The sequence below is a fragment of the Petromyzon marinus genome, chromosome 19, assembly GCF_048934315.1.
Source record: "Petromyzon marinus isolate PM22_M1 ecotype Great Lakes invasive population chromosome 19, UKy_Petmar_22M1.pri1.0, whole genome shotgun sequence".
NCBI classification, from domain to species: domain Eukaryota; kingdom Metazoa; phylum Chordata; class Hyperoartia; order Petromyzontiformes; family Petromyzontidae; genus Petromyzon; species Petromyzon marinus.
Genome location: NC_133685.1, coordinates 5,001 through 222,443, shown reverse-complemented (window position 1 = coordinate 222,443; position 217,443 = coordinate 5,001). Strand labels below are relative to the sequence as shown.

The 217,443-nt window shown below is 41.2% G+C and overlaps 2 protein-coding genes and 1 long non-coding RNA gene across 6 annotated transcripts; 2 read left to right on the top strand and 1 right to left on the bottom strand.

The window, feature by feature from the left end:
* Positions 1-9,722: 9,722 nt before the first annotated feature.
* PARD3 (par-3 family cell polarity regulator) lies at positions 9,723-85,930 on the top strand. 3 transcript variants are annotated; one of them, XM_032957416.2, is made up of 26 exons: positions 9,723-10,062; positions 19,150-19,251; positions 32,994-33,174; positions 34,289-34,455; positions 37,440-37,574; positions 39,387-39,478; positions 40,586-40,669; positions 41,839-41,964; positions 43,905-44,238; positions 45,228-45,603; positions 53,287-53,426; positions 55,637-55,768; positions 66,071-66,283; positions 66,911-67,081; positions 67,552-67,690; positions 68,331-68,436; positions 68,596-68,732; positions 70,548-70,592; positions 72,398-72,658; positions 73,923-74,142; positions 75,043-75,162; positions 75,934-76,218; positions 76,487-76,696; positions 78,731-78,833; positions 81,179-81,306; positions 82,508-85,930. In XM_032957416.2, exons 1-26 carry the CDS (start codon positions 9,943-9,945, stop codon positions 83,091-83,093), a joined length of 4,713 nt encoding a protein of 1,570 aa, XP_032813307.2. In that variant the 5' UTR covers positions 9,723-9,942; the 3' UTR covers positions 83,094-85,930. The 3 variants fall into 3 exon arrangements, with proteins under 3 accessions (XP_032813307.2, XP_032813308.2, XP_032813309.2); XM_032957417.2 differs by lacking the exon at positions 70,548-70,592; XM_032957418.2 differs by lacking the exon at positions 37,440-37,574 and having other exon boundaries at positions 9,724-10,062.
* Positions 82,403-89,378, bottom strand: LOC142925122 (uncharacterized). Its single transcript, XR_012942216.1, has 3 exons — positions 88,723-89,378; positions 87,839-87,866; positions 82,403-82,878 (listed from the first exon to the last, which is right to left on the bottom strand). It is a non-coding gene; the product is annotated as an uncharacterized LOC142925122 (long non-coding RNA).
* Positions 89,379-89,644: 266 nt separating this feature from the next.
* On the top strand, positions 89,645-130,933 carry LOC116944015 (neuropilin-2). Of its 2 annotated transcripts, XM_076067989.1 has the most exons (18): positions 89,645-90,045; positions 90,826-91,000; positions 101,551-101,732; positions 102,132-102,374; positions 102,765-102,920; positions 103,656-103,825; positions 104,664-104,819; positions 106,643-106,787; positions 108,390-108,565; positions 109,464-109,673; positions 112,116-112,260; positions 112,974-113,063; positions 113,596-113,634; positions 114,144-114,365; positions 115,005-115,297; positions 121,907-122,003; positions 122,323-122,361; positions 123,918-130,933. In XM_076067989.1, the coding sequence occupies exons 1-18, from the start codon at positions 89,964-89,966 to the stop codon at positions 124,217-124,219; spliced, it is 2,922 nt and encodes a 973-aa protein (XP_075924104.1). In that variant the 5' UTR covers positions 89,645-89,963; the 3' UTR covers positions 124,220-130,933. The 2 variants fall into 2 exon arrangements, with proteins under 2 accessions (XP_075924104.1, XP_075924105.1); XM_076067990.1 differs by lacking the exon at positions 113,596-113,634.
* The last annotated feature ends 86,510 nt before the right edge of the window (positions 130,934-217,443 follow it).

Genomic DNA, 217,443 nt, shown 5'->3' with positions numbered 1-217,443 from the left:
GTTTACGTTTAAAAAAAGTATCCAGGTAGCACGCCATAAGCCCCCTGGTGAGCCAGCGCTATTCCAATTTCGCGTCCGTCACCTTTAAAGTAGTTTAATTAGCAATTTCGTGCTGTTTTTGTTATTTATTTATTACATTGCACCTTTATTACATTCAATTCATACTTCTTCAAAGTGTGATGTCCTCTTCTCCACCCCCCCCACCCCAATAAGTGCAATTACAACTATAGGGTCAGTATATACTATTATAGAGCTTACGTAGAGTGGGCGGGGGGATGGTGGGGGGGTAGCGGCCCAGCCCCAGCCCCAGCCTGCCAAGGTGCCACCTCGGCTGGCTAGGCAACCTAGGCAAGGCCGGGGTCTCTGCACGGAACTAGGCCTCACCACTACACTCTGTGAAGTGAGTACTATTATAGAGTCAATATATACTATTGTAGTGGGTATTGTGTGCGTTACACGCGGTTACCATGACTTACCTGGTGTAGCGTCAGCCACGGGTCAACAGGGGGCACGGCGAGTACGGCCTGTAGCAAGTAACGCCGTTAGGCCAGGGAACCCAGAGGGCGGTTGGGAACCGGAGGTATACACCCCAGGCCCCCAGTGGGGGCTGGGGGATTATGCAATAATCCAGCTCCCTCCAGAAGGTTCCGGAGAGTAGGCGTGGCCAGGGGCGGAGTGACCCTGGGAGCTGTATATAAGGCGGACCTCTGAACGGGTTTTCCAGTCGTCGTCAAGCTGAAGACTGAAAAGCCAGCTTAGACTAGGACCCTGGGAACCCCTGGACCTGACGTCCTTCTAAGGGCCGGGACTGAGTGGGCCAGTGGTCGGACCTTGGGAACCCCCGGGACCTGAGTGGGCCAGTGGCCGAGACCCGAGGACCTTGGCTGGGCCGGGTCAGCTAGCTTCCCCTAGGTCCCCCTAGCCGGAGGGTTGATATATAGAGGAAGTGGTCCCAGTGATTAGGACACGCTAGCCTGGAGGCTATACCTCCCCAGGGCATCAGGTGGAAGGGGCCGATACCCCTTTGTGTCAGGGACCTTGTGTCACCGTTATAATTATAAATAAACGCGTTGCCTCCAGAGAAGACTGAGTCTCCATAATTACCACTACAACTGGCGTCAGAAGTGGCCGAAGACCTAACTAGAAATGGAGACAAGGAGTCGTGCACGTACCTGAGCTCCGGACGACGACGACGACGGTGGTGCGCTCGCTCTAGGGGCGGCAACACCACCAAGCAATGAAGAGGCCGCCCCAACGGCTGACATGCAGCCTGCACAAGCGCCCGTGAGCCCGCCGCCTTCGGGGAGTGCGCTCCGTGTGGCGCACTCCCGCCTCGCCGACCTCCTGCACGCCGTGGCTTCAATCCTCGAAGAGATCCACCGAGGGGAGCCGATGGCGGAGGAGGGGGGGAGCGGACCTGCAAGCGGCGGCCATTCCCGCCACCGGCCTTCAAACTTCCGCCAAGGATTTTGAATTTCCCGCTCAAGATGACGCTTCTTCCGCTGGAAGATAAGTGCATCGTGGGAATGATGTCACTTCCGCTCTCGGCCTGCACCAATTGTACGTCACCACGCCATCAGCAACACGACCAGCGCTGGACACCGCCATTGTGGACAGTATCGATGCCGCGGATCCCGTGAAATCCAGCGTGACACGACTGAACGCGGGACGTGTGTCTCCTCTCCAGCAGTGCTTGCCTGTCCTCAAGGCATTCTCTGCTGCAGGTGGAGATTGGGCGGCATTTGAACGAAGATTCCTCTCCAACTGCGACATGGCGGGGTGGACAGAGGAAGAGGGACGCCGCACTCTTTCAGCCGCCCTCGACGACGACACCTTAGCCGCCTTCATCACGATCCCGCAGGAGGATCGTGCAACGTTGCAGCAGGCATTGAAACATATGGCTGCCATCTACGGGCCTCCTTCAGACACAAGACACCGCTTCAATACCCGGAGCAAGGGTGAGTCGGAATCTCCCTTGGCTTTCCGCAGCGCATTGCTTGCTCTCGCTAGGGCAGCTTTTCCTAGGATGGATGATGCCGGCATCGACACCCTCTTCCTACAGAGACTGCTGTCACTGGCACGGGACTTGCGCATTGTCATTAATGCAGTGGACGATGACGACCTTAAATCACTGTGAGCTGCCAAAAGTATTCAGGCGCACCTTCTCCTCCAACGTGAGATGTGAGTCGCCGCCTGTGCTGCACCATCGATGACAGACACTCATGCGGCCCCGCCAAGGTGATTCTCGGCAGAGGGAATGTGCGCCCCCACGGCCGGAGCACCGGATCACCTGCTACAATTGCGACCTCCAAGGACACGTGTCGTCAGGCTGCAGAGCACCTCGACGCCACGTCCCCGGGCCTCCACCGCCGTCTCCTTGCCCGCCCTCAGCTCCGCATTGCCCTCAGGCAAGTCGTGGCACCTCACACGTACGGCCCCTGCTTCCATCTTACACTACTCATCACGCCGTGCTATGTACTCATCGCGAGTCGGGTGTAGGGGGGCAGGGGGTTGTTAAGACCACATGGGCGCTCTGACCGGGTCAGTGGTCGGAGTTGGCCCATAGGGTTGTCGCCATGACTGCAGGATCCTCCGTGTTCATTAGTTCTATTGAAGGGGTTGCGTTTCGCATGCTTGTCGACACGGGGGCATCCGCAACCATCATTTCCGATCTCATTTTTAATATTTTGCCTAAGAAATGGCAGTCGCTAATATCTATCGAGCTACCATGTTTCGCTGCGAGTGGGAGATAGTTGGGCATAGTTGGTCAAATTAACGCCCAGATCTGTATTGGAAATATTCAATTGGTTGGTCCCATTCTGGTATCGTCCCTTGCCGTGCCATGCCTACTCGGCACTGATTTCCTAGGCAAAATGCCAATCAAAAATCCGCTTGCGAACGGCCTGCGCTGCGGTACAAGCGCTGGCGTCCTGTACGGTGCGTATCCCGGCGGGCGCTCAAATGCTGGTGCACAGACGATAGTATCGAGCAATAGAGATCCCTTCATCCAGGTGCTGAATGCCGGGCTGCTCAACACGGTCATACCGCAGGGTACCGTGCTTGCTCACACGGCACCTGTGCCCCATGGTGACTCGCTTGTTGGCCACTTGGGCAACACACCTCGGTCGCGGCTGCATTCAAACCTTGATGAATGGTGGCTAGACTTGCTTTGCTCGGCTGCTGGTATAATGTCCGATTCCCAGAGGTTGAAATTGCGCGCGCTCTTGCAGGAATTCTCCGACGTATTCAGCAAGAGCAATTTTGATATTGGGCGCACTAATTTATTGAGCCATCACATTGATACGGGGGACGCCGCTCCCATTCGGCAAAATCCATTTCACCTCAGCCTGGCTGAGAAGGAAAATGTCCGGTTGGCCATCAACGACATGTTAGTTGCCGACATTATTTCCCCATCTACCAGCCCATGGGGAGCCCCAATTGTACTCGTCAAGAAGCACGATGGTTCTTTGAGATTCTTTGTAGATTTTCGGAAACTTAACAAAATCTCCGTAGCAGATGCATATCCGCTTCCTCGAAGGACCAGTCGCTGGATGCCTTAGCGGGGGAATGATATTTTTCTACACTGGATCTTTTGTCCAGATTTTGGCAACAGCCCTTGGATGAGGCGTCCAAACCTAAAACCGCTTTTTGCACACCACAGGGCCTCTCCGAATTAAATCGCTGCCCATGGGCCTCCATTCGGACCCAGCGACGTTTCAGCGTCTCATGGAACTGGTTCTCGCTGGGCTCCAGTGGGACTCATGTCTCATTTATCTCGATGTAATTGTCTTCAGCTGTACATTCGAGGAACACTTGGATCGTCTAAGGGCTGTATTCGTCAAAATGTGAGCAGCTAATCTCAAATTTAAACTGGAAAAATGCCACCTCTTGCGGGAATTGGTGCATTAACTGGGACATATTGTCAGCCAGTCGGGCATTGCAACTGACCCTGAGAAAACGAGCTGCGTGCGTACATGGCCAACTCCCACTGCTGTGGGAGAAGTTAGAAGCTTCATTGGCTTCGCTTCATACTATCGACGATTTGTTGCGGGATTTGCGTCGATAGCTAAACCACTTCATGCCCTGACTGCAAAAGGACAAAAGTTCCATTGGGGACAGGAGGAGGAGGCCGTGTTTAAAGCACTCCGGCATGCCCTTGTGAATGCCCCTCCCCTGTGCTACCCTGACTTCGCACGGCCGTTTATTCTCGGCACGGATGCCAGTAATACTGGCATTAGTGGTGTGCTGTCCCAGGTGATTGACGGGGTCAAAAGGGTTGTCGCTTATGGCAGCAGGGTTTTAGCTCCGGCAGAGCAACGCTCCTGCGTAACTCGCCGTGAGCTGCTGTCCATTATATTATTTATACAGCAATACCTGACGTATTTATACGGTAGGAGTTTCACTGTACATTCCGACCATGCGGCATTACAATATGCCTTGAGGATTGACCAACCGTCCGGCCAATTGTCCCGCTGGCTCGAGGTCCTGCAGGACTACTCGTTTACGGTAACCTATCGGAAAGAAACTAAACACTCGAACGCCGACACCTTGTTGCGGCTTCTTGCTGGCAACAGGTGTGCGTGCTTTTTGGGTTCTGGCCGATGCAAGCAGCCCGTTGTTCCTACGCACCCCATGCCACTTGCTGCTGCAGCTGAGGTGGTTGTTCCTGGGGGTGGCTCCTCTGAGGAGCCAAACGGGCCGTCCGCCAGAGATGCGTTGCTCGATTTATGCCTCGCGGACTGGGGGTGCCTCCAAATGGAGGACGCCTCCTTCCTTAAGTTACGCCGCCGCGCCGAGTGACTCTGGGACGTAAAGGGTAGCGAGGAGTTCGCACCCGTCATTCTGCGCGATGGGCTGTTGATGGCCTGGGACGGTAGCTCTCGCCGATATAATATTGTTGTGCCAACCGCTCTGCGCGGAAAGACCATTTGGGCTGCTCACGAGCACCTCTTGCACCTGGGAGTCCACAAAACGCTCAACATGCTGCAACTCGATTTATATTAGCCAGGTATGGTGAAGGATGTGGCCAATTTGCTTCTGAGCTGCACCCAGTGTGCCAGGCGGAAGCCACCGGTTAGGCCATCGTGCCCACCATTACAGTCCATTCGTGTGTCCCGCGTCAACGAATTGGTGGTGCTGGACATTCTTGGGCCCTTTCCAGCCACCTCCCGAGGTAATAAGTACCTACTGGTTGGGGTGGAATATTTCACCCGCTGGCCCATGGCCTGGCCACTCCCCAACCAGTCGGCAGCAGCCATTGCCGAGGCGTTTCTCCAGGGCTACATCCTGGACAAGGGTGCTCCGGAACAACTGCTGACCGACCAGGGAAATAATTTCTTGCCCACTCTATTGAAAGATGTGCTTCACCTCCTGGATACGCAAAAGGTGTGCACTTCCCTGTACCACCCACAAACTGACGGGATGGTCGAGTGTCTCCATCGAACGCTCACCTCAATGCTGTGCCACCAGGTTGATGAGTCACAACTGGATTGGGATCTCCACATCCCCGGGGTGCTGGCAGCTTACAGGATGGCGCCCCATGCGGCGACCGGGTACTCGCCATTCTACCTCATGTATGACCGCGATGTCAACCCCTCGGCGGACGTGCAGCTACGCGTCACACCGCTCGCCTCCAAATCCAAGTTGTTGGACCACATCCGGTTCAATATTAAAAAACTGACCGAGACACGGGAGGCCGCCAGGAAAAATTTTGGGGCAAGGCAATTGGCTAACGGGAAGCTGCAGGGCCACTGCGTATCCGAGCACATGTGGGTGGAAGGAGACCAGGCTTGGCTACATTGCCCCCAGGTTCCCTTGGCAACATCCCCAAAATGTATTAAACCCTGGAGGGGGCCGGTCAAGGTTGTTCGAGTCGTCCGCCCCCAGTGTGTTAAGGTTCAATGGGGTAAAAGGTCTTGGCATGTACACCTGTCGCGCCTGAAACCCTACGTCACACCGCACACTTTCCCCTCATCTTCACGTCGCAGGGGCCATAGGTGTGATGTGTCCGACGCGCCGGGGTGTATACTTACGGAACCTAGCTCTGCGACGAGCCATCTTGTCCCACCCTCAGATGCCGCGGGATTGAGGCCTTCACGGCCACCAGCGCCGGCCGCCCCCGACACCGAGCGCCCACCTGCCCCGCCTGATGGGGCCCTGACGGGGCCGGCCTCTCCTGACACGCCCCTGCGGGCTGTTCCCCACTTAGAACCAATTGCTGCCGAGCCGCCACAGATACCTTGCGGCTCGTACGATGGTTCTGCTACGCGGACCCGACCCGAGCCACAGACACTTCCCCTTCCGTCGGATTGACTTTGTCACCTTGATTTTGCCGACGGTCAGCCGCGTTGTGTCGATGATCGTGCGTGTACCACGGGGTGTGGGCGGTCACGCGTGCACCATCATACTCTCATGTATATTTGTAAATAACGTACACATGTACAGGTGGGCTGAGGTATTTATATGGGTTTTCATTGTTGTTATTGTTGCATTGCCGCACACGTACTTACTGTTGTGTTCGATGTTCTTAAAAAAAATAAGGGGGGAAGCTGGCAGCCGAGATGGCTGAGTGCTTCGAGGGGGGGTAATGTAGTGGGTATTGTGTGCATTACACATGGTTACCACTACTTACCTGATGTAGCGTCAGCCACGGGTCAACATGGGGCAACAGCGAGTACGTCCGATATCAAATAATGCCGTTAGGCCAGGGAACCCAGAGGGCGGTTGGGAACCGGAGGTATACACCCCAGGCCCCCAGTGGGGGCTGGGGGATTACGCAATAATCCAGGTCCCTCCAGACGGTTCCAGAGAGTAGGCATGGCCAGGGGCGGAGTGACCCTGGGAGCTGTATATAAGGCGGACCCCTGAACGGGTTTGCCAGTCGTCGTCAAGCTGAAGACTGAAGAGCCAGCTTAGACTAGGACCCCTGGGAGCCCCCGGACCCGACATCCTTTTAAGGGCTGGGACTGAGTGGGCCAGTGGCCGGGCCCCGAGGACCTTGGCTGGGTCGGGTCAGCTAGCCTCACTTAGGTCCCCCTAGCCGGAGGGTTGATATATATAGAGGAAGTGGTCCCAGTGATTAGGACACGCTAGCCCGGAGGCTACACCTCCCCAGGATATCGGGTGGAAGGGGCCGATAACCCTTTGTGTCAGGGACCTTGTCACCTTTATAGTTATACATAAACGTGTTGCTTCCAGAGAAGACTGAGTCTCCATAATTACCACTACAACTGGCGTCAGAAGTGGCCGAAGACCTAACTAGAAATGGAGACAAGGAGTCGTGCACGTACCTGGGCTCTGGACGACGACGACCACGGTGGTGCGCTCGCTCCAGGGGTGGCAACACCACCAAGCAATGAAGATGCCGCCCCAATGGCCGACATGCAGCCTGCACAAGCGCCCGTGAGCCCGCCGCATTCGGGGAGTGCGCTCCGTGTGGCGCACTACCGCCTCACCGACCTCCTGCACGCCGTGGCTACACTATTATAGAGTCGGTATATACGACTATAGAGTGGGTAGATACTACTGTAGAGTAGGTAGATCCTACTGTACAGTTTGTAGGTGCTGCTACTGCCGAGTGGGAGGGGGCGGTATAGCAGCCCAGCCCCAGCCTGCCAAGGTGCCACCACCGCCGGCTGGACAATCTAGGCGAGGCCGGGGGCTCTGCACGGGACTAGGCCTCACCACGGCACTGTTAAGTAAGTGTAGAGGAGTATTGTGAGTAACCAATGAGGGGGCGAGCAGAGGGAGGTACGAGCGGGTTGCCAATCAAGAATGACGTAATGTCACGGGTTACAGAACGGGCTTTGGAGAGCACCTTCGGGAACATGGGCGGAGCCGAGCTGGGGGCGAGGAGCCGCCAAAAGGGTTCTTAAGGGGGCTCCGTGATGGAGGCGTGGTCGTCGTAGGGAGCCAGGGTAAGGATCGGCTGCAGAGGGTAGGGTCCCTTAGTATTCAGTCATTGTCCACTGGAAGAGAGTCTCTCTCTCCTCGTCGCGGAGCGGTGTTGGCTGAACCCCCGCTCAGGGCACACGAGCGAGAGAGCCAAAAGGGTAGACGAGGGTAGGACCCAAAAAGTATTCTGTGTCCAGGGTAAAGGACCGAGATAGAGTGCACCTACACTGGTGTGAGCGTAGGATGTTGAGTGTAACAGTGTTTTATTAAACGGCAACACCCCTGGTCTCCGTGTGGTTCTATTGCACTACACAAGTATTATATTCTTGCTTCTTTCGCTAAACTCACGTAGATAGATAAAAATTAAAATAATAATGTGTGTGTCTAAGTCCATGTGTGCGTGTGAGTCGATGTGCGTGTGTGTGTCGATGTGTGTGTGTAGTTTGATGTGTGTGTGAGTCTATGTGGGGCCGTCCATAAATGACGTAACGCGATTTTGGTCGATTTTTGACCCCCCCCTCGTCACACGGCGTCACAAAAAGTCAGACCCCCCTCTAATATGACGTCACAAAGCTCTGCACTCCCCCCCCCCCCAAAACCATATTTCCATTTTGAAAATAAAACATGCTTCAAATCGCTTTAAACTATTGTCATTGTAGTGAGTATTTAATGTGGCGCTGCACTCTGATGTTGTAGGAGAAAACATTTATTAAAAAGTCTATTTAATTAAGTAGAACGTGTTGTCTATATTATTTAAAGTTGCGCATTTTGATGTGACGTCACATTTCTCAAACGGCCCCTGTATGTGTTTAAGCCGATGTGAGTCGCTGTGTGTGTACGTCGATATGTGTGTGTAAGTCGATGTATGTGTTTGAGTCCATATGTGTGTGTAAGTCGATGTGTTTGTGTGTGTGGGTCGATGTCTGTGTGTGTGTGTAAGTCGATGTGTGTGTGTAAGTCGATGTATGTGTTTGAGTCCATATGTGTGTGTAAGTCGATGTGTTTGTGTGTGTGGGTCGATGTCTGTGTGTGTGTGTAAGTCGATGTGTGTGTGTAAGTCGATGTATGTGTTTGAGTCCATATGTGTGTGTAAGTCGATGTGTTTGTGTGTGTGGGTCGATGTCTGTGTGTGTGTGTAAGTCGATGTGTTTGTGTGTGTGGGTCGATGTCTGTGTGTGTGTGTAAGTCGATGTGTGTGTGTCTTTTTCGCCTGGGCAACGCCGGGTACTTCCCGCTAGTTTTCCTATAAAGTATGAATTTCTCTCTTGAAGGAGCACAGACTTCGATTTAAAGCTTTCGTGACTGCAAGGATTAATCTTCTTTGGTTCTTTCGGTAAAGTCACGTAGAATGAGAATAGAATAATACATTGATAAAATAAAATAACACAATAAAATTATCACGACGTTTCGGCCACAACACAAGCGGCCTTCATCAGGTGAAGGGACGAGACTTACTGTCTGGAGGACAGTCTCGTCCCTTCACCTGAAGGCCGCTGTGTTGTGGCCAAAACGTCGTGAGAATTTTATTGTTATTTTATTTTATCAATTTATTATTTTATTCTCATTCTACGTGACTTTACCGAAAGAACCAAAGAAGAGCACAGACTACAGTGGTTTACTGTGTGGTCCAGAGTTTGGGTTGTATGGTCACAATCGCACTGTCGCTGGTCTTTAATGTATATCTATGTCTAACAGGGTTTGCTATATGGTCCATAGCACGCTGTTATTGTGAGAGCAGGATACCAGAACACATTCAACATCATCGCTGCCATTGCAGCTGATGCCAAGAGAGGGGGCGGGGCCTGTGCGTGTGGGCGGGGCGCGGGGCGGAACCCCCTCCCCCTGCTCGGCGAGAACTTCCGCAAGGAAGTTGAGAGCCGAATGAGGAAGAGTTGAGAGGAGAAACCGCCGAGTGAGACCACGGAGTTAAAACCACGGAGTTAAAACCACGGAGTGAGACCACACAGTGGGAGACCGCGGAGTGAGAGAGAGAGGTGAGCGGGAGTGAGAGACCACGGGAATTGTGGCCACAGCGGGAGGCCGCGGACCATGAAAGTCACGGTTCGCTTTGGCCGCACGCGGGTGGTGCTGCCGTGCGGGGACGGCTCCCAGCGGGTGCGGGACGCGGTGACCGAGGCGGTGAGGCGCTACAGGAAGGCGCTGGGCAAGGTGAGGACACTCACTCTCAGATTCTCACTTACACACACGACTGACCGATCACTCACACGCAGCTCCACATACAGTACATTGCGCACTCACAGACACTCAGCTCCTCGCTCACCTCCACTTAGCAGTGCCTGCAACAGTGATTTGATCTATGCCACTGCTGTAACTACAGATGTACCAACAGGCAGCACGATATATCAACAGATGCGCCCAGCCAATTCCAGTCGTGGTGCTCGCAGCAGCCAGACTCAGAATGTTTGTTATACGAGAGGAATCCGATGAGCTATAAAGCTGTTTTCACAGATGTCCAGTAGAGGCCGGTCAGAACGTTACAACAACAACACCACAGCAGCAGTCGTATCATTGAGCAGCCCCAGTGTCATATGTGTAACTCTTAACTATGTCACGTGACCATGTCACATGTGTCAGTATAAACAATGTCAAGTGGCCGTGTCACATGTGTCACTCCTGGAAATGTCACACGTGTGACTGTCACCTGTGTCAATCTTCACAATGTCACACACGAGACTGGGTTACATGTGTTACTTCACAATGTCACTGTGATCGTGTCACATGTCATCTCTGCTCAATGTCACACTTTACCGTGTTACATGTGTTACATTTGACCGGGTGACATGTGTAACTCTACACAATGTCGCACGTGACGGTGTTTCATGTCCTGTGTCTAACTGTAAACGTGTGGTTCCAGTGCACAGTGCCTGAAGTTGAATAATGCGGCTTTACATATGTATAGTGAACTTCGTTCACACTGTACGTAGCCAACCGTGCTAATCGGAGTGGTGCTCTCCTTCCTCGGGGTTTGTTTATTTCTTCCGCCGTGCAGCAGCAGCAGCAGCGTCACTCGTGTCAGTGGTGAGATGGCGTCAACACCAATCCGTGCTGTTGACGTTCAGGCCCCCCCCCCATGTGATTTTATACAAGTTGGGCGACATCGATTGCTTGATTCATAATTGGCTTTTGGGTTAGTTCACGTAAAGACCTGACCAAATTTGTGTCGTTAAGCCCCTCCACCACTCAACATAGCCAGACAAAGCAACTGTCACGTACAGTGAGGGAAAAAAGTATTTGATCCCTTGCTGATTTTGTACGTTTGCCCACTGACAAAGAAATGATCAGTCTATAATTTTAATGGTAGGTTTATTTGAACAGTGAAAGACATAATAACAACAAAAACATCCAGAAAAACGCATGTCAAAAATGTTATTAATTGATTTGCATTTTAATGAGGGAAATAAGTATTTGACCCCTCTGCAAAACATGACTTAGTACTTGGTGGCAAAACCCTTGTTGGCAATCACAGAGGTCAGACGTTTCCTGTTGTTGGCCACCAGGTTTGCACACATCTCAGGAGGGATTCTGTCCCACTCCTCTTTGCAGATCTTCTCCAAGTCATTAAGGTTTCGAGGCAGACGTTTGGCAACTCGAACCTTCAGCTCCCTCCACAGATTTTCTATGGGAATAAGGTCTGGAGACTGGCTAGGCTACTCCAGGACCTTAATGTGCTTCTTCTTGAGCCACTCCTTTGTTGCCTTGGCCATGTGTTTTGGGTCATTGTCATGCTGGAATACCCATCCACGACCCATTTTCAATGCCCTGACGAGGGAAGGAGGTTCTCACCCAAGATTTGACGGTACATGGCCCTGTCCATTGTCCCTTTGATGCGGTGAAGTTGTCCTATCCCCTTAGCAGAAAAACACCCACAAAGCATAGTGTTTCCACCTCCATGTTTGACGGTGGGGATGGTGTTCTTGGGGTCATAGGCAGCATTCCTCCTCCTCCAAACACGGCGAGTCGAGTTGATGCCAAAGAGCTCCATCTTGGTCTCATCTGACCACAACACTTTCACCCAGTTGTCCTCTGAATCATTCAGTTGTTCATTGGCAAACTTCATACGGGCATGTATATGTGCTTTCTTGAGCAGGGGGACCTTGTGGGCGTTGCAGGATTTCAGTCCTTCACGGCGTGGTGTGTTACCAATTGTTTTCTTGGTGACTATGGTCCCAGCTGCCTTGAGATCATTGACAAGATCCTCCCGTGTAGTTCTGGGCTAATTCGTCACCATTCTCATGATCAATGCAACTCCACGAGTTGAGATCTTGCATGGAGCCCCAGACCGAGGGAGATTGACAGTTCTTTTGTGTTTCTTCCATTTGTGAATAATCGCACCAACTGTTGTCACCTTCTCACCAAGCTGCTTGCCAATGGTCTTGTAGCCCATTCCAGCCTTGTGTATGTCTACAATCTTGTCCCTGACATTCTTGGAGAGCTCTTTGGTCTTGGCCATGTGGAGAGTTTGGAATCTGATTGATTGATTGCTTCTCTGGACAGGTGTCTTTTATACAGGTAACAAGCTGAGATTAGGAGCACTCCCTTTAAGACTGTGCTCTTAATCTCAGCTCGTTACCTGTATAAAAGACATCTGGGAGCCAGAAATCTTTCTGATTGAGAGGGGGTCAAATACTTATTTCCCTCATTAAAATGCAAATCAATTTATAACATTTTTGACATGCGTTTTTCTGGATATTGTTGTTGTTATTCTGTCTCTCACTGTTCAATTAAACCTACCATTAAAATTATAGACTGATCATTTCTTTGTCAGTGGGCAAACGTACAAAATCAGCAGGGGATCAAATACTTTTTGTCCCTCACTGTATACAAGCTAATATCGTATAAACTCTCTGGTCAGTTGAAGAACAATCCTCACAACTGAATTTAGCACGAAGATAAGATGTCCCGTTTGAATCGTCATATGTATTTGTTCTCATGAAGTGTGACATAGTTTCAAATTAAACCTCTTATAATTAATAAATATGGTGAGGATTCCTATTCTATGGGTCTTTCGGTAAAGTCACGTGACATTACCGAAAGACCCAAATAATATGAATTCCTGCAGTCACGAAAGCTTTAAGTCAAGGTTTATGGTGAGGATTGACAAAAGGTCTCAGAATGGACCCAGGTGCCATGGGTTGACTGACTGGTAGATGCACTAAATGTGCTTCCCACTGTGCCACTTGTTGCTGTGCCAAGTTGTTGCATTTTTAGTTGCCTGGCACGCCGCTCATTGTGAGAATCACTCCTATGCTCTCCGTGTATAAATTGCACATCTTGACACCGCTGGTACTAGTCATCTGCAGGTAGAATCAGCTCCACATCCTACTGCACCACATCAGTCCATCTTGTCTCGAGCCCGTGCCGCGCCTTATTATCCCATCTATCCGGCCAAAGAGAAACTGCTTGGGCATGCAGTGGCTGGGCATGTGGGCTACGTGACCCAGCCAATGCAGCCTGTCTGCCGGAGGAGCTCCCTGATGGGACTGGTCCAGATCTTTCAAGGGTCTGTGAGCTCCTGACACAATTCAGGCTGGTTTATCCCAGGATGGATCTATGTATGCCAGCCTGAGTGTTTCAAACCATCGCAGATGTTCCATTAAAGGGCTCCACATTTCGCAAGCATAGAGAAGGGAGGGTATAACTGTGGCCAAGAAGATTCTGAGTTTTGTATGGAGTGACTAGGTAGCTTCCACAGAGCATTACGCAGCTGACAATACACGCACATCCCATCAGTAACACAGCCTTTTGGCAGTGCATAATTTCAGCAGCATTGCTTCAGAGCAAGCAATGTAACCTTTTTGTGGCATTCATTGTCTCATCAGCAGAGTCGGGCTTGCTTCCACCAAAGTTGGTCAACTGCCAGATGTGAATAGGCAAGGCCCTTCACTGTTAGATAGGTCCTAGTTCAGCACAAAACTACACAATATGTTTCATAGTTTCAAAGTGCATAGTTTCATTTATTTGGTATAGCCCTGTGAACCATTCGGCTCTTGAATCGGGTGCAACCGCAACAAACAAAAAAACTAAAACATGAACTTGAAAACATCTTAAAGTGACTTTGTGCATGTGCAAACAGAAAATCCAGGAAAAAAGCATCAAAATATTCCTGAAATAGCACCGTACACCAACGCTGTGTGCAAAAATCCCGGTGGGATGCATGTCAAACAACAACAACAAGAAAACTTAGATTAAGGCCATCAGTCTAACTCCGTACTACAATAAACAAAAACATGGCAAAACCAAAAAACTTTTAGAAACCACCAAAATAAAGCCATAAATGCAATGTAACAGTGATCATAGGAACTGTGACCGAATTTTTAACAATAAACTACATAAATAACATGTAACACCAAACCCTAGAGCCACAGCTGGCTGCATGAGTCACTCCACAAACAACAGGAGCATCAGTCGGAGTATCACATTTTTCAATGCACCTTTAAGATCAGCACACTAAATCAAAATACAGATAATACTTTGTAGCGGTCATCCGGAGCGAAACATTTTATTTTATTTTAGGCCACTGAATAGCAGTGGCAGCTAGGGGTGTACAACTCCTCTAGAGCAGTTTTGAGTGAAGATCTCATAGGTAGTGATTCAAGTTGCAGTTTATTGGCAATAGCATTCCAGACCCTGGGGGCATCAATAGCAAAGGCCCTTCCTCCGGTTTTTGTACGGCAATAGGGAATGTGAAGCTGGTAGATGAGCGAAGACCTGAGGTCAAATTTGTTCTTTGAAACAGAGAGGAGATCCAGCAGGTAGTCTGCGGATTTTTTTGTAAGTACATCGTGAATAAATAAGATCTGGTGTACAAGCTGAACATTATGAGATGTTAAGTTTGACCCAATGTAGAGATCACAGTGGTGAGTCCTATATGGGCAGTTCAAATTTAGAATGAGGGACTCTTCCTTGGTTGGATGTCTATGAAGATTGGCCATTGCCAAGAACGTTATTGACAGATATGTTGAGTTTCTTCGTTGAAGTAATGTATGCCTGTGCTTAGCAGCACTTGAGGTGATTGCCGGCACACATTCCAGGGCAATGGTATTTTGTTGAACCCTATGGCATGTGGCTTGATGCACTGTGGAATGTGTGTGTGTAAGCATTGTGTGGGAGATTCGGGTGGGAGATTAGGCTTGCTTTCCGCCTCTTATCAGTAGCGTCGTGACATCAGCTGTGTAAAATATATTAACTACTGGTGGACAATATAATAACGACTTATGAGTGTGTCTGAGTGATTGAGGGGGAGTGGTTCAGTGATGGAGTGAGTGAGTGGGCAATTGTATGATTGGGTGAGTACATGAGTGGTTGAGTGAGTGATTGGGCGAGAGGGTTGTATGTTTGTTCAACTTCTTTTGCACCCTTCGTAGCCAACGGTGCTAATCAGAGGTGTGGAGTTACGTGAGGAATTGGTGAGTGAGTGGTTGAGTGAATGGTTGATTAGTGGGTGCATGGGGGTGAGTGGGTGGTGCTTAACATTTCACAGTGTAACTTGGAAATCAATATTTCACGTGCAGATTTTCAGGAATGAAATAGGGTACACCTGCACAGACCATTCATGTCAGGGGATTTATGTTGTCTTCAAGTTTTAATTTGAATAAGTTATGTGTATTAAAATTAAAATTATTAGTAAATTCAAAGGACAGATGAAAATATATACACGTTTTTGGGGGTTAACTCAGCCCATCATTCCTAAAGGGTCTATCAAATAAGTACCCCTCTGTGGAGAAGTCAACAGTGGTTCTTCTATGGTTATACTCACCCCTTAACATAGGGATGTCGAACTTCCACCACAGGCTCAGTGCTGTAAAGAGGAGATAAGCACTGCCTCAATGCTCACTTGAGCAGAACATTGCCTCAATGAGCTTTAAGTAGACACAAGCTATGCATGGTGGATGTCCTCCAATCAGGACTCTGCTGCAAACAAAAATCCTGCTCAAATCACAGCACATGACGGCAGCAGCAACCCTTAGCGAGACATCACACCGTTTTTAAATTGGAAAGTTGCTCAACGTATTTGGATAGAAACTGGACTCTTCTTCCTATAAGTTGCTTTTATTTTCTTCATTCATAATGAAAACCCAGGGATAGATGTCAGCCTAAGCACTTAATACTATTAAGGGTTGCACTGAGCACAAAAATGGTCTTTCTTCATGCGTGACAATTGTACTTGTAAATGTATTGGTGTAATATAATAATGTGTAGATTTATGTAGCAGTGTCGTCCATGCAAATTGCATCTCACAATTGCTGTCGAAGCACAGACGAGCGGGAAGGTAGCAGTCAGGAGGTGAGCCGGCACCAACAATGGCCCAAGCTCTGCCATCCTCTATATTCAGATGTTTTCAACCAATGAATGGGTGTTTATGCTTGTGGGAGCAAACCAGACCACTGATAATTCCCACACATGTGAGGGGGCTACACTCTATCCCATAGAGAAGGAACAGATGATATTAGTTTTCACTTTGCTGGATCGCCTTCTTGAAAGCCAGGGTAATGCATCTCGATGTCCACGGGAAGTGAGTATTGTAACATTTAAGTGATCCACCAACCCTAACCTCCATAGTGCTATGATCCAGCACTGTGGAGGCCAGAGTGCGTTTTTATCATTGTTATGCAGTGTTTTCTCTTTCTCCATATCAGGTGTTCATTAATCATGTTATTATTATTACACTTGCCAGGAAAGCCTCACCGAGTATCGAGACTTTTTGTAGAAGGGTCCTGCTGTGTTTTCGCAGCCGGGGGTGATGCTGCTGCTATGTGTTGTGTATTTTGAGTCATTTGAGCAATACGAGTTGTATTGAATGTTTTTTTTTAGCTATGGGAGGAAACTGGACAACCCAGAGGAAAGTCATGCAAAACAGGGGAGATGAATAATCGAACACAGGTGCTTTTGGCTGGTACCACTTTGCTACCACCGTGTCTTTAAATGTTTTTTTTATTCCCTTTTGAGATTTTCCAGCAAAAAGCCAGCCTGTAGTCAATGTTCAGCATCTCATCAGCAGTCAGGCTTGCTTGCACCAATGCTGGTGAATTACCACATTTTCACAGCCAAGCGCTTTTTTATGTTGGATATGGGTTCTAGTTCACCACAAACTATACAATGTACAACGCAAAATAATCATTAGCGTCATTGTGGAGAATATAAGTAACATAATAAATAAGGCAGACTGTATGCTTCGTTCACATATCTGTCCCTCAAAATGAAAACGTAGAGTAATTTTTACACATCCCATCAGTCACATGGTGCATAATTTCAGCTGTATCGGTTCAACACAAGCAAACATGGTGAATCGGCTCTATCTGAATGAGAGTCTGCCTATTGGGGATTTTACTCTAGGGACACTTAAATTTAATTTGAAGCTTTCGTGACTGCATGAATTACTCTTTGGTTCTTTCGGTAAAGTCACGTAGAAAGAAAATAAATTAAATAGAATACGAAGTTTCGATTGTAACACAAGCAGTAGTCATCAGGTAGAACTTAATTTGAGAGAGAGACAAAACACAGACACACACAGACAGACACACAAGCAGAGAGAGAGAGACAACACAGAGACACAGTGAGAGACACACAACATAGACATGAATTTGGGATGGAAGAGCAAAGTTATTGCTGCAGTAAAACAATAGGGCCGGCATGCTGAGTGTGAAGTGGGAGTGGTGTGGCTGTGGGAGGCTAAGCGCACTTGGGGGGGTGGCGGTGCTAATTTTCCCGTGACATTCCGTCCGTTGCAGTCGGCCATGCTCACCGGGCCCACGTGTTGGGGTCGGCTGACGCGCCCGAGTAATGAAACGCTTTGAAGGAGTCTCCCGGAATGCTGCGTGGGACCGTTGGCTACTTCATAGAAGCGATCATTCAAGAGCGATCTTGCTGCTGTTGCTGCTGCTGGTGGGGGAGGCTATGATGGCATTTCCACCTCAATTACGATTTGATTGCATAACGGGGCTCCTTTCATCATCTCACAGTGTTGTAAAAAAGGGCATGTGACTGATGGGATGTGTAAATATTTTTATTTTTTGGTGTGAAGGGACATTTACCTGGAGGCTTATTTTCAGCTTATTTGATCAATTATATTCTTCACCTTGATGTAAAATATGAATTTGTGTATTTATAGTTTCATGTCAGACTAGGGCCCATATCTAACAGGATCCTTGCGTATAAACATCTGGCGGTTCACCAGCATTGGTTCAATGAAGCCTGACAGCTGATAGGGCACTGCATGTAGAAACTGATCCAGAGGTTGCTTGTATCAAACCAGTGTTGCTGATATTATGCACTCCCACAATGCCATGTGGCTGATGGGGTTGTGTAAAAACACATTTGATTTTCATGTGGAGAGATTACAATGGAAAGGAGGTAAATTGAATAGAAGGAAACATCCAGTGGCAAGATCGCATGAAAAAGAGCTTCATAGCTCATCAGATTCCTCCAGTCTAAATAAAGATTCTGGTTTTGTTAGCAAATAATATGATAAGCAAATAAAACAGACGAAAGTTGTCATGGACATTGGAAATGGAGTTGTAGGTAGTAATCATTGAATGCCAGCGTCACACACAGAGATACCAAACATCGTGCGGAAACTTCAGTATTCACAGAGTGAGTGCACTGTTGACTGTTGTTACACTTGTCATTAGCAGCGTCTTACCACACTTGGCTGTAATAGTAAACACCCCACTTGGATGAATGTGGGTGCGGGTGCAGCTGTGGATGTGGTTGAACTGTGATGTGGTGGAGTTTTGGTATAGTGGAGTTGTGGTGCGGGTGAAACTGTGTTGTGGGTGGAGCTGTGGTGTGGGGCAGCTGTGGTGTGAGGCTGCTGTGGTATGGTGAGGCCCTGATGACTGGAGTGCTTGATGTATGTATGTGTGTTGAACTTATTTCGCACCGTACGTAGCCAACTGTGTTAATTTGAGGTGCAGGGGAAGGATAAAAAAAACTAAACACATAATGCAATTCTAAAGAAATGAGTTTTCAATCTAGTTTTTAAAGTGCATACATCCAGTGGCTTCCTAATATCGGAAGGAAGAGCATTCCAGACGGCTGCAGAAGTGTATCTGAAAGCACGCGAAGGAGTGACCATTTTTGTTCGATGGCTAGCCAAAAGCTGCAGCGAGAATGACTAGAGTTCACTTGATGGTTTATGCTGCTTCACAAGGTCAGCAAGGTATTGTGGTTCATTTGTGGCAATAACTTTGTGTGTAATGAGTGTGACCTTATAATGATGTGCCGTGTCGCCTGCAGGACTCCTCCTACTGGGTGCAAGTGCAGCACCTGGAGCACAAGGATGGTGGAATCCTTGATGATGACGATCTCCTCCGGGATGTTTGTGACGATAAAGACAAGGTACCACTGTCTTGTGCTGTGGCCTTAACGAATTGCATATTGTCAATATCGTCATCGGCCATGATCACTCAGGTGCTGGATGAAGGCATCCCCAAACTGCTGCCACCTCTCACCATCCCGCAGTACAACTGTCCACCAAGCATCTCATCGCTCCAATAACAACCAAGCTTCCTCTCGGTTGTTATTCTCGCTCGACGTCCATCTTGCGACGTGTCCTGCCCTAGTTTTGATTGGGCGGCGACGTGGCCCAGCGGTAGCTCATTCGCCGCGTGTTGCAGAGGTTTGCAGCACCCGGCGGGTCGCCCTGCTGAACACTGCGGCTTTATCAGCCGTAAAATACCAAGCGCCGTTGGCTTCACAGTGGACATTGAAGATTCCATGATTTCATTCAAAAAGTAGGTCATTGTGTGCTGTGTCATGGTTCAAATTTACCAAGTAAAAAAACCCCACAATATACTCAATTGGGAAACAGCAATCATTGCCCCCTAGGGACTGGCAGACTAATCACCTGCTTGCAAGGAGGTAAGAAGTAACCTTGTGCCACACGGACAGTTGTCGCGAGGGGTGCCCTTTCAATTCATAATCCAGGTTTTTTTTGGGTTAGATTGGATACATATATGAATGTGCCGTTAAACCCGCCACCACCCAACGCAGCCAATTAGTAAGATTTGTCACGTAAAGAGAACATGCCAATTCGTCAATAGTACAGCACACCGGTGTGCCAATACACAACATTTACTATCCTTGTACGACGCATCCCTGCAGTTGCTCGCTCACGCCACCACTGGTGGAAGGGCCCCCACTCGATGGAGCGCTAGAGAGTATTTGGTGGGCTTACCCCACCACACGTGACCTGTTGATCCACTAGTAGTGCCATTACCGCATGGACAGAGGGGGACTGAAGAAACCTTAGCTATTGTTCCGAATGCTGCTCTGGGAGATGGAGTGGAAGCGGCGACCTCCGCTTTGCGATGGCATTATACACCATGGCAGCTGTACAAATGACCAAGCAGGACCCTCTTTAAAATTGTGTTGTGGCTCAGTTCAGAATTCCCTGGGTAGATGAACTGTTATTGTTGTTAGTGATGCGTGAGTGCATCCAGTTAAACGAGTGTAGGGCTCTGACTTGACTGTTTCTTCTAGGTCTGTGCCGCTAGCAGTCGTAACAAAGTGTTGGTGATGCATTATTTTCAGCTGCCTTTGTGGAAACCCGTCAATCCAGACCAATGTGTGCCCTGCTTAACTGCTTAAGAGTCATGCCTGACTTGCTGTGAGGCCATTAAACACCACGATCAATGAAATGCATCCCCATTCATGAAGTTCCACTCATGCTTTCCAACCAGCGTGGGACCTTGGCAGGTGCCTTGCCATTGCACTGTTAGCTTTGTCTTGACTTGGGAGCTCCATTCTCGAATGCTTCTCCACATCGTAAAGCGCTCGATGCTTGCTCTCTGCACCTCTGCCGCGCCGCCACACGGTGGCGTCGTTGTACTACGACTCAGCTCCAACCCATAAGTAACGACACGGGACCAAGATCATAATTCAGTAACCACAGGTGATTGCAAGTATATTTGACTAACTGCTGTGCCAAACCCAGGTGGTACCAACAATAACAGCTTTGGTCTGGGCTCAGGGGCTAAGTATAAGCGTGTGTTCATTTCCGGGTGAGGGGTGGGGTAATCCAGTCCCTCTTTGACATGGCCAGGCGAAAAACGCGATAGACTGTACGTGCATAGCTCACTGAACTGGACAGACACGGCAAACTCTCAGCCCGTTCGCATTCGTACTCATGGCTTCACGCGCTTGTAAACGCGCAGCTGGGCTCTCGCCCAGTGGGGACAGTGACACCATTCACAGGGGATGTTTCCCAACCCGGACCAATCTTTGCATAGGCACGCAAAGCTCTTTTTTTGTTTAGAAATGGTTCCCAAATTCCCAACCGAGGTCATGGCACAAAACAAAGTAATGTATATTCAAAACTCTTCACAGCTGGCCATCCACTTCGTGGCAGATAACGGCCCAGAACAAGACATTACAATCCTACTTCTGATGCCAGTTCTATAGGCCTCTTCATCCACCATAAGAACACATCATGTATGTGCCCTGCAAAGGGCACTTGTCTTGTGTGAAATTCTCGTAACTGATATAAGCTCTGAGATCTTAAGTGACAATTAAAATTTAACATAGTGGTGTTTTTGTGTAGTTATTATTGACAGAGCTGGGACCATCAATCATTACACTTGAATACAGCTGGTTATCTGGCTTTGAACCCAGGCTGTCGACCGTATGGGCTCAGCCCTGTGACCCCTGAGCAACCCGGCCACCTCGGCATTTGAAGGCCTGATTAGTCTATGAGTAAAAGCGTCTACTGCCTGTACAGCTGTGACACTGTGATGGGATTTGGAAATTTGCGCATAAGTACAATCTGTACCAGATAGCGCTGCCTGTTAGGACGACATTACCGTACTCTCGGCTGATTTCCACGCCACATCACAACACCAACTTGCAGAAAACTTTTTTTATGCCCCAGTTACCAAACCCGTCCCATTTAATACCCATTTGGTGGATTCTTCTTTAACCACTTATTTCAATGTGGTAGTGTCTGTTATTTCATTATTTTTTAAATCGAATTCCATTTCAAAAATTATATATTAATTGTATTTATGGGTATTTAAATAATGACAGAGCGGCAGCCAAGGAATGGTACGCGTCCAAGAGAACGTACGCAGATGAGATGGATTGATGAAATCGGTTCGTGTGCAGGTACCAGTTGGATTGTTGCATTGCAGGATCGCAAGGGGCCGTTGGAGGCTTGGGGAGGCCTTCATTCAGCTGTGGATTGGTCATGACTCATAAGGATGTGGTTTCTTGTGTACCCTTACATTTAACTTTTATGCACCCCTGGCTTGTCCAATACATTAATCTCTCATGTGCGCACAGACAGTGGCAATTGGCTGTAGTTTGGATCGACTGTCATCCCTCGGGAATTGCGGTCACGAGAGTGTGTGACCTCCGTGCGACAAGGCTGTGTGCGCGCGTGGCCAGTACGTGTGGTGCGCAGAGATACGCATGTGTTGCTGCGCATGTACTGTGCACTCTGGTGCGGTGTATAAACATCGGCATTTGCGAGACAAAGGCGGCCAGGCGTGGTGCTGGCCACCCCCCCCCCCCGTATGCTGTGCCGGCCTTCATAGGTGCTCGCTAACATCACTTGCCCCAACAGTCTATTAAGGCGATATGAGTGGCTTTGTCTTTGTACTGTACACTGCACATGTCGGTTGCAAAATCCCTGCGCTGACGTCTCTTTAAAATGTTGCGCAATTCGTCCGATTTTCTCCCTTCGATGTTTACCCCGAGTTTCACATTTATCGTCACTTTGTCGATCATAGATCGAGACAGCTGATTGGTCTCTCTGCTCATCCCAGTGGTGTTATCTGCTGCTATGTCAGGTGGTGCTGATTAAGGTTTGCGCATGGAAAATGCCAATGACAATGTGCACGTTGTTCAAAATGCTTGGCACAATAGCCTCATCTGAGCAGTCATGGAACGGCTGTGCTACCCATCCTGCTCAGGAGCTATCGCAGAAGCCTATTTTTATTTTCCATGACAGAGGCTCTTTAACTCTGAGCTATCATCACTGCTGCTGCTGTATCAAGCACAGAGTTGGATGAAGTTGGAATCCTTCCACTGCTGCTGCTGTCAAATCTGGGGTAGAGCACCGAGCTCTTTCTCACCTCACTGCTTGACCGCGGAGAATTCAACCTGAAGTAGCAGTCTGGGTGGTTGATGATCCATCACTCACCGAGTCTAGTCACTCGCTCACCGGCATTCGGTCACCTTATCACTCGTCTATTGCTACTACCATGGTTACTGTTTCCTAGAACTCCACTCATTGGTTCCTCCACAAATGTTGGAGACTCGGCCTACCTGACTGTTGGATCTCTTCCACACTGTGTTCAACCACCACCACCTCCACAATGCAAGTCACACTTCTTATTCCGCTTCTTCCTTCGCACTGCTCTACTATGGCATTCCCTCCTATTGTCTCTTTTCCCAAGCTTTTAATATTAATCTATACAAATGTAGTGGGTTTCACAGAGGCGCACACTCGAACTTGGAGGCAACACGTTTATTATAACACGCCAACAGGGTAACTGTATAACGTCCACTGATTAACTACATAGGGTGGTGACTACCACGGGTAACTACACATTCGGACCAGGTCAGTTAACACACTGCCTGGTCCACGATGCCGCCGTGCGCGAAGACCGAAGATCGAAGACGTAGCCCGGCGGGTTCCATTCCCAGAGACAGCCCGGAACGCGCTCGGGACTTCCCTTTTATGCCCCTAAGTGTGGCCTGGCTCCGCCCTAGGCCACGCCCCCTTCTAGATCCTATTAGAAGGTTCTGTCCCTTATGTCACGTGTCCCTCTCGCCACCCCTTGGCCCCCGTCGCTACCCTCTCCTGGTCACGTGCCCTCTGGGGTTCACCCAGACTGGCCGTCACCAGAAGCATGCCCCCTCGGGCCTGCTTGTATGCCATACACACTGTGGTGCCAGAGAGAGACGCTAACATGCACAGTATCACCCTTCTTCCAATAGTTGATGCTCGACGCTATAGTTACGGGTATTTCTCGACAGGATAGAAAGCTGAAAGTTGGGGACACAAACAATAGGAACAATCTGAAAATCCGAGATTTTTCATTTTAAGGCCCCCAAATCTCGATTTTAAGTGCTCAAGGAACATGTTTGTGCGTGTCATTCAGAAACCGTTCAAAATATAATATAATAGAATATTGCGTGGGTTTTCGGTTGATAGAGCATTCAACGGCAAATAAAATTAAAGCGAGAACCATCGTTCTATGTTTGACTGTTTTTGAGATATTTCGGATTCAAGCAATTTTGAACGGAAAAATATGCATTTTATGATGTTCAAATCTGAATAATTCGAAAAGGTAAAATATAGGAGCTTCCCCTCATAGAGTATTCCGTTCATTAATTGTTGTTCTCTCCTCTAATATAAAAAATAACGGAATCTTTAAATTAAGTGGTTTTCGATGGGTACGTCTTAAATATAAGAAGTTGAATCAAGTTGTCAACAATTTGTGTTTTTTTTTGTGGCAAAATACACATTTTTGGAGTAGTTGTTAGTGTCCGTCTATTGGTAAAAATTGTAAAAATCATATCAGGTTAATGATTAGATTTATTGAAACTTTTGCCTAGCAAAGACAGGCTTCATGAACTAGTTTATAATAAACATGATTCATAGTGCACACATTTCACAAATCGGACGCATTATTCAATTCAAGAAACGTATTGACACGTATCCATTACCACTTCAATAGTGATGTTTGTTGCTGGCCGCTTTACAATTTAAACCTCTGGGTCTGAGCATAACAACTTTGTAAAAAAAAAACGACCATGCATCAGCTACCAGCAGCATTCAAACCTCAGGGCAGGTGGCTGAACAAGCAAGCAAGCAGGAGGATTATTTTTGAGCCGTCGTTACAATTGAGAGAGCCTTTCATTGCGGCTTGATTGGCCATGCAAATTAGATTTGCTGTGCAACTCGCCTGCATATTGCTGCTGGTGTGAATAAAGCACAAACGCTTTAAGTTTGCCACTTGGCTAATGTGATGTTGTATCGGTGTCTAGATAATTACGTGACTTTAGTGTCACAAGATGCCCCACTTTGCAAACATCTGGATCATTGACTGCAGTCGTTTCCCGAGGGCAGGCCTTGTCCGATCTCGTTACACAGGTCCCTCAGTGGCCGGTGCATGACCTTTGCACTGGTCATGCCTCCCAGCACTGCAGTATTACTTTCCTGATGATGACTTATCATCGCACATGCTGTTCGCATTTCTACATTTTACAGAATACCAGTGCTGTAATGTTTTCTCTGGCATGATCTTGTTTTGGCCTTTTCTTAAATTTGACTTTAACTCGGATTGTTGTTGTTGATTGTGTGCTGCGCTTGCTTGCTAACGAGGCAATGTTGATGTAAAACACGTGTGTTACTCTGGGACTCATTTATAACACTTGAGGTTTGCCGTACCTCCATGCGCTTTGATGGTTTGCCCAGTCATGACGTTTAAATTGTGTAGCAAAATAAATAATCAGACAACACACCTCCTTCACTGATATGTTTCTTGACATGAAAAACTAAATAATTTTTTACACATCCCATCCGCCGCATGGCCTTGTGGGAGTGCACCTTTTCAACGGCATTGGTTTAATGCAAGCAAACTCTGGACTGTTTTCAACATTTGGTGTCTCATCAGCAGTTACTCGCTTGAACCAAATCTGGTGAACTGCCAGATGTTTATTGGCAAGGGTCCCTCACTGTTCGATATGGGTTATAGTTCGGTTACAAAACTATACAATATGTTCATAATAGAGGTTTTTTTGGTTTATATCGCGTAAATATATAAATGTGTCATTAAAACCCGCCACCATTTACGCGATCTAACCCAAAAAAACCTTTTATGGATGATATTGGTCGCGAAAGCCTACATGTTAATCGACACTATGTATCGACAAGTTTAGAATGAGTGACGCTTCGCTGGTGGAATGTGCTGCGAAGAAGGGCCATTGCCCAAAACCTCACCTATTTTATGATTTATATAAATATGGGCTCTGGTTTGATGCAAAACTATATACTGTAATACCTAATACACTTCCAGAAGGCCGTGCAGCTGATGGGATCTGTAATAACTAGGTTTTTTTGTAATCATGCGGGCAGAAAAATATAGGAAGACGTGTATTGTCTGTTTATTTATTTTGTGATTTATATTCTCTGCGACGACGCTTGATGATTGTGTTTAAAGCTGTGCAGGTTTGGACATGTGACACCACAGAAAGTGTTTGTCTCTGCCCGTGATGTGGGAGGGGGAGGTGAAACCCGAATGGTTCGCGATCCGGCCTGGCTCGTTAGCAGCGGTCGTCTTGGGTTACGCAGCTGAGTGGGGTCGTACCGGGCGGTGCGTTGCAGAGGGAGGCTCGCTTGCCTGCGTGCCATTTGCGGTGTTTTGTACGACGACACCGCTTGGACGGAGTAGAGATTTGGATTTCATTGTCACCATGAGGTGCGGCTTTATTTGCTCAGCTGTCAGTTTGCACGGTTGCCCGTGAAATCGTCGTGGAGGATTTCACAGTGGTTTCTGAAGAAGGCTCCACTTGAAATGTTTGTTGACTTTTTTATAAGCATTAATGCATTGCATTGTTCCTCTCACGTGACCTCTCGAGGTCTTATATGATACCCCCTCATTTGCATTTGTTTTTTTCCAGGTATTCCCCCACACCCTCCTGAACTCCCTCCCACCGGTATACACAAAGTGTTGTTGTTTTTATTAATGAAGTGGAGAAACCACAAGTGGTGGCTCTTTTTGAATACCCCATGAGTCAAGTGGATTGCCTAGTACCACCTGGGGGAAAATTGGTACCAGTTTTCACAATGGGCAGGATATGCCGTGGGCACGATCCACCATGGTCACAAAGCTTAGCGTGCAAACCGTCCACCTCTTGTTTGATTCTCATTTTCCATAGATGTTTACATGTGACACCTACATTTATAAATTCCAAAATGATATTCGCTATAAAACATACCATGGTATCAATTTAATGCCATGTTTCTCATAGAAAACAACAACAGAGAACTGCCTATCACACGTGTTTGCGATCTACAGATGACATGCTTCAAAACAATCTTTGGAAGCATTTGCCAGCCCTGGTGATACCGATTGGACATTTTCAGGCCACAAATGGGCCCCAATGCACTCTCTTAAATGTACACAAGGGAGCAGCGCTACCCTTGCCTGTGCAGGAATGTGGCTTTGCTGTTCAGGGCAGTGTGGCGAACCTTGGCTATGCCCAGCAGAAGAGTGCGCGTGATGGCACAACATCGTTGCTCATCACAAACAGTGGGATGCATTTATAAACACACGCCTGTAAAAAGGGTTTCATGTAAATCACTTATGGACTACTCAGCATAGCATGCGAGTGAACGGTGTTGTCCATGCTGAACAGTGCGCCGTGTCTCATTGTTTCCTGATTGGAAATTGCGATTTGTTTCCCAAACGTGTGCCAATCTATGCTGTACAACGGCGTCATTGCTTTCTACAAATCCCACAAATGTTCCCCCCCTCCCCCAAGTTGCCTCTTAACTATCTCGATAACAATTGAACGTCATTGTTTCACTCCTAACTTTTTTTCCCAGTAATCAGCGTTATCTGAATCAGGGAATTAAACCTCTTACATGTGCTGTTCCATTATTATTGTTTACCTCTTTGTGAGCATCCTTACCCTCGGTTCCCACACGCTGCTCTCTACACATTGCCGCTCTAATGGCTGCAGGCTAAAAGCGGAGGCGCGTTTAGACGACCTGTTTACAATGTCCCCGAGGGAGTCTCGCGTTCGTTCGGGGCTCGCAGGGCGGACGTTCCAGCTGGCCTGAGGTCGCACTCGAAGGGGAACACAAGCACGGCCAGTGGGGCCCTAAAGTCGCTTTGTCAACGTGCGAATCGCCCAGTGGACGTGCAACGTCGCCGCCAGTGCTTGGTGCCAACCGGGGCCGCATTGCACCGCAGGAGATGCCCGCGCTGTATTTTCTGACTTGGACAGCAATGGGGAGGTTGCGTTGAAGACGTAGATCGTCTAACACAGTGTTTCTCAAACTTGTTTGGCCTCCGAACCACTCGGCCAATGCAACCATTTCCGGGACCGCCCAACCCCCCACCCCTGGTGATAAAACGCAATCACTTCTCTCTAAATAACAGGAATGCAAAATTATTCATCCATATTAGAGGTTATTTTGGGTTAGATCGCGTAAATATATAAATGTGTCGTTAAACTCGCCACCACTCGACACGGCCAACTAGTAAGGGTTGTCACGTAAACAGAACGTGCCAATTCGTCACTCGTACAGCACACCGGTGTGTTGGAGAGCCAAGCCACAACATTTACAATCTGAGTACGACGTTTCGTCAGTAATTACAACTAGCTTAATTAGGCGACAGCCAGATTTGTGGAGAAGCCCACCTGTTTCGTTCCTTATAAAGAGGTGTAGATGTGGTGACCACACTCCATGTGCATTATGCGAGCCCATTGATCTTGTCCCCCTTGTCCATTGTGGGTATTAAAATAGCAGTACCAAAGGTAATCCCTATTGAAGGTATGGTGGCCTGTATAGGCATGCATTTAAACAAGGTATTATTTAATTATTTGTTTCCACGCAGCACTAAATCGGTAGCTATCCGAACGGTTAAAATAATTTTCATTTCTTTCAATTTCGATTGTTTAATTAATTAGTCTTGGCCAGTAGTAGCTAGTTTTGCACAGAACTTCAACATTATCAAAATCATTTTTTCTTCTTGGTTTTTTCGGTAAAGTCACGTAGAATGGAAATAAAATAATAAAAATAAAACATAATAAAATAAAATGAAAAAATATAATAAAATTAAATAAAATCAATTCAGTGTCCTTGTTGGGACGCGTGTTCTGCTACTGCTGACAGTTGTATTTGGGAGAATTTAAAATGTATTTGGTGTTCTTTTAGTCTCGTGCTGATCATTCGACCTGTTTGCCCAATATGGCATTTGCCACAAGTGCAGTTAATCCTGTGCACACCTGTTGATAGCTTCAGTAATACATCTTTTGTACCAGATATTAATTTATGTATTTTATGTACCGTGTCAAATCTGACTCGGATGTTTTGTTTTTCCAAACACCTGGCTAGTTTATCAGTTACTCTCACAATGTATGGTATTTTGATCGTTTTAATTACTTGGGCAGTTTCAATGCTTGTATTATTTGATTTGGTTTTCACATTCAGTGCCCTTATATTGGTCGCGAAAGTCGACGTCTTTAACCAAAAATGTTCATATTACCGGATAATAAAAAAAAATTTAACGCACCTATGAGGTTTTTTTTTAGAGGGGCATTTAGATCTTAGGGATTGGGTAGTTTAATCAGGGTAGTTTACCTAACTTCATTTAAAAAAAGAAATATGAGTAAAATATTAATAATTTTCGAAATAAAAGGTATAAACATTGTTATTAATTTTGGATCAACCTGCATTGGCATCAGCCCACGGACCACCTGGAGGGTCGTTGCGGACCGCTGGTGGCCCGGGGGTCTAACAGGTAGCAATGCATTAGCAGACAATACATGGCTGTCAACCCCTTGTCAGTGCCTACCTTATTATAGACCAATTCAGACCTTATTGGTCACTCTATACCCTTATAAATCTCAATGTTCATCCTACAAAGTCCCATCACAAGGGATGGGAAATACAAACAAATATACAAAAAACTTTTCTGTATTGAAACGGCTGTGCGCCGTATGGACTTGGAAACTCAATTTCCCTGTACAAGAATACAGGTAAACAGTATGGGTTGACAGGTATGACAATATGCCCTGTTCATGTGTCTGTCTCTCCACGTTAAAATTTAATAAAATTTTTACACATGCAATTAGCCACACGGCCTTGTCGGAGTAGGTTCTGTATTCTATTATTTTTGGTTCTTTTGGTAATATCACGTAGGTAGAAAAATAAATCACGACGTTTCGATCGCAACACAAGCAATCGTCATCAGGTGGGACAACCACAGCAAGAAAAAATTGCTGAAGTAGTTTGTATTATATAGTTTGCATCAAAATAGGACTCATCTAATAGAGAGGGTCCTTGCATACAAAAATCCGGCAGTATACCAGAATGTGTTGAAGCGAGCCTGACTGCTGAAGAGACAATAAATATCACAAATGGTCCAGAGTTTCTATTAAACCAATAGTGTTGAATGCATGCACCCTCAGAACAAGGCTGTGCGGCCAATGGGATGAGTAAATATGTACATTAATAGTTTAGTGAAGAGACATGTGAAGGAGTCATGCTGTATTGTCCTCTAATCTACTTTGCCTGATTTAGTTGGTAGTTCATTAATCATCTAATTATGCCGAGTGTGCATTGTAGAGTTGTACGGTTTTGGCATCAAACCCGACTGAGTTGGATGTTGCCTTCTTTGATTACGATCAGAACGAGAATGGCCGAGAGAGTCTGTGGTCCACTCCAAATGAGCACGCATGTGTGAGCACGGCGATTACATCCACATGACCGCGTGCTATCCCTGCATGCATCGTTCTATGGTAACACTCAGCCCTGAGCTGGACACGGACACTGTCACCGTGAAACATGGGTCGACAAGCCTAACCACAATTGCTCACTGCATGAACCTCCAATTTAAATAGACCTTGTGTGATACATTCGGCCAGGCAGCTCAGTGTTAGATCGAGCGGCATGTAATCGGAAGGTCGTAAGTTCAAATCCCGGTTGGGGGTTGAATTAGCCCATCAACCCTTTGAGGTCGATAAAATAGGTACAAGTTTATGGGGAAGTCGATAGTTTGTCCTATGCCCTTGCCATAGGAGTGCAGAATTTCCACCACTGAGCTAATTTGAGCAGGAAATTGCTTTGACTTTGGCTTTTTACTCTGTATTCCGTAATATGAAACTCCTATATAGCAAAATAAAAGTTACGAGCGAGCGGCGCACCGTAAATGTCGCGAGCAGACTGTGGCCGCAACTCGTCGAGGCGTGTGTGCAGGAAGGAGTCTGCAAAGGGCTCTTGATTGTTGCCATATGCCTCCTCCCTGGAGAGCCCTGCTCCAAATCCTGGACAACAATAGGAGGACGACCGCGTCACAGCTGCCATCCGTGCAGATGCGGCGTGCTCGCGTCTTGTTGTGGCCGTTGTGAAAACTTCACAACAGACAGCTGAGGCGAGGTGTGGCGGTACCGCTTAACTTTGTGTGCACAGCTGGGCGCAGTATTTGTGTGTTGACACAGGGAATGCCGTTTGGATAATTCTGCGCATGGTTCCTCATTGGAGGATCTGCCCTATTAATAAAATTGGCGTTCTTCGTCTAATCCAGGCCACATGTTCACCGCAGACGCTTGGTGCGGTACAGTAACCAGACTCCCATTGGCTCCGTCTGAAAATTGCTTCTCTGATTTCTCTCCTTGTGTGGTGCCTGAGGTGGTCTCCTCGTCCACCTCATGTGATTTATTTGCTTTGAACATAAAACATTTAATTTTGTCAGTCAGGTGTGTTTATAAATAAGCTTATAAACTAGTACGTAATTAGAGTTGCACAATTGTCTATTACATGATTTTAATTGAGGTATTGCAGTGGGCTAGTTTTTTGTGCATTCTATGAACTCCACAACCCGAGTTTGATTGCCAGGCCATGGTTGACATCGGTATCCAATGATATCTGAACCAGTTGTGGGCCCTCTTCCTTCACCATCCCGCACTAACCGCCATGGTGAAGTATGGCCAAACAACTCCCTTCAACAACACTGTGTGCAGAGGCCTTCAGAATTGAGCACTGGAGATCGAAATTTTTAGTAAACGTAATTGTGCCGATACTCATTCAATTGAAACGGTGTTGAAGTGCGGAGGGCTTCCCTATGCGTTTCCCACCCCGATGTCTGTGTTGGGCTCTCGGAATGAAGAATGCTGCTCCCTCTGCTTAGTCACGGCAGTGCTCGCTCATGTCCCGGGCAGATGCAAAGCTCTTATAACAACAATAATAATAATAACCTTGGTCGATTCAAGAAACGTGTTACACTCTTGTCTATTACAAATTTGATAGTTTAGTTTGTTCCTGGCCGTTTGACATTTTTCTTCTTTGGGCCTGTATCTCAGCAAATGTTGGGTTTAAAAAATAAAAATGCACGGCTGTGTGAGCGGCACCTCTCTCTCTGCCTAGTGGCGCAGCGCTTTGCCGTGGGCACCTATCTTTAGATATGAACGGGAATATCATGAACATGTCACTGTTTGTCAACATTGTCTCCATCCTTGTCTATGCACTTGTACCAATGTGGAAGCGGGGCCAGCATTTGTTATCAGCGTCCTGCACATGATGATTCCCACATCGGGCATCATTCACGGTGTAATGGCCTCTGGTGTTCTCAGGCTCATGACAGATCCGCTTCGCTCTGGCCTAGCAGATCTGCGCTGGCAGGTGGAGTGTCGCGTGCGAGGTGCGCCTGACTCGCAAGCGCTTCCCCTGACCGCGGTCCCGCTGAGTGATAAGGGGATTGCGGGCGCGGTTTCCTGTTGCTGGCGCGAGATCATGGTTGCGGTCATAAATGCTTTCTGAAATATGACCAAACAACCGTTGGTCTCTTCGAAGCCATAACAGGGGCAGGCCAAGATACTGGCTTTGATGTGTTGGGAGTAGAGCTTCAGCTCGGCTTTGTTTGTGAGATAACATTGGCACAGTGGCTGTAAAAAGACAATCCGCTGTGTTTAGAGGGAAATTGTCTGTGTAGCGAATGTGAGTGTGTGTAATGAATGTGTGTGTATTTTGTGAATTTAGATATACAGCAATACAGTCTATATACAGTACAACTTGTTATGTGGCTCAGTGGTAGAGCGACCAGCTAACAATGGGAAGGTTGTGCGTTCAATACTGAATGGGTCTTAACTCAGCCCTTCATCCCCCAGGGGTCAAGGAATATGAGTACCACTTTGTGGTGAAGTCAGTAGCAGTTGTCCTTTGGATAGATTCGTTCCCACAATATGAACATGGAAGCAAGAAATTGTGTGCCGTGCTGGCCTTCATACGTGCTCGCTAAGAACACTTGCCCCAGCAGTCTGTTAAAGGCTGCACGGAAGATCTTTATGTGTGGTCTCGTGTGTGGATGTGGATGTTGAGTTTTACTGTGCATTGGTGCGTGCAGCTGATCGCCATCTACGAGGAGCAGGAGCCCCAGCCGGGCGGCGGCGGGGACTGCACAAGCACCAGCTCCACGGGCACGCAGAGCCCCGACATGTTCGGCAGCGAGGTGGAGCCGCCAGGCCATGCCGCTGCCACCACGGCCTTCAACGAGATCGAGGTCACACCCTCGGCCCTCCGAGCCAGTGAGTCCCCCCTCTCGAGCGGCTCTGCTCTCTGCTCTTCTCTTTAGAGCCCTTATTCATCTGAAAATGCGACTCCAGAGCCACACTGTCAGGGAAAACTCGACGCGGCTCTCTCCCCACAGTCGAAGATGACTGCCTCACTGGGCCCCTATCTATGCGCGTACACTATTCGATGCCTCCTCTTACTTCACTCAACAGCTGTCGATTTATGGCAACAGTAACTCTGCTCTCCGGTCGCAAGATCATCCTAACAGTGTTGCTGTCCCTGGAGTAAAAACCCAAACAGGCTCAACTCTCACTCAGACACAGCTGCCTCAACGTGGAACGATCTCATGGACACTCAAGCACGCCGCCAGTCTCAACTCATCTCAATATTCGTTTTAATCTCTCTCGCACAACATTCGCAACTCTTACAGCTGTTAGACCACGTTCTTTATGAAACGGAATTGTGAGCCGTTTCATTATTTGTGGATTATTTACGTGTTTGACTCGGTGCGATGTTCACTCTGTAAATGTGTAAGCTATAGATGTAAAATGTGTGTGTGTGTACATGTCATGCTGTGTGTGTGTGTGTCACTTGACACTGTGAACACCCTTGCACTCGAGATGTTCCTTTTTAAGGGAGGTTTTAGGTGAAATATTGTGTTGAATAAAGTTTTTTATTCTGTATATTATCAGAGCACGTGCACGATTTGTCAAAAAGCTCGGTCATGTTAAAAAAAAAAAAGTGATCGGTTGCTGAAACGAGCAATGAGGAGGTGCTCATTTCCCATTCGCGGCCCTGAGCCAGCAGTGGAAATTCCACATTCCTATGGTGGGGGAAAATCCACTTGGAGGAAAGCCATTGTTGACTCCTCCACGAAGTGGTATGCATTTTATTGACCCCCAACCAGGATTTGAATTTGCGACCTTCCAGTTGTGAGCCTCTCACTTAACTGCTGAGGCACCTGGCCGGTTATGACATCCATGAGGTTTTGAAGTCTTAGTTGATGGCTGATCTTCCGCCATCGTGGTCGATGCGTAACTTTGGTCCTGAATGGATTTGTTAACGCATTCAATGGACCGTTACACAGGAGCTCGAGCTCATCGCGTACTTGTTTTTTCCTGATTACAGCCACTCCGCTACACGTGCGACGCAGCAGCGACCCCGCGCTGGCTGGATCCGCGTCGGAACTGGTCCAGCCCGGCCTTACGGTCGCGGGTGACGGTGGCCGCAGGCCACAGACGCACTGGTCTACCACGAACCTGCACCAGCCGGCCGAGCCACCCCCCACGCAGAACGTACGCGAGCAAGTAGCGAGCCCAGTCCTTGCACGATCGTTTCTCACTGCTGTGTGGGCTGCGCGTCTCACTTTGTTCGAGAATTTGCAGTCTCGCAAACTCGTGTGTTGTTTAAATACACGGCATTTGCACCCACAATCACATTCGCTCCATTCACATTTAGTACGTTCACATCCACTACTTTTACGATCACAAATGCATATTCTTAGCTCTTTCGGTAAAGTCACGTTGAAGGGAAACAATAAAATAATAAAATATATATAAAACTATAAAAAAATTCTCCCAACGTTTTGACCATAACACAAACGGTCGTCATTTAAACGGTGTAATACAAAACGGTGTAATACACCGTTTAGATAATAATACAAAACGGTGTAATACACCGTTTAGATGATGATACAAAACGGTGTAATACACCGTTTAGATGATGATACAAAACGGTGTAATACACCGTTTAGATAATAATACAAAACGGTGTAATACACCGTTTAGATGATGATACAAAACGGTGTAATACACCGTTTAGATGATAATACAAAACGGTGTAATATACCGTTTAGATGATAATACAAAACGGTGTAATACACCGTTTAGATGATAATACAAAACGGTGTAATACACCGTTTAGATGATAATACGGTTAGATGACGACCGTTTGTGTTATGGTCGAAACGTCGTGAGAATTTTTTAATTGTTTTATATATATTTTATCATTTTATTGTTTCCCTTCAACATGACTTTACCGAAAGAGCTAAGAATATGAATTACTGCAGTCACGAAAGCTTTAAATCAAAAGATCACAAATGCATTCGCTACATTCACGTGATGCTGGTAATGAGTTAACGATCTCAGTTATAGCGCTGAGGTGCAGTGGTTATGGACGGTTCCATTAGAACTGAGTTATGTTTTTGTGATCTGTAAGAAAAGCAACAGGTAAGTATTTTTTTTCAATAAAACAACGGAAAAGCAAGATGGTCCTGAAAACGAGTCGCCGCGTTCATCGACAAGCGCAGTGGATGCCACATTGTGAGGTGCAGCCACACATGTTGTAGTGCAGGATCAGTGAAGCCTGCAGAGTGAAACTTGCAGGTTAAGGGCAGAATGTATTCTACAGGGTGAGTGCAGGGTGAATTATATGGGCTGCATCTAGCAGAGTGTGCTCAGTGTACTTACGGGCTGCGTGTGGTGCAGTGTAGAAACAGTGATCCTGCAGGGTGTGGTGCAGCCCTCTGGCCACCCTGTCTGCAGCTGGGTGTGTGCGGTTTTATTTTGAATGAAGAGGATCAAGCAGTCGTGTCTCTGATGTGGCTCTCACTCCGGACAATGCGTGCGATACGATGGGGAGAGCAGCTCAGTGTGACCCCGGCGGTTTGAATTGATACGGGGTGCTACCAGGCAGCTGCCCACGTGCACAATTTGACCCCTCGTAAAAGGTAGTTGGTTTCTATGTGAATTCCGTTCTGAAGATGGTACAATCGGAAATTTACGTTAATTGTATCTAACACATGGCACAGCTGTTTCTTGAAGGCGTCTGTATGACTTGCAAGTTAATTTGCTTGTGCCATAAAGTACTTCTGTAACAACTTTAACGATACTCTACATTAACACATTCCCACTTTGGTTAAACTTTATTGCATGCGTATGCAAATGCAACGTTTTATTTAACACGTAGGCTTTCACGACCAATATTATTCATAATAAAGGTTTTTAGGTTAAATCGCGTAAGTATGTGTCGAAACCCTCCACCACCCAACAAGGGCAATCAGTAAGGGATTTGTCACGTACACAAAAAGACAATTCTACTTCAGCCCACCGGTGTGTTGAAGAGTGAATCCACAACATTTACAATTTGAGTACGACGTTTCGCTGGTAATTACATCCAGCATCATCGGGCGACTTTCAGACTAGTGAAGCCCTCCACCTGCTTCCGGTCTTAAATAGAGCAGCAGGGTGATGTCATCATTTAACCCAATCAGAGGCGGAGGGGGGGTATTGTAATTATTTAATAGATTAGTAATCGGTTAATTGTCATGATTTCTCTATATGGAGTTGTAATTTGTATTATTTAATAACTAAACCCAAACACTATACCCAATCAGGTGCAGAAATCAGAGGCGGAGTAGGGGGGAAGGTTGTTATTGTAATTATATACTACATTAGTAATCAGTTAATTAGTATGCGTTTCCCCCTATAAGGAATTGTAATGATTGTAATATGTATTATTTAATAATACGCTTCCAGGCCGCACTAAGCCTGTCGCTGTCAGAGCAATTAAAATTATTTGAAGCAGGTGGAGGGCTTCACTATTCTGGCAAATCGGCGCGATGATGCTGGATGTAATTACCAGCGAAACGTTGTACTCAAATTGTAAATGTTGTGGATTCACTCTTCAATACACCGGTGGGCTGAAGTAGTGACTTTGTCTTTTTGTTTACGTGACAAATCCCTTACTAATTAGCCTTGTCGGGTGGTGGAGGGTTTTCACACATTTATACATTTATACTTATGCGATCTAACCCAAAAACCTTTATTATGAGCAACGTTTTATGTTGGATATGTTTTGTTCTAAGCCAGTGGTTCCTAAGATGTGGTCGCGCAGATGGCTGGTGCTCCTCGAGGCTGCGGGAAGTGCTCGCGGAGCCGTTGAAAACGCTATGATTCAGAGTCATTTTATTTTGTAATAATCTGTTATTGGTGCACGGCCGTACACGGATATTTGTTGAGACATGGCGGTGATGGTCCGTGGGCCCAGAAGGGTTGGGATCTGCTGGTCTAAACTATAATGGTTGTCTGCTTGTTTGGGAAAATTAATGCACGATTTGCTTCATAAAAACATGTTCTGTTTTATTAACCACACTTACCAACTAATTGCGCTGCTTTTGTTAAAACTGTTTGCTGAGCTATCCCAGCAGTGGGCCCTGCCTCTCTAACCCCTTTGTCATGGATTCATCGGTCTGTGCCCGTTTGGGGGTGGCTGCATGCAGAGCACGGGTGGAGGGAGTGAAGGGGGATTGGGGCCCATGGGGGAGGGGCACCTGCCGGGGTTCCAGCGGGATCTGTCGCGTTCCTCGGTGGGCCTCACGCACCCCATCGTGGAGAAGTGGCTGGAGAGGCAGGAGGTAACCTCCGCCCCCTGCCACTCACAACCCAGCTTAAGCGGGCACACCAGGGCGTGCGTTTCCGCCTTGCCAGTGTCCTCGGCCCGATGTAATCTACAACAAAATAATCACCAGTGTCCTTGTGGAGACTATTAACAGATAACAACAACACACCTCCTTTCCACATCTGGCCCTCTGCTTAAAAATTTTAAAACAGTTTTTTAAACATTCTATCAGCCACATGGGCTTGGTTAAATAACTGGGCAGTTCACGAGTGTTGGTGCGAGCAAGCCTGACTGCTGATGACACATATGTTTGAAACTGGTCCTGAGTTTTCTTTTATTGAACCGATGTTGCTTGAATGAAGCAATTTACGACATAATAGAAACAGATGTTCCAGGAAGAGCACAAAACTGAAAGGGGCAGCGTGTGTTTGGGCTCAGGAACGGCAAGACAGCTGTAAAATCTGTTCATTGTGGAGTCACTGTATTTTGGCTGCCAGTCTCGATTTCAATGTTTTCCAGGTTTATCTTGTATTTGTCTTTGTAGTGAAGATTAAGTAGTTTTTCTTAAGCATTTTGCTCAGTATTTTTTGTACCAAAAGTGGTGACAGGCACCTCGGCTATTTTTTGAGCATGTTTAAAGGTCAAACCTCACCTGTAGCTTTGTCTAGCAATGTAAAAACAGTGTAATGAGCAGAGTTGAATTAAATCCTTGATTATGTTTGATCACGTAGAGCTATTAATGCTTCCCTTCCTAAAATGGACTGCTCAAAGTAGTTATTGGACAAGTTAAATAACGATTGTTTTTTTTATTTGGACTCAGGCACTTATACATGTTGAAATGTGTAAGGATAATCTCCATGAACCTGGGGGTTTGCTTTGACTGTAAAGTATGGGACCGTTTTTGAGGTCAATGTAGCAAGTGGAAGTGATGTATGTGTATTGGAAAGTTTAATCTGTTGCCCAGAAAAATCTATAGAGAATTTAAGGGAGACCGGTTTTAAGTTGTCTGGCTCTGTAAACAGCCTCGAAGGACAACAGAGCGCATTGTAAATTCCGTTGTGAGGCAGTGCACTGTATTTGTACTAACACGTGTTGGTGATCGTGGCTCACCAAACCTTTAGTACTGTGTGTGATGTGAGTTTTACAGCAGAAGGGAAGAGTCAGTGTTAAGTTTGTTATGAATAACCCAGTGGGAACTCAAGAGACCAGGATAGGAGTGGCATTTCCGACAGTGACCTGGGTGACTAAAATAACAAAAGAAATAACAAAAAACGATGTGGAGCAATGAAGCAAATAGAAATCGGAGCAAAACCAACCAGAAATAAAACGGTGCACAAACACAAATCAGTATTAAATGAAATTAATTTCCTTGGACAAAAGTTGGCTTGAACAAATTATTTTTGAAAACCTTTCATAGTAAAATTAAGTAATGGAAAAATTCTAAAAGATTAATGGTGATAATTGGACTGGGATGTAAACAGATAGGGATGTGTGTAGAATACAATTTCATGTCAGGTTATCATAGACAATGGACAGTTTAACAACATGGATGATGTAGAGTGTTAACCGGTCAGTCCACCAGTTTCTTTCCCCACTACAAGGGTTTTTCTATTTTTAATCACAGTTGATGAGTGCAGTACCTATTTGGTTGACTGTCTAGTTGGTGAATTATGACACTTTCTGTAGATGGTAAGGCATTAATCTCCGAGTGTTTGTGCTGCTGTCTTGTACCTCACGTCCGGCGTAGATAGTGTTTCCATTGTCGGAAGCAACACTCTTAACATCTGGCTGGTTTCCTTTTTGTTCTGCTGTTTGTCTTTCTTCCCAGGCCGTGGAGAATGGGGAAAAGGAAGAGGGCAGTGGCCACAAACGGGATGAGATCGTCAAACCCACGTCCCGCGCGGCCACCCCCCATCCCAGGTGGGGGCACCGTGAGCCCTGGCGGGACAATCTGAGCGAGCAATGCCAATGAGTCCATACGGCAAAGCCCGGCTTGCTGGACTAAAAGGGGGGGCCCTGGTTTGGCCAGCTGAAAAGTCCGGCTTGCTGCAATTTCAATATAATATAATAATTTTATATAGCGTCATTCATGCAATTGCATCCCACAACGCTGCACATAAATTATCCAGTTCCGTACACAGATTATACAAAAACAATATGTCTGTGAAAAAAGCAATACACACGTGGATGTGTAATGCATGTACACATGCATTATACAGTCGATGTGTATATGTAATGTGTTAGTAGTTTAACGGTTAGCACGATGCTGCGCTGTGACACTGGCGACCCGAGCTCGATTCCTGCTCACAGTGACGATTATCTGAACCGATCCAGGGGCTCCCCTGGGTCGACTCTGCCTCAAATGAGTACTTGGTGTGTTTGTAAATATTGCCACTAGGGAGACAAAGGTGGCCGGGCGTGGTGCTGGCCGACTCCCTCCTCATGTACAGTGCTAGCCTTCATAGGTGCTTGCTAAAGGCATTTCCCCCAAAAGTATGTTGAGGCTTATTCTTAGCTCTTTCGGTAAAGTCACGTTGAAGGGAAACAATAAAATAATAAAATATATACGGGGGATATTTGTCTTTTTTTTGTCTTTGTTCGTGCACAGACCAAAACTTAAAAAGTACTTTGCAGTATGCGTGGTGCAATAGAAATGTGGGTGTGGGGGGTATGCCAATACCTGAACGCCTATCCTTCCCTGCCATCTCATATTTTACATATCGTACAAAATGTTGGTCCACTGATATATTTTTTATACACGTTGTACTACCTAACTTATAAAGTATAGGATATGAATTATTTTATTCTATTTTAAATAATTTTTTATTTTAAATCAATTACAGACATGTTTTGATCGGTTGACCAGGTCCAGCTGTATGCTAATTTCGGGTAGCCAGGGTCCGGCTAGCCGCGGTTTGAGGGTAGTTCAGAATTTTAGGGAGCGTGATTCACATTGTCCTCGGCCGAGCGTCCTAACGGAGCATTGCCGCTGTGCCTGAGAGACCGCGTGCGATCGTGCATTGGCAGGGACTTCAAGAAGCTGGTGGAGGTGGTGAACGACGGGGGCCCGCTCGGCATCCACGTGGTGCCCTTTCTCACCAAGAGCGGGAGGTAACGCGGGAGAGGGGCGACGATGTGCGGGCGTGTGCCCGCACGGGCAGGCGGGCGGGCGGACGGACTCGTCTGATTATATCGTGCGTGTGAACATGCTTAGGCACTCAAACTCTGCATTTGCAGGGTGGCATCCACACGTGCGAGAGATATTCTAAATGGGACTCAAATAAATTGTCATCAAATCTTCATTTGAAATAAATCAAGACCCTAGAATGGTTTCTTTCGAGAGAGACATAGGTGACAAAGACAATGCAGAAGGTGTGGTAATTATCAAGCAACGGTACACAGAGTAAACTTTTAGAAGAAGAAAAAAGGCTAAATTATACGGATCAAATGAAAGCAATTCAGCAATATAACGTTTAAAATATAACCTAATAGTTTCAAAGTAGTAAAATGAGGTTGTCGGCAATGATGATGCTGGCCATTAACCACCGAGTGGGAGGCATCGGTTGTGAAGCGCAGGACGTTTGGGGGGGATTTTGGCAGGAGCAGCAATTCCCTGATTGAATGGGTGGATGCTTTGGCAACCAACATGATTCATTTTAGATGTTTGGATCAGATCACTTAAGTAAAATGTGTGTCGTAAACCCTCCTCCACCCGACACAGCCAATAAATAAAGTTGTCACATGATGAAAAAAGGTGCTAGTTTATTACTGCGTCAACAGAGTAATAAACTCTGTGAATAGGAATTAAACATGTGGAGAGGCCATATATTAAGGAATTTATATTTATGATCATAGATGCATCATCACAGGCATAATACAAAATAATCACGAGTGTCGTGGAGGATTTTACAAAATTAAACAAGCAGACAAAGCCTGCTTCCTACATCGACCTCCTACACCTCCCATCAGCCATACAACCTGGGTGCATAATGTCAGCGGCATTTGTACAATGCAAACAAAACTGGACTGTTTTTGACATTCTGTATCTCATCAGCGGTCAGGCGCACTTGAACCAATGCTAATCAACTGCCATATGTTATAGGTAAGGTATGTGTTAGTTCAATACAAACTATATAAGACACAACACAGAATAATAATGATTGTCATTGTGGATGATGCACTTTACAAAATAAATATAGCAGACAATATGATGCCTTGTGGAAGAGTGTCGGTCACAGTCCCTGCTGCTACGCCATTGTGTGTCGCATGCAACCGAGCAGGAGCCTGGGCCTGCGGATTCGCACTATCGAGGAAGGCAGCAGGACCCAGCGCGAGGGGGCTCTGCGCCAGAACGACTGCATCACGCGCATCAATCACACACGCCTCACCGATACCTCCTTTGAGGAGTGAGTTGCCCGATGTGATTTCCCCTTGGACCTGGAGTTCTGACATTGCTGACTGTCGTATGGACAAATCTTGTGATGCCATTTAGATCACAGTGATAGTGTACCCGCCACAGTAATTAGTGTTTAAACATAGCTGCTGAGCACAGACTCAAAGGCTGAAAATGTGAAGTGGCCAGCAAGAAACAGCACTTTAAAAGTTGTAATAGGTAAGAGTTAACCCCATTTCTTGGTAAGAGCTTGGGAGAAGGGACGATAGTAGGGATTATAAATTCGAGCGGTGCGAGGGAAGAAGTAGGATGAGAAAAATGTGGATGGTGACCTCCAGTGTTGTGGGTGAGTGGATAAGTGAGAAATATAAGTTCGTGGATGAGTGCGAAATTGAGTGAGTGGGTAAGTGAGTGAATAGGTGAGTGATTACGTTGTTGTGTCCTGCCGTGTGGATGAGATGTAACAGTTAGTCTGGTACCAAATCCTCAACTTGGGAATTAACGAGTGAAGGTCACGAGAACAGAAACTATGATAATAGCGATAGAAGAGTGATATCCAGGTGACTGAGTGCTGGTGAGAGAGTGACTGGAGTAAATCAGTCAGTGCTGGATCCTCAATCGACTTGACTGCTGCTTTGCATTGAAATCAACTTCTATACCTGAATGTGCCCCACGTGGGTGCTGAAAACTGGAGCCTCAAATCTTTCAAGTCTGTTCAGTAATTAACCTGTGCTAATTTTGTATTTAGCGATCGCTGCTAATTAATAGATTTGCCTTGGAGAAGGCTGTCTCCGACTTTGGAACCTGTGCGGTGCTTGGGAACGTGTATGATTACATCTTTAAAAAAACAAATTCCTTCCCATTTGGCGGTAGAGATGTACAGTAGTGTATCAGGCATAAACAGTCCCTGACTGGGCAGATTGCGAGGAAGTGTGTGTATGGAGCTTGGGGGTGTATGTGAACCCTGTCTCAGTGCGGGTTTATTTGAGGTTTGAATGACAGAATCGGGGAGCATTTTTCTCATTTCGTTTTAAGGAAATAGTTATGTAAAATTATGAATATTGCAGAAAATGGAGTAGCTGAAAGGGGAATTCTCACGTTAGTGTGTTCACGTGTGCAGTTCTGCCATCAGGGACTGCGAGACATTTAGGAATACTGTGCGGCTCTTCTGGACGCACAGAATGCATACCGGGCTGCCAGATGACGAAACGCAAACCGACAGCACGGGTTTGAATAAAGAATTGGGATTGCCGAGCCAGCCAGTCTTCAGGGTGCCTTTTAATGCCAAAAAAATATCTCCACTCAAAAAACGTATTTCTAAATTTCGTTAAGACCCTGCGGCTGTACACTGCGGACAAATAGCTAATCGGAGGTGCAATACTTAATCATCAGCCATGATAAATCTACTGCTGGATGAAGGCCTCTCCAAACCACTGCCACTTACAGTTATGCGATGCAACAATCCACCCGGCACTTGCACACATAAAGTGACTTCATCGCTCCACCTCCTTGGTGTCCGTCCTCTTGGACGTATTCAATTCCTTGGCTTCCACTCCGTTGCTGTCCTTGACCAACATCGATCATCCCCTTGCGCAACGCATCCTGCCCAAGGCCACTCACTTTTCTTGGTAGTTTGGATGATATCATTAATCTTCATTGCTTTGTGCACTTTTCAGATTTTTTTCTATATGTTTCGGTAATGACCATGTGTCATAGGCAGTGTATGGGCTGATGATTCAAAACGTTCTTTAACGCACATCGCTGTGTTGTTTTTAATGATCAAGTTCAGCTTTCCAAAAACACACCAATCTGCCCTCGTCCGCCTCTCTGTTTCACATCTTTGATTTCGGTCGCCATCAGGAGCCGTTGTCGGCGCATGTGGCACGGCTACAGGAGGCAAAGCGCAACCACAGAGATTCTATAAAACATCCATGTATGGGGTTCTGTGTGCAGGTCACAAAAGGCTTTTCGCGAGGCCCTGAAGAGCAGCGTTCTGCAACTGTGGGTCGTTCACGGGGAGAAGCGAGAACACTACGAGCAGGTGATGCAGCTGTGGGGCAACCAGGAGTCCGAGCAGATCGATTCCGACTCGGCCGAGGACATTGATGAAGATTATGAGGACGAGGGCCCACCGTCCTTCAAGGTGCCCCCGCCGGTGGCACCAAAACCCACCATGAAACCAGTGGCAGGGCTAAGCAGCAGGAAGCAGGAACCGCCTTCAGGTGCCGGTGCCAGTGCCAAGGTCACCCCCAAGTCTCTTCTCATTGCACCTGCGCGGAGGATGCCGGTGAGACTGCCCCGTCACATGGAGCTTAACAACCTCTTTGCCATGTAGGTGTCAAGTAGCTCATAGCTGTGCCAATTAGGCCTCCCATTAGGATGTTTGCCCGCACGGTGCCTCCTACTTGACTCGTAAAGGATTATGCCATGACGGGTTATTCATTAAGTTTCCACTGGTTCTGTCAACCTCTTTTAATGTTGAAATGTAATCTTTTTCATTTAAAATAATGTTGGTATTTATTTTATTTTTTATTTTATATCAGGTCGTAATCATCTATTTGGGTGCTTCTGTAGGTTATTTATAACTGGTCAAAGGTCATGCTGTGGGGTCAAAGACAAGAATACACACGTTTCTGCATACAGTATATGAACACGCTTTCATACCTCTGCTTTACTGCTACTCACCTGGCCGGTTTGACTTGACAGTATTACAAAATGTTTACTTTAGCATCAGTAACATGCAATGTTGTGTTAATCTTTGAATACCCTTTGGGACAATGTACTTACAAATTAAAATATCATAGGAATTTGACCTCCATGTAGTTTTCATACGTGCCTATCCAACTGAATACCATGCCCACTCATTTTATGAAGAAAATAGTTGAAACCCTTTCTAAAGGGCAGTGATGTGGCCAGCGATCACGTGTTAGCCACTTGTTGCAGGGGTTCACAGTTCAAGCCCAGTAGCCGTCCTGGTTTATACTGCTGGTTTATGAATGATAAAATACACACCATGTGCTAAGAGTAGATTTTAAAGATCCTCTGATGTCATTTGAAGAAGAGTAAGGCATTGTGTTGCTGGCATCATGGTCCAAGTTTGAAAATTTACCCCGCAAATCACTCAATTCGTAATCATAGTGATTGTTGCCTCCTGTGAAAATTTTGCAGGACCCTCCTGAAAATGAGTTGAAACTGTGAGGTTTTCCTGGCTAAACAAGTGTAATAATGCCTTTCTGTAGTGATGCCTGTCTCGGCCTTGCAATCACGTCACCCCAGATACCGGCAGCTTTCCTGGCGGCGACAGACGCGAATTCTGGAACGGCTTCCTCTGCTCAGCCAATCCCAGCTGAGACCCAGCAGCACAAGCCACCAGCACAGGTGCCCAGGAAAATCCCAGGCCCTAGGTCCGCGACAGGGTCAACGTTCGGTGGTGACACTACGTCAGCACAGCTGGCGTCTCCCACGAAAGCCCCAGTGAAGGCCGACGTAAAGCTACAGCAGGCGACGGCAGCAGTGGCAGCGGCTGTATCTGCCGCCGTTGCGAGTCGCATCCCCACGGCCAGCTCCAGCATGGCTGCCCCTGCGGCCACGCCCAACGTCGCCTATACCACAAAGAAGGTGGATAAGAAGATTCCTATTCACCTGAAGAAAGGTGAGGGCCTCCTGGTATGGTGTGGGTGCAAGTTGTGGTGGTGCACACAGTGATGTCACGAGCAGTTCACGGTCAGGGCAGTGCTAGTTACAAACTGCTCCTGTTATTCATCTCCGAGTGATATTCATTCCTATGAGCAAATCATCTCATGATTGTGCCCCACTTATCAGTCTAATTTACATCTCAAATGCTGTTTCAAGCATATTGCTTTCCTGACAAGTCTAGCCATCTCCTCGATGCTGCTAAACTCGTGCCCTGACACGCTCACCCACTGGGTGCACACGGCCACGTATATTTACAGTACACAGTATATGAACACATTAGTTCATATACTGCAGATGTCTCCATTTGCTCACTCGGCCACCAAGATGGAGGCTTGAGAGCCAGGAGTGGATCTTGCAAGAGCTGATGAAGCTCAGCCCAGAATCCCAGAATGTGTTGCCCAGCTTCCGCTGATTGTGTGAGAGCCTGAGGCTGGTTGATATCCGCTGACTTGCCTAATGAGCCCTCATGCCTCAGAGCGGCCACTGTAGAGCATCGATGTAATGTATTATAATTAGTTTGTCAAAAGTGATTTTGTTTCCAAAGTGGAATTATACATTATTGTCAGGAGACATTTTTGGGCACATGATCTATTACAATGTTAGTTTGCATGAGCATTAATAAGCAATGAAAATAGACTTAAAGCTTTCGTGACTGCAGGAATTCATATTATTTGGGTCTTTCGGTAAAGCTACGTGGATAGAAAAATAATAAAAATAATACAAATAATAACAATATCACGACGTTTTGATCGCAACACAAGCAATCGTCATCAGGTGAACAATATGGCGGGAGAGCTGCTGAGGCAGGAAAATATATATATGGTGGAAGCGCTGCTAAGGCAGGGAGTTATAAAGGTTTGAGATGGGTGTAGCCCAAGGGTCAGTGGGTGGGGCTAAAGATGAAATTTGCATGTAAATGTAATATTGTAGAAATCTTGACAAATGAAGCTGTGGGGGGTGGCCATTGTATTGTGAGAGATTAGCATTTTAATGTAAGAGATTTGCTTGTAAATGTAAGCTCGGAGAGAGCTCGTTAAAGAGCCATCGCCATATGGAGGTGTAAAAGGATGGCAAGCCGCCATTTACTAACACAGCTAACGGTGACTGTGTTAGTGAATGTAACTTAGAGAGTCGAAAATAACTGCTAACATAGGTAGGTAGGAAGGGAACAACGCAGCCAGTTATGACCTAAACTGGTTAATAACGTCCTTCCAATGATTGCTCAGTTTGTACCCATCTTCTCGGGTGAAATTGTGTCTGTGTTTATATTTCTGGATGGCTTCATGAACGAACCTTTGCTGATTGCCAGTGGGTTTGCAGAGTACCTTCGTTTTGGCAAAATCTATTTCGTGTATGCCCACAGCGTTAAAACAATGATCAGCCACGGCTGATGTGTTGGTCCTACCATGTTTCAGATCTACCTTATGTTCACGAACCCGATTCGAGACATGTTGTTTAGTTTCCCCAATGTAGCTGCTGCCGCAGACGCAGCTTGGTTTGTAGACACCGGGGTGTTGTATGTCAGGGATCACATCCTTCACAGAAGGGATCACATCACACATTTTATGTACTGTGTTGAATCGTACCTGGATCTTGTGTTTGCTCATGATTTGGGAGATATTTTTGGTGACCCCTGCTATTCTTTGGTTCTTTCATTAAAGTCACGTATAAATAGAAAATAATAAATTACATAATAACATACGACGTTTCGATTGCAAAGCAAGCAATCATCATCAGGTACAAATGAAAGAGAAACACCCCAAGTAAACTTAGAAATATAATGCAACAGCGCAGAAAGTCGGCTGACACAACAGTCAACACCCTACCTGGTTGATTACGTCCAAGAGAGAGACAAGACACAGAACCGGAGACACAAACACAGACACACAAGCGGAAAGAATTAACACAGAGACACAGAGAGAGAGACACACGCATGGGCACACAGAGAAACAGCGTCTCTGTGTCGAGGCCTTAAATAGTTAGAGAGGGGGTACAGAGAGAGAGGGGGGGGGGGGGTTAGAAGATTTAGCATGTCAATGGGAGATCCCACAATGAGAGAACTCCACCGCCAACGCTGCAACAACCGAGGGGAGACAGAGAAGAAGGCAACACTAAATCAAACTAACTTAGTAAAATTTGGAAATGTAATGTAATGCGACACAGAGTCGGTCAACACACAATTAACACATGGTCTGGTCGATTACGCCACTCCAAAGATTGCTCAATTAGAAGTTAAGTGTGAAATTTGGGAGATGGACAAGGCACAGACATGGAGACAAAGACAGACACACAAGCAGAAAGAGACAACAACGAGACAGATAAATTTGAGAGAGAGACAAGGTACAGACATGGAGACACAAAGACAGACAAACAAGCACAGAGAGACAACAACGAGACAGAGAGAGAGGAGAAAACACAAACTTAAAACCTCCCCGTAGAGGTGTTTCAAACTCGATTTGGTGCTTTCGTGACTGCAGGAATTATTCTTTGGTTCTTTCGGTAAAGTCACGTATAAATAGAAAATAATAAATTACATAATAACATACGACGTTTCGATTGCAAAGCAAGCAATCATCATCAGGTACAAATGAAAGAGAAACACCCCAAGTAAACTTAGAAATATAATGCAACACAGCACAGAAAGTCGGCTGACACAACAGTCAACACCCTACCTGGTTGTGTACGTCCAAGAGAGAGACTTTCTGCGCTGTGTTGCATTATATTTCTAAGTTTACTCACACTTAACTTCTAATTGAGCAATCTTTGGAGTGGCGTAATCGACCAGACCATGTGTTAATTGTGTGTTGACCGACTCTGTGTCGCATTACATTACATTTCCAAAATTTTACTAAGTTAGTTTGATTTAGTGTTGCCTTCGTCTTTGTCTCCCCTCGGTTGTTGCAGCGTTGGTGGTGGAGTTCTCTCATTGTGGGATCTCCCATTGACATACTAATTCTTCTAACCCCCCCTCTCTCTCTGTACCCCCTCTCTAACTATTTAAGGCCTCAATACAGAGACGTTGTTTCTCTGTGTGCCCATGCGTGTGTCTCTCTCTCTGTGTCTCTGTGTTAATTCTTTCCGCTTTTGTGACTGTGTTTGTGTCTCCGGTTCTGTGTCTTGTCTCTCTCTTGGACGTGATCAACTAGGTAGGGTGTTGACTGTTGTGTCAGCCGACTTTCTGCGCTGTGTTGCATTATATTTCTAAGTTTACTTGGGGTGTTTCTCTTTCATTTGTACCTGATGATGATTGCTTGCTTTGCAATCGAAACGTCGTATGTTATTATGTAATTTATTATTTTCTATTTATACGTGACTTTACCGAAAGAACCAAAGAATAATTCCTGCAGTCACGAAAGCAACAAATCGACCCCTGCTATGTATGGCAAGGTGATGGTTTTGATTGAGTCCTCAGATGGTTCTTTCCAAACGGTTGGGGTGGGAAATTATGGTTGTCGCCTGATGAAGCTAGTTGTAATTACTGGCGAAACGTCGTACTCAGATTTCAAATGTTGTGGCTTGGCTCTCCAACACACTGGTGTGCTTTACTAGTGTAGTGGCTTCCATGGAGACACACACTGGAACTTGGAGGCAACACGTTTATTACAACACCCCGACAGGGTAACTACATAAACGTACGGGAAAACGACATAGGTGGTAGCTAACTTTCACGAGTGACTAAACCACAACGGGCGATTATATAACCGGGTCCGGTCAGTAACGTCCTGCTTGACCCACGATGCCGAGCATGACGACCGAATACCGAAGATCGAGGAGACGTAGCACGGCGGGTTGATTCCAGAACACAGCCTGGATCGGCACTTGGGACTTCCCTTTTATGCCCCTAAGCGTGGCCTGGCTTCGCCCTAGGCCATGCCCCCTTCTAGATCCTACTAGAAGGTTCTGGGCCTTATGTCACGTGTCCCTCTCGCCACCCCTTGGCCCCCCTCGTTACCCTCTCCTGGTCACGTGCCCTCTCCTGGTCACGTGCCCTCTCTCTGGCCGTTTCAGGCGTCTTCAGATTGCCTGTTGTGGTTCTCCTGAACCCATTGGTAGATTTAGCGCTACTTTTTAAATCGAGACTAAAATATTTCACCATTGAAATGGAACATCTTGTTTGTGAAGGTGTCCATGGTTTCAATCGACACATACACAGCAACCACATTATGATACTACTCTACAGCTTATACAGTTTGCATTTATGTACCGAACATCACGTTTAGTCAAACACACAAATGCATAACAATTAAACAGTGTACACCTCCGGTTCATACGTAATGTGCTCTCAGTGTAAATCAACTAGCAACAACTATACAACTATATTCTTGCTTCTTTCGGTAAAGTCACGTAGAAGGGAAGCAATAAAATAAGAAAAATATAAAACAATAAAATTCTAACGACGTTTCGACTGCAACACAAGCAATCATCATCAGGTGTGAAAACCACAGCAAGAATTTTTTTAAAAAGTGGCAGTTTTTTTAAAATTAGCACCACGGAGAGCGATTTGGCAGTTATTCAGATGGACGAGTTCATCTATGTTCGGAAAAGAGGAGGGGGGAGACGAAAATAATGGATGCGGTCTGAAAGCCACCGTAAGCGTGAACAATCAATTAAGACCCGAAATGGTTTATCAAATCCTTCCAATGATTGCTAAGCCAGAATCCATCATCTCGGTTGAAATTGTCTCTGTGTTTGTATATGTGGATAGCCTCATGAACAAATCTCTCATGGTAGCCAGATGGCTTGTAAAGAACCTCTGTCTTGGAGAAGTCAATGTCATGTGAGCCTACTGAATTATAACAGTGATCTGCCACGGCCGAGGTGTTGGTCTACCGTGTTGTAGGTCTGCCCTGTGTTCACGAATGCGGTCCAAGACATGTCGTTTGGTTTCTCCAATGTAACTGCTACCACAGAGGCAACTTAGTTTGTAGACGCCAGGGTACTGTATGTCCGGAATCACATCTTTTAAAGACGGAACCAGATCACGGATTTTATGTAATGTGTTGAATCGGACCTGGATCTTGTGTTTATTCAAGATTTTGGAGATCTTTTTTGTGATCCTCGCAATGTAGGGTAAAGTGATGGTTTTGAAAGGCTCCCCAAGAGGGTCCTTCTTCATGGTTGGAGTGATAGCTTTGCAGATTGTGTAGTCGGAGTAACCATTAGCCTTAAGAGCTTGGTGTACGTGCTTGAGTTCACTGGCTATGTGTTCCTGGTCGGATATGCATTGGGCTCTATGGTGCAGAGTCTTGATGAGGGAATTCTTCTGGGATGGATGGTGGTGGGAATCCGGTTTCAGATAAGCATCCGTATGGGTAGCTTTCTTGTAGACAGAGTGGCTCATTGAACCATCAGGTCTCTTTTTATTAGGACATCCAAAAAAGGTAGCTTGCCATCTTTTTCGACTTCCATAGTAAATCTGATGGCTGGGTGTATGGAATTGATGTGGTCGAAGAATTGGTCTAGAGCAGGCCGGCCATGTGGCCAGATGACAAAAGTGTCATCCACGTACCTCTTCCATAAGGTTGGGCGCAGAGTGGCAGTCTGGATGGCGTCAGTCTCAAATTTTTCCGTGAAAATGTTGGCTACACCGGAGATAGGGGGGGAGCTCATTGGGGTGCCCTCAGTTTGTAGAAAGTTCCATTCCAAGTGAAGTATGTATTGGTTAAGCAGTGTCTCACCAGGGGGGGTACCTTGATGAACCAAGTCTTCAATGATTGCGATGGTGTCAGGTACAGGAACTTTGGTGAATAAGGAAACTACATCAAAACTGACAAGCAGGTCGTCTGGGGACAGGGAAATACCCGTGATTGTCGATATCAGGTGAGTATAATTTTATACTGCAGAGGTGTTTTTTCCAGTGAAATGCTGCAGGATTTCAGACAGAAAACGAGCCAGTTTGTAGGTGGGGGAGTTGATAGTAGAGACGATGGGACAAAGGGGTGTATCTACTTTATGTATTTTTGCTAAGCCGTATAATCTTGGTGGCCTGGCAGCACAAGGTTTCAACGAGAATTGTTTGGTTTGATCAATTAATGTGGTTGAATCAGAAATGATTTTGTTGGTTTGTATGATGAGGCTGTTGGTGGGATCTCTTTTTATTTTTGTATAGCTGCCATCGTTGAGTAATTCTTGAATTTTGTTGTTATAAACCTTCTGCTGCCAGGCCACCAAGATTATACGGCTTACCAAAAATGCATAAAGTAGATACACCCCTTCTCCAAGACAGAGGTTCTTTGCAAGCCATCTGGCTACCATGAGAGATTCGTTCATGAGGCTATCCACATATACAAACACAGAGACAATTTAAACCGAGAAGATGGATTCAGGCTTAGCAATCATTGGAAAGATTTGATAAACCATTTCAGTTCTTAATTGATTGTTCACGCTTACAGTGGCTTTCAGACAGCATACATTATAAAAAATTTCGTCTCCCCCTTCCTCTTTTCAAAATATAGATGGACTAGTCCTGGGCAAACTGCCAAATTGCTGCGCGTGACGCTAACGTTTTTTATAAATAAATAAATGCGCCGTTTAAAAATAAATTTATGCAAATCAACACACCTGAAGATGACCGTTTGAGTTATGGTCGAAACGTCGTGAGAATTTTTATTGTTTTATATATATTATATTATTTTGTTGTTTCTCTTCAACGTGACTTTACCGAAAAAACTAAGAATATGAATTACTGCAGTCACGAAAGCTTTAAATCAAAATTTAAATAGATGAACTCGTCCATCTGAATAACTGCCAAATCGCTCTCCGTGGTGCTAACGTTAAAAAAAACGCCACTTTTTTCAGATTTTCTTGCTGTGATTTTCACACCTGATGATGATTGCTTGTGTTGCAGTCGAAACGTCGTGAGAATTTTATTGTTTTATATTTTTATTATTTTATTGTTTCCCTTCTACTTCACTTTACCGAAAGAACCAAGAATATGAATCCCTGCAGTCACGTAAGCTTTAAATCAAAAAAACTATACAACTATTTTTATTTTACCAGGTAAGGCCCACTGAGCAATATAGCTCTTTTTCAGAAGCGACTTGGCCACACATGATTGCTCAACAAAGTGGCTTATCACGTGGAAATGTATAGCAGCAGCCAAACACTCTAAACGCATATTTCTAAATGTGGAGGGAAAAACTGGAGGGCCTGGAGAAAAATCCACGCGACCATGGGGAGAACATGCAAACTCCAAATGTGCAGGCGTCAGGGTCTGGATCAAACCCACGACCTACTGTATACCAGGCGAGGTAGTTAACATCACGCCACTATGTTGTGCAATCGTGCACAGGAAGATGTTGTGCAAGCATGTTTTGATTAAATATTCAAATAAGTTGAGACTAGCGGCGTATATTTGAGTGTCCGTGAGATCGTTCCACATTGATGCAGCTCCATCCGTGTCTGAGCGAGAGTTTTGCCTGCTCGGGTTTTTCCTCCAGGGACAGTGACACTGTTGCATTTTTGAGGCCATTGAGCAGAGTTACTGTTGGAGTAAAACGACAGCGGTCGAGTGAAGTACGGCGGTGGGGGCATTTAAACGCAGCGGTCCCATTTTTAATCTGCCCGCGCTTCAAGATGCCCGTGCATCCATTGCTACGACATGGCCATTTGTAACGAGGGTGATCGCGGCCTGGTGCAGGTCTCGACGGGCTAGGCTTCACGATCGCGACACGCGACACGCCGGTGGGAGGCCGCACGCCGATCTACGTGAAGAGCATCATGTCCAAGGGCGCGGCACTGAGTGACGGCCGCCTCAAGTCTGGAGATCGGCTCCTGGAGGTGAGGGCTCCCAGGCTTGTTCTCCTGAGAAAAACAGCACTCGTTGGAGAGAAACTCATGCTGTCCTGTTCAGTGTGCTACAGGGTGGCGGCAGCACAGGGGCGACCCTCCTGCCTCACAGCAACAAGTGCCTGGGTTCGATTTTCGACCTGTCTGCCTTTCTGTGTGGATTGTGTATGTTCTTCCCCTGTTCTGTATGAGTTTCCTCCGAGTTCTCTAGATTCCTGCTGTAGCTAAAATTCATACCATGTCACTGCTGTTGGCAAATTATTAAAATTATTGACATTGTGCACAGACTCTTGATACTTAGTGAGGCTTTCCTGGGTAAATAATTTTAATAATAAATACGTGTTCAACTAATAAATAACATTCAACTTAAAACACACTACATATATTGGTTCATACTCTTTGGGTCTTTCGGTAAAGTCACGTAGATAGAAAAACAATAAAAAATGACGACGTTTCGATCGCAACACAAGCAATCGTCTTCAGGTGAAAAAATACAGCAGGCAAACTGCTGAGGCAGGAGAAATATAGCGAGAGAACTACTGCAGCAAGAGGTTATAAAGGTTTGAGATGGGTACAACCCAAGGGTAAGTGGGCGGGGCTAGAGATGGAATTTACAGTAATATACCTCGCCATTGTATTGCTGGAGATTAGCATGTCAACCTGTTAATGTAACCCCCACGACTGCGGTGCTGAAGAAGCCATTGTATTGCTAGAGATTAGAGATTAGCATGTCAATGTGAGATGGCTCCTGCTGCGGGAGGGGTTGAGGATAATTATAATAACACAGTTGCTGAGTACAGGCTTATAGGCCCAAAACGTCAAGTGGCCCGCAACAAAAAGCACTACAAACATAATAGACAAGGGTGTGAAACATTTCTTGAATTCAGCAAGGTTATTATAAGAGCTTTGGAAAAATATATGATAATCGCAGGGAATTCCAAAGTGGAGCAGTGTGAGGGAAGATGCAGAAAAATAAATGTTGTAACCTGCGGTGTGGTGAGTGATTTGGGTGAGTGAGTTAGTGTGTTGCTGTGCCCTAGTGTGGTGGTTGAACACAGAGTGGATGAGATTTAACAGTTTGCTGGTAGAAACAGCCTGCGGAGGATTAATTGATGCCTTTGTCTCCAGGCTAGTCGGCTTTTTTTTCTGAGTTGGCCACACAGATGCTTCCTCCATGCGCTGCGCGGACATCCTGTGTAAATCAGCGCTGTCGCACGAACCTTTCTGGGCTCCGGGATGTCCTGCGCTGACTCATCGCTGTGCGTCGCACGTGCCACTTCAGATTACAGGATTTCCTCTGCTGAATCTGTGCTTTCAGTCAGAGTTGACTGTTTATATGTTTAAAGAAATAAAATAACGGTGTCGTAATAATGGGGCACGCTGTGACTCTTTATTGGGCTTTTGTAATTAATAAAGTTGCGGACAATGAATGGCATTTATATTTTTTGTCATGAGATTCTACTCTCTGTTTTCTATTTACCTATCAACTGTGTGTTTGCTTTTAATGTATTTGTAATAACAATTCTAATTTTGAACATATGGTGTTTCCATCGTTATTAAGCTGTCACGAGCACGCTGTGCATACAGGTGGATATAGTCCCCCAGTAGAGAGCAACGTTCTTCCGTGTCATCCCAATTGAGTAGTTTGCAGTGTCATTAACAAATTTGGCAAATTTTGATCGTGACACTGGAAACGAACTGCGAACCTCTATGACAAGCGGCACGCGCGCTATCGCCGGGTCGCGTCAATGCCTCATGTCACCATGAAACGTGATTGTCCTGATTTAGAGACACAGACAGTTGTGAAAATGTCAAATCGCTGCGACACTTGGTTAAAAAAGCACGACTGCTCTGTGGGAATTCAACAGGTGTTATCCTTGGAGAAATGTATAGGTTATAGATTTTAAATCTTCATCTATTTGTCAATGGACACCCTAATGAAAGGGAATTTACATTTGGAATATTAAAATGAATCATAAAGAAAATAAAGGATTCTCTCCTACCATAGGAATGTGGAATATCCATCACTGGCTCAGGACTGTAAACGGGAGATGATCACCGCCTCAGTGGGCTTAGTCCAACAAACAGCGAGCATGTGTACGGTCTGGCTCCTCCGCTGTTTTTTGTCAGATGTACGAGAAAGGCAATGGTGAGCAAGTGTGTGTGAAGTGAGACGGTATCTCCCCGCGTGCGTGGGGCAGGTGAACGGGCTGGACGTGACGAGTCGCACGCAGGAGGAAGTTGTGGCGATTCTGCGCAGCACTAAGCTTGGCGGCTCCGTCGACCTGCTGGTCTCGCGCCACCACGACGTCCCCCTCTCCCCAGATGATCCGGTGCGTGTGGGATGTGTGGGGCATGAGGGGAAATTGTGCGGAGAGTGTGGGGAGAGGGGACAGTGTGGGGGGAGAGTGTGGGGAGAGGGAAGTATCGTGGGGACTGTCGGCGACCGTGTCTCCATTTTCAATCCAAAACACCACTTCCACCAAGGGTACAACCCTCCCGGCGATGTTGTTGTAACTGCCGGTCCCTTGTAGCACAGACTGGCATTAACCACGCTGTGCATCACGTGAGCTCCCAACTACCGTTTCGTCCCAACTACTGCTCCCTCGCAACTACCGCTCACTCCCAGCTCCGCTCACCGCCCCTTCTGACCTCCACCGTGACAAGCGCGACATGTGCCCCGCATAGGGTGAGACACGCACACTTGGACCCCCGGTCAACGGCGACGATTTATACTTAATTGTATAGCTCACTTGTTGAAAACAGGCCCAAAGGCCCATAACGTCAAGCGGCCAGCAATACATTCCACACCTTTCTTGAATTCGGCAAGGTTATTTACTTTAACAGCTTGGGGATAAGAAACGGTGGGAGATAACTCAATGTTTTGGTGATTGAGAGAAGGAGCAGAAAGAGAAGTGAGGTGACCTGCAGAATATAGAGTGAAATGAAATAGTGGTAGACCGAGTCCTCAACGTGGGTGGAGGAATCCACAAATGAAGTTGCTGTTTTTGAGTACCTATTAACGTTGCATGACACACGAGGGAGTGGTGTGCCCAGTACCATTCCTGGTTGCTTTTGTCTCCCTCGTAGTGATGTTCACACATTGCAACAAGTACTCTTTTATGGCTGAGTTGATCTAGGTTTGGTCCAGAACCAAACCTAGATGACTGGGTTTGTAGTGAAGTGGGAAAACCACTGCGCTTCCGCTTCACCTAAGAGACACGCACAAACTCACGCAGACACACACTCGAACCGACATGTGCACGCTCACGCAGATACGCTAGACATGCAGGAGGCGGCTCAGCGTGTGGGATGTGACACGCTCACACACGGCACAGACGCGCTCGGAGCGGCGCACGACACGCAGACACGTGGGACGCAACCGGCACAGCACGCAGGAAATGGGAGACACGCATGACATGAGAGACGCGGCGGGCACGACAAAGCGTGCCCTGTCGCCAGCTCAGGTACGGCGCCGCTCTCCCCCGGGGCTTGTGCCCGGTCTATTTTTTCCCTGCCCCGCGTGGCTCTCCCACTCATTTAACCGTTCCTCCCAGAGAGATGCCAGATGCGGCTTGGTCGCTGCTTAATGCGTTGTGGGCCAATTGCGAGTATTGTTGATGCAGCCTTCACACAGCAACGCGCGTGTGCCTATCTCTGTATTGCCTCAATTAAAGGACGTTTATGTTGGCAGTGGTGCACAGCCCAATAAACAACTCAACAGGTTGGTCAATAAGCTTTGTGATATTCATAGGGAAACAATTTTAATAAGCTATGTTTTGTACAATTTTCCTTTTTTAGTTTTTGCTATGAAGGACCATTGCCTGGAATGTCGCCTAATATATATTTTTTCCTGTTAGAGCCAGAGTGTAATTTATGACCGTAATGAGTTTTTGTTTTGTTTATAGTTTTCTAGGAATCCTCAGGCTTCTTTGACATCCCATTGTCTGGAACATGTGGTGATGTATATGTTGTTGTTGGAATTTCACACTGCCTTATGCAAGAAATATTCAACACAGATGCCTGAGCACTGGCCCAATATGTAAAGTGGCCAGTAATAAACTGCACTCTCAGAGCTGTAATTGATCGGGTTCACACATTTACTTAAGCGAGCAAGGATATTATGAGAGCTTGAAAAAAGAGACGGTGGTAGGGAATTCGAAAGTGGAGCATTGCGAGGAAAGAACATTGTGGTTGAGACAAAACGGGCAGTGTCTTAGGTGAAGTTTAGGGAAATGAGCGATAACCACGGTCGTAGCAATAGCAGAGTGATCATATGCACATCTACCTTGTTAGCGTGCAAACATATGCATACTGTACTCAACTCTCCCTCATCTGCCTTAGTGGGTCACACTGGTGATGTTAAATCCGTGAGTCTGCCAGTATGGTGAAGTGTCCGATGCCTTATGGGTATGCAGAGTTTTTGTGAGTGTGACGTGATGTGTGTGGATGTGTGTGTGCTCACTTGAAATGAACATCCTTTGACAGCAACACCATCCTCCTTGGTGTGTGAGGGGACAGTGGTGGTGAGGGGACAGTGGTGGTGAGGGACAGTGGTGGTGAGGGACAGTAGTGGTGAGGGGGCTGTGGTGGTAAGGGAGCAGTGGTGGTAAGGGGCAGTGGTGTGTGAGGGGGCAGTGGTGGTGAGGGACAGTGGTGTGTGAGGGGACAGTGGTGTGTGAGGGGGCAGTGGTGTTGTGAGAGGGCTGTGGTGTGTGAGGGGCAGTGGTGGTGAGGGGCAGTGGTGTGTGAGGTGGCAGTGGTGTGCGAGGGAGCAGTGGTGTGTGAGGGGACAGTGGTGTGTGAGGGGACAGTGGTGTGTGAGGGGACAGTGGTGGTGAGGGGCAGTGGTGTGTGAGGGGATAGTGGAGTGTGAGGGGGCAGTGGTGTGTGAGGGAGCAGTGATGTGTTTGGAGAAATTAATGAACTCTTAGCTACATCACATGCTAATAATTGGGAAGTCCAGTGCAATGGTATATTATAGCACACACACTCACTGGCAGATGGACCTTTGTTTTCGAATTCACCATGAATGCCACTGAACATACACTTTCCCTTATTCTCAGAAATGTTAGTGATTTTAAACATAGGCGAGAGGTGTGGGGGTCACCTCTGTAGATTTGTCTCCGTAATTACAGAACGCAGCCTTTGGCAAGTGTTCTGCATGAACAAAAGAAATAGAAACACCATTCTTATGATTGTCTATTTGTGAATCTGGCATTACAAAGCAGAGCAGCGCTTTGGGACGGGAAGGAATGCTGTGAGGATGCTATGTTTCCATTCATATTGAAACAATACAAAAGCACACTGCTTCTGCCGCATTTAGAACAGGGAGAGCTTGGATATCTTGGATTTGTGAAAATCAAACAGTTGCCACTGATTATCCATATTGAGGCGATTAGCGCACAAATTGGTTAATTTCTTATGTGGCTGTTTCTTTCCCCTTTCCATGATGTGACATCCATCGGGTCATGCGAGTGTGACCAAGAGCAGCTCCTGGTTTGTCCAGAGCTTCTGAGGTCCCTGGGAGGCCTGAATGAGGGCCCGTGGTTGAGTTAAAATAGGCACCAGTGGTTCAATGAAATAACAAAGTTGGCGTCATGCCTCCGGCAATGATGCCTTCATTTTTCATTCAATGTCAGAAAGTCAGTGATTTACTGCTCCAATGAGCATTGAGGCGGTGCTTATTTCCTCTTCACAGCCCTGCGCCAGTAGTGGAAATTCCATATTCCTCTGATGTGGCTGAGTTGATCCATAGGACAACCACTGTTGGCTTCCTCACAAAGTAGTAATCATTTTATAGACCCTGGAGGATGATGGGCCAAGTCAATCCTCAGCCTAGGATTTTAACTAGTATCAAAAGCTCTGATAAATGAGATCCTCAAGTAGTGTATAGCCCAGGCTGGGTTAAACAGTAGAGGAACGTGGTGGTGGTGGTGGTGTGTTTACTAGAGCGTTTTACCAATGTCTGCCACACACATTGAAAGTAAAGGCCCATTAAGCCTTGTTTACACAGTTAGCCATTTCTGTTTAACTAACTGCATATCATTTTACGTTTTACCTATAGGTGTTTGAAGGCTTTGGCTCTAAGACAAGAAGCAATATGACATACTCATGACAACAGAAAAACAGAATTAATTAACTGTTGAGATTGCTTGTGTTGAACTAATGCTGCTGAATTATGCACTCCTGATTGGATGTTGAAAAAAAGATAGTTTTTCCTGTGGAGGACAAATTTGAATGAGACGTTTGGTTATATTCTTTGGGTCTTTCGGTAGAGTCTCGTAGATAAGTTCAAAGAAAATAACAAAAAACTACGACGGTTTTTTTTCTTCCTGATGACGACCGCTTGTGTTGCGATCGAAACGTCGTAGTTTTTTGTTATTTTCTTTGAACCTATCTACGTGACTTTACCAGAAGACCCTAAGAATATTAATTCCTGCAGTCACGAAAGCTTTAAGTCAAGATTTAGACGTTTGGTTGTCATTATTATTGTGTCACTTTCATTCGGCACAGTTATGCTTCCTCTTAATCAGTAACTGTCATCATTGAGAGGTTTAAGTAATTTGAGAGCTGCTGCTGTTACCACAGCAAAGTGATTGCTCCAGGAGGCAGAGTGCCCTGATGATCGACTCACAGATGCTACGGAGAGCAATAAGCATGCCCCATGGGGCAATGGGTGCAACGCAAGCCGGCGCCGCCGCCGCTGCTGCTGCTGCACCCGGTATCTGTTCGAGGGCATTGTTTCGGAGCAGCCAGCGGCCGTTGTCTCAGAGTGGATGTGCAGGAGACCACCCAGTTATATTTTTGAACAGTTTCTGAGCACAGGCCCAAAGGCTGGCAACCTAGAGCACTGTCACGTTGGTAATAGATTAAGGGTTAACGCGTTTTTAGAATTAAGCAGATTTATTTTAAGAACTTAGGGAAAAGAGACGATAATGGGAGGGCAATTCTGAATTGGAGTAGTGTGAGGGAAGATTCATAAAGAGAAGTGTTGTGACCTGCAGTGGTGAGTGGGTGAGCGAGAGTGTGAGTGATTGAGCGGATGAGTTGCTGTGACCTACAGTTGTGGTGGTTGAACACAGCATGGATGAGACGAGACAGTCTGATTCTTGTAGGTTTATTTAATAAACAAGAAACACAAAGCTTAAAGCTCGAATTGATGGGTATTGTTATTTGCTTTCATGTTGTTAGCGATTCAGTGGTATTACCGGCACGCTCCCGAGCCATAACGTGGATCCATCTGCCTCCCGCATTCGTATGGAAATAAATAGCTCTGTTGAACTGTGCCATTCAACCGCCTCAATCAATAGAACGCAGGCTTGTAAATCATTGTCATTGCTCACTGCTCATTTAACATGTACGTTAAGTGTTAGGGTGTGATGTACGTTTGGGAAGCTCTGTGTTGGAGGTTCACTCGGCATAATTTTCAGAAATGAACTCAAAATGCCGAGCTAGTGATGATTGTGTGTGTGTGTGTATATATACTTGGGGAGAGGTAGTGTAGCGGTTAGTGTGCTGCGCTATAAACCTGACGACTCGTTGGATTCCTGCTCATGGCCAGCACCAGTGACGATTATCTGTACCGACCTCGGGCCTCTCCTAGGTCGACTCAACATCAAATGGGTACCTGGTGCAGTGTGTAATCATTGCCACTCGGGAGACAAAGGCGACCAGGTGTGGTGCTGGCCACCCACACCCTCATGGATCTTGCCGGCCTTCATAGGTGCTCACTAACAGCATTTGCCCCACAAATTGTTAGGCTATAAGCGGAACTTTGTCTTTTATATGTGTGTATATGTGGGGTGCGGTGGCACAGTGGTTAGTGCGTTGCATTACAAAACAGAACAACCCGAGTTCAATTCCGGCTCGCCAATAACAGTAACGAGTATTTGAACCCGTCCTAGGTCGACTCAGGCTCAAATGAGTAGATACACCACTGGTGCGGTGCGTAAATTTCGCTACTGGGAAGACAAAGCTGGGCGTGGTTCTTACCACCCACCCCCTCCTGTGCTGTGCCGGCCTTCATAGGTGCTCGTTAAACGGGGGACCTCTGTCTATATCTTTGGGTCATTCCATATTCGTTTACCAATTACCTCCAGAATTGCCATCTCCATCTCCTTTTCTCCTGGCTTTTAGTAAACTGGAAAGAGACCAAATGCAATGCTGCAGTTCTATAGGACTATTAATTTGGTCAGAATGACCAATCAAACACGAGGGGTCAATCATATAAATTAAATGCGTTTGGGTGCATTTCACACTGGGATACTGCAAAAACAAATTAAGCGATGCTTCTGAAAGTTTTTTCAAATATTTACCTATTCGCTCACATCTAAAATTGCTTTTTTGAGAACACTGTTATCATTGCAGGTCCAGGAAAATCGATTGTACCTTAGCGAGTGAATACATTCTGATTAATATTTTTTCCGGTCCAGGTAATCACAGCTTCAATAATTTCGATTTTTTTTTAACATTGTATGGACACATTTGCAAAGAGAGATAAAGTCATGAATTTTGGAGAAATATTGGGCAAAGTAGGGGCACATACAATTAGGGTCAGATGCCAACAGCTAAAGAATGACCATGAACAGATAACAGTAAACCAGTGATATTCAAGCCGATTAAACTGTAAAAATGGCATGTGGCCTATTTCTATAGGGCTTAAGCCTAGGACAAATGGAGAAAATAAATGGAGGTGGTGATACTCGAAGGTTGTTGATATCCAGGTAGTCTTCCATTGATTGACCCTTATATATAACATACAGATGGTCATTTAATTTAACCTGGTTGCTTAGCAAACGAGGTTGTGACTTTTGTGCCGTCTGTATTTTTGATTTGCACCCAGCAGACCCAAGTGGTTTGTTGTGACCTCTATGACGAGTCATTTGAATTGCTGGCTTTCATCAAATTATCTCATAGCAGCCACTTCTGACAGTGGAGCTAGATAATTAGTTAACGAATCAGAGAACAATAAAGAGGGCTCTAAACATATTTTTTATTCCCCAATATATAAGAATAACACACGATAAAACCTCAATTGATGGAGAACAAAGCAGGGGAGGTAAACCGGTTTAGCCATGTTGTGTGCTGTGTATATATATGAGTGCTTCTGAAGCCTCGTTCTCTGTACCCTGAGCTTTCTGCACTCGTTACGGGTCACGCTGGCAGGTGTGTGTGGTGCAGGGTAGTGGCACAACAAGGTGGTGGTTAAACTGCATGGATGTCATGCTCGGGTGCGATGCGGGCAGTGCCTGTAAATTTCTGCAAATCCGGGCTTATTGGCGTGCACTCTGCTGTAATTGGGGACCCTTTGGGACTCTCCCGGTGCCTGCGAGTATCTGCTTCTGGGGCCTCTCCTGGGACCGTTTCCATGGGACATCTCCTCCCTACACGGAGCCTTGGCTGCCCTGTTGGTAAACAAGCTGTCAGGGCCAGGCAAGCGAGTATTCATTTCTCGCACAACAACAGCAGCGGATGCTGTTTCTGTGTAACGTCGCTGACTATCGGGCGGTCAGTCCATAATCATTGTTTAACTAAGAGATTGAATTGAGCTATTGAGACACATGGAAGATTCAAGTTGAGTCCAAGTGATTTATTGCTCAAATTAACATTGAGGTTGAGCTCATCTCCTGTTTATAGCCCCGAGCCAGTTATAGGAAATGCCACATTCCTATGATGGGGGCGAGTATATCCATAGGAACCCCACCGTTGAGAACCACTTCCCCATGAAGTGGTATATATTTTATCCACCCTGGAGGTAAGAATGATGGGCCAAGTCAACCCCCAACCAGGATATGAACTTGCAGTCTTCCAGTTGCGAGCTGCTCATTGTACTGCTGAGCCACCTGACCGGTTCACACAATTTTTAAAGAAAACATTGTAAAGGTAATAAATCGGAACTATGTGTAACAATAACTTAAAACCCTACTTGAATAAGGCTATGTACAGAAATTGAAGAATGTGAACATTCTTGAAACATTTTATGACACAAGTAATATCGTTTCTTGAAGCAGAACAGTGAGATCAGGGAAGAAGAGGCAATGGAGAATATTGAGATATACATAACAACCACGTGATTATTTTAACGTCTCTCACAGTTTGGAGATGTAAATTAACATACTGCTACGTGACTGCATCATTGAAAGCTATATTTTACTTGATCCTCACACGAATGAAGCTAATTTATTGAACTGGATATTTGGTGGCACATTTCGTTTTTGCTTTCGAATAAAAATACGTAAAGTAATTGTGCTAATGTAGAAGGCGTTTGCTTAGCCTCAGAACCAGCACCACGGTTGTCTGAGTGACAGTCTCCCCGTGTGTCTCTTGAGTAGCTCGCTGTCACTTGTGTGTTATGTATTACACACAAATCTTGCGCAGGTCAGTGGTCGTCCCCTCCAGGATTGCTGTCACTACAGTTCAGCTCAGGGTGCTGGCACAGATTATTCATGAGGCTCTTTGGAAGTCTGCCATTTGCCATGTCCCTTCTGGCAGGGGTTGTTTCTTCTTGTTCACAGAATAACATTGCATTATCTTCAGCAGCGGCTGGTGATATTTTAGTAAATTATTTACTGTAACATTTAATAACATACTGAATTTGAGCATGGCATTACATTCGAGTTTTGCAGAATTGATATGACTGACATTGCATCTTCTATTTTAAAGAAAATGCTCTGTGATTTACATTCTCTTGAACAGCGCTGTTATTTATTTGTTGTTATCTGCTGGTGGAAGTACCCCTCATCGTCGCTGAGCGACGGCCTGGCCGTAGCCCCAACATCCCCATCTCCGCACCCCCGGGTGCCCCCTCCCCCCTCGCGCGTAACTCCCAAGTCGCCTTCTCCCGCACCCCGCACCAGCCGGGCCCCTCCTCGTGAACCCTTCCCTCAGCCTCACCAACCCACAGGCCTCCCACGTATCCCACCTGCATGCTTCCCATAGGGCCCCCATGCCCCCACGAAGCCCCTACTCTTGCACCGGGCACCTGCATACCCCCTCCCTTTCAGTCCAAATACTGGGGCCCTCCCTCTGATGCTGGGCTCTACACACCTGACCAACCTGCGCTGGTCAAGGCGTGTTGTTTGGGCTCAAGCCAATCAGAATGCTGGGAAATGACTGACGGTCATTGTTTTCTTTTATAACATTCAGTTTTTATTTGAAGCTTTCGTGACTGCAGGAATCCATACTCTTTGGTTCTTTAGGTAAAGTCACGTAGGTATAAAATAAAATAAATCACGACGTTTCGGACGCAACACAAGCGTCCGTCATCAGGTGGGATGATGATAGACGCTTGTGTCCGTCATCATCTGTTGCGCCCGTGACTTTACCGAAAGAACCAAAGAGTATCGATTTAAAGCTTTCATGACTGCAAGGATTCATCTTCTTTGGTTCTTTCGGTAAAGTCACGTAGAATGAGAATAAAATAATAAAATAAAACAATAAAATTCTCACGACGTTTCGGCCACAACAAGACAGTTTTTTGTTCCTTCACCTGAAGAAGGCTGCTTGTGTTGTGGCCGAAACGTCGTGAGAATTTTATTGGTTTATTTTATTATTTTATTCTCATTCTACGGGACTTTACCGAAAGAACCAAAGAAGATAAAACCAAAGAGTATATATTCAGTTTTGCATTACACTAAGACCCATATTTAACAGAGGGGGTCCTTATATAAATATCTAGCATTTCACCAGCATTGGTGTCACCAAGCCTGACTGTGCCGATGAGAGACTGAATATTAAATCCGGTCCAGAGTTTGCTTCGTTAAGCTAATGTGACTGAAAAAAATGCACCTCCAGAAGCCTGTGTGGCTGATGGGATGTATTAAAATTACATATTCATTTTGTTACTTATATTCTCCATAATGATGCTCGTTATTATTTTGCTCTATCTTATTTGATTCTCGTAAGAGACTTGTATAATTTCATAGGGATAGAAATGGGTCGTGATACCTATTGTTATCCCTGTTAGTGCTTGTTCAAGTTTAAAACTCATCTTTCAAGTTCTTTCTTTCGGGGACCTCCAATTCCTTTAACTCTTTGTGTCAAGCCCCAGGTTTGCATGGAAGTACGGATTTCTGGACATCTGTGAGAAAGAGCTTGATAGCTCATCAGATTCCTCCAGTCTAAATAAGATTCTGCTTCTGAAAGGACACACAGAGGTTCTTGGTCGCTCTGTCTCCTCGGGTTTCAACTGCGAGTAGGCCCAGGGGCACTTAGCTATGACTGTTGGGAAATGTACAACATAGGGTGGGCCTTGGGCATACTACAGATGATCCAACACTGACAAATGCACTCCAGTCACTGCATTGTGTAGCAGAAGTAATGGTCATTCAGAGTTAGAGCATTTATTACAGACAAGAAAACCAAGCTTCTTTGATGCCTCCTTACCCAAATTCGTTATACAGCCGTTCCTGTGGATGAGACTTGTGCCAAGCAGATGAATGGTTTTACTCTGGATAAGAATATCTTTGTTATATATGATGACAGAAACTGTAGAATTGCCAGACTTACGTGATATTATGATTGTCTGGCACTTGTATTTGGAAATGCTCAAGCTGGATCTGCCGATGATGAATGTGTCGATGAGCGTGACGGGTCTGACGGGTCTTCACGCACGGTGTCCGCTTGTGCCGCAGCCGGAGCGCCCACAAGTAGGCAGTGCGGCAGAAGAAGAGGATCGCTTGCTTTCCCCTGACGGTTCCCGCGAGTTCCTGACGCTCCACATCCCCCTGCACGACATGGGCGCTGCGAGCCTCGGGGTCAGTGTCAAGGGGACCAAGGATCGCCGAACAAACGCGGATCTGGGCATTTTCATCAAGACCATCATCGCGGGAGGGGCAGCTGCCAAGGTGTGCCAGCATGCTGGTGCACAGCACACTGGCGCACAGCCCGCTACAGCACGCTACGCCATGAAATCAGTGCACAAACATAAATAAAGACATTTTATTCTCTACCATTACATTTAGGTTGTCTGTTCTTGCAACTTAAAATTAAGTTAAAATTAAGTTTCAAGAACATCAAATTACATTTAGGTTGTCTTTAAATAGACAAAGGCAGCATGGTAGTACAGTAATAACTCTCGTGCCTCAGAGTGTGAAGAACCAGGGTTCGATTCCTGACTCGGGGAATTTTCAGTGCACGGGTTTCCTCTGGGTCCTCCATTTTGTATGTATTTTGAACTTTCGCACCGTATGTAGCCAACCGTGCTAATCGGAGTTTCCTCCTACAGCTACTAATCCACCACACTGTCATTGGTGTTGGCCAAATATCCCAATGTAGCAGGATCCGCCTGAATAACAGTCTTCGGACTCAGCGTGGCTTTCTTAGGTAAATGAGTATATGCTTTTGTCGGTACAGCACATTGCTTTTTATGGCACACTAATTGGGCTCCAGATTCCACCCTAAAAATGTGCTGCTTTATAAGACAGTTGTGGCGCAGGTGTTGGCACTGACTTGTGTGCGTGGCTCTCATTTAGGATGGGCGCCTACGTGTGGACGATCAGCTGATCGCCGTGAACCGCGAGTCGCTGCTCGGTCGGTCCAACTTGGAGGCCATGGAGTCTCTGAGGTGCGCCATGTCCCGCGATGCCGGCGACCCCTCGCTTATCCAGCTCGTGGTGGCTCGCTCGCTCGGCAAGCCAGGACCGGTGAGCGTGGGCTCCTGCAGGAGATGCGGGCGTGGAGATCAAAGGAAAAATATAACAACAATCTCGGATTTTCGTCCTGCTATTGCTATTCTCATAATTACTGTTTCCGTGAACTTCACTCGTGAAAACATTGTACAATCACAACTTGTTTTAGATCCATTACGGTCATCCTCGTGGCGGCTTTGGCTAGGCATCGAACAAAGACGGTCAATGCATCGCGCACTTTCAGATGTGCTTCTGCAGCCGTCTGGAACGCTCTTCCAATATTAGGAAGCCACTGGAGTGAAACACTTTTAAATCATCTAGATTGAAAACTCATTTATTTAGAACTGCTTTTTGTGTTTCGTTTGTTGTCCTTTCCCCCGCACCTCTGATTAGCACAAACATACATGCATAGATATTCCATAAGGCACCGCTCTCCATGGCTTAGACTCATCTCATTACACGCTGCCTCTCATGTGGCCCTGTAGACGGAGGTGGAGTCACACGCGCCTGGGTCAGCGGGGAACACGGCGGAGGTCAACGAGCGCCGGGTGTCGGCCACGCAGAGCCCCGTGGCGGCTCCTGACCTGGGGCCCGTCGACAAGTCTGCTAAGCCGGCGAGCACAGGTCCAAGCACAGTGGGCACATGCACAGCAAGCACAAGCGCAGCAGGCACAGCTGACTCCTCTGTGCTCCAACAGACAGCGCACACAGCCAGAAGTACAGCTCTGCTTTGGCTGCCTCCCACTAGATGAGGGGCGGTCGCCATGTGCATTTTGCAATAAAACGAGTAATTCCCTTGGAGTGAACCATGCACAATGCAATCAGAGGTGAAGGTAAAGGTGCAGCCACGCATTTCCTGGCTCACACCACTACTTGTAAAAAGGCCTCCTGGCTCACACCACTACTTGTAAAAAGGCCTTCACCAGAGTGAGCTCTCGAGAGCCCCTCTAGAGGGTATTTTGTAAACTCTTTCATGCTTACCGGATGTGTTAGTGTACCCACACTTTACTCAATTACACACAGCCTGTGCATTGTCTGTGCTGTACCCATTCATGGTGCTGGGTGGACAAAAAGGTAGGGTGGATTTAATAAATCTTTATCAGTTTCAACTGCCACGCCAGGGGATGGGTTCGAACTGGTGACCTATGGATTGCCAGTCGAGTGTCCTAACCATTACACCACGGCAGCTGCCCTACAATGCAGTTGTCTTAATCAAATTAATCCTGGGCAGCAGATGAATTGCTCTTTGCTTTACGGGTGACAGGAGCCTGGCAAGGCACAACTGACCGGGATGACTTGGGTGGCCAGGAGAGGAAGGCACCACAGGCCCGGAGCGTCCCCTGGGAGCCTGGCACCAGCAGCACACAGGGGTGAGACGGCGCAAGTGTGTAGTCTGCACGCTCGCACACAGGTTCAGCCTGAAAATAGGTGAGAATACGTGAGTTAATTAGTAACTGAGAAGTTTCCCTACTTGGTGATTGCGTGATTGTTTTTTGTTATTGTATTTAATGAAGGAGCTGTCTCCGCAGGCAACTGGACCCAGCGCTGGCCTTTCAGCGGGAGGGATTTGGCCGACAGAGTGTATCGGAGAAACGCACCGTGCAGTATGGAGACCCCAGCCACCTGGAGGTGCTCAAGGCACGCAAGTCCAAGAGCATGGACATGAGTGAGTGTTTGGGCGTTACTGCACAATTCTGGACAGCCCACAGCATAGTGAGGGCATGCCCATCTACCTATTCTGTGTTCAGTGTTGTCATTCATTTATGTAGCTTAATGTGCTAATACCTTGTCCCTTATACACAAATATCTGGAAAATAAGTAATAAAACATATTCCAAGTCAGTGTGATACAGGGCTGTCTTTCCATTCCAGGTTGAAGCATAGGGTTTTGTACAGGTAATGATGTAGAATTAGGCATTGCTCTATTCCTTTCTGCAGAGTGCATGCATTTTATTGGTGTTAGCAGAGCAACAAGCAAAGATAAGGCCATACAGAATATTATTTTTTAATCTGGTGTAATTGGCTCTTGGAATGACTGTTTTTATAGTGCACTTTCAGCTATAATATGAGCTTGTAAATTAACAAGTATAAAGTGCTGCCACAGCAAGCCATCTCCTAGCAGCCACAGTGCCAGCAGGGCCCGCTCTCTAAAACGCTATCATCAGAGTCATCCCAAGCTGTCATAATTATCACTTCTTCGTTGAAGTAATCTGTAGACTATGCCCCCTGGGGCGATGTCGTATCGGAGAGGATTGCACTCTTGTTGGTCCTTAACTGAAAACACTCATAACTGCCCTGTATGGATTTGTGTAACGTCACTGCAAGCCTTGCACTGGGTGCAAGGCGTATCGCGGCTAATGAACACACCCAGATAGCAGCGGCCAAAATTGATTGTCGCACCGTGAAGCGAGCTTGAATTTAAGTGACCCCTTTTCGTATTTGCTGAAATTTGGTGTTGACCAAACATGCCATTATAGGACTACAGAGCTTGGGCAATTATTGGCACCAGTTCTTACTGCTGTCCCACTTGACTGGTTTCCCTCACCTCTGAATCATTATCTCTCTTTAAGAGTGAGTGAAAACTCATCTTACAATATTAAAAGATACTACTGTACCCTGAAGGAGGTTGTCTCAATGTTACATGGACTACTCCGCTCTTCTTATTTTCCGCATCACTGGTTTATTAAACTGTCTTTGTCAATCCTAACTCAAAACGGCTTAGGGCCTTTAGTTTATGATCCAAACAGCGAATATCGTGACCTCATTAATAGAGCCTGTTGTACTTTTCCTTGCATGATTGTTGTAAGTAACACTATATTTGCATGTCTAGTTGGCTCTATATATTGCTCGCCATGGTTTTTGTACTCGTGCTACTGCTGTGATTCTAATGAACATACACAGCATGGGTCTTAAAACTGTAAGAATATTTCCCTTTTGTCAAACGTGGGCACTGAATCTGAACAGAGAAATTATTATTTGTAGTAACTGAAATGCGGTGGAAATTACTAAACGTTTCTCTATCAGTAAACTTGGATATTTAACATGTTTTAAAGATTACATGCCCAGTAATAAATCGTGTAAGTAGAATAGAACAGTTGAACTGTTGAATACATAACACAAACTAATCATAATCGTCATTTTGGAGAATGTAACTCAAAAAATAAATGAGCAGACAATTTGCCTCCTTCCCATATCGGTCCCTCCATATAAAAATATAAAGTATATTTTACAATTATGCACTCCCAGAATGCCGTGTGGGTCACTGGATGCATACAACATACTTTTTTAGTTCTTGTGGAAGGACAGATTTGTGAAGGTGGGTTGTCTGCTTGTTTATTGTGGACATTTTATGATTTTGTTCTCTTTCCTAAAACCAATGTAATGATGACCCCTCACGTGAAATCGTAGGAGCGATGCAGGTGTTTGTGCAGAATGGCTCCACTTACTCGACTAACCCACCTGCTCGCCCCCTACCCCCGCAGTCGCAGACGAAGGTAGCGTGCATGCGTCTGCTGAAACACGCAAAGGTGAGGCAATGGCTGGTAGTTTACTTGTAGATGCACAAGCCCTTGCTGATTGCCTGCCTATTCACCCGGATAGTGCTCAAGTGTGGGCTTAGCAGCGTGCGATTCATGGTGATTCTTATTGAATTTGCCACTCGTTGCTTTGCATCCGTCAGTGCATGTGTGTACGTATGAATGGATAACACATACACACCACATGCCTAGAGTGGGCTCCCTGCATTTTTCAGGCTTGTGATTTAATGTCTATCTTTACATGGTGTTTTTTTCCGTGAGTGACATGTATTGTCTATTTTTTTCTTTCTTTTCATTTTGTAGCAATATTTTTTACTTCAGCATATTGAGTACTCCATGGGTTATTGTGAAAAGCATTCTCCTCCGGTTATTATCTCGCCTGCTCTTAAGCCTTCAGGCACTGTGAGCCTACATACAAGAGAAAGGAGCCTCTGTAAGTGCAGTTTGCTGTAGCGGAGATCTCGCCACACGACCAAACGAGAGGCACGTGCATCTGCGATTGAATACAGACGCTTACCAAGAATGCTTTGGCCTTACAAAATAATTTCTTACAAGATTGTTCATGGTGTAATGGTCAGGTCGTCAGTTCGATTGCTTCTCAGCACAGCAGTTAAAACAATGGAGTAAGTTTCTGAAATCCGCCCCTCACTGTTGCCCACCCAGCAGTGTAAATGGGTTCACCCCAGTCAGTTGATCTGCAGATCATCTGTGGTGGGGTAAATTGTGGGTACACCCACTTCTTCAAATATGCCTGGTCAACGTGGAAGAGTAGACCAAATACCCTCAAAGTTTGCTCGAGCCGAGGCCCTTCAGGCATAAGCAGGAAATTCCAGTGCCGCACATTTACCTCGACCTCTTAACAGTACCAATAGAATAGGCCAGTGTCAATGAGGAGTGGTGTTCGTGAAAAGTCTGAGTTAAAGCATGTAATCATCTCTAGCAGCATGCTTATCCTGTATGGGCGCTGCTGCTGGCAGACACTCATTTATTTATTGCATTAGGGCTCTTTGCAGGGGATGTTCGTTGGGGTGTGGCGAAGCGTGAAGGAATCCTCGGGTTTTGTAGGTCTCCGTAAAAAACATTTTCCTGTAAAATCCCAGCGAGGGTTCAGCAACTGGTCACTCGGCAGAAGAATCGCAATGACAGTGCCCGTGTCTGCTCAAGGGGAAGAAATGGAGCACCTCGATGGTCTTGTGCTCTCCAGGTCGTTCTGTGAAAGTTGTTGAAAATTAGAAGTGTGGTTCACTTTACTTCACTTGATGAGGGTTGCAGTCCCCGCAAAAGCTGCTGAGTCAGTTTTTTTAGGCCAAATCATGTTACATCCATGTTTATTTTTCCGTAACATTATTTGGCTGTGAATGTTTTTTAAAATTAATTTGTCCTTGCCAACTTGCATTACAGGAAATATTTTTATATTGGCTCATATTTGTGCACTGTTTTCAATTTCTTCTGTAAAATGTGTTTGTGCTGATTTATATTTGCTTCTTTTTGCTCTAATTTTTATTTGGCTGTTTTTGCTCCGAATTTTATTCGGTTGTTTTTGCTCTGATTTCTATTACGTAATTTCTTTGTTGTGCTTTTGTAATTTTGTTGACCCAGGTCACTCTTGCAAAGGAGACTCCTGTCCTTGTCTTTTAATTTACACCTGGTTAAACAAAATACACTAGAAACTTGTCTTTATCCACAATATAAGAGCCACGTTATGCATGCCGATGTGCACGGTTCACGAATGCGACCAAGCCGAGCCTCAAGTTGCCACTACTGCTGTGTCGTCGTGCGCCCCGTGGGCTCTACAGGTCCCTCAGACGGCTCCGTTGGGCCAGCCTTGGGCCTCAAGATGAGCAGCTCGCTGGAGAGTCTGCAGACAGCTGTGGCCGCGGAGGGTGGCCACGCTGAGTTCCTCTTCCACCGGCCGCGCCCCCCCCGTCTCATCCGCGGCCGTGGCTGCAACGCGAGCTTCCGTGCGGCCATCGACAAGTCGTATGACACGCCCCAGGATGGCAGCGACGATGACGATGATGAGGATGACGAGGAGGAGGAGGATGCAATGGACACTGGTACTTTGGCAGAAAATATTCGACAACTCTAAATAGGGCGCCCAGTTTATTGTTATGTTCATACCAAATTCCTTGAACTATTCTAACGATTTTCTCATATGTGTTTCATTACCATTGTAAGTAACCGTACAACATGTCGCACTCGAGTGACAGGAGAAACTGTTTATTGTGTTTTTTAAGCAGGTGAGAACTCAAGAGACCAGCATGGTCCATTTGCAAGAATGACCTTGGTCACCAAAATGACAAACACAAGAACGTAGACACTAGTACAGCAATGGAGCAAATAGATATCAAATCAAGAACAACTGCATTACAGAAACTCGAAAATGCTGCATAAATTTAAATCAATATGAAATTTAAGTATTTTTTTTTTAAATGAAAGTTGACTAGAATAATTTACATTTAGAAACTTCCTAGTAAAATTAAGTTCCTGAAATAAAAAAAAATGGATTTGGAGTGATTGTCACAACAGCGTGTAAACAGACAAGATTATATTAAAATACCAAATAGACACCTATTGCAAGATATCAACTCTGCATTAACCGCACATGCTTGTGGTAAAATATGCAAACAAAGTTGCTCTAATAATATATGCATTGTCTGTGAAACTGATTGGCCTACACCAAAGACAGCCTTCTTTATTGTCTTGTCCCACCAGTGTTAGACCAGAGAACACAAAAAGGCGAACATTTCCAAAAGGAATGCGCCAATATCAATGCATTAATAGCTTGGATTTCCAGAAATGTTAAAGCCTATTCTACTTTTCATCAGTTTTATACTGGCAAAAAGGTCCCATAGATAGACAAGAATATATGTCTAATACAATTGCAAGTGAAGTTATCAAACTTTACACTGTAGTTCTTTTCTGTGTGTGTCCTGGCAAGTACTCGGGTTTCCTCATTGACTTTCAGTAAATGTAGGTGATGTGTACATTTATGAAATGTGGACCATGGTACTAGTGTACACGCATCACAGTATGTGTCTCCTATGTTGTCTGTGACACGTTCATCCTACCCTTCAGAAAGTCTGAGCCAAGGTTGGATTTCAAAAAGTCGAATCCTTACAGTCTGCCTCATTAGCAAGCATACAGTACAGCTACACTGCCATATTTAATTATTTCTTTGGCCATGTTGTATGTAGAGGTGACACTTGGTTTCTATAATCTGGCACATTCACTCCGAAGTAAACATGTTGATGATCAGTAACTGACTGCCTGTGGTTCGGAGTACATTGGGAGGAATTGTAACTTCCTGCAAATTCTCAGTGGAGGAAGAGGAGGAGGACCCGGAGGAGGCGGCCAAGGGCCTGGGAGATGGCGTTTCTGGAGCCCCCACCGGTCTTCCTGTCCCAAGCGGTAGCGCCAAGACCAAGCGCAGCTCTCCCAGGAGCAAAGACGCAACTCTGGAGTCTGGCGCAGCTGGCGACAAGGAGTGCAAGAAAGATAAGAAAGCCAAGAAGCTCAAGAGCCTTGGCATGGTGTTCAGGTAAGATCAAGATCATGGCCAGAGCCTTGGCATGGTGTTCAGATAAGATCAAGATCATGGCCAGAGCCTTGGCATGGTGTTCAGGTAAGATCAAGATCATGGCCAGAGCCTTGGCATGGTGTTCAGGTAAGATCAAGATCATGGCCAGAGCCTTGGCATGGTGTTCAGATAAGATCAAGATCATGGCCAGAGCCTTGGCATGGTGTTCAGGTAAGATCAAGATCATGGCCAGAGCCTTGGCATGGTGTTCAGGTAAGATCAAGATCATGGCCAGAGCCGGCAATGCCACCGCACCTCACCAACACTTTCTACCCTCCGCCAGATCCTGCAGCTGCTGTGAAGGAGACACACAACCTCCGAGGTCTGCTCTCCACGGTCTCCCACTATCTGCTCTTCAGACTTCCCTTTGGTCGCTATACTTGTGGAGACCATTCCAAAGCCTGTCTTGGCAATCGGCCCTCACCCATCCTGCCGAATCATATCTACGACCCTCATTTGCTGTGTTCTCTTCTGGACTTCTGCATTACTCATCTTGTCTTGCTAAGAAATTCCCTGTGTCCAACTTAAACACCTGGGCTCAAATGCAGCAACTTCATTTTGAGCTGCTTAAGATAAAGCTCTGTGATCTATACAGTGATATAGATATCAGGGAAGCTACCTAAATTTTAAGTTATCAGGTTAATGGCTGAATGTGATTCATTCAAAAACACGTACATTGTCATAAATGTTGAGTGCATTGTAATGATGATTCCAGTCAAGTCACATCATATGCGCATGCACAAAGCTGGTGAAATTCTCTTCGTGGTGAATTCGATGCTTTTGAGCATTGTTTGTTTAAGTGGAACTGGTTAAAAGATAAAGAGGTTGGAGATATCTTCCTAAAGACGTGCACTTGCCTAGGTTTGGAAAAGTTAAGAAAGAGGACAAGAGTGAGCAGAAGAGTGGGGACAAGCAGAAGGTGGTGGACAACAAGACGGCCACAGAGGAGGAGAAGGAGAAGATGAGGGACGAGCAAGAGAGGTGTGTGTATGAGTGTGTGTGTGTGCGCCCCCATCACGCCCCGTTGCGCTTTAAGAGAAGTTGTAGAATCACTTCCTGAAGTAATCACATGGCATGTGTTTTTGAGTTTGAGAAACAACAAACAATGAAATGCAATAGAAGGTGGTACGATCCTAATCATATCTCCCCCAGGAAGTTTTGTCCATCTTGAACAAAGATATGAAAAGGAGTGTCTTCAACAAAGTTGTCCTTTTCTTTCTGTTTCTTCACTTGCACTGCTCCACTGTGCAATTCCATCGTGTCTTTTCCCAAGCTATAATAATCGTGCTTTATTCAAGAAACCTGTTGACTCTTACCCATTTCAACTATAATAGTGCTGTTTGATGCTGGCCACTTAATGTTTTAGGCCTTTGGGCCCTGCACCCAGCATTAACGTTATTTCTAGGTGCCTTTTCCACGAGCATGAAGTGCAGTTTGTGTCAGAAACCCTTGAACTTAGCCTTGGTGTGTGTAACAAAATAAATAACAGCCTATTCGCCTCCTTTACACATTCCATCAGTCACACGGCCTTCTGAGAGTGCATAATTTCAGCAGCATTGGTTCAGTACAAGCCACCTCTGGACCGGTATTGACATTCAGTGTCACTAGTCAGGCTCACTTGAACTAATGCTGGTGAACTGCCAGATGTTTCTAGGCGAGGAACTTCTCTGTTATATCTGGGTCCTTGTGTGAGTGAATGCTCCTGACATCTACGTGATCCGTGCACCATTGATCTGGCGTGGGCGAGTGCAGGATCCAGACAAAGCACAGGGAGATTCGCGAGCGGCAGGCTCGCGAGCTGAAGCTGCAGCAGGAGCGCGAGCAGCTCGCCGCTCAGTCGCGCGGCACGTCTGGCTACTACGAGGAGCACAACCCAGCCTACGCCAGCCTGGGTCCCTCCGCGTCACCGCCTGCTTTGCACAAACCACCCTACGTGAAGAACACCAAGGCCTATGCCAGCGAGGACGAGATCCGAGCCATGTACGCCAAAGTGAATAAGGCGGGTAGCCTGCCGAAGCCTGTCCCCCAGTCAGAAAGGTCAGTTTTGAGTTTATTTTGTTTGACCCGGTGAGAACTGAAGAGACTAGGATGAGTCTCATTTGCAAAAGCGACCTGGGTCATGAAAATGACAAAAGCAATAACATGCAAAAATATGTCAGCAGTCGTTAAAAGTGTCATTTTCAGTTTCACTTCTCCAATGCATTTCAACGGTGAAAATATAAGAGACCTGTAATGTATGTAATATTCACCTGTAATGTTGAGTTTGACTGGGATTTTTGTGGTGCGGTTTTTGTTTCTCTGCCAGAATGCTGGCAGGGGGTCGTGTGAACTGCTACTACGAGGAGTGCAACCCGATATACGGCCGGACGCGGGACGGTGTGCCCAGGCACCCCCAAGCCAGTGGTGGGGGCCCACGCTATCACCGCGGGGAGGACGGGCAAGACGGCGACCCCGCGAGAGACATCTATGCCAGGGTGGCTAAAACCAGCAGTCTGCCCAGGCCCCAGCCCGACAGGTAGTGATAACGCCACATCTTTGAATTAAAGTGAGTGGTAATGGCGCTCACTGTTCGCTGGGGCAGGAAGCGTTGAGGAATGGCTCGCACAGTTGGCAACCTTGTGAAATTTACACGTGATTTTGTTTTTAGAGCCAGCTAGGGTTGCCACCTTTTCTACAGACCAAACCCGGACATGTTTTGCAGTCAGCCTAGGCCTCTAAACACTGCAGTGTACTGTTATCAAGTTCAACACAATACCTTGGTACAAATCAATTTCTGCCATCTGAACGCAAACTCAGGTTCCCAGACAGATGGCAACCCAAGAGCCACATTACCTTGTTCACGCAGGGGAAGCTAATGTTACGTCCCCTCAAAAATTTAATAGCAGATGATTTTCAGATTGGTTATTGACAATAATGTAGCCTTGTGAACATTGTTTACAGGTTCTTTACGATTAAAATTGCAGCTGGTTGTTGATGTGATATTTCTTTGACACCGAGCGTGTAGCAATGGCAAGGGGAGCATCACTTATTCTGTTTTATTTTAAAGACTGTCACATGTTATAGACATGAATGGTTTAATGAGCTCCTGGTGAGAAGCCAGCCCTTGCTGTGAGAGTGATGAATGTGCTGTTATGTTGCTCATGTAACTGGACGTTTCAAGGCAGTTGACATCGCATTAGAAATGGTTGCACCCGTGAAGTTGTTTCTTGGCAAAGTGCCTGTGAGATGTGGGAGGTTGTCGAGTTGATGCGGGCTTCATCTTCACCCAAGGCTGCGCATAAGTCTAATCAAAGTTGTGATCTGGTCTTGGGCTACTGTTTGCAGCGGTGGAGGTGGTGATCACGTAAAGTGGCAACTCTTGTCATTTTTCCAACACATCACTGCTAGGGAATCAGGGTGGTGCAGTGGTAACACTTGTGCCTCACAGCAAGAAGGACAGGTTCTATTCCTGAATCGGGTGCTTTTCTGTGTGGAGTTTGTATTCTCTCCCCCTGTTTTCCAAGTTTTTCCTCCTGGTTCTCCTGTTTCTTCCCATAGCTAAAACATACAATGTTTATGGTGTTGGCCAAACATCTCCATGTATCCAAAACTTCCTGAATAGGACGCTTCGGTCTCAGTGTGGCTTTCCTGGGTAAATTAATCATTGCTATACAGTAAAATCACAGTGTTTTTGTGTACATAATCTGCTTTGGGCATCCGCCTGATGTGTGCTACTCGCGCTGTCTGTAAAATGGTTGACGGTATAATAGGGAGGCAGCTCACAATCCTTGGGAAAACAATATTTTACATTTCTGCTGTTTGTATAAACTATTTCTCTGGCAATTTGACAATTGAAACCCGCCGAATGGCTCAGCGCTAGAGCAAGTGGCTCGCAATTAGAAGTGGCCCATCGTCCCTCCGGGGTTGATAAAATAGGTACTACTTTGTGGGAAGGTCAGCAGTGGTCCTATGGAAGGACTTGCCTCCACCATAGGAATATAGAATTTCCCCCACTGGCTTAGCGTTATTAACAGGGGGTGAGCACTGCCTCAAAGCTGATTTTAGCAAGGCATCACTTTCACTTGACGTTGAGTACAAGTGAAATGCTCGTGGTGTGATTTCTCTGGCTGTGGGAGGTTTGCTGTTGGGTTTGGATGAGGACCAGAGAATATTGTCCCGTGCCCGGGTTGGCACTGCCTGCCTGTGGCACTGCACTCACAGCTATTTTAGTCAATTGCGATTATTGCACAAAGTGACATTTCACCCAACAATCCAAAAAACACCGCAATATATTTTTTTAAATGTATGATTTCACTTGTTTACCCGAGAAGCCTCAGTCTCAAGGACCTCTTTCAGGAGGGTCCTGCCAAGCTTTCACAGCATTGGGATGTTTGGCCAATACCAGTTCCATTATATTTTAGCTATCGAACCCAGACCCTTTTTGCTGTGAGGCACGAGTGTTACCACTGCGCCACCCTGCCGGACTAATGAGAATGAAAATTATATTCTCATTTTAGCCGTGCATCCAGGGAACCTAATGAAAGTAAAATTGTTTGTGGTGTTTTCACAGCAGAGCCACACATGGCTACCAGTGGGTACAGAGAGAAGGGGGATCGACAGCTCGTGATGGGTCTGATGACAAAAGGGCACCTTCTGGTGCAGAGCACTCTCGGGTGAGTGTCAACTGAGTGGCATGCAATGGCACTGCTATGGGTGAGAATATAGGAGAGGCGAAGGCAATTAAGGTGGAACGTGGAAAGTTGGCATAGAATGGAGTGTCTAAAATTAACCATTGAAAAGCACATTGAACTCAGTGAGTGTTGCTCACTGTGACAGCCCACCGCCACGTGATTAAATCTGCCCAAATAACGACAAATCTGTCTCTTTAAACACAGACGCTGCCTTGCTTGGCAAGCACAGAACCCTTTTGCTTGAGCCCTTGACGTCACCGTGGGTAAGGCTGAGACGGGGTAGAGCATGACTACCTGGCAGCCGTCTCGCTTTAGCCTTTTGGTGACTCCTGAGAGGGCTCTTGGCCGTCTGCTCCACCACTAATCGCTGCATGGCTTCCCTCACAACGCACACACACTCCTACCTTCTCATGAATGCCTCGGTGAAGCAGAGCAGTGTACCTATGCCTCGAGCATGTGTTACAGATAAAATAGCTGCACCTTTAGCCACATTGCGCACAAGCCCTTTGTGATGCGAGAGATTGTAAAGTTTCATATTGATGAGTCACATGGAGTATATAAAGCACATGCCTTTTAGTTTCACCGATTAATATAAACAGTTTGCATGTACGTTGTATTATCTCTTATTCATATTTAGTTTGTGTAAAAAAAAACAATTATATTGTATATCAAAACAAAAAAGATGGTAATTATGCTATGGGCGGTTGATTGTATATGGCTCGGCATGTTTAACGTGGGATGTTGGGTTTACTATGTGACTTTTATTTTGTCCGATGTACTTTTAGCCAATGTGCCTTTTGGGGTCACCACCTCTGTCTGATTTGCCATGAGGCTACCTATATTGAATTGCAGTTTGTAAGCCACATTGATATTTATATTGAGTGCTGTTGTTTTACGCAATATTTTCTCTAAATATTAACACAATGCAGTGGCTATGCATAAATCTAACCATTTAGTACAGACCACCGTCACAGGGGGAATATAACTACAATTGAACCGACAGCTTCAATCATGTCATGTATAAAAGTTGTATCCGTTTATGAGAATGTTTAGTTGAAGAATAATCTGTGTACAAGGCTCACAGTGTGGGAAGCAGGAGACGATAACATGAAGTGTATTTACACACGAGTATTTTTCATTTAAGGCTGTAACATATCACGCATGTCGATAACCGTTGCACATTCTAACGCATGTGTGCCGTTAAATAAAGTATACCTTGCTAAACTCATCACTTCGTGTGCTGAATTTTAATTACCCACAATCGCTTTCATTTATTGGAATGCAATTCAAATTTCCAACCCATTTTGTGGCTGTTGAGTCTGATAATAAACTGCGCAGTTGGCACAATTGCATGGCTTTCCGACTAATCCGCTCACACTCTTCTTGGCTGCTGGACATTGCCTCCAGTATCGACGGGTTCGAGTTCTGCAAACCTTTCTCAGGATGCGTATTCATTTTGGATTTTCTTTGCCCTCGCGATGTGTTCGGTGCAGATTGACCAGTGGTGGCCACTGCTCCAATATGCTGTACCATTATACCATAACACAAACCTGGGACCTATACCTCACTAAAAGTTGAAACTGTTCTGTGGTTTTGCTTACAGCAGTGAACCATTCTTGATGAAATTATGCACTGCCAGAAGGTCATATGGCTGATGAAATGTGTGGAAGAATTATTTTTTTTTACATGTGGATGTTAAGTATTGTTTGCTGATTCATTTTGTAGCATTTTATAAGTCATCCTGTGTTTCGATGGGCATACATCACCGGATGTTGTTTTAGTTGCAAATCTAATATATTGTAGAAATGCTGTGTTTTTGTAATATCATATTTGCATTTTTATATTCTATCTTTTTTCCAAGTTACATCACAATTGTTCCAATCGATATTACACCGAGATGACAATTTCCATTTGGAGCTCTTGCAGAAAGGATTATATCAGTGCATGTGAGAACAGTTTTTGGAAGATGATATGACAGAACTACTTCTTATGAGGGGCAAATATCCATTTGCCTCTCATATATAGAGGGTGCTACATCCATACATTTGCAGATCACTCTTGCAATTGAAACCTTGTGGCTAATGGGATATGTAAAAAGAAATGTTATTTTTTATGTGGCGTGACATATATGTGGAGGCGTATTGTCTGCTTAGAGGCACGAGAAGGATCAACGCACAGGGTGCTGTGGGTTTGTATAAAACGAGCGGCACTGTAGTTGCGTGGTGAATGCATGCTTGCTGCTGCGTGGGCTGCTGTGTCCTTGGCCTCGGGGGTGGTCTCCTTTGCCGCCTGTGGCTCGCGTGGCCACGGGGGGCCCCATCCGCCAGTCGCAATCTGGCTCAGAGGTGCGGGGCGGCCGTAGTTCGGTGCCGCTGGATGCCCAGCGCCGGAGCCGCTTCCCAGACATGAGAGACCTCCTGCCTCGTCCTCAGAAACGCGCCTCCTCCCCCACCAGGTGAGGCCCTCGTGCAACTGCCTTCCGGATTTGCCGCAGCCCTTTCAAGCCCTCTCGGCACAGCCTGGCCTGTGCCGTGTTCTGCGGACAATTAGCACACTCCAGACGCACTGCTGTGTGCACTTTACCATGATCTTGCAATCACGGGTATGGCCTGTGAACACCGGTGGTTTGTGAAGGTGCGGTGTAGGGTTGTTAAATGAAGATCCGCAAACTTCTAAGAATCATTTACCCGTTTTTAATTCACGAACCGCTAATTAATTTCAGGAGAATTTTAGTAATAAATACACTGATTAGCTCATTAAATTTTTTGCATGGTATATTTGCCTTCGTTTCTCACTTGTTAGTTAAAATGTAAAAGTGCAGCCCTGCAATTGCTTGCTCATGCCACTAGTGGTGAAAGGATCAAAGACAAAGCTCCCACGTATAACCTTAAAAGACTGGAGGAGCAAGTGCTTTTAGCCAGCACCTATGAAGGCCGGCACAGCACACGAAGGGGTGGGTGGCCAGCACCATGCCCGGCCGCCTTTGTCTTCTTAGTGGTGATGTTTACACACCGCACCAGGTACTCATTTGAGGCTGAGCCGACCTAGGAGAGGCCCAGGACCAGTTCAGATAATTGTCAAGGGTGTTGACCATGAGCAGGAATTGAATCTGGGTTGCCGGGGTGGGCATACCCACACTTTACCTTACTGCACGCCACCTTTACCCCACCACATTAATACTGCTAGGTGGACAGAGGCGAGAGGGATTTAATTAACTTTTATAAATCATATTCGCAATCGACGACCTCTAGATTGCATGTCCATTGTTCTACTGCAGCTCCCTTCGTTTGTGCATGCGGCAACCATTATTTGCAAAATAATTTCATGCAGTTACCGGTAAATGACAATCATTTTTTGACATTGCATTGGAGTATTTCACTTGGATAATCATGGAGTTGGAGCCTCTCTTTTACAATGGTATCCAGGCTGTCGATTGAAACACGCACAGAAAACGTGCAATGACCCGTACACATTTCAATCTCTAACTTTTGCAGCATGTATTTACACACTGAATATGGCACCAGTCAATCGCCACCCTGGATACCCATGCACATTGGATGTTGCATCTCTAGGGATTTTCCAGGTGAAATTTTTGAATTCATGCATTTAAAAAACCCACCTGTTTGTAAGATCAACTGTGAATGTTTGTAATTCAGGCAAACCAAGCGAGCATCACGCCCAGCAGAAGATACCCGAGCAGAGAAAGTGACTTCAGCGTCTCGAGGAGACCCAGGCAAAACATCGCGCACGCAGCCACTGCCCTCTGCACCGCTCAACTCTGAAGCTCCTTCCAGCCGCTCCCGACACGCGAAGCAGCAGGTGGAGCAGCCTTCGCGCCACGCGGAGCGGCCCGCGGGAGGCGTCCCGCAGCCCGCAGGGATGGGTGTGTTGGGGTTTCCTCGACTCGCAATCCTCTCCACGGGCTCTCTACAGCGCCGTGCCGCCACCTCTTCGCAGCGGGACACGGGGCGCCCTGGCCGGACGGGACCCACGGTCGGGGGCCGTTCGGTGGAACTCCAGAATTCTCCTGCGCAACTCACGCGTATTCCCCGCTTCCATTCGGCGGGTGCTGGAGGGGGGCACCACCACTACCACCAGCAGCATCAGCAGTCCCCACTGGCCACGCAGGCCACCCACGTAGGCCAGCAGCAGGACCTGGCTAGGTTTGGCTTTCAGCCCCCCAAGGCCCGTCACATGTTGAAGCCCAAGGACTTTCAATGGGGGCAGACAGCAGCAGTCTAGCAGTTAGGCTTGCTACCTGTCTGGGTTGACCAGAACAGTCTGGATATTGGCAACCATGTTTGGGTTGCAGATCTGGAGGTATTATGTGTAACTCTATCATGTCCCGGTTTGATCTAGTGGAAAAGGTGGTGATGCGATGAGTAGTGCACTCAAGCCAATCGCGTGGGCTATGTTTCACCTTGGGAGCAATACCGCTTTTACATGTTTCTATTGTACGGTCGTGGGCCTTGGCAGCTGTTTGTAGGGTGCTGCTGTGTAATGACTTTTTAGTAGTTTGACATAATCTAGTTTAATGGACCCCCTCCGTAAATTGTGGTCTTGGATTGTTGCCTCCTCTCATCACTTCCATTGCTGTGCTGCAGTGGTTGTCAATGAGGTACGAAACCACGTGCGTCTCGACATGTGAGATGGTGCACACACAAAGCCATGTCCCATAATTTGTTTTGAACACAAACGGTCTCCAAAAATTAGCTGATCAGGTGGCTGCTCATCAGCATAGCGAGCGACTCGCATTCGGAAGGTCGCAAGTTAAAATCCTTGTTGGAGGCTCAAGCAGCCCATCCTCCCTCCGGGGTTGATAAAATTAGTACCACTTTATGGGAAGGTCAACAGTGGTTGTCCTATGGAGAGACTCGCACCCACCACTGGAATCTCTCCACTGTCTCGGTGCTGTAAACTTGAGATGAGCATCATTGCCTCTTGTCATGAGCAGAAAATCACAATTGTGCTGGCAGGTGTGGGAGGGGCTGGCAAGGGTGGTTGTTAAAAGGCAGTGAAAAATGTCACCAGGTGGTTTGTAACGGGTGGTCAGCTCTGCCCTCATGACGCCCTTGCTAGTTCAGGATACGAGCGCTCGATGACTTCCCAGGGTCACTCTGCTGAAATAAATAAATAAGCATACAATCCGCCTCCACATAAAATATATAACGTGATTATTCACTCTTGAGCATCATTCACATCCTATCAGCTATGCGGCCTTGTATAATTTTAGAGAAGGTTTTTGTCTTTGTACATCTGACATCAGTATTGATTCAAGCAAGGCTGATTGCTGATGAGACACTGAATGTCAAAGCTGTTCCAGAGTTTGTGTTGAACCAATGCTCCATAATAAAGGTTTTTTGGGTTAGATCGCGTAAATATATAAATTTGTCGTTAAAACCCGCCACCACCCGACACAGCCAACTAGTAAGGGTTGTCACGAAAACAGAACGTGGCCAATTCGTCACTAGTACAGCACACCGGCGTTTTGGAGAGCCAAGCCAAAACATTTACAATCTGAGTACGTCGTTTCGGCAGTAATTATATAAAATAATTTCTGTATTTTATGTACCGTGCCAAATCTGACTCGGATGTTTTGTTTTTCCAAACATATGGCTAGTTTATCAGTTACTCCCGCAAAATACAGATTTTATTTTTGGTACAAAAGATGTATTACCGAAGCTATCAACAGAAGGTGTGTACAGGATTAACTGCACGTGTGGGAAATGTTATGTTAGGCAAACAGGACGAATGATCAGCACGAAACTAAAAGAACATCAGAGAAATATTAAATGATCACAAATACAACTGTCAGCAGTAGCAGAACACGCGTCCCAACAAAGACACTCAGCTGATTTTGATAATGTTGACGTTCTCTGAAAAAACTAGCTACTACTGGCCAAGAATAATTAGAGAATCTAGCGAAATTGAAAGAAATAAAATAATTGTAACCGTTCGGATACCTACCGCCTTAGTGCTACGTGGAAGCGAATAATCAAATAATACATTATTTTAATGCATGCCTATAAAGGGCAGCAGACTTCAATAGAGATTACCGTTGGTACGGTTATTTAATACGCACAATAGACAAGAAGGACAAGATCAAAGCGCTCGCATAATGCGCAAGAGCGCAAAATTGTGGTCACCACATCTACGCCTCTATATAAGGTACGAAACAGGTGGACTTCTCCAAAAATCTGGTTGTCGCCTGATGACGCTAGTAATTACTGCCGAAACGTCGTACTCAGATTGTAAATATTGTGGCTTGGTTCTCCCAACACACCGGTGTGCTGTACTAGTGACGAATTGGCATGTGCTGTTTACGTGACAACCCTTACTAGTTAGTTGGCTATGTCGGGTGGTGGCGGGTTTTAACGACACATTCACGCGCTCTAACCCAAAAAAAACTTATGGATGATATTGGTCGCGAAAGCCTACATGTTAAACTTAACCAATGCTGCTGAAATTATGTACTCCCAAAGTTATTGCTAATGGAATGTGTTAAATACTTTTATTTGCCTGGAGGGACAGATGTGTGAGGGAGGCGAGTTTGTCTGATTATGTTATCTTGTATTCTCCAAGATGCCACGGATGGGTCTGATCGTGGTGTGCGGTCAGAACCGTGCATGCATCGATCGGCATATGGCAGCCTATTCTCATGAACGTGTAACGGACAATATGTAGATTTACAACATTTCGTTATAACCGTGCATGCTGAGCCCCGTGGGCACAGATCCGTACAGCCACGCACAGCAGGGACCATATGAGGACCAAAGTTATATCCGTAGACACGTGATCACTTGTATTCCCACTTATTATCCAGGTATGTTTTATTCAGCTGTGTGTGGAAGCTGTAAGCAAGTTGTAGGCTTGTAACCTTCAGCGAAGAACGCTTTTACAGCCGTCTAATGATGGCGTAGTTTAACATTATACCTTGGCTTCAGTGGTAAATTAGCGTGCATCAATAGGCATATGGCAGCCTATTATAGACGTGTAACTGACAATATGTAGATTCATAACATTTCGTTTATACCTTTGTAACAAAAAAATTATAAATAAAAACTACTTACAGTATGCAACCTCGCTTGTCAGTCTGATATTTGCTCCGCAATTAGCGTGTGTGAGACCGCGCATACCTTGTCGATCCAGATCCCGTAGACCCCACTAGACCACCCGCAGGTACGATAACACCATAGCGACCCCTACACCCCCCACCACCACCACCACTACCACCACATTCTCCGTAATAATCATCACTTTCCATTTCCAGCAGCACAACACCCCACCACCATCATGGTGTTGGTGTTACTCTGGTAGTGAGGAAGTGCGGAGAGCGAACCAGAGAGTCTGAGAGCAGGTAAAGCACCAGCTAAAGATGATCTCCCAGGTGCTGAGGGTAGGTGGAAATGTGCAGGCTACCATATATGGCATGACCATCAGCCCCATCAAAACTAAGCACCTGCCTGATGGGGCATTTGTGAAGAGAATGGAGAAATTCCCATATCTGGGCAAGAGCCAAATGGCTCACAGGGCTATACCAAAATAAACTGAAAAAAACGTTCCTTTTTGGCAGCAGAGGTCTCACTCCGAATGAGTCGAGAGGCATTATCTTTTCATCGACTGCGTAAAGCTGTGTGGAGCGACATGGCCTATCGCTCCATACTAAGCTCCGGGTCTTCTCGACTACAGTCATGCCCTCCTTTATGCTTGTGTAATGAGTCGAACTGAGTCGCATACGTTATCATGGGAGCAACACTATTAAATAAATCAACATAACACAACCTACACTTGGGTGTTGAATGTTCTTCTAGCCACGCTACGGCAGAACTAGACACGGTTTGCTATCCCGGCCCGGACCACAAGCTGGGTCCCGGACCGCGTGGCTAGAGGCTCCTTTTACCCGACGCGGATCTTCATCACCAGCAACACGAAGAACCCCGAGCCCCTCACGGGCCCCCCGTTATACCCACCTGGGATGGGGCTGGCTCCACCCTTCGCCCCGCCCACGTTCCAGATCTCTTGAGCTCTTTCCCAAAGGCTCCCCGAGAGCTTTTTTAGACCACGTGACCGCCCAGTGGCCCTCGTCTACCGGTGGCCCCCCTCCAATATCATCCGGTCACGTGTCGGCAGGTCAACCAGCGTATCATGCCCCAAGGTAACCCTGGCTGGCTGACACTCTCGTTCCTTCACCGGGAGCCCGCACCGCACGCTGTACGCGGTGCCTCCGCGATGACCAGCGCTCACCCAAGCCCCGCTAGGGCTGGTGGTACTACGTCGAGTAAGCGGGCTACACGTAATGCCAACACAATATCCGCCGTGGCTTCGTAAGCCCGGCACCACACAGTGACAATCAGTCACTACACTTGTGAAACGTGGACCCCTTTAAAGGAACATCCGTGCCAATTTAAAACATTCGGCCCAGCCTGCCTACCATTCCATTCTTGGTTTAACCAGAGCTGAATGTGTGTGGAGCTCATATCCATTAAAGATATGGACACTGCTCCATCAGTGAGCTCTCTGGCAGGTGAGGCTGCGTTGGCTGGGTTGTGTAACCCGCATGTCCAGCCACCACGTCCAAACAGCTTTTGTTTGGCCGGATATGGAGGCTAAACGGGTGAGGCACATGCTAGAGAAGAGATGGACTGATGTGGTACAGGAGAATGTTGAGCTGAGATGACTTGCCGATGACTGGTACCAGCGGTGTCAAGATTGGCCTCTGTGGAGGAGGTTCGAGAACTAGTGCGGGGCCTGTAGCATATGTTATAAAGGGGCCCTATATAATAAAAATAACTAATTTGATTTGGAGCTTTCGTGACTGCAGGAATTACTCTTTGGTTCTTTCGGTAAAGTCACGTAGAAAAATAATAATAAATTAAATAATAGCAACACAAGCAATCATCAGGTACAATGAAAGAGAAAACAAACCTAGTAAAATTAGAATGCAATACAACACTGAGAGTCGGCTAACATAACAGTCAACACCCTACCTGGTTGATTACGTTCTCCCAAAGATTGCTAAATTTGAGAGAGAGACAAAACACAGACACGGAGACAGACAGACACATAAGCAGAGAGATGACACAGAGACACACATTGCTCTTTCTACGTGACTTTACCGAAATAACCCAAGTGTAAAAAAACAAATATTAAAACATTTTTAACTTGTATCGTAAAGGAATTGTATTTTTTCATTTTCTATACAGCCAGATACTAAACAAATCGCTAACATTAAACACCCAATCGTTCATAAAAGTTGAAGGCAGTATAGTACTATAGTAATACAGAAAGTGCAGAATCACTGAACCGGAATTGATAGATTAAAAGCATTTAGCGCGTGGTTCTTGAAAGTGCGGGGCCCGTAGCTACTACATGTGTAGTAGCTACTATTGCATGTGTAGTAGCTACTACTGCATGTGTAGTAGCTACTACTGCATGTGTAGTAGCTACTACTGCATGTGTAGTAGCTACTACTGCATGTGTAGTAGCTACTACTGCATGTGTAGTAGCTACTACTGCATGTGTAGTAGCTACTACTGCATGTGTAGTAGCTACTACTGCATGTGTAGTAGCTACTACTGCATGTGTAGTAGCTACTACTGCATGTGTAGTAGCTACTACTGCATGTGTAGTAGCTACTACTGCATGTGTAGTAGCTACTACTGCATGTGTAGCTACTTTTGCTACTAGGATAATCCGGCACTGTCGAGAACGCTCCTAAGCAGTTTGAGGCAGTCGCCCTCCAACAACAGGGGAGGGCGGAGGAGCGAAGCTCACAACGAGCAGAGCGCCGGGCCGATGAAACGGAGTGGAGTTTGCACAGTGGGGAGCACAGTTGCTGCGTTTACGAGTAATCTTACTGAACCCATGGCACCTGGGTATATTTCTTGACTTGTCAGCGAGCCTTCAACACTTCACGTAGCATCAAAGTGCACCTCGCCTGGCACAAATGCCGTGGTGACGTCCCCACTTCGTGGCGAACAGCGGTTGTCGTGGAGGTGTGAGAATGGAGCTGTATGTGTGCGGAGCCACGTGTGGAGCGGTGTGTGTGCGGAGCCACGTGTGGAGCTGTGTGTGTGCGGAGCCGCGTGTGGAGTTGTGTGTGTGTGTGTGTGCGGAGCCACGTGTGGAGCTGTGTGTGTGCGGAGCCACGTGTGGAGCTGTGTGTGTGTGTGTGCGGAGCCACGTGTGGAGCTGTGTGTGTGCGGAGCCACGTGTGGAGCTGTGTGTGTGCGGAGCCACGTGTGGAGCTGTGTGTGCGGAGTCGCGTGTGGAGCTGTGTGTGTGTGTGTGCGGAGCCACGTGTGGAGCTGTGTGTGTGCGGAGCCACGTGTGGAGCCACGTGTGGAGCTGTGTGTGCGGAGCCACGTGTGGAGCTGTGTGTGTGCGCGGAGCCGCGTGTGGAGTTGTGTGTGTGCGGAGCCACGTGTGGAGCTGTGTGTGTGTGTGCGGAGCCACGTGTGGAGCTGTGTGTGCGGAGCCGCGTGTGGAGCTGTGTGTGTGTGCGGAGCCGCGTGTGGAGCTGTGTGTGTGCGGAGCCGCGTGTGGAGCTGTGTGCGCGCGGAGCTGCGTGTGGAGCTGTGTGTGTGCGGAGCCGCGTGTGGAGCTGTGTCTGTGTATCTGTGTGTGTGTGTATCAGTGTGTATATGCGGAGCTGTGTACGTGTGCCCGCGTGCGTGTGATGGCCTCACGCGGGGAGGGTGGTGGTGATGCCACAGGTCTTGAGCAATCGTCACCATCCTCTTCCTCCAGCCCCGCCTCCCCTCTCATCGCTCCGCTCTGGGGAAGAGCGAATTCGCCTCTGAGTTTTCGTCAAAGGAGGAGCGCAGCTGGGAGAGGTTTGGGAGAGTTCGTCGAGGCGAGGCACTCTGAGCTGGGTTGTCTTGTCTCGCCTGGAGGCCCCGTCAGCTCCACGCTGCAAGCTGCGATCTCCACGGCGCCATCTGCTAGGACCCCCCCCCCCTCCCAGCTCCCTGTTACTGGGAACTGTCTCGGCCCCCCGCGCCAGACACAGGGGTCCTGCGCATTCCGCGCGCTCTGCGCCGAGGGCTTCTGTCCAAGGAACCTTTGGGGACCGTTCCCTACGTCTGGGCCGCGTTGGCGGGAGCGCTGGGAATGGCTGTGAGGTTTCGGAAGCTTCTGGCGGCCGCGATGGTGGCGGTCGCTTTTTCTGCTGTCGTGGCCACGGAGGATGAAGGTGAGAACAGGGGCCCGGTGGCAGCGGCGCGGCCCCCGGGGTGGGCCACGGATCGAGGCGGTGTCCTCCAGCCCAGCCGTGGCTGTCACGGAGACACCGACTCTGCCTGCACCTGCAGCGCCCCACCTGCCCCCCTCGTGCCGCGACAACGCGGAGTTCACGCGGTCGTGATGTTGGTATCCTCCCTTAGTGGGGAGCGGTGGCGCACAGCGCTACGAACCCGATGACCCGAGTTGGACTCACGACCAAACGAGTATTTGGTCCGATGTGTAAACATCGCCACTGGGGAGACAAAGGCGGCCAGGCGTGGTGCTGGCCACCCACCCCCTCGTGTTCCGTGCGGACTTTCATCGGTGCTCCCTCACTGCCCTAACAGGCTGTAAAGGCTTTAAGGGGGAGGGGGGGGATTTGTCCATTCTGAATGGCTGGTGTCCATCCAGAATGAGTGGAGCTGGTGTGCAGATGAGCGGTGTTTGGGTCCATCCAGAATTACCAGTGTCCATCAAAATTGTATGACTCGTAGTGCAGTAAATGTAGTCCTAGAATTCTGGATTGGATGCGTTCTAGCTATGTCACATACCAATTGGTACGTGCGCATTATGTGGACATATATCTAGTGGCTTATTTGATCTGAATTGCTGTGATGCTGTTATCCAAGAGACGCCCGTGACACGGACACCGCAGCCGCCACCAATGTGGAAGTCGTGGGAGGCGCTCTCGGCCCCAGTTTGGAAATGGCTGAAGCTTGATTTGTTCTCTGCCCGCGTGTGCCCGAGACAGCTTGTGGGGGCAAGTTGTCAGCCGGTACCCCAGGGTACATCACGTCCCCCGGATACCCCAAGGATTACCCGCCACACTTGGTGTGCCGGTGGGAGGTACAGGCCCCGCAACGCGACCAGCGCATTTCAGTCACCTTCAACCCACACTTTGATGTGGAGAAGACTTCGGAATGTCGGTAGGTGTCCATCATTACAACATACTCCGCCTGTGAACGAACTCTGGTGTAAGTTGAACCCGAGTGGTTTACAATGGAGGCCGAACTGAGTGCAAAGAGTTTTTAGAAGAGGGTGCTGCATTGGGATGTTTGACCAATGCTTTATTTCGATGTTGACGTGCGGCATATGCTTTGCTTACGTTAACATGAACGAACATGAGCAGACACCACACCTCGCCATCTTTGTATTCTTTTATACAGCCTGTCAGCCACACGACCGATTGGGAGTGCAACGTAGTAGCTTTGGTTTATATAATACAAGCAAATTCGACTGGTTTTGACATTGTCTCATCAGCTATTTCAGGCTTTCTTGAACCAAGGCTGGTGAACTGCCAGATGTGTATGGGCAATGACTCTTTTCTTGTTAGACGGATCATAGTATGACACAAATCTATGCCGAGCACAATACAATAATAGAATCATTCACGCCTTTCAGGAGGGAATGAGCAGACAATTGTTTTCTTTTGCATCTTGCGTTCTGCACAACAAGACACGTGTGGATCAGTTTGCGTTGCCTTCCGGTTGGTGATGGAGTTAGTTGTGCACGCTCTGCCGCATGTTGTCCCCCATCTCATTGCGAGTACAGAATTTACTGTCGCACTCCGAGCTGGAGGTGTTTTGTGCGTCGGTGAAACCACCTGCCACTGGGCATTCAGTGTCTAGACGTGTGTACGTTTAGTGTCTAGATGCGTGCACGTTCAGTGTCTAGATTCATGTACGTTCAGTGTCTAGACTCGTGCACGTTCAGTGTCTAGACTCGTGCACGTTTAGTGTCTAGACGCGTGTACATTCAGTGTCTAGACTCGTGCACGTTCAGTGTCTAGACGCGTGCACGATCAGTGTCTAGACGCGTGCACGTTCAGTGTCTAGACGCGTGCACGTTCAGTGTCTAGACGCGTGCACATTCAGTGTCTAGACGCGTACACGTTCAGTGTCTAGACGCGTGCACGTTCAGTGTCTAGACGCGTGCACGTTCAGTGTCTAGACGCGTGCACGTTCAGTGTCTAGACGCGTGCACGTTCAGTGTCTAGACGCGTGCACGTTCAATGTCTAGACGCGTGCACGTTCAGTGTCTAGACGTGTGCACGTTCAGTGTCTAGACGCGTGCACGTTCAGTGTCTAGACGCGTGCACGTTCAGTGTCTAGACGCGTGCACGTTCAGTGTCTAGACGCGTGTACGTTATGTGTCTAGACGCGTGTATGTTCAGTGTCTAGACGCGTGTACGTTCAGTGTCTAGACGTGTGCACGTTCAGTGTCTAGACGTGTGCACGTTCAGTGTCTAGACGCGTGCATGTTCAGTGTCTAGACGCGTGCACGTTCAGTGTCTAGACGCGTGTATGTTCAGTGTCTAAACGCGTGTATGTTCAGTGTCTAGACGCATGTCTGTTCAGTGTCTAGACGCGTGTATGTTCAGTGTCTAGACGCGTGTATGTTCAGTGTCTAAACGCGTGTATGTTCAGTGTCTAGACGCATGTACGTTCAGTGTCTAGACGCGTGTATGTTCAGTGTCTAGACGCGTGTATGTTCAGTGTCTAGACATGTGTACGTTCAGTGTCTAGACTCGCGTGCGTTCAGTGTCTAGACGCGTGCGCGTTCAGTGTCTAGACGCGTGCACGTTCAGTGTCTAGACGCGAGCAGGTTCAGTGTCTAGACGCGAGCACGTTCAGTATCTAGACGCGTGCACATTCAGTATCTAGACGCGTGCACGTTCAGTGTCTAGACGCGTGCATGTTCAGTGTATAGACGTATGCACGTTCAGTGTCTAGACGCGTGTATGTTCAGTGTCTAAACGCGTGTATGTTCAGTGTCTAGACGCATGTATGTTCAGTGTCTAGACGCGTGTATGTTCAGTGTCTAAACGCGTGTACGTTCAGTGTCTAGACGCATGTATGTTCAGTGTCTAGACACGTGTACGTTCAGTGTCTAGACTCGCGTGCGTTCAGTGTCTAGACGCGTGCACGTTCAGTGTCTAGATGCGTGCACGTTCAATGTCTAGATGCGTGTACGTTCAGTGTCTAGATGCGTGCACGTTCAATGTCTAGATGCGTGTATGTTCAAAGTCTAGACGCGTGCATGTTCAGTGTCTAGACGCGTGTACGTTCAGTGTCTAGACTCGTGTGCGTTCAGTGTCTAGACGCGTGCACGTTCAGTGTCTAGACTTGTGCACGTTCAGTGTCTAGACTCGTGCACGTTCAGTGTCTAGATGCGTGTACGTTCAGTGTCTAGATGCGTGCACGTTCAATGTCTAGATGCGTGTATGTTCAGAGTCTAGACGCGTGCACGTTCAGTGTCTAGACGCGTGTACGTTCAGTGTCTAGACGTTTGTACGTTCAGTGTCTAGACGCGTGCACGTTCAGTGTCTAGACTCGTGTGCGTTCAGTGTCTAGACGCGTGCACGTTCAGTGTCTAGACTCGTGTGCGTTCAGTGTCTAGACGCGTGTACGTTCAGTGTCTAGACTTGTGTACGTTCAGTGTCTAGACGCGTGCATGTTCAGTGTCTAGACTCGTGCACGTTCAGTGTCTAGACGCGTGTGCATTCAGTGTCTAGACGCGTGTACGTTCAGTGTCTAGACACTTGTACGTTCGGTGTCTAGACTCGTGCACGTTCAGTGTCTAGACTCGTGTGCGTTCAGTGTCTAGACGCGTGCACGTTCAGTGTCTAGACTCGTGTGCGTTCAGTGTCTAGACGCGTGTCTGACCAGCTAGTTGTGCTTCAGGCTTGTTCCATCTGGGCCGACCCTCTAGCTGCTACCATAGGCGTACACCAGGCTCAACATCCCTGGTGAGTCGGTACAGTCAGCAGCTGCCAACACCGAACCCATTGCAGCGGTTAACTAACCCGGAACACTCAGCTTGTCTGAGGCTGGGCATGTGGAACCCCTGGTGGAGGAAATTCCACCAAAAGGGTCTTTAGACCTTCCACTGCAACCAGGACCATCTCCAGTCGTTTTGACTATGTCTTGCCACTGGGTACAGATGGGGCTGGTCGAGAGAGTGAGGTTGACACTGCGCAAATCACCCTCACTTAAATACAAGTGCTCTGCACAAGTCATGGCACTTTTTACCATCGTCATTATCCAAGTCCTGTGGCGATGGGTGAGCAACGACGAAGCAGGCACGGATATTCTGGAAGCTGTAGCTGCAATCCTGCCCACAGGTGGCTCAGAATATTGGCCATTCCCTCACTGGACCGAAGCAGCAGTGAAGTCCGGCATGACCCTGAGTGACTGAGCAGCCATTTTCAGGATTACACTGCTCACCTCCGTAGTGAGGAAAGGGTTAGAAAAGGTACCCTAAACATTGCCTGCTTCAAAACATCCTGGCCATCCTACCGCAGCTGGTGGGATCCCATACCTGCGGTCAAAAAACAAATAAAATGAAAAAGACCAAAGTGATACCACTCACTGTTGGTGCCTGGAATGTGCGCACTTTGATGGACACATCCGGATCAAAAAGACCTGAGAGACGCACTGCCCTCGTGGGCAGAGAGCTATCCAGATATAATGTGGATGTTGCTGCCCTTGGTGAGACCCGACTGGCCAATACTGGACAGGTGACTGAAGTGGGTGCAGGTTACACATTCTTCTGGAGCAGACGAGGCCAGGAGGAGAGAGGTGATGCTGGTGTTGGTTTTGCAGTAAAAAAAAACACCTAGTCAACCAACTGGCAAGCCTACCCAAAGGTATAAATGACCGTTTAATGACCTTAAAGCTCCACCTATTGGGTAAAAAGGAGGCCACCATCATCAGTGCCTATGCCTCTACCATGACCAACTCTGACGAGATCAAAACCAAGTTTTATAATGACCTGGAAGTCATTATTGTTGCCACAGCCAGCTCTGACAAACTCCTGATACTTGGTGACTTCAATGCCAGAGTTGGAAGTGACCATAAATCATGGAATGGAGTCATAGGTGCACATGGCATTGGAAAATGTAACAGCAACGGCCTTCTGCTGCTGAAAACATGCTCTGAATTTGACCTGCTCATCACCAACACGATATTCCAACTACCAAAGCGCAAGAAAACGTCATGGATGCATCCTCGTTCACACCATTGGCACTTGATTGACTCCGTCATCGTGAGGAGGAGCGACCGGCACGATGTCAGGGTGGACCAAGGCAATGTGTGGTGCTGAATGTTGGACTGACCATTTTCTCATCGTCTCCAAACTTAACATCTGGATTAAGCTTCCAAGACACCCACAAGGAAAAAGACGTCTCAAGCGTCTTAACATCACTCGCCTACAACAGGAACACACCAGACTGGCCTTTGTTGAGGCTCTAGACCATCACCTGGAGTCTTTAAGCTTCGAGCATGCAGACGCTGATTCAGACTGGACTGCCCTCAAGACCATGCTGCATTCTACAGCCCTTGAATCACGTGGTGTTCCCCATACGTACACATCAAGATTGGTTTGATGAGAATGATGCAGAAATCCAAGCACTCCTTGACAAAAAACATCGCCTGCATAAAGCATATCTGCATGACAGCAGCTCAAGCTTAAATACAACTGCCTTCCTCAACATTCGAAGGGTTGTCCAGCAGAGACTCAGAGTCATGCAAGACACCTGGCTGTATGCAAAAGCTGTGGAGATTCAGTCCTACGCTGAGAGTAACAACACCAAGTGCCTCTATGATGCACTCAAGCAGGTCTATGGTCCGCAACACTCAGGAACTTCACCTCTCCTGAATGCAGATGGAACAACACTCCTCACGGAGAAGGACGAAATACTTGCAAGGTGGGCTGAACACTTCAGCGCAGTCCTCAACCAGCCATCATGGATAAATGAGGAGGCAATTGTGAGACTGCCTCAAGTTGAAATAAACCAGTCCCTTGCTGTTCTACCATCCATTGAGGAAACCAGCAAAGCCATAAGCCTCATCTCATCAGGCAAAGCTCCAGGGTCCGATGCCATTCCAGTGGAAATCTACAAGGCTGGAGGGCCTCGCTTAGTCGAGAAACTGACCGACCTCTTCCAGTCTCTGTGGAAATTAGAAGCCGTTCCCCAGGAGTTCAAGGATGCCTCTATAATCCATCTCTATAAGAGGAAAGGCAATCGACAAGCCTGCGACAACCATAGAGGCATCTCCATACTATCAATCGCTGGCAAAATATTGGCAAGAATCCTTCTGAACCACCTAATTGTCCACCTAGACCAGGGTCTGCTACCTGAAAGTCAGCGTGGTTTCAGAAAGACCGCGGAATCACTGACGTGGTATTTACTGCCCGGCAGTTACAGGAGAAATGCCAAGAACAAAATGCTGATCTATGTATGGCTTTCATTGATCTAACAAAAGCATTCGACACAGTCAGCCGGGAGGGCCTATGGCAGATCATGGCCAAATATGGGTGTCCAGACAAGTTCATTGGCATCGTGCGCAAACTCCATGATGGCATGATGGCCAGCGTCAGAGATCAGCAAGAACTCTCTGATCCGTTCCCAATCACAAACGGGGTGAAGCAAGGCTGCATTTTAGCACCAACGCTCTTCAGCATGGTGTTGTCTGCCATGCTGCAAGACTCATTCCAGAACCACAACACTGGGATTAGCTACATCTACCGTTTTGACGGTGGGCTATTCAATCTGCGGAGGATGCAAGCCAAAACTAGAGTGGAGGAAGTCACTGTTCGATAACTTTTGTTTACTGATTACTGTGCTCTGGCTGCTGGCTAAAATTAAGATCTACAGGACAGTATGGACCACTTCTCCTCAGCTTGTAACAACTTTGGCCCAATAATCAACACAAAGAAGACTGAAGTCCTATACCAACATGCTCCTGGGAAAGCCTACACTGAGCCCCCCACCATCTTTGTGAATGGGCAAAAGCTTTCAGCCGTTGACAAGTTTACTTACCTTGGTAGTACTCTGTCTCGCGCTGTGCACATAGATGATGAAGTTAACATCAGGATTGTCAAGGCCAGTGCAGCCTTTGGACGTCTACGTGACTTGGTATGGGAAAGAACTGGCATCAAGCAGGAGACAAAACTGAAGGTCTACCAGGCTGTTGTCTTACCAACTCTTCTGTATGGGTGCGAAGCCTGGACAGTCTACCTGCGCCATGCCAAGAAATTGAACCATCTTCACTTGAGCTATCTGAGGAAACTGCCGAGGATCAAGTGGCAAGACAGAATCCCTGACTCGGAAGTCCTCAGCAAGGCCAATATCCCCAGCATCCACACCTTGCTTGCGAAGGAACAGCTTAGATGGACTGGTCACGTGACCAGAATGCCCTGTGCGAGACTGCCAAAACAAGTCTTCTTTGGCGAGCTGAAGAATGGCAAGCGAGCGCAAGGTGGCCCCAAAAAGCGCTACAAGGACACCGTTAAAGCTTCCTTGAAGAGCTTTGGGTTCGACCTGAAAAGCTGGGAACCCCCTAGCTCAGGAACGACCTGCCTGGAGAAGAGAAGTACAGGATGGTGCAGTCCTCTGTGAGAGCAGGAGAAGCTCCTGTGCTATCTTGAGGAGGCAGCAGCGTAAATCTACCAAGGCAGGACTTGTGGCTGCACATCAGAGCTCGATGTCCTCCCTGACCTGTCCAGTGTTGCCACAGAGAATTCCGGGCTCGGATTGGCCTGTTCAGCCATCTGCGCACTCATCAAACCCCAACAAGATGACAAACGTGCCATGGTCATCATCAACTATGATGGACGAACAAGAAGAAGGCACGTGTACGTTCAGTATCTAGACGCGTGTACGTTCAGTGTCTAGACGCGTGTACGTTCAGTGTCTAGACGCTTGTACGTTCAGTGTCTAGACGCGTGTATGTTCAGTGTCTAGACGCGTGTACGTTCAGTGTCTAGACGCGTGTACATTCAGTGTCTAGACGCGTGTACGTTCAGTGTCTAGACGTTTGTACGTTCAGTGTCTAGACTCGTGTATGTTCAGTGTCTAGACGCGTGTACGTTCAGTGTCTAGACGCGTGCACGTTCAGTGTCTAGACTCGTGTGCGTTCAGTGTCTAGATGCTTGCACATTCAGTATCTAGACTCGTGTACGTTCAGTGTCTAGACTTGTGTACGTTCAGTGTCTAGACGTTTGTACGTTCAGTGTCTAGACGCGTGTACGTTCAGTGTCTAGGCGCGTGTACGTTCAGTGTCTAGACGCGTGTACGTTCAGTGTCTGGACGTTTGTACGTTCAGTGTCTAGACGCTTGTACGTTCAGTGTCTAGACGCGTGTACGTTCAGTCTCTAGACGCGTGTACGTTCAGTGTCTAGACGCGTGTACGTTCAGTGTCTAGACGTTTGTACGTTCAGTGTCTAGACTAGTGTATGTTCAGTGTCTAGACGCGTGTACGTTCAGTGTCTAGACGCGTGCACGTTCAGTGTCTAGACGCTTGCACATTCAGTATCTAGACTCGTGTACGTTCAGTGTCTAGACTTGTGCGCGTTCAGTGTCTAGACGCGTGTACGTTCAGTGTCTAGACGTTTGTATGTTCAGTGTCTAGACGCGTGTGCGTTCAGTGTCTAGACTCGTGTGCGTTCAGTGTCTAGACGCTTGTACGTTCAGTGTCTAGACGCGTGTACGTTCAGTGTCTAGACGCGTGTACGTTCAGTGTCTACATGCGTGTACGTTCAGTGTCTATACGCTTGTACGTTCAGTGTCTAGACGCGTGTACGTTCAGTGTCTAGACTCGTGTGCGTTCAGTGTCTAGACGCTTGTACGTTCAGTGTCTAGACGCATGTACGTTCAGTGTCTAGACGCTTGTACGTTCAGTGTCTACATGCGTGTACGTTCAGTGTCTATACGCTTGTACGTTCAGTGTCTAGACGCGTGTACGTTCAGTGTCTAGACGCGTGTACGTTCAGTGTCTAGACGCGTGTATGTTCAGTGTCTAGACTTGTGTACGTTCAGTGTCTGGACGCGTGTATGTTCCGTGTCTAGACGCGTGTACGTTCAGTGTCTAGATGCGTGTACGTTCAGTGTCTAGACGCGTGTACATTCAGTGTCTAGACGCTTGTATGTTCAGTATCTAGACGCTTGTACGTTCAGTGTGTAGACGCGTGTACGTTCAGTATTTAGACGCGTGTACGTTCAGTGTCTAGACACGTGTACGTTCAGTGTCTAGACGCGTGTACGTTCAGTGTCTAGACGCGTGTACGTTCAGTGTCTAGATGCGTGTACGTTCAGTGTCTGGACGTTTGTACGTTCAGTGTCTAGACGCTTGTACGTTCAGTGTCTAGACGCGTGTACGTTCAGTCTCTAGACGCGTGTACGTTCAGTGTCTAGACGCGTGTACGTTCAGTGTCTAGACGTTTGTACGTTCAGTGTCTAGACTAGTGTATGTTCAGTGTCTAGACGCGTGTACGTTCAGTGTCTAGACGCGTGCACGTTCAGTGTCTAGACGCTTGCACATTCAGTATCTAGACTCGTGTACGTTCAGTGTCTAGACTTGTGCGCGTTCAGTGTCTAGACGCGTGTACGTTCCGTGTCTAGACGCGTGTACGTTCAGTGTCTAGATGCGTGTACGTTCAGTGTCTAGACGCGTGTACATTCAGTGTCTAGACGCTTGTATGTTCAGTATCTAGACGCTTGTACGTTCAGTGTGTAGACGCGTGTACGTTCAGTATTTAGACGCGTGTACGTTCAGTGTCTAGACACGTGTACGTTCAGTGTCTAGACGCGTGTACGTTCAGTGTCTAGACGCGTGTACGTTCAGTGTCTAGATGCGTGTACGTTCAGTGTCTAGACGCATGTACGTTCAGTGTCTAGATGCGTGTACGTTCAGTGTCTAGACGCGTGTACATTCAGTGTCTAGACACGTGTATGTTCAGTATCTAGACGCTTGTACGTTCAGTGTCTAGACGCGTGTACGTTCAGTATTTAGACGCGTGTACGTTCAGTGTCTAGATGCGTGTATGTTCAGTGTCTAGACGCGTGTACGTTCAGTGTCTAGACGCGTGTACGTTCAGTGTCTAGACGCGTGTACGTTCAGTGTCTAGACGCGTGTATGTTCAGTGTCTAGACTCGTGTATGTTCAGTGTCTGGACGCGTGTACGTTCAGTGTCTAGACTCGTGTATGTTCAGTGTCTATACGCGTGTACGTTCAGTGTCTAGACGCGTGTACGTTCAGTGTCTAGACTCGTGTACGTTCAGTGTCTAGACTCGTGTATGTTCAGTGTCTAGACGCGTGTACGTTCAGTGTCTAGACTCGTGTATGTTCAGTGTCTAGACGCGTGTAGTCCAGTGTCTAGACGCGTGTACGTTCAGTGTCTAGACTCGTGTACGTTCAGTGTCTGGACGCGTGTACGTTCAGTGTCTAGACTCATGTATGTTCAGTGTCTAGACGCGTGTATGTTCAGTGTCTAGGCGCGTGTACGTTCAGTGTCTAGACACTTGTACGTTCAGTGTCTGCACGCGTGCACGCTTCACCTCCACACGCATGCACGTTTCACTGTCTAAAGATGGGACCGCTGCGTTTAAATGCCCCGGCAGCTGTACTTCACTCGACCGCTACCGTTTTACTCCAATGGAAACTCTGTGAAGCAGTCCCAAAACCATTACAGTGTCACTGTCCTTGGAGTAAAAACCCATACATACCTGTCAACCCCTAATCTCATTGCCTACCTTATTACAGACCAATTCATAACTCATTGGTCACCTCGTGCCTTTGTAAATCTCAACGTTCATCCTACAAAGTCCCATCACAAGGGAGAAACACAAACAAATAGGCAAAAAAATGTTGAAACAGTTGTACGTAGGGACCTAAAAACTAAATTTCCCTGTACAAGAATGGGGTAAACCGTATGACAGATATGCAAACAGGCAAAACTCTCGCTCAGACACGGATGGAGCTGCTGCAGTGTGGAACGATCTATGGACACTCAAACACTTAGAGCTGGAGAAGCACGTTCTGTACAAACCAGTGTTGCAAAGCATTTAATTACACTGTGTAACGAAAAAAAATGTTTTGTTCCTGGGTAGTGTTATTTCCTAATTGCTTATGCCTCAAAAGTACAGAAAATGGCTATTATTCCCAACAAACGTTGCTTTTGTGTGGGTAATAATAGCCATTTTCTATCTTTTTTAGGCATAAGCAATTTAAAAATAACACTTAGTACCCAGGAACAAAAATTGTGTTACATAGTGTTATTCATGATTATTTACATGTTTGACGGGACGTGATATTGAATGTGTAAATACATGCTACAGAAGTAATAGATTTAAAATGTTTGTGCACGCGCCATTACACATATGCTGTGCGTGTTTCAATCGACACCCTGGACACCCTTGTAAATGAGAGGTTCCATCTCCAGAATTATTCAGGTGAAATACTCAAATACGATGTGAGAAAATGATTGCAGTTGATGTTACTGCGAGCAACGTAGTATAAACTGCTGTCGACACTGCTGATTAACTTAATTTTCTAGGTCGATCCACGCCGAACTGGCACTCGGCTTACCCGTGTTTGAGTTGTCAGCCTCGTAACGTGGTTGTCTGCGTGAACTGAAATCCCAGCTCCATGGCCTTATCATCCACAAAGCCCTGGCATCGCACGTTGTCCTCTAGGTTTGACTACGTGGAGGTCCGGGACGGGCGAGACACCAACGCAGAAGTTCTGGGCAAGTTCTGCGGGAACATCCCCCCCTCGGCACTCGTCTCCTCGGGCCCGGTGCTCTACATCCACTTCCAGTCGGATTATTCCACCCAGGGCGCTGGCTTCTCACTGAGATTCGAGATACAGGCCACAGGTGGGGCATGACACAAGCCCTCATGCCCACACGCAGACACCACGGACAGTTTTAATCCCTGCTCGATTTGGGAATGTTTTCCTATCGTCTCTTTTCCCAAAAGCTCTTCTAATAAACTTTGCACAGTTTAAGAAATGTGTTTAAATTCTTGATCCATAATTAATATATGGTTTAGGCGACATTGATCAGACTAAATTTGTATCGTTAAGACCCTCCATCACCTGGCACAGACACAATAATCTAATTGGCAGGTATACCAACATTTATTGCGCGAATTGTTGTTTCAGCTCACTTTGACAGTGCTGTTTGCTGCTGGCCGCTTGACATTGGGCCTTTGCTCAGCAACTGTGTTAAAAAAACAGTCACATCCGTTTACCCGTTGTCTTTCCTTTTTCGCAGATGAATGCTCGCACATGTTCACAGCTCCTAATGGCTCGTTGCAGTCTCCGGGCTTCCCTGAGCCCTACAAGCACAATCTGGAGTGCACCTACATCATCAAGGCCTCCGTGCCTCGCTCTGAGATTGTTCTGAAGTTCCACACATTCCTGCTGGAGGGAGACCAGCCTGGCACGGCTGGGATACCAGTGGATGCCACGGAGTGTCGCTACGATCGCCTGGAGATCTGGGATGGGCCCCCACGTGGTGGGTGTGTGTCTGCGTGCGTGTCTTTGTTATGGTGCTTGCTAACTGCATGTGCCCCAAAAGTCTGTCAAAGCTACAGATGGATCTTTGTCTATGTGTGTGGGGAGCCGTGGCGTAGCGTTTGTCTCAGATGAGATCCTCTCTGTGGGGAAGTCTACAGTGGTTCTATGGATGGACATGTCCCAGCCATATGAATGTGGAATGTCCGCCAATGGCTCAGGGCTGTACACAGGAGATGAGCACATTCCTTAATACTTATTTGCCCAACCTAATTTTGACTCCTGTTCTCATGTTGAACAGTGCCAACTCACTCTTCACTTGAATGAATGCCTGTCATGTGCGGTACTGGCTGTGGGTGGGTGACCTCCTCGTGTGTGTGGCTGTGTGTAGGGGGCCCCCTGCTGGGCCGGTTCTGTGGAGCAATGTCTCCTGGCGAAGTGCGGGCCTTCTCGGGAATCCTGTCTCTCTCCTTCTACACCGATGGAGGAATCGCACTTGACGGGTTTTGGGCGACATACCGGGTCATCCCGCGGCGTATCATCGAGTGTGAGTGTCACAAGCGTGGAGCAGTATGCTGCGTTTCAATGCTCGTTCGTTTCAGCTTTATTGTTGACTGTTGCTGCCATTGCAACAATACAATTCTCAAATGATCTTTAGCATCGTTGTGGATAATATAAGTAGCAATATAAATATGCAGACAATATGCTCCCTTTAAACATCTGTTCCTCTACGTTAATATGAAAGTATTTTTACACAGCCTTCTGGGAGTACATAACTTCATCGTTGTTTCAAGCAAGCTGAATCTGCTGGTGACCCTCAACTGCTTTGTAATCATTTGCACAGTCCATGCTGATGATACCAACAACATCAGAAAATGTCACCAAGCTTGCACTTCTCATACAGAATTGCTCTGTGTTGGTATACATCTCCTGGCTATGTGAATTGGCATAAGTCCATGTCAGTGATTTCCCGCTCAAATAAGTGAGCATTGAGGCAGTGCTCATCTCCCGTTTACAGCCCTGAGCTAGTGGTGGAAATTCCACATTCCTATGGAAGGGATGAATCTCTCTTGAAGGCATCCACTGTTGACTTCCCCACAAAGTGGTACTGATTTTATCCACACTTAAGGGACCATGGGCTGAGTCAACCCCAACCAGGGTTTGACCCTTCAACCTTCCAATTGTGAACTGCTCGCTCTAGCGCTGAGCCACCCGGTAATAGCACGTTCGCTGCCCTGCCGATCGCGCAGCTGATGAGGGCGTCCCTGTCCGCTCTGTTCAGCCGTGCAGTGTAACCAGCCGCTGGGCATGGAGTCGGGCAAGGTGGAGGTCGACCGCATCGTAGCCTCCTCGACGCACAGCAGCAGAATGTGGCAGCCTTGGCAGGCTCGCCTGCACAACCCCATCAATGGGTGGACGCCCAGCAGAGATGATCCGCGGGAGTGGATACAGGTGCGAGAGGGTGCGCAATGCGGGTTCTGCCGTGGCTCATTTACGCGCGGTCGAATGCAACGTCTGCTTCAAAGAGGGTTGGTGGATCACACAAATTATTGAAACTCCCAACCCAAGGGTGTTGGGGTTGCCATCTCCCGGCTTTCAAGTTTACGGCAGTAAAGCATGCGGATTCCTTTCTGTCTTTACGAAGATTGAGTGTTACCCCCCTCGAACATGTCGGTTTTCTCCAGGGACTCCGGTTTCTTCCCACATGTAGGAACATTCATTAATGGAGACGGCCAAACATCTCAGTATATAACCACAGAGCTTGGGCAATTGTTGAAGGATCAGCGTGGCAAATGTGAATGTACAACTGGCATGGTAGCCTTAGTCACTGCATGATACAATTGCCCTTGTTCCACAGTTAAAAAGTAAAGATGGAGCCCTGCAATTGCTCACTCATGCCAACGCTGCTGGAAGGGCATCCACTCGATGGCGCTCTAGAGAGTGTTTGGTCTACTCTTCTATGCTGACCAAACGTCTTGGAAGAGATGGCAGTGGGGGGATTTGAGAAACTTGCTGTCTTGAGATCAAGTTGGCAACCTCTGGATTGAAATCCAGGTGTGCTCACCATTACACTGCTGTGGCTGCTCCCTTGATTTCTTAGTTGAAAAGTTAAACTGTGATGCTTTTTGCTCTAGAGATTGGTGTACGTGTGTTAAACTGTTTTTAACCGTTTATTTATTTTACAGTTATATTCATGTGGTTACCGGGAATGCAAAAATCCCTACTTCCAAGTCGCCTGCTGAATGGAGAGTTTACTGCACTGACATTTAACCTTGCACTGTCGTTACAGGTGGATCTGGGGTCATTGAAGCTGTTGAGTGGCGTGGCTACACAGGGGGCCGTGTCGCATGAATCACAGATTGGCTACTTTGTCAGCTCCTTTCGACTGGAGGTCAGCAGCTTGGGAGCTGACTGGACAGTGCTCAGAGGGAGCAGAGCCGTGAAGGTACGCAGCGCCACGCCACCCCACGTCACATCACTGCACGGCATACCCTGCGGGCACACCAGACAACACCACTCCACACGTAACACCCCACGATACACCCCCACGGCACACCACAAGGCACACCGCATGGAACACCCTGCGGCACATTAGGCAACACTCCATACATAAGACTCCACGGCACACCCCCACAGCACACCGCATGGCACACCCTGTAGCGCACCCTGCGGCACACCGCATGGCACACCGCATGGCACACCCCACGGCACACCCCCACAGCACACCACATGGCACACCGCATGGCACACCCCACGGCACACCCCCACAGCACACCACATGGCACACCGCATGGCACACCCTGCAGTAAACCTTTCGGCACACCTTACAGTATGCAAGGAGGCACATCGCTTGCTACATTGTATCACACCGCATGGCACATTCTACAACACACTACATGGCACATCACACAGCACCGGATATGATTCAACATGAAGCATTCAGGGTCGTTGATAATCCAGATCTCACTGAGTCACTCTAGTCAACTGCTTTCCATCAGTGAGTTGCCTCATCACTCTTCTATTGCTGCTAGCAAGGTTACTGTTTCCTTGAACAACACATTTATTGATAGAAAATACATTCTTCAAAAAAAATATTTTTAACATGAGAAATATATATCTACCTTTTAAAAAATCTGTCTTTTGAATGAGTTAGTTTAGCGTGCAAACGAGGTCGTGAAGACCTCTTATACTGGTAGGAACGAAGTTGTAAACTGAGTGTACCAGCCTGCAATAGATTAATGTGTCCGTCCGTCCCCTTTCAATACTTTAACGAAGTGAAATTTTGTGCTGTTGGGTGTAAAATCAGCAATAGACAGCGCAGAGACTTGTCCTACCAGCCCACCCTGCAGGGACCTGTTTTCCACCTTATAAAAATTGCTCGACTGCGTTCTGTTCTTCCATCCTCTGACGCAGAGTGGCTGGTACATGCATTTGTATTTTCGCGGATTGACACCTCGTTGTTTTGGGTTCAGAGTGTGGTCCTTGGTAGCATCCAGGGTGATCACTCGCACCCCATGGCTGCGAGAACTCATCTCATCTTCTGTGCTTGCATCGTTGCATTGGCTTCCCTGTGTCTTTAGTTGAGTGGTTGTAAGACCTTGCGAGGGCTTACTGCTCGCGGTGCCTATGCGCTAACCAGCGGTCACCCAACCACCGCTAGAGTTGGTACTACAGCCCATAACCCGGGCTGCCCGCAATCACAACGTTTCCGGCTGTGACTTCGCAAGCCCGGCACCATACAGTGACAAGTACAGTCACTACACATGTGTCGTGACATGGAATTGGTCACTACGTAGCATAGCGCTGGTTACTGGCAGAGAAGGGGATCTGCAGTTGCAGTAGCCCTGTCTGTCAGCAGGTCACGTGATAAACCAGAGAGAGGGATGTAGGGGAAAAGTTCCAGAGAGGGCACGTGAGGGAAGCTCGGGAAGCCGCTAGTAGGTTCCAGAAGGGGGGCGTGGCCGGGGCGGAGCCAGGCCACGCTGAGAGGATAAAATGGGATGTTGCCTGGAGTGGCATCCCATTGTGCTGCTGGAGTCTTGTCGTCGTCAACGTCCTCAATCGAAAACCAAGACGACGCAACAGCAGATAATTTTCTCACCTGATGACGGACGCTTGTGTTGCGACCGAAACGTCGTGTTTCTTTTATTATTTTTTCTATCTACGTGACTTTACCGAAAGAACCAGAGAGTATGTTTACAAATTGCTCCACAGACTATCTTTATGTATGAGTGAGTGATATGCGGACGTATGGTGGTGGTGGCACAGGCATTTGCTGGGAATGTGGACGCCACGTCTGTGGTGGAGAACCGACTGGCAGAGCCTGTGCTGACCCGCTTCGTTAGAATTCGTCCACAAACCTGGGAGGGAGGCATCGCCCTGAGGTTCGAACTGTATGGCTGCAGCCTGGCAGGTGAGCCGCCGTCAACACAGCCAAACGTGGCCAGAACTCACTGATACGGGCCCCAAGATACTGCTCGTCAGATTGAAGCTATGGCCTCTGTGAACTGTACCCAGCATTGGTTCTGGGATTCAGCAGCTCGGCGACTGTGTTAAATCACTTGTGCCAAATGTGATGTTACGTGGCTTCGTGAAGTAACTGCAAAAGTGGAGAATACACATCCTTGTATTTGTCTGCATGTATATAAAAAAATCAGTATTTTTTTGACATCCCATCAGCCACTGTGCCTTCTGGGAGTGCCTATAAACATCTGGCAATCCAGCAGCATTGATTTAAGCAAGCCTCACTGCTGATGAAGTACTTCATGTTGAAACCGGTCCAGCGGTTGCTTGTACCAATTAAGCTGTTTGAGTGTTTACTCCAGGGACAGTTGAATTGTTATGATTTTGGAATGGATATTGTTGCAGTAAATCGACAGCTGTGGAGTGAATTGAGAGGAGGCATCTAATAGTGTACGCACGTGGACAGGGGGTCCAGTGAGGCAATCGTCTTCTACTGTGGGGGGGAGAGCCACGTCGAGTTCTCTTGCATGAGGCACTGGTACACTCTAGTTGCACTGTCACATAGATCTGCAAGGAGAGTTGGAGACAGTTTTCATTTAAAGCGAGTCTGAGAGGCAGTGAAATAGACAGCGTCGACATAGTTGAGGGCAGGGAACAACATCTAGACAACCAACTTTCCTGCGGACCAATGGCGGAGCCAGGATTTTCAGGTAGTGGGGGGCCAACCCCTCCAGCAATCAAAAATGATAGGAGTTGTTAGTAAGTAAGGACTTTTCCCTTGCTTTTCATTCGACGCGTGTGCGGCGATGCCGCAGCCATCGATCGAGGGTCAAATTCGAACCGCGTCGTGTGATCAGCATCGTGCTCGCTGAAGGTGAATGCCTTCAGGGAAGTCGTGTACTGTATACGCAACTGCACACAATTCTGCGAGTCACTTATAACTGCTTTGCCGTTACTTATTGCCAATTATGGACTCAGACTATTGTCCTATCATCTCATATAGTTCCTGGCACGTAATAATATGCTACACAGTGGCAGTGAGGGTCGCAAAATGCCGATTTATTACTAATAAACCCCAATGATCCGATCGAAATTAGGTATTTCGATCGGATCATTGGGGGGGCATGTGCCACCCCCCCCCCCTCCACTGGCTCCGCCAGTGCTGCGGACCATCATCGACGTGCAGATCCCATTTCTGTATAATGCACAAAGTCCATAGTTGGTGTTGTGCATTAGTCTGTCAATGTGGATATTAAAATACATTTGAAAATCAATATATATTCCTGGCTAACTAAATTAACTGACATTTTCTAGAGGTATATAGTCACGGAGTGAGATTTAAATTGATTTCTTGTGGAGGACAGCCTTTTCTTCTTGCCCAAACTATAGCCGTTGAAATGTGAAAGAAGTTCTACGTATATAACATTGGCACCTGTGCCCATTGTCCAGCACCACGACTCATTACACGTGTAAATGGCGATCGGCTGTGATGCAAAAGTTAATTGATGTCGCCCTCTGCTGTTTGTGTCTCCACAACGCCACAACGGAGCAGACTTCCCCTGCTTAGAGACGCTGGGCGTGGGGCAGGGCCACGTGCCGGACAACGCTCTCTCGGCCTCGTCACAGTGGAGCCCTCCGTGGGGAGCCCACGCCGCTCGCCTGCTGGCCCCCCAACGAGGCTGGGCTCCGCACATGGCTGGGCTATTCTCATTTGACGAGTGGCTGCAGGTAGCGCTTTGAGCACTTGAACACACACCGCACGCGTGCGCGTGACACAGGGAGCCACCACTGAATGTGACAGCCAGAGGTGGCATGTTCGCTGTCTTTTGCAGCTATTCCAACCTGGCAGGCTGCCTTGATTTATACTGAAGGTGTATTAATAATGGATTTCACCATATTCACTACATAGGGAAACACAGTTAATCGCCACCCTCTATTGCGAACACTTGAGGCTTGGTGAGGCTTGCCTGGGTAAATAAGCATAGTCAAAATAATACTACTACACTTATGCTGTTGAGACTGCTCTTGAATAATTTTCTGAATCTCACGGTAATATATAGTGATAGAAAGAGCTTTGGTGGCTATGCTGCATGCCTGTAATCCAATAATGTGGAGGCGAGAGTTGGTGGATCACACAAATCTGTGAAATTTCTAACCTGTGGGTGTCGAGGTTTTCATTTTCCGGCTTGCCAGATTATGGCAGTGAAGCAAGTTTATTAATTTATATTCCTTCTGTACGGGTGTTGAGTGTTACCCCCTCGCACACATGTGTTACCCCCTCGCACACGTGTTACCTCCTCGTGTTGAGTGTTACCCCCTCGTGTTGAGTGTTACCCCCTCGCACACATGGGTTTTCTCAGGGTACTCCGTTTCCTCCCACATCTATTAGCAATTGTTAAAGGAGTTGGTTAAACATCACAAAGTAGGACCACAGAGCTTAGGCAATTGTTGTCGCTGATTCTGGCTCTTCCCGCTTCCCTGTGTTTTCCCACGCAGGGCTCTGTGCAAAAAACTTGCGACACGTTACACATCCTGAAGCGTGTTAAAATGGAACTTGAATGAATGATACTTTATACCATTATTATCTGGAAAATCTGCTTTGCTGTGATATTGCTGTGCATTTCAGGTGGACTTGGGCAGCCTGTTTACAGTGCGAGGGGTGATTCTTCAGGGAGTGCGTGGGGATCTGGTGAATCGGAGTGGGAATGATGATGCCAGTCAGGGCACTCAGGACAAGCCGGAGGGCCCCCTGTTTGTGAAGAAATTCCGCGTGGGATTCAGCGAAGACGGAGACACCTGGCACATGGTCACAGATGACGAGTCTTCGCAGCCCAAAGTGAGAACCCTAAGCTGCTAATTTGAATAAAAATTAGCCAAAACTATGCCTCTTTCCAGATCTGTTCCTCCACATAAACAAATAAGTGTTTTTCTTTTCGACATCCCATCTGCTACACAGCCTTCTGGGAGTAAATGTTTCAGCAGCATTGGTTTGATATAGGCACACTCTGAACAAGTTTTGACAGTAACTCATGAGCTGAGTCAGGCTTACTTGAACCAATGTTGGTGAACTGCCAGATGTTTATAGACAAGGACTCTCTCTGTTAGATATGGGTCTTGTTACAATGTAATTTATATTAATCAGTGTTCATTGTAGAGCATACAGTGAGGGAAAAAAGTATTTGATCCCCTGCTGATTTTGTACGTTTGCCCACTGACAAAGAAATGATCAGTCTATAATTTTAATGGTAAGTTTATTTGAACAGTGAGAGACAGAATAACAACAAAAAAATCCAGTTAAACGCATGTCAAAAATGTTATAAATTGATTGGCATTTTAGTGAGGGAAATAAGTATTTGACCCCCTCTCAATCAGAAAGATCTCTGGCTCCCAGGTGTCTTTTATACAGGTAACGAGCTGAGATTAGGAGCACACTCTTAAAGGGAGTGCTCCTAATCTCAGCTTATATAAAAGACACCTCTCCACAGAAGCAATCAATCAGATTCCAAACTCTCCACCATGGCCAAGACCAAAGAGCTCTCCAAGGATGTCAGGGACAAGATTGTAGACCTACACAAGGCTGGAATGGGCTACAAGACCATTGCCAAGCAGCTTAGTGAGAAGGTGACAACAGTTGGTGCGATTATTCGCAAATGGAAGAAACACAAAAGAACTGTCAATATCCCTCGGCCTGGGGCTCCATGCGAGATCTCACCTCGTGGAGTTGCAATGATCATGAGAACGGTGAGGAATCAGCCCAGAACTACACGGGAGGATCTTGTCAATGATCTCAAGGCAGCTGGGACCATAGTCACCAAGAAAACAATTAGTAACACACTACGCCGTGAAGGGCTGAAATCCTGCAGCGCCCGCAAGGTCCCCTGTTCAAGAAAGCACATATACATGCCTGTCTGAAGTTTGCCAATGAACATCTGAATGATTCAGAGGACAACTGGGTGAAAGTGTTGTGGTCAGATGAGACCAAAATGGAGCTCTTTGGCATCAACTCAAATCGCCGTGTTTGGAGGAGGAGGAATGCTGCCTATGACCCCAAGAACACCATCCCCACCGTCAAACATGGAGGTGGAAACATTATGCTTTAGAGGTGTTTTTCTGCTAAGGGTACAGGACAACTTCACCGCATCAAAGGGACGATGGACGGGGCCAGGTACCGTCAAATCTTGGGTGAGAACCTCCTTCCCTCAGCCAGGGCATTGAAAATGGGTCGTGGATGGGTATTCCAGCATGACAATGACCCAAAACACACGGCCAAGTCAACAAAGGAGTGGCTCAAGAAGAAGCACATTAAGGTCCTGAGGGGCCTAGCCAGTCTCCAGACCTTAATCCCATAGAAAATCTGGAGAGGGAGCTGAAGGTTCGAGTTACCAAACGTCAGCCTCGAAACCTTAATGACTTGGAGAAGATCTGCAAAGAGGAGTTGGACAAAATCCCTCCTGAGATGTGTGCAAACCTGGTGGCCAACTACAAGAAACGTCTGCCCTCTGTGATTGCCAACAAGGGTTTTGCCATCAAGTACTAAGTCATGTTTTGCAGAGGGGTCAATTACTTATTTCCCTCATTAAAATGCAAATCAATTTCTAACATTTTTGACATGCGTTTTTCTTGATTTTGTTGTTGTTATTCTGTCTCTCATTGTTCAAATAAACCTACCATTAAAATTATAGACTGATCATTTCTTTGTCAGTGGGCAAACGTACAAAATCAGCAGGGGATCAAATACTTTTTTCCCTCACTGTATTAGTCACAAAGTATATAAGTAGTCTACATATCCTGTACATATCTGTCCCCACGTGAATAAATAAAAGTTGCTTGTATAAAATCAACTTGACTGAAAAACATCACTCCCTGAAGGCCTGGTGGCTGATGGGATGAGTATTTTTTAGACGTGGAGGAATGGACATTGAAAAGAGGCATATTTGTCTGCTTATATCTTGATTTGAAGCTTTCATGACTGCAGGAATCCATACTCTTTGGTTCTTTTGGTAAAGTCACATGGGTAGAAATAAAATAAAATAAAACAAATCACGACAATTCGATCGCAACACAAGCGACGACCGCTTGTGTTGCGATCGAAACGTCGTGATCTGTTTTTTTTATTTCTAACTACGTGACTTTACCAAAAGAACCAAAGAGTATACGTTTAGTTTCTTATATTGTGTACGATGACACAAATGCTTATCTTGTACTCATAAGAATGCCGGCTTGTATATTTGTGCTCGAGTATTGTGTGTGCATGTCCTGTGTGTATGTGCGTATGCAGATTTTTAATGGTAGCAGCAATGTCGATCTGCCGGAGATGCGCAAGTTCGAGCCCGTGGAGGCGCGGCTGGTGCGTGTGTACCCGGAGCGGTGGTCCCCGCACGGCATCGGCTTGCGTCTGGAGCTGCTGGGCTGCCAGTCTCTGGGTGAGACGTCGGGCCGCACATTCTTACGTGTTTGTGCGCACGCGTGAGTGTGAGGAGTGATTCTGCACGGTGGTTATGTGTGCCGCACTGCAAACTTCCGGCGACCCAAGTGCGATTCCAGCTCACGGCCAACATCAGGGACAAATATCAGAACTGATTTTAGGTCGACTCAGCCTTAAATGAGTACCTGGAGTGGTGTATAAACATCACTGCTTTGGAGACAAAGGCATCTGGGCATGGTGTTGGCCACACCACCCTCTTGTGGGATGTGTTGGCCTTCATTGAAGCTCGCTAACAGCACTTGCCTCAACAGCCTGATACGCTTGTAATGGGGATATTTGTCTTTTCCACTTCTTGAAGTGGCAGCTATTTTTGGTGAGTACATACTTCGAGTGGTGACGACAGCTGTGTAGGTGGGTAAACACTTGTTTTATTCAGAGTATTTTAGGATATGCTGCTGATAAACAGACATTTTGCTCAAAAAACAAACTGACATTCCTTGACCATACTGTCAGTAACAGAGATGTAACGCAGTTTCAAACATATGTTTGGGGAGAGAAACTTCAAGGAGGTTGTGGCCATGAGCAAAAAATATTAAAAAGAGATTGAATGGGGTTTTGGTATTGGCTTGGCGCATACAATGAGAGTCACTTTCATGTGTGGTTGCGTGTCCTGGAATATGTATTCATCTGTGTTGTGACTAACCCTGTCAGATAATGGTGAGGATGAGGTGGACCCAGGTCAGCCAAAGAAAGATGGCCCTCCTGGACCGGAGCCTCCCTACAGCCTTGACAACGACCCAGGTAGGGAGAGGAGGGCGGCACCGGTTAGTGCTGAGTGTCACTGGACCGCACAACACGGCATTGACACCACTCTTAGAAAGTGAGCTTGCCAAATTTATTGTTTATTTCACTTGTTTTTCCGGGAATGCCTCACTGAATCTCCCCGATCTTTTTTTCAGAAGGGCCCTGCCAAGTTGTCGCAGTTGGGGAAAACAGTAGCTTTGTGGTTATCCCCTTCAGTAAATTGCGAGTAACTTTTCAAACTTGGCAAAATCTCAACCATGATGCTGCCACACTGTGATACCGACTGTTCTTCGAATTATGTCGTGGGAGTTTTGACGTCCACTGTGAAGTGAACGGTGCAGAGTATTTTATAATTTAAAAAGCCCGCCATCATAATCAGGGCAGCCTGCTGGAATCAAACCGAGAAATTCTGCAACAAGCGGCGAACTCATTGGGCAATGTCATCCTTACACTTGTCTTTGCGCTGTGTGTAGCATTCCAGCTCCTGTGACACACAGTGCATGCGTAATGAACAAATGTGTTTCTTTAGGTTCGTATGATGCTGGGGAGACAATTGCAAATTATACAGGTGAGATGTCCCCTGTGAGTAATGCTGTTTTACTTGTCATTAATGAATAGCATTATTTATTTCTAAATGAACAAGTGTGACAACTAAAGTCAAAGGTCAAAGTGATTTCCACTAAATGAGCATTGAGGCGGTACTCATCTCCTGTTTACTGCCCTGAGCCGGTGGTGGCAATTCTACATTCCTATGGTGGAGATGAGTCTATCTATAGGACAACCACTATTGACTCCCCAAAAAGTGGTACTTATTTGATCAACCCCAGAGGGATAATGGGCTGAATCATCCTCCAACCAGGAGTTGAACACGCAACCTTCTGATTGCAAGCCGCTCCCTACTGCTGAATCAACTGGTCGGTTTATATAATCGGTGAAGCTACTTGGTGAGTGTATTCGGTGCATCTTTTACATGTATCTGTTATGTGTATCTGCTCAGTGTATCTGTTCAATGTACCATTGCGGTGTATCTACATGTAAAATCTACGCGGTGTATCTACTTGGTGTTGGATATTGCAGAGTTCCACATCCCAGCAAGGAGTCAAGACGACAGGGAGGATGGTGATGGGGTCATCCTGGAAGGGTGGGGACCTGGCTCAGGGGTCCCCGGATTCAACTGCGAGTTTCATCTGGGCGCGGATGGAGGGATGTGCAGCTGGATTCAAGATGACCAGGCTGACCTTCACTGGCTGCTCGGAGATGCAGAAGTCGAGGGGGAGGAGGAGGACATCCACCATGACAGTAAATGTTATTCTGCTTTAAAACAGATGTAGGAGGGAGATGTATACACACTCACACTTGGGGTGGTTGGCTAGTGCCAGGACCAGAGCCACCAACAATGACACAAAAGAATCATAAGCTTTGGATCTTTCAGTAAAGTCACGTAGTTATTTTATTTTATTTCTAACTACGTGACTTTACCGAAAGAACCAAAGAGTATGGATTCCTGCAGTCACAAAAGCTTCAAATCAAGATAGAATCATAAGGGTCGATGTAAATAATATAAATATAATATAAATTACTAAATAATTAAGCAGACACTATGTCTTCTTGTCATATCTATAAAAGATAAAAGGACAAATCCCATCAACCACATGGCCTTTTAGGAGTGATTTTTTTCCAGCAGCATTGGTTAAATACAAGTAAACTCTGGACTTGATTCAACATTCATTGTCTCACCAGCAGTCAGTCGTACTTCTTATTCATACTAGTGAACGACCAAATGTTCATAGGCAAGGACCCTATCTGTTTGATACAAAACTATATAATACACAACACTAACTATTAATTTGCGTCAAGGTGGAGAATATGAGCATTACAATACGATTAAACCTTCCAAACAGCATTCTTTTCGTAATACATGCCTTGTGTCTCCTGCAGAGGGAGATGGATGCGTGTGGATCAACACTCTGGGAAGGGCTGCGGGTGAGCGAGCACGCCTGCTCAGTGTGCCGCTGCCCTCTCACGCGCAGCCTCGCTGCCTCGCCTTCCGCTACCGCCTGCACGGAGACACGCTGGCCACCAGCGCCGGAGTGGACTCGCTGCGAGTGCTGACGCGCACGCAGACTCCCATGGGCATGCGGGAGCAGCTGGTGTGGAGCCTGACCGGTGTCCAGGGGCGGGAATGGAGATTGGCACATGCCGTCTTGCCAATCAACTACGGCCCTTACCAGGTTCTCAACAATCTCTTCAGTGACAAAAGCAGTGTCATCTGACCTGGCATGGAACGGTCGTGACTAATCTAGCTAAGGGAGCAGACAGCATGTCTGCATGCTGTAGGACTCGGTACACCATATGTTTCCTCTCACCAACCACCCCTCCTACTGTCTCTCTTCCTAAGCTCTTATAACCTCTTGCTTCATTCAAGAAACGTGTTGACTATTTATGTATTACAACTTTGATTGTGCTATTTGGCTGCTTGACGTACTGGGCCTTTGGGGCCTGTGTGTCTTAGTTTATGTATCTATGTGTGTAGCTGTGTGTGCCTGTGTATATGGCAGTGTATGTGCGGGTACCTAGTGTGATAAACATCGTCACTAGGGAGACAAAGGCGGCTGGGCGTGGTGCTGGTGACCCACCCCCTCATGTGCTATGCCGGCCTTCATAGGCGCTTGCTCACAGCACTTGCCGCAACAGTCTGTTTTTGTATATGTCTGTGCATGTAGTTCCAGATCTTTCTGGAATATCTGGACACATTCCCATCAGTGAGCTCCAGTAGACGAGACTGTTGGCTGGGTTATGTACCCCACATGCTCATCCACCGTGTGCCCAAGCAGCTTTTGTTTGGCCGGATATAGGGGGCTAACGGGCATGACGCGGGCTAAATAAGAAATAGACTGATGTGGTACAGGAGGATATGGAGTTGAGTGAAATTACCAACGACTGGTACAAGCAGTGTCAAAATCAGCCTCGATATAGAAGGTTTGTGAAAGACGCTACTAGGCAGTTGGAGGCACTCACCCTTCAACAACAATAGAGGGTGGAGGGGCAATGCTCACAACAATGAGCTGAGCGCCAGGTGGCTTAAATTCAGCAAGCTGCCACAGTGGGGAGCACAGTTTGTGCATCTGCCAGTCATCTCAGTCAACTTGTAGCACTTGAGTTTGGTCCATGACCTGCTGCCAGTGAATCTTTGATGCTTCACATGGCCTCAAAGTGCACCTAAAAACTAAACTAAACTTTTTATTTGACCAGGCAAGGGAGACTGAGCTATATAGCTCTTCTTCAGAGCTATATACAGTGAGGGAAAAAAGTATTTGATCCCCTGCTGATTTTGTACGTTTGCCCACTGACAAAGAAATGATCAGTCTATAATTTTAATGGTAGGTTTATTTGAACAATGAGAGACAGAATAACAACAAAAAAATCAAGAAAAACGCATGTCAAAAATGTTAGAAATTGATTTGCATTTTAATAATGGAAATAAGTATTTGACCCCCTCTCAATCAGAAAGATTTCTGGCTCCCAGGTGTCTTTTATACAGGTAACGAGCTGAGATTAGGAGCACACTCTTAAAGGGAGTGCTCCTAATCTCAGATTGTTACCTGTATAAAAGACACCTGTCCACAGAAGCAATCAATTAATCAGATTCCAAACTCTCCACCATAGTCAAGACCAAAGAGCTCTCCAAGGATGTCAGGGACAAGATTGTAGACCTACACAAGGCTGGAATGGGCTACAAGACCATTGCCAAGCAGCTTAGTGAGAAGGTGACAGCAGTTGGTGCGATTATTCGCAAATGGAAGAAACACAAAAGAACTGTCAATCTCCCTCGGACTGGGGCTCCATGCAAGATCTCACCTCGTGGAGTTGCAATGATCATGAGAACGGTGAGGAATCAGCCCAGAACTACACGGGAGGATCTTGTCAATGATCTCAAGGCAGCTGGGACCATAGTCACCAAGAAAACAATTGGTAACACATTATGCCGTGAAGGGCTGAAATCCTGCAGTGCCCGCAAGGTCCCCTGCTCAAGAAAGCACATATACATGCCCGTCTGAAGTTTGCCAATGAACATCTGAATGATTCAAAGGACAACTGGGTGAAAGTGTTGTAGTCAGATGAGACCAAAATGGAGCTCCTTGGCATCAACTCAAATCGCCATGTTTGGAGGAGGAATGCTGCCTATGACCCCAAGAACACCATCCCCACCGTCAAACATGGAGGTGGAAACATGCTTTGGGAGTGTTTTTATGCTAAGGGTACAGGACAACTTCACCGCATCAAAGGGACGATGGACGGGGCCAGGTACCGTCAAATCTTGGGTGAGAACCTCCTTCCCTCAGCCAGGGCATTGAAAATGGGTCGTGGATGGGTATTCCAGCATGACAATGACCCAAACCACACGGCCAAGTCAACAAAGGAGTGGCTCAAGAAGAAGCACATTAAGGTCCTGAGGGGCCTAGCCAATCCCCAGACCTTAATCCCATAGAAAATCTGGAGAAGGAGCTGAAGGTTCGAGTTACCAAACGTCAGCCTCGAAACCTTAATGACTTGGAGAAGATCTGCAAAGAGGAGTTGGACAAAATCCCTCCTGAGATGTGTGCAAACCTGGTGGCCAACTATAAGAAACGTCTGACCTCTGTGATTGCCAACAAGGGTTTTGCCACCAAGTACTAAGTCATGTTTTGCAGAGGGGTCAAATACTTATTTCGCTCATTAAAATACAAATCAATTTATAACATTTTTGGCATGCGTTTTTCTGGATTTTTTTTTATTCTCTCTCTCACTGTTCAAATAAACCTACCATTAAATTATAGACTGATCATTTCCATACTCTTTGGTTCTATTCGGTAAAGTCACGTAGGTAAAAAATAAAACAACAAAAATCACGACGTTTCGGCCACAACACAAGCGGCCCTCATCAGGTGAAGGGACCAGGCTGTCTCGAGGACAGCGCTGGAGTGAAACAGCCACGCTCAGACCGCGGACCTTTAAGCTGTGTGCGAGGAAACAAGGTGCCTTGCCAAAGGAATTAGCATAAAAATTAGCATTTGATTGGCTGACTTAGCATAGAGGTGGTGTACGTGCGGGTGCACTTGCCGTTTGGCGCGGGGGGGGGGGGGAGTTTACTTATTGATGGTGTGAAAAGGGAATTTTTAAGAGCTGCGAAAGTTTGGGGTACCACTACTTGAAAAATATACTGTACCATTGAAAATTAGTTTAATGTTTAGTTCGATTTAGAACATCTTTCCAATGGTTGCTTAATTTGAAACCATCTTCTCGGTTGAAATTGTGTCTGTGTTTGTAGATCTGAATTGCCTCGTGAACAAATCTCTGATAAAAATCCGTGGGTTTGCAAAGAACCTTGGTATCGGAGAAAATTATATCGTGATGACCCACAGCGTTGTAACAGTGATCAGCTACGGCAGAAGAATTCGTTTTGCCGTGTTTCAAATCTGATTTGTGCTCGCGAATTCGGTCAGAGACGTGTCCCTTTGTCTCCCCGATATAGCAATCACCGCAGGTACAACTCAATTTGTAAACCCCGGGGTACTGTAAGTCAGAAATGACATCCTTCACGGATGGGATCAGATCACGAATTTTGTGTACTGTATTGTTCCGGACCTGGATCTTGTGTTTGTTTAGAATTTTGGAAATCTTTTTAGTAACGCCTGCTATATATGGTAGTGTGATGGTTTTGACCGGAGTATCAAGTGGTTGTTTCTGTATGGAGGGAGAAACAGCTTGGCGGATGGTACGGTCAGAGTATCCATTCCTTTTGAGGGCCAGGTGTACATGTTTTAATTCACTGTTCAGGTGGTGTTGGTCCGAAATGCAATGAGCCCTATGGTATAAAGTTTTGATGAGATAATTCTTTTGGGCTGGGTGGTGGTGAGAATCAGGTTTCAAGTAGGAATCTGTGTGGATGGGTTTCCTGTAGACAGAATGCCCCAATGAGCCATCAGGTCTCCTCTCAAACAGAACATCTAAGAATGGTAGCTTGCCATCTTTCTCCACTTCTATGGTGAATTTGATGCGGGATGTCTGGAATTGATATGGTGTAGGAAAAGGTTCAGAGCTGGGAGGCCATGTGGCCAAATGACGAAAGTGTCATCCACATATCTCTTCCACAGGGAAGGTCTGAGGGTGGAAGTCTGGATGGCATCTGATTCAAATTTCTCCATGAAAATATTGGCTATCACTGGTGACAAGGGGGATCCCATGGGGGTACCCTCATTTTGTTTGTAGAAGGAGCCATTTCAAGTAAAGTAGGTATTGTTGAGGCAGTGCCTAACCAGTGCAGGTGTGTCGGGGTCTAGTCCATGTTGGACCAAATTTTTAATTATTTCAATGGTATCAGGTACTGGGACCTTGGTGAACAAAGAGACTACATCGAAGCTGACAAGGATATCGTCAGGGGACAGTACAACGTCTTTGACCATAGAGGCCAATTGGGCTGAGTTAAGTACTGCTGAGGCGGTCTTGCCAGTGAAAGGCAGCAAGGTATCTGACAGAAAACGGGCTAGTCTATAGGTAGGGGAGTTGATCGTGGATACGATGGGTCGTAGTGGGGTGCCTTCTTTATGAATCTTGGGAAGACCATAGAATCTAGGGGGTCTTGCAGCAGAAGGTTTTAGGGAGGGACGTTTAGTTGGGTCGATTAGGGAGGTCGAACTTGTGATGATCTTGTTGGTTTTTATTGCTAGGCTATTGGTAGGCTCATTTTTAATTTTTGAGTAACTTCCATCGTTGAGCAGATTCTGGATTTTGTTGTTGTATGTATCTTTATCCATAATTACAGTAGCGTTGCCTTTATCGGCTGAGAGGATGAGTATATCACTTCTGTTTTCAAATTCGCGAGTTCAGAGCATTCATTTTTGCTGATGTTACTAATGGGTTTCTTAGCATTCTTAAGAATAGTGGTTATTTCAGCTCTCGCAACGTCTGCTTGGATGTGTCCTACGCCTTTGAGGGCTACATCGACCTGAGAGATGATATCATCTACTGGTATGTGTTTTGGGGTGACAGCAAAATTCAGTCCCCTAGCCAGTACTGTTTTCAGATTGTCCGAAATCGGGGTGCTACTCTGATTAATGACGATTTTGTTAACATCTAGTTTTGTTATTGTGGACCTGGGTTCTTCTTTGATAGGTGGTTGAATTTAGAAATCAGGTTAGCGTTACATTTGGCTGACAGTGAATCAGCGGAAAAAGCAGTCATGTTGTCTACGTGATTCCAATCAGAAGGTGATATTTTGTGTTAACATTAAATGAGCTTGTAGGAGAGTCCTGTCTAAAGTATCGAGTTCAAATCGGAGTAGCCTTATCCTCTCTGAGATTAAAGATATGCTGGCCTTAAACAGAATCTGTTTAGAATTCGGAGAAGATACAGCAGCAGAAGTGAGTGTGAAAGCGATGGGTATTACCTTGTGATCGCGACATCTGATCATTTCTTTGTCAGTGGGCAAACGTACAAAATCAGCAGGGGATCAAATACTTTTTTCCCTCACTGTAGCTCTTTTTCAGAAGCAATATGGCCACAAATGATAGCTCAACGAAGTGTCTTATCATGTGGAAATTTATTTCAGCCAAATACTCTAAATGCATGTTTCTAAATGTAGAGGCAAAAATCGGAGGATCCAGAAAAAAATCCACGCAACCACGGGGAGAACATGCAAACTCCAAATATACAGCAGGCATCAGGGTCGAGATAGAACCCTTCCCCCACCCCTTCGATTATCATGGTTGTCTACATACAGTGCCGAAGAAGTTCAACATAATACAACCTCCTGTATACAGAGTAAGGTCGTTAACATCTTGCCACCGTGGCACCCAGCCTAGAACAAGCGCCATTGTGACTTTAACACGTAGGCTTTCGCGACCAATATTATTCATAATAAAGGTTTTTGGGTTAGATCGCGTTATTTATAAATGTGTCGTAACCCTCTACCACCCGACACGGCCAATCAGCAAAAAAGTGTCACGTTGACAAAAGACAAATAGTTCACTACTTTAGCCCACCGGTGTGTTGAAGAGTGAATACACAACATATACAGTTTGAGTACGACGTTTCGCTGGTAATTACATCCAGCGAAACGTCGTACTCAAACTGTAAATGTTGTTGATTCACTCTTCAACACACCGGTGGGCTAAAGTAGTGAACTATTTGTCTTTTGTCAACGTGACACTTTTTTGCTGATTGGCCGTGTCGGGTGGTGGAGGGTTACGATACATTTATAAAGAACGCGATCTAACCCAAAAACCTTTATTATGAAGCGCCATTGTGACGTTACAGCCACTTACTGGCGGCTGTTGTTAAGGCTGTATTCGGCAGCTGTGTTGATAACAAAAACATTGTGCTACTAACAGCTGCATGCCTGGGCCCGAGTATAGAATGCCAGACACGATATTTTAGAAATTACATAAGCTGAGACTTGCCATTGTTAGGACGAAGCATTGTAAAATTACGATAGTCCTTCGGGGTGGTTTGGACCACTCGTAACTTATATTGTCTACATCAAAAGTTTAAAAGTCAACCGATGATGAATAACAATGCATTACATTAATATTAATAAGACGAATAATATTCGTAATATTACCCAGATCTCAGCGGCACACATCCCTACATAACCGAATATTACGCCTCACCTCACATCACCTGCACATCGGTGTGCATCACCACATATCACAAATACATCACACACATCCCAACTCATCACTGTATGCGGAGGGATGGAAATAGGAAATCGGCGTTATTGTCTGTTCACTATTTATTTATTATTTCCACTATGCTGATCGTTAGTTTATGACATGCAGTGAATGTCATGTTGCGTGTGCCAGGTGATTCTGGAGGGGGAGGTGGGGGCGCATCCGTCGGGCAGTGTGGCGGTGGACGACATCCGAATCGCGTTCGAGATACCGATTGAGGACTGCCAAAGTAAAACTCCTTTGTTACACCACAAGCATCCATAACCACATTCATTCAGCTACTATACTTGCACACATTGCAAAAGTTAGCCATTTGTTTTAAATTAGTTGAATAAAATAATGATATATGGTCTGTCCTATTTTAATTAACAGAAATATGTGGACAAAGTGGTTAGGTTCGTAAATATAATTATGGGATTTTTTATCTATTTAGAATTTGGTTAAATCCAGCATTGTTACATTTTCCATTCTCAACGACAATGTGTAACAGTTAATATACCATGTGTAAGGTACGACATGTTTCACTGTCATTCTTGTCTGTGTTTCAGAGCCACACATATCCATTGTGGAGACTGACACTACTTCAGGTAACATTCGGGGTTAGATATTGATTTTAATTGATCATCGTGGTGATTTTAGAGAAGACATTCCTAAGAAAAGTGATTACATACAGAACCACATGGAGGGACATTCACATTACAGCCATTGGTGAAAAACATAGGTTAAGAGCTCAGGAGACGTAATTGTGTATGTAATGTGTGTTCAGCCACTCCCCTATACACCAGGGGCTTTTGGAGCTATACATGACCATTAAAAAGATTGAAATGTCATAATTGCTAAAGCTGTTGATATCACAACTTCCTCGTCGGTTCTTTCCACCCGCTGCCAGATCTGAAGGTTTGTTCCACAGGAACAAGACCAATGCCTGCCTCTTTTGACAAAGCAGACAGCTCCAGTCTCCAATGCTCAGCATGTGACATAGTAATGTTGTATGTATGCATGTTGAACTTCTTTCGCACCTGACGCAGCCAGTCTTGCTAATCAGAGGTGTGGGGAAGGACAAGAAACTAAACACAAAAAAACAGTTTAAAAGAAATTCATTTGCAAGGCTAACCTGCTGTAGCTGATTTTTTACAATGGAGTTTTTCAGATGAAAGTATATTTTACGTGCACATTTTTTATATATTGTAGATTTTCAATGGCTCCTTAGTCCTAATAAACAGCAACATGAATGCATATCATCTCAAAACCACACCAGGTAAAGAAGAGCTTCTCCAGATAGACGTGTTGGGATACGAGCGCCATGGATGTGAGGACCCTTTTGAGGATGCACGCTACTTCATGCAGCTTTGTCTGCGCACGTGTAGAGTGCTGAGATCCTGGAATAATACATTATATTCGATTTGTGTCTTCTGCCCATAACCATTTATGAAGACAATCACAGCAACATAAGACCTGCATATCTAGTTGGCCTAAGATGTTTAAAAATATAATTGTTTCAAGAATTAACGAATTGAGTAAAAAGACTGTCCCTGCTCATACAAACAATGGTACTTTGGTAGGGAGCCAGTCCCTCCAAAGGACTATCAACTCTGTATCAATGTTCCTCTGATTTTATCACCCTGGAGGGATGATTATATGGGTACACCTCTGACCAGAATTTTTACTCTCAACCTAGTGATTGTAAATCAAGGGTTCTAACTGCAGTACCACCTACATAACAACATGAAGTGCAAGTACACAGTTGAAAATTCACCGCGCTCTCTTGCTCAGAGCCGGTGCTCATCTCCTGTGTACAGCACTGCAGAGCCAGTGGTCGAAGTTCCTATTCCTATGGTGGGGACGAGTCTCCATAGGACAACCACTGTTCACTTGCCGACAAAGTGATACTCATTTTATAAACCCAGAGGGATGACAGGCCAAGTCATCCCTTAGGATTTGAACTTGTAAACTTCCGATTGCGAACTGCTTGCTCTACCACTGAGCTAACAGCTAAAAAAGTTGGAATTGTTGTGGAGCCCTTTAATACACTTTAACCATGGGTCACGAGGCAGGGGACTGTAATCTACCACCGCCACCTGAACAGGTTTGCTCATTATTTGTGCCCTGCGAGGGGCTAAGACATTGCTGCGGTCGTTTTCAGGTGACCAGATACAAACTGAGGGAACGGTACTCCCTGAACTCAGCCTGAACCGAGCCTTGGATCCCATCCTGATCTCGGTGATCATCGTCAGCACAATGGGCGTGCTCCTGGGCGCCGTGTGCATTGGCCTGCTGCTGTGCTGCGCCCCGGCACGCAGGGCGGCCTCCATTGGCGTGGTTGGGACGAGGGGCTACAGAGGGGCGCCTGCCGCCACCCTCGATGCATACGCCTTTGAGCTGTGCAATGGAGCCAGGTTTGTAGACAAGTCTAACGGACAGCACAAGTTGTCTTCTGAGGCGTGACGCATTCGATACATCAGCTTCAGAGGTCCTCTCTTTACATTTTAAATTGGAACTCGAATCTAAAGCCAAACCTGATTTTATTAAAGAAGATTTGGCAAGATACTTGCAAAGTACGAAGTTTTACTGTTATGTAGCAAAGGCCAACTCGATGCTTGTTGACCGAATATAGTCGTGTTGTCAAGTGTGATTATGCTTCTGCCATATGCAATTAAAAAAGACAATGTCTTGACAGACTGTCATATTTTGGCATCTAGGGAATCCAAACTGTTAGCCTGTGCAACTGGAAACAGATTGTGTCAGCGGTGAAAGAGCGAATTTCCATCTCCAAATCAGACATCGTAGATACTGGGCCACGAAGACAGAGGCTGACACAGTGGCAACTGCCGCGTCGTTGTCGCAAGCAATGGCACGTGGCCCTATGCGCATGGAAGTCGTGAATGACCACAAATATATTTTCTCTGTACATTTAATGTGCCATGCTTTTTGTTTGCATACGTGAACTTTGCTAATACAACTGTATATATTTTAAGTGAAAATTGGCATGTAATCCATTGTTATTTATAATTTCTGTGTAATTTGTCAAAATAAAGTTTCATAGAAGCAGCATAATGGGTCATTTTGACGATGTAAGAGGGATCCTGTTACATGATATAACTGTCGTCATTCACGCATTACCTTGTAAAATATAAATTTGAGAGTAAAACCTCACAAATCTGGACTCGGGATAGCCAGAATTTGAGATGAGCCAGAAAGACAATATAATTAAAAGATGAAATGGCATTTGCGCACTAATTGCGCTGATTCAGAGGAGAGAGTGTACGATGCTCACCCCGACCAATGTGATGCAGTCAATACAACCGGAGCACATCAGTATGTATGTTGAACTACTTTCGCACCATACATAGCCAACCGTGCTAAATGGATGTGTGAGGGAAGGACAACAAACTAACCACAAAAATTAGTCCTAACAGTTCAGTGTACCATTGATCAACGCTGTGCATCCACATGCTTAGCTCGGGTTCCCTTGCGCTTATCTTCGTTTTCATATTAAGTTTGCATTTATTTGGCCAAAAAATGTTTAAAGTCTGTGAAAATCAGCCTGTTTCATGGCTTTAAGAATAGGCCTTCCACCTTTGCTTCATGGTGACTGATTAAACTGGACAGTAAATGTAGTGATTTTGTAAGCGCTATTAAAAAGTAAACACTAGTTATGTGATATTTTGCATGTCAGTTTTGTGTAAGCATAATTAAACTTCAACAATGATGTATTATTTGCAGGTTGCCAGACATCCCCTATAATCGGGAAATATGACCCCCCCGAAATGAGTCCAGCTTTGTGATCCACTACCATGGTCACAAGATGTGATTTTTCTCAATGTAGATGCTAATTCATATTTGTAATTGATTACAAGCTCATGATAGATTGCCAATAAAGCAAATATGAATTTGCTACCACCTATTTACATAAAATATGTATACTGTACAGGGGTTGAAATGGACTGGAGCGCCGAGGTGTGAGTGAAATTTTGAACCCCACTGCATTCCGCAAGGAATCTTTATTACCTGTAGCACGTGATGTGGGGCACGGTGTGCCGACGTCACTCTCTTCTGACTGATGTCATACGCAGCACCAGCCATGTGAGTTGCCCACCCATGGCTCCAAGCTAATCAGTGCCCGGGCCACTTGGCCATGTGGAGTAGGCGGCGCTTCTAAGCTGCAGCCCCGTCAAGAAAGATAAACAGCTATACAGCAATACATAGGATAGTATAAATATCGTAATTTATATCAAGTTTTTTGTGTAAATATTGTAAGTTTTAGAAATTGTGTAATGCCATAAGTAATCTTTAATATAGTTATAATGTAATGTGTAAGTTATGAGATAAATTAACCAGGTTGATGTATAACATAGTATTAAGAGGTGTAAAGATTTAGTGAAACATCGCTAATTCAAATTTTGATTTAAAGCTTTCGTGACTGCAGTAATTCATATTCTTAGCTCTTTCGGTAAAGTAACGTTGAAGGGAAACAATAAAATAATAAAATATATAAAACAATAAAAATTCTCACGACGTTTCGACCATAACACAAACGGTCGTAATCAGGTGCGTCGGTTCGAAAGAAGTTATTTATTTATAAACGGTGTATTTATTTATAAAAAAACGTCAGCGCCACGCGCATCGATTTGACAGTTTATTTAGAAGGACTAGTCCATCTATGTTCTGAAAAGAGGAGGAGGGAGACGAAAAATTAATGTATGCTGTCTGAAAGCCACTGTAAGCGTGAACAATCAATTAAGACCTGAAATGGTTTATCAAATCTTTCCAATGATTGCTAAGCCAGAATCCATCTTCTCGGTTGAAATTGTCTCTGTGCTTGTATATGTGGATAGCCTCATGAACGAATCTCTCATGGTAGCCAGATGGCTTACAAAGAACCTCTGTCTTGGAAAAGTCAATGTCATGTGAGCCTACTGAATTATAACAATGATCTGCCACGGCCGAGGTGTTGGTCCTACCGTGTTTAAGGTCTGCTTTGTGTTCACGAATGCGGTCCGAGACATGGCGTTTGGTTTCTCCAATGTAACTACTACCACAGAGGCAACTTAGTTTGTAGACACCAGGGTACTGTATGTCCGGAATAACATCTTTTACAGACGGAACCAGATCACGGATTTTATGTAATGTGTTGAAACGGACCTGGATCTTGTGTTTATTCAAGATTTTGGAGATCTTTTTTGTGATCCCCGCAATGTAGGGTAAAGTGATGGTTTTGAAAGGCTCCTCAAGAGGGTCCTTCATGGTTTGAGTGATAGCTTTGCGGATTGTATAGTTGGAGTAACCTTTAGCCTTAAGAGCTTGGTGTACGTGCTTGAGTTCACTGCCTATGTGTTCCTGGTCGGATATGCATTGGGCTCTATGATAAAGAGTCTTGATGAGAGAGTTCTTCTGTGATGGATGGTGGTGGGAATTCGGTTTCAGTTAAGCATCCGTATGGATAGTTTTCCTGTAGACAGAGTGGCTCATTGAACCATCAGGTCTCTTTTTAATTAGGACATCCAAAAAAGGTAGCTTGCCATCTTTTTCGACTTCCATGGTAAATCTGATGGCTGGGTGTATGGAATTGATGTGGTCGAAGAATTGGTCTAGAGCAGGCCGGCCATGTGGCCAGATGACAAAAGTGTCATCCACGTACCTCTTCCATAAGGTTGGGCGCAGAGTGGCAGTCTGGATGGCGTCAGTCTCAAATTTCTCCATGAAAATGTTAGCTATAACCGGAGATAGGGGGGAGCCCATTTGGACACCCTCAGTTTGTTTGTAGAAAGTTCCATTCCAAGTGAAGTATGTATTGGTTAAACAGTGTCTCACCAGGGGGGGTACCTCAGTGTTTAGTCCTTGATGAACCAAGTCTCGAATGATTGTGATGGTGTCAGGTACAGGAACCTTGGTGAATAAGGAAACTACATCAAAACTGACAAGCAGGTCGTCTGGGGACAGGGAAATACCCTTGATTGTCGATACCAGGTGAGTAGAATTTTGTACCGCAGAGGTGGTTTTTCCAGTGAAAGGACGCAGGATTTCATGCAAAAAACGAGCCAGTTTGTAGGTGGGGGAGTTGATAGTAGAGACGATGGGACGATGGGGTGTGTCTACTTTATGTATTTTTGGTAAGCCGTATAATCTTGGTGGCCTGGCAGCAGAAGGTCTCAATGAAAACTGTTTAGATTGATCAATTAATGCGGTTGAATCAGAAATTATTTTGTTGGTTTGTGTGACGAGGCTGTTGGTGGGATCTCTTTATTTTTGTATAACTACCATCGTCGAGTAATTCTTTAATTTTGTTGTTGTATTCTATTTTATCCATGATGACAGTAGCATTGCCCTTGTCAGCTGAGAGGACTACAATATCATCCCTCTTTTTTAATTTATATAATTCAAAACGCTAATCTTTGCTGAGGTTGCTAGCTGGCATCTTAGCGTTTTGAGGGTTGCAGCAATTTCAGATCTTGCTACGTCTGCAGCGATGTGACCCAGGCCCCTGAGGGCAACGTCTACTTGCCCAATTATATCATTAACTGGTATGTGTTTAGGTGTGACTGCAAAGTTTAGACCTTTAGCTAAAACGGATTTCAGACCATCAGAAATAGAACTGTTACTGCGATTAATTACGACTTTGTTAACGTCTAACTTTTTGGTGTGTGGGTCCGGTCTTTTGTTGAAGAGGAGGTTAAATTTGGAAATCAGGTTGTCCTTATATTTGGTCGACATAGTAGCAACTGAAGAGGCAGTCATACTGTCTACATGTTCCCAATCCGATGTGGACATTGTTGCCGTCAATGATAAGTGTGATTTGTAGAGTGTCTTGTCTAACTGATCTAGTTCGGTGCGTATAAGTCTGATTTTTTCTGAGATAAGAGCTAAGCTAGTTTTGAAAAGAATTCGTTTTGCATTAGAAGAAGTTACAGCAGCAGAGGTCAGTGTAAATGCGATTGGTATTACTCCAGAGTCGCGGCATCTCTTCAGAAAGGTGAGAGACTCGATCAGCTGAGCCTTCTTATCCCGGAGTTTGTTGAAGGATCTTAAAGTTATGTGAAAACCCTCCCCGTAGAGGCGGTTAAAAAAAAAGAGACCTGATGGTTCAATGAGCCACTCTGTCTACAGGAAAGCTACCCATACGGATGCTTATCTGAAACCGGATTCCCACCACCATCCATCATAGAAGACCTCTCATCAAGACTCTATCATAGAGCCCAATGCATATCCGACCAGGAACACATAGGCAGTGAACTTAAGCACGTACACCAAGCTCTTAAGGCTAATGGTTACTCCGACTATACAATCTGCAAAGCTATCACTCAAACCATGAAGAAGGACCCTCTTGAGGAGCCTTTCAAAACCATCACTTTACCCTACATTGCGGGGATCACAAAAAGATCTCCAAAATCTTGAATAAACACAAGATCCAGGTCCGTTTCAACACATTACATAAAATCCGTGATCTGGTTCCGTCTGTAAAAGATGTGATTCCGGACATACAGTACCCTGGTGTCTACAAGCTAAGTTGCCTCTGTGGTAGTAGTTACATTGGAGAAACCAAACGCCATGTCTCGGACCGCATTCGTGAACACAAAGCAGACCTTAAACACGGTAGGACCAACATCTCGGCCGTGGCAGATCATTGTTATAATTCAAGACAGAGGTTCTTTGTAAGCCATCTGGCTACCATGAGAGATTCGTTCATGAGGCTATCCACATATACAAGCACAGAGACAATTTCAACCGAGAAGATGGATTCTGGCTTAGCAATCATTGGAAAGATTTGATAAACCATTTCAGGTCTTAATTGATTGTTCACGCTTACAGTGGCTTTCAGACAGCATACATTAATTTTTCGTCTCCCCCCTCCTCTTTTCAGAACATAGATGGACTAGTCCTTCTAAATAAACTGCCAAATCGCTGCACGTGGCGCTGACGTTTTTTTATAAATAAATACACCGTCTAAAAATAAATAAATTAATGCAAACCAACACACCTGATGACGACCGTTTGTGTTATGGTCGAAACGTGAGATTTTTATTGTTTTATATATTTTATTATTGTATTGTTTCCCTTCAACGTGACTTTACCGAAAGAGCTAAGAATATCGCTAATTCAATTGAACAAAGTTGTGCAGCAATATTATAGTTTAGAATTGAGGCCAAACACATGGAGAGTTGCGATAAAAATGTCCTGCCAACAGATGACCAATTGTAAATTACAGAGTGCATTAGAAATGGCCATTAAGCAACGTAACATAAAACATGCTAAAAGTAAAAATTGTAGATACGAGGGTTCTTTATCAGATTCATGAGGGTTCTGTATTGGATGAAGGTTCTTTATGGGTAATGGCCTCATTGAAAATATGTTACATAGGAAATACCCTTCAACATGTTACATAGGAAATATCCTTAAACATGTTACATAGGAAATACCTTTAAACATGTTACATAGGAAATACCCTTAAACATGTTACAGAGGAAATACCCTTAAACATGTTACATAGGAAATACCCTTAAACATGTTACATAGGAAATACCTTTAAACATGTCCTCTTTCTGTTTAAGCCCTGTAATATAGAACTGCATCTAGAGGGTCCTCTCAAACGCGGGTATAAAAACATTTTTGCATTGCTCCGCACACCATTGATGAGTTCGAATAATTTCCTCCCATTGCCAGCCCTGACACTATACAAAAGTGTAACTGTACACAGATGTTTTGATTGAAAGCTTTCGTGACTACAGGGATTCATATTCTTGGTTCTTTCGGTAAAGTCACGTAGAAGGGAAACAATAAAATAATAAAAATATAAAACAATAAAATTTTCACGACGTGAGAATTTTATTGTTCACGACGTGAGAATTTAATTGTTTTATATATTTTTTATTATTTTATTGTTTCCCTTCTACGTGACTTTACCGAAAGAACCAAGAATATGTACACAGATGTGTTTGTGTGGTTGATCAAGTTTCTGTCATATTGTATGCATATTTTAAACTAGTCTCTGATGTAATACAAAACAACTGCTCTTTAATGCTTTAACAAGTCCTTGCCATGAGTGTGATGTTTGCCTTAAGAAATACCATTTTGCATCCCTCTCGTTTCCCACACTGAAGTACAGTATGTTTATTCATGAAGTTAACAGCGGTACAATGATGTTTTAATAAACAGTTTTAGTGACATATTTTGTTGAGTCTGTCCTTAGAAGCAGGAACACAGTAGGGCGCAGTTTTACGCAAGAATAGGTTCTTATACTAATAGGGGTTTTCCCCTTTTTCTGGCAACAAAACTGACACCTTTTGCAAGGAATCATGTTTACATTAAGCACAATACTTGCAGTCAAATGCAAACAAAAAACAATACTCTGATAATTTATGCATTGTCCTTGAAACTGATTGGTCCACACCAGAGACAGTTTTCCTTTAGAGCCTAGTCTCATTTAGTGTTTGACCAGATGACGCCAAAAGGTGCGTGATGTAGATGCTTACCCCGAGCTCTCATTACTCTGATAGCGCATTGTCTTTGAACTGTGTGCCTTTTGGCGTCATCTGGTCGAACACCGTATGAGACTAGGCTCTAAGGAAAGCTGTCTCTGGTGTGAACCAATCAGTTTCAAGGACAATGCATAAATGATCAGATTATTGTTTTTTTGCATTTTGACTGCAAGTATTGTGGTCAATGTAAACATGATTCCTTGCAAAAGGTGTCAGTTTTGTTGCCAGAAAAAAGGTGGGGAAACCTTATTAGTGTAGTGCCGTTAATTCACTCGGACGACAACCGTCTCTTTTTCCGCCGTCACTTTTATTCCATCGTTCCGTACACAGTAATTCTCTCCGTGCTCCGCCAACTCGGACACTCCGATTTACTTCAGCATCGTCCGTGCATCCCCTTCCACACACAGTGTTTCTTCGTCTATCTCTTCACACACAGTGACTATCCTTCCACACACAGTGGTTCGTCTTCTATCTCTTCCACACACAGTGGTTCGTCTTCTATCTCTTCCACACACAGTGGTTCGTCTTCTATCTCTTCCACACACAGTGGTTCGTCTTCTATCTCTTCCACACACAGTGGTTCGTCTTCTATCTCTTCCACACACAGTGGTTCGTCGTCTATCTCTTCCACACACAGTGGTTCGTCGTCTATCTCTTCCACACACAGTGGTTCGTCTTCTATCTCTTCCACACACAGTGGTTCGTCTTCTATCTCCTCACACAGTATCGCCGCTATCTCTTCACACGCAGTGACTTCCATCTATTCACACACAGTGACTCTATCTATCTCCGTTAACGCTGCCTCTCCCTATCGCTATTTACTGTCTTTGGGGTCCCGCTCTCTATCTATTCTTCCCTAACATTTCCAGCTGTCTTCTCTGTATCTCTTCACCTCTCGCCAAACACTGCCCAGCAGCAACTCTCCAGCAGCAACTCTCCTCCGTTCAAACCACCTCGCGTTTTATCCCCTCTCGTATTAGCCTTAATTAATTGCCACGTGGCTCGCTGGCCGTTTCCCGCCAGCCCGCACCTGTCCCCCTCATCAGACATTCCGACGCCATCACTTAACGCTAACAGCCTCTCGAGCAATCACAGCCCTCGTGCCACGACTCCCTTAATTACTTGGGTTTGTTTACGGCACTTGCGACTCGACCACCTGTTCGACCTCGTGTGACCCGTTCTCCTTGTCTGTCTGTATGTACTGTACATGGCCAATTCCTATGCGCATTATCTACTCCACTACATTAGTATATTTTGGTACTGGTAAAGGAGGCCTCATGAAATGGGTTCTTAGATCATAGAAATGGTGACAGCCAAGTTGGTGAGGTTTAAGGGCTATTGTAGCCAGGGTTCACTGGGGAAGAAAGTTGTTGAATTTGTTAAAGAAGATAGGCCAGATACTTGGTTCAAATAATGGGCGACAGCCTGGGAAGTTTATTATGTGCTTATCCAGGAATTTCACGCCGAGTCTCAAGACTCCTCTTTAGCAAGGGCCTGATAAGTTTTCGCAGCAGGCGAGGGGGGGGGGGGTGTTCAGAGTGGGTACAGGGGGTCCGTCGTGAGTTAGGGGGGTTTCTGGGTGAGTCCGGGGGGTCTGGGTTGTGTCCGGGACGGGTCTGGGGTGGGTCCAGTGCGGGTAAGAGTTCGGTCTGGGGAGGTCCGTGTTTCGACCGGGGGTATCCGTGGTGATTCGGGCGATGGTCTGGGGGTGGGTTAGCCGCCCACCCATTGCCTCTACCCTCCTTGCCCTCACTAGCTTGTTTGACCTCCATCTTATTCTATCCCCCCCTACTCACACCACTGTCAACACTCTGGACCTTATCTTCATTTCTGGCTATAAAGCCTCGATCACTACAGGCCCCCTCCCATCCTCCGATCACCTCCTCTCCCTCTATTTCTCTACCTTCCCCCGCTATCCAACATCCGTTCCCTTCAAACTCGCTCCATAACCACTCAAAGCTCCTCTCTCTTCCAATTTCCAACTTCTCCTTGCACCCTGACTTAGCTTGCTCTACACTCTCTAATTATATTTCTTTAAACCTCTTAGCTCCTCTCCATCTCTGTTCCCCCTCATCTAAGCCTCCACAACATTAGCTCACTCCATCCTTTAAATTAGAGCGGCGACACCTACATAAAGCTGAAAGGCTTTCGAAATATACTCCTTTACTTCAGAACCTTACCTCCTACCGCTTCCTCTTGTCCCAATTCCAGCGTGCCCTAGAACTTTCCAAACAAGACTATTTCCTGGCTCTCATCGCTTCCCTTGCTCACCACCCCTGCCAACTCTCATATACAACAACTTCCTCCAGCCTCCTACCCCAACCCATTCTTCCCTTTCCCATACCCCTTTCAGCTCTCGAATTTGCCTTTTACTTCACCAAGATTTACTCTATTAGTTCTACCCTTCTATCCTTTTATAGATCACCTCAGTAGCCTCTCCCCCTAAGTCAAGTCCATGACTCTGCTTTCACCATTTCCTCTTTAACTTCTATCACTGAACTCTCTTCTGTCATTTTTAAGGCCTATCCCACTTCCTCTCCCCTCGATCCCATCCCTGCTTCCCTTTTACTCCAACGCCTTCCTTTAATTATTCCCTACCTGGTGTCCCTATTCAATTAATCGCTCTCGTCCGGTGTCTTTCCCACAATCTATGTCAGCCAATATATGTACTGCTCTACAAAACATCTTCTTTTGCTACCTCTTTTCCTGCCAACTACCACCCAATTTCCCTTCTCCCCTATTTCTCCAAACTCTTAGAACACCTGGTACACTCTCGTCTTACCCACTACAGTACGTATTTTTTGACTTTCTACCCCCAATTCCAATCTGGGTTTTGCTTTTTTCATTCAACCAAAACGGCTCTTTTGTTTCAGAATCACCTGGCTAACTCTGCCCATTCTGGTCTCTCTTCACTTATTATATTCCTCGATCTGTCCTCAGATTTTTACACTGTTGACCATCCTACACTTTTATCTACTCTGGCTTCTTCTCTTGGTATCTCTGGCACACCACTTTCCTGGCTAAAGTCCTATCTCTCTCTGTGCAACTCTGTGGTCTCATTAAATAATGCCACTTTCCCCCCCAGGCCCCTTCACTGTTGGTCTTCTCCAAGGGTCTGTTCTTGGTCCCTTTTTTATTTCTATATTATACCACTTGCATCTCTCCTTTCTTCTCTGAACTTTCCCAATAATTTCTTCGCAGATAACATTAAAATTGTCTACTCCTTTCCGACCTTTTCCCCTGACCTCTCCTCCTGCATCTCATCCTGCCTGGTTTATATCCATTAGTGGATGTCATGTTACTTTCTATCCATCAACCCTTCAAAACTCAAATCATATTTTTCCCTGCCTCCATTTCCCCTCCTCCCCGTCCCACCATTTATTTCCCTCCTTTTTATATTTCCCCTATTTCCTTAGCCCGCAACCTCAGTGGTATCTTTGACTCTTCCCCCACCCTCACCGATTTTATTTGTTCAACGTTCGCAAAATCTGACCGCTTATTTCCACCACTGCTGAAAAACTCATGCAGTGCCTTATCTATACTCGTCTAGACTGCTGCAACTTTCTTATGCTTGGTCTCATTTACTCTTTCGCCCCCCTTCAACAAATCCAAAACAACTCTGCTCAGATCATATTTAACCTTCCCTATAATTCCCATACCTCGACCCTCCTCGCGCAACTACACTAGCTCCCTGCGTATTACCTTTGCCTGTTCAAATTCCTCATTCTGGTTGACAAATCTCTTCATAGTCTTGGCCCACTATATCTTGCTACTCTTGTATCTTTCTACGTGCCTTCTTCCCCTCTACGTTCTCAATATTTGCTGTCTCTCTCTGTTCCTCCTTCCCCTTGGCTCGAATCTGGCCTGCTGATATCACTGCATGGACACGCGATGCCCTCTCGTGGTTGAATCTATGAATGCAGATTATTGGGGTGACGCTGCGTTGGCAGCGGTGCACAAACGCAATTAACATAAACAAACTCAACACATTCGTCAAAAACCTGAACCGTTAAAAAAAGAACAACGCATTCAGGCAACGTTTTGGGCAATAGGCCTTCTGTCCAAACCAGCGGCCTGTCACTTCACCAGCGAGGACGACCTTCCGTCCCGAGAGGCCATTCGGTTCTTGGCCTCGTCCCGTGACCTCTGGTGGTCATAGAGGTAGGAATTGACCTGAACATCTCCTATGTACGCCCTTTCAATAACCTAACCAAAATGGACGCCCGGGAAAATAACTTAACCAACATGAACTTCCAAGATGGGCGACTGTGGTGCCACCGCAGCAGAGCAGCTTGGCCGGCGCTACCCGCTCCTCGCACCCCCCCCCCCCACGAACGCACGCACACCCCACTAAATACTCACATGCACCCGCATAGGGTCTCGAGGAGGGATCACCTGGTATGATGGGTTTTCACCCAAGGACCCCACTAACAGGGACGTTCCACGGTTTCCCCGGACCAGGAATTTGGCTGAGCCCCCCAGACCGGATTATATGGCGGCCCCCCCAAAAAGGGGACATAGAGCTTTACAGGCCAGTCGCGATGAAGCATACACAACACAGGGGGATGGGAACTTCAGCCTGTACCCAGCGGCAGGGTAAACAGTGGGGTGGGAGGGAAAAGCCCCTAGGCCGATAAGTGTTGACTTAAGTGGGAGGGGGCGAGGGGACTATCGATGAATCACCGGCGAGGAGCGTAGGCACAGAGACAATGGGAAGGGGGGGGATGACGCGACCCCCCCCCCCCCCCCCCAACGGTCAGAGCGCTCAAAACGGCCGAGAAAGAGGATTCGATTGGATGTTTAGGAGGGAGATTTGGGTCAGAGTTCTTCTGGAATGGAGAGAGAACACCAGCCGCCCTCAGCGTCCGTGGGACGCCTGCAGGGTGCAGCTGACAACGATCGGTCAGCAAAAGTCCCCAAGGCGGGCATCTTCCCCAGCCCCATCGGGCAGCTGCAGAGGTAAGTGGATACGGAAAAGGAAGGCCAATTCAGTCAGCTCGCGCTTAGGGGATAGACACACTCTGCGACGGGTAGGTGAGAGGAGGAAGGGTCCTGGCTGAAGGGGGCCATAGACAGGGGTTCACTATTCGCTTCAGGAATAAAATCTTAGCACAGACTGACGTTGTAACGCGTGGTGCCTGTGTACGTGTGAAGAGCAGTTGGATAGCGATCGGCGTACGACGGTGTGTGGGTGACTTTAATCAGTACATGCCCGACGTGCGCGCACACCCAAATAAATAGTTAAATAGAGGGACGCTTGCCCGCGCAGAGAGTAATTAATTGATTCCGAGCACCGTGGGCTTGTTGACACAACGGCTTAGTAGAAATAATTAATTAACTCTAAACAGCCGCGAGCGCGAGTGGGGGTGGAAGGGGCAGACGTCGCACCCCACGCGCTCGCGGGGAGTGGGGAGGGGGAGATCAGCCCCCACGTAATGGGGAGTGGGGAGGGGGGCATTAGCCCCCACAAAATGGTGTCAGAAGTGGGACAAACTCCCACATCTCCAAGGGAGAGAGGCGTAGTACCCCATGCAAAAATAAGGCATGTGTTCACCGGCCAGGGGACCCCTTCATGGAAGGCGTTTGCCCGCAACATCATAGGGGCTAAAGATATTAATAGGTGGACGGACGTGCAGGCGTTACACCAACTTACTATGAACCTGGATGGGCGGGTAGCTGACTTTGTGGAGGCCCTACCCGCAAGCACGCAAACCCACACAGCTTGAAGGTCGTGATCTGAACGTAGCTTTTTCACTCCAGCGCTGTCCTACCAGACAGTCTCGTCCCTTCACCTGATGAAGGCCGCTTGTGTTGTGGCCAAAACGTCGTGAGAATATTATTGTGTTATTTTATTTGATCAATTTATTATTTTATTCTCATTCTACGTGACTTTACCGAAAGAACCAAAGAAGATGAATCATTGCAGTCACGAAAGCTTTAAATCGAAATTTAACCGCCTCTACGGGGAGGGATTCCACACATCCTTAAGATCATTCAACAGACTCCGGGATAAGAAGGCTCAACTAATCGAGTCTCTCACCTTTCTGAAGAGATGCCGCGACTCTAAGGTAATACCAACCGCATTTACACTAACCTCTGCTGTTGCAACTTCTCTCAATGCAAAACGAATTCTAGCTAGAACTAGCTTCGCTCTTATCTCGGAAAAAATCAGACTTACACGCACCGAACTCGATCACTTAGACAAGACACTCTACAAATCACACTTAAAATTGACAGCAACAATGTCTACATCGGATTGGGAACATGTAGACAATATGACTACCTCTTCGGCTGCCACTATGTCGAACAAATGTAGGGACAATTTGATTTCCAAATTCAATCACCTCTCCAGCAAAAAATCAGATCCACACACCGAAAAGATAGACGTCAACAAAGTCGTAATTAATCGCAGTAACAGTTCCATTTCTGATGGTCTGAAATCCGTTTTAGCTAAAGGTCTAAACTTTGCTGTCACACCGAGACACTTACCGGTTAATGATATCATTGCCCATGTCGACGTTGCACTCAAGGGCTTGAGTCACATCTCTGCAGACGTAGCAAGATCTGAAATCGCTGCAACCCTTAAAAACGCTAAGTTGCCACCCAGCAACATCAGCAAAGACGAACGTTTTGAATTATCTCAATTAAAAAAGAGGGGTGATATTGTCGTCCTCTCAGCCGACAAGGGCAATGCCACTGTCATCATGGACAAAACAGAATATAACAACAAAATTCAAGAACTACTCAACGATGGCAGCTATACAAAAATGAAAAAAGAGATCCCACCAACAGCCTGGTCACCAAAACGAACAAAATCATCTCTGATTCAACAGCATTAATTGATGAGATCAAACAGTTCTCGTTGAAACCCTCTGCTGCCAGACCACCAAGATTATATGGCCTTCCAAAGATACACAAAGAGGATACACCCCTTCATCCCATTGTCTCTACTATCAACTCCCCCACCTACAAACTGGCACGTTTTCTTGCTGATATACTGCGACCTTTCACTGGAAAAAACACCTCTGCGGTACTAAATTCTACTCACCTGGTATCGACAATCAAAGGCATTTCCCTGTCCCCAGACGACCTGCTTGTCAGTTTTGATGTGGTGTCCTTGTTCACCAAAGTCCCGGTACCTGACACCATCGCTATCATTGAAGACCTGGTTCATCAAAGACTGCATACTGATGTACCCCCCCTGGTGAGACATTGCTTAACCAACACATACTTCACCTGGAATGGAACTTTCTACAAACAAACTGAGGGCACCCCAATGGGCTCCCCCCTATCTCCGGTTGTAGCCAACGTATTCATTGAAAAATTTGAAACTGACGCCATCCAGACTGCCACTCTACGCCCGACCTTATGGAAGAGGTACGTTGATGACACCTTTGTCATCTGGCCACATGGCCAGCCTGCTCTAGACCAATTCCACGACCACATCAATTCCATACACCCAGCCATCAGATTTACCATGGAGGTCGAAAAAGATGACAAACTACCCTTTTTGGATGTCTTAATTAAAAGGAGACATGATGGTTCAATGAGCCACTCTGTCTTCAGGAAAGCTACCCATACAGATGCTTACTTGAAACCGGATTCCCACCATCATCCATCCCAGAAGAACTCCCTCATCAAGACTCTATACCATAGAGCCCAATGCATTTCCGACCAGGAACACATTACCAGTGAACTCAAGCACGTACACCAGGCTCTCAGGGCTAATGGTTACTCCAACTACACAATCCGCAAAGCCATCACTCCAGTCATGAAGAAGGATCCTCTTGTGGAGCCACTCAAAACCATCACCTTACCCTACATTGCAGGGGTCACTAAAAAGATCTTCAAAATCCTGAATAAACACAAGATCCAGGTCCGATTCAACACAGTACATAAAATCCGTGATTTAGTTCCATCTGTAAAAGATGCTGTTCCAGACATACAGTACCCAGGCGTTTACAAACTAAAGTGCCTCTGTGGTAGTAGCTACATTGGAGAAACCAAACGACATATCTCGGACCGCATCCGCGAACATAAAGCAGACTTGAAACACGGTAGGACGAACTCCTCTGCCGTGGCAGATCACTGTTATAATTCAGTGGGCTCACATGACATTGACTTCTCCAAGACGGAGGTTCTTTGCAAACCAACCGGCTACCATGAGAGATTCGTTCATGAGGCCATTCACATATACAAGCACAGAGACAATTTCAACCGAGAAGATGGATTCTGGCTTAGTAACCAGTGGAAAGATGTTTTAAACCATTTCTGTTCTTAATTAATTGTATTTTACGATGACCTTCAGACCGCAGCTCTTTCGCCAGCATTGACTCTTAATACCTCTCACACCACGGTTAATGGTATGGTTTACAACATGGAGTATAATAGCGCCTCGCAGCTGTCTCTCTCCCCCTCCTCTGTTCCGACCATGGATGAACTCGTCCGTCTGAACGGGGCCCGTAGCTATCCGTGGTGCTAAAGTTGAGGGTAAGAATCCACCCATTTTTTCGCCATATAGCATTGTGATATATAACGACTTATTGTTGGTAGCTTAGCTGATTGGAGAATATAGAGTTTATTGATAACATTAAGGTAATTTATATTTTAGTTTTTTCTTGGTTCACTATATAGTACTGTGAATAGCTCAGATGTGTAGGCCTTGACTTCAACATAGTCATTTCTGTGACCAGTCACTAACTAATCACTCAGTTATTTCAATGCTAAATTCGCCTAGTTATTTAAATGCTAAATTCTCCTGTTTGATTTGTACTAAGTGCCTCGGTGAATGTGTATGCTCTGACTTTAACGTAGCTATTTCTGTGACCAGTTACAAGCTAATCACTCAGCTATTTCAATGCTAAATTCTATGCAAATTCCTTTGTCAAGGGGTGCCTCTGCGGATGTGTATGCTTTAACTTAGCTATTTCAATGCTAAATTCTATGCTAATTCCTTTATCAAGGGGTGTCTCTGCGGATGTGTATGCTTTAACTTTTAACATAGCTATTTCTGTGACCAGTCACAAGGTAATCACTCAGCCATTTCAATGCTAAATTATATTCTAATTCCTTTGTCAAGGTGCTTTGTTTCCTTTCACACAGCTTAAAGGTCGTGATCTGAACGTGGCTCTTTCCCTCCAGCGCTGTCCTACCAGACAGTCTCGTCCCTTCACCTGATGAAGGCCGCTTGTGTTGTGGCCGAAACATCGTGAGAATATTATTGTGTTATTTTATTTTATCAATTTATTATTTTATTCTCATTCTACATGACTTTACCGAAAGAACCAAAGAAGATGAATCATTGCAGTCACGAAAGCTTTAAATCGAAAAATAAAATCCAGTTAGAAGAGTTGATGTGCCGACTTGACCTGCGCTTCGGTGCGCGTGATGAGGAGGCAAAGGCAGCCTTAGAGGCGTGCCGCCGTCAACCCGGCGAGGACTTTCGTAACTATGCCAAGGATGTGCGCGTGCTAACAAAGATCGCACGCCCGGGGTACACGACTGAGGTGATTGAGGACCTCGCCGACATTGGTAACGAACAAAGGTTTAGCCAAAGATATCCCAAGACTAGCTGAACACTGTCTAAAGAACACTTAATTCTTGTGGCAAGGTGACCTATAAACAAAAGTAAGAAGCAGCAATGGGCTCTTCTTTGTCTCCTGTGATAGCGAATTTGTACATGGAAGATTTTGAAACAAAAGCAATAGCTTCAAGCACACTAAGACCATCTGGTTGGTTTAGATCTGTGGATGACACATTGGTGGTCTGGCCACACGGCAAAGATACACTGAACGCATTTCTAAATCATCTCAACTATCAAAACCCATCCATACATACTCTTTGGTTCTTTCGGTAAAGTCACGTAGATATAAAATAAAATCAATTAAATCACGACGTTTTGATCGCAACACTAGAGACCATCATCAGGTGGAACAGACACAGCAGGAGAACTGCTGACATAAGAGAAAGAGCTGCTGCAACAAGAGTTTATATCGGGTTTTGGTGGGCTCAACCCAAGGGTAACTGTGCGGAGCTACAGAATGAATTTGTACGTAAATGTTAATGTGAGAGATTAGCATGTCCATGTGGGAAGGTCTCAGCCACGGGAGGTGGAGGGGATCCTGCCTCACAGATATTTAGCCTTACAGTTCACCATGGAAGTGGAAGCTGACAGAACTCTACCATTTCTGGATATTCTGCTCGGACGGGGTCGAAATGGTAAAATAACACACTGTTTACCGAAAGAAAACACATACTGATGCCTATACCAATGCAGTCACCCCACACAGAAATCTGCTCTTATCAAGACGCTCATTCATCAAGCTCAGAAAGTGTCTGAGAAGTGAAATTCAACATGTTAAAGAAGCGCTGCAAATGAACGATTACACAGATGCACAAATCAACAGGGCATTGAATGCCAAAACCAAATCAAATAACATGAGCATTGAAACTGCCCAAGTAATTAAAACGATTAAAATACCGTACATTGCGGGAGTAACTGATAAATTAGCCAGATGCTTGGATAAACAAAACATCCGAGTCAGATTTGGCATGGTACATAAAATACAGAAATTAATATCTGGTACAAAAGATGTGTTACCGAAGCGATCAACAGAAGGTGTGTACAGGATTAACTGCACGTGTGGGAAATGTCATGTTGGGCAAACAGGACGAATGATCAGCACGAGACTAAAAGAACATCAGAGAAATATTTAATTCTCCCAAATACAACTGTAAGCAGTAGCAGAAGACGCGTGCCCACAAGGACACTCAATTGATTTGATAATCTTGAAGTTCTGTGCAAAACTAGCTACTACTGGCCAAGACTAATTAGATCATTATCGAAATTGAAATAAATAAAAATAACTTTAACCTTGATTTGAAGCTTTCCTCACTGCAGGAATCCATACTCTTTGGTTCTTTCGGTAAAGTCACGTAGATAGAAAATTAATAGATCACGACGTTTCGATCGCAACACAAGCAACCGTCACCAGGTGAAACAAACACAGCAGGAGAACTGCTGACCTCCTACGTCAGCAGTTCTCCTGCTGTGTTTGTTTCATAAATATAATCAAAGATATTAAGCTTAAACACAGCAGGAGAACTGCTGACCTCCTACGTCAGCAGCTCTCCTGCTGTGTTTGTTTCACCTGATGACAGTTGCTTGTGTTGTGATTGAAACGTCGTGATCTATTAATTTTCTATCTACGTGACTTTACCGAAAGAACCAAAGAGTATAACTTTAACTGTTCGGATAGCTACCGCCTTAGTGCTGCGTGGAAGCGAATAATAAAATAATACATTATTTAAATTAATGCCTACAAAGGGCAGCATACTTCAAGAGGAATTACCATTGGTACGGCTATTTTAAGACACACAATAGACAGGAAGGACAAGTTGAAAGGGCTCACGTAATGCATAATGTACGTTTCCTCAGTAATCAACAAGCCCCCCCGCCCCCCACGTAGTGCAAGAGCGCAGAAGCGTGGTCACCACATCTACGCCTCTATATAAGGAACGAAACAGTTAGACTTCTCCACAAATCTGGCTGTCGCCTGATGAAGCGAGTTGTAATTACTGGCGAACTGTCGTACTCAGATTTTAAATGTTGTGGCTTGGCTCTCCAACACACTAGTGGGCTGTACTCGTGACGAATTGGCATGTTCTGTTTACGTGACAACCCTTACGAGTTGGCTGTGTCGGGTGGTGGCAGGTTTTTGGCGACACATTTATATATTTACGTGATCTAAGCCAAAATTGGCCAAATTTTCAAAGCTTCATTTTTGAACTAAAAGTTCATTCCTCCACTGTATTTAGCCTTAGTATGCTATATATTAGATTAAAAGTGGTCAATTTTACGATGAAATTTTTAAGTCCCAAAAAATCGTTTTTGGCTAAAGTTGGACAAAGTTTTACAGCTATATTTTTTGAACAAAAAGTGCTTTCCTCGGTTGTGTTTAGCCTTAGTATCTTCTATATTACATTTGTAGTGGCATCGGTGGATGCCACTGCATGTCATGTGAAGCCGGCGTTGCACTGAGGACTAGGGGCGAGAGCGCCTGGAGCAGTACAGAGGTTTACAGGGGGCCTTGGCACTCCGGATGAACCCGGAAGGCTAGTGGCCGGAGGAACCAGTCGTGGGGCCCCGAAAGAGGGGGCTGGGGGTCCATGGGACCGGTACCAGGTGCTTCTCGAAGGACCGAGAAGGGAGGCATGTCTAGGGGTGGAGGAAGCCCCGGAACTGACAATATAAGCCGGACCCCTGAACAGATCCGGCTGCTGTTGTTCACCTGAAGACATGAAGCCGTCACCCTGAAGAGAAGCCCCGAAGACAAGACCCGGACCGAGCCGGGGTCCAGGCTTGACAACCTCTCCCAGTTGTGTTAGGGTTAGTTAGCCAGGAGGGACTGCCTCCCTAGGTTACCTGGTGGAAGGGGCAGATACCCCTTTGTGTTAGAGTATTGTTATATTAACGTGTTGCCTCCAGAGTAGCCTATCTCTCCATTTGTACCCACTACACGTTAAAAGTGGGATATTTCACCGTGAAATTTCAAATAAAAAAAGGGAAATCGGTATTTTCACCTTTGCCGTTTTTGGCCAAAATTGGCCAAATTTTCACAGCTTCATTTTTCATCAAAAAGTTAATTCCTCCATTGTATTTAGCCTTATTATTCTAAATATTATATTAAAAGAGGGAAATTTCACGATGAAATTTTCACATATCAAATTGAACATCGGCATACTAACCTATGCTGTTTTTGGCATGAATTGGCCAAATTTTTCAAGTATAAATCTTTCAACCTTAGTATCTTATTTATTACGTAAAAAAACGTGGGGAATTTCATCCTTTAATTTACGATTATAAAAAAGTAAATCGGCATACTGTGCCAGTTTTAGCCAAAATAAGCCAACTTTTTACAGCTTTATTTTTCAACAAATAGTTCATTCCCTCCATTGTATTTACTCTTAGTATGCTATGTATTAGATTAAAAGTGGAAAATTTTAAGATTAAATGTTCACGTCCCAAAAAATATTTGGCTAACTCTCACAGCTTTATTTTTCTACAAAAGTTAATTCCATCATTGTATGTAGCCTTAGTATGTCATGTTTTAGATTAAAAGTGGGCAATTTCACGATAAAAAAACCAGAAAATCGGCATAATAAACGATTACGTTTTTGGCTAAAATTGGCTAAATTTTATAGCTTTATTTTTAAACGAAAAGTGCATTCCTCGGTTGTGTTCAGCCTTAGTATCCTATATATTACCTCGAAAGTGCAAAATTTCACCATGAGATTTTGAAGAAAAAAAGTAAATCGGCATAATAAGCCGTTTTTATCCAAATAAGCCAAATTTTCACAACTTTATTGTTCAACAAAAAAATCCTCCATTGTATTTTAGACTTAGTGTGCTATTAATAAAAAGTGGGAAATTTGACGATGACATTTTCACTTCCAAAAAGAAAATCGGCATACTTAACCTGTGCCGTTTTTGACTAAAATTGGCCAAATTTTTACAGCTGTATTTTTAAACAACAGTTCATTCCTCAGTTGTGTTTAGCCTTAGTATCCTATATATTACATTAAAGTGGTAAATTTCACTATGAAATTTTCAAGTGAACAAGATAAAATCGGCATACTAACCTTTGCCGTTTTTGGCCAAAATTGCCAACGAAAAAATTAGCTTTATTTTTCAATAAAAGTGCATTCCTTGGTTGTGTTTAGCCTTAGTATCCTATATATTAAGTACAAAGAGTGGGGGATTACATGCACGAATTTTTTTTAGGCTTTATCCAAAATAAGCCAAATTTTCACAGCTTTATTTTTCAACAAAAAGGTTATCCCTCAATTGTATTTACTCTTAGTATGCTATGTATTAGATTAAAAATGGAAAATTTTAAGATTAAATGTTCACATCCCAAAAAAAAATCGGCATACTGACCTATTCCGTTTTTGGCCAAAATAGGCGACATTATCAAAGCAAAATTTTCCAAGAAAAAGTTAATTACTTCATTTTATTAAGCATTAGTATGCTATGTATTACAAAAGTGATACATTTCACGATGAAATTTTCAGGTGACAAAAAGAAAAATCTAACATATGCCTGTTTTAGCCCAAATAAGCCAAATTTTCACAGCTTTATTTGTCAACAAAAAGTTAATCCCTCCATTGTATTTACCCTTAGTATGCCATGCATTAGATTAAAAGTGGAAAATTAAAAGATGAAATGTTCACGTCACAAAAAAAAAAGATCACCATTCTAATTTATGCCGTTTTTGGCCAAAATTGGCCATACTTTTACAGCTTTATTTTTCAACAAAAGTTCATTCCTCCATTGTATTCAGCTTTAGTATGCTATCTATTAGATTAAAAGTGGAAAATTTCACCATGAAATGTTCACATCTCAAACAGAAAAACGGCATACTAACCTATGCCGTTGTTGGCATAAATTGGCCAAATTTTTCCAGCTATATTTTTAAACAAAATGTGCATACCTCTGTTATGTTTAGACTTAGCATCCTATATATTACATTAAAAGTGGAACATTTATCCATTAAATTTCCAGGTAAAAAATAGCAAATCGGCATACTAACCTATGCCGATTTTGGCCAAAATAGGCCACATTTTCAAAGCAAAATTTTCCAAAAAAAGTTAATTACTTCATTTTATTAAACATTAGTATGCTATGTATTACAAAAGTGATACATTTCACGATGGAATTTTCAGGTGCCAAAAGGAAAAATCTAACATATGCCTGTTTTAGCCAAAATAAGCCAAATTTTCACAGCTTTATTTTTCAACAAAAAGTTAATCCCTCAATTGTATTGACTCTTAGTATGCTATGTATTAGATTAAAAATGGAAAATTTTAACATTAAATGTTCACGTGCCAAAAAAAAATCGGCATACTGACCAATGCCGTTTTTGGCCAAAAGTGGCCAAGTTTTTTCAGCTTTATTTTTCAACAAAAGTGCAATCCTGGGGTGTGTTAAGCCTTAATATCCTATATATTACGTAAAAAGTGGGAAATTTAATCCTTAAAATTCTCGAATATAAAGAAGTAAATCGGCATACTGTGCCGGTTTTAGCCCAAATAAGCCAAATTTTCACAGCTTTATTTGGCAACAAAAAGTTAATCCCTCCATTGCATTTACCTTTAGTATGTCATGTATTAGATTAAAAGTGGAAAATTTAAAGATAAAATGATCACGTCCCAAAAAAAAGATCACCATTCTAACTTATGCCGTTTTTGGTCAAAATTGGCCAAATTTTGTCAGCTTTATTTTTCAACAAAAGTTCATTCCTCCATTGTATTTAGCTTTAGTATGCTATCTATTAGATTAAAAGTGGAAAATTTCACCATGAAATGTTCACATCCCAAACAGAAAATCGGTGTCCTAACCCATGCTATTGTTGGCATAAATTGGCCAAATTTTTCCAGCTATATTTTTAAACAAAAAGTGCATTCCTCTGTTGTGTTTAGCCTTAGTATCCTATATATTACATTAAAAGTGAAAAATGTAACCATTAAATATCCAGGTAAAAAAGAGCAAATCGGCATACTAACCTATGCCGTTTATGGCCAAAATAGGCCACATTTTCAAAGCAAAATTTTCCAAGAAAAAGTCAATTACTTCATTTTATTAAGCATTAGTATGCTATGTATTACAAAAGTGATATATTTCACGATGAAATTTTCGGGTGCCAAAAAGAAAAATCTAACATATGCCTGTTTTAGCCAATAAGCCAAATTTTCACAGCTTTATTTTTCAACAAAAAGTTCATCCCTCAATTGTGTTTACTCTTAGTATGCTATGTTTTAGATTAAAACTGGAAAATTTTAAGATTAAATGTTCACGTTCCAAAAATAAAATCGTCGTACTAAACTATTCTGTTTTTGGCCAAAAGTGGCCAAATTTTTTCATCTTCATTTTTCAACAAAAGTGCAATCCTGGGGTGTGTTAAGCCTTAGTATCCTATATATTACGTAAAAAGTGGGAAATTTCATCCTTAAAATTCTCGAATATAAAGAAGTAAATCGGCATACAGTGCCAGTTTTAGCCCAAATAAGCCAAATTTTCACAGCTTTATTTGTCAACAAAAAGTTAATCCCTCCATTGTATTTACCCTTAGTATGCCATGCATTAGATTAAAAGTGGAAAATTTAAAAATGAAATGTTCCCGTCACAAAAAAAAGATCGCCATTCTAACTTATGCCGTTTTTGGCCAACATTGGCCATACTTTCACAGCTTTATTTTTCAACAAAAGTTCATTCCTCCATTGTATTCAGCTTTAGTATGCTATCTATTAGATTTAAAGTGGAAAATTTCACCATGAAATGTTCACATCTCAAACAGAAAAACGGCATACTAACCTATGCCGTTGTTGGCATAAATTGGCCAAATTTTTCCAGCTATATTTTTAAACAAAATGTGCATTCCTCTGTTGTGTTTAACCTTAGTATCCTATATATTACATTAAAAGTGGAACATTTATCCATTAAATTTCCAGGTAAAAAATAGCAAATCGGCATACTAACCTATGCCGATTTTGGCCAAAAATAGGCCACATTTTCAAAGCAAAATTTTCCAAGAAAAAGTTAATTACTTAATTTTATTAAGCTTTAGTATGCTATGTATTAGAAAAGTGATAGATTTCACGATGAAATTTTCAGGTGCCAAAAAGAAAAATCTAACATATGCCTGTTTTAGCCAAAATAAGCCAAATTTTTTCAGCTTTATTTTTCAACAAAAGTGCAATCCTGTGGTGTGTTAAGCCTTAGTATCCTCAGTTTAACACGTAGGCTTCCGCGACCAATATTATTCCTATATATTGCATAAAAAGTGGGAAATTTCATCCTTAAAATTCTCGAATATAAAGAAGTAAATCGGCATACTGTGCCAGTTTTAGCCCAAATAAGCCAAATTTTCACAGCTTTATTTGGCAACAAAAAGTTAATCCCTCCATTGTATTTACCCTTAGTATGCTATGTATTAGATTAAGAGTGGAAAATTTAAAGATGAAATGTTCACGTCCCAAAAAAAAAAGATCACCATTCGAACTTATGCCGTTTTTGGCCAAAATTGGCCATACATTCACAGCTTTATTTTTCAACAAAAGTTCATTCCTCCATTGTATTCAGCTTTAGTATGCTATCTATTAGATTAAAAGTGGAAAATTTCACCATGAAATGTTCACATCCCAAACAGAAAATCGGTGTCCTAACCCATGCTATTGTTGGCATAAATTGGCCAAATTTTTCCAGCTATATTTTTAAACAAAAAGTGCATTCCTCTGTTGTGTTTAGCCTTAGTATCCTATATATTACATTAAAAGTGGAAAATGTAACCATTAAATATCCAGGTAAAAAAGAGCAAATCGGCATACTAACCTATGCCGTTTATGGCCAAAATAGGCCACATTTTCAAAGCAAAATTTTCCAAGAAAAAGTTAATTACTTCATTTTATTAAGCATTAGTATGCTATGTATTACAAAAGTGATATATTTCACGATGAAATTTTCAGGTGCCAAAAAGAAAAATCTAACATATGCCTGTTTTAGCCAATAAGCCAAATTTTCACAGCTTTATTTTTCAACAAAAAGTTCATCCCTCAATTGTGTTTACTCTTAGTATGCTATGTTTTAGATTAAAACTGGAAAATTTTAAGATTAAATGTTCACGTTCCAAAAATAAAATCGTCGTACTAAACTATTCTGTTTTTGGCCAAAAGTGGCCAAATTTTTTCATCTTCATTTTTCAACAAAAGTGCAATCCTGGGGTGTGTTAAGCCTTAGTATCCTATATATTACGTAAAAAGTGGGAAATTTCATCCTTAAAATTCTCGAATATAAAGAAGTAAATCGGCATACAGTGCCAGTTTTAGCCCAAATAAGCCACATTTTCACAGCTTAATTTGTCAACAAAAAGTTAATCCCTCCATTGTATTTACCCTTAGTATGCCATGCATTAGATTAAAAGTGGAAAATTTAAAAATGAAATGTTCCCGTCACAAAAAAAAAGATCGCCATTCTAACTTATGCCGTTTTTGGCCAACATTGGCCATACTTTCACAGCTTTATTTTTCAACAAAAGTTCATTCCTCCATTGTATTCAGCTTTAGTATGCTATCTATTAGATTAAAAGTGGAAAATTTCACCATGAAATGTTCACATCTCAAACAGAAAAACGGCATACTAACCTATGCCGTTGTTGGCATAAATTGGCCAAATTTTTCCAGCTATATTTTTAAACAAAATGTGCATTCCTCTGTTGTGTTTAACCTTAGTATCCTATATATTACATTAAAAGTGGAACATTTATCCATTAAATTTCCAGGTAAAAAAATAGCAAATCGGCATACTAACCTATGCCGATTTTGGCCAAAAATAGGCCACATTTTCAAAGCAAAATTTTCCAAGAAAAAGTTAATTACTTCATTTTATTAAGCTTTAGTATGCTATGTATTAGAAAAGTGATAGATTTCACGATGAAATTTTCAGGTGCCAAAAAGAAAAATCTAACATATGCCTGTTTTAGCCAAAATAAGCCAAATTTTTTCAGCTTTATTTTTCAACAAAAGTGCAATCCTGTGGTGTGTTAAGCCTTAGTATCCTCAGTTTAACACGTAGGCTTCCGCGACCAATATTATTCCTATATATTGCGTAAAAAGTGGGAAATTTCATCCTTAAAATTCTCGAATATAAAGAAGTAAATCGGCATACTGTGCCAGTTTTAGCCCAAATAAGCCAAATTTTCACAGCTTTATTTGGCAACAAAAAGTTAATCCCTCCATTGTATTTACCCTTAGTATGCTATGTATTAGATTAAGAGTGGAAAATTTAAAGATGAAATGTTCACGTCCCAAAAAAAAAAGATCACCATTCGAACTTATGCCGTTTTTGGCCAAAATTGGCCATACATTCACAGCTTTATTTTTCAACAAAAGTTCATTCCTCCATTGTATTCAGCTTTAGTATGCTATCTATTAGATTAAAAGTGGAAAATTTCACCATGAAATGTTCACATCCCAAACAGAAAATCGGTGTCCTAACCCATGCTATTGTTGGCATAAATTGGCCAAATTTTTCCAGCTATATTTTTAAACAAAAAGTGCATTCCTCTGTTGTGTTTAGCCTTAGTATCCTATATATTACATTAAAAGTGAAAAATGTAACCATTAAATATCCAGGTAAAAAAGAGCAAATCGGCATACTAACCTATGCCGTTTATGGCCAAAATAGGCCACATTTTCAAAGCAAAATTTTCCAAGAAAAAGTTAATTACTTCATTTTATTAAGCATTAGTATGCTATGTATTACAAAAGTGATATATTTCACGATGAAATTTTCAGGTGCCAAAAAGAAAAATCTAACATATGCCTGTTTTAGCCAATAAGCCAAATTTTCACAGCTTTATTTTTCAACAAAAAGTTCATCCCTCAATTGTGTTTACTCTTAGTATGCTATGTTTTAGATTAAAACTGGAAAATTTTAAGATTAAATGTTCACGTTCCAAAAATAAAATCGTCGTACTAAACTATTCTGTTTTTGGCCAAAAGTGGCCAAATTTTTTCATCTTCATTTTTCAACAAAAGTGCAATCCTGGGGTGTGTTAAGCCTTAGTATCCTATATATTACGTAAAAAGTGGGAAATTTCATCCTTAAAATTCTCGAATATAAAGAAGTAAATCGGCATACAGTGCCAGTTTGAGCCCAAATAAGCCAAATTTTCACAGCTTTATTTGTCAACAAAAAGTTAATCCCTCCATTGTATTTACCCTTAGTATGCCATGCATTAGATTAAAAGTGGAAAATTTAAAAATGAAATGTTCCCGTCACAAAAAAAAGATCGCCATTCTAACTTATGCCGTTTTTGTCCAACATTGGCCATACTTTCACAGCTTTATTTTTCAACAAAAGTTCATTCCTCCATTGTATTCAGCTTTAGTATGCTATCTATTAGATTAAAAGTGGAAAATTTCACCATGAAATGTTCACATCTCAAACAGAAAAACGGCATACTAACCTATGCCGTTGTTGGCATAAATTGGCCAAATTTTTCCAGCTATATTTTTAAACAAAATGTGCATACCTCTGTTGTGTTTAGACTTAGTATCCTATATATTACATTAAAAGTGGAACATTTATCCATTAAATTTCCAGGTAAAAAATAGCAAATCGGCATACTAACCTATGCCGATTTTGGCCAAAAATAGGCCACATTTTCAAAGCAAAATTTTCCAAGAAAAAGTTAATTACTTAATTTTATTAAGCTTTAGTATGCTATGTATTAGAAAAGTGATAGATTTCACGATGAAATTTTCAGGTGCCAAAAAGAAAAATCTAACATATGCCTGTTTTAGCCAAAATAAGCCAAATTTTTTCAGCTTTATTTTTCAACAAAAGTGCAATCCTGTGGTGTGTTAAGCCTTAGTATCCTCAGTTTAACACGTAGGCTTCCGCGACCAATATTATTCCTATATATTGCGTAAAAAGTGGGAAATTTCATCCTTAAAATTCTCGAATATAAAGAAGTAAATCGGCATACTGTGCCAGTTTTAGCCCAAATAAGCCAAATTTTCACAGCTTTATTTGGCAACAAAAAGTTAATCCCTCCATTGTATTTACCCTTAGTATGCTATGTATTAGATTAAGAGTGGAAAATTTAAAGATGAAATGTTCACGTCCCAAAAAAAAAAGATCACCATTCGAACTTATGCCGTTTTTGGCCAAAATTGGCCATACATTCACAGCTTTATTTTTCAACAAAAGTTCATTCCTCCATTGTATTCAGCTTTAGTATGCTATCTATTAGATTAAAAGTGGAAAATTTCACCATGAAATGTTCACATCCCAAACAGAAAATCGGTGTCCTAACCCATGCTATTGTTGGCATAAATTGGCCAAATTTTTCCAGCTATATTTTTAAACAAAAAGTGCATTCCTCTGTTGTGTTTAGCCTTAGTATCCTATATATTACATTAAAAGTGAAAAATGTAACCATTAAATATCCAGGTAAAAAAGAGCAAATCGGCATACTAACCTATGCCGTTTATGGCCAAAATAGGCCACATTTTCAAAGCAAAATTTTCCAAGAAAAAGTTAATTACTTCATTTTATTAAGCATTAGTATGCTATGTATTACAAAAGTGATATATTTCACGATGAAATTTTCAGGTGCCAAAAAGAAAAATCTAACATATGCCTGTTTTAGCCAATAAGCCAAATTTTCACAGCTTTATTTTTCAACAAAAAGTTAATCCCTCAATTGTGTTTACTCTTAGTATGCTATGTTTTAGATTAAAACTGAAAAATTTTAAGATTAAATGTTCACGTTCCAAAAAATAAAATCGTCGTACTAAACTATTCTGTTTTGGCCAAAAGTGGCCAAATTTTTTCATCTTCATTTTTCAACAAAAGTGCAATCCTGGGGTGTGTTAAGCCTTAGTATCCTATATATTACGTAAAAAGTGGGAAATTTCATCCTTAAAATTCTCGAATATAAAGAAGTAAATCGGCATACAGTGCCAGTTTTAGCCCAAATAAGCCAAATTTTCACAGCTTTATTTGTCAACAAAAAGTTAATCCCTCCATTGTATTTACCCTTAGTATGCCATGCATTAGATTAAAAGTGGAAAATTTAAAAATGAAATGTTCCCGTCACAAAAAAAGATCGCCATTCTAACTTATGCCGTTTTTGGCCAACATTGGCCATACTTTCACAGCTTTATTTTTCAACAAAAGTTCATTCCTCCATTGTATTCAGCTTTAGTATGCTATCTATTAGATTAAAAGTGGAAAATTTCACCATGAAATGTTCACATCTCAAACAGAAAAACGGCATACTAACCTATGCCGTTGTTGGCATAAATTGGCCAAATTTTTCCAGCTATATTTTTAAACAAAATGTGCATACCTCTGTTGTGTTTAGACTTAGTATCCTATATATTACATTAAAAGTGGAACATTTATCCATTAAATTTCCAGGTAAAAAATAGCAAATCGGCATACTAACCTATGCCGATTTTGGCCAAAAATAGGCCACATTTTCAAAGCAAAATTTTCCAAGAAAAAGTTAATTACTTAATTTTATTAAGCTTTAGTATGCTATGTATTAGAAAAGTGATAGATTTCACGATGAAATTTTCAGGTGCCAAAAAGAAAAATCTAACATATGCCTGTTTTAGCCAAAATAAGCCAAATTTTTTCAGCTTTATTTTTCAACAAAAGTGCAATCCTGTGGTGTGTTAAGCCTTAGTATCCTCAGTTTAACACGTAGGCTTCCGCGACCAATATTATTCCTATATATTGCGTAAAAAGTGGGAAATTTCATCCTTAAAATTCTCGAATATAAAGAAGTAAATCGGCATACTGTGCCAGTTTTAGCCCAAATAAGCCAAATTTTCACAGCTTTATTTGGCAACAAAAAGTTAATCCCTCCATTGTATTTACCCTTAGTATGCTATGTATTAGATTAAGAGTGGAAAATTTAAAGATGAAATGTTCACGTCCCAAAAAAAAAAGATCACCATTCGAACTTATGCCGTTTTTGGCCAAAATTGGCCATACATTCACAGCTTTATTTTTCAACAAAAGTTCATTCCTCCATTGTATTCAGCTTTAGTATGCTATCTATTAGATTAAAAGTGGAAAATTTCACCATGAAATGTTCACATCCCAAACAGAAAATCGGTGTCCTAACCCATGCTATTGTTGGCATAAATTGGCCAAATTTTTCCAGCTATATTTTTAAACAAAAAGTGCATTCCTCTGTTGTGTTTAGCCTTAGTATCCTATATATTACATTAAAAGTGGAAAATGTAACCATTAAATATCCAGGTAAAAAAGAGCAAATCGGCATACTAACCTATGCCGTTTATGGCCAAAAGAGGCCACATTTTCAAAGCAAAATTTTCCAAGAAAAAGTTAATTACTTCATTTTATTAAGCATTAGTATGCTATGTATTACAAAAGTGATATATTTCACGATGAAATTTTCGGGTGCCAAAAAGAAAAATCTAACATATGCCTGTTTTAGCCAATAAGCCAAATTTTCACAGCTTTATTTTTCAACAAAAAGTTCATCCCTCAATTGTATTTACTCTTAGTATGCTATGTTTTAGATTAAAACTGGAAAATTTTAAGATTAAATGTTCACGTTCCAAAAAATAAAATCGTCGTACTAAACTATTCTGTTTTGGCCAAAAGTGGCCAAATTTTTTCATCTTCATTTTTCAACAAAAGTGCAATCCTGGGGTGTGTTAAGCCTTAGTATCCTATATATTACGTAAAAAGTGGGAAATTTCATCCTTAAAATTCTCGAATATAAAGAAGTAAATCGGCATACAGTGCCAGTTTTAGCCCAAATAAGCCAAATTTTCACAGCTTTATTTGTCAACAAAAAGTTAATCCCTCCATTGTATTTACCCTTAGTATGCCATGCATTAGATTAAAAGTGGAAAATTCAAAAATGAAATGTTCCCGTCACAAAAAAAAAGATCGCCATTCTAACTTATGCCGTTTTTGGCCAACATTGGCCATACTTTCACAGCTTTATTTTTCAACAAAAGTTCATTCCTCCATTGTATTCAGCTTTAGTATGCTATCTATTAGATTAAAAGTGGAAAATTTCACCATGAAATGTTCACATCTCAAACAGAAAAACGGCATACTAACCTATGCCGTTGTTGGCATAAATTGGCCAAATTTTTCCAGCTATATTTTTAAACAAAATGTGCATACCTCTGTTGTGTTTAGACTTAGTATCCTATATATTACATTAAAAGTGGAACATTTATCCATTAAATTTCCAGGTAAAAAATAGCAAATCGGCATACTAACCTATGCCGATTTTGGCCAAAAATAGGCCACATTTTCAAAGCAAAATTTTCCAAGAAAAAGTTAATTACTTAATTTTATTAAGCTTTAGTATGCTATGTATTAGAAAAGTGATAGATTTCACGATGAAATTTTCAGGTGCCAAAAAGAAAAATCTAACATATGCCTGTTTTAGCCAAAATAAGCCAAATTTTTTCAGCTTTATTTTTCAACAAAAGTGCAATCCTGTGGTGTGTTAAGCCTTAGTATCCTCAGTTTAACACGTAGGCTTCCGCGACCAATATTATTCCTATATATTGCGTAAAAAGTGGGAAATTTCATCCTTAAAATTCTCGAATATAAAGAAGTAAATCGGCATACTGTGCCAGTTTTAGCCCAAATAAGCCAAATTTTCACAGCTTTATTTGGCAACAAAAAGTTAATCCCTCCATTGTATTTACCCTTAGTATGCTATGTATTAGATTAAGAGTGGAAAATTTAAAGATGAAATGTTCACGTCCCAAAAAAAAAAGATCACCATTCGAACTTATGCCGTTTTTGGCCAAAATTGGCCATACATTCACAGCTTTATTTTTCAACAAAAGTTCATTCCTCCATTGTATTCAGCTTTAGTATGCTATCTATTAGATTAAAAGTGGAAAATTTCACCATGAAATGTTCACATCCCAAACAGAAAATCGGTGTCCTAACCCATGCTATTGTTGGCATAAATTGGCCAAATTTTTCCAGCTATATTTTTAAACAAAAAGTGCATTCCTCTGTTGTGTTTAGCCTTAGTATCCTATATATTACATTAAAAGTGAAAAATGTAACCATTAAATATCCAGGTAAAAAAGAGCAAATCGGCATACTAACCTATGCCGTTTATGGCCAAAATAGGCCACATTTTCAAAGCAAAATTTTCCAAGAAAAAGTTAATTACTTCATTTTATTAAGCATTAGTATGCTATGTATTACAAAAGTGATATATTTCACGATGAAATTTTCAGGTGCCAAAAAGAAAAATCTAACATATGCCTGTTTTAGCCAATAAGCCAAATTTTCACAGCTTTATTTTTCAACAAAAAGTTCATCCCTCAATTGTGTTTACTCTTAGTATGCTATGTTTTAGATTAAAACTGGAAAATTTTAAGATTAAATGTTCACGTTCCAAAAATAAAATCGTCGTACTAAACTATTCTGTTTTTGGCCAAAAGTGGCCAAATTTTTTCATCTTCATTTTTCAACAAAAGTGCAATCCTGGGGTGTGTTAAGCCTTAGTATCCTATATATTACGTAAAAAGTGGGAAATTTCATCCTTAAAATTCTCGAATATAAAGAAGTAAATCGGCATACAGTGCCAGTTTTAGCCCAAATAAGCCAAATTTTCACAGCTTTATTTGTCAACAAAAAGTTAATCCCTCCATTGTATTTACCCTTAGTATGCCATGCATTAGATTAAAAGTGGAAAATTTAAAAATGAAATGTTCCCGTCACAAAAAAAGATCGCCATTCTAACTTATGCCGTTTTTGGCCAACATTGGCCATACTTTCACAGCTTTATTTTTCAACAAAAGTTCATTCCTCCATTGTATTCAGCTTTAGTATGCTATCTATTAGATTAAAAGTGGAAAATTTCACCATGAAATGTTCACATCTCAAACAGAAAAACGGCATACTAACCTATGCCGTTGTTGGCATAAATTGGCCAAATTTTTCCAGCTATATTTTTAAACAAAATGTGCATACCTCTGTTGTGTTTAGACTTAGTATCCTATATATTACATTAAAAGTGGAACATTTATCCATTAAATTTCCAGGTAAAAAATAGCAAATCGGCATACTAACCTATGCCGATTTTGGCCAAAAATAGGCCACATTTTCAAAGCAAAATTTTCCAAGAAAAAGTTAATTACTTAATTTTATTAAGCTTTAGTATGCTATGTATTAGAAAAGTGATAGATTTCACGATGAAATTTTCAGGTGCCAAAAAGAAAAATCTAACATATGCCTGTTTTAGCCAAAATAAGCCAAATTTTTTCAGCTTTATTTTTCAACAAAAGTGCAATCCTGTGGTGTGTTAAGCCTTAGTATCCTCAGTTTAACACGTAGGCTTCCGCGACCAATATTATTCCTATATATTGCGTAAAAAGTGGGAAATTTCATCCTTAAAATTCTCGAATATAAAGAAGTAAATCGGCATACTGTGCCAGTTTTAGCCCAAATAAGCCAAATTTTCACAGCTTTATTTGGCAACAAAAAGTTAATCCCTCCATTGTATTTACCCTTAGTATGCTATGTATTAGATTAAGAGTGGAAAATTTAAAGATGAAATGTTCACGTCCCAAAAAAAAAAGATCACCATTCGAACTTATGCCGTTTTTGGCCAAAATTGGCCATACATTAACAGCTTTATTTTTCAACAAAAGTTCATTCCTCCATTGTATTCAGCTTTAGTATGCTATCTATTAGATTAAAAGTGGAAAATTTCACCATGAAATGTTCACATCCCAAACAGAAAATCGGTGTCCTAACCCATGCTATTGTTGGCATAAATTGGCCAAATTTTTCCAGCTATATTTTTAAACAAAAAGTGCATTCCTCTGTTGTGTTTAGCCTTAGTATCCTATATATTACATTAAAAGTGAAAAATGTAACCATTAAATATCCAGGTAAAAAAGAGCAAATCGGCATACTAACCTATGCCGTTTATGGCCAAAATAGGCCACATTTTCAAAGCAAAATTTTCCAAGAAAAAGTTAATTACTTCATTTTATTAAGCATTAGTATGCTATGTATTACAAAAGTGATATATTTCACGATGAAATTTTCAGGTGCCAAAAAGAAAAATCTAACATATGCCTGTTTTAGCCAATAAGCCAAATTTTCACAGCTTTATTTTTCAACAAAAAGTTCATCCCTCAATTGTGTTTACTCTTAGTATGCTATGTTTTAGATTAAAACTGGAAAATTTTAAGATTAAATGTTCACGTTCCAAAAATAAAATCGTCGTACTAAACTATTCTGTTTTTGGCCAAAAGTGGCCAAATTTTTTCATCTTCATTTTTCAACAAAAGTGCAATCTTGGGGTGTGTTAAGCCTTAGTATCCTATATATTACGTAAAAAGTGGGAAATTTCATCCTTAAAATTCTCGAATATAAAGAAGTAAATCGGCATACAGTGCCAGTTTTAGCCCAAATAAGCCAAATTTTCACAGCTTTATTTGTCAACAAAAAGTTAATCCCTCCATTGTATTTACCCTTAGTATGCCATGCATTAGATTAAAAGTGGAAAATTTAAAAATGAAATGTTCCCGTCACAAAAAAAAAGATCGCCATTCTAACTTATGCCGTTTTTGGCCAACATTGGCCATACTTTCACAGCTTTATTTTTCAACAAAAGTTCATTCCTCCATTGTATTCAGCTTTAGTATGCTATCTATTAGATTAAAAGTGGAAAATTTCACCATGAAATGTTCACATCTCAAACAGAAAAACGGCATACTAACCTATGCCGTTGTTGGCATAAATTGGCCAAATTTTTCCAGCTATATTTTTAAACACAATGTGCATACCTCTGTTGTGTTTAGCCTTAGTATCCTATATATTACATTAAAAGTGGAACATTTATCCATTAAATTTCCAGTTAAAAAAATAGCAAATCGGCATACTAACCTATGCCGATTTTGGCCAAAATAGGCCACATTTTCAAAGCAAAATTTTCCCAAAAAAGTTAATTACTTCATTTTATTAAACATTAGTATGCTATGTATTACAAAAGTGATACATTTCACGATGGAATTTTCAGGTGCCAAAAGGAAAAATCTAACATATGCCTGTTTTAGCCAAAACAAGCCAAATTTTTTCAGCTTTATTTTTCAACAAAAGTGCAATCCTGTGGTGTGTTAAGCCTTAGTATCCTCAGTTTAACACGTAGGCTTCCGCGACCAATATTATTCCTATATATTGCGTAAAAAGTGGGAAATTTCATCCCTAAAATTCTCGAATATAAAGAAGTAAATCGGCATACTGTGCCAGTTTTAGCCCAAATAAGCCAAATTTTCACAGCTTTATTTGGCAACAAAAAGTTAATCCCTCCATTGTATTTACCCTTAGTATGCTATGTATTAGATTAAGAGTGGAAAATTTAAAGATAAAATGTTCACGTCCCAAAAAAAAAGATCACCATTCGAACTTATGCCGTTTTTGGCCAAAATTGGCCATACATTCACAGCTTTATTTTTCAACAAAAGTTCATTCCTCCATTGTATTCAGCTTTAGTATGCTATCTATTAGATTAAAAGTGGAAAATTTCACCATGAAATGTTCACATCCCAAACAGAAAATCGGTGTCCTAACCCATGCTATTGTTGGCATAAATTGGCCAAATTTTTCCAGCTATATTTTTAAACAAAAAGTGCATTCCTCTGTTGTGTTTAGCCTTAGTATCCTATATATTACATTAAAAGTGGAAAATGTAACCATTAAATATCCAGGTAAAAAAGAGCAAATCGGCATACTAACCTATGCCGTTTATGGCCAAAATAGGCCACATTTTCAAAGCAAAATTTTCCAAGAAAAAGTTAATTACTTCATTTTATTAAGCATTAGTATGCTATGTATTACAAAAGTGATATATTTCACGATGAAATTTTCGGGTGCCAAAAATAAAAATCTAACATATGCCTGTTTTAGCCAATAAGCCAAATTTTCACAGCTTTATTTTTCAACAAAAAGTTCATCCCTCAATTGTATTTACTCTTAGTATGCTATGTTTTAGATTAAAACTGGAAAATTTTAAGATTAAATGTTCATGTTCCAAAAATAAAATCGTCGTACTAAACTATTCTGTTTTTGGCCAAAAGTGGCCAAATTTTTCCATCTTCATTTTTCAACAAAAGTGCAATCCTGGGGTGTGTTAAGCCTTAGTATCCTATATATTACGTAAAAAGTGGGAAATTTCATCCTTAAAATTCTCGAATATAAAGAAGTAAATCGGCATACAGTGCCAGTTTTAGCCCAAATAAGCCAAATTTTCACAGCTTTATTTGTCAACAAAAAGTTAATCCCTCCATTGTATTTACCCTTAGTATGCCATGCATTAGATTAAAAGTGGAAAATTTAAAAATGAAATGTTCCCGTCACAAAAAAAAGATCGCCATTCTAACTTATGCCGTTTTTGGCCAACATTGGCCATACTTTCACAGCTTTATTTTTCAACAAAAGTTCATTCCTCCATTGTATTCAGCTTTAGTATGCTATCTATTAGATTAAAAGTGGAAAATTTCACCATGAAATGTTCACATCTCAAACAGAAAAACGGCATACTAACCTATGCCGTTGTTGGCATAAATTGGCCAAATTTTTCCAGCTATATTTTTAAACACAATGTGCATACCTCTGTTGTGTTTAGCCTTAGTATCCTATATATTACATTAAAAGTGGAACATTTATCCATTAAATTTCCAGTTAAAAAAATAGCAAATCGGCATACTAACCTATGCCGATTTTGGCCAAAATAGGCCACATTTTCAAAGCAAAATTTTCCAAGAAAAAGTTAATTACTTCATTTTATTAAGCTTTAGTATGCTATGTATTAGAAAAGTGATAGATTTCACGATGAAATTTTCGGGTGCCAAAAAGAAAAATCTAACATATGCCTGTTTTAGCCAAATAAGCCAAATTTTCACAGCTTTATTTTTCAACAAAAAGTCCATCCCTCAATTGTATTTACTCTTAGTATGCTATGTTTTAGATTAAAACTGGAAAATTTTAAGATTATATGTTCACGTGCCAAAAAAAATCGGCATACTAACTTATGCCGTTTTTGGCCAAAAGTGGCCAAATTTTTTCAGCTTTATTTTTCAACAAAAGTGCAATCCTGGGGTGTGTTAAGCCTTAGTATCCTATATATTACGTAAAAAGTGGGAAATTTCATCCTTAAAATTCTCGAATATAAAGAAGTAAATCGGCATACAGTGCCAGTTTTAGCCCAAATAAGCCAAATTTTCACAGCTTTATTTGTCAACAAAAAGTTAATCCCTCCATCGTATTTACCATTAGTATGCCATGCATTAGATTAAAAGTGGAAAATTTAAAAATGAAATGTTCCCGTCACAAAAAAAAGATCGCCATTCTAACTTATGCCGTTTTTGGCCAACATTGGCCATACTTTCACAACTTTATTTTTCAACAAAAGTTCATTCCTCCATTGTATTCAGCTTTAGTATGCTATCTATTAGATTAAAAGTGGAAAATTTCACCATGAAATGTTCACATCTCAAACAGAAAAACGGCATACTAACCTATGCCGTTGTTGGCATAAATTGGCCAAATTTTTCCAGCTATATTTTTAAACAAAATGTGCATACCTCTGTTGTGTTTAGACTTAGTATCCTATATATTACATTAAAAGTGGAACATTTATCCATTAAATTTCCAGGTAAAAAATAGCAAATCGGCATACTAACCTATGCCGATTTTGGCCAAAAATAGGCCACATTTTCAAAGCAAAATTTTCCCAAAAAAGTTAATTACTTCATTTTATTAAACATTAGTATGCTATGTATTACAAAAGTGATACATTTCACGATGGAATTTTCAGGTGCCAAAAGGAAAAATCTAACATATGCCTGTTTTAGCCAAAATAAGCCAAATTTTTTCAGCTTTATTTTTCAACAAAAGTGCAATCCTGTGGTGTGTTAAGCCTTAGTATCCTCAGTTTAACACGTAGGCTTCCGCGACCAATATTATTCCTATATATTGCGTAAAAAGTGGGAAATTTCATCCCTAAAATTCTCGAATATAAAGAAGTAAATCGGCATACTGTGCCAGTTTTAGCCCAAATAAGCCAAATTTTCACAGCTTTATTTGGCAACAAAAAGTTAATCCCTCCATTGTATTTACCCTTAGTATGCTATGTATTAGATTAAGAGTGGAAAATTTAAAGATAAAATGTTCACGTCCCAAAAAAAAAGATCACCATTCGAACTTATGCCGTTTTTGGCCAAAATTGGCCATACATTCACAGCTTTATTTTTCAACAAAAGTTCATTCCTCCATTGTATTCAGCTTTAGTATGCTATCTATTAGATTAAAAGTGGAAAATTTCACCATGAAATGTTCACATCCCAAACAGAAAATCGGTGTCCTAACCCATGCTATTGTTGGCATAAATTGGCCAAATTTTTCCAGCTATATTTTTAAACAAAAAGTGCATTCCTCTGTTGTGTTTAGCCTTAGTATCCTATATATTACATTAAAAGTGGAAAATGTAACCATTAAATATCCAGGTAAAAAAGAGCAAATCGGCATACTAACCTATGCCGTTTATGGCCAAAATAGGCCACATTTTCAAAGCAAAATTTTCCAAGAAAAAGTTAATTACTTCATTTTATTAAACTTTAGTATGCTATGTATTAGAAAAGTGATAGATTTCACGATGAAATTTTCAGGTGCCAAAAAGAAAAATCTAACATATGCCTGTTTTAGCCAAAATAAGCCAAATTTTTACAGCTTTGTTTTTCAACAAAAAGTTCATCCCTCAATTGTATTGACTCTTAGTATGCTATGTATTAGATTAAAAATGGAAAATTTTACGATTAAATGTTGACGTCCCAAAAAAAAATCGGCATACCTAACCTATGCCGTTTTTGGCGAATAGTGGCCAAATTTTTTCAGCTTTATTTTTCAACAAAAGTGCAATCCTGTGGTGTGTTAAGCCTTAGTATCCTATATATTGCGTAAAAAGTGGGAAGTTTCATCCTTAAAATTCTCGAATATAAAGAAGTAAATCGCAATACTGTGCCGGTTTTAGCCCAAATAAGCCAAATTTTCACAGCTTTATTTATCAACAAAAAGTTAATCCCTCCATTGTATTTACCCTTTGTATGTCATGTATTAGATTAAAAGTGGAAAATTTAAAGATAAAATGATCACGTCCCAAAAAAAACATCACCATTCTAACTTATGCCGTTTTTGGTCAAAATTGGCCAAATTTTGTCAGCTTTATTTTTCAACAGAAGTTAATTCCTCCATTGTATTTAGCTTTAGTATGCTATCTATTAGATTAAAAGTGGAAAATTTCACCATGAAATGTTTACATCCCAAACAGAAAATCGGTGTCCTAACCCATGCTATTGTTGGCATAAATTGGCCAAATTTTTCCAGCTATATTTTTAAACAAAAAGTGCATTCCTCTGTTGTGTTTAACCTTAGTATCCTATATATTACATTAAAAGTGAAAAATGTAACCATTAAATATCCAGGTAAAAAAGAGCAAATCGGCATACTAACCTATGCCGTTTATGGCCAAAATAGGCCACATTTTCAAAGCAAAATTTTCCAAGAAAAAGTTAATTACTTCATTTTATTAAGCATTAGTATGCTATGTATTACAAAAGTGATATATTTCACGATGAAATTTTCGGGTGCCAAAAATAAAAATCTAACATATGCCTGTTTTAGCCAATAAGCCAAATTTTCACAGCTTTATTTTTCAACAAAAAGTTCATCCCTCAATTGTATTTACTCTTAGTATGCTATGTTTTAGATTAAAACTGGAAAATTTTAAGATTAAATGTTCACGTTCCAAAAATAAAATCGTCGTACTAAACTATTCTGTTTTTGGCCAAAAGTGGCCAAATTTTTTCAGCTTTATTTTTCAACAAAAGTGCAATCCTGGGGTGTGTTAAGCCTTAGTATCCTATATATTACGTAAAAAGTGGGAAATTTCATCCTTAAAATTCTCGAATATAAAGAAGTAAATCGCAATACTGTGCCGGTTTTAGCCCAAATAAGCCAAATTTTCACAGCTTTATTTGTCAACAAAAAGTTAATCCCTCCATTGTATTTACCCTTTGTATGTCATGTATTAGATTAAAAGTGGAAAATTTAAAGATAAAATGATCACGTCCCAAAAAAAACATCACCATTCTAACTTATGCCGTTTTTGGTCAAAATTGGCCAAATTTTGTCAGCTTTATTTTTCAACAGAAGTTAATTCCTCCATTGTATTTAGCTTTAGTATGCTATCTATTAGATTAAAAGTGGAAAATTTCACCATGAAATGTTCACATCTCAAACAGAAAAACGGCATACTAACCTATGCCGTTGTTGGCATAAATTGGCCAAATTTTTCCAGCTATATTTTTAAACAAAATGTGCATACCTCTGTTGTGTTTAGACTTAGTATCCTATATATAGGTAAAAAATAGCAAATCGGCATACTAACCTATGCCGATTTTGGCCAAAATAGGCCACATTTTCAAAGCAAAATTTTCCAAGAAAAAGTTAATTACTTCATTTTATTAAGCTTTAGTATGCTATGTATTAGAAAAGTGATAGATTTCACGATGAAATTTTCAGGTGCCAAAAATAAAAATCTAACATATGCCTGTTTTAGCCAAAATAAGCCAAATTTTTACAGCTTTGTTTTTCAACAAAAAGTTCATCCCTCAATTGTATTGACTCTTAGTATGCTATGTATTAGATTAAAAATGGAAAATTTTACGATTAAATGTTGACGTCCCAAAAAAAAATCAGCATACCTAACCTATGCCGTTTTTGGCGAATAGTGGCCAAATTTTTTCAGCTTTATTTTTCAACAAAAGTGCAATCCTGTGCTGTGTTGAGCCTTAGTATCCTATATATTGCGTAAAAAGTGGGAAATTTCATCCTTAAAATTCTCGAATATAAAGAAGTAAATCGGCATACTGTGCCGGTTTTTAGCCCAAATAAGCCAAATTTTCACAGCTTTATTTATCAACAAAAAGTTTATCCCTCCATTGTATTTACCCTTTGTATGTCATGTATTAGATTAAAAGTGGAAAATTTAAAGATAAAATGTTCATGTCCCCAAAAAAAAGATCACCATTCTAACTTATGCCATTTTTGGTCAAAATTGGCCAAACTTTCACAGCTTTATTTTTCAACAAAAGTTAATTCCTCCATTGTATTTAGATTTAGTATGCTATCTATTAGATTATAAGTGGAACATTTCACCATGAAATGTTCAGATTCCAAACAGAAAAACGGTATACTAACCCATGCCATTGTTGGCATATATTGGCCAAATTTTTCCAGCTATATTTTTAAGCAAAAAGTGCATTCCTCTGTTGTGTTTAACTTTAGTATCCTATATATCACATTAAAAGTGGAAAATGTAACCATTACATTTCCAGGTAAAAAAGAGCAAATCGGCATACTAACCTATGCCGTTTGTGGCCAAAATAGGCCACATTTTCAAAGCAAAATTTTCCAAGAAAAGTTAATTACTTCATTTTATTAAGCATTAGTATGGTATGTATTACAAAAGTGATAGATTTCACGATGAAATTTTCGGGTGCCAAAAATAAAAATCTAACATATGCCTGTTTTAGCCAAATAAGCCAAATTTTCACAGCTTTATTTTTCAACAAAAAGTTCATCCCTCAATTGGATTTAATCTTAGTATGCTATGTTTTAGATTAAAACTGGAAAATTTTAAGATTAAATGTTCACGTCCCAAAAAAAAAATCGTCGTACTAACCTATTCTGTTTTTGGCCAAAAGTGGCCCATTTTTTTCAGCTTCATTTTTCAACAAAAGTGCAATCCTGGCGTGTGTTAAGCCTTAGTATCCTATATATTACGTAAAAAGTGGGAAATTTCATCCTTAAAATTCTCGAATATAAAGAAGTAAATCGGAATACTGTGCCAGTTTTAGCCCAAATAAGCCAAATTTTCACAGCTTTATTTGGCAACAAAAAGTTAATCCCTCCATTGCATTTACTCTTAGTATGCTATGTATTAGATTACAAATGGAAAACTTTAAGATTAAATGTTCACGTCCCAAAAAAAAAATCGACATACTAACCTATGCCGTTTTTGGCCAATAGTAGCCAAATTTTGTCAGCTTTATTTTTCAACAAAAGTTCATTCCTCCATTGTATTTAGCTTTAGAATGCTATCTATTAGATTAAAAGTGGAAAATTTCACCATGAAATGTTCACATCCCAAACAGAAAATTGGCATACTAACCTATGCCGTTGTTGGCATAAATTGGTCAATTTTTTCCAGCTATATTTTTAAACAAAAAGTGCATTCCTTTGTTGTGTTTAGCCTTAGTGTCCTAATTATTACATTAAAAGTGGAACATTCATCCATTAAATTTCCAGGTAATAAAAGAGCAAAACGGTATACTAACCTATGCCGATTTTGGCCAAAATAGGCCACATTTTCAAAGTGAAATCTTCCAAAAAAAAGTTAATTACTTCATTTTATTAAACATTAGTATGCTATGTATTACAAAAGTGATACATTTCACGATGGAATTTTCAGGTGCCAAAAGGAAAAATCTAACATAGGCCTGTTTTAGCCAAAATCAGCCAAATTTTCACAGCTTTATTTTTCAACAAAAAGTTAATCCCTCAATTGTATTGACTCTTAGTATGCTATGTATTAGATTAAAAATGGAAAATTTTAAGATTAAATGTTCACGTGCCAAAAAAAAAATCGGCATACTGACCAATGCCTTTTTTGGCCAAAAGTGGCCAAGTTTTTTCAGCTTTATTTTTCAACAAAAGTGCAATCCTGGGGTGTGTTAAGCCTTAATATCCTATATAGTACGTAAAAAGTGGGAAATTTAACCCTTAAAATTCTCGAATATAAAGAAGTAAATCGGCATACTGTGCCGGTTTTAGCCCAAATAAGCCAAATTTTCACAGCTTTATTTGTCAACAAAAAGTTAATCCCTCCATTGTATTTACCCTTTGTATGTCATGTATTAGATTAAAAGTGGAAAATTTAAAGATAAAATGTTCATGTCCCCCAAAAAAAAGATCACCATTCTAACTTATGCCATTTTTGGTCAAAATTGGCCAAACTTTAACAGCTTTATTTTTCAACAAAAGTTAATTCCTCCATTGTATTTAGATTTAGTATGCTATCTATTAGATTAAAAGTGGAAAATTTCACCATGAAATGTTCAGATTCCAAACAGAAAAACGGTATACTAACCCATGCCATTGTTGGCATAAATTGGCCAAATTTTTCCAGCTATATTTTAAAGCAAAAAGTGCATTCCTCTGTTGTGTTTAACCTTAGTATCCTATATATCACATTAAAAGTGGAAAATGTAACCATTACATTTCCAGGTAAAAAAGAGCAAATCGGCATACTAACCTATGCCGTTTGTGGCCAAAATAGGCCACATTTTCAAAGCAAAATTTTCCAAGAAAAGTTAATTACTTCATTTTATTAAGCATTAGTATGGTATGTATTACAAAAGTGATAGATTTCACGATGAAATTTTCGGGTGCCAAAAATAAAAATCTAACATATGCCTGTTTTAGCCAAATAAGCCAAATTTTCACAGCTTTATTTTTCAACAAAAAGTTCATCCCTCAATTGGATTTAATCTTAGTATGCTATGTTTTAGATTAAAACTGGAAAATTTTAAGATTAAATGTTCACGTCCCAAAAAAAAAATCGTCGTACTAACCTATTCTGTTTTTGGCCAAAAGTGGCCAAGTTTTTTCAGCTTTATTTTTCAACAAAAGTGCAATCCTGGGGTGTGTTAAGCCTTAATATCCTATATAGTATGTAAAAAGTGGGAAATTTAACCCTTAAAATTCTCGAATATAAAGAATTAAATCGGCATACTGTGCCGGTTTTAGCCCAAATAAGCCAAATTTTCACAGCTTTATTTATCAACAAAAAGTTAATCCCTCCATTGTATTTACCCTTTGTATGTCATGTATCAGATTAAAAGTGGAAAATTTAAAGATAAAATGTTCATGTCCCCAAAAAAAAAGATCACCATTCTAACTTATGCCATTTTTGGTCAAAATTGGCCAAACTTTCACAGCTTTATTTTTCAACAAAAGTTAATTCCTCCATTGTATTTAGATTTAGTATGCTATCTATTAGATTAAAAGTGGAAAATTTCACCATGAAATGTTCAGATTCCAAACAGAAAAACGGTATACTAACCCATGCCATTGTTGGCATAAATTGGCCAAATTTTTCCAGATATATTTTAAGCAAAAAGTGCATTCCTCTGTTGTGTTTAACCTTAGTATCCTATATATCACATTAAAAGTGGAAAATGTAACCATTACATTTCCAGGTAAAAAAGAGCAAATCGGCATACTAACCTATGCCGTTTGTGGCCAAAATAGGCCACATTTTCAAAGCAAAATTTTCCAAGAAAAGTTAATTACTTCATTTTATTAAGCATTAGTATGGTATGTATTACAAAAGTGATAGATTTCACGATGAAATTTTCGGGTGCCAAAAATAAAAATTTAACATATGCCTGTTTTAGCCAAATAAGCCAAATTTTCACAGCTTTATTTTTCAACAAAAAGTTCATCCCTCAATTGGATTTAATCTTAGTATGCTATGTTTTAGATTAAAACTGGAAAATTTTAAGATTAAATGTTCACGTCCCAAAAAAAAAATCGTCGTACTAACCTATTCTGTTTTTGGCCAAAAGTGGCCCATTTTTTTCAGCTTCATTTTTCAACAAAAGTGCAATCCTGGGGTGTGTTAAGCCTTAGTATCCTATATATTACGTAAAAAGTGGGAAATTTCATCCTTAAAATTCTCGAATATAAAGAAGTAAATCGGAATACTGTGCCAGTTTTAGCCCAAATAAGCCAAATTTTCACAGCTTTATTTGGCAACAAAAAGTTAATCCCTCCATTGCATTTACTCTTAGTATGCTATGTATTAGATTACAAATGGAAAACTTTAAGATTAAATGTTCACGTCCCAAAAAAAAATCGACATACTAACCTATGCCGTTTTTGGCCAATAGTAGCCAAATTTTGTCAGCTTTATTTTTCAACAAAAGTTCATTCCTCCATTGTATTTAGCTTTAGAATGCTATCTATTAGATTAAAAGTGGAAAATTTCACCATGAAATGTTCACATCCCAAACAGAAAATTGGCATACTAACCTATGCCGTTGTTGGCATAAATTGGTCAATTTTTTCCAGCTATATTTTTAAACAAAAAGTGCATTCCTTTGTTGTGTTTAGCCTTAGTGTCCTAATTATTACATTAAAAGTGGAACATTCATCCATTAAATTTCCAGGTAATAAAAGAGCAAAACGGTATACTAACCTATGCCGATTTTGGCCAAAATAGGCCACATTTTCAAAGTGAAATCTTCCAAAAAAAAGTTAATTACTTCATTTTATTAAACATTAGTATGCTATGTATTACAAAAGTGATACATTTCACGATGGAATTTTCAGGTGCCAAAAGGAAAAATCTAACATAGGCCTGTTTTAGCCAAAATCAGCCAAATTTTCACAGCTTTATTTTTCAACAAAAAGTTAATCCCTCAATTGTATTGACTCTTAGTATGCTATGTATTAGATTAAAAATGGAAAATTTTAAGATTAAATGTTCACGTGCCAAAAAAAAAATCGGCATACTGACCAATGCCGTTTTTGGCCAAAAGTGGCCAAGTTTTTTCAGCTTTATTTTTCAACAAAAGTGCAATCCTGGGGTGTGTTAAGCCTTAATATCCTATATAGTACGTAAAAAGTGGGAAATTTAACCCTTAAAATTCTCGAATATAAAGAAGTAAATCGGCATACTGTGCCGGTTTTAGCCCAAATAAGCCAAATTTTCACAGCTTTATTTGTCAACAAAAAGTTGATCCCTCCATTGTATTTACCCTTTGTATGTCATGTATTAGATTAAAAGTGGAAAATTTAAAGATAAAATGTTCATGTCCCCCATAAAAAAGATCACCATTCTAACTTATGCCATTTTTGGTCAAAATTGGCCAAACTTTAACAGCTTTATTTTTCAACAAAAGTTAATTCTTCCATTTTATTTAGGTTTAGTATGCTATCTATTAGATTAAAAGTGGAAAATTTCACCATGAAATGTTCAGATTCCAAACAGAAAAACGGTATACTAACCCATGCCATTGTTGGCATAAATTGGCCAAATTTTTCCAGCTATATTTTAAAGCAAAAAGTGCATTCCTCTGTTGTGTTTAACCTTAGTATCCTATATATCACATTAAAAGTGGAAAATGTAACCATTACATTTCCAGGTAAAAAAGAGCAAATCGGCATACTAACCTATGCCGTTTGTGGCCAAAATAGGCCACATTTTCAAAGCAAAATTTTCCAAGAAAAGTTAATTACTTCATTTTATTAAGCATTAGTATGGTATGTATTACAAAAGTGATAGATTTCACGATGAAATTTTCGGGTGCCAAAAATAAAAATCTAACATATGCCTGTTTTAGCCAAATAAGCCAAATTTTCACAGCTTTATTTTTCAACAAAAAGTTCATCCCTCAATTGTATTGACTCTTAGTATGCTATGTATTAGATTAAAAATGGAAAATTTTAAGATTAAATGTTCACGTGCCAAAAAAAAAATCGGCATACTGACCAATGCCGTTTTTGGCCAAAAGTGGCCAAGTTTTTTCAGCTTTATTTTTCAACAAAAGTGCAATCCTGGGGTGTGTTAAGCCTTAATATCCTATATAGTACGTAAAAAGTGGGAAATTTAACCCTTAAAATTCTCGAATATAAAGAAGTAAATCGGCATACTGTGCCGGTTTTAGCCCAAATAAGCCAAATTTTCACAGCTTTATTTGTCAACAAAAAGTTAATCCCTCCATTGTATTTACCCTTTGTATGTCATGTATTAGATTAAAAGTGGAAAATTTAAAGATAAAATGTTCATGTCCCCAAAAAAAAAGATCACCATTCTAACTTATGCCATTTTTGGTCAAAATTGGCCAAACTTTAACAGCTTTATTTTTCAACAAAAGTTAATTCCTCCATTGTATTTAGATTTAGTATGCTATCTATTAGATTAAAAGTGGAAAATTTCACCATGAAATGTTCAGATTCCAAACAGAAAAACGGTATACTAACCCATGCCATTGTTGGCATAAATTGGCCAAATTTTTCCAGCTATATTTTAAAGCAAAAAGTGCATTCCTCTGTTGTGTTTAACCTTAGTATCCTATATATCACATTAAAAGTGGAAAATGTAACCATTACATTTCCAGGTAAAAAAGAGCAAATCGGCATACTAACCTATGCCGTTTGTGGCCAAAATAGGCCACATTTTCAAAGCAAAATTTTCCAAGAAAAGTTAATTACTTCATTTTATTAAGCATTAGTATGGTATGTATTACAAAAGTGATAGATTTCACGATGAAATTTTCGGGTGCCAAAAATAAAAATCTAACATATGCCTGTTTTAGCCAAATAAGCCAAATTTTCACAGCTTTATTTTTCAACAAAAAGTTCATCCCTCAATTGGATTTAATCTTAGTATGCTATGTTTTAGATTAAAACTGGAAAATTTTAAGATTAAATGTTCACGTCCCAAAAAAAAAATCGTCGTACTAACCTATTCTGTTTTTGGCCAAAAGTGGCCAAGTTTTTTCAGCTTCATTTTTCAACAAAAGTGCAATCCTGGGGTGTGTTAAGCCTTAATATCCTATATTGTACGTAAAAAGTGGGAAATTTAACCCTTAAAATTCTCGAATATAAAGAATTAAATCGGCATACTGTGCCGGTGTTAGCCCAAATAAGCCAAATTTTCACAGCTTTATTTATCAACAAAAAGTTAATCCCTCCATTGTATTTACCCTTTGTATGTCATGTATCAGATTAAAAGTGGAAAATTTAAAGATAAAATGTTCATGTCCCCAAAAAAAAAAGATCACCATTCTAACTTATGCCATTTTTGGTCAAAATTGGCCAAACTTTCACAGCTTTATTTTTCAACAAAAGTTAATTCCTCCATTGTATTTAGATTTAGTATGCTATCTATTAGATTAAAAGTGGAAAATTTCACCATGAAATGTTCAGATTCCAAACAGAAAAACGGTATACTAACCCATGCCATTGTTGGCATAAATTGGCCAAATTTTTCCAGATATATTTTAAGCAAAAAGTGCATTCCTCTGTTGTGTTTAACCTTAGTATCCTATATATCACATTAAAAGTGGAAAATGTAACCATTACATTTCCAGGTAAAAAAGAGCAAATCGGCATACTAACCTATGCCGTTTGTGGCCAAAATAGGCCACATTTTCAAAGCAAAATTTTCCAAGAAAAGTTAATTACTTCATTTTATTAAGCATTAGTATGGTATGTATTACAAAAGTGATAGATTTCACGATGAAATTTTCGGGTGCCAAAAATAAAAATCTAACATATGCCTGTTTTAGCCAAATAAGCCAAATTTTCACAGCTTTATTTTTCAACAAAAAGTTCATCCCTCAATTGGATTTAATCTTAGTATGCTATGTTTTAGATTAAAACTAGAAAATTTTAAGATTAAATGTTCACGTCCCAAAAAAAAATCGTCGTACTAACCTATTCTGTTTTTGGCCAAAAGTGGCCCATTTTTTTCAGCTTCATTTTTCAACAAAAGTGCAATCCTGGGGTGTGTTAAGCCTTAGTATCCTATATATTACGTAAAAAGTGGGAAATTTCATCCTTAAAATTCTCGAATATAAAGAAGTAAATCGGAATACTGTGCCAGTTTTAGCCCAAATAAGCCAAATTTTCACAGCTTTATTTGGCAACAAAAAGTTAATCCCTCCATTGCATTTACTCTTAGTATGCTATGTATTAGATTACAAATGGAAAACTTTAAGATTAAATGTTCACGTCCCAAAAAAAAATCGACATACTAACCTATGCCGTTTTTGGCCAATAGTAGCCAAATTTTGTCAGCTTTATTTTTCAACAAAAGTTCATTCCTCCATTGTATTTAGCTTTAGAATGCTATCTATTAGATTAAAAGTGGAAAATTTCACCATGAAATGTTCACATCCCAAACAGAAAATTGGCATACTAACCTATGCCGTTGTTGGCATAAATTGGTCAATTTTTTACAGCTATATTTTTAAACAAAAAGTGCATTCCTTTGTTGTGTTTAGCCTTAGTGTCCTAATTATTACATTAAAAGTGGAACATTCATCCATTAAATTTCCAGGTAATAAAAGAGCAAAACGGTATACTAACCTATGCCGATTTTGGCCAAAATAGGCCACATTTTCAAAGTGAAATCTTCCAAAAAAAAGTTAATTACTTCATTTTATTAAACATTAGTATGCTATGTATTACAAAAGTGATACATTTCACGATGGAATTTTCAGGTGCCAAAAGGAAAAATCTAACATATGCCTGTTTTAGCCAAAATCAGCCAAATTTTCACAGCTTTATTTTTCAACAAAAAGTTAATCCCTCAATTGTATTGACTCTTAGTATGCTATGTATTAGATTAAAAATGGAAAATTTTAAGATTAAATGTTCACGTGCCAAAAAAAAAAATCGGCATACTGACCAATGCCGTTTTTGGCCAAAAGTGGCCAAGTTTTTTCAGCTTTATTTTTCAACAAAAGTGCAATCCTGGGGTGTGTTAAGCCTTAATATCCTATATAGTACATAAAAAGTGGGAAATTTAACCCTTAAAATTCTCGAATATAAAGAAGTAAATCGGCATACTGTGCCGGTTTTAGCCCAAATAAGCCAAATTTTCACAGCTTTATTTGTCAACAAAAAGTTAATCCCTCCATTGTATTTACCCTTTGTATGTCATGTATTAGATTAAAAGTGGAAAATTTAATGATAAAATGTTCATGTCCCCAAAAAAAAAGATCACCATTCTAACTTATGCCATTTTTGGTCAAAATTGGCCAAACTTTAACAGCTTTATTTTTCAACAAAAGTTAATTCCTCCATTGTATTTAGATTTTGTATGCTATCTATTAGATTAAAAGTGGAAAATTTCACCATGAAATGTTCAGATTCCAAACAGAAAAACGGTATACTAACCCATGCCATTGTTGGCATAAATTAGCCAAATTTTTCCAGCTATATTTTAAAGCAAAAAGTGCATTCCTCTGTTGTGTTTAACCTTAGTATCCTATATATCACATTAAAAGTGGAAAATGTAACCATTACATTTCCAGGTAAAAAAGAGCAAATCGGCATACTAACCTATGCCGTTTGTGGCCAAAATAGGCCACATTTTCAAAGCAAAATTTTCCAAGAAAAGTTAATTACTTCATTTTATTAAGCATTAGTATGGTATGTATTACAAAAGTGATAGATTTCACGATGAAATTTTCGGGTGCCAAAAATAAAAATCTAACATATGCCTGTTTTAGCCAAATAAGCCAAATTTTCACGGCTTTATTTTTCAACAAAAAGTTCATCCCTCAATTGGATTTAATCTTAGTATGCTATGTTTTAGATTAAAACTGGAAAATTTTAAGATTAAATGTTCACGTCCCAAAAAAAAAATCGTCGTACTAACCTATTCTGTTTTTGGCCAAAAGTGGCCAAGTTTTTTCAGCTTTATTTTTCAACAAAAGTGCAATCCTGGGGTGTGTTAAGCCTTAATATCCTATATAGTACGTAAAAAGTGGGAAATTTAACCCTTAAAATTCTCGAATATAAAGAATTAAATCGGCATACTGTGCCGGTTTTAGCCCAAATAAGCCAAATTTTCACAGCTTTATTTATCAACAAAAAGTTAATCCCTCCATTGTATTTACCCTTTGTATGTCATGTATCAGATTAAAAGTGGAAAATTTAAAGATAAAATGTTCATGTCCCCAAAAAAAAAGATCACCATTCTAACTTATGCCATTTTTGGTCAAAATTGGCCAAACTTTAACAGCTTTATTTTTCAACAAAAGTTAATTCCTCCATTTTATTTAGGTTTAGTATGCTATCTATTAGATTAAAAGTGGAAAATTTCACCATGAAATGTTCAGATTCCAAACAGAAAAACGGTATACTAACCCATGCCATTGTTGGCATAAATTGGCCAAATTTTTCCAGCTATATTTTAAAGCAAAAAGTGCATTCCTCTGTTGTGTTTAACCTTAGTATCCTATATATCACATTAAAAGTGGAAAATGTAACCATTACATTTCCAGGTAAAAAAGAGCAAATCGGCATACTAACCTATGCCGTTTGTGGCCAAAATAGGCCACATTTTCAAAGCAAAATTTTCCAAGAAAAGTTAATTACTTCATTTTATTAAGCATTAGTATGGTATGTATTACAAAAGTGATAGATTTCACGATGAAATTTTCGGGTGCCAAAAATAAAAATCTAACATATGCCTGTTTTAGCCAAATAAGCCAAATTTTCACAGCTTTATTTTTCAACAAAAAGTTCATCCCTCAATTGTATTGACTCTTAGTATGCTATGTATTAGATTAAAAATGGAAAATTTTAAGATTAAATGTTCACGTGCCAAAAAAAAAATCGGCATACTGACCAATGCCGTTTTTGGCCAAAAGTGGCCAAGTTTTTTCAGCTTTATTTTTCAACAAAAGTGCAATCCTGGGGTGTGTTAAGCCTTAATATACTATATAGTACGTAAAAAGTGGGAAATTTAACCCTTAAAATTCTCGAATATAAAGAAGTAAATCGGCATACTGTGCCGGTTTTAGCCCAAATAAGCCAAATTTTCACAGCTTTATTTGTCAACAAAAAGTTAATCCCTCCATTGTATTTACCCTTTGTATGTCATGTATTAGATTAAAAGTGGAAAATTTAAAGATAAAATGTTCATGTCCCCAAAAAAAAAGATCACCATTCTAACTTATGCCATTTTTGGTCAAAATTGGCCAAACTTTAACAGCTTTATTTTTCAACAAAAGTTAATTCCTCCATTGTATTTAGATTTAGTATGCTATCTATTAGATTAAAAGTGGAAAATTTCACCATGAAATGTTCAGATTCCAAACAGAAAAACGGTATACTAACCCATGCCATTGTTGGCATAAATTGGCCAAATTTTTCCAGCTATATTTTAAAGCAAAAAGTGCATTCCTCTGTTATGTTTAACCTTAGTATCCTATATATCACATTAAAAGTGGAAAATGTAACCATTACATTTCCAGGTAAAAAAGAGCAAATCGGCATACTAACCTATGCCGTTTGTGGCCAAAATAGGCCACATTTTCAAAGCAAAATTTTCCAAGAAAAGTTAATTACTTCATTTTATTAAGCATTAGTATGGTATGTATTACAAAAGTGATAGATTTCACGATGAAATTTTCGGGTGCCAAAAATAAAAATCTAACATATGCCTGTTTTAGCCAAATAAGCCAAATTTTCACAGCTTTATTTTTCAACAAAAAGTTCATCCCTCAATTGGATTTAATCTTAGTATGCTATGTTTTAGATTAAAACTGGAAAATTTTAAGATTAAATGTTCACGTCCCAAAAAAAAAATCGTTGTACTAACCTATTCTGTTTTTGGCCAAAAGTGGCCAAGTTTTTTCAGCTTCATTTTTCAACAAAAGTGCAATCCTGGGGTGTGTTAAGCCTTAATATCCTATATAGTACGTAAAAAGTGGGAAATTTAACCCTTAAAATTCTCGAATATAAAGAATTAAATCGGCATACTGTGCCGGTGTTAGCCCAAATAAGCCAAATTTTCACAGCTTTATTTATCAACAAAAAGTTAATCCCTCCATTGTATTTACCCTTTGTATGTCATGTATCAGATTAAAAGTGGAAAATTTAAAGATAAAATGTTCATGTCCCCAAAAAAAAAGATCACCATTCTAACTTATGCCATTTTTGGTCAAAATTGGCCAAACTTTCACAGCTTTATTTTTCAACAAAAGTTAATTCCTCCATTGTATTTAGATTTAGTATGCTATCTATTAGATTAAAAGTGGAAAATTTCACCATGAAATGTTCAGATTCCAAACAGAAAAACGGTATACTAACCCATGCCATTGTTGGCATAAATTGGCCAAATTTTTCCAGATATATTTTAAGCAAAAAGTGCATTCCTCTGTTGTGTTTAACCTTAGTATCCTATATATCACATTAAAAGTGGAAAATGTAACCATTACATTTCCAGGTAAAAAAGAGCAAATCGGCATACTAACCTATGCCGTTTGTGGCCAAAATAGGCCACATTTTCAAAGCAAAATTTTCCAAGAAAAGTTAATTACTTCATTTTATTAAGCATTAGTATGGTATGTATTACAAAAGTGATAGATTTCACGATGAAATTTTCGGGTGCCAAAAATAAAAATCTAACATATGCCTGTTTTAGCCAAATAAGCCAAATTTTCACGGCTTTATTTTTCAACAAAAAGTTCATCCCTCAATTGGATTTAATCTTAGTATGCTATGTTTTAGATTAAAACTGGAAAATTTTAAGATTAAATGTTCACGTCCCAAAAAAAAAATCGTCGTACTAACCTATTCTGTTTTTGGCCAAAAGTGGCCAAGTTTTTTCAGCTTTATTTTTCAACAAAAGTGCAATCCTGGGGTGTGTTAAGCCTTAATATCCTATATAGTACGTAAAAAGTGGGAAATTTAACCCTTAAAATTCTCGAATATAAAGAATTAAATCGGCATACTGTGCCGGTTTTAGCCCAAATAAGCCAAATTTTCACAGCTTTATTTATCAACAAAAAGTTAATCCCTCCATTGTATTTACCCTTTGTATGTCATGTATCAGATTAAAAGTGGAAAATTTAAAGATAAAATGTTCATGTCCCCAAAAAAAAAGATCACCATTCTAACTTATGCCATTTTTGGTCAAAATTGGCCAAACTTTAACAGCTTTATTTTTCAACAAAAGTTAATTCCTCCATTTTATTTAGGTTTAGTATGCTATCTATTAGATTAAAAGTGGAAAATTTCACCATGAAATGTTCAGATTCCAAACAGAAAAACGGTATACTAACCCATGCCATTGTTGGCATAAATTGGCCAAATTTTTCCAGCTATATTTTAAAGCAAAAAGTGCATTCCTCTGTTGTGTTTAACCTTAGTATCCTATATATCACATTAAAAGTGGAAAATGTAACCATTACATTTCCAGGTAAAAAAGAGCAAATCGGCATACTAACCTATGCCGTTTGTGGCCAAAATAGGCCACATTTTCAAAGCAAAATTTTCCAAGAAAAGTTAATTACTTCATTTTATTAAGCATTAGTATGGTATGTATTACAAAAGTGATAGATTTCACGATGAAATTTTCGGGTGCCAAAAATAAAAATCTAACATATGCCTGTTTTAGCCAAATAAGCCAAATTTTCACAGCTTTATTTTTCAACAAAAAGTTCATCCCTCAATTGTATTGACTCTTAGTATGCTATGTATTAGATTAAAAATGGAAAATTTTAAGATTAAATGTTCACGTGCCAAAAAAAAAATCGGCATACTGACCAATGCCGTTTTTGGCCAAAAGTGGCCAAGTTTTTTCAGCTTTATTTTTCAACAAAAGTGCAATCCTGGGGTGTGTTAAGCCTTAATATACTATATAGTACGTAAAAAGTGGGAAATTTAACCCTTAAAATTCTCGAATATAAAGAAGTAAATCGGCATACTGTGCCGGTTTTAGCCCAAATAAGCCAAATTTTCACAGCTTTATTTGTCAACAAAAAGTTAATCCCTCCATTGTATTTACCCTTTGTATGTCATGTATTAGATTAAAAGTGGAAAATTTAAAGATAAAATGTTCATGTCCCCAAAAAAAAAGATCACCATTCTAACTTATGCCATTTTTGGTCAAAATTGGCCAAACTTTAACAGCTTTATTTTTCAACAAAAGTTAATTCCTCCATTGTATTTAGATTTAGTATGCTATCTATTAGATTAAAAGTGGAAAATTTCACCATGAAATGTTCAGATTCCAAACAGAAAAACGGTATACTAACCCATGCCATTGTTGGCATAAATTGGCCAAATTTTTCCAGCTATATTTTAAAGCAAAAAGTGCATTCCTCTGTTATGTTTAACCTTAGTATCCTATATATCACATTAAAAGTGGAAAATGTAACCATTACATTTCCAGGTAAAAAAGAGCAAATCGGCATACTAACCTATGCCGTTTGTGGCCAAAATAGGCCACATTTTCAAAGCAAAATTTTCCAAGAAAAGTTAATTACTTCATTTTATTAAGCATTAGTATGGTATGTATTACAAAAGTGATAGATTTCACGATGAAATTTTCGGGTGCCAAAAATAAAAATCTAACATATGCCTGTTTTAGCCAAATAAGCCAAATTTTCACAGCTTTATTTTTCAACAAAAAGTTCATCCCTCAATTGGATTTAATCTTAGTATGCTATGTTTTAGATTAAAACTGGAAAATTTTAAGATTAAATGTTCACGTCCCAAAAAAAAAATCGTTGTACTAACCTATTCTGTTTTTGGCCAAAAGTGGCCAAGTTTTTTCAGCTTCATTTTTCAACAAAAGTGCAATCCTGGGGTGTGTTAAGCCTTAATATCCTATATAGTACGTAAAAAGTGGGAAATTTAACCCTTAAAATTCTCGAATATAAAGAATTAAATCGGCATACTGTGCCGGTGTTAGCCCAAATAAGCCAAATTTTCACAGCTTTATTTATCAACAAAAAGTTAATCCCTCCATTGTATTTACCCTTTGTATGTCATGTATCAGATTAAAAGTGGAAAATTTAAAGATAAAATGTTCATGTCCCCAAAAAAAAAGATCACCATTCTAACTTATGCCATTTTTGGTCAAAATTGGCCAAACTTTCACAGCTTTATTTTTCAACAAAAGTTAATTCCTCCATTGTATTTAGATTTAGTATGCTATCTATTAGATTAAAAGTGGAAAATTTCACCATGAAATGTTCAGATTCCAAACAGAAAAACGGTATACTAACCCATGCCATTGTTGGCATAAATTGGCCAAATTTTTCCAGATATATTTTAAGCAAAAAGTGCATTCCTCTGTTGTGTTTAACCTTAGTATCCTATATATCACATTAAAAGTGGAAAATGTAACCATTACATTTCCAGGTAAAAAAGAGCAAATCGGCATACTAACCTATGCCGTTTGTGGCCAAAATAGGCCACATTTTCAAAGCAAAATTTTCCAAGAAAAGTTAATTACTTCATTTTATTAAGCATTAGTATGGTATGTATTACAAAAGTGATAGATTTCACGATGAAATTTTCGGGTGCCAAAAATAAAAATCTAACATATGCCTGTTTTAGCCAAAATCAGCCAAATTTTCACAGCTTTATTTTTCAACAAAAAGTTCATCCCTCAATTGGATTTAATCTTAGTATGCTATGTTTTAGATTAAAACTAGAAAATTTTAAGATTAAATGTTCACGTCCCAAAAAAAAATCGTCGTACTAACCTATTCTGTTTTTGGCCAAAAGTGGCCCATTTTTTTCAGCTTCATTTTTCAACAAAAGTGCAATCCTGGGGTGTGTTAAGCCTTAGTATCCTATATATTACGTAAAAAGTGGGAAATTTCATCCTTAAAATTCTCGAATATAGAGAAGTAAATCGGAATACTGTGCCAGTTTTAGCCCAAATAAGCCAAATTTTCACAGCTTTATTTGGCAACAAAAAGTTAATCCCTCCATTGCATTTACTCTTAGTATGCTATGTATTAGATTACAAATGGAAAACTTTAAGATTAAATGTTCACGTCACAAAAAAAAATCGACATACTAACCTATGCCGTTTTTGGCCAATAGTAGCCAAATTTTGTCAGCTTTATTTTTCAACAAAAGTTCATTCCTCCATTGTATTTAGCTTTAGAATGCTATCTATTAGATTAAAAGTGGAAAATTTCACCATGAAATGTTCACATCCCAAACAGAAAATTGGCATACTAACCTATGCCGTTGTTGGCATAAATTGGTCAATTTTTTACAGCTATATTTTTAAACAAAAAGTGCATTCCTTTGTTGTGTTTAGCCTTAGTGTCCTAATTATTACATTAAAAGTGGAACATTCATCCATTAAATTTCCAGGTAATAAAAGAGCAAAACGGTATACTAACCTATGCCGATTTTGGCCAAAATAGGCCACATTTTCAAAGTGAAATCTTCCAAAAAAAAGTTAATTACTTCATTTTATTAAACATTAGTATGCTATGTATTACAAAAGTGATACATTTCACGATGGAATTTTCAGGTGCCAAAAGGAAAAATCTAACATATGCCTGTTTTAGCCAAAATCAGCCAAATTTTCACAGCTTTATTTTTCAACAAAAAGTTAATCCCTCAATTGTATTGACTCTTAGTATGCTATGTATTAGATTAAAAATGGAAAATTTTAAGATTAAATGTTCACGTGCCAAAAAAAAAAATCGGCATACTGACCAATGCCGTTTTTGGCCAAAAGTGGCCAAGTTTTTTCAGCTTTATTTTTCAACAAAAGTGCAATCCTGGGGTGTGTTAAGCCTTAATATCCTATATAGTACATAAAAAGTGGGAAATTTAACCCTTAAAATTCTCGAATATAAAGAAGTAAATCGGCATACTGTGCCGGTTTTAGCCCAAATAAGCCAAATTTTCACAGCTTTATTTGTCAACAAAAAGTTAATCCCTCCATTGTATTTACCCTTTGTATGTCATGTATTAGATTAAAAGTGGAAAATTTAAAGATAAAATGTTCATGTCCCCAAAAAAAAAGATCACCATTCTAACTTATGCCATTTTTGGTCAAAATTGGCCAAACTTTAACAGCTTTATTTTTCAACAAAAGTTAATTCCTCCATTGTATTTAGATTTAGTATGCTATCTATTAGATTAAAAGTGGAAAATTTCACCATGAAATGTTCAGATTCCAAACAGAAAAACGGTATACTAACCCATGCCATTGTTGGCATAAATTGGCCAAATTTTTCCAGCTATATTTTAAAGCAAAAAGTGCATTCCTCTGTTGTGTTTAACCTTAGTATCCTATATATCACATTAAAAGTGGAAAATGTAACCATTACATTTCCAGGTAAAAAATAGCAAATCGGCATACTAACCTATGCCGTTTGTGGCCAAAATAGGCCACATTTTCAAAGCAAAATTTTCCAAGAAAAAGTTAATTACTTCATTTTATTAAGCATTAGTATGGTATGTATTACAAAAGTGATAGATTTCACGATGAAATTTTCGGGTGCCAAAAATAAAAATCTAACATATGCCTGTTTTAGCCAAATAAGCCAAATTTTCACAGCTTTATTTTTCAACAAAAAGTTCATCCCTCAATTGGATTTAATCTTAGTATGCTATGTTTTAGATTAAAACTGGAAAATTTTAAGATTAAATGTTCACGTCCCAAAAAAAAAATCGTCGTACTAACCTATTCTGTTTTTGGCCAAAAGTGGCCCATTTTTTTCAGCTTCATTTTTCAACAAAAGTGCAATCCTGGGGTGTGTTAAGCCTTAGTATCCTATATATTACATAAAAAGTGGGAAATTTCATCCTTAAAATTCTCGAATATAAAGAAGTAAATCGGAATACTGTGCCAGTTTTAGTCCAAATAAGCCAAATTTTCACAGCTTTATTTGGCAACAAAAAGTTAATCCCTCCATTGCATTTACTCTTAGTATGCTATGTATTAGATTACAAATAGAAAACTTTAAGATTAAATGTTCACGTCCCCAAAAAAAATCGGCATACTAACCTATGCCGTTTTTGGCCAATAGTAGCCAAATTTTGTCAGCTTTATTTTTCAACAAAAGTTCATTCCTCCATTGTATTTAGCTTTAGAATGCTATCTATTAGATTAAAAGTGGAAAATTTCACCATGAAATGTTCACATCCCAAACAGAAAATTGGCATACTAACCTATGCCGTTGTTGGCATAAATTGGTCAATTTTTTCCAGCTATATTTTTAAACAAAAAGTGCATTCCTTTGTTGTGTTTAGCCTTAGTGTCCTAATTATTACATTAAAAGTGGAACATTCATCCATTAAATTTCCAGGTAATAAAAGAGCAAAACGGTATACTAACCTATGCCGATTTTGGCCAAAATAGGCCACATTTTCAAAGTGAAATCTTCCAAAAAAAAGTTAATTACTTCATTTTATTAAACATTAGTATGCTATGTATTACAAAAGTGATACATTTCACGATGGAATTTTCAGGTGCCAAAAGGAAAAATCTAACATATGCCTGTTTTAGCCAAAATCAGCCAAATTTTCACAGCTTTATTTTTCAACAAAAAATTAATCCCTCAATTGTATTGACTCTTAGTATGCTATGTATTAGATTAAAAATGGAAAATTTTAAGATTAAATGTTCACGTGTCAAAAAAAAAAATCGGCATACTGACCAATGCCGTTTTTGGCCAAAAGTGGCCAAGTTTTTTCAGCTTTATTTTTCAACAAAAGTGCAATCCTGGGGTGTGTTAAGCCTTAATATCCTATATAGTACGTAAAAAGTGGGAAATTTAACCCTTAAAATTCTCGAATATAAAGAATTAAATCGGCATACTGTGCCGGTTTTAGCCCAAATAAGCCAAATTTTCACAGCTTTATTTATCAACAAAAAGTTAATCCCTCCATTGTATTTACCCTTTGTATGTCATGTATCAGATTAAAAGTGGAAAATTTAAAGATAAAATGTTCATGTCCCCCCAAAAAAAGATCACCATTCTAACTTATGCCGTTTTTGGCCAATAGTAGCCAAATTTTGTCAGCTTTATTTTTCAACAAAAGTTCATTCCTCCATTGTATTTAGCTTTAGAATGCTATCTATTAGATTAAAAGTGGAAAATTTCACCATGAAATGTTCACATCCCAACAGAAAATTGGCATACTAACCCATGCCATTGTTGGCATAAATTGGCCAAATTTTTCCAGCTATATTTTAAAGCAAAAAGTGCATTCCTCTGTTGTGTTTAACCTTAGTATCCTATATATCACATTAAAAGTGGAAAATGTAACCATTACATTTCCAGGTAAAAAATAGCAAATCGGCATACTAACCTATGCCGTTTGTGGCCAAAATAGGCCACATTTTCAAAGCAAAATTTTCCAAGAAAAAGTTAATTACTTCATTTTATTAAGCATTAGTATGGTATGTATTACAAAAGTGATAGATTTCACGATGAAATTTTCGGGTGCCAAAAATAAAAATCTAACATATGCCTGTTTTAGCCAAATAAGCCAAATTTTCACAGCTTTATTTTTCAACAAAAAGTTCATCCCTCAATTGGATTTAATCTTAGTATGCTATGTTTTAGATTAAAACTGGAAAATTTTAAGATTAAATGTTCACGTCCCAAAAAAAAAATCGTCGTACTAACCTATTCTGTTTTTGGCCAAAAGTGGCCCATTTTTTTCAGCTTCATTTTTCAACAAAAGTGCAATCCTGGGGTGTGTTAAGCCTTAGTATCCTATATATTACATAAAAAGTGGGAAATTTCATCCTTAAAATTCTCGAATATAAAGAAGTAAATCGGAATACTGTGCCAGTTTTAGCCCAAATAAGCCAAATTTTCACAGCTTTATTTGGCAACAAAAAGTTAATCCCTCCATTGCATTTACTCTTAGTATGCTATGTATTAGATTACAAATAGAAAACTTTAATATTAAATGTTCACGTCCCAAAAAAAAATCGGCATACTAACCTATGCCGTTTTTGGCCAATAGTAGCCAAATTTTGTCAGCTTTATTTTTCAACAAAAGTTCATTCCTCCATTGTATTTAGCTTTAGAATGCTATCTATTAGATTAAAAGTGGAAAATTTCACCATGAAATGTTCACATCCCAAACAGAAAATTGGCATACTAACCTATGCCGTTGTTGGCATAAATTGGTCAATTTTTTCCAGCTATATTTTTAAACAAAAAGTGCATTCCTTTGTTGTGTTTAGCCTTAGTGTCCTAATTATTACATTAAAAGTGGAACATTCATCCATTAAATTTCCAGGTAATAAAAGAGCAAAACGGTATACTAACCTATGCCGATTTTGGCCAAAATAGGCCACATTTTCAAAGTGAAATCTTCCAAAAAAAAGTTAATTACTTCATTTTATTAAACATTAGTATGCTATGTATTACAAAAGTGATACATTTCACGATGGAATTTTCAGGTGCCAAAAGGAAAAATCTAACATATGCCTGTTTTAGCCAAAATCAGCCAAATTTTCACAGCTTTATTTTTCAACAAAAAGTTAATCCCTCAATTGTATTGACTCTTAGTATGCTATGTATTAGATTAAAAATGGAAAATTTAAAGATTAAATGTTCACGTGCCAAAAAAAAAAATCGGCATACTGACCAATGCCGTTTTTGGCCAAAAGTGGCCAAGTTTTTTCAGCTTTATTTTTCAACAAAAGTGCAATCCTGGGGTGTGTTAAGCCTTAATATCCTATATAGTACTTAAAAAGTGGGAAATTTAACCCTTAAAATTCTCGAATATAAAGAATTAAATCGGCATACTGTGCCGGTTTTAGCCCAAATAAGCCAAATTTTCACAGCTTTATTTATCAACAAAAAGTTAATCCCTCCATTGTATTTACCCTTTGTATGTCATGTATCAGATTAAAAGTGGAAAATTTAAAGATAAAATGTTCATGTCCCCAAAAAAAAAAGATCACCATTCTAACTTATGCCATTTTTGGTCAAAATTGGCCAAACTTTCACAGCTTTATTTTTCAACAAAAGTTAATTCCTCCATTGTATTTAGATTTAGTATGCTATCTATTAGATTAAAAGTGGAAAATTTCACCATGAAATGTTCAGATTCCAAACAGAAAAACGGTATACTAACCCATGCCATTGTTGGCATAAATTGGCCAAATTTTTCCAGATATATTTTAAGCAAAAAGTGCATTCCTCTGTTGTGTTTAACCTTAGTATCCTATATATCACATTAAAAGTGGAAAATGTAACCATTACATTTCCAGGTAAAAAAGAGCAAATCGGCATACTAACCTATGCCGTTTGTGGCCAAAATAGGCCACATTTTCAAAGCAAAATTTTCCAAGAAAAGTTAATTACTTCATTTTATTAAGCATTAGTATGGTATGTATTACAAAAGTGATAGATTTCACGATGAAATTTTCGGGTGCCAAAAATAAAAATCTAACATATGCCTGTTTTAGCCAAATAAGCCAAATTTTCACAGCTTTATTTTTCAACAAAAAGTTCATCCCTCAATTGGATTTAATCTTAGTATGCTATGTTTTAGATTAAAACTGGAAAATTTAAAGATTAAATGTTCACGTCCCAAAAAAAAAATCGTCGTACTAACCTATTCTGTTTTTGGCCAAAAGTGGCCCATTTTTTTCAGCTTCATTTTTCAACAAAAGTGCAATCCTGGGGTGTGTTAAGCCTTAGTATCCTATATATTACGTAAAAAGTGGGAAATTTCATCCTTAAAATTCTCGAATATAAAGAAGTAAATCGGAATACTGTGCCAGTTTTAGCCCAAATAAGCCAAATTTTCACAGCTTTATTTGGCAACAAAAAGTTAATCCCTCCATTGCATTTACTCTTAGTATGCTATGTATTAGATTACAAATGGAAAACTTTAAGATTAAATGTTCACGTCCCCAAAAAAAATCGACATACTAACCTATGCCGTTTTTGGCCAATAGTAGCCAAATTTTGTCAGCTTTATTTTTCAACAAAAGTTCATTCCTCCATTGTATTTAGCTTTAGAATGCTATCTATTAGATTAAAAGTGGAAAATTTCACCATGAAATGTTCACATCCCAAACAGAAAATTGGCATACTAACCTATGCCGTTGTTGGCATAAATTGGTCAATTTTTTCCAGCTATATTTTTAAACAAAAAGTGCATTCCTTTGTTGTGTTTAGCCTTAGTGTCCTAATTATTACATTAAAAGTGGAACATTCATCCATTAAATTTCCAGGTAATAAAAGAGCAAAACGGTATACTAACCTATGCCGATTTTGGCCAAAATAGGCCACATTTTCAAAGTGAAATCTTCCAAAAAAAAGTTAATTACTTCATTTTATTAAACATTAGTATGCTATGTATTACAAAAGTGATACATTTCACGATGGAATTTTCAGGTGCCAAAAGGAAAAATCTAACATAGGCCTGTTTTAGCCAAAATCAGCCAAATTTTCACAGCTTTATTTTTCAACAAAAAGTTAATCCCTCAATTGTATTGACTCTTAGTATGCTATGTATTAGATTAAAAATGGAAAATTTTAAGATTAAATGTTCACGTGCCAAAAAAAAAATCGGCATACTGACCAATGCCGTTTTTGGCCAAAAGTGGCCAAGTTTTTTCAGCTTTATTTTTCAACAAAAGTGCAATCCTGGGGTGTGTTAAGCCTTAATATCCTATATAGTACGTAAAAAGTGGGAAATTTAACCCTTAAAATTCTCGAATATAAAGAAGTAAATCGGCATACTGTGCCGGTTTTAGCCCAAATAAGCCAAATTTTCACAGCTTTATTTGTCAACAAAAAGTTAATCCCTCCATTGTATTTACCCTTTGTATGTCATGTATTAGATTAAAAGTGGAAAATTTAAAGATAAAATGTTCATGTCCCCAAAAAAAAAGATCACCATTCTAACTTATGCCATTTTTGGTCAAAATTGGCCAAACTTTAACAGCTTTATTTTTCAACAAAAGTTAATTCCTCCATTGTATTTAGATTTAGTATGCTATCTATTAGATTAAAAGTGGAAAATTTCACCATTAAATGTTCAGATTCCAAACAGAAAAACGGTATACTAACCCATGCCATTGTTGGCATAAATTGGCCAAATTTTTCCAGCTATATTTTAAAGCAAAAAGTGCATTCCTCTGTTGTGTTTAACCTTAGTATCCTATATATCACATTAAAAGTGGAAAATGTAACCATTACATTTCCAGGTAAAAAATAGCAAATCGGCATCCTAACCTATGCCGTTTGTGGCCAAAATAGGCCACATTTTCAAAGCAAAAATTTCCAAGAAAAAGTTAATTACTTCATTTTATTAAGCATTAGTATGGTATGTATTACAAAAGTGATAGATTTCACGATGAAATTTTCGGGTGCCAAAAATAAAAATCTAACATATGCCTGTTTTAGCCAAATAAGCCAAATTTTCACAGCTTTATTTTTCAACAAAAAGTTCATCCCTCAATTGGATTTAATCTTAGTATGCTATGTTTTAGATTAAAACTGGAAAATTTTAAGATTAAATGTTCACGTCCCAAAAAAAAAATCGTCGTACTAACCTATTCTGTTTTTGGCCAAAAGTGGCCCATTTTTTTCAGCTTCATTTTTCAACAAAAGTGCAATCCTGGGGTGTGTTAAGCCTTAGTATCCTATATATTACGTAAAAAGTGGGAAATTTCATCCTTAAAATTCTCGAATATAAAGAAGTAAATCGGAATACTGTGCCAGTTTTAGCCCAAATAAGCCAAATTTTCACAGGTTCATTTGGCAACAAAAAGTTAATCCCTCCATTGCATTTACTCTTAGTATGCTATGTATTAGATTACAAATAGAAAACTTTAAGATTAAATGTTCACATCCCAAAAAAAATCGGCATACTAACCTATGCCGTTTTTGGCCAATAGTAGCCAAATTTTGTCAGCTTTATTTTTCAACAAAAGTTCATTCCTCCATTGTATTTAGCTTTAGAATGCTATCTATTAGATTAAAAGTGGAAAATTTCACCATGAAATGTTCACATCCCAAACAGAAAATTGGCATACTAACCTATGCCGTTGTTGGCATAAATTGGTCAATTTTTTCCAGCTATATTTTTAAACAAAAAGTGCATTCCTTTGTTGTGTTTAGCCTTAGTGTCCTAATTATTACATTAAAAGTGGAACATTCATCCATTAAATTTCCAGGTAATAAAAGAGCAAAACGGTATACTAACCTATGCCGATTTTGGCCAAAATAGGCCACATTTTCAAAGTGAAATCTTCCAAAAAAAAGTTAATTACTTCATTTTATTAAACATTAGTATGCTATGTATTACAAAAGTGATACATTTCACGATGGAATTTTCAGGTGCCAAAAGGAAAAATCTAACATATGCCTGTTTTAGCCAAAATCAGCCAAATTTTCACAGCTTTATTTTTCAACAAAAAGTTAATCCCTCAATTGTATTGACTCTTAGTATGCTATGTATTAGATTAAAAATGGAAAATTTTAAGATTAAATGTTCACGTGCCAAAAAAAAAAATCGGCATACTGACCAATGCCGTTTTTGGCCAAAAGTGGCCAAGTTTTTTCAGCTTTATTTTTCAACAAAAGTGCAATCCTGGGGTGTGTTAAGCCTTAATATCCTATATAGTACATAAAAAGTGGGAAATTTAACCCTTAAAATTCTCGAATATAAAGAATTAAATCGGCATACTGTGCCGGTTTTAGCCCAAATAAGCCAAATTTTCACAGCTTTATTTATCAACAAAAAGTTAATCCCTCCATTGTATTTACCCTTTGTATGTCATGTATCAGATTAAAAGTGGAAAATTTTAAGATAAAATGTTCATGTCCCCAAAAAAAAAGATCACCATTCTAACTTATGCCATTTTTGGTCAAAATTGGCCAAACTTTCACAGCTTTATTTTTCAACAAAAGTTAATTCCTCCATTGTATTTAGATTTAGTATGCTATCTATTAGATTAAAAGTGGAAAATTTCACCATGAAATGTTCAGATTCCAAACAGAAAAACGGTATACTAACCCATGCCATTGTTGGCATAAATTGGCCAAATTTTTCCAGATATATTTTAAGCAAAAAGTGCATTCCTCTGTTGTGTTTAACCTTAGTATCCTATATATCACATTAAAAGTGGAAAATGTAACCATTACATTTCCAGGTAAAAAAGAGCAAATCGGCATACTAACCTATGCCGTTTGTGGCCAAAATAGGCCACATTTTCAAAGCAAAATTTTACAAGAAAAGTTAATTACTTCATTTTATTAAGCATTAGTATGGTATGTATTACAAAAGTGATAGATTTCACGATGAAATTTTCGGGTGCCAAAAATAAAAATCTAACATATGCCTGTTTTAGCCAAATAAGCCAAATTTTCACAGCTTTATTTTTCAACAAAAAGTTCATCCCTCAATTGGATTTAATCTTAGTATGCTATGTTTTAGATTAAAACTGGAAAATTTTAAGATTAAATGTTCACGTCCCAAAAAAAAAATCGTCGTACTAACCTATTCTGTTTTTGGCTAAAAGTGGCCCATTTTTTTCATCTTCATTTTTCAACAAAAGTGCAATCCTGGGGTGTGTTAAGCCTTAGTATCCTATATATTACGTAAAAAGTGGGAAATTTCATCCTTAAAATTCTCGAATATAAAGAAGTAAATCGGAATACTGTGCCAGTTTTAGCCCAAATAAGCCAAATTTTCACAGCTTTATTTGGCAACAAAAAGTTAATCCCTCCATTGCATTTACTCTTAGTATGCTATGTATTAGATTACAAATGGAAAACTTTAAGATTAAATGTTCACGTCCCAAAAAAAAATCGACATACTAACCTATGCCGTTTTTGGCCAATAGTAGCCAAATTTTGTCAGCTTTATTTTTCAACAAAAATTCATTCCTCCATTGTATTTAGCTTTAGAATGCTATCTATTAGATTAAAAGTGGAAAATTTCACCATGAAATGTTCACATCCCAAACAGAAAATTGGCATACTAACCTATGCCGTTGTTGGCATAAATTGGTCAATTTTTTCCAGCTATATTTTTAAACAAAAAGTGCATTCCTTTGTTGTGTTTAGCCTTAGTGTCCTAATTATTACATTACAAGTGGAACATTCATCCATTAAATTTCCAGGTAATAAAAGAGCAAAACGGTATACTAACCTATGCCGATTTTGGCCAAAATAGGCCACATTTTCAAAGTGAAATCTTCCAAAAAAAAGTTAATTACTTCATTTTATTAAACATTAGTATGCTATGTATTACAAAAGTGATACATTTCACGATGGAATTTTCAGGTGCCAAAAGGAAAAATCTAACATATGCCTGTTTTAGCCAAAATCAGCCAAATTTTCACAGCTTTATTTTTCAACAAAAAGTTAATCCCTCAATTGTATTGACTCTTAGTATGCTATGTATTAGATTAAAAATGGAAAATTTTAAGATTAAATGTTCACGTGCCAAAAAAAAAAATCGGCATACTGACCAATGCCGTTTTTGGCCAAAAGTGGCCAAGTTTTTTCAGCTTTATTTTTCAACAAAAGTGCAATCCTGGGGTGTGTTAAGCCTTAATATCCTATATAGTACGTAAAAAGTGGGAAATTTAACCCTTAAAATTCTCGAATAGAAAGAATTAAATCGGCATACTGTGCCGGTTTTAGCCCAAATAAGCCAAATTTTCACAGCTTTATTTATTAACAAAAAGTTAATCCCTCCATTGTATTTACCCTTTGTATGTCATGTATCAGATTAAAAGTGGAAAATTTAAAGATAAAATGTTCATGTCCCCAAAAAAAAAAGATCACCATTCTAACTTATGCCATTTTTGGTCAAAATTGGCCAAACTTTCACAGCTTTATTTTTCAACAAAAGTTAATTCCTCCATTGTATTTAGATTTAGTATGCTATCTATTAGATTAAAAGTGGAAAATTTCACCATGAAATGTTCAGATTCCAAACAGAAAAACGGTATACTAACCCATGCCATTGTTGGCATAAATTGGCCAAATTTTTCCAGATATATTTTAAGCAAAAAGTGCATTCCTCTGTTGTGTTTAACCTTAGTATCCTATATATCACATTAAAAGTGGAAAATGTAACCATTACATTTCCAGGTAAAAAAGAGCAAATCGGCATACTAACCTATGCCGTTTGTGGCCAAAATAGGCCACATTTTCAAAGCAAAATTTTCCAAGAAAAGTTAATTACTTCATTTTATTAAGCATTAGTATGGTATGTATTACAAAAGTGATAGATTTCACGATGAAATTTTCGGGTGCCAAAAATAAAAATCTAACATATGCCTGTTTTAGCCAAATAAGCCAAATTTTCACAGCTTTATTTTTCAACAAAAAGTTCATCCCTCAATTGGATTTAATCTTAGTATGCTATGTTTTAGATTAAAACTGGAAAATTTTAAGATTAAATGTTCACGTCCCAAAAAAAAAATCGTCGTACTAACCTATTCTGTTTTTGGCTAAAAGTGGCCCATTTTTTTCAGCTTCATTTTTCAACAAAAGTGCAATCCTGGGGTGTGTTAAGCCTTAGTATCCTATATATTACGTAAAAAGTGGGAAATTTCATCCTTAAAATTCTCGAATATAAAGAAGTAAATCGGAATACTGTGCCAGTTTTAGCCCAAATAAGCCAAATTTTCACAGCTTTATTTGGCAACAAAAAGTTAATCCCTCCATTGCATTTACTCTTAGTATGCTATGTATTAGATTACAAATGGAAAACTTTAAGATTAAATGTTCACGTCCCAAAAAAAAATCGACATACTAACCTATGCCGTTTTTGGCCAATAGTAGCCAAATTTTGTCAGCTTTATTTTTCAACAAAAATTCATTCCTCCATTGTATTTAGCTTTAGAATGCTATCTATTAGATTAAAAGTGGAAAATTTCACCATGAAATGTTCACATCCCAAACAGAAAATTGGCATACTAACCTATGCCGTTGTTGGCATAAATTGGTCAATTTTTTCCAGCTATATTTTTAAACAAAAAGTGCATTCCTTTGTTGTGTTTAGCCTTAGTGTCCTAATTATTACATTACAAGTGGAACATTCATCCATTAAATTTCCAGGTAATAAAAGAGCAAAACGGTATACTAACCTATGCCGATTTTGGCCAAAATAGGCCACATTTTCAAAGTGAAATCTTCCAAAAAAAAGTTAATTACTTCATTTTATTAAACATTAGTATGCTATGTATTACAAAAGTGATACATTTCACGATGGAATTTTCAGGTGCCAAAAGGAAAAATCTAACATATGCCTGTTTTAGCCAAAATCAGCCAAATTTTCACAGCTTTATTTTTCAACAAAAAGTTAATCCCTCAATTGTATTGACTCTTAGTATGCTATGTATTAGATTAAAAATGGAAAATTTTAAGATTAAATGTTCACGTGCCAAAAAAAAAAATCGGCATACTGACCAATGCCGTTTTTGGCCAAAAGTGGCCAAGTTTTTTCAGCTTTATTTTTCAACAAAAGTGCAATCCTGGGGTGTGTTAAGCCTTAATATCCTATATAGTACATAAAAAGTGGGAAATTTAACCCTTAAAATTCTCGAATATAAAGAATTAAATCGGCATACTGTGCCGGTTTTAGCCCAAATAAGCCAAATTTTCACAGCTTTATTTATCAACAAAAAGTTAATCCCTCCATTGTATTTACCCTTTGTATGTCATGTATCAGATTAAAAGTGGAAAATTTTAAGATAAAATGTTCATGTCCCCAAAAAAAAAGATCACCATTCTAACTTATGCCATTTTTGGTCAAAATTGGCCAAACTTTCACAGCTTTATTTTTCAACAAAAGTTAATTCCTCCATTGTATTTAGATTTAGTATGCTATCTATTAGATTAAAAGTGGAAAATTTCACCATGAAATGTTCAGATTCCAAACAGAAAAACGGTATACTAACCCATGCCATTGTTGGCATAAATTGGCCAAATTTTTCCAGATATATTTTAAGCAAAAAGTGCATTCCTCTGTTGTGTTTAACCTTAGTATCCTATATATCACATTAAAAGTGGAAAATGTAACCATTACATTTCCAGGTAAAAAAGAGCAAATCGGCATACTAACCTATGCCGTTTGTGGCCAAAATAGGCCACATTTTCAAAGCAAAATTTTACAAGAAAAGTTAATTACTTCATTTTATTAAGCATTAGTATGGTATGTATTACAAAAGTGATAGATTTCACGATGAAATTTTCGGGTGCCAAAAATAAAAATCTAACATATGCCTGTTTTAGCCAAATAAGCCAAATTTTCACAGCTTTATTTTTCAACAAAAAGTTCATCCCTCAATTGGATTTAATCTTAGTATGCTATGTTTTAGATTAAAACTGGAAAATTTTAAGATTAAATGTTCACGTCCCAAAAAAAAAATCGTCGTACTAACCTATTCTGTTTTTGGCTAAAAGTGGCCCATTTTTTTCAGCTTCATTTTCAACAAAAGTGCAATCCTGGGGTGTGTTAAGCCTTAGTATCCTATATATTACGTAAAAAGTGGGAAATTTCATCCTTAAAATTCTCGAATATAAAGAAGTAAATCGGAATACTGTGCCAGTTTTAGCCCAAATAAGCCAAATTTTCACAGCTTTATTTGGCAACAAAAAGTTAATCCCTCCATTGCATTTACTCTTAGTATGCTATGTATTAGATTACAAATGGAAAACTTTAAGATTAAATGTTCACGTCCCAAAAAAAAATCGACATACTAACCTATGCCGTTTTTGGCCAATAGTAGCCAAATTTTGTCAGCTTTATTTTTCAACAAAAGTTCATTCCTCCATTGTATTTAGCTTTAGAATGCTATCTATTAGATTAAAAGTGGAAAATTTCACCATGAAATGTTCACATCCCAAACAGAAAATTGGCATACTAACCTATGCCGTTGTTGGCATAAATTGGTCAATTTTTTCCAGCTATATTTTTAAACAAAAAGTGCATTCCTTTGTTGTGTTTAGCCTTAGTGTCCTAATTATTACATTAAAAGTGGAACATTCATCCATTAAATTTCCAGGTAATAAAAGAGCAAAACGGTATACTAACCTATGCCGATTTTGGCCAAAATAGGCCACATTTTCAAAGTGAAATCTTCAAAAAAAAAGTTAATTACTTCATTTTATTAAACATTAGTATGCTATGTATTACAAAAGTGATACATTTCACGATGGAATTTTCAGGTGCCAAAAGGAAAAATCTAACATATGCCTGTTTTAGCCAAAATCAGCCAAATTTTCACAGCTTTATTTTTCAACAAAAAGTTAATCCCTCAATTGTTTTGACTCTTAGTATGCTATGTATTAGATTAAAAATGGAAAATTTTAAGATTAAATGTTCACGTGCCAAAAAAAAAAAATCGGCATACTGACCAATGCCGTTTTTGGCCAAAAGTGGCCAAGTTTTTTCAGCTTTATTTTTCAACAAAAGTGCAATCCTGGGGTGTGTTAAGCCTTAATATCCTATATAGTACGTAAAAAGTGGGAAATTTAACCCTTAAAATTCTCGAATATAAAGAATTAAATCGGCATACTGTGCCGGTTTTAGCCCAAATAAGCCAAATTTTCACAGCTTTATTTATCAACAAAAAGTTAATCCCTCCATTGTATTTACCCTTTGTATGTCATGTATCAGATTAAAAGTGGAAAATTTAAAGATAAAATGTTCATGTCCCCAAAAAAAAAAGATCACCATTCTAACTTATGCCATTTTTGGTCAAAATTGGCCAAACTTTCACAGCTTTATTTTTCAACAAAAGTTAATTCCTCCATTGTATTTAGATTTAGTATGCTATCTATTAGATTAAAAGTGGAAAATTTCACCATGAAATGTTCAGATTCCAAACAGAAAAACGGTATACTAACCCATGCCATTGTTGGCATAAATTGGCCAAATTTTTCCAGATATATTTTAAGCAAAAAGTGCATTCCTCTGTTGTGTTTAACCTTAGTATCCTATATATCACATTAAAAGTGGAAAATGTAACCATTACATTTCCAGGTAAAAAAGAGCAAATCGGCATACTAACCTATGCCGTTTGTGGCCAAAATAGGCCACATTTTCAAAGCAAAATTTTCCAAGAAAAGTTAATTACTTCATTTTATTAAGCATTAGTATGGTATGTATTACAAAAGTGATAGATTTCACGATGAAATTTTCGGGTGCCAAAAATAAAAATCTAACATATGCCTGTTTTAGCCAAATAAGCCAAATTTTCACAGCTTTATTTTTCAACAAAAAGTTCATCCCTCAATTGGATTTAATCTTAGTATGCTATGTTTTAGATTAAAACTGGAAAATTTTAAGATTAAATGTTCACGTCCCAAAAAAAAAATCGTCGTACTAACCTATTCTGTTTTTGGCCAAAAGTGGCCCATTTTTTTCAGCTTCATTTTTCAACAAAAGTGCAATCCTGGGGTGTGTTAAGCCTTAGTATCCTATATATTACGTAAAAAGTGGGAAATTTCATCCTTAAAATTCTCGAATATAAAGAAGTAAATCGGAATACTGTGCCAGTTTTAGCCCAAATAAGCCAAATTTTCACAGCTTCATTTGGCAACAAAAAGTTAATCCCTCCATTGCATTTACTCTTAGTATGCTATGTATTAGATTACAAATAGAAAACTTTAAGATTAAATGTTCACGTCCCAAAAAAAATCGGCATACTAACCTATGCCGTTTTTGGCCAATAGTAGCCAAATTTTGTCAGCTTTATTTTTCAACAAAAGTTCATTCCTCCATTGTATTTAGCTTTAGAATGCTATCTATTAGATTAAAAGTGGAAAATTTCACCATGAAATGTTCACATCCCAAACAGAAAATTGGCATACTAACCTATGCCGTTGTTGGCATAAATTGGTCAATTTTTTCCAGCTATATTTTTAAACAAAAAGTGCATTCCTTTGTTGTGTTTAGCCTTAGTGTCCTAATTATTACATTAAAAGTGGAACATTCATCCATTAAATTTCCAGGTAATAAAAGAGCAAAACGGTATACTAACCTATGCCGATTTTGGCCAAAATAGGCCACATTTTCAAAGTGAAATCTTCCAAAAAAAAGTTAATTACTTCATTTTATTAAACATTAGTATGCTATGTATTACAAAAGTGATACATTTCACGATGGAATTTTCAGGTGCCAAAAGGAAAAATCTAACATATGCCTGTTTTAGCCAAAATCAGCCAAATTTTCACAGCTTTATTTTTCAACAAAAAGTTAATCCCTCAATTGTATTGACTCTTAGTATGCTATGTATTAGATTAAAAATGGAAAATTTTAAGATTAAATGTTCACGTGCCAAAAAAAAAAATCGGCATACTGACCAATGCCGTTTTTGGCCAAAAGTGGCCAAGTTTTTTCAGCTTTATTTTTCAACAAAAGTGCAATCCTGGGGTGTGTTAAGCCTTAATATCCTATATAGTACATAAAAAGTGGGAAATTTAACCCTTAAAATTCTCGAATATAAAGAATTAAATCGGCATACTGTGCCGGTTTTAGCCCAAATAAGCCAAATTTTCACAGCTTTATTTATCAACAAAAAGTTAATCCCTCCATTGTATTTACCCTTTGTATGTCATGTATCAGATTAAAAGTGGAAAATTTTAAGATAAAATGTTCATGTCCCCAAAAAAAAAGATCACCATTCTAACTTATGCCATTTTTGGTCAAAATTGGCCAAACTTTCACAGCTTTATTTTTCAACAAAAGTTAATTCCTCCATTGTATTTAGATTTAGTATGCTATCTATTAGATTAAAAGTGGAAAATTTCACCATGAAATGTTCAGATTCCAAACAGAAAAACGGTATACTAACCCATGCCATTGTTGGCATAAATTGGCCAAATTTTTCCAGATATATTTTAAGCAAAAAGTGCATTCCTCTGTTGTGTTTAACCTTAGTATCCTATATATCACATTAAAAGTGGAAAATGTAACCATTACATTTCCAGGTAAAAAAGAGCAAATCGGCATACTAACCTATGCCGTTTGTGGCCAAAATAGGCCACATTTTCAAAGCAAAATTTTCCAAGAAAAGTTAATTACTTCATTTTATTAAGCATTAGTATGGTATGTATTACAAAAGTGATAGATTTCACGATGAAATTTTCGGGTGCCAAAAATAAAAATCTAACATATGCCTGTTTTAGCCAAATAAGCCAAATTTTCACAACTTTATTTTTCAACAAAAAGTTCATCCCTCAATTGGATTTAATCTTAGTATGCTATGTTTTAGATTAAAACTGGAAAATTTTAAGATTAAATGTTCACGTCCCAAAAAAAAAATCGTCGTACTAACCTATTCTGTTTTTGGCTAAAAGTGGCCCATTTTTTTCAGCTTCATTTTTCAACAAAAGTGCAATCCTGGGGTGTGTTAAGCCTTAGTATCCTATATATTACATAAAAAGTGGGAAATTTCATCCTTAAAATTCTCGAATATAAAGAAGTAAATCGGAATACTGTGCCAGTTTTAGCCCAAATAAGCCAAATTTTCACAGCTTTATTTGGCAACAAAAAGTTAATCCCTCCATTGCATTTACTCTTAGTATGCTATGTATTAGATTACAAATGGAAAACTTTAAGATTAAATGTTCACGTCCCAATAAAAAATCGACATACTAACCTATGCCGTTTTTGGCCAATAGTAGCCAAATTTTGTCAGCTTTATTTTTCAACAAAAGTTCATTCCTCCATTGTATTTAGCTTTAGAATGCTATCTATTAGATTAAAAGTGGAAAATTTCACCATGAAATGTTCACATCCCAAACAGAAAATTGGCATACTAACCTATGCCGTTGTTGGCATAAATTGGTCAATTTTTTCCAGCTATATTTTTAAACAAAAAGTGCATTCCTTTGTTGTGTTTAGCCTTAGTGTCCTAATTATTACATTAAAAGTGGAACATTCATCCATTAAATTTCCAGGTAATAAAAGAGCAAAACGGTATACTAACCTATGCCGATTTTGGCCAAAATAGGCCACATTTTCAAAGTGAAATCTTCAAAAAAAAAGTTAATTACTTCATTTTATTAAACATTAGTATGCTATGTATTACAAAAGTGATACATTTCACGATGGAATTTTCAGGTGCCAAAAGGAAAAATCTAACATAGGCCTGTTTTAGCCAAAATCAGCCAAATTTTCACAGCTTTATTTTTCAACAAAAAGTTAATCCCTCAATTGTATTGACTCTTAGTATGCTATGTATTAGATTAAAAATTGAAAATTTTAAGATTAAATGTTCACGTGCCAAAAAAAAAATCGGCATACTGACCAATGCCGTTTTTGGCCAAAAGTGGCCAAGTTTTTTCAGCTTTATTTTTCAACAAAAGTGCAATCCTGGGGTGTGTTAAGCCTTAATATCCTATATAGTACGTAAAAAGTGGGAAATGTAACCCTTAAAATTCTCGAATATAAAGAAGTAAATCGGCATACTGTGCCGGTTTTAGCCCAAATAAGCCAAATTTTCACAGCTTTATTTGTCAACAAAAAGTTAATCCCTCCATTGTATTTACCCTTTGTATGTCATGTATTAGATTAAAAGTGGAAAATTTAAAGATAAAATGTTCATGTCCCCCAAAAAAAAGATCACCATTCTAACTTATGCCATTTTTGGTCAAAATTGGCCAAACTTTCACAGCTTTATTTTTCAACAAAAGTTAATTCCTCCATTGTATTTAGATTTAGTATGCTATCTATTAGATTAAAAGTGGAAAATTTCACCATGAAATGTTCAGATTCCAAACAGAAAAACGGTATACTAACCCATGCCATTGTTGGCATAAATTGGCCAAATTTTTCCAGCTATATTTTTAAGCAAAAAGTGCATTCCTCTGTTGTGTTTAACCTTAGTATCCTATATATCACATTAAAAGTGGAAAATGTAACCATTACATTTCCAGGTAAAAAATAGCAAATCGGCATACTAACCTATGCCGTTTGTGGCCAAAATAGGCCACATTTTCAAAGCAAAATTTTCCAAGAAAAAGTTAATTACTTCATTTTATTAAGCATTAGTATGGTATGTATTACAAAAGTGATAGATTTCACGATGAAATTTTCGGGTGCCAAAAATAAAAATCTAACATATGCCTGTTTTAGCCAAATAAGCCAAATTTTCACAGCTTTATTTTTCAACAAAAAGTTCATCCCTCAATTGGATTTAATCTTAGTATGCTATGTTTTAGATTAAAACTGGAAAATTTTAAGATTAAATGTTCACGTCCCAAAAAAAAAATCGTCATACTAACCTATTCTGTTTTTGGCCAAAAGTGGCCCATTTTTTTCAGCTTAATTTTTCAACAAAAGTGCAATCCTGGGGTGTGTTAAGCCTTAGTATCCTATATATTACGTAAAAAGTGGGAAATTTCATCCTTAAAATTCTCGAATATAAAGAAGTAAATCGGAATACTGTGCCAGTTTTAGCCCAAATAAGCCAAATTTTCACAGCTTCATTTGGCAACAAAAAGTTAATCCCTCCATTGCATTTACTCTTAGTATGCTATGTATTAGATTACAAATAGAAAACTTTAAGATTAAATGTTCACGTCCCAAAAAAAAATCGGCATACTAACCTATGCCGTTTTTGGCCAATAGTAGCCAAATTTTGTCAGCTTTATTTTTCAACAAAAGTTCATTCCTCCATTGTATTTAGCTTTAGAATGCTATCTATTAGATTAAAAGTGGAAAATTTCACCATGAAATGTTCACATCCCAAACAGAAAATTGGCATACTAACCTATGCTGTTGTTGGCATAAATTGGTCAATTTTTTCCAGCTATATTTTTAAACAAAAAGTGCATTCCTTTGTTGTGTTTAGCCTTAGTGTCCTAATTATTACATTAAAAGGGGAACATTCATCCATTAAATTTCCAGGTAATAAAAGAGCAAAACGGTATACTAACCTATGCCGATTTTGGCCAAAATAGGCCACATTTTCAAAGTGAAATCTTCAAAAAAAAAGTTAATTACTTCATTTTATTAAATATTAGTATGCTATGTATTACAAAAGTGATACATTTCACGATGGAATTTTCAGGTGCCAAAAGGAAAAATCTAACATATGCCTGTTTTAGCCAAAATCAGCCAAATTTTCACAGCTTTATTTTTCAACAAAAAGTTAATCCCTCAATTGTTTGACTCTTAGTATGCTATGTATTAGATTAAAAATGGAAAATTTTAAGATTAAATGTTCACGTGCCAAAAAAAAAAAATCGGCATACTGACCAATGCCGTTTTTGGCCAAAAGTGGCCAAGTTTTTTCAGCTTTATTTTTCAACAAAAGTGCAATCCTGGGGTGTGTTAAGCCTTAATATCCTATATAGTACGTAAAAAGTGGGAAATTTAACCCTTAAAATTATCGAATATAAAGAATTAAATCGGCATACTGTGCCGGTTTTAGCCCAAATAAGCCAAATTTTCACAGCTTTATTTATCAACAAAAAGTTAATCCCTCCATTGTATTTACCCTTTGTATGTCATGTATCAGATTAAAAGTGGAAAATTTAAAGATAAAATGTTCATGTCCCCAAAAAAAAAGATCACCATTCTAACTTATGCCATTTTTGGTCAAAATTGGCCAAACTTTCACAGCTTTATTTTTCAACAAAAGTTAATTCCTCCATTGTATTTAGATTTAGTATGCTATCTATTAGATTAAAAGTGGAAAATTTCACCATGAAATGTTCAGATTCCAATCAGAAAAACGGTATACTAACCCATGCCATTGTTGGCATAAATTGGCCAAATTTTTCCAGATATATTTTAAGCAAAAAGTGCATTCCTCTGTTGTGTTTAACCTTAGTATCCTATATATCACGTTAAAAGTGGAAAATGTAACCATTACATTTCCAGGTAAAAAGAGCAAATCGGCATACTAACCTATGCCGTTTGTGGCCAAAATAGGCCACATTTTCAAAGCAAAATTTTCCAAGAAAAGTTAATTACTTCATTTTATTAAGCATTAGTATGGTATGTATTACAAAAGTGATAGATTTCACGATGAAATTTTCGGGTGCCAAAAATAAAAATCTAACATATGCCTGTTTTAGCCAAATAAGCCAAATTTTCACAGCTTTATTTTTCAACAAAAAGTTCATCCCTCAATTGGATTTAATCTTAGTATGCTATGTTTTAGATTAAAACTGGAAAATTTTAAGATTAAATGTTCACGTCCCAAAAAAAAAATCGTCGTACTAACCTATTCTGTTTTTGGCCAAAAGTGGCCCATTTTTTTCAGCTTCATTTTTCAACAAAAGTGCAATCCTGGGGTGTGTTAAGCCTTAGTATCCTATATATTACGTAAAAAGTGGGAAATTTCATCCTTAAAATTCTCGAATATAAAGAAGTAAATCGGAATACTGTGCCAGTTTTAGCCCAAATAAGCCAAATTTTCACAGCTTTATTTGGTAACAAAAAGTTAATCCCTCCATTGCATTTACTCTTAGTATGCTATGTATTAGATTACAAATGGAAAACTTTAAGATTAAATGTTCACGTCCCAAAAAAAAATCGACATACTAACCTATGCCGTTTTTGGCCAATAGTAGCCAAATTTTGTCAGCTTTATTTTTCAACAAAAGTTCATTCCTCCATTGTATTTAGCTTTAGAATGCTATCTATTAGATTAAAAGTGGAAAATTTCACCATGAAATGTTCACATCCCAAACAGAAAATTGGCATACTAACCTATGCCGTTGTTGGCATAAATTGGTCAATTTTTTCCAGCTATATTTTTAAACAAAAAGTGCATTCCTTTGTTGTGTTTAGCCTTAGTGTCCTAATTATTACATTAAAAGTGGAACATTCATCCATTAAATTTCCAGGTAATAAAAGAGCAAATCGGTATACTAACCTATGCCGATTTTGGCCAAAATAGGCCACATTTTCAAAGTGAAATCTTCCAAAAAAAAGTTAATCACTTCATTTTACTAAACATTAGTATGCTATGTATTACAAAAGTGATACATTTCACGATGGAATTTTCAGGTGCCAAAAGGAAAAATCTAACATATGCCTGTTTTAGCCAAAATCAGCCAAATTTTCACAGCTTTATTTTTCAACAAAAAGTTAATCCCTCAATTGTATTGACTCTTAGTATGCTATGTATTAGATTAAAAATGGAAAATTTTAAGATTAAATGTTCACGTGCCAAAAAAAAAAATCGGCATACTGACCAATGCCGTTTTTGGCCAAAAGTGGCCAAGTTTTTTCAGCTTTATTTTTCAACAAAAGTGCAATCCTGGGGTGTGTTAAGCCTTAATATCCTATATAGTACGTAAAAAGTGGGAAATTTAACCCTTAAAATTCTCGAATATAAAGAATTAAATCGGCATACTGTGCCGGTTTTAGCCCAAATAAGCCAAATTTTCACAGCTTTATTTATCAACAAAAAGTTAATCCCTCCATTGTATTTACCCTTTGTATGTCATGTATCAGATTAAAAGTGGAAAATTTAAAGATAAAATGTTCATGTCCCCAAAAAAAAAGATCACCATTCTAACTTATGCCATTTTTGGTCAAAATTGGCCAAACTTTCACAGCTTTATTTTTCAACAAAAGTTAATTCCTCCATTGTATTTAGATTTAGTATGCTATCTATTAGATTAAAAGTGGAAAATTTCACCATGAAATGTTCAGATTCCAAACAGAAAAACGGTATACTAACCCATGCCATTGTTGGCATAAATTGGCCAAATTTTTCCAGATATATTTTAAGCAAAAAGTGCATTCCTCTGTTGTGTTTAACCTTAGTATCCTATATATCACATTAAAAGTGGAAAATGTAACCATTACATTTCCAGGTAAAAAAGAGCAAATCGGCATACTAACCTATGCCGTTTGTGGCCAAAATAGGCCACATTTTCAAAGCAAAATTTTCCAAGAAAAGTTAATTACTTCATTTTATTAAGCATTAGTATGGTATGTATTACAAAAGTGATAGATTTCACGATGAAATTTTCGGGTGCCAAAAATAAAAATCTAACATATGCCTGTTTTAGCCAAATAAGCCAAATTTTCACAGCTTTATTTTTCAACAAAAAGTTCATCCCTCAATTGGATTTAATCTTAGTATGCTATGTTTTAGATTAAAACTGGAAAATTTTAAGATTAAATGTTCACGTCCCAAAAAAAAAATCGTCGTACTAACCTATTCTGTTTTTGGCCAAAAGTGGCCCATTTTTTTCAGCTTCATTTTTCAACAAAAGTGCAATCCTGGGGTGTGTTAAGCCTTAGTATCCTATATATTACGTAAAAAGTGGGAAATTTCATCCTTAAAATTCTCGAATATAAAGAAGTAAATCGGAATACTGTGCCAGTTTTAGCCCAAATAAGCCAAATTTTCACAGCTTTATTTGGCAACAAAAAGTTAATCCCTCCATTGCATTTACTCCTAGTATGCTATGTATTAGATTACAAATGGAAAACTTTAAGATTAAATGTTCACGTGCCAAAAAAAAAAATCGGCATACTGACCAATGCCGTTTTTGGCCAAAAGTGGCCAAGTTTTTTCAGCTTTATTTTTCAACAAAAGTGCAATCCTGGGGTGTGTTAAGCCTTAATATCCTATATAGTACGTAAAACGTGGGAAATTTAACCCTTAAAATTCTCGAATATAAAGAATTAAATCGGCATACTGTGCCGGTTTTAGCCCAAATAAGCCAAATTTTCACAGCTTTATTTATCAACAAAAAGTTAATCCCTCCATTGTATTTACCCTTTGTATGTCATGTATCAGATTAAAAGTGGAAAATTTAAAGATAAAATGTTCATGTCCCCAAAAAAAAAGATCACCATTCTAACTTATGCCATTTTTGGTCAAAATTGGCCAAACTTTCACAGCTTTATTTTTCAACAAAAGTTAATTCCTCCATTGTATTTAGATTTAGTATGCTATCTATTAGATTAAAAGTGGAAAATTTCACCATGAAATGTTCAGATTCCAAACAGAAAACGGTATACTAACCCATGCCATTGTTGGCATAAATTGGCCAAATTTTTCCAGATATATTTTAAGCAAAAAGTGCATTCCTCTGTTGTGTTTAACCTTAGTATCCTATATATCACATTAAAAGTGGAAAATGTAACCATTACATTTCCAGGTAAAAAAGAGCAAATCGGCATACTAACCTATGCCGTTTGTGGCCAAAATAGGCCACATTTTCAAAGCAAAATTTTCCAAGAAAAGTTAATTACTTCATTTTATTAAGCATTAGTATGGTATGTATTACAAAAGTGATAGATTTCACGATGAAATTTTCGGGTGCCAAAAATAAAAATCTAACATATGCCTGTTTTAGCCAAATAAGCCAAATTTTCACAGCTTTATTTTTCAACAAAAAGTTCATCCCTCAATTGGATTTAATCTTAGTATGCTATGTTTTAGATTAAAACTGGAAAATTTTAAGATTAAATGTTCACGTCCCAAAAAAAAAATCGTCGTACTAACCTATTCTGTTTTTGGCCAAAAGTGGCCCATTTTTTTCAGCTTCATTTTTCAACAAAAGTGCAATCCTGGGGTGTGTTAAGCCTTAGTATCCTATATATTACGTAAAAAGTGGGAAATTTCATCCTTAAAATTCTCGAATATAAAGAAGTAAATCGGAATACTGTGCCAGTTTTAGCCCAAATAACCCAAATTTTCACAGCTTTATTTGGCAACAAAAAGTTAATCCCTCCATTGCATTTACTCCTAGTATGCTATGTATTAGATTACAAATGGAAAACTTTAAGATTAAATGTTCAAGTCCCAAAAAAAAATCGACATACTAACCTATGCCGTTTTTGGCCAATAGTAGCCAAATTTTGTCAGCTTTATTTTTCAACAAAAGTTCATTTCTCCATTGTATTTAGCTTTAGAATGCTATCTATTAGATTAAAAGTGGAAAATTTCACCATGAAATGTTCACATCCCAAACAGAAAATTGGCATACTAACCTATGCCGTTGTTGGCATAAATTGGTCAATTTTTTCCAGCTATATTTTTAAACAAAAAGTGCATTCCTTTGTTGTGTTTAGCCTTAGTGTCCTAATTATTACATTAAAAGTGGAACATTCATCCATTAAATTTCCAGGTAATAAAAGAGCAAATCGGTATACTAACGTATGCCGATTTTGGCCAAAATAGGCCACATTTTCAAAGTGAAATCTTTCAAAAAAAAGTTAATTACTTCATTTTATTAAACATTAGTATGCTATGTATTACAAAAGTGATACATTTCACGATGGAATTTTCAGGTGCCAAAAGGAAAAATCTAACATATGCCTGTTTTAGCCAAAATAAACCAAATTTTCACAGCTTTATTTTTCAACAAAAAGTTAATCGCTCAATTGTATTGACTCTTAGTATACTATGTATTAGATTAAAAATGGAAAATTTTAAGATTAAATGTTCACGTGCCAAAAAAAAAATCGGCATACTGACCAATGCCGTTTTTGGCCAAAAGTGGCCAAGTTTTTTCAGCTTTATTTTTCAACAAAAGTGCAATCCTGGGGTGTGTTAAGCCTTAATATCCTATATAGTACGTAAAAAGTGGGAAATTTAACCCTTAAAATTCTCGAATATAAAGAAGTAAATCGGCACACTGTGCCAGTTTTAGCCCAAATAAGCCAAATTTTCACAGCTTTATTTATCAACAAAAAATTAATCCCTCCATTGTATTTACCCTTTGTATGACATGTATTAGATTAAAAGTGGAAAATTTAAAGATAAAATGTTCATGTCCCCAAAAAAAAAGATCAACATTCTAACTTATGCCATTTTTGGTCAAAATTGGCCAAACTTCCACAGCTTTATTTTTCAACAAAAGTTAATTCCTCCATTGTATTTAGATTTAGTATGCTATCTATTAGATTAAAAGTGGAAAATTTCACCATGAAATGTTCAGATTCCAAACAGAAAAACGGTATACTAACCCATGCCATTGTTGGCATAAATTGGCCAAATTTTTCCAGATATATTTTAAGCAAAAAGTGCATTCCTCTGTTGTGTTTAACCTTAGTATCCTATATATAACATTAAAAGTGGAAAATGTAACCATTACATTTCCAGGTAAAAAAGAGCAAATCGGCATACTAACCTATGCCGTTTGTGGCCAAAATAGGCCACATTTTCAAAGCAAAATTTTCCAAGAAAAAGTTAATTACTTCATTTTATTAAGCATTAGTATGGTATGTATTACAAAAGTGATAGATTTCACGATGAAATTTTCGGGTGCCAAAAATAAAAATCTAACATATGCCTGTTTTAGCCAAATAAGCCAAATTTTCACAGCTTTATTTTTCAACAAAAAGTTCATCCCTCAATTGGATTTAATCTTAGTATGCTATGTTTTAGATTAAAACTGGAAAATTTTAAGATTAAATGTTCACGTCCCAAAAAAAAAAATCGTCGTACTAACCTATTCTGTTTTTGGCCAAAGTGGCCCATTTTTTTCAGCTTCATTTTTCAACAAAAGTGCAATCCTGGGGTGTGTTAAGCCTTAGTATCCTATATATTACGTAAAAAGTGGGAAATTTCATCCTTAAAATTCTCGAATATAAAGAAGTAAATCGGAATACTGTGCCAGTTTTAGCCCAAATAAGCCAAATTTTTACAGCTTTATTTGGCAACAAAAAGTTAATCCCTCCATTGCATTTACTCCTAGTATGCTATGTATTAGATTACAAATGGAAAACTTTAAGATTAAATGTTCACGTCCCAAAAAAAAATCGACATACTAACCTATGCCGTTTTTGGCCAATAGTAGCCAAATTTTGTCAGCTTTATTTTTCAACAAAAGTTCATTCCTCCATTGTATTTAGCTTTAGAATGCTATCTATTAGATTAAAAGTGGAAAATTTCACCATGAAATGTTCACATCCCAAACAGAAAATTGGCATACTAACCTATGCCGTTGTTGGCATAAATTGGTCAATTTTTTCCAGCTATATTTTTAAACAAAAAGTGCATTCCTTTGTTGTGTTTAGCCTTAGTGTCCTAATTATTACATTAAAAGTGGAACATTCATCCATTAAATTTCCAGGTAATAAAAGAGCAAATCGGTATACTAACCTATGCCGATTTTGGCCAAAATAGGCCACATTTTCAAAGTGAAATCTTCCAAAAAAAGTTAATTACTTCATTTTATTAAACATTAGTATGCTATGTATTACAAAAGTGATACATTTCACGATGGAATTTTCAGGTGCCAAAAGGAAAAATCTAACATATGCCTGTTTTAGCCAAAATAAGCCAAATTTTCACAGCTTTATTTTTCAACATAAAGTTAATCGCTCAATTGTATTGACTCTTAGTATACTATGTATTAGATTAAAAATGGAAAATTTTAAGATTAAATGTTCACGTGCCAAAAAAAAATCGGCATACTGACCAATGCCGTTTTTGGCCAAAAGTGGCCAAGTTTTTTCAGCTTTATTTTTCAACAAAAGTGCAATCCTGGGGTGTGTTAAGCCTTAATATCCTATATAGTACGTAAAAAGTGGGAAATTTAACCCTTAAAATTCTCGAATATAAAGAAGTAAATCGGCACACTGTGCCAGTTTTAGCCCAAATAAGCCAAATTTTCACAGCTTTATTTATCAACAAAAAATTAATCCCTCCATTGTATTTACCCTTTGTATGACATGTATTAGATTAAAAGTGGAAAATTTAAAGATAAAATGTTCATGTCCCCAAAAAAAAAGATCACCATTCTAACTTATGCCATTTTTGGTCAAAATTGGCCAAACTTTCACAGCTTTATTTTTCAACAAAAGTTAATTCCTCCATTGTATTTAGATTTAGTATGCTATCTATTAGATTAAAAGTGGAAAATTTCACCATGAAATGTTCAGATTCCAAACAGAAAAACGGTATACTAACCCATGCCATTGTTGGCATAAATTGGCCAAATTTTTCCAGATATATTTTAAGCAAAAAGTGCATTCCTCTGTTGTGTTTAACCTTAGTATCCTATATATCACGTTAAAAGTGGAAAATGTAACCATTACATTTCCAGGTAAAAAATAGCAAATCGGCATACTAACCTATGCCGTTTGTGGCCAAAATAGGCCACATTTTCAAAGCAAAATTTTCCAAGAAAAAGTTAATTACTTCATTTTATTAAGCATTAGTATGGTATGTATTACAAAAGTGATAGATTTCACGATGAAATTTTCGGGTGCCAAAAATAAAAATCTAACATATGCCTGTTTTAGCCAAATAAGCCAAATTTTCACAGCTTTATTTTTCAACAAAAAGTTCATCCCTCAATTGGATTTAATCTTAGTATGCTGTGTTTTAGATTAAAACTGGAAAATTTTAAGATTAAATGTTCACGTCCCAAAAAAAAAATCGTCGTACTAACCTATTCTGTTTTTGGCCAAAAGTGGCCCATTTTTTTCAGCTTCATTTTTCAACAAAAGTGCAATCCTGGGGTGTGTTAAGCCTTAGTATCCTATATATTACGTAAAAAGTGGGAAATTTCATCCTTAAAATTCTCGAATATAAAGAAGTAAATCGGAATACTGTGCCAGTTTTAGCCCAAATAAGCCAAATTTTCACAGCTTTATTTGGCAACAAAAAGTTAATACTTCCATTGCATTTACTCTTAGTATGCTATGTATTAGATTACAAATAGAAAACTTTAAGATTAAATGTTCACGTCCCAAAAAAAAATCGACATACTAACCTATGCCGTTTTTGGCCAATAGTAGCCAAATTTTGTCAGCTTTATTTTTCAACAAAAGTTTATTCCTCCATTGTATTTAGCTTTAGAATGCTATCTATTAGATTAAAAGTGGAAAATTTCACCATGAAATGTTCACATCCCAAACAGAAAATTGGCATACTAACCTATGCCGTTGTTGGCATAAATTGGTCAATTTTTTCCAGCTATATTTTTAAACAAAAAGTGCATTCCTTTGTTGTGTTTAGCCTTAGTGTCCTAATTATTACATTAAAAGTGGAACATTCATCCATTAAATTTCCAGGTAATAAAAGAGCAAATCGGTATACTAACCTATGCCGATTTTGGCCAAAATAGGCCACATTTTCAAAGTGAAATCTTCCAAAAAAAAAGTTAATTACTTCATTTTATTAAACATTAGTATGCTATGTATTACAAAAGTGATACATTTCACGATGGAATTTTCAGGTGCCAAAAGGAAAAATCTAACATATGCCTGTTTTAGCCAAAATAAGCCAAATTTTCACAGCTTTATTTTTCAACAAAAAGTTAATCGCTCAATTGTATTGACTCTTAGTATACTATGCATTAGATTAAAAATGGAAAATTTTAAGATTAAATGTTCACGTGCCAAAAAAAAAATCGGCATACTGACCAATGCCGTTTTTGGCCAAAAGTGGCCAAGTTTTTTCAGCTTTATTTTTCAACAAAAGTGCAATCCTGGGGTGTGTTAAGCCTTAATATCCTATATAGTACGTAAAAAGTGGGAAATTTAACCCTTAAAATTCTCGAATATAAAGAAGTAAATCGGCACACTGTGCCAGTTTTAGCCCAAATAAGCCAAATTTTCACAGCTTTATTTATCAACAAAAAATTAATCCCTCCATTGTATTTACCCTTTGTATGACATGTATTAGATTAAAAGTGGAAAATTTAAAGATAAAATGTTCATGTCCCCAAAAAAAAAGATCACCATTCTAACTTATGCCATTTTGGTCAAAATTGGCCAAACTTTCACAGCTTTATTTTTCACCAAAAGTTAATTCCTCCATTGTATTTAGATTTAGTATGCTATCTATTAGATTAAAAGTGGAAAATTTAACCATGAAATGTTCAGATTCCAAACAGAAAAACGGTATACTAACCCATGCCATTGTTGGCATAAATTGGCCAAATTTTTCCAGATATATTTTAAGCAAAAAGTGCATTCCTCTGTTGAGTTTAACCTTAGTATCCTATATATCACATTAAAAGTGGAAAATGTAACCATTACATTTCCAGGTAAAAAAGAGCAAATCGGCATACTAACCTATGCCGATTTTGGCCAAAATAGGCTACATTTTCAAAGTGAAATCTTCCAAAAAAAAGTTAATTACTTCATTTTATTAAACATTAGTATGCTATGTATTACAAAAGTGATACATTTCACGATGGAATTTTCAGGTGCCAAAAGGAAAAATCTAACATATGCCTGTTTTAGCCAAAATAAGCCAAATTTTCACAGCTTTATTTTTCAACAAAAAGTTAATCGCTCAATTGTATTGACTCTTAGTATACTATGTATTAGATTAAAAATGGAAAATTTTAAGATTAAATGTTCACGTGCCAAAAAAAAAATCGGCATACTGACCAATGCCGTTTTTGGCCAAAAGTGGCCAAGTTTTTTCAGCTTTATTTTTCAACAAAAGTGCAATCCTGGGGTGTGTTAAGCCTTAATATCCTATATAGTACGTAAAAAGTGGGAAATTTAACCCTTAAAATTCTCGAATATAAAGAAGTAAATCGGCACACTGTGCCAGTTTTAGCCCAAATAAGCCAAATTTTCACAGATTTATTTATCAACAAAAAATTAATCCCTCCATTGTATTTACCCTTTGTATGACATGTATTAGATTAAAAGTGGAAAATTTAAAGATAAAATGTTCATGTCCCCAAAAAAAAAGATCACCATTCTAACTTATGCCATTTTTGGTCAAAATTGGCCAAACTTTCACAGCTTTATTTTTCAACAAAAGTTAATTCCTCCATTGTATTTAGATTTAGTATGCTATCTATTAGATTAAAAGTGGAAAATTTCACCATGAAATGTTCAGATTCCAAACAGAAAAACGGTATACTAACCCATGCCATTGTTGGCATAAATTGGCCAAATTTTTCCAGATATATTTTAAGCAAAAAGTGCATTCCTCTGTTGTGTTTAACCTTAGTATCCTATATATCACATTAAAAGTGGAAAATGTAACCATTACATTTCCAGGTAAAAAAGAGCAAATCGGCATACTAACCTATGCCGTTTGTGGCCAAAATAGGCCACATTTTCAAAGCAAATTTTTCCAAGAAAAAGTTAATTACTTCATTTTATTAAGCATTAGTATGGTATGTATTACAAAAGTGATAGATTTCACGATGAAATTTTCGGGTGCCAAAAATAAAAATCTAACATATGCCTGTTTTAGCCAAATAAGCCAAATTTTCACAGCTTTATTTTTCAACAAAAAGTTCATCCCTCAATTGGATTTAATCTTAGTATGCTATGTTTTAGATTAAAACTGGAAAATTTTAAGATTAAATGTTCACGTCCCAAAAAAAAAATCGTCATACTAACCTATTCTGTTTTTGGCCAAAAGTGCCCCATTTTTTTCAGCTTCATTTTTCAACAAAAGTGCAATCCTGGGGTGTGTTAAGCCTTAATATCCTATATATTACGTAAAAAGTGGGAAATTTCATCCTTAAAATTCTCGAATATAAAGAAGTAAATCGGAATACTGTGCCAGTTTTAGCCCAAATAAGCCAAATTTTCACAGCTTTATTTGGCAACAAAAAGTTAATCCCTCCATTGCATTTACTCTTAGTATGCTATGTATTAGATTACAAATGGAAAACTTTAAGATTAAATGTTCACGTCCCAAAAAAAAATCGACATACTAACCTATGCCGTTTTTGGCCAATAGTAGCCAAATTTTGTCAGCTTTATTTTTCAACAAAAGTTCATTCCTCCATTGTATTTAGCTTTAGAATGCTATCTATTAGATTAAAAGTGGAAAATTTCACCATGAAATGTTCACATCCCAAACAGAAAATTGGCATACTAACCTATGCCATTGTTGGCATAAATTGGTCAATTTTTTCCAGCTATATTTTAAGCAAAAAGTCCATTCCTCTGTTGTGTTTAACCTTAGTATCCTATATATCACATTAAAAGTGGAAAATGTAACCATTACATTTCCAGGTAAAAAAGAGCAAATCGGCATACTAACCTATGCCGTTTGTGGCCAAAATAGGCCACATTTTCAAAGCAAAATTTTCCAAGAAAAAGTTAATTACTTCATTTTATTAAGCATTAGTATGGTATGTATTACAAAAGTGATAGATTTCACGATGAAATTTTCGGGTGCCAAAAATAAAAATCTAACATATGCCTGTTTTAGCCAAATAAGCCAAATTTTAACAGCTTTATTTTTCAACAAAAAGTTCATCCCTCAATTGGATTTAATCTTAGTATGCTATGTTTTAGATTAAAACTGGAAAATTTTAAGATTAAATGTTCACGTCCCAAAAAAAAAATCGTCGTACTAACCTATTCTGTTTTTGGCCAAAAGTGGCCCATTTTTTTCAGCTTCATTTTTCAACAAAAGTGCAATCCTGGGGTGTGTTAAGCCTTAGTATCCTATATATTACGTAAAAAGTGGGAAATTTCATCCTTAAAATTCTCGAATATAAAGAAGTAAATCGGAATACTGTGCCAGTTTTAGCCCAAATAAGCCAAATTTTCACAGCTTTATTTGGCAACAAAAAGTTAATCCCTCCATTGCATTTACTCTTAGTATGCTATGTATTAGATTACAAATGGAAAACTTTAAGATTAAATGTTCACGTCCCAAAAAAAAATCGACATACTAACCTATGCCGTTTTTGGCCAATAGTAGCCAAATTTTGTCAGCTTTATTTTTCAACAAAAGTTCATTCCTCCATTGTATTTAGCTTTAGAATGCTATCTATTAGATTAAAAGTGGAAAATTTCACCATGAAATGTTCACATCCCAAACAGAAAATTGGCATACTAACCTATGCCGTTGTTGGCATAAATTGGTCAATTTTTTCCAGCTATATTTTAAGCAAAAAGTGCATTCCTCTGTTGTGTTTAACCTTAGTATCCTATATATCACATTAAAAGTGGAAAATGTAACCATTACATTTCCAGGTAAAAAAGAGCAAATCGGCATACTAACCTATGCCGTTTGTGGCCAAAATAGGCCACATTTTCAAAGCAAAATTTTCCAAGAAAAAGTTAATTACTTCATTTTATTAAGCATTAGTATGGTATGTATTACAAAAGTGATAGATTTCACGATGAAATTTTCGGGTGCCAAAAATAAAAATCTAACATATGCCTGTTTTAGCCAAATAAGCCAAATTTTCACAGCTTTATTTTTCAACAAAAAGTTCATCCCTCAATTGGATTTAATCTTAGTATGCTATGTTTTAGATTAAAACTGGAAAATTTTAAGATTAAATGTTCACGTCCCAAAAAAAAAATCGTCGTACTAACCTATTCTGTTTTTGGCCAAAAGTGGCCCATTTTTTTCAGCTTCATTTTTCAACAAAAGTGCAATCCTGGGGTGTGTTAAGCCTTAGTATCCTATATATTACGTAAAAAGTGGGAAATTTCATCCTTAAAATTCTCGAATATAAAGAAGTAAATCGGAATACTGTGCCAGTTTTAGCCCAAATAAGCCAAATTTTCACAGCTTTATTTGGCAACAAAAAGTTAATCCCTCCATTGCATTTACTCTTAGTATGCTATGTATTAGATTACAAATGGAAAACTTCAAGATTAAATGTTCACGTCCCAAAAAAAAATCGCCATACTAACCTATGCCGTTTTTGGCCAATAGTAGCCAAATTTTGTCAGCTTTATTTTTCAACAAAAATTCATTCCTCCATTGTATTTAGCTTTAGAATGCTATCTATTAGATTAAAAGTGGAAAATTTCACCATGAAATGTTCACATCCCAAACAGAAAATTGGCATACTAACCTATGCCGTTGTTGGCATAAATTGGTCAATTTTTTCCAGCTATATTTTTAAACAAAAAGTGCATTCCTTTGTTGTGTTTAGCCTTAGTGTCCTAATTATTACATTAAAAGTGGAACATTCATCCATTAAATTTCCAGGTAATAAAAGAGCAAATCGGTATAGTAACCTATGCCGATTTTGGCCAAAATAGGCCACATTTTCAAAGTGAAATCTTCCAAAAAAAAGTTAATTACTTCATTTTATTAAACATTAGTATGCTATGTATTACAAAAGTGATACATTTCACGATGGAATTTTCAGGTGCCAAAAGGAAAAATCTAACATATGCCTGTTTTAGCCAAAATAAGCCAAATTTTCACAGCTTTATTTTTCAACAAAAAGTTAATCGCTCAATTGTATTGACTCTTAGTATACTATGTATTAGATTAAAAATGGAAAATTTTAAGATTAAATGTTCACGTGCCAAAAAAAAATCGGCATACTGACCAATGCCGTTTTTGGCCAAAAGTGGCCAAGTTTTTTCAGCTTTATTTTTCAACAAAAGTGCAATCCTGGGGTGTGTTAAGCCTTAATATCCTATATAGTACGTAAAAAGTGGGAAATTTAACCCTTAAAATTCTCGAATATAAAGAAGTAAATCGGCACACTGTGCCAGTTTTAGCCCAAATAAGCCAAATTTTCACAGCTTTATTTATCAACAAAAAATTAATCCCTCCATTGTATTTACCCTTTGTATGACATGTATTAGATTTAAAGTGGAAAATTTAAAGAAAAAATGTTCATGTCCCCAAAAAAAAAGATCACCATTCTAACTTATGCCATTTTTGGTCAAAATTGGCCAAACTTTCACAGCTTTATTTTTCAACAAAAGTTAATTCCTCCATTGTATTTAGATTTAGTATGCTATCTATTAGATTAAAAGTGGAAAATTTCACCATGAAATGTTCAGATTCCAAACAGAAAAACGGTATACTAACCCATGCCATTGTTGGCATAAATTGGCCAAATTTTTCCAAAAATATTTTAAGCAAAAAGTGCATTCCTCTGTTGTGTTTAACCTTAGTATCCTATATATCACATTAAAAGTGGAAAATGTAACCATTACATTTCCAGGTAAAAAATAGCAAATCGGCATACTAACCTATGCCGTTTGTGGCCAAAATAGGCCACATTTTCAAAGCAAAATTTTCCAAGAAAAAGTTAATTACTTCATTTTATTAAGCATTAGTATGGTATGTATTACAAAAGTGATAGATTTCACGATGAAATTTTCGGGTGCCAAAAATAAAAATCTAACATATGCCTGTTTTAGCCAAATAAGCCAAATTTTCACAGCTTTATTTTTCAACAAAAAGTCCATCCCTCAATTGTATTTACTCTTAGTATGCTATGTTTTAGATTAAAACTGGAACATTTTAAGATTAAATGTTCACGTCCCAAAAACAAAATCGTCATACTAACCTATTCTGTTTTTGGCCAAAAGTGGCCAAATTTTTTCAGCTTCATTTTTCAACAAAAGTGCAATCCTGGGGTGTGTTAAGCCTTAGTATCCTATATATTACGTAAAAAGTGGGAAATTTCATCCTTAAAATTCTCGAATGTAAAGAAGTAAATCGGAATACTGTGCCAGTTTTAGCCCAAATAAGCCACATTTTCACAGCTTTATTTGGCAACAAAAAGTGAATCCCTCCATTGCATTTACTCTTAGTATGCTATGTATTAGATTAAAAATGGAAAACTTTAAGATTAAATGTTCACGTCCAAAAAAAAATCGGCATACTAACCTATGCCGTTTTTGGCCAATAGTAGCCAAATTTTGTCAGCTTTATTTTTCAACAAAAGTTCATTCCTCCATTGTATTTAGCTTTAGTATGCTATCCATTAGATTAAAAGTGGAAAATTTCACCATGAAATGTTCACATCCCAAACAGACAATCGGCATACTAACCTATGCCGTTGTTGGCATAAATTGGTCAATTTTTTCCAGCTATATTTTTAAACAAAAAGTGCATTCCTTTGTTGTGTTTAGCCTTAGTGTCCTAATTATTACATTAAAAGTGGAACATTCATCCATTAAATTTCCAGGTAATAAAAGAGCAAAACGGTATACTAACCTATGCCGATTTTGGCCAAAAATAGGCCACATTTTCAAAGTGAAATCTTCCAAAAAAAGTTAATTACTTCATTTTATTAAACATTAATATGCTATGTATTACAAAAGTGATACATTTCACGATGGAATTTTCAGGTGCCAAAAGGAAAAATCTAACATATGCCTGTTTTAGCCCAAATAAGCCAAATTTTCACAGCTTTATTTATCAACAAAAAGTTAATCCCTCCATTGTATTTACCCTTTGTATGTCATGTATTAGATTAAAAGTGGAAAATTTTAAGATAAAACGTTCACGTGCCAAAAAAAAAAGATCACCATTCTAACTTATGCCATTTTTGGTCAAAATTGGCCAAACTTTCACAGCTTTATTTTTCAACAAAAGTTAATTCCTCCATTGTATTTAGATTTAGTATGCTATCTATTAGATTAAAAGTGGAAAATTTCACCATGAAATGTTCAGATTCCAAACAGAAAAACGGTATACTAACCCATGCCATTGTTGGCATAAATTGGCCAAATTTTTCCAGATATATTTTAAGCAAAAAGTGCATTCCTCTGTTGTGTTTAACCTTAGTATCCTATATATCACATTAAAAGTGGAAAATGTAACCATTAAATTTCCAGGTAAAAAAGAGCAAATCGGCATACTAACCTATGCCGTTTGTGGCCAAAATAAGCCACATTTTCAAAGCAAAATTTTCCAATAAAAAGTTAATTACTTCATTTTATTAAGCATTAGTATGCTATGTATTACAAAAGTGATACATTTCACGATGGAATTTTCAGGTGCCAAAAGGAAAAATCTAACATATGCCTGTTTTAGCCCAAATAAGCCAAATTTTCACAGCTTTATTTATCAACAAAAAGTTAATCCCTCCATTGTATTTACCCTTTGTATGTCATGTATTAGATTAAAAGTGGAAAATTTAAAGATAAAACGTTCACGTGCCAAAAAAAAAAGATCACCATTCTAACTTATGCCATTTTTGGTCAAAATTGGCCAAACTTTCACAGCTTTATTTTTCAACAAAAGTTCATTCCTCCATTGTATTTAGATTTAGTATGCTATCTATTAGATTAAAAGTGGAAAATTTCACCATGAAATGTTCAGATTCCAAACAGAAAAACGGTATACTAACCCATGCCATTGTTGGCAT

Coding starts and splice junctions, on each gene's coding strand:
- LOC116944015 (XM_076067989.1), top strand. CDS start 89,964: ATGGCTGTGAGGTTTCGGAAGCTTCTGGCGGCCGCGATGGTGGCGGTC. Junction 101,733..102,131: donor ATTCGAGATACAGGCCACAG/GTGGGGCATGAC, acceptor CCTTTTTCGCAG/ATGAATGCTCGCACATGTTC. Junction 109,674..112,115: donor ACGAGTCTTCGCAGCCCAAA/GTGAGAACCCTA, acceptor GTGCGTATGCAG/ATTTTTAATGGTAGCAGCAA.
- PARD3 (XM_032957416.2), top strand. CDS start 9,943: ATGAAAGTCACGGTTCGCTTTGGCCGCACGCGGGTGGTGCTGCCGTGC. Junction 72,659..73,922: donor GGAGGATGCAATGGACACTG/GTACTTTGGCAG, acceptor GCAAATTCTCAG/TGGAGGAAGAGGAGGAGGAC. Junction 81,307..82,507: donor CGCGCCTCCTCCCCCACCAG/GTGAGGCCCTCG, acceptor TTTGTAATTCAG/GCAAACCAAGCGAGCATCAC.